Raw genomic sequence first — 288,358 nt, 5'->3', positions numbered from 1 at the left:
ACATTCTGATAGATTTTAAGGTGATTGATTCCTCTGAAGATACCAATGGCATATTTCAAAAAACTAGAATAAGTATTCTAAAAAAATATTACAGAACCACAAAAGACCCAGAATAGCCACAACAATCTGGAGAAAAACAGCAAAGTTGGAGGAATCACACTCCCTCTGCAAAGCCATAATAATCAAATCAGCATGGTGCAAGTATAAAAACACATTATAGGTCAATGGAACCAATAGAGAACTCATAAATGAACACACACCTTTATTGTCAATTAATATTCAACAATGGAGGCAAAAACATGCACTAGTAGGGTAAAAGATTTTGTATTCAATAAATGGTGTTGGAAAAATTGGACAGATATATGCATAAAAATTTAAAAAGGCCATCTTCTTATGTCGTATACAAAAATAAACTCCAAATGGATTAAAGACTCAAATGTTAGACTTGAAACCATAAAAATCCTAGGGGAAACACAGACAGTAAAATCTCAGGCAAGGGAAACAAAGAAAAAGTAAATAGATTGGAGTGCATCAAAGAAAACCATTAACATAATGAAAAGACATCCCGCTAAATGAAAGCACATTTTTTTTTTTGGCAATGATACATCTGATAAGAGTTAATCTCCAAAATTTATGAAGAACTTATAACACTCAACACCGAAAGTTCAATTAAAAAACAGGCAAAGGATTTGAATAGACACTTCTTCAAAGAGGACAATTGACATATGAGAAAATGTTCAAGGTCAGAATAATGAGAGAAATGCAAATTAAGCCCACAGTGAAATATCACTGATGTGATTTATTTTTAACTTCTTTAAGATTGTATCTGCATACTAGGATACAATTTGTTCTACCTTTGTCACTGGCAGACACAAAACTGATATAATCTCATGTGTGTATATTTTCTGTCACCTTGTATCATTAAAAACACATGCCAATGTCACATGTATTCTGGAACCAGCTTCTAGGTTGATTTCATCAATAAGGATTTTGCCTGTTGCGCACTTTCTGGTTTCTTATTACTTCTCTTGTGTGTGTACCCTTTCCTTTTTCCCCATTCCTCACTTTCTCCTTTCCCAGACCACACATAGCAGTATTTCAGTAGATGTGATTCTGTTTTGTGCCCAGAGATTATACTGCTAACTCAAATGCAAAAGAGAAATTTGAGCTGAATTATTTGTATTGTTTCTCTTCTAAAAATATAATTTACTCTTTCCCTAATGTGTGCAGGAAATTTATGGCTTTATTTATATATACCAATGCAAAAGGAACTCAGGTAAGACAGTAAGCCCCAGGGGTGAAAGCATTTTGATGTACTTAGAATTGCCACAATTAGAATGATAAATGCTGATAGAAGACCCAAAGCTAAATATACCAGTAAGAGTTGAGAAATTGGTTTAAGAAAAAAATTGTGATATTATCCCTGTTGACAATTGATTTAGGGGATGTTCTTTTCTACAAATCATTAGCAAAAAATATCAAAGAAACCTGTTTGTTTTTTACTTTGAAAGAAAACCACAGATACATTAGGAGAGTGGTCCCCAAACTTTTTTGGGCCACGGACCAGTTTAATGTCAGAAAATATTTTCACAGACCAGTCTTTAGAGTGGGATGGATAAATGTATCACGTGACCAAGACAAGCCTCAAGAGTGATTCTTACATGGATGTAACAGAGGGAATCTGGTCATTTTTAAAAAATAAGACATCATTCAGACTTAAATATAAATAAAATGGAAATAATGTAAGTTATTTATTTTTTCTCTGCGGACTGGTACCAAATGGCCCACAGACCAATACCGGTCCATGGCCCGGGGGTTGAGGACTACTGAATTAGGAGATCTGAGTATAGCACAACAAAGCAAGCAAATGTATTTAGAAAGTTTCCTGGCAAAGAAGTTGCTTTTTTTAACCTGACCCATGAGATAGTATCGAACAGTAGCTGGATACGGCAGCTTGCATAATGATAAACTCTTTGGGATGCTTGAAAGAGAGAGAGTACATTTTCCTGAAAATGTCATTTACTTAAAAACCTTTCCATTTGAACCATATAAATGAATTCTTACAGTTTAATTCATGGTAGTATAAGTCTTTATGATGTATAGGTGCTCTTTAGGAGGAAAAAGACATTTGAGTTCTACTACCTGTCAAAGACAAAGTGTGTGTAGGAGGAGGAGAAAAGGAGGGAGTAAAGTGGGGGTTACTTAAACTGACATTTATTACTTTATTTAAAATTATACTGTCAGAGTGGACTAGACTTCAACTCTAGCCATGGCTTTGTTGCTGACAAGCTGTGTGACTTAAAGGCACTGAACTTTGTGAAGCACTGTTTCCTCAACCACAAAAAGGAAGGCTATTAGTTGGGTTTAATTCACTCAACAAATATGTATTGAATATTTGCTATGTATCAACTACTCTTGTAGGTGCTTGGGATAAGAAAAATCAGTAAAATTCTCTGTCCTCATGAAGTTATCATTCTAGTTGAAGGTGGGAAGGTAAAGGCAAACAATAAACATAATAAATGAGAATTTTATGTTATGTTAGACATACATACTATTGAAAGAAGAGTCAGGTGAAGGTCTTCTAGAGTGCTGGCAGAAATGGGGGTGGTGAGCATTAAATTTTTTTGTAATTTGTAAAATGCTTGTTAGTTCTTAAAATATGTGATTTTATGGTGTTTATTCATTTAATATTCATGATCACAGCAACTTTATATTAAAATATTTATCCATAAAGAGACTTTAAAATCCATCATTTCTATTAAGTTGTCTTTTGAGCATACAATTTCTTGGATTCCTTTTGCTCTGTCAAGGGGTCTATGGTCCTGTACAGTTTATTTTCTTTTTTCTCATTCAGGTTTCATGAAGATTTACCCATTTTCTCTTTTTATTGTTTCTCTAGTTCTCTGTTTCTTTCTTTTCTATGGTATTTCTCTCAGGATAGTTTCATATTCACTAGGTGTGGGCGAGGACAGAGGTCAGGCCAAAAACAGAGGTCATGTTGGGCACAGATTATTTGCTTTATTTATATTTATTAATTCCACAAATGGACTCTCCAAACCCTCATGCTTAATATTTTACAGCCCCATACTAGTTGGTTCTTGACTAGTGCTAACACCCAAAACCTACCAGTTAATATAATAAGCAGTAGTTAGGAAATACTCTCTACTCACTCATGCATCCATAAATCTTGTGCCTGGGAAGTGTGTGTGTGTGTGTGTGTGTGTGTGTTTGTGTGGGTGTGTTAAATATCATTTGAGGCTAGTAAATACAAACACATTGCAATCAATGATAGTGTTTCCTATTCCTTAGAGACCACTAAGAGGCCATAAAATTACTTTTGGGTGTCAAATGATTTAGTGGATCATTTGTCACATTTGCATTATTTATAATCTATAATCTTTAACACATAGCCTTCAATTTGTTGTGTTTTTTTTTGTATAAATCTAGCATAAGGGGAAAGAGCAAGAAAATGGCTTATGGGAAGATGCTGAGGGTCAGGCCTAGAAGTGACATACAGCATTTCTGCTCACATTCCACTGATTAGAATGTGGTCATAGACACACCTAAGTGCAAGGGAGGCTGGGAAATGTAGTCTGTGAGCTCAGGAGTAGAAGAAATTGGTTTACTGTACATCTAGCCAGTTTCTACTACTTTCTCATTTAGGGCCTAATACATAATAGACACTGAATACATGTTTTCTGAATGAATAAATGAATAGGTTTTTATTTTTCCCTGGAAATATAATGAAGTGGTACATTTTAATTGCAAAAGAAATCTATTCTTGTAAATATATGAATAAATAATTCAGAAATGTATTCAGAAATGTAAATCAATACTTTGTTAGGGTAACAGATGGATATGGAGCAGTCTGATAAGAATTAGAAGGGACAGGTGATGAGTAAGCAGTTAAGAGGCTTTTCCAATAGCCAAAGAGAAAGATTTTTAACCCAAGGCAGTAGAAATGGTTATAGGAAAGGATGAATGTGAGACCAGTTCCCCAGGGAGCATTAAAAAGTCTTGGTGACAAATTTATTGTGTGAAGCTGAGGGAGAAAGAGTAGTAGGAGGTGATATTCTACTAGAAGCTGTTGGACTCAGCAATGGAATGGAGAATGCATAATTTTCTATTATTGCCATAACAAATTTAGCAGCTTAAAACAATGTTTATTTATTATTATCAAAATTCTATAAGTGCAGAAGTCTAGGTAGTCTTTTTTGTGTGTGACAGACATAGAGAGAGACAAAGAGAGCGACAGATAGAGACATACAGACAGGAAGGGAGACAGATGAGAAGCATCAAGTCATTTTTGCAACACACTAGTTCATTGATAGCTTTCTCATATGTGCCTTGACTGGGAGGCTTCAGCAGACCGAGCAACCCCTTGCTCAAGCCAGCGACCTCAGGGTTTTGAACCTGGGTCCTCCACATCTGAGTTCAATGCTCTATCCACTGAACCACCGCCTGGTCAGGCAATCTAGGAAGTCTTAACTAGTCATTTTGTTCAGGGTATCACAAGGGCAGACCAAGATGGTGACTGGCCTGAACTCTTATCTTGAGGTTCTTGGGTATGAAGATTTAGCTTTGAAGCTTATTCAGGTTGTTGGTAAGTATTCAGTCCATTATAACTGTTTCCACATAGTCTCCTTATCTTCTAGTCTACAATGGCGGGTCAAGTTATTCTCAGGTTTTAAATCTCTAAATTCCTCTTCTGCAGTGTTTTTCTACTTCTTCTTCTGCTTTTATGGGCTCAAGTCATTACTTTGTGCACACTCAGGTTATCTTGGACAGTTTTCCTATCTTGAGGTCACCTTTTGCCTTATATATGTAATATAATATATCTACAGGCATTCCACCGGGGTGATTGATCATCAATAGGGCTAAAATTTGGCTTACACATAGAATGTGCATGAAACTGGGTTACCAGCCATTCTAGCCTCTGTGGAGTATGTTTGTCTGTACTGTAGAGGCTGGATTTTTCTCCTGTAAGTGAGGTTTTGGATGTGACTTAGGCTCTGTCAATCAGTTGTACTCACATGAGACTTGAACCTAAACTTTGGTAATGGAAAGAGAGAAATATGTTAGACATCTATTTTGGCTGGTGAGAATTAGAGCAGCACTGTCCTAGTTTTGGAACCAGCAGCTGTAGTAGTGATGTCTTGATTCAGCAGGCAGCTATAACATGAGCCAGCCACTACACCAGATTCTCCTTGATTGTTTTTCTGATACCACAAACATCTACTGAATGTCCTTATATGGCTCTTGCAATTTGCTAAGGTTATTGTATTTAGTGGAGGCACCTCTATCCCCATTTTGACAATTAGAGAAATGAGGAATCATATTTGTTAAAGGGATTTGCCCATGCTCGCATGCTGATTAGATCTGAGATGCAACTTCAGAGTTCTCACCATTGTGTGAAAGCAGCCTGCTCCTTTGTTGTTGTTGTAGATTAGAATAATTTTCCCTAAAATATGTAGTTTTTGCCATGTTCTGATTCTGACCTTGACCTTATGTGAAACTCAGCTGTTTTTAAAAGAGCTTTCACAACTACAGTTTCATTTGACATTAGGACACATAACTGGGAACTCAGGGATTATGGAAAATGGGGGGGGGAGTAAAGTGGTGATATTCCCACTAAAGTAGTCTCATAACCGGCATTGAAACTTCCAGTTTAAACTGATTCTGGAGAGAGCTCAACTTTCTACTCCATGCCAGCATGGCATGACTTCCCAGAGACCATGTTATTTCAGAAAGACTACTCCAGAAACACACAAAGAATATGGATTCCATAGACACAGCAGTATCCGCTACCATAGAAGATACATGGGGTACTCTGGCAGGATGGCCAGAGGAGACAGTGAGTAGGGATGTCACACTCATGCAGTGACAGATGCCTATACTCATGTAATGGGAGAGAGAATCTCTAGAGCTTAAAGAGGCAGAGAAATGCCACATTTTTGTAATTTCCTTAAAAATGCAAAGTAATTTGCAGACGTATCACATAAAATTTTCTGGGTTTTTAAAATAAATTTTATTAATTTTAATGGGGTGACATCAATAAATCAGGGTACATATGTTCAAAGAAAACATCTCCAGGTTATCTTGTCATTCAATTATGTTGCATACCCATCACCCAAAGTCAGATTGTCCTCTGTCACCTTCTATCTAGTTTTATTTGTGCCCCTCCCCTGCCCCCTTTCCCTCTCCTTCTCTCTCCTCCCCCCTCCATGGTAACCACCATACTCTTGTCCATGTCTCTTAGTCTCGTTTTTATGTCCCACCTATGTATGGAATCATGCAGTTCTTTTTTTTTCTGATTTACTTATTTCACTCCGTATAATGTTATCAAGATCCAACCATTTTGTTGTATATGATCTGATGTCATCATTTCTTATGGTTGAGTAGTATTCCATAGTGTATATGTGCCACATCTTCTTTATCCAGTCATCTATTGAAGGGCTTTTTGGTTGTTTCCGTGTTTTGGCCACTGTGAACAATGCTGCAATGAACATAGTGTACTGTTTGCTTTAAAACAGGAAAAATAAAGTGGGAAAAGAAGCTCTGAGTTTCATCTTGGTATAGATAAAATTATGAAGGGTTCACATCACTGAATTTGGATATGGCCTGGGCAGACGGCACTGAAGGAGTAAGAAGAAAGCTTATGAAGTGAGGTCTGGCACCTTGCCTTGGAGTCTTGTATCATGTGCCTAAACCTATGGTGGAAGCTCTTGGAAGAAGAACTTCTGTATTTCTCATTTACCTCTCCTCATACCAATTAGAAAAGTTCCTGCAATATTGTAGATTATTAATATGAATCTGCAGATTGACCATTGTAAATAAGTATTGGAGCTAGACTGCGTAAAGAGGGGATCAGCAAACTATAGCTTGTGGGACAAATCTAGCCTGCTGCTAGATTTTGCAAATAAAATTTTATTAGCATACAACCAGGCTCATACACTTATCTATTGTCCATACACTCCAATGGCAGAGCTGAGTATTGTCATGTGCTTCTTAATGACAGGGATAAGTTCATAGAAATGTGTCATTAGGCAATTTTGTTATTGTGAGAACATGAGTGCACTAATTCAAACCTAGATGGTATAGCCTATTGCATATCTAAACTATATAGTTTAGATACAAACCTGTATAACATGTTACTGTATTGAATACTGTTGGCAGTTGTAACAAAATAGTAAATATTTGTGTATATAAACATAGAAAAGGTACATTAAAAGTATACCATAAAAGATAAAAGATGGCAGTTGTAACAAAATAGTAAATATTTGTGTATCTAAACATAGACAAGGTACACTAAAAGTATACCATAAAAGATGAAAGATGGTACACTTATATAGGGAACTTACCATATATAGAGCTTGCAGAACTAAAGTTGCTCTGGGAGAGCCAGTAAGTGAGTGGTGACTGACTGTGAAGGACTAGGAAATTACTGTACAATGTTCTGCATTCTGTTAACATTGTATATTTAGGTACACTAAACTTACAAAATAACATGATATTAAAATCAAGTACACCCTGTTCAAATAGCTCAGTTGGTTAGAGCATCATACTGAAGCTCAGAGGTTGCCAGTGCAATCTCCGGTCAAGGCACATACAAGAACAGATTGATATTCCTATCTCTCTCTCTTCTTCTGTCTGAAATCAATACAAATAATTTTTTTAAAATTAAGTACAAGAGAAAATGGTACAATCAAGAAGTGAAGTAAATATGCTATACAAGGCTACTGCTGACATAATATGGCATGTTTTACAGTAAACATTTTTAATAAGTAGAAAGAGTACATTCTAAAAGTATGGTAAAAGTATAGTATAGTAAACACATAAAATTGTAACCATTGTTTATTATTAATATCAAGTACTTGTATGTGCTATACTTTTATATGACTGTCAGCACAGTAGGTTTGTCTATATCAGCATCCACAAACAAGAGAGTAATGTGTTTCACTATGATGTTACCATGCTTTTGATGTCACTGGGTGATAGGAATATTTCAGTTTTATTATAATCTTATGGGATTCACATCATATATGTGGTCTGTCATTAAAGAGAACATCATTATGCAGTGCATGACTATAGTTGTGACAGGCTATATAACTCACAAAGATAAAAAAAATATTTATTATCTGGCTTTTTACAAGAAGTTTTTTGAGCCCTGGTATAAAGCCTCATAGCATTTGGAAAGACACTTTTATTTATCTGCATCATCCTTCCAGCAATTTTATTTGCTACCATTTGAAGAAAAACTCCTCAAAACAGTTTTTTGCATTCTTTAATTCCTTTTCTCATATTAAAAAATCAATTTCACTCAAGCTTTTGCCTTTATTGAAATTTCTCTTGTCAAGGTCAGTCAACAGTGTTGTAAAATCCATGGTCAAATTGTCAGTTCTTATATTTGACTTGGCAGCAGTGTCTGATGCAGTTGGGTATAGTTGCCACATTTTCTTGTCTTGGCTTCTAGGTCACCACAGTTCTTCAAGCTTCACTGGTCACTCCTTCTTAGAACACTTTGCTTGTACCTCCTCATCTTATTGGCCTCTTAATGTTGAGTGCCCTAGGGTTCAGCTCTTGATTTTCATCTCTTGTCAATCTAAATTCCCTTGGTGATTCATTTTAGTTTATTAATATTAATTACCATCTATATAAGCATGACTTCCAAATTTCTATCTCCAACTAAGCTCTCTAACCTGACCCATACATCTAATTTGGAATTTCTACTTGGACATCTACAATTTAATCTGTCCAAACAGAAAACCTGATGATCTCTCTCAAACCTGCTCCTCCCCCAGTCTTGCCCATCTTTGCTGATGGAAACTTCATTTTTCCACTTGCTCAAGTAAAAATTTTTTTGGTTATCCTTGACTCCCTTTACTTATACTCCATGTTCAGTACATAAGCAAATTCTGTTGACTGTACCTTAAATTACATATATATTTCTTACCACCTCTTTTGCTAAAAGTCATAGTCTAAGTCACTGCTAACGTTCATCTGAAATAATAAAATAGGCTTTGACTCATCTCTACTTTTTTCCCTCTATTTCCTTTAACTATGCTCAATGTGACAGAATATTCTTGTTAATTTAAATCATATAACTCCAGTAAATTAAAGCAATTTCTGGTTAATTTAAACCACATAATTCTCCTGCTTAAAACTCACCAACAGTTCCAATTTAACAGAGTAAAATCCAAAGTCATTAGAATGGGCTACATGGGCCTATCTGATCTGATCCTCTTACTTCTCTGTCCTTACATGTCATGATTTTGACATTCATGACAATGTGCTTCTTAGATTTCTTGCTGTAGAAGAACTGACAGACAATTCCAGTTGCTGTACTCTGAAATCTATTGCTAAATTTATGCTAAGGCCATGCTTATCATGGTTGCTCTCAGCCAATGACTTAGCTGAGTTAGGGTAGTAAGGCAAGTTCATTCCTAGAAGATGCAGGATTCCTGTGATGGAGAGCTTTGGTTTGAGGACTCCTCATTGGCCTGGTCACAATTTTCCTAAATCTGTTCTGCCTTCTTCAACTCTTTCTACTTAATCTTCCTTCTATTTTTCTTCAGAAGGCTCAGAACTGCATCATGTTTGGAGGTTCTCCCTACCTTTTCCAGTTCCTTCTTTCTTTTTTCCTCACAACTGTTTTCCTTGTTTAATAAGTTGTGAGCACCTTTCAAAACTATATAAAGATATATGAATTGCTACCCTCTTCTCAGCAGTGATTCATGGCCTTAGATGTGTCTTTATTCTGTTTGCTAAAAGCACGTTATCTTTCAGCTCTCCGTGTTCTCACAAGTGACAGATACTTTGTCTACTTATTTCTTCAGTTCAAATATACCAAAGTGAAGTTGCAAAAAACACTAGAATTCCCTTACAGTTATTGGATTTTATGCTTTGAATTGGGAATGTAAGGAATATATTAAATAGAAAATTGAAAAATGCCTAGGTGGCATGAGGGACACCATCTGTTACATTATTTTTCTAACTAAAAAGATTAAAAATGTTTTCTTAACCCTTGAATCTTTGCAGAGCAAAGCTATTAAAGCAACAGCTGTAACTTTTGCCATTCTCTTACATGTTTCTCTAAGTTAACATTATTTCAATGAGGTTGTGCATTCCTAGGCAGTGAAAGTGGGTTTTAAGGAGGGAGGGTGTTGGAAAAGTGATGGAATTCTTTGCTGACTATTTTAGTTTCCTATTGCTGATGTAACAAATTACAACAAACTTAGTGCCTTAAACAGCACACATTTCTAGTATAGTTTTGTTGGTTAGAAATCTGAAATGGGTATGATTGAAATGGGCTAAATTTAAGGTGGACACAGTGCTGCATTCTTTTTAGATGGTCTAGGGAAGAATTTGTTCTCTTGCCTTTTCCAGCATCTTACATTCTTTAGTTCATAGCCCCTTTATCCATCTTCAAAACCCGCAACTTTGAATCTCTCTGAAAAAAAAAGCATTGTTTAAATACATAAAAGATGGCAAGCAGAGCTAGAATAGTGGTTGTTAGATGAAAATGAACTATAGGCCCTGGCCGGTTGGCTCAGTGGTAGATTGTCGGCCTGGCATGCGGGAGTCTCGGGTTCGATTCCTGGCCAGGGCACACAGGAGAAGTGCCCATCTGCTTCCTCTCTGTCTCTCTCTTTCCCTTCCGCAGCCACGGCTTCATTGGAACAAAGTTGGCCCAGGCACAACAGAGCAACGCCCCAGATGGGCAGAGCATCGCCCCCTGGTGGGCATGCTGGGTGGATCCCGGTCGGGCGCATGCGGGAGTCTGTCTGACTGCCTCCCCATTTCCAACTTCAGAAAAATAGGTATTTTTTTTTATTTCTCTGAAGCTGGAAACGGGGAGAGACAGTCAGACTCCCGCATGCACCCGACCAGGATCCACGTGGCACGCCCACCAGGGGGGGGGGGTGCTCTGCCCCTCCAGGGTGTCGCAACCAGAGCCACTCTAGCGCCTGGGGCAGAGGCCAAGGAGCCATCCCCAGTGCCTGGGCCATCTTTGCTCCAATGGAGCCTCGGCTGCGGGAGGGGAAGAGAGAGACAGAGAGGAAGGAGAGGGGGAGGGGTGGAGAAGCAGATGGGTGCTTCTCCTGTGTGCCCTGGCTGGGAATTGAACCCAGGACTTCTGCATGCCAGGCCGACACTCTACCACTGAGCCAACCGGCCAGGGCCAACTTCAGAAAAAAAAAGAAGTATAGTTGTAAGTCTTTATATTTATTAAGCTCAGTACAGCTTATATTTCACAAGCCCATTTCAAGAATGATGGGCAGTTTAGCATTCATTTTCATTATTGAGAAATAGATGGTATATAAAATGTGCAAGTTTAAGGTGTATAACATTTTAATTTGATACACATATATTGCAGTAAAATTACAACCTTAGTGATAGCCAATGCCTCCATCATGTCATACAATTTATATTTCATTTTTGTGATGATAACATTTAAGATTTACTCTAAGCAACTTTGAAATATACAATGCAGTATTGTTGAGTAGAGTTAAAAATATATAGTCATAAACATATTCTATTAATGTATGTACTTATAAAATGTGCACAGCAAAAGAAAAAGAAAAATCAGTCTCTGGCTGGTTAACTCAGTTGATTAAGAGTGTCATCCCAAAACAAAAAGGATGCTGGTATGATCCAGTTGGCACATACGGGAAGCAGCCACTGAGTGCACAATGACTAAGTGGAACAACAAATGCATGCTTCCCTTATCTCTCCCCGTCTCTCCCTTACTCTTTCTGTCTCTCAAAAGAAGAGAAAAGAAAGGTTAAAAAAAAGAGGAAAAAGAAGAGAAAAAGGAAATTAAGCCCTGGTGAGATAGCTCAGTTGGTTGGAGCATTGTACCGGAGCACAGAAGTTGCCAATTCAATTCCTTGCTCGGGGCACATACAAGAGCAGCTCCTTGTTCTTGAATCTCTCCCTGCATCTCTCTCTCTCAAAAAAAAGTAAAAAAGTAAAAAATATCATTTTTCATTCTACTACTTAGAGAGAATCACTAGTAACATTTTAGTGCTTATCTTATCATTTTTTTCTATACAAATACACAAAAAATAGAACCACAGATATTCTGCTCTAAAAACCTGTTTAATTTTCTTTGAACCTGTTTAAAACCTGAAGATTGTTTTATGTCATTATATTTTCTTCTGCATTATGTTAATGTCTGGATAGTATTACATTATTTGAATGTACCAAAATTTCTCTATTAAAAATAAACATTTTCAGTATAAGTATCTGAAAACTTTTAAAAGAGAAACTAAAAGGTGAAAATTATCTATATTTTTAAGACATTTTATAAATCTTACCAACCTATTGTGGTATAAGACCTAAAATTAAAGACCAATTTTATGTACCACCAGGACATCTGATAAAAATCAGAAGGGCTTTGAGTGGCCTAACTTAAGATCTTTTCCCCACTCTGTTCTTGTTAATAAGATCCGAAAAACCCTGTTTATCAAAGGGACAAAGCAAAGCTCTTGCTTACATCTAACTGTAAGGTATTTTTCCCCGCCGAGGAAGAAGGAAGATGCATAGCCACCAAGTGTGGAATAGTAAAGGCTTTATTTAGTACAGAGCATTTCTTGGATGAGATTCACTGGCCTGGAAGATGGAGGTCAGAAAAATCACGCATGGAGAAACCGTGTGGGCAGATTTAAAAGGGTCCTCTAGGAAAGTAGGGCTAATATGATGTAGCAAAATCTCACTGGGTGACAAACAGCTGTTTTTTATTTCCCAAGGACTCCTGGGAAGTTTCTTTTGGCATGCTTGGTTGTGGGCAGTCCTAGCCAAAGTTCCCGGGCCTGAGTTCTCCACATGACCTTTCCCCATTGCCCACCACCCTACATTCCGATCTTTTGTGTTAATTAGGGGCGCCGTTTATTCATCTGGCTACTTCCTGCTGATTAGAGGCATCGTGGGGAGGGGGTTAATGGAAGGTGGTGGCTTTGAGGGGAGTGAGGAGGAACATCTGTTTGGCCATGACTGGAGAAATTTCATGAATTTGGTCCTGTAAGGATTTAAAAAAAGAGGAGTAATAGGGGAATTTGCAGGGCCCAGGCTTTTGGTGAGCTGGAGATGGGTAGAGTCTAGTGGTTCTGACTGCCAGTGGTCCTGCATGGAGGCAAGCTTGAGGAAAAATGGTATGCCAGGAGTGGTGTACGAAGAGGGAAAAACTGCATGTCAGGAGTGGTGTGCAAAGAGGAAAAGAAGGGGGCTCCTATCCATTCCCATAACCGAGACCTCTGAGGGAATTAGACGTTCAAATGTGATGGCAAAACAGAGAAGGCAACTCCCGTGTCTACAAGAAATGAGATGGACTTACCCACTAGTAGTTGCAGCATACCCTGGGTTTTCCGAGTCTAGGCCATGTCAGTTGAGTGGTGAACCACCTGGCTGGATTGGCCTCCCATTCTGGCGGCTCGTTCTCCATGCAGAGGAGCTGAGGAAAAACCTGTTGCCCAAAGGGACAATAGCTCTGCCTGTGACTAGGCTGCTTGCAGTCAGGGCAGGGCTCAGTGTGAAGCTGTGGGTAGGGGCACTGTTGGGCACAGTGGTCCTGCTTGCCACACTTCAAGCAAGCTCCTGGTAGGGATTCCTCTTTGTGGTCCAGACTTGGGCTGATCACTTTCTGTACCTTGCCCCTGTTGCTCTGCCAGCCTCAGGGTTGCCACAAGAGTCTGGGTTTGGAGCATTACCTTCTGCTGCATGAGGGCCTGGCAAACAGCCTTGGCCTTTTTCTACTAGCCACAATTATTGAAAATTTCAAATGCCATGTTCACAGGTCCTGGATAGGGGTTTGAGGGTTGAGAATAAGAGTACGGGTGTTTGTGGGGAGCCTGGCACTTAGATCCTTCCAGAAACGCTGGAGCTAGAGTCAGGGCAGGGCCAGAACTTTCTGCAAGAAAACTGGGGTTGGGAGTGTCTCAGTGTGTAGGATAGGTCGTATTGCTGAAGAAATACTAGAATATGCGATCATATGCCATTTTTTCTTGCCAATGCCCTTTGTATGTATCAGACAGAAAAAGAAGTCACTGCTGTGGTCCTTAGGTTCATGCCAATCCATGGAAATACCAAAAGGCACTCCTTTACATTTTCTTTTTGTCCAGTCAGGAAGCATTTCCTCACAATTATGACACACAATATTAGGAGCCCAATTCTTGTCTTGATCGCCAAGGAGAACTTGAAAATAAGCAATATATGCATGTGTCACAAATGATTAAATATTGCACTTTTAACATTGAAGTGTGTAACAGCCACATATATAACAGAAGGTGTCAAGTCTATTTTTTCATTTATACCTACTTGAAGAAGCCATGATTCAATCTTAAAATAAGAGGTTTTTTTTTATCAGATAATATTTTTTTACATTTAAAAACAACTACAATTATGTAAAAGTGATGTTTGTAAAACGTTAATTACCTTGTGGTTATGTTCAATCCAAGAGTCGTTGCCTTTTAACTCCAATTTAAAAACCAATGCATAACATTAACTGTAACAAAAAGAAATTAAAATTGCATAAAAAATAGAGCATGCACCTAAAAATGGATTTCAGATTCGGAGTCAGCGATACAAAATTATATAGAAACAGTTCTAAAACCCCATGCAACAGAAAATGAAAAAAAAAAATTGTTCCCCAGTGCAATGATAGTTTTACTTCTTTTCTAACTTGAATGCCTTTTATTTCTTCTTGTCTGATTGCTGTGGTTGGACTTCCAGAACTATGTTGAATAAGTGTCATGAAAGAGGACAGCCCTGCCTTGATCCTGATCTTAAGGGGATTGATTTTAATTTTAGCCCATTGAGTAAGATGTTGGCTATGAGTTTGTCATAGATGGCCTTAATCATACTGAGGTATGTTACCTGTATTCCCACTTTGCTGAGAGTTTTGATCAAAAATGGGTTCTGGATTTTATCAAAATCTTTTTCTGCATCTATTGAAATTTTCATGTGGTTTTTCTACTTCCTTTTGTTTATGTGATGAATCACATTGATTGACTTGTAAATATTATACCAGGCTTGCCTCCCCAAAATAAATCCCACTTGATCATGGTGTATGATTTTTTTCATGTATTGCTAGATCCAGTTTGTTAATATTTTGTTGAGTTTTTTAGCATCTAAATTCATCAGAGATATTAACCTATATTTTTCTTTTTTTGTGTGTTGTCTTTCCCTGGTTTTGGAATCAGAATTATGCTCGCCTCATAAAAAGAGCTTGGAAGTCTTTCTTTCTTTCGAATTTTTTGAAATAGCTTGAGAAGGATAAGAGTTCTTTGAATATTTGGTAGAATTCACCTGTGAAGTCATCTGGCCCAGGGCTTTTTTTGGGGGGGAGTTTTTTGATAACTGTTTTGATCTCATTTGTTGTAATCGGTTTGTTTAGGTTTTCTGATTCTTCCAAATTGATTTTTGAAAGATTATATGTTTCAAGGAATTTGTCCATTTTACCTAGGCTGTCTAATTTTTTAGCATACAGTTCTTCGTAGTATTTTCTTACAATATTTTGTATTTCTGTTGTGTCAGTTGTTAGTTCTCCACTCTCATTTCTAATTTTATTTATTTGAGTCCTCTCTCTCTCTCTCTGTCTTTTTTTTTTGGTGAGTCTGCTTAAAGATTCATCATTTTTTTTAAATCTTTTCAAAGAACTAGCTCTTGGTTTCATTGATCCTCTGTATATTTTTTTATTCTCTATGTAATTTGTTTCTGCACTGATCTTTATTATTTCCTTCCTTCTACTACGTCTGGGATTTTTTTGCTGTCCCTTTTCTACTTACTGTAAATGCAGGGTTAAGTTGTATATTTGAGCCTTTTCTACTTTCTTAGTGTATGCCTGTAGTGCTATAAACTTCCCCCTCACTACTACTTTGCTGTGTCCCATAAATTTTAAGTTGTTGTATGCTCATTATTATTTGTTTCTAGGAATTTTTTATACCTTCTTTGATCTCATTGGTATCCCATATGTTATTTAATAACATGCTATTTAGTTTCCAAGTGTTTGAGTATTTTTCAGTTTTTCTGTTGTGGTTGATTTTTAGTTTCATGCCATTGTGATCCAAGAAGATAATGGATATGATTTCAATCTTCCTAAATTTGTTGAAACCCCATTTGTGCCCTAAAGTGTGGTCTATCAAAAGAATGTACCATGAGCACATGAAAAGAATGTATATTATGCTCCTTTAGGGTGAAAGTTTTGAAGATATCTATTAAATCGTGTTGATCTAGTGTGTCCGTTAAGTCTGTTTTTGTTTTTGTTGTTGTTGTTAATTTTCTTTCTTGAGGATTTATCTAGTGATGTTAGTGGAGTATTGAAATCCCCTACTGTTATAATATTGCTGTTGATCTCACCTTTTATATCCATCAAAGTCTGCTTCATATATTTAGGTACTCCTATATTAGGTGCATAAATATTTTTAATGATTATCACTTCCTGTTAGATTGCTCCCTTTATCATTATGTAGGGACTTTATCTCTTTTTATAGCCTTTGTTTTAATGTCTATTTTGTCAGATATAAGTATTGCTACCTGTGCCTTTGTTTTTCTTATCCTCTAACTTGCTGATTCAATCCTCAGCTTCATTCATTCTGATTTTAATTTCTTCCAGTGTGGTCTTCATTTCTAATCAGTCATATCTGACTGATTATTTTAATGTCCTTTTTTATACTTGCTATCTCTTTATTTTGTGCTCTTCATGTCCATCCATTGTTGCTCTAAGATCTTTGAGCATCTTAACAATCATTATTTTAAACTCTGCATCCAGTAATTTGATTATATTCAACTCATTCAAGTACTTTTTTTTTTTTTGTATTTTTCTGAAGCTGGAAACAGGGAGAGACAGTCAGACAGACTCCCGCATGCGCCCGACCGGGATCCACCCGGCACGCCCACCAAGGCCAACGCTCTGCCCACCAGGGGGTGATGCTCTACCCCTCCAGGGTGTCGCTCTGCTGTGACCAGAGCCACTCTAGCATCTGGGGCAGAGGCTAAGGAGCCATCCCCAGTGCCCGGGCCATCTTTGCTCCAATGGAGCCTTGGCTGCGGGAGGGGAAGAGAGAGACAGAGAGGAAGAAGTGGGGGTGGAGAAGCAAATGGGCACTTCTCCTATGTGCCCTGGCCAGGAATCGAACCCAGGTCCCCCGCATGCCAGGCCGACGCTCTACCACTGAGCAACCAGCCAGGGCTTCATTCAAGTACTTTTCTGGGTATTTCTTTTGATTCTTTAAGGTTGCATTTCTCTGTCTTCTATTTTGTCTGTGTATAAGAAGGATGTGGCCACAGGAGTCCAATGGGTATTTCATCTGTGTTCTCTACTTGTGGATTCTCTGCAGGCTTGACACCCCCTCTGCCACTGCCTCATGTGTTTGGGTAAGGGCATTGCCAGTGCTGGCCTGCTGTGGCAGTCGCTATGGTTTCTGCCTCTCCTCCACAGGTGGAACTGTGTTCCTGTGCCCAGGTTTTAAGCCTTGGCCAGCCTTGGCCTTTGTGTCATCCTCAGGTGTGTGACTGTGCTTCAACTTGGTGCTGGGGTAACAAGCCTTGGCTCTGTGTGTGGAGCTGCACACCTATGCTTATCCGCATGTCTCAGCCAGTTCCCCAGCTTTTACACCGCAACTTCACAGGTGAGGCTGTGCTTGTGCACTGGCGCTACAAGCCTTGGCCCACAGTTGGGGCTGCACACCTACACTCATGGTTCCCAGCTTTTACTTTGCCTCTGTGGGCAGGACTGTAGGCAGGACCACTCCTGCTCACCCAGCCTGCTGTTTGGACCACTTTCATGTGCCTCTTTTGCCAACACAACTGCCCTCAGCCTCCGCTTCCCCTGGGCAGAATTGAGCTCACACCTAACCCCAGTTACCCCCAGCCCAGCTTCTATCCCTGCCAATGGGACTATGCTTCCTCATCCTGCTGCTCTCTGTCCTCTGGTGAGCATTCATGAGTATGGTTTAGGGTGATGCAACTCAGACCTTAGCACTCAATACTGTATCCCTGATGGCTCCCTCCTTCTAAGTGACTCTAGTCCGACTGCATTAAGAGAGCTTCTGTTTGGCTGGTGACCTTCTTCCCTTTACTGATATTGCTGGTTCCAGGAGAAATATTCACTTTAGATTTGCAGAGTGTCTCAGCCCAGGGGTTAGGTTGGCTGTCCCTCCAAGTGTTTCTCCCTGCACCTCCTAGATTACACTCTCTTCCTGCTTCTCTGGTCCTCTTATCTCTCCACATCCCCTAGAGTCCCAGGTGTGTGGTTGTGAGAGAGGTTTCCTGTGTGGTCCCTTTAAGAAGAGTTTGGGTCTGATAAATCTGTCTCTTTCTTGCAAACAGTATCCTTGATTGTTTTGCAGCTAAATACTGTTCATATGCCTCTTTTAGGCTCTGGGGCTGCAATGTGGGGCTTTGTTTCTGGGGCCCAAGACCCACCCCTCTCCAAGAAACTTAAATCTCGGCATGCGAGTTCCTCAGGACTAGGATGATTATTTTTAAATTTAGTTATGACTCCAGTTTGATCCTGGTTGGAAGTGGTTGTAATAACCACCTGTACCATGTCCATCTTGGATCTCTACTCACTAGTTAATTTTTTTATGTGCCCTGACCAGAACTCAAACCTACAACTGTATTAGAATAATCCTCCAACCAACTGAGCTCCCCTGCTAGGGAAAATTTTCTCCTTTATAGTTATGAAAACTTCCACTTTATCTCTGGCAACGTTCTTTTTCATAGGTCTATTTTACTATTTTGTTTGATAATAATAGAGTCTCTATAGTCTAGATAACTTGTGATTTCTGTTTGTATGGCACATGTTTTTCTATAATATTTACTTCCAATTTATCTGTTTCTCTAAAATATGTCTCTTATATGCAGAATGTAGTTGTTTCATGCTTTTACATCAATCTGCCTTTTAATTGCTACATTTAAAAACTACCATTTAATTAATTATGTATTTGGATTTAAAATTCCCTTTTCAGCATTTCTTTTATGTTTGTAATCTCTTTTTCTCTTTCTATTCTTTCCTATTTAATTGTAGAAAATTTAAATAATTTAGCACAAAATTCTATTAATTTTATATATACATATGCACACACACATACACACACTCATATTTAACTGTTTATTCTAAGAATTGCCACATATACTCCTAAACTTTCACAGTTTATTAGAGTTTAATACACATAAAACAAAAAATTTCATATTATTTTTTTATAATTTGTAATAATTTTAATTTATTGTGTTTACATAGATTCAAGTACCCCACTGAATATTACTCCCTCACCCCTCACACCTGTGTCACTTTTTTTTTTGGTATTTTACTGAAGTGAGAAGCGGGGATGTAGAAAGACAGACTCCTGCATGCACCAGACTAAAATGCAACCTGTATACCCATCAGGGGGCGATGCTTTGCCCATCTGGGACATTGGTCTGCTGCAACTGGAGACATTCTAGCATGAGAGGTGGAGGCCATGGAGCCATAATCAGCACCGGGGCCAACTTTGCTACAGTGTAGCCTTGGCTGTGGGAGAGGAAGACAGAGACAGAGAGAAAGAATAGGCTAAAGAGTGCAGAAGCAAATGGGTGCTTCTTCTGTGTGCCCTGGTCGGGAATCAAATCCAGGATTTCCACATGCCGGATCAACACTCTACAGCTGAGCTAGCTGGCCAGGGACCTGTGTCCCTTTTTATAACCACTTTATTCCCTCCCCATAACTCACTCTACCATTCCCTCTAGGATTTGCTATCCTGTTATCTCTATCACTGTTTTATGTATATATAGTTTCACTAATCCTTTTACTTTCTCTGATCCCATCCTTTCATCCCTCTTTTCTCCAACTGCTGTCACTCTGGTTCCTGTGACCCTGCCTCTGACTCTATTCCATTCCTAAGTTGACTTTGTTCTTTAGATTCCCACATATATGTGAGATCATATCTGTTTCTTTTTCTGCTTGGCTTATTTCACTTAGCATAGTAACCCCCAGATCCATCCATGCTGTCAAAAAAGGTTAAATTTCTTTTCTTTTCAAGGTCGTGTAGTATTCCATTGTATATATGTACCATGGCTATTTAATCCACTCATTTATTGATGGACAATTGGGCTGTTTCCAGATCTTGGCTATTGTAAACAATGCTGCAATAACTATGGGGGTGCTTATCTTCTTTTGAATCAGTGATTTGGTATTCTTAGAGTATATTCCTAAAAGACAATTCCATTTTTAATTTTTTGAAGAAACCCCATACAGTTCTCTACAGTGGCTGCACAAGTCTTCATTCCCACCAGCAGTGCAGGAGGGTTCATTTTTCTGCACACTCTAGCCAGCACTTATTGTGCATTTATTGTTAATTAGAGCCATCTGACAGGTGTGAGGTGCTATCTCATTGTAGTTTTAATTTGCAGTTCTCTGATGATTAGTGACATTGAACATTTTTTTCATATGCCTTTTGGCCACCTGTATGTCCTCACTGGAGAAGTGTCTATTCAGTCCTTTTATGCATTACTTAATTGGACAGTTTACCTTCCTGGTGTTGAGTTTTAGAAGTTCTTTATAAATTTTAGATATTAACCTCTTTTTTTTAATATATTTTTTTAATTTTTATTTTATTTATTCATTTTAGAGAGGAGAGAGAGAGAGAGAGAGAGAGAGAGAGAGAGAGAAGAGGAGAGGAGAGAGAGACAGGGGGGAGGAGCTGGAAGCATCAACTCTCATATGTGCCCTGACCAGGCAAGCCCAGGGTTTCGAACCAGCGACCTCAGCATTTCCAGGTCGACGCTTTATCCACTGCGCCACCACAGGCCAGGCTAGATATTAACCTCTTATCAGATGTATTGACGAGTATGTTCTGCCATTGTGTGAGATGTCTTTTTATTTTGTTCATAATGTCTTTTTCTGTGCAAAAGATTTTTATTCTGATATAGTCTCATTTGTTCATTCTGTCCTTTATTTCACTTGCCCATGGAAATACATCAGCAAAAATATTGCTGTAAGAGATATAGAATTTACTGCCTATGTTTTCTTCCAAGATGTTTATGGCTTCACAACTTACATTTGAATCTTTTACCCATTTTGAGTTTATTTTTTTGAATGGTGTAAGTTGGTAGTCTATTTTTATTTTTTTGTATGTACCTGTCCAATTGTCCCAACACCATTTATTAAAGAGACTGTCTTTACTTCTTTGTATGCTTTTAGCTCCTTTGTCAAATATCAGTTGACCATAAAAGCATGGGTTCATTTCTTGGATCTTTGTTCTGTTCCATTCATCTGTATGGTTGCTCTTATGCCAGTACCAAGCTATTTTGAGTACAGTGGCCTTGTAGTATAACGTGATATCAGGAAATGTGATACCTCCCATTTTATTCTTCATTTTTAAGATTGCTGAGGCTATTCATGATCTTTTTTGGTTCCATATATATTTTTGGAATATTTGTTCTATACATTTAAGTATGCCATCAATATTTTAATAAGAATTTTATTAAATTTATAGATTACTTTGGGTAAAATAAACATTTTAATAATGTTTATTCTCTCTATACATGAAAACGGTATATGATTCCACTAGTTTGTATCTTTTTTGATTCCTTTTATCAAAGTTTATAATTTTCCGAGTATAAGTCCTTTACCTCCTTGGTTTTATTTACTCCTGGGTACTTTATTATTTTTATATCTTGCAATAATGAAGGGTATTGTTTCCTTAATTTCTCTCTCAGATAGTTTATTGTTGATGTATAAAAATGCCACTCATTCTGAATACTAATTTTATATCCTGCCACTGGGCTGAATTCATTTATTAGGTCTAGTAGTTTTTTGACTGAGACTTTAGTGTTTTTTATGTACAGTATCATGTCATCAGTAAATAATGATAGTTTTTCTTCTTTTCCAATTTGGATACCTTTTACTTCTTCTTCTTGTCTGATTGCTGTGCCAAGGATTTCCAGAAATATGTTGAATAAAAGTAGAGAAAGGGGTAACTCTGCCTTGTTCCTGATCTTAAGACAATTGCTTATAATTTTTGCCCATTGAGAATAATGTTAGTCGTGGGTTTGCCATAGATGGCCTTTATCATGTTGTGGTATGTTTCATGTATCCCCACTTTTCTGAGAATTTTGATCATAAATGGGTGCTGGATTTTATCAAATGCTTTTCCTGCATCTTTTGATATTATCATATTATTTTTACCCCTTCCTTTAGTTTATGTGAGGAATCACATTGATTGATTTGCAAATACTGTACCAGCTTTGTCTCCTCAGAATAAATCCCACTTAATCATGATGTATAATTCTTTTTATGTATTGCTAGATGTGGTTTGCTAGTATATTTTTGATAATTTTAGCATCTAAGTTTATCAGGGATATTGGCTTACAGTTTTTTTTTTCTTTGTAGTGTCTTTACCTGATTTTGGAATGAGCATTATGATTGCCTCTTAAGAGGGACTTAGAAGTCTTCCCTCCTCTTTAATTTTTTGAAATAGCTTGAGAAGGATAGGTGTTAGTTGTTCTTTGAATATTTGGTAAAATTTGCTTGTGAATCCATCTGGTGAAGGACTTTTGTTTGCTGGCAGTTAACAAAATGATAACTTTTTCAGTTTTATTTGCTGTAATCAGTCTGTTTAGGTTTTCTGATTCTTCCAGATTGAGTTTTGGAAGGTTATATGTTTCAAGGAATTTATTTGTTTCACCTAGGTTGTTCAATTTTTTAGCATACAGATCTTCACAGTATTTTCTTACAATCCTTTGTATTTCTTCAGTGTCAGTTGTTATTTTTCCACTTTCATTTCTAATTTTATTTGAGTCCTCTCTCTTTTTTTCTTAATGAATCTGGTTAAAAGTTCATCAATCTTGTTAACTTTTCAAAGAACCAGCTCTTGGTTTTATTGATCTTCTGTATTCCTGTTTTAGTCTCTATGTCATTTATTTCCACTCTGATCTTTATTATTTCCTTCCTTCTACTTCCTCTGGGCTTTGTTATTTTTGTAGTTCTTTTAGATGCACAGATAAGTTGTTTATTTGAGTTTTTTCTTGATTCTTAAGGTTTCTGTAATGTTTTGAACTTCCCTCTCAGGTTGATGTCTTATAAATTTTGAGTTGTTGTATGCTGATTTTCATTTGTTTCAAGCATAATTTTTTTATTTCTTCCCTGATCTCTTTGTTAACTCATTTGCTATTTAATATAAACATGTTGTTTAGTCTCCAAGTGTTTGAAAGTTTTTCAGTTTTTCTATTGAAGTTGATTTTGAGTTTCATGCCATTGTGAGTAGAGAATATGCTTAATAAGATTTTTAGATAGAACATGTACAGGTCCAGTTTTCTTATCAATGAAGCTACCCTTTTTCATTTCATTGGATTATTTGATCTTTTTACATTTAAGGTTATTATTGATATGTAATTGATTATTGCCATTTTCTTCATTAAACCTTTAATCCTTTTTTTGTTTTTTTTCTTTGCTATTTTTACAGTAGGCTTAACATTTCTTGCAGTAGTGGTTTTGTTATAATGAATTTCTTGAAGTTTGGGTTTTTTTTGGTGGGATTTTTTTTTTTTTTTTTTTGTCTAGAAAGCTTTTAATTACTCCCTTAATTTTTAATGATAGCTTGCTGGATACAGAAATCTTGGTTGTTGGTTCTTGCTTTGCATCTCTTTGAATATTTCTTGCCAATCCTTTCTGACCTCAAGTGTTTCTGTTGAGAAGTCAGATATCATCATTATGTTGGCCTTTCTGTAGGTAATTAACCGCTTTTCTCTTGCAGCTTTTAGTATTCTTTCTTTGTCTTTTAACTTTGGCACTTTAATTTTGATGTTTCATGGTGTAGGCCTCCTTGGGTTTCACTATAATCAAACTGTCTCTGCTTTTTGAATATGTGTGACTTCTTTTTTCATCAATTTAGGAAACTTTTCAACTTTGATTTCTTCAATAATGTTCTCTATACCTTGTTTATTCTCTTCTTCAAGAACCCCTATGATCTGAATGTTGTTTCTCTTCATGTTGATACAGTGCTCTCTTAGATGATCATTAGACTTTTTGAGCCTCTTTTCTTTTTGCTGCTCTGCTTCCATGCTTTCCTTTATCTTGTTCTTTAAACTGCTGGTTATATCCTCTGCTTCATCAAGACTGCTGTTAATTTCTTCTAGTGCAGTCTTCATTTCTCATATTGTATTTGTCATTTCTGACTTGTTCTTTTTTATAATTTCAATGTCTTTTTTAATGTTTTCTATCTCTTTATGTAGGTGTTCATTATGTCCACCCATCATTGCTCTAAGATCCTTAAGCATTCTAAAAATTCTTGTTTTAACCTCTGCATCTGGTATATTCGTTACTTCCGTCTCATTCAGTTTATTTTCTGGGGATGTCTCTTGTTGATTAATTGGGGTAGCATTTCTCTATCTTTCCATTTTTTTTCTGTGTATTAGGTAACACTATCTGACTTTGAAATTTTTGCTTGGTTTATGAAGAGGATGGATTTGGTGGTACTGTCCTCTAGGCCACTTGTTTTCCTTGTTCTAGAAATGCTTCTTGAAGGTACTATTTTTCCTCTTGTGGGATGCGAGTATTAGATGCAGTTGCTCTTTCTTGGGTATGGTTTTCACCTTGGGCTGGTTGGCTCTAAGTGTTACCCTTGATAATATGTATTACACGTTTTGCAATGCCAGTACTGTTTGGTGTATTTATTCTTCACAGTGCCCGGTGCCTGCTAGACTCCACCTTTGTATGTGCTGCTTCTGTAAGTAATAGAGTCTAAGTTTGGTGATGTCTGCCACCTACTACCAGTAGTGTTGGCTCTATTTTTTTTTTCAGTTTGAATCAGCTGTTGTTTGTTACCAATTGTGGGCTACCAGTCTGCTGCTATGGTACTTTTTACTGTTTATGTCTGCATTTTCTGTGTCTGAGTAGTGTGGGAAGGGCCAACCTTTATATAAGGTTCAGCTTCCTCCTGCTTAGAGATGACAACAGCTCCATAAAACCTCCAAGCTTTGTAATATTTGTCTCCACTTTTTAGCTGCTCCTCCTCCTATTGCAGCTGCCTGGTCTTCTAACAGAGTCATCTATAGTAAGACTGCAGTGTGGGCTCATATTGTCCTCACCCAAGCAACTTCTCTGAAATTTGCATGATTGGTGATTTGGGGCAGCTTAGATTGTGAATATAACGTTAGTGGGAATCCCTACTTCAGGTGTCTCTTGGTCAGGAGATCATTTCAAGGAATGTGGCCTCTACTCCAAAGCTTGATCCCCCATCCACTGCTGGATATCCAAATTTTATTTCTTCCCTACAAAGTGAGCAGAGGTTCAGACTGAGTGTCTCCAACAGTCCCTTCTGCAAAATTTATTTCAGCTATTGAGACCCTGGTCTCAGGGAGGAAGACTGAAAGAGTCCTCTACTGTGGCTGACTGTGCCCTTACTGAAGGTGGCTAAGCCCTTTGACCAGATCCAAAAATTAACTCACAGGGACCACAGTGTTTAAATGTTCATGCTTTAAACCTCTCTCCCTCCCTCCTGTGGAAACTAGTCTAGCAGGACATAATATTCTATGCCCAGGCTGGCTGACTATTAAGCTCCACCTTATCCAATGCACATGAGCTACTGTTCTAGTGCTGATCACAGAGAGTGAAACTCATTTTAACTTGGCTGGGTGTGAAGAGATTTTCTTTAAGATACCACTCTAGCAAGGGTAGTTAGTTCCTGAACTGATGCTTTCCACAGCTGGCCCCAGAATGAGCCAGCCCTGGGCCTCCCAAGCAGAAACCCAGTGAATACCAGTGAAAGTCACGATCTGTGACTGACCTTCAACAACGTTCTTGGAGCTACAAGCAATTTAGAGTTTGTGGTTGCCTCTGCTAAGCCTCGGTGTACAGTGTACATGGAAATATAGAGCTGCCTCTTAGGCTGTTGTGTTTTTTTTTTTTTTTTTTTACCAACTCTGGTCCTGGGGGAAAGCCTGTTCAAATAACCAAGTTTCCCTGAGTCTTGCCTCATGCAGCCTGTCTGCTGGTTACTAATTGGGCTCACCCTCTGAAAACACCACTGCTAGAGTCTAGAACCTGCAGTAATTCTGGGATTAGGAAGGGTGGTGGATGTGGCTCTGCCCCTTGGCCCAAGTGTCAGTCTGTTGTCCAGACTTTTTTCAGAGAACTCAGTAGGGTAAGGCTCCAGGGGTCTGGTGGATGTGGCCTCTGAGACCCAGAGGTGTGATCTACCCACCTAAAGTTTCAACTGTGTATCTTCTGAGGTAGAAGCATCAGTCATAGACTTTGAAGAGTGTGATGGGGATCTTCGGCCTCAACACTAGAAAACTGGGTCACTAACATGCCCCCAGTTTTCTGGCCTCTCAGAATGACCTATCACCTTGACTGGGGTATGAGATACTCCCAAGGGCAGAGCAGGTGTTTTTCCTAGGCTGATACCACTCAGAGATGCTGCGGACCAGTGCGGCTCCTAATAATGGTGCAGAATTAAGGAAACACACTTGTCAAAACAAAAATGATGGGACCGGGAGGACTCTTCAAAATGCCTGGCAGTATCTGAGTGCCCCATAGCCTCAGTTTGCTTTATTATATAGCCATATGCAAATCAAGGACCTTAATACAAAGTTGCACATCCAAGGCTAAGACAGGAACTCTCCCAAGGCAAAAACAGGATACATTAGTGAAATCTACCAACATCTGACAACAAACAGTCAGAGGAAGGGGATGTAAATTGCTTCCAGCAACCTAAGGAAGCAAGTGAAGTGGGTGCAAATACTCAGCATCATAGCCAAATATAGAGATGGAGGGGGGAGAACTTAGCCTTTTGCTAAGCCTCGAATCTACAATGGCTTTTTGCCATTTACTGTCCACAATACAGAGAGGATTGCTCCACCCAGAAAAAATGGTGGCTGCAGCAGTGGAGAATGATTCAGCACAGGGGCTCCGGTGGCCATTCCCCACAGTGTCTCTCTGTGGGCCTCCAACTTGACACTCTCATGCCGCAACTCCAGTCCTCTCAGCTCTCCCCTGCCAGAGCTCTGGGTAAATTGCTTTGAACAATTTTTGTTTTTATTTATTTATTTTTTTGCGTAGGCCCTTTAAAACAGAGTCTGCATATGAGAGTTCTTCTCTTTCTTGCACACAGAAATCTGGCTCTTTTCATGTCCAAATGCTGTCTGGGTGCCCCTTCTAGGCTCTGGGGCTCTAGGCTGGGACTCTGGGACTGGGGTTGAAGACTCATACCTCTCAGGACACCCGCCCCCCTTCACAATGCGAGTCCTTCTGTACCCTTAACCACCGCTTGCTCCTTGCAGTGCCCTTTCCACATCTCCGCCCTTTCTACCAGTCTCGGTGTGATTTCTTAGGTGATCCTTGGTTACAGACTCCTCTTAGTTTAATCCATAGTCAATTTTTCAAGGTGATTGTTCTTAAATTATATTGTAATTCAATATGGTCTTGGAAAGTGGCAATTGGAAATTCCACCTTCTCCGTCACCATCTTTCTTCTCCTTCCTAATATTATTCTTTATTTGTCTTTATTGTTGTCTTTTATTATAGCTATAACATATTTATGAAAACCTCCTGAGACAATGTTTTATTTTATTGTTAATGGAATTTTTTTGAAATAACATTGGTTAATAAAATTATATACTTTACAGTTATAGAGTTCTATAATATATATATTGAACTATATGTTTACCAACCAAAGTCCTTCACTATTTATTTACCGTTTACCCTCTTCACCTCCCCCATTCCATTTCCCTGCTTAACATCACTATACTGTTGTTGTCTGTGTCTGAGTTTTTCTTTGTGAATCCCTTCATTTTTTCATACAGCCTCCTGTGTCCTTCTTCTCTGACAGTTGTCAGTCTGTCCTCTATTTATGATTCTATTTCTATTTTGTTTGTTAGTTTATTTTGTTAAGTAAATTTCACATATAGGTGAAATTATATGGTACTTATCTTTCTCTTACTGGCTTATGTCACTTAGTATGATAATTTCCAGGTTGTAAAAAGTAGATTTTCTCTTTGTTCCAGTCAAGTAGTATTTCACATATAACACAACATTTTTATCTACTCATCTACTGATGAGCACTTTGACATCTTCCATATCTTGGCTATTGTAAGTAATGTTGCAATTAATGGAGTTTATGTAAATATACTTCATATATTTTGTATAAGTGTTTTGTGTTTCTTTAGATTTATTCCCAGAAGAATTGCTGGGTCATAAGGTAGTTCATTTTCAAGGTTTTTTTTTAATTTTACTTATTTATTTTTTGTTCTTTGTGACAGAGACAGAGAGAAGGACAGATAGGGACAGACAGACAGGAAGGGAGAGAGATGAGAAGCATCAATTCCCCATCTCAGTTCCCCATTGTTCACTGATTGCTCTCCCACATGTGCCTTGACCGATCAAAGGGGGGTCTACAGCAGACTGAGTGACCCTACTCCCAAGCCAGCAACCTTGGGCTCAAGTGAGCCTTGCTCAAAGTAGATGAGCCTGAGCTAAATCCGGCGACCTTGGGGTTTTGAACCTGGAATCTTCGCATTCCAGTCTGACACTCCATCCATTGTGCCACCACCCACTCAGGCCATTTCAAGTTTTTGAGGAAACTCCATACTGCTTTCCACATTGGCTGCTCTAATATCCATTTCAAACAACAGTGCATTGGCTTCCCCTTTCTCCACATGGCCACCAACACTTGTTTGTTGATTTACTTATGATAGTCATTCTGATAGTTATAAGGTGATATCTCATTATGGTTTTAATTTACATTTCTCTGATGATTAGTGACATTGAACACAATTTTGTATGACTATTAGCCATCCGTATGTCTTTTTTAGAGAGTGTCTATTCAGACTCTTGCCCAGTTTTTAATTTTATGTCTATTTTCTTGGTGTTGAGTTGTATGATTTATTTACAAATTAACCCTTTATTAGATTTACCATTGATGAATAATTTCTCCCATTCAGTGTGTTGTCTTTTTATTTTTATAATGGTTTCCTTCGTTCTGCCTACACTTTTTAGTTTGATGTAGCCCCTTTTGTTTATTGTTTCTTTTGTTTACCTTGCCTGAGGTGATGTATCAAAAATAAAATTTTGCTACTGAAAACATTTGTAATTTTATTGCATTTTTTCTTTTTTAGAATTTTTATGGTTTCAAGTGTAACATTTAAATCTCTAATCCATTTAAAGTCTATTCTTGTGTATGGTGAAAAGTGATAGCCTAGTTTTATTTTTTTCATGTATCTGTCTAATTTTCTCAGCATCATTTATTAAAGATAATGTCTTTACCCCATTGTATGTTCTTGCCTCTTTTGTCTTATATTAATTAACCATAAAGTTGTGGGTTTATTTCTTAGCTCTCTGTTTTGTTTTATTAAGCTATATGTCTGATTTTATGCCCATACCATGCTGTTTTGATTACTACAACCTTGTAGTATAGTTTGATATTAGGTGGTTGGATTGTTCTAACTTTGTTCTTCTCTCTCTAGTTTTTTGTGGTTATTTGGGGTCATTTGTGGTTCCATAAAGATTTTTGAAATATTTGTTTTAGTTCTCTAAAATGCACCATTGTTTTCTTGATAAGAATTCAATGCAATGTTATTATTTTTTAAAGAATTCTCATAAATTTAAGATAAAAAACTAATGTTTTACATGTTCACAGAGATTTACTATTCTCTATACTCTATGTTAAATCTTAAAATTCTATATTTTTCTTAGGTATCATTTTTCTTTAGCCCAAAGATTTTTTTTTAACATTTTACATAGTACAGGTATGCTGACAACATTTTGTTTTAGTTTTCTTCTATGATTTTTATGAATTTTTATTTTTGTAAAATATATTCTTTTTTCTGTTATTTTTTAAGTGGGGGGCAGGGAGGCAGAGAGACAAACTTCCTCATGTGTCCCAACTGGGATTCACCTGGAAAGCCTACTATAGGGCAATGCTCTGCTCATCTGGAGCATTGCTCTGTTGCTGGACAACCAAGCTATTTTAGCGTCTGAGGTGAGGCCATGGAGCTATTCTCTGTGCCACAGGGCCAACTTGCAGTAACCATTCTAGCAACCATTCAAGCTAAGTCTTTGGGAAAGGGAGAGAGAGAGAGAGAGAGAGAAAGAGAGAGAGAGAGAGAGAGAGAGAGAGAAGGGAAAGTGGTTGAGAAGCAGATGGTAGTGTTTCTTATGTGTCCTGACTGGAAATCAAATCCAGGACTTCCACATGCCAGGCTGAGGCTCTACTGCTAAGCCAGGGCCTGTAGAATATTTTTAATTGTTGATTTTAGTTAAACAGAACAGTCAGTCACATGTTTTCCTAGCAAAATAGGTTTACTCAAGAATAACAAAAAATTGCATCTGGAAACATTCAGCCATGCTGGGCCAAATGCAAGTGGGCTAAAACAGAGGAGAAGAATACATTTTATAGAGGGAAAAAAAAGTTGGTAAGGATTTATCCCTATTGTGCTGTTTGGTGTATAGCTTGACAGCTCCCCCTCCTAATCTCTCTACTTCATTTTAAAGAAATCTTTACAGACTGAATTTTTATTTTTTCTTTCAGCATATTAAATATATTGTACTCTCTGCTTGTCTTCTATTGATTCTAATGAGAAGTCTTCAGTGATTTGAATCATTGATTCCTGTCTGTATTGCTTTCTATACCTTTTTAAATTATGTAAATATACATACATATATATTAGTATTTCACTTATAATATGGTTTTTTTTATTTATTTTGTTTGAAGTTTGCTGATCATTATTTTCTAATTTGTTTTTCACTAAATTTAGAAAATATTCAGCCATTATTTTTACAAACATTTTTAATGCCACATTCTCTCTGAAAATACTACAATAGTATTCAGATTTGATATATGATGGTCATATTGTCCCATGCTATCTTCACAGATATCCCAGGAATTCTAAGGTCCCTGAGGCTCTCTTTTTAAAATAATATTAAATTAAATTTTATCTCTTTTTTTTTCTCTGTTCCTCAGATTAGTTAATTTTATTCATCTATCTCAGGCATGGCCAACATACAGCAGCAGGCTGGATCCAGCCTACATAATGAGTTTATGCAGCCCATGATTAATTTTTTTTTTGTATTTTTCTGAAGCTAGAAAAGGAGAGAGACAGTCAGACAGACTCCCGCATGCGCCCGACCAGGATCCACCCGGCATGCCCACCAGGGGCGACGCTCTGCCCACCAGGGGGCGATGCTCTGCCCCTCCGGGGCGTTGCTCTGTTGCGACCAGAGCCACTCTAGCACCTGGGGCAGAGGCCAAGGAGCCATCCCCAGCGCCCGGGCCATCTTTGCTCCAATGGAGCTTCGGCTGCGGGAGGGGAAGAGAGAGACAGAGAGGAAGGAGAGGGGGAGGGGTGGAGAAGCAGATGGGCGCCTCTCTTGTGTGCCCTGGCTGGGAATTGAACCCAGGACCTCTGCACACCAGGCCAACACTCTACCACTGAGCCAACCGGCCAGGGCCTAAATTTTTAATATTCTCTGCTAATTTAAAATCTCAGCTACTTAGAAGTGGAAGCATCTTTGATTATTGGAAATTGAGATATTTAAAAAGACAGTAATATGCAAAAAAAAATTCTGTGTGTGACTAATCTAGGGTTAACTTCCAATAATTGGTCAAGTGGATTTGCAATACTTCTTTATTTTTTAAAAAAAATTCATTATAAAGATTTACAACTTTTGTATTCATCTGTACTCGATATGAACTGTATGATGTTTAGCGGCGATGTGAAACCCACATTCTTTTAGGCAGAGTTTGCCAGTGCACACCCAAGGTCAAACAATGTGTTATTTTTGTGGTCAAGTGTGCTGAATCAAGTGGCATTGAAGCATAGACAGTAGCTCTAGTTGATAACTGAAAACATGTCCAGGCTGTTTGTAAAACAAAATAATTGTTTTATTTGTGATATAACCCCTTTAAGATTATTCTATTAATTAAATATTATTTCTATTGATTGCGACACAGTTTGGGTATTTATACATTATGTAATTATATTTTATTTAAATATTATTTTTATTAAAATAATATTGTATATTAAAATTTTTTTCACTCACTTACATTTATTTATAAACAAATTACATAATAAAATTTTGTTTACTTAAACAAATCATTTTTGTATTTAATATTTTTTATTCTTAATATTTCATCCGCCCTGGCCGGTTGGCTCAGCGGTAGAGCGTCGGCCTAGCGTGTGGAGGACCCGGGTTCGATTCCCGGCCAGGGCACACAGGAGAAGCGCCCATTTGCTTCTCCACCCCTCCGCCGCGCCTTCCTCTCTGTCTCTCTCTTCCCCTCCAGCAGCCAAGGCTCCATTGGAGCAAAGATGGCCCGGGTGCTGGGGATGGCTCTGTGGCCTCTGCCCCAGGCGCTAGAGTGGCTCTGGTCGCAACATGGCGACACCCAGGATGGGCAGAGCATCGCCCCCTGGTGGGCAGAGCGTCGCCCCCTGGTGGGCGTGCCAGGTGGATCCCGGTCAGGGGCATGCGGGAGTCTGTCTGACTGTCTCTCCCTGTTTCCAGCTTCAGAAATATGCAAAAAAAAAAAATTCATCCAGCCTGTGAAAAAAATTTTCTTTCTAATCTGGCCTAGGGGCAAAAACTGTTGGCCATGCCTGATTTATCTTCTTTAAGTGCTCTTTTTCCTTTGTTATTCTGTTATTAAACTCATCCAGTGAAATTTTTGTTTCAAATATTGAACATTACTATTCTAAAACTTTTTATTTATTTATTTATTTTTATTTTTAAATAATTTTATTTTTTTAATGGGGTGACATCAATAAATCAGGATACATATATTCAAAGATAACAAGTCCAGGGTATCTTGTCGTTCAATTATGATGCATACCCATCACCCAAAGTCAGATTGTCCTCTGTCACCTTCTATCTTGTTTTCTTTGTGCCCCTCCCCCTCCCCCTTTCCCTCTCCCATTCCCCCCTCCCCCCTGTAACCACCACACTCTTATCAATGTCTCTTAGTTTCACTTTTATGTCCCACCTACGTATGGAATAATGCAGTTCCTGGTTTTTTCTGATTTACTTATTTCGCTTCGTATAATGATATTAAGATCCCACCATTTTGCTGTAAATGTTCCGATGTCATCATTTCTTATGGCTGAGTAGTATTCCATAGTGTATATGTGCCACATCTTCTTTATCCAGTCATCTATTGACGGGCTTTTTGGTTGTTTCCATGTCCTGGCCACTGTGAACAATGCTGCAATAAACATGGGGCTGCATGTGTCTTTACGTATCAATGTTTCTGAGTTTTTGGGGTATATACCCAGTAGAGGGATTGCTGGGTCATAAGGTAGTTCTATTTTCAGTTTTTTGAGGAACCACCATACTTTCTTCCATAATGGTTGTACTACTTTACATTCCCACCAACAGTGTATGAGGGTTCCTTTTTCTCCACAGCCTCTCCAACATTTGCTATTACCTGTCTTGCTAATAATAGCTAATCGAACAGGTGTGAGGTGGTATCTCATTGCTGTTTTGATTTGCATTTCTCTAATAGCTAAAGAAGATGAGCATCTTTTCATATATCTGTTGGCCATTTGTATTTCTTCCTGGGAGAAGTGTCTGTTCATATCCTCTTCCCATTTTTTTATGGGATTGTTTGTTTGTTTGTTGTCTAAAACTTTTATTTGGCTTTTTTTATACTTTTTCTTTTATTATTTTTCTCTTTGTAATCATTTATAATATTCTTTCTTTCTTTTATTTAAAAGAGAGGGGAAGAGAGAGAAAGAAAAATAAAAACATCAATCCATTTTTGCATGTGCTCTGACTAAGGATCAAACATGCAACCTTTATGCATTGGGTCAGTGGTCTAACCAACCAAGCTATTCAGCCAGGGTAATGTTGAATATTCTTTACCACACTGAATATAGTGATAATAGCTACATTAATATCTGTTAATTCTATTATATTTGACATTTTCAGGTTTACCTTTGTCGCCTTTTTCCTTTGCAAAGCAATTGCATTTTCTTGGTTATTATTATAATGTGTATTTTGAGTTTTATCCTAGACAATGTAAATGTTATGCTGTATTGAATCTCTGAGACTGGTTGATATTATTAATTTTAGTGTCAGTTAATATGGTTAGATTCAAAGTTATCTCTGGCTCATTTCTTTGGGCTGTGGTTCAATGTCAGTTTGGTTCTTTAATCCTTCCTTGTGGTGATTTCAATCAGTCTTACACATGAGTAATTCATGAATTAGTTTGAAACATATACATGCTTATGCATAAAAGTAGAGTTTTCCCTCTCATTCTCCAGAATTTGGACATACCAATTTAAGAAATATTCAAACCTCTATGGAATTTTTATGAGTTTATTAGAGTTAAACTGACAAGAATTGCTGGGAAGCAAAATCTCAATGGACTGAGAAAATGTTCTGGAAAAATGACAACTGTACCATTTATTTTATATATCAGCATCAAAAGGGAAGAAATAAGGTCTTTACATGGAATTCATTGGTGATAAATTAGGGAGGTGAGAAAAAGCAAAGTGGGGAAATATCTAGTATTGGATAAAAGATAAAGGAAATAGACACATAATTCTTTTACATAGGTGGGTATAAGATAGGTAACAGTAAACAATTAATATGATAACAAAAATGTGGGGATTTGTGGATCTTGTTCTTGTGTGCTGGTTGTACTCTAAGGTATAAAGGAAACTAATCTGACATTCTAAAGTGTGTTATCATAGATAAGAAACAAACAAAAAAGAACAAAAAACAGTAGACTGGTTCAGTTAAAATAAAGATTGACCTTTGTCAAGAAAAATATGGGCCTAAGATGTGAACTGCTTTAATTGGATAAGTTTAATTTAAAACCATCCTCTGTGGTTATTTTTAATCTCTGAGTTTGTAATGCCAGCATACAGGGCTCCCCTAAGTTTATCAGGTTTAATATGTGCTCCCCCACTTTTTTTCATCCACAGGTACAATTACCCAGGCTTCTCATTTAAGTTCCTGCAGCTAGAAAAAAAATAATTTTTCTCTAGTTTTAATTGCTTGTGTTATGATATTCTGTCACTGTGGCCCATTCTTTGGGCAATAATAAAAAATAAATAAAAATAAAAACTCACAGTCTACTATTTCAAGTTTTGACTTGTCTTTATGATTAGCTTTTATCTCTTCATAGTACCCTGATATTATACATATATTATTTTTTTTATTCTTTGTAAAAATAAAAAAGATATATGTAGTTAACATTAGAAAAGTTAGTGTCTGGAAATATTAAATTTTAATGACAAAACTAGATTCTGTGTTTTAACAAGTTTTCCAATGGATCCATATATACATTAAAGTTTGAGACAAAATTTGGTTATATTAAGAATTCAGCCTGACCTGTGGTGGCGCAGTGGATAAAGCGTCGACCTGGAAATGCTGAGGTCGCCGGTTCAAAACCCTGGGCTTGCCTGGTCAAGGCACATATGGGAGTTGATGCCTCCAGCTCCTCCCCCCTTCTCTGTCTCTCCTCTCTCTCCCTCTCTGTCTCTCTCTCTCTCCTCTCTAAAAATGAATAAATAAAATAAAAATTAAAAAAAAAAAGAATTCATAATATTTGTTTCACATAAAAATTACATGAGGAAATTTTATAAAATTCTAATTCTCAGGACATATCTTATAACAAATCAAACTTGTGAGGGAAAGGGTTTACTTACTGTTATGTTTTAAATATCCCCATGTTATTCCAACATAGTTAAGTTTAAGAACCATTGCCTTATTGTATCTTTACATATCAGTTGTCTCAGGAGTTTTATGTAAGGGTAACATAATTTATCATGACCAAAAGCTCAGGAAGGATATGAGTCAGTTATAAAAAGTTAGTAAAATAAAAGCAATATAGTAAACAGGGGTAAATATGTTATATAGATTTAGCTCTTAGCTGTGTGTGTGTGTGTGTGTGTGTGTGTGTGTGTGTGTGGCAGAGATAGAGAGAGACAGAGAGAGGGACAAATAGGAACAAACAGAAAGGGAGAGAGAGAGATGAAAAACATCAATTCTTTGTTATGGCACCTTAGTTGTTCATCTATTGCTTTCTCTTATGTGTCTTGACCTGGAGACTACAGAAGACCTAGTGCCTCCTTGCTCAAACCAGTGATGTTGGGCTCAAACTGGTGAGCCTTGCTCAAACCAGGTGAGATGAGCCTGTGCTGAAGCCGGCGACCTCAGGATTTTGAACCTGAGTCCTCTGTATCCCAATTTAATGTTCTATCCACAGTGTGACTGCCTGGTCAGGTTAGCTCTTAGCTTTTTCTATAGATAAGAGTTTCTAGAGATTTAGAGTCATTCTCCTCTTCTTGGTATAGAGAGGGAGACATCCCTATAAGTGGAGGGTTCTTTTAGGTTTTCTTTATAAATGTAAATTTCCCTTTATAAAGGGTAACTTCTGTGAGTTTTTCAGTGTTTCCTTTGTCTGCTATTTCTTAAAAATAACCCAGTTCAAGATAATCCTTATGCCAAACCGGCATATTCTGGGGTGACATACTCTGCTTTTTTAAATAGTAAAATGATTATGGAGAGAAGAAATTGTGCCTTCTGTAGAAATAAGCTTATGATTTTCCAGTGCTGCCTAGGACTAGCTGGGGTAAGTGTGCTTAATTTGAGAGTACTAGGAAGCCCACAGTTGTCAAACATGGAAACCATATTCTTCAATATTAGTGTTAACAATAATAAGGGTTTTCTTGGCTGTTTTCAGTTACTGGTTCAGTCATTGCACATATAAAACAGGACTGCTATTCTCTAGTACCTTAAAAATTATTACTATTTATTATCTATTATATGCCAGATATTGTACTAAATGATTAATATATAATTTTGCTGTCTTCATAACAATTCTGTGAGGTGCTACCAACAATCACTTTCATTTTACATACAAAAAAATCAGTTTATAAGAGTTAGGCCACTTGTCCAAGGTTGCAGATTGTATAGCTAGTGGCCACCATTGTCCTGGCCATGCTGGTTCTCATTAAATATAGACAGATAGTAAAGAAATAGTGAAGCCAGAAAATGGTCGTTCATTCCTTTATTAAAGTCTCACATTGGCTGATGAGAAAATAGGCAAGAAAAACACTTCCCTTTTATTTAGGGCTCCCAAAGCCCTGACACATTCTCTGGTTCCACAACCAGGATAATCATTTCTGGCTCCTCCTAGAATCAAAGGCCCCACCAGTCTCAGTGGAGCTAGCAAAACCCCTCAGCTCTGGTTCCCCATCTGCACACCTTCTCTGCAAAATTTTCTTCTTCTTCAGCACTCTGCATTCTCTCAGTTCTCCCTGCAAAACTGCCTGGGCCCATAAAGACCCCTTCTCTAGCAAACATTAACAAAAAATGACCCCTCAAAAGCAGGAATGCAATCCACAGTTTGCAATCAACTTCCCTGCTCTGAGGGCAAGCACACATGTTGTTGCCCAGTGCCATTTTTTAACAATAAAAGTGAGCAAACTCAAAACATACAAATTTTACAAATTCGTTTGTCCAACACATATTAAATAAAGTTGTTGCCAGTGGGAACAGGGTTCTTTCATGGAGTAAAAAGAAAAGCATTTTGGGGACTTATGCATGGGAGAATGCAGTGTAGTGGCAAGATTTATTGAAGCTGGAGCAAACACAAAGGACAGTCCTCAGGCACTCAGTGTCTCATTGATGACCACATGGCTTAGCTGTGGAAAAAGTCCTGGGCCTGGTGAGCATAAGTGCCCAACAGGAGGGTCAGGATCCAAAACTGTAATGCTATCATCCTAGGGTCTAGTAATCCAATTTAATATCTGTTTTTATCCAGCTAGTTTAGTCTCTCTTCCTGGCTGATATCATGCTGGTGCTGCACTGCTGTGGCCAAACCCAGGCTTGAAGCCCACCCATTCTTGAGCATGTGCAGCTGCCATCCCTAATGGCTGCAAGGGGCCCACACTAGGAGCCTCTTGGTTCCACAGGACTGCTACAAGAGAGAACATGAGTGAGAAGGACATTGGATGGGAGAATGTGTGTTACCAAGAGAGGCCTTTGTTAAACTTTGATTATATGACCTCAGCCTTTCAAACCAATCAATCTCTTTCCTGGCTGTTTGCAGGCATGTGTTGGTTCCTATCCCTAACAAATTCAGTCTTTTTGCCAGCTTAGACACTTCTCCTTTATAGTCACTATCTTGGATCCTACTGCATATGCTTCAAAGTAAAAAGAACTACCTATCCTGTACAATCTTGGCTCTTTATGCTCGTTCCCTGCAGAGGAATTTCCCTTTTATTGTTTAACCTCTCCCTTGGTAATCCTAGATAGTGACTAGTTGTCCCTGGAGAGCCCTCTTTGAGGATTAAGTCACCTCCATGGTCATGCAGTGATCTCCTGTGGAGCTATAAATGTTATGACTTCCTAGTAAGTCAGGAGGCTTAATGTCCAAATTAGCTCTCCAGTTTATTAGACAATGTCTAGTTTCATTTACTCCCTTCCTTTAGTAATACTAACTAGCTACCTATGCTGAAAAAGTTATGGACCTGGGATTAAAACCTAAATTTCTCTGGCTTTCTTGTGTATGGCACAGTTTATCACAGGCAAAGATGCAAGAAAATGGGCATGGAATAGAATATACAATGTTAACTTAAAAATAAAAAGCCAAAGTGAGAGGGAACAGCATCTATTTTAGATAAAATTATTGCAATTCTGGGAAGCACTGACTCAGGCAGAAACCCAAATAGTAACCTGATTATAGGGAGAAGGCAAGAAATATTTTGAGAAAGAGAAGGGAAATAATTACATAAATAGAAATAAAATTCTATTGGTGTTAGCAATACTTTATACACGGCTGATTAGCAATTCTAAAAAATGTTCCTAGTCATCAGTGCTTGTGGTCAGAACTGTTTTCTTGCTAGCTTTACAAATGGTTTGAAGACAATTTTGGTATGGCCTAGTCCAAAGGTTATTTTGACCTCTTTACCATTCTCAAAGTTCAAAGAATAAGAGATGCAAGGCAATTCCTTTAGAATGGCTTCTTTAGCTCCATTTTGAGATAGTTTTAATTAATGTCAACTTTTCAATTTTGTTGGAGCACAGAATCTTAAAAGTTAAGCTATGTACACACGGTTGGGTTCTCATTGGAATGCACATATAGTTAACAAAAATTCTGAAGTAAAAAAAAACAAAAAAGAAGATTAGTATTGCAAACAGAGGGTTTTGAGTTAGAGGAACTGCTATTTGGTGGGAGACATGGAAGTGAATGGGTTACTGATATAGCACAAAGAGTAATCATAGGGTAATTATTTCAGACTAGTTGCTTACACTTCCATTTAACTTTCATATTGGAAGATATTATCTTCTTTGATAAAGGAAAAAAAGGTTTATGAAACTTCTCACACTGCATTAGTAGAAGATGCTTTATAGTAAGTCATATCTAGATAATTAGTGATAGCTTCATGAAATACTTTGCAGAATTAGAAGAAAATTTATTTGCACATTGGATGATAGTAAGGAATTCCTCAAAATTTTGAAATCAATTTTCCTCTGAGGTTTATACAAGGTAAGCTTCATGTGATATGAACATGAAAAATGACTTTCTAGATTAATCATTGACATATGAAAAATAATGGTGAAATATAATAAAATGGGTAAAAATAAAATCAGGACTAACATGGAAAATTTTTATAAACATTTTGACTAAGAATGTATCCCACACTTAAAGTAGAGAGTTTGGTGTTGAAGAGCAAAAGTCAAACCTTACCTTGATCCTGATCACTCTTATTCTTTTGATTAAGCTTGAATTTAGTTCTTTTCAGCTAATATTTATTATTGTCTTTATGATCTCCCAAAAAGAAACAGACAAACAACAGCAACAGTAAACTTCAAAAATATCTCCACCTGAACTGAGTGGTTATATTAAATAATTAGAAATACTAACTTGCTATCAAACACAGATAGACCAAATAAGTTGAACCACTCCAGACTCACAACATAATAGGATTTTCTCATGGCAATTTAGGGTAAAATGTTTTGTAAGGTGTAAGGCCAGTGGCCAGGGCCAGTTTCACAGCAGCCTGGCCCATGCATGTTCGCATTGGATTCAGACAGTCGGTAAAGAAACAACAAAGCCAAAAATTGGTGGGCCATTTTCTTTAATCCTAGCTTGCACCCGGCGGGCAAGTAAAAAACACACACTGGGCTCCAAAACCCACTCACATTCAGTGCTCACAAAGCTACTGACTTATCCGAGTTTCCTAGAATCAAATGTCTCTAGCTCACCAGACTTACTCACCTCTGTTCCCCATCTCCTTCCTTCTCCCTGCACAAACTCTGCACTAACTGGCCTCTCACTCAACACTCTGCCATCTTGGCTGCTTCTCCTGGCCTCCTCCACATGGCCTTTCTCTACTTTGTTCTCTAACACTAATCCCAGGAACCAAGAGAGCAAGCTCCTGTTCTGCTCCCATTTTATAGTGTTGAAATCAAAACCTTTCATCCAATATACAAAATAGGGAAGTTTCTAATACAAAGTCACTTATCTGGGGCATGATGGGATTGTACCACCCCACATCAAAACAGGTGGGAAAGGCTTAATCCTAAAACCAAGCCCCAGGCTACAAGGATCCTGCCTGCCCACAACCCACAGAGACACACATTAATATCACCTGGGCAACGGCCACCATGTGGGCAGCGTCATATTTAACAAAGTGAGCATAATATACTCTATCTGCCCAACAATCCACCCCTATGCTCACTTTACTACCCACAATCTATACCACTGGCATCCCTGTGCAAGGAAATTAGAACATTACACAAATTACAACAGCAAAAATCATACAGTTTCAACAATTACAAAGGTACATTTCACCAGTCTCTGAGCACTTAGCCCAAAGCGCAAAATGTCCTCAGCCTTCTTTCTAGCCATGGGAAAAGCTTCCTAGGGCAGGGGAGTGCTTCCAGCAAAGCCACCCCCCACCCCCATCAGGGTATTTCACATTGTCCAAAATCCGTAAGTCCATCCAACAAAGGAGCCAATGCCCACTCCGGTCATAGTCCAGGAAATCAGTCCATGCACATGAGACCTCAGCCACCCCCCTCATCCCTGCCATGTTGGCAGGTCTTACACTGTCCCAAAGAGGGGCATGTGGCAATGGTAGTCAGCATTTCCATCCCTGCTCCAGAAAGCATGACAGCGTTCAACCCTATGTCCCAAAATTGCAGTCCTACCAGGGCCGTAGTAGGTGCTCCTTCCAGCTGGGCTCTCATCTTATGGAGACTTCAGATTTCAACTCCAACTTGATTCTCCTCAACCTCCAAAGAAGAACTGGGAACATCAACTCATGCTGCCGCCGGGCTCGAGTCCTGGGCTGCTGCTGCCTTCTGCTTCACAGACCTTGCAGCTCCAGCTCCGGCCTCAGCCCGGGCGTCCTGCCGCTGTTGGCTCTCCACAACATCCAGGGCAATCTGCGACTCACAAACCTGTGATACCTTCTCCAGCAGCTGCTCCATTTCCAGGCGAATCTCACAAACCTGGTCAGCCTCCTCCTCCAGCACTTCCTTCAGCTCCAGGGTCTGCATCTCTTTCTCCCACGTTTGCTCCAGCTCCTTCCCTGTTCTGTTTGCAGGTCCTGGGCAGCCTCTTCCACAGAGCTCTCGGTTTCCTCACACATGGCTATAAAAGTCAGCCAGCCTACGGCCCCCACCCAAATAGACAGCCATGAGGAACCATAACAGCAGCCAGTCCTCTACTTCACCACTCAAAGGTGGCAGCTCCATACTGATCTCCGAATCCTGCCACAGACTATGCCAAATGTATGGCCAGTGGCCAGGGCTACTACTACTGCCACCTGGCCCATGCAGGTTCCCATTGAATTCGGACAGTCGGTAAAGAAACAACGAAGCAAAAAACTGGTGGGCCATTTTCTTTAATCCTAGCTTGCACCTGGTGGGCAAGTAAAAAACACACACTGGGCTCCAAAACCCACTCACATTCAGTGCTCACAAAGCTACTGACTTATCCGAGTTTCCTAGAATCAAATGTCTCTAGCTCACCAGACTTATTCACCTCTGTTCCCCATCTCCTTCCTTCTCCCTGCACAAACTCTGCACTAACTGGTCTCTCACTCAACACTCTGCCATCTTGGCTGCTTCTCCTAGCCTCCTCCATGTGGCCTTTCTCTGCTCGGCTCTCTAACGCTAATCCCAGGAACCAAGAGAGCAAGCTCCTGTTCTACTCCCATTTTATAGTGTTGAAATCAAAACCTTTCATCCAATATACAAAATAGGGAAGTTTCTAATACAAAGTCACTTATCTGGGGCATGATGGGATTGTACCACCCCACATCAAAACAGGTGGGAAAGGCTTAATCCTAAAACCAAGCCCCAGGCTACAAGGATCCTGCCTGCCCACAGAGACACACATTAATATCACCTGGGCAACAGCCTCCACGTGGGCAGTGTCATCTTTAACAAAGTGAGCATAATACATTTTGTCTGCCCAACATAAGGTCTTCAGCTTTACAAAATGTAATCATCATTCTAATTATAATTTATAAGATAAAAACTTAAGTATTGTTAATTTATCATCTCATTTTATAAAGAAAACAGTTCATTCTTAAATGTTTTAATTTGGTAAATATAAGAACAACAAAGCAATTTATACAGAACAATTTCAGTATGAAAATGACAATTTGTATTTTTCTTTAGACAATTAAATTTAACAGGGTAACATTGGTCAATCAGAGTACATAGATTTAGAGAAAACATCTCCACATCCTTTGGACAGTCGATTATGTTGTATACCTATTACCCAAAGTCAAATCATCTTTGTCACCCTATATTTTATTTCTTTTTAAGCCCCTCCCCTCCCCTCCATCCCTCCCTCCCCACCCTTCCCTTCCCCCTGGTAACCACTGCACCCCTGTCTATGTCCATAAGTCTCAATTTTGTGTAAAACATCTACATGGAATCATACAGTTCTTAGATTTATCTGATTTACTTATTTCACTCAGTATAATGTTATCAAGGTCCATCCATGTTGTCACAAATGATACTATGTCATTATTTCTTATAGCTGAGTAGTATTCCATTGTATATATGTACCATCTCTTCTTTATCCAGTCCTCTATTGAAGGGCATTTTGGCTGTTTCCATGTCTTGGGCACCGTGAACAATGCTGCAATGAACATAGAAGTGCATGTGTCTTTATGTACCCATGTTTTCAAGTTTTCTGGGTATATACCCAGTAGAGCGATTGCTAGGTCATGTGATAGTTCTCTTCTTAATTTTTTGAGGAACCACCATATTTTCTTTGATAATGGTTGCACTAATTTACATTCTCACGAACAGTGAATGAGGGTTTCTTTTTCTCCACAGCCTCTCCAGCACTTGTTATTACCTGTTTTATTGATAATAGCTAATCGAACAGGTGTGAGGTGGTATCTCATTGTAGTTTTGATTTGCATTTCTTGAATAGTTAGTGATGATCAACATTTTTTCATATATCTGTTGGCCATTTGTATTTCTTCTTGGGAGAAGTGTCTGTTTATGCCCTTTTCTCATTTTTTTAAATTAAATTGTTTGTTTCTTGCTGAGTTTTGAGATATTAGTCCCTTATCTGAGCTGTTTTTTGAAAATATTATCTCCCATTTAGTTGTTTGCCTATTTGTTTTGTTGACAGTTTTTTTTTTACTTGTGCAGAAGCTTTTTAGTCTGATTTAGTCTCATTCATTTATCTTTGCCTTTAATTCCCTTGCCTTTGGGGTCTAATTCATAAAATGTTTCTTATGGCCACATTCTATGAGTTTAGTACCTATTTTTTTTTCTATGTAATTTATTGTTTCAGATCTTATATTTAGTTCTTTGATCCATTTTGAATTAATTTGTGTGCAAGGAGATAAACTGTAGTCAAATTTTATTATTTTGCATGTGTCTTTTCAGTTTCAAAGCACTTTTTATTGACAAGGCTTTTTTTTCTCTATTGTGTGTTTTTGGCTTCTTTATCAAAGATGATTTTACCATATACATGTGATTTTATTTTGGGGCTCTCTATTCTGTTCCTTTGGTCTGCATGTCTATTTTTCTGCCAGTGCAATGTTTTTTTTTTTTTTTTTTTTTTTTTTTTTTTTTTTTTTTTTTTTTTTTTTTTTTTTTTTTTTTTTTTTATGGAGGCTCTGTAGTATAGTTTGAAGTCAGGTATTGTAATGCCTCCAGCTTCATTATTTTCCTTAGGATTACTTTGGTTATTCAAAGTGTTTTATGGTTCCATGTAAACCTGATAATTTTTTGTTCTGTTTTTTAAATAATTGACATTGGAATTTTGATAGGAATTTCATTAAATTTGTATATTGCTTTGAGTAGCATGGCCATTTTAACTGCATTTTTTTTCATATCTACGAACAAGGAAATTTTTACCATTTCATTGTGTCTTTTTCAATTTCCTTTAATAATGCTTTGTAGTTTTCAGTATATAGGTTATTTACATTCTTTGTTATGTTTATTCCTAGATATTTTATTTTTTTGTTGTTGCTACTGTAAAAGAGATTATTATTTTTTAGTTCTTTTTCTGAGGTTTCATTGCTGGCATATAAGAAAGTAATAGACTTATGTATATTAATTATGTATCCTGTGACCTTAACGTATTGGTTTATTGTTTCTAATAGCTTTTCTGTGGAGTCTTTGGGATTTTCTATATACAGGATTATGTCATCTGCAAAAAGTGAAACTTTAATTCTTCTTTCCCAATATGGATGCCTTTTATTTCTTTCTCATGTCTGATTGCTCTGGCTGGAACTATGTTGAATAGCAGTGGAGAGAGTGGACAGCCTTGTCTTGTTCCTGATTTTAGAAGAAAAGTTTTTAGTTTTTATGATTTAGTATGATTATATATTTTTCAGTTTTCACTTTTAGATCAGTTTGTAGATGTCTTATATATTTTTATGCTCCTTGGTTTTGTTCATATATATTAGGAGGTGTTATGTCTTCTTGAAACACTGTCCCCTTTATCATTATGAAATGTCCATCCTTGTCTCTGTACCTTTGCTTTCTTGTATTCAGCATTGTCAGATATGAGTATAGCTACTCCTGCTTTTCTTTGGGTATTATTTCCTTGGAAAATCATTTTCTAACCTTGCATTTTGAGTCTATTTTTATCCTTGTAGCTTAGATGTGTCTCTTGAAGGCAGCATACTGTTGGGTTTTGCTTCTTGATCCAATCTGCTACTCTGTGCATCTTTATTGGTGAGTTCAATCCATTTACATTTAGTGTAATAATTGACACTTGAGAATTTCACATTGCCATTTTATACACTGCTTTCTGATAGCTTTGTGTCTTGTTTGTTTTTTCTTTTATATTCTGTCATTTGTTTTTGTTTGGTGGTGTTCCATACATCTATCTCTTGTTTCTTTTGTTTTTTAAGCTATGTGTTTCAGTAGTGGTATTTTCAGTGGTGTTTACCATTAGGTTATTAGAAGAAAAGTTATCATATTTATTAGAGTCCATTATCTCATGAGTGCTTCTGCACTCTATTCTCCTATGTTACTGCTGATCTTTATCCTCTCCATTTTTATGTTATCATTGTCACACATTATCCTTGTTTTTATTGTAGTTTTGTTTAAAAAAATTACTTTTCATTTTGTCTTGTTTTGTTCTTTGTCTCTGGTTGGATAACCCCCTTTAGCATTTCTTGTAGAGGGGGTTTTCTGGTGATAAATTCCCTCAGCTTCTGTATGTCTGTAAATGTTTTCATTTCCCCTTTATATTTAAAGGATAGCTTTGATGAATATAGTATTCTTGGCTGGTAGTTTCTCTCTTTCAGTACTTTAAATGTTGGAGTCCATTTTCTTCTGGCTTCTAGAGTTTCTTCTGAAGAATATGATGATAGCTTAATGGACTTCCTTTTATATGTTATATCCTTTTTCTCCCTAGCTGCCTTTAGGATTCTTTCTTTGTCATTGATTTGTGATAATTTCATTATGATGTGCCTTGGAGTAGGTTTGTTTGGGTTGATGTAACTCAGCGTTCTGTTTGCTTCTTGGATTTGAGGCTCTAACTCTTTCCATGGGCTTGGGAAGTTCTCATTGATTATTTGTTTCATTATGTTCTCCAATCCTTTTACCCTCTCTTCCTCTTCTAATATACTCATTATTCTTATATTGCTCTTCCTAATGGAATCAGACAATTCTTGTCTGACAATTTCTGAGTCTCTCTCTTCTTCTCTCTGTAGTATCCCTAGTTGCCTGTCTTCAATGTCACTGATTCTCTCCTCTATCTGACTTGTTCTATTGGCTTAGCTTGTTATCTCATTTTTCAGTTTGCCTATTGAGTTTTTCATTTGTGTGTTTTTTATAGTTTCAATTTTTTTGGTGAAGTACATTTTTTTGTTCATTAAGTTGTTTTTTAGCTCACTAAATTGCCACTCATTGTTTTCTTGTATCTTATTGAGTATTCTTAGAGCTTCAATTTTGAATTCTCTGTCACTAAGTTCCAAGGTTTTCATGTAATTGAGATTTTTTCCTGGGGATTTTTCATCATCAGTCTGAGCTACGTCTCTGTCTTGTATATCCATATTTGATTTTTTTTACTTGATAGCATTTTTGGGTGATATTGTTAATAACCCCAAGAAGAGATAATTATTTCTTTTCCTGGCAGGGGATGCTGCACTACAAGATTTGCTTCTGTAAGATTCTTTGGGGATCTGTTAAGACTTAGCTGTCACCTTTGTAATGACTAAGGCAGAGTCGTCACATTAGTAGGAGGGGATTATTGCTAGGGCTTGGCAACTTTATGATAATGGTACTGCTGATCTAGAGTCCTCCAGGGCCCTCCACCATGTTCCTACAGAGCAGGGGATCTAGTTTCTGGGTGCTCCTGCCTCTCACAGTAGAGAGAAGCCTGGAGACCTAGTGTAGGGGGTTTTGCCTCCACTGCTGTTTTCTCAGCAAGAGGAGCAATGAGGAGCCTTAGAGGCTGGGGGTCCCAGAGTCCAGTCCCTTCTCCACTATCACTCTAAGCTCTCCAAGCACAGCCCTGGGCTGGACTAGGGGTGCCTGCCACAAGCTGGTGTCCCCAAGTTTCAGGAGCAGCTAAAACAAACATCACAAATCAGGGGCTTCCCGTCTACACAAGCTAAACTCCCTCTGGCAAGATGGTGTCTGAGCTTCAGAGCCAGTGTTGCGCATATCCCAGATCAAGCATGTCTGGTGCCAGGAGCTAAATTGTGTTGGTCATGTGGGCAGATAAAACATGCCCCAGTGTCCTCTGGGCAGGTCTCCACAAGCTATTTGCCTGCAGTTCTTGGAATCTTGCCATTGGCTTTGTGTGCATCCTGTTCTTGCAATAGCTCCTCCCTGCAATCACAGGTGCAGCAGACACCAGGAAGCAGCCCTGCTCTCTGTTCTTGGTTGTTGCCCCTTGTTCTGCTCCTTTCCCCCAGACTTTCCACCTAGCTCCTCTGGGTCTGAGAGAATGCCTGTGCAAACAGTGATTTCTTCCCTTGAGTCCATGAGGAAGGAGAAAGACTCAGTCCTTTGGTATTATTTTTTCTTCTGTTTTTTTGGTCCACCTTCTTGCATGATCATACCTTTGTTTATTCCATGCTTGTATATTTCAGGTTCATCTAGATGTTTTTTTGTGCATGTAGTTGTAGAATTTTTAAAAAATTTAAAGGGAGATATGAGGAGTATCTCTCACACCACCATTTCTCTGGTGTCACTCTGTAATTTTAATGAAGATTCAGGTTATATACATTCTAAATGTAGAAAAAAAGACATTTTACTTTTTTAGAACAATCTATACACATTTAATTCTTTTCTTCTATTCCCTCAGTCACTAAATATAATAAATGCAAAATACATCTAATTACAGCAGAACAGGACTAAATCTAGAAATTTGCTATTGTATCAGATTAAATGTTGCATGTGTCTTACCGGTAACTTTCAGTTTTCAAAACCATAATAAATATTACCTGAAAAAAATGTTAACAGTAGTACTTGGCAAAACATATCATAATAACATTTCATATTTATGAGTATATTATATTTATAAGATTTTATATTTTAAGTTTAATATTAAAAATACCCTAATAACTGAAAATATTTGCATTAGCATATGGGATGCTGCTGAAAGGTTGAGACCCACAACATCTCACAAATTTCTATTGGTTTAAGAACACAAAAGCCATCACTTACTTTAGCAAGAACCATTTCAATAGAGCTAATGGGCAGAATCCAGACTGAGTGAATTGATTGAGGAATGAATGAAAAAGAAGAAGAAAAGACAGCTATTGTAAACAGATCTTGAAATGTTGCCACTAAATGAGAAGTTAGATATAAGAGAAATTAAATCAATGAGGGAAGTTTTGCACTTTTTAAAAAAATTCTTTATTCTTAATACATTAGAGACTGGAATATGTTTTATTTTACATGAGAAAATAAAGTTCTATTATAGTGTATTTATTGATTAATAATTTGATAAACATTTGTTTTTTGGAGGGTTTTTTGGTGATTATTAATAACCTATATGTATATGACTTTGTATGAGAGTAGAGTATGCAAAAATGTCAAACCGATCAATAAGAGTACATAGATTTTAGATAAACATCTCTGTAACATCTGAATTTTGGCTATGTTGTATACCCATCAACCTAAGTAAACTATTTTCAATCACAGTATATCTCTCTCTTTATTCACTTTTTCCCACCCACTCCCACCCAAGCCTATTCCCTGGTAAACACTACAATTAATGTATGCCATAAGTCTCAGTTTTATATCTCATTTATATGTAAATTAATAAAGTTCTTAGTTTTTTTCAAATTTATTAAATTAATTTAGTATAATATTCTCAAGGTCCACCCAAGTTGCTACAAATGACAATATGTCATCATTTCTTATGGGTAAGTAGATATATATATATATATATATATATATATATATATATATATATATATACACACACACACACACACACACACACACACACACACACACCACATCTTCTTTTTTATCTAATCTTCTGTTGAACACTTGGGTTGTTTTCATGCCTTGGCCACTATGAATAATGCTGTGATAAATATGAAGGTGTATGTGTGTCTTTGGATACCAGTGTTTTCAGTTATTTTTGGTAGATACCCAGTAGAGGTATTGCTGGGTCACATGGTAGTTCTATTCTAAATTTTTTGAAAAATCATAATTTTTTCTTTGATATTCATTGTACTAATTTGTATTCCTACCAGCAGTGAATGAGGGTTACTTTTTCTCCACAGCTTCTACACTTGTTATTACCTCTCTTATTGATAATACAGGTTGGAGATGGTATCTTATTTTTTAAAGTATAGTTGACTTTATTTTATTTTATTTTTTGCAATACTTTTTTATTTTATTTAGAAAATTAAATTTAACATGATGACATTCATCAATGAGAGTATATATTTCTATTGCATTTGAACTATTGCTTGTGTTGTATACCTATCACCCAAAGTCAAATTATTTTCTGTCACCATATAAGTGTCCTTCTTTATACCTTTCCCCCTACCCTTCATTCCCCCTCCTGCATTTTCCCCTTGCCCTGGTAACCACTTCACTTTTATGTATGTCTAGGAGTCTCAGTTTTATATCCTATTTATGTGTGAAATCATACAGTTCTTTGCTTTTTCCGATTTACTTATTTCACTCAGTATAATGTTTGCAAGGTCCGTCCATGTTGTTTTAAAAAGCACTATGTCATTATTTCATGTGGCTGAGTAGTATTCCATTGTATATGTGTAACTCATCTTCTTTATTCAGTCCTATATCAAGGGACATTTTGGTTGTTTCCATGTCTTGGCCACTGTTAATAATGCTGTGATAATCATGGAGGTACATGTGCCTTTATATACCAATGTTTTCAAGTTTTGGGGTAGATACCTAGTAGAGGGATCACTGGGTTATATGCTAGTTCTATTAACTTTTTTGAAGTACCACCATACTTTCTTCCATTATGGCTATACCAGTTTACATTCACTTCAACAGTGTATGAGAGTTATTGTTCCTTGATAGCTTCTCCAACACTTGTTATTAATTGTCTTGTTGATAATAGCCAATCTAATAGATGTGAGGTGGTATCTCATTGAAATTTTGATTTGTATTTCTCGAATAGCTATTGAAGATGAGCATCTTTCCATATATCTGTTGGCTATTTGTATGTCTTCATGGGAGACGTGTCTGGTCAAGCCTTCTCCCCATTTTTAAATTGGGTTGCTTGCCTGTTTGTTGCTGAGCTTTGTAAGTTTTTTTTATATACTTTGGATATTAACCCTTTATTGGAGCTATAGTTTGCAAAATTGACTCCAGTTTAGTTGGTTACCTATTTGTTTTGTTGTCAGTTTCTTTTACTGTGTAGAAGCTTTTTAGTTTGATATAGTTCCATTCATCTATTTTTGCCTTTGGGGTCAAATTCATAAATTATTCTTTACAGCCAAGCTCATGAGCTTAGTACTTATGTTTTCTTCCATGTAATTTGTTTCCGATCTTATATTTAGGTCTTTGATACATTTGGTATTGATTTTGGTGCAGGGGAAAAAAAAGTGTAGTCAAGTTTTATTCTTTAGCATGTGGTTTTCAAATTTTCCCAGCGCCAGTTATTGAAGAGGCTTTCTATCCTTCACAGTGTGTTTTTGACTGCTTTGTCAAAGATGATTTGTCTATATATATATGTGGTTTTATTTCTGAACTCTCATTCTGTTCCATTGATCTTTGTCTGTTTTTCTGCCAATACCAGACTGTTCTGATTATTGTTACTCTATGATATAATTTAAAGTCAGGTAGTTTGATACCTCTAGATTAATTTTTTCCCCCTCAAGATTGCATTGGCTATTTGAGGTTTCTTATGGTTACATACAAACGTGGTCATTTTTTGTTCAATTTGTTTAAAAAATGACATTCTGACATTCTGGTTCTGATGGGTATTGCATTACACTTGTATATTACTTCAGGTAATATGGCCATTTTAACTATGTTGATACTTTCAACTCATAAACATAACTGTTTTTCCATTTCATTGTCTTGTTCAATTTTTTTCAAAAAATATTTGTGATTTTCAGTGTATTGGTTCTTCAAATCTTTTTCTAAGTTCATTCCTAAGTATTTTAATTTTGTTACAATTGTAAAAGAAGGGTTTTTTTTTAGTTCATTCTCAGAAGTTTCATAGTTGTCATATAAAAAGACAATACACTTTTGTATATTGATTTTGTATCCTGGAACTTTACTGAATTAGTTAATTGTTACTAAAAGAGTTTCAGTGGAGTTTTTGAGGTTTTTTATATACAGAATTGTGTCATCTGCAAGAAGTGATTTCTTGACTTTTCCTTTTCTAATATAAATGCCTTTAATTTCTCTTTCTTTCTTGATTGTTATTTCAAAACTTCCAAATCTATATTGAATAAAACTGGCGTGGGCAGCCTTGTTTTGTACCTGGTTTTAAAAGAAGAGCCTTCATTTTATCACCATTTATTATATTACCTGATGGTTTATAACATATGGCCTTTATTATGTTGAGGTATTCTCCTTTCGTTTCAATTTTGTTGAATGTTTTCAACATAAATAGATGTTTTATCTTATCAAATACCTTTTCTGTATCTACTGATAGGATCACATGGTTTTTGTTCTTTCTTTTGTTGATGTGGTGAATTACATTGATCAATTTACATATTTTGAACTATCCTTGTGCTCCTGGAATGAATACCACTTGATTGTGATGTACTATTTTTTGATGTGTTGTTGTATTATATTTGCAAATATTTTTAAATGATGTTTGCATTTATATTCACTAGAGATATTGGTCTGTAGTTTTTTCAGAGAGTTTATCCATTGAATTTTTTATTTTATTGATCTTTTCAAAGAACCAGCTCTTTGTTTTATTATTTTTTCTATAGTTTTTTGTTATCTTTTTTACTTAGTTCTGCTCTAATTTTTACTATTTCCTTTCTTTTGCTCACTTTGGTTTGTCTTTGTTCTTTTTCTGGTACCTTAAGAAGTGATGTTAGGCTATTTACTTGAAATCTCTCTTGTTTCTTAATATAAGCTTGTAATGATGTAAACTTTCCTCTTATTACCACTTCGCTGCATCTCAGAAATTCTAATATGTTGTTTTTACATTTTCATTTGTCTGTATATATCTTTTGATCTCTTTTTTTTTCTTCTTTGACCCAGTAATTTTTTAGAAGTATGTTGTTTAATTTTCATATTTTTCTGGTTCTCTTTACATTCTTTTTAAAATTGAATTTTAATTTCAAAACCTTATAGTCAGAAAATATTCTTGGTATGATTTCAATCTTTTTGAATTTGTTGATGTTACTTTTGTGGCCCAATATATGGTCTATCTTTAAGAATGTTCTATGCACACTTGCGAAGAATGTATAATCTGACTTTATCAGATGAAATGTCCTGTAAATATCTATCATGTCCATTTGCCAGCTTGTCATTTACAGTCAATATTTCTTTATTGATTTTCTGTTTGGATGATCTATCTAGAGCCATCAATGGTGTGTTGAAATCTCTAAGTGTGATTTTGTTTTTGTCTTCTATTTTTAGATCAGTTAATTGATGTCTTATATATTTTGGTGTTCCCTGAATAGGTGCATATATATTAGGAAGTTTTATGTCTTCTTGATACAAGGTTCCCTTTACCTTTATGGAATGTCTAGCTTTGTCTTGTTTTTTTTTTTCTGTGTGTGACAGAGACAGAGACATAGACAGAGAGAGGGAGAGATAAGGACAGACAAACATAAAGGAGAGAGATGAGAAGTATTGATTCTTTGTCGTGGCTCCATAGTTTCCTTTATTGTTAATTGACTGCTTTCTCATGTGTGTCTTGACCCAGGGGGCTGCAGCAGAGCAAGTGACCCCTTGCTCAAACTGGTGACCTTGGGCCTAAGCCAGCGACCTTGGGCTTCAAGTTAGCAAACTTTGGCCTCAAGCCAGTGACTGTTGGGTCATGTCTATGATCCCACATTCAAGCCAGCATCCCTGTGCTCATGCTGGTCAGCTCGTACTCAAGCTGGATGAGTCCGTGCTCAAGCCAGAAATCAAGGGGTTTCAAACCTGTGTCTTTTGCATCCCAGTCCAAAGCTCTATCCACTGTGCCACACCTTAGTCAGGCTCTGTTTTGTTTGTCTTGATTTCAGCATTGTCAGATATTAGTATTGCTCCCCCTGATTGGCTTTGTGTGTTATTTACTTAGAGAATTCATTTTGCAACTTTTCACTTTGATTCTATTTTGTCCTTGTAGCCTACATGAATATCTTGAAGGCAGCACATGGCAGATTTTGCTTTCTGATCCAATCTGCTACTCTGTGCCTCTTTATTGATGAGTTCACTTAATTTACATTTAGTGTAATTATTGATGCTTGAGGATTTCTTATAGCCATTTCATTTTTTTTTTTGTTTTCTTATAGCTCTGTGTCACCTTTCATTTTTATCTTTTGTGGTTTTTTTTCAATTGTTTTTGTTTGGCGGTATTTGTGACATCTTAGGACAAGCGGTGCAGGCCACCAGCCATGAAAACTGAGTACATCCAGTACATGGCTAGGAGGCAAAAGATAAACAACCGTTAGAAATGTAGCAATATTTTCCACTGGACTCTATGTACCCAGATCAAGGAAGCCCCTACCCTAGAGACTTAGTCAAGAATGAGGTCAGCTAACCACACCCCTCCCGCCCTTGTAAATGCTGCTTGCTTGCTCAGCCTAGATAGCCACCCTATAAAAAGGAGCCATTTTAGAAGCTTGGGGCTGCAGTGTTCCCTTGCGTGGGTTGCCTGCAGTCCCTGCGCAGGTTTGCAATAGAACTTATAAAATTCACTTTGGGTTTCCTGTGGTCTGTCTCCTGGGATCTAACACATGGAGGCCCCAGCGAGATAGGCAGTGTAAGACCCCTCCTCATGGAGTGGGCTGCAGCAGACGTCGGTAGCTGGCCAGCCTCCAGCAGTTGCCGTTTGAAAACTGAATTTGGCTGATTCGAAACATCTGGAGTCTCAAGACTGTTTGGTAAGGAAGCTTCTTCTTTGAATATTTGGAAACAGAGCTCTGGTTAGAAAAGGCTGTATAGTGGAGCAGGCAGGACGCCACCTGATTTCTCCCCACCTGGTCGATTGGGGAACGCAGGATGCTGCTTTCCCTTCTTTTGGTTTCAGTTTAGAAGTTTTGTTTGTTTCGTGTGCATACTTGGTTTGTTTGTCTGTTTTGCCCATTGCTTCCTCACAGGATTCCTTCAAGAGTCAAGGGCCAAGGGTCAGGAGCAATCTACTGCCCTAACGCCTCTTCAGTGCTTGCTTGATAACTTTTCTGATTTCTCTCGCAGGGTACAAGACTATGGGACTCCTGTTGATTCCGCCACATTGCGGACTCTTTGTGAACTACAATGGCCAACCTTTAGTGTAGGGTGGCCCTCGGAGGGCACTTTCAATTTACCCACATTCTTTGCTGTCAGGGCAAATGTCTATCAGGTCTCACACCCTGACCAGATGCCATATATAGATGTGTGGATTGACATAGCCACGGGAAGACCAGGTTATGTTAAGAAATTTTTTAAGAAGTATATTAAAGAAAATTCATAAACAAGTCCACAAATTATAGGAACTAACTAAAGATCTAAGAGAATGCTGGAGGAAGTATAGAGTAGAAACTAGTTTCAGATATTCAGTTATTCACCTACTAGCCCAAAGCAATTTTACCCATTTAGAAAATAAAGGGTAAGAATTAATATTAAGACGATACATTGAGAACTCTCTGTAAATTAAAATGGCCAACTTAAGAGAAGACTGGCCAAACCATAGACCCATAGAAAACATAGAGAGTCTAACATACTATCACCAGCACCCACACGCAGGCAGGTGGCACAGTCAGAATGCAGCCCAGTATGGCAGCAGAGGTAGAGAAAGAAAAGGCAGCCAGGCTGCAGCTGGCTACAGGAGAAGCGGCAGAGAAAAGGAAAAAAAAAAAGAAGCGGCAGGTTCCCCTCACAGTTTTGGGCACCTGCCCCTCCCCTTTGGGCACTGGGAATCCCAGACACCCTGACTAATTCCCTTATACTGTATATAACAGAGAAGCCTCTTTCTTAGCTCAGGGGCTGAGCCATTGCTTGGTCAAGCAAAAGATAACAGCGCAGTAAGCTAGAGGCTATTATCACCTTGCTACAGCCCCCTGCCCTCCTCTGCTGTGGCTCCGGGGAATCCCCACCTCCTACCTAGAGCCAGACCCAAGGAGAAGATTTAGGAAATACTGCCCCTTCTAAACCCACTACTTTAGCCATAATAGTCAAGAATTATAAGAAAAGGGTCCTCAGGGAATTATAGGGTTACTATGCCCCTGAGGAAATTGAGGACCTTAAATAAACTAGAATACCTCACTGTTAAGAAAATAAGTTTATAAAATTGTGGGGGTTTTTTAGTTTACTACCCCAACCCTTATAATGACTTAATGTTGTAAAGCTCTATAGGTCAAAAAGAGGGTTAGCATCTCTTTGTCAGCTGGGAAGCCACAAAATAGTAATTACATTTTGACCATTCCTTATTTTTCTCTTAAAATCAGTAGTTCATTAGGGATAGTAGTTTATAATGTCTTATTGTGAATTGTACTAAATTTGTATGAATAATAAGGCATATAGAATTGTATAGTCTGTCAACTACAAAGACTTTCTTTTTGTACCAAGGATCTGTTGTTGTAAAAAACAAACAAACATTTTCTATGTTAGGAATGTATATGTTATTTCAACAGTCTTTTGTTAATTCTCCTTTTCATTTGCTATTTCATAGCCTGTAATGTTAAAAATTTTAGTTTAAATATTAGGGGATATGTAATAATTCAGTAATTGTTAATTGTTCAATGTTAGGTCACAACACCCAGAGTGACAAATATTACTATTAATTAGCTTAATAGAAGAATTCTTAACATAATAGGTAGAAAAGAGAACTCTAGAGACATAATCCTGAACCTCCACCTGATTTACCACCCTATCAAACTGCAATTGTTAATCAGCTAAGTAAATAAGTACATTAGAAAAAGTGCAGAGGTGAAACTGCTCGGGTCTTACTTAATATTTCCTATGGAAATGTCATAGATTAGAGCCCTCATAGTTTCAACCGAGTTAAAGGGCAGGGTGCTGATTTAAGGTAGCATAAGAACAATAGTTCAATTACAGCTGATAGTCAAGGAAGGAGAAAATAAGAAATAGTTTAAATTCTTTTTTCCAAGTGGCCTACAGAATTAGAAAGCTCAGAACCCACTTTTCTCAGAGGAGCCTCAAGCCTGAACAGGACTGTTAGAAATCTGTACTGTACATAGGCTGCCCCACTTACAACAACTGAGACCACCTTGAAAAATGTTTCTAATTGCTTAGCCTAAGCGACACCCCACCACCTAAGTAAGTGAAGAATTTTTTAGACACTTTCCACCAGTTTCTGTTAGCCTGGATCAGAGAAGATACTCAGAAAAACAACCATAAGTTTATCTAAGGTGTCAGAAGTTATTCAGGATCCTCAGAAGACCCCCACAACTTTCTTTGACTATAGAAAGCTTACAGAGTCTATACACCCCTAGACTTAGAGGAGCCAGAAGATACTAAGGCAGTCAACCTAGCCTTTACATAGCATTCAGCTCTAGAAATTAGAAAAGAAATGTATTATAAGTTTTTCATTAGGTAGAAACATTGGCTGCTAAAACTAAGCATTTTGGAAGGGACGTTGCTCCTCCCTCACTCTCATGGCCATAAATAACTCTGGCCCCTAAGATGGCTGGTTAGCCAAATACAGGTAAGATTCCTAAAGGCAGGAACAATCTAAGACAGGCACAGTTGAAGAGGGGCCATCAGGAGAAGGCTTAAGAACCAGCAAAGGTGAGGCTCAAACCCTCACCCCGGAGAATGCAGGAGACTGCTCTCCTGAAGTAGTGGTCATCATCCACTGTCCAGGCCACCTAGAGAAAAGGACTCCATGGAAACTCTCAAGAAAAACCAAGCAAGCAGCTAATAATGCTACCAATAAGGTATCCCTAAAACCAGTGGGGTTTTAGGAAATTTTAGTAAGTTTTTAGAACCCAGATTGCCAAAAGGTTTTTTTTACAACCAATTAGAAAAGTCAGACTTAGAATCTAATAGAGAACACATAATTTCTAAGTGTTTAGTCTGTACTCAAATAAATATTAAGCAAAGTAAAGAAATTATAAAGAGAAACAGAGAGAGAACTTTCCCAGGTGAACATTTAAAAATAGATTTTACTAAAGTAATTGACAGGTAGAAAACATGAATCGGATCTTAAAGGAAGCTTTAAACTTGTTTTAAACCAGTAGAAAGTAGCCCACCTTACTCCCCTTAGCCCTCCTTAGGGTGAGGTACACCCCCTACAGGGAAGAATTCACTCCTTTTGAGATAATATTTAGGAGACTCCCTCCCTTCCTACTGAAACTCAGAGAGGAAATAAAACAACTAAATTAAATAACCACTCCTTTCTTAAGTACTTACAGCAGGTGTCCCCAAACTATGGCCCCCTGAGGCCATTTATCTGGCCCCTGCCACACTTCTTTCATTAGTAGTCAGTGTACTGCAGTACTGTATGTAGCGGCCCTCCAACGGTCTGAGGGACAGTGAACTGGCCCACTGTATAAAAAGTTTAAGGACCTCTGAGTCTTACAGGGTCTACAGATTACTCAGCAGGCTGTCCAAAAGACTGTCCAAGAGGTGATTCCAGCACTGCCAGAAGACCTAATATATCCCTTTCATCCTGCAGACTCAGTCTAGGTAAAGAAGTACACCACCCAAGGACTGACTCCCACGTAGATGGGTCCACACACCATGATCCTGACCACTCCCACTACTGCTAAGGTAGAAGGCATACCTGCCTGGGTCCACGGCAGCCAGCTGAAGCTTGCCGCCCCAGCAGAGATACCCTTGTAGACAATGGAGACTGACCACAGCAACCCTTATAAGCTGACCCTGAGAAGGACAGCATGCCCTGCTTCAGGCACAAACCAGAAGTTGACTGGTCCACGCATGGCTAATGCCTAGAGAAACTCACTAAGGACCTCCTTTTAATTAGACTTTGGGGAGGGAGGGGAACTAAGGTCAAAGGAAAGCCAGAACAAGTTGTCTTAAAAGTTAATGCATGTACCACTATAAGTCCCTTAGTTAGAAGGGAAGCTACAAGGTAATAAAAAATATATGTGTACTTACACTTAACCTATAAATACTAGCTAATTAGAGGGAGGACACCTCCAAGAAAAAGTATACTTTAAAGAAAATTACTTATTGCCAGCTTACTTGTCACTAAAGGTAAAGGTTAAGATTTTTAAAATTAAGAGTTCTGACTGAAAGAAAATTGTAGTTTCGGTAATAAAAGGTATAAGGTTTAGAAATACTTTAGAACGAAAAAGGGAGAAAGTAAGTTATTATACAGCCAGTTATTTCTGAATAGATAAGGAAGTTCATAAAAAGTAAAGGTTTATGTAAGTTGCAGAAGGTTTGTGCAAGTTGTAAGAAGTTAGTACAGAGAAGAAAAACTCAAGGCAGAAAGAAATTAGTATAAGAATTTATTCTCTTCATCCCCTTGGCTCACGACGTTACTTACTGCTGTTACCGGACCCCTCATTTTGCTTATAGTAGGGGGGGTCACCATTGGTTCATGTATTATCAACTGCCTCACACAGTATGTACAAAAGAGAATTCAAGCTGTAAAGCTTGTAGTACTAAGGACACACTATCAGCATGCCAGCACATACTAGGGAGGACCCCTGACCCAATTAGCTTATAGCTGAAGCTAAAATAGAAAATTTTCATGAACCTCAGCAAATCTAGTCTTGCTAGCAAAGGCAGGATACGTTCCTTGTGTATCAGCCCTGCAGATAATGCAGGAAGGTAGTTTATTATCTTAGAACAGTGTGTGTTTGTGTGCTTTTACAAAGATATTGTACAAACGTGCTGAAAACATTATAACCTTGTAGGTTTTGCCTATAAACACCCCTCTCCCCCTGAGCTCATCGCTGACCATTGTGAGAGGCATAGTAGGTTGATCACTGGCCAGTGTATAAAACCCAAATTAATTGCATCAGTTTAGGGTCCAGTTCCAGTTTGTTGCGGTTGCACCACAGCATTTGTTCGAGAAAGAATAGATACTGTAAGACTTATGGTCTTAGCTCAGCCCTACCAGATTATACCCAGTTCAGATGAGCAGTACCAAAGTTAAATGGTTTGAAATAGTAAGAAGAAAAGGGGGGAATGTGACATCTTAGGACAAGCGGTGCAGGCCATCAGCCATGAAAACTGAGTACATCCAGTACATGGCTAGGAGGCAAAAGATAAACAACCGTTAGAAATGTAGAAATATTTTCCACTGAACTCTATGTACCCAGATCAAGGAAGCCCCTACCCTAGAGACTTAGTCAAGAATGAGGTCAGCTCTCTGCAGCCCTCCCACCCTTGTAAACGCTGCTTGCTTGCTTGCTCAGCCTAGATAGCCACCCTATAAAAAGGAGCCATTTTAGAAGCTCGGGGCTGCAGTGTTCCCTTGCGTGGGTTGCCTGAAGTCCCTGTGCAGGTTTACAATAAAACTTATTTATTTATTTATTTTTTTGTATTTTTCTGAAGCTGGAAACAAGGAGAGACAGTCAGACAGACTCCCGCATGCGCCCGACCGGGATCCACAGGCAAGCCCACGAGGGGCGAAGCTCTGCCCACCAGGGGGCGATGCTCTGCCCGTCCAGGTCATCGCTCTGCCATGACCAGAGCCACTCTAGCATCTGGGGCAGAGGCCAAGGAGCCATCTCCAGCACCCGGGCCATCTTTGCTCCAATGGAGCCCTGGCTGCGGGAGGGGAAGAGAGAGACAGAGAAAAAGGATGGGGGGGGGTGGAGAAACAAATGGGCGCTTCTCCTATGTGCCCCAGCCGGGAATCGAACCCGGGTCCCCCGCACGCCAGGCCGACACTCTACCCCTGAGCCAAACCGGCCAGGGCATGCAAAAAAACTTATAAAATTCACTTTGAGTTTGCTGTGGTCTGTCTCCTGGAATGTAACGGTATTCCTACTTTTGTCTATTTCTCCTTTTTTTAAGTTATGTGTTTAAGTAGTGACTTTCTAGTGGATGGTTACCATTATTTTTTTAAAAAAATAATTTTATTTTTTTAAAAAAATAATTTTATTATTTAAAAAATAATTTTATTTTTTTAATGGGGCAACATCAATAAATCGGGATACATATATTCAAAGATAATAAGTCCAGGTTATCTTGTCGTTCAATTATGTTGCATACCCATCACCCAAAGTCAGATTGTCCTCTGTCATTTCCTATCTAGTTTTCTTTGTGCCCCTCCCCCTCCCCTTTCCCTCTCCCCCCATAACCACCACAGTCTTATCAATGTCTCTTAGTTTCACTTTTATGACCCACCTACGTATGGAATAATGCAGTTCCCAGTTTTTTCTGATTTACTTATTTCACTTCGTATAATGATATTAAGATCCCACCATTTTGCTGTAAATGATCCAATGTCATCATTTCTTATGGATGAGTAGTATTCCATAGTGTATATGTGCCACATCATCTTTATCCAGTCATCTATTGATGGGCTTTTTGGTTGTTTCCATGTCCTGGCCACTGTGAACAATGCTGCAATGAACATGGGGCTGCATGTGTCTTTACGTATCAATGTTTCTGAGTTTTGGGGGTATATACCCAGTAGAGGGATTGCTGGGTCATAAGGTAGTTCTATTTGCAGTCTTTTGAGGAACCACCATACTTTCTTCCATAATGGTTGTACTACGTTACTTTCCCACCAACACTGTATGAGGGTTCCTTTTTCTCCACAGCCTCTCCAACATTTGCTATTACCTGTCTTGTTAATAATAGTTAATCTAACAGGTGTGAGGTGGTATCTAATTGCAGTTCTGATTTGCACTTCTCTAATAACTAATGAATGTGAGCATCTTTTCATATATCTGTTGACCATTTGTATTTCTTCCTGGGAGAAGTGTCTGTTCATGTCCTCTTCCCATTTTTTTATTGGATTGTTTGTTTGTTTGTTGTTGAGTTTTATGAATTCTTTGTATATTTTGGATATTAGGCCCTTATCTGAGCTGTTGTTTGAAAATATCATTTCCCATTTAGTTGGCTTTCTGTTTATTTTGTTATCAGTTTCTCTTGCTGAGCAAAAACTTCTTAGTCTGATGTAGTCCCATTCATTAATTTTTGCCTTCACTTCTCTTGCCTGTGGAGTCAAATTCATAAAATGCTCTTTAAAACCCAGGTCCATGAGCTTAGTACCTATGTCTTCTTCTATGTACTTAATTGTTTCAGGTCTTATGTTTAGATCTTTGATCCATTTTGAGTTAATTTTAGTACAGGGGGACAAACTGTAGTCCAGTTTCATTCTTTTGCATGTGGCTTTCCAGTTTTCCCAGCACCATTTATTGAAGAGGCTTTCTTTTCTCCATTGTGTGTTGTTGGCCCCTTTATCAAAAATTATTTGACTATATATATGTGGTTTTATTTCTGAACTTTCTATTCTGTTCCATTGGTCTGAGTGTCTATTTTTTCTGCCAATACCATGCTGTTTTGATTGTCGTGGCCCTATAATATAGTTTGAAGTCAGGTATTGTAATGCTCTCAGCTTTATTCTTTTTCTTTTTTTTTTTTAATAAATTTTTATTAATGGTAATGGGATGACATTAATAAATCAGGGTACATATATTCAAAGAAAACATGTCTAGGTTATTTTGTCATCAAATTATGTTGCAAACCCCTCGCCCAAAGTCAGATTGTCCTCCGTCACCCTCTATCTAGTTCTCTGTGCCCCTCCCCCTCCCCCTAACTCTCTCCCTCCCTCCCTCCCATGTCCTCCCTCCCCCCCCACCCTTGGTAACCACCACACTCTTGTCCATGTCTCTTAGTCTCATTTTTATGTTCCACCAATGTATGGAATCATGTAGTTCTTGTTTTTTTCTGATTTACTTATTTCACTCCTTATAATGTTATCAAGATCCCACCATTTTGCTGTAAATGATCTGATGTCATCATTTCTTATGGCTGAGTAGTATTCCATAGTGTATATGTGCCACATCTTCTTTATCCAGTCTTCTATTGAAGGGCTTTTTGGTTGTTTCCATGTCTTGGCCACTGTGAACAGTGCTGCAATGAACATGGGGCTACATGTGTCTTCACGTATCAATGTTTCTGAGGTTTTGGGGTATATACCCAGTAGAGGGATTGCTGGGTCATAAGGTAGTTCTATTTGCAGTTTTTTGAGGAACCACCATACTTTCCTCCATAATGGTTGTACTACTTTACAGTCCCACCAACAGTGAATGAGGGTTCCTTTTTCTCCACAGCCTCTCCAACATTTGCTATTACCCGTCTTGTTGATAATAGCTAATCTAACAGGAGTGAGGTGGTATCTCATTGTAGTTTTGATTTGCATTTCTCTAATAACTAATGAAGCTGAGCATCTTTTCATATATCTGTTGGCCATTTGTATCTCTTCCTGGGAGAAGTGTCTGTTCATGTCCTCTTCCCATTTTTTTATTGGATTGTTTGTTTGTTTGTTGTTGAGTTTTATGAGTTCTTTGTAAATTTTGGATATTAGGCCCTTATCTGAGCTGTCGTTTGAAAATATCAGTTCCCATATAGTTGGCTGTCTGTTTACTTTGATATCAGTTTCTCTTGCTGAGCAAAAACTTTTAATTCTGATGTAGTCCCATTCATTTATCTTTGCCTTCACTTCTCTTGCCATTGGAGTCAAGTTCATAAAATGTTCTTTAAAACCCAGGTCCATGATTTTAGTACCTATGTCTTCTTCTATGTACTTTATTGTTTCAGGTCTTATATTTAGGTCTTTGATCCATTTTGAATTAATTTTAGTACACGGGGACAGGCTGTAGTCGAGTTTCATTCTTTTGCATGTGGCTTTCCAGTTTTCCCAACACCATTTGTTGAAGAGGCTTTCTTTTCTCCATTGTGTGTTGTTGGCCCCTTTATCAAAGATTATTTGACCATATATATGTGGTTTTATTTCTGGGCTTTCTATTCTGTTCCATTGGTCTGAGTGTCTATTTTTTTGCCAATACCATGCTGTTTTGATTATCGTGGCCCTATAATATAGTTTAAAGTCAGGTATTGTAATGCCCCCAGCTTCATTCTTTTTCCTTAGGATTGTTTTGGCTATTCGGGGTTTTTTATAGTTCCATATAAATCTGATGATTTTTTGTTCTATGTCTTTAAAAAATGTCATTGGAATTTTGATGGGAATTGCATTAAATTTGTATATTGCTTTGGGTAATATGGCCATCTTGATTATATTTATTCTTCCTATCCAAGAACAAGGTATATTCTTCCATCTCATTATATCTTTTTTGATTTCTCTTAACAATGGTTTATAGTTTTCATTATATAAGTCCTTTATATTCTTAGTTATGTTTATTCCTAAGTATTTTATTTTTTTGTTGCAATCGTGAAGGAGATTATTCTTTTGAGTTCGTTCTCAATTGTTTCATTGTTGGTGTATAGAAAGGCTATTGACTTCTATATGTTAATTTTGTAACCTGCGACCTTACTGTATTGGCTTATTGTTTCTAGTAGTCTTTGTGGATGCTTTGGGGTTTTCGAGGTATAGGATCATATCATCTGCAAAAAGTAATACCTTTACTTCTTCTTTTCCGATATGGATGCCTTTTATTTTTTTGTCTTGTCTGATTGCTCTGGCTAGAACCTCTAGTACCACATTAGATAAGAGTGGAGAGAGTGGACAACCCTTTCTTGTTCCTATTTTAAGGGGGAAAGCCTTCAGTTTTGTGCTATTTAATATGATGTTGACTGATGGTTTATCATATATGGCCTTTATCATGTTGAGATATTTTCCTTCTATACCCATTTTGTTGAGAGTCTTAAACATAAAATTATGTTGTATTTTATCGAAAGCCTTTTCTGCATCTATTGATAAGATCATGTGGTTTTTGTTCGTTGTTTTGTTGATATGGTGTATTACGTTAACCGTTTTCTGTATGTTGAACCATCCTAGAGATTCTGGGATGAATCCCACTTGATCATGATGTATTATTTTTTTATGTTGTTGTATTTGATTTGCTAGTATTTTGTTTAGTATTTTAGCATCTGTATTCATTAGAGATATTGGTCTGTAGTTTTCTTTTTTTGGGCCGTTCTTGCCAGGTTTTGGTATGAGGGTTATGTTGGCCTCATAAAATGTGTTTGGAAGTATTGCTTCTTCTTCAATTTTTTGGAAGACTTTCAGTAGAATCGGAATCAAGTCTTCTTTGAATGTTTGATAAAATTCGCTAGTATAGCCGTCTGGGCCTGGACTTTTACTTTTGGGGAGGTTTTAATGTTTTTTTCTATTTCTTTTCTATTAATAGGTCTGTTTAGGCTTTCTGCTTCTTCTTGACTCAGTCTAGGAAGGTTGTATTTTTCTAGGAATTTATCCATTTCTTCTAGGTTGTTGAATTTAGTGGCATAAAGTTTTTCATAGTATTCTACAATAATTCTTTGTATATCTACGGTGTCCGTGGTGATTTCTCCTCTTTCATTTTGGATTTTGTTTATATGAGTTCTTTCTCTTTTTTCCTTGGTAAATCTTGCCAAGGGTTTGTCAATTTTGTTATTCTTTTCAAAGAACCAGCTCCTTGTTCTATTAATTTTTTCTATAGTTTTTCTGTTCTCTATTTCATTTATTTCTGCTCTGATTTTTATTATCTCCTTTCTTTGGCTGGTTTTGGGTTGTCTTTGTTCTTCTTTTTCTTGTTCCTTAAGGTTTGAAGTTAAGTTTTTCATTTGGGCTCTCTCTTGTTTGTTCATATATGCCTGAAGTGATATGAACTTCCCTCTTATCACGGCTTTTGCTGCAACCCCTAGATTCTGATATGTCATATTGTCATTTTCATTTGTCTGTATATATCTTTTGATCTCTGCAAATATTTTATTCTTGACCCAAATTTTTTCCTTATTTGTTTTTTGTGGGTCCATACCCCCTCTTTTTTTGTTCTTTTTTTTGCCCCTTTATTACTTTTCCCCAATTCAGGCCCTCCATTATAGGCATTGATTTTTCTATGTTTGTTCTAAAAAAGAAAAATCTTTATTTCTTCTTTGACCCATTCATTTTTTAAAAGTATGTTGTTTAGTTTCCACATTTTTGTGGGATATTTTCCCACTTTTTTGCAGTTGATTTCTAGTTTCAAGGCTTTATGATCAGAAAATATGCTTGGTATAACTTTGATTTTTCTGAATTTGTTGATGTTGTTTTTGTGGCCCAACATATGGCCAGTTCTTGAGAATGATCCATGTACACTGGAGAAAAATGTATACTCAGTCACTTTGGGATGAAATGTCCTATAGATGTCTATCATATCCAGGTGCTCTAGTGTTTTGTTTAAGGCCACTATATCTTTGTTGATTCTCTGTTTGGATGACCGACCTAGAGCCGTCAGCGTTGTATTGAAGTCTCCAAGTATGATTGTATTTTTGTCAGTTTTTGTTTTAAGGTCAGTAAGTAGCTGTCTTATATATTTTGGTGCTCCTTGGTTTGGTGCATATATATTAAGAATTGTTATGTCTTCTTGATTCAGTGTCCCCTTAGCCATTATGAAATGGCCATTTTTGTCTCTGAGTACTTTTGCTGTCTTGTAGTCAGCATTATCAGATATGAGTATTGCTATGCCTGCTTTTTTTTGGATGTTATTTGCTTGGAGTATTGTTTTCAAGCCTTTCACTTTGAATTTGTTTTTATCCTTGTTACTTAGATGAGTTTCCTGTAGTTAGCATACAGTTCGATTTTCTTTTTTAATCCATTCTGCTACTCTGTGCCTTTTTATTGGTGAGTTTAATCCATTTACATTTATTGTAATTATTGACACTTGTGAGTTCCCTATTGCCATTTTATATATTGCTTTCTGTTTTGTGTCTTGTTTGATCCTTCTCTTTCATTTTTCTATCTTTTGTTTTTATTTGGTTGTATTCCATACATCTTTCCTCTGTTGCTATCTTTTTTATCTCATGTGCTTCTGTGGTGGTCTTTTCAATGGTGATTACCTTTAAGTAATAAAAGGGGTTCCTCCCCTGTTCATTGTAGCGCACTATTTTGTGAGTACTTTTGCACTCCATCGTCCTTTGCTACTGTTAATCTCCGTCCTCTACCCCCCCTTTTTTTGTTGTTGTCACAGTTTAAATTTGGTTTTATTGTGTTCTTCTTGGAGCCTTTACTTGTGGCTTTGTTTTTTTTTTTTGTTTTGTTTTTTGTATCTGATTGGAGAACCCCTTTTAGTAATTCCTGGAGTGGGGATTTTCTGATGATAAATTCCCTCATCTTTTCTGTATCTGTGAATGTTTTTATTTCTCCTTCATATTTGAAGGATAGCTTTGATGGGTATAGTACTTGTGGCTGAAAGTTCCTCTCTTTCAGGACTTTAAATATTGGAGTCCACTCTCTTCTAGCTTGTAGCATTTCTGCTGTAAAATCTGATGATAATCTAATGGGGCTTCCTTTATATGTTGTATTCTTCTTTTTTCTGGCTGCCTTGAGAATTTTTTCTTTGCCGTTGGTTTGTGCCAATTTCATTATGATGTGCCCTGGAGTAAGTTTGTTGCAGTTAAGAAAACTTGGAGTTCTGTTTGCTTTCTTGAATTTGAGGCTTTAGTTCTTTCCACAGGTTTGGGAAGTTCTCATCTATTATTTGTTTGAGTATGTTCTCCATTCTATTTTCTCTCTCTTCTCCCTCTGATATACCTATTATTTTTATGTTATTCTTTTTGATGGAGTCAGATAATTCCTGTAGGGCTATCTCATTTTTTTTTGAGTCTCTCTCTTCTTCTCTCTGTTGTGCCTCAAGTTGCTTGTCTTGTATTTCACTAATCCTCTCTTCTATCTGGCCTGTTCTATTAGCTAACTTTGTTACCTTGTTTTTCAGCTCGTGAATTGAGTTTTTCATTTCTATTTGATTTGTTTTTATAGTTTCAATTTCCTTGGAAATATATTCTTTGTTTTCATTGAGTTGTTTTCTGAGCTCCCTAAGTGGCCTTTCTGTGTTTTCTTGTATATCTCGGAGGATTTTTAGGATTTCTATCTTGAATTCTCTGTCATTTAGCTCCAAGGTTTCCAATATATAAAATTTTTTCTCCATAGATTTTTCCTCATCTAGCTGTGTTGCCTTTCTTTCTTTTATATCCATTATATTCGATTTTCTCTTCCTTAATGGCATCTGAGGGTGGTCTTGTTGATAGTATTAATGAGATTTAATAAAGAATAAAAAGGTAAAAAAATAAAAATCAAAAAAAGTTGTTTTTTTAAATTAATAATGAAATAAAGAAAGATAAAATAAAATTAAAATTAAAAAAAGGAAATTATTTCCTCCTTTTTTTTCTCTTCTCTCTTCTCCTTTCTTTCTTGAGAAAATCTTGTGGTGAACTGTGAATTATATTGTATTAAATAGAACAAACAATGCCTGTAATGGAGGGCCTGAATTGGGGAAAAGTAAAAAAGAGGCAAAAAAAAAAGAGAGGGTATGGACCCACAAAAAGCAAATAAGGAAAAAATTTGGGTCAAGAATAAAATGATTTGCTTTTATGTGTTGGTTAACTAAGAGTTATGATGAGAGGAATAAGAGGGAAACAGGAAAATGGGGGGACACATTAAAAAATTACTATTGTGTTTAGTGGAACAAGAACTAGATAAAATGGAGAGCCAGGGATGGGAGCACTGCTAGTGAGTTAAAAAGGTGAAGTAAACCCCCCCCCAAAATGCTACATACATAAGTTTGAGTCCCAGATAAGATAATTTGTTTGTTATTGAGGTTTGAATGAGAGGAGACGTAAAGGAGAAAGGAAGAAACTAATATAGAGGGAGAAAAGAAAGAGAGAGAGAGAGAGAAAAAAAGAGGGAACCACTATATGAAGAAAAAAGAAAACAGAGGAGAGAGAGAGAGTTAAGGGTTTTGGAGTGCAACCCTCATAGAGAGAAAGGAAGAGGAAAGAAAAGATAATGGGAGATGTAACACTTATGGGTAGTGTAGTTCAAGGAGAGGAGAGAGTAAGACTGTCAGAGTTAAACAACCAAATTGGAGGAGGAAAAAAAATATCAAGAATGAAGATAAGAGAAACAAATGAACAAATATAATAAAATGGGATAGGTTATAAAGTCTGCAGAATATTCTTGATTTTGAGAGATTATCTTCTTGCTTTTTCTTTTCTCTCCCTCTTTCTGGTCAGTGACTCTGTACCCCGGGTTCTGCTCTTTTGGCACGCTCAGGTAGAGGTTTGCAGTTGATAAGTCTCTATGGCGATGTCATGTATTGTGCTTTAGTCTCGTTGGCAGTCGAGGCTCATTAGCATTTACAGGCTCCGACAGTGAGAGAGTCCGTGTTCTCGGAGCCTTTCTCCTAGTCTTTCCTTCCTCAATTAGTAGCCTGATAATCCAGCTATGGGGTTGCTGCTGCCTCTGCCTGGATAGTAAGAGGCTCAGAGAGCTGGCAACTTCCCACTCTATTCCCACTCAACACAGGGCTCTGGGTAATTCTCAGTCAGTCAGAGCTGCTAGCATAATCAGGCAGGGCTTCCGCCCACTCAAAGACCTTTGCCTCTGCCACTCTGTCTGGTAACATGGGCAGGTGCCCACTCCCGGGTGCTTGAAGGAAACTCTTGCTCACTATCTGCGTGCACAGACCAGGATATCATGCTGGAAGTCTCACCCTCTGAGTGAAACCCCCACCCGCACGGAAAAGTTCCAGTGTTGGAATTGGCTCTCGCTCTGTCCCCGTGCATGGCTTTTTCAAGTTGCTGGCGCGGCCAGAGATTCCACTTTTGGCCCACACAAAGGCCCCTGGCTCTGCCCCTCTGTGGAATAACACGGGCAGTCACTGCCGAGGCACTCGGAGGAATGTCTCGCTCACTATCTGCGTGCGCAGACCAGGATATCAGGCCGGCCGCCTCACCCTCTGAGTGAAACCCCCACCCACACGGAAAAGTTCCAGCGTTGGAATTAGTTCTTGCTCCCTCCCCGTGAGTAGCTTTCCCAGGGTGCTTGGGCGGCCCGGGTATTCCACTTTTGGCCCACACAAAGGCCTCTGACTCTGCCTCTCTGTGGGATAACATGGGCGCCCACTCCCGGCGCTTTGGAAGGAATCTCTCACCCACTATCTGTGTGCGCCGACCTGGAGATCGGGGAAAATGGCTGCCCCACTTTTCTTTCTTTGTCTGGGTTTGGAGCGAATGTTAGCTTGTATTGCCCGGGTTGCCGCAGGAACAGTTTTTCCTTGGCTTGGATCTCCGTGCCACAGCCTGGTTCAGCCGTTTGTGCCACGGCCTGGATCTATTCACCCCCTTTGCCCACCTTAGTTTCTATATTCTCAGTTCCCAGTGAAAGCCGCCCTGTTTAGGTTAGTGAAGAAGGTGGAGCATTTCTTACTCCCTATTTCCTTTGGGGTTTGGTTATATATTTAGCCAATATTTTGCTCGACCATACCTTCGGGTGTATTTTGAAACATCTGGAGGCTCCAAGGATAGGTTTTTCTGTTTCTGGTTGAGGATCTTGTTGAGTTTTGGGGGAGATTTATCGGTATCGCTTCCTACCCTGCCATTACTCTGACATCATCTCTATTTTTTTAAATAAAAAAATTTTATGTGTATAAGATTACTTTGTTTTATAAGGGTTTCTGCCCACCATCCTCTTTTGCTACTATGTTGCTTCATTCTTTCCCCTTTTATGTTATTATTGTCACAGGTTATTCTTTTTTATTGTAGCTTTGTTGAAGCTTTTCTTTGTAGTTTTGTTTTGTTTCGTTTCTTGTATTTTATAGAATAACCCCCCTTGAGTATTTCCTGTAGTGGTGGTTTTCTATTGATACATTCCCTCAGCTTCGGCATGTCTGGAATAGTTTTTATTTCTTCTTTATGTTTGAAGGATAAATATGATGGATATAAAATATTCACTGGTCAATCCTCCTTCAGTACTTTGAATGTTTAGGTCCACTGTCTTATGGCTTGCAGAGTTTCTCATGAGAAGTTCAATGATAACCTAAGGGGCCTTCCTTTATATGTAATCTTCTTTTCCCTGGATACCTGGAGGATTATTTAATTTGTATTAATTTTTACAATTTTATTACAAAGTGCCTTGAACAAATTTGTTTGGGTTGTGGTATCATGGCCTTTTGATTCCTACTCAGAGTCAGGAATTTAACTCTTTACATACGCATTGTAAATTCTCATCAATTATTTGTTTAAATAGCCTCTCCATTCCCTGCTTCTCTTTATTTCTGATATACATATTATGCATATATTGCTCTTTCTGATAGAGTCAGATAATTCTTGTGAAACAATATATATGTATATATTTATTTATTTAGTTAGTTAGTTTTGTGAGTCTTTTTCTTCTTTCTATTTGTCTTTGATGCCACTGATTCTATCCTCTGTCTGGCCTGTTATATTAGCCAAACTTACTAGCTTTTTAAAAATTCATGTAATGAGTTCTTCATCTCTATTTGATTCATTTTTAAAATTTCAATATACTTGGCAAAGTATTCATTTGTTTATTAATTTTTTGAACTTATTAAATTGCCTATCAGTGTTTTCTCACATCTCATTGAGTATTTTTAGAACTTTAATTTGAGTTCTCTATTGTTCAACTCTAAGTTCTCATGTGATTAATATTGCTTTCTGGAGATCTGTCATTTTCTTTCTGAACTACTTCTCTGTCTTGTGTATTCATGGCACTGATTTCTTCTTTTTTATGGCATTTGAGAGTAGTATTGTTAATAAATCTAAGACAAAATCAATTAAAAATTAAAAAATAAAATAAAAATAAAAAGCTTAAAACAATTTATAAAAACTACCAAGCAAAACAAAAACAAAACCCACAAAAAATAAAAAAAATGAACAAACATCTACAAATTTTAAATAAAAATATAAGAATTAATAAAAATAAATTTCAAAAGAGAAAAAAGAAGAAATTTCAATTTTGAGATTTTTTTATCCAGTAGACACTGTATTACAATTTTTAGCTCTGTGAAATTCCTAAGCTGACCTCTTCTGAGATATTGTTTTCACAATGATAGAAATGTGGCTGCAATCACAATGATTGGGCATGTTGCAAAGCCTTTATGGCTTTAGCAATGGCAATCTTCGGCCTCTGGATGCTCCTACTCATGTCTCAACAGACCATCAGAGCAGACACAGAACACCTCTCTTCTTCAAAGGAGAGAATGGCCCTGAAGAACTAGATGTTGGGTATGTCTTTGTTTCTATCTGTACACAAGTTGAGGGAGGTGGGATCTGAGAGGCTGGGGCACCACAATTTGCCTTTCTCTGTCTCTGTGCCTACTGTGGGCTGCTAACAGTCCATGGGAACACTGACCATAATCCCTCATTCTCCCACCACTTTGGTTTAGTGTCTCCCCTTCAGTTCCTCAATCCCACTGCTCCTCCTGGAGAAACAGTAATTCACTCTGGGTTTCTCCTCTCTTTGGAGGCCTGGCAGACAAAAACGCAGACAGTCTGCCTTTCTTTCTATTCTGGATCTGATTGTAGTGTGTCTTGTCTTTTGTCTACTTCTCCACCCTTCTCACCTTTAGTCAATTCCATGCACAGATCTTTTCAGGCAAGCTTTGAATCATAGCTGAGATTCTTTTACTGTATTGTAGCTATTTAATTTCTTGAGATTTCAATGAGAGAGATCAAGGACATCTCTCACAACATCATTAAATTGATATTGTCCATATAAGTGTGTGTATTTCTAATGTTCAAGTTTTAGCCATTTTTATTGAATGACTGGTCTTTGAATTGCTATAATACTTTTATTAGTTTTCATTATTCTGAAATTGTTGATTTTAGCTTTTTTTTCACCAGTTCTCTCACTTATTTTCTGGAGGAGACAATTTTTGTAAGTTTTCATTCAAATTAGCCTTTACTTCTTTAAACATTTTTACTATGCCTGATCTTTCTCCATCTATAGACACACATATATTAGACTGTTACATATTTTCATATATGATACATCTCTGTGTTACTGTTCATATTTTTCCAGTGTTTTTTTTTCTGTATGATTTAGCTTCAATAGTTCCTGTTGTCATATCTTTATGTTTAGTTACTTTTTTAAAGCACTGTCTTATCGGTCATTAAGTCTGTAGACCTGGACCTAGCCCTGGCCATTTGGCTCAGTAGAGAGTGTTAGCCTGGTGTATGAACATTCTGGGTTTGATCCCCAGTCAAAGCACACATGAGAACCAACCATCTGCTTTTCTTTTCCCTGTCCCACCTTCTCTCTCTTTTCCCCATTCCACCTTCTCTCTCTTTTCCCCTCTACAGCTCAATTAGTTTGAGCATTAACCCAGGTGCTTAGGATAGCTTGGTTGGTCTGCACATTGATCTACGACACTGATGATAGCTCAGTTGATTGGAGCATTGGCCCCAGATGGGAGTTGTTGAGTCAATCCTGGTCTGGGCACATGAGAGAGTCTGTCTATCTCTCCTCCTTTCATTTAGAGAAAAATCAATAGATCAAATTAAATTTAGAGTGTAATAAAGAATAAAAAATATTTATTTGAGCAAAAGAAGCTGTAGCTCAGGAGAAAAAGAGTAAGGTATCAACCTAAATTGTCCTCCAAGGAAAACAAAGAAATGCTATGTTTATATAGGCAAAACCCACAAAATATAATTATTTCATGCAAATGAAGAATTGCTGGTTAGGTTATCAAGGCTTGTTTTATTCCAACATGCAAACAACGGAGGCAAACACTTCAATTAGAAGGTCAAGTTTATATGTGTCCATGTAGCATTTGTTCCAGCTCTTTCATTATGGCTCAGCCTTGACCTGAGTTTCACATTACAATTTAAAAGCAGCTCTGAGAACTGAAGGACAACATTTGCACTGGACTCACTTTCCTGATAGCTTTCTAACTCTAATTTAAGTGACTCTTAACAATGCTTATTCTATTTTAATTTTTCTCTTAACAGTTTCCTGAAATAAATTTTTGTTTAAATGTTACATTTGAAGGCTCTGGAAATTCAATTTCATTTTAGTATCTTTCATTTCTTATTATGTTTGCACCTTCCTTTAAGTACTTCTACATTGTTTTAATTGCTACTTTAATCCATTTTTGCTGCAGCTTTCATCATCTCTTTCATACCTGTTTCTGTTTCTATTGATTTATTTTCCTCCCAATCATAAGTATATGTTTTTTTCTTAGAAAGTCTAGGAACTTTTTTTATTGTATACTAGACATTGCAATATTACATTGTTGAGTTTTTGGATTTTAATGTCTTTCTAAAAAAGTGTTGATGTGTATTTGTATTTTGGCAGTTATCTGGGTTTTTTGTAGACCTTTTTGATTCTTCAGAGGCCGGTGTTTAGGATTTCTCCCATCATATTTATAATTAAACTTTACTCTAAGACTACTCTATGCCTACTCCTAAAGCACAACCTTTCTGGGGTCTTAACTTAATGCTCTGGATTTCAACATAGTCTCTCCATTCTGCCTGATTAGAATGCAGAAGTTTTCATGTCCTGTGTAAACTCTAGGATATTTCAAGCTTATCAGTCTCCAGGATATATTATTTGTCCTCTTTAACTTTTATGCTATACATGTATGGCTTAATATTCAACTGAAAATTCAAATAATCTCTATTGCAGAAAACTACAGTTTTTGTTCTGTGTTTCCCTTGCCTCTGTAGTTACCCTGTTTTTCTTTTTTCCTAGATATTTCATCATCCCCAAACTCTGATTATTACTTCCTTAAGCAAGAAAATTAAGACTACACTATTCTAACTTCATTTCTTCATCTCTGTTCTGTGGTCCAGACATTCTTCCAGGCCTATTGCTGTGGTGGTCTTAGTGTTCAGTTTATTCTCCTTACTTTGGGTATCACAGTCCTAAAATGATTGTTATGCACCATCTGGAAACAATTCTGTCATGAATTTTGTTCAGTTTTCTAGTTTCACACCAGTAGAAAAAGTTTAATTATCAGTTCATTTGTCACAGCAAGTAGAGAATAGAACCTTCTTTGTAAGTGACTTGTTATTTCCTCTTGAATGCACAAATGTATCTTTCTTTATACTTGGGATTTATTATCTTCTATTAGATGGGTTCTTGTGCTGAATGTTCTCTACCATTTTTTCCTGAGATACAATGTATCTTTTTCATCTGCATATTCAAGCCTTTCTTAGCCTTTTTGTGTTTTGTTTCATTTCTTAGGAACTCGAGCTCTGTGTGAGTTGGAAATCTTTGGTTCTCAGGTATTGTTTTCAGTATTTTAAAACCTTTTTTGCTGTTTGTTTTATTTAATGTAATTCATTCATTCATTTCCACTCTTCCCCTCTACATTTTCAATAGTTTATATTAATAATGCTGTTTCCAATATGATCTTTTATCTATACTCTTTAGATCTTCCTTTTTCCACTTGCTTTCTGGGCTCTACCAGCTTTTCATTTTCATCATGATGTTAAGTTTTGAACCTCTGTATTGGAGTTCTATTTTTGTTATATAGTTCATGCTATTTGTAATTTTTTGAGAATGCAAAAAAATAATTATCTAGTTTTTCTTCTCATTACTTGGATAATTTTTTCCTGTGATGTGTATTATTTTCTGGCCTTTTGTTTGTGTCTAATTCCTTTTTCAAGTAAAAATAATTGTTTTAACTTTTTAGATAATTTAATGTTTATTTCTTTGATATTATTACTTATCTTTTATTGAGGTCAGCAATATTTTGTGGGTAGGGACAGAGTTAAAAATGTGAGAATGCCAATATCTTTGGTGTATTTTCTAAGCTACCTTCCCACTACAAATATCTGTCCTTTTTCCCAAGCAGCATGTTTTCTTTAAGTTATTAGCATTTAAGTGATTGGTATTTCACTGCAAATCTCTTAAGCTGTGGGCTCTCTGGTTTGTGTTGTAGTAATTATTACTTCCTTTCTTTTATTTATTTCACTTTACCTCTGTTGTTCCAACTTGATATGAGGTTAGATTATAGAGAAACGTGTCTTATCATTATGGTTTCTTTAAGTCCATGTACCATTCAGTCACAATATGAGTTTCTGCAGAGGTATTCTCTGTTTCTTTAGTTGTCTGTTCACCCTTTTTAATATAATTACTCAAAAAGATTGTTACATTGAACTTTAAGAATACCAATATGCATATTTTTTGAGGAACTCTGAGTCTTTCTCCAGGTATAAAGAAGTATATTATATCTAAATTTTCTCCTTTGCTTTACTGTATATTTTATAATATTTTTTAAACATGCTTCAAAATTTTTGGATTGAGATTGTGGTTATTTCCTCATGACTTTGAGGATAGAAGCATGTCTCCTATTCCCATTCATTCTTTCTCTCTCTTTCTCTCTATCTCTCTTGCTCCTGCCTTCCATTATGTTGTTTCTAAGTACCAAAAGTGTCTCAAATCTTAGATATTTGTGCAAGACCTCAGGCCCAGTAGGGATCTGTAATTCTAGTCTCCAAATATTTCCTTTTTGCAGCCATAATATAAGTAACTGTGTCCAAGAACTTGTGATGGTGAATTTTTGGGGGGAAGAGGCAAGGGAAGGTTCTGATTCTTATTGTTTACTAATTTTCTTGGTGTAAATACTTCCATTGTGACTGATTTCAGTCTAACAACATGATGCCATTAAATGTAGAATTGGGAAGAGATGTAAAAATTGCATTCTTGCATGTCTGTGTAAACTGGCTCCAGCACGACACTTCTAAGAATTCTATGTATTGTTATTCCTATTGTATAAACACAAGTTTTCTTACCAACATCTATATTTAGGGGCTTTTTGGATGTGCTTTTTTGCTAATGAGTAGATTTATAAAATGAAATAATATTAACATAAAATTAAAACTTAAATTATTTTCTTTATCTTTCCTTATCCATTCAATATGCACCAGTTATAATATCTTAATTCTTTGTATTATAAACCAAGTTGTTGTATGTTTAAATTTTAGCATTAAGTACATAATATATAATATTTTTGTCTTCAAAATAAACAACTTTTTTTTTAAAATAAACAACTTTTTAAACAAGTTTTAGCATTTTATTACTTTATATAGTGATTGGAATATTCTGTGAGACTGTGGTCATTTTACAAAAAAAATGGCTTACTTAGACAAAGTCATAAAACAAACATAGAAACAATCAAATAAGAAATCGTAATTCAATTTTTATGCATCCTAACTTTAGTACTACTAGTTTGTATCAAAGATATTTTATTTAGAAAATGATAGAAAGTGTTTCTCAGGAAGTGTAGTTGACCCACCCAGTTACAGTTAAAATTCTTGATAATTTTGAGAGACATTAAATAGTAAATAACATTATATATTATTAAACTTTATTGAGAAAGATTTAGATGACCAAATTTATCACTAACTCCTCTGCCTTATTTTTAGCTTAAAATTAATCCATAAAGATCAATTTATTATTTTCTCCTTTCACAGTCATTAGCAACTTCATCCATTATGCATATGATAAAAGAAAATTCAGAGAAGTGAAATAATTTTCTTAAGTACATACAGGTATTTTGTAAATTGCAGAGCCAGATTAAATGTAGTTCAATCTAAATCTCAACTTTCCTTTCTGTTACTACATTACACATTGTATGTTTATTGTCTTTTGTTTCTTATATTGAGTATAAAATTTTTACTCTAAGTATTTGGAAGTATCACTATTAATACTTAGATTTGACAGTTGATCAAATAACTGTGTGTAATTAGTGTTCACAGATGTATCAATAAAACTGTTTTAATCTTTTTATTAGTGAAAGGTTTTTACCTTCCTATAATAGAAAAAACATTTTACATTGAGAATAGAAAAACTCATAGAAACATAAACAGATTATAAGTTATCAATAGTTGCGTGGAGTGATAAGTAGGGAGTGATTGCTTAATAATTATAGAGTTTCTTTTTGGGGTGATGTCAATATTTTAGAAATGAGTAGTGATACTTGTCTAACATGAATGTAATTAATGTCAATGAATTGTACACTTAAAATGGCTTAAATGGAAAACTTTATGTTATGTAAATTTTATGATAATTTAAAAAAGACTATTAAAGACAGACACAAAGCAAAAAATAATTTGTATGGTTATCATGGTGCCTGCATATGTAGAGTAATCTTCTTTGGAAATGCTCCAAATTACTTTTCATAGCCTAGAGAGTCTGACAAAAAATGTTTTAAAAATGTAGCTAATCCTGAAAAATATTTCTATATTTGAAAATTTTTTAAAATAATTAAAGATAAATTAATTATAACGAGAGTATTAACAATATAAGTAGTCTTTTGACTAATGTCAATCAATGAGTTTATTTTCTACCAAAGCAAAATTATTACCAGAATTTTGGTGTTAGTAAGATGATCATGAGCCATAGGTTTTACCTTGCAGTTACTTTGTAGTTCTTCCCTGAGATCTTATACTATGCTTGCATTGACATTTTTAAAATTCCCTATAGATGTGTCATCTTTTCTATTATGTATGAAATATATTAGTTTGACTCCTAATTCAGAGATTTAAACATTATTATCTCAAAGAAGACTTTCATGATTCCGACAAACTGGGTTTGGCACTCTATGCTGTTTTTTGTCTCCAAAGTTTCCTATAACTCTATTACAGTACCTGACCAACATATTCATCATTATTGGTAATTATCAGATAAGTGTCAGTACCCCTTGCAGGACAATGTGTTCAACAAAGATAAGGATGGAACTTTGTTTACTATTGTATTCCTTTAGTTTTCATTTTTACTGGTATTATTCTATTCACCCAAAAAGAAATCATGTTTTTTTCTCTTACAGTTGCTCCATATTGAACCTTGTTTTCACCTTGTCATTCATGTTCAGCTCCACAGTATCAATGGAGTTCTTTCTTAATCATTTAAATGTGATCTCCATCCATTTGTTACCCCTGCATACTCTATTTCCTTCAAGTAACTTATTGTTACTTTTATTTCTAGATTAATATACTTGTGGGGTTTTTTAATTATCTCTTTTTCTCTCAGGTTGTTGTAAGCTCAATAATAGGAGACACCATCTATGTTTTGTTAGCCATTGCATTTATAACACTTGTCCTAGAACTAAGCACATAGTTGACATTCAACAAACATTTGTTATCTGCCTATTTAGGATTCTTTTTTTTAACTTTTATTCATTTATTTTATTTCATTTTATTTATTCATTTTTAGAGAGGAGAGAGAGAGACAGAGAGGGATAGAGAGGAGAGAGATACAGAGAGAGATAAGGGGGAGGAGCTGGAAGCATTAACTCCCAAATGTGCCTTGACCAGGCAAGCCCAGAGTTTCAAACCGGTGACCTCAGCATTTCCAGGTTGACGCTTTATCCACTGCACCACCACAGGTCAGGCTAGGATTCTTTTTAGATAAGGTGGACATGAAAAATAAAATGAATAACATTATATAGAAAATCTATGTGGATAATGCTTATTTATTTTTTCTTTCTTTGACATGGCTTATTGTTGTTCTGCAGATGAGCTAATTATTGTTCATATTTTTGTTTAAAGTCAATTACAGTACATGGTCAAAAACTGTTCCTCTAATGAAAAATTTTGCTATGAATAGCTTCTTAAAATAATACTTTGAAAGGCTTGAAATACAAGGCTCAACATCCTTCTGAATTTTCTAAAGATTCAGAACTCCCTGTAGTTATTTGAGCAGTAAATGGATACTTCTCTACTAATCAACAAATATTCTGGAAAGATGACTAAACATTAATTAATGCTTTAAATTCTTGTTGCATTGCATGTTCAAGGTCAATGTTTCACTTGAAATAATGATTTTTTTTAAGTGAGAGGAGAGGAGACAGAGAAACTCCTACATGCACCCCAACTGGAATCCCCCACCTTTTGGGGCTGATGATCCAACCAATTGAGACACTTGCTGCAGAAGGGGAAGAGGGAGAGAAAACACAGAGGGCAGGGAAGAGAAACAGATGGTCACTTCTCTTGCATGCCCTGACCAGGGATCAAACCCGAAATGTCCACACACTGAACCAATACTCTATCCACTGAGCCAACTGGCCAGGGAAAATTATAATTTTTGATTATGTATTGTTTGCAAAAATTTTACCTCTAACCTTAAGGTTTTCTTGTTAAAGCAGTAATCCAACGCTTTAAAAACTAAAACATATTTTATTTACTTAAGGATTTAACTGAGTTGCAATGCAATCCATCCATTAAGTGGAATCTTCTGTCTCAATAGAGTAAAAATTAGGTTTTAAGAAACAGTGACACAGGTGCAGTGGAGTAAGCTCAGAGTTCATTTTTCTAAGTCTTTTCTTTATATAAATAAATTTTTATTAATGTTAATGGGGTGAAGCCAATAAATCAGGGTACATATATTCAAAAAAAAACATGTTCAGGTTATCTTGTCATTCAATTATGTTGCATACCCATCACCCAAAGTCAAATTGTCCTCTGTCATCCTCTATCTAGTTTTCTCTATGCCCCTCCTCCTCCCCCTTCTTCTCTCCCTCCTTCCGTCCCATGTCCCCCCTCCCCCCACCCCCGGTAACCACCACACTCTTGTCCATGTCTCTTAGTCTCATTTTTATGTCCTACCAATGTATGGAATCATGTAGTTCTTGTTTTTTTCTGATTTACTTATATCACTTCATATAATGTTATCAAGATCCCACCATTTTGTTGTAAATGATCCGATGTCATCATTTCTTATGGATGAGTAGTATTCCATAGTGTATATGTGCTACATCTTCTTTATCCAGTCTTCTATTGAAGGGCTTTTTGGTTATTTCCATGTCTTGGCCACTGTGAACAATACTGCAATGAACATGAGGCTACATGTGTCTTTACGTATCAATGTTTCTGAGTTTTTGGGGTATATACCCAGTAGAGGGATTGCTGGGTCATAAGGTAGTTCTATTTTCAGTTTTTTGAGGAACCACCATACTTTCTTCCATAATGGTTGTACTACTTTACATTCCCACCAACAGTGAATGAGGGTTCCTTTTTCTCCACAGCCTTTCCAACATTTGCTATTACCTGTCTTGTTAATAATAGCTAATCTAACAGGTGTGAGGTGATATCTCATTGTTGTTTTCATTTGCATTTCTCTAATAACTAATGAAGATGTGCATATTTTCATATATCTGTTGGCCATTTGTATTTCTTCCTGGGAGAAGTGTCTGTTTATGTCCTTTTCCCATTTTTTTATTGGATTGTTTGTTTGTTTGTTGTTGAGTTTTATGAGTTCTTTGTATATTTTGGATATTAGGCCCTTATCTCAGCTGTTCTTTGAAAATATTATTACCCATTTAGTTGGCTGTCTGATTATTTTGTTGTCAGTTTCTCTTGCTGAGCAAAAACATTTTAGTCTGATGTAGTCCCATTCATTTATCTTTGCGTTCACTTCTCTTGCCTTTGGAGTAAAATTCATAAAATGCTCTTTAAAACCCAGGTCCATGAGTTTAGTACCTATGTCTTCTATGTACTTTATTGTTTCAAGTCTTATATTTAGGTCTTTGTTCCATTTTTAATTGATTTTAGTACAAGGGGACAAGCTGTAGTTGAGTTTCATTCTTTCGCATGTGGCTTTCCAGTTTTCCCAGCACCATTTATTGAAGAGGCTTTCTTTTCTCCATTGTGTGTTGTTGACCCCTTTATCAAAAATTATTTGACCATATATATGTGGTTTTATTTCTGGGCTTTCTATTCTGTTCCATTGGTCTGAGTGTCTATTTTTCTGCCAATACCATGCTGTTTTGATTGTCATGGCCCTATAATATAGTTTGAAATTAGGTACTGTAATGCCCCCAGTTTCATTCTTTTTCCTTAGGATTGCTTTGGCTATTCGGGGTTTTTTATAGTTCCATATAAATCTGATGATTTTTTGTTCTATTTTTTAAAAAAATGTCATAGGAATTTTAATGGGAATTGCATTAAATTTGTATATTGCTTTGGGTAATATGGCCATTTTAATTATATTTATTCTTCCCATCCAAGAACAAGGAATATTTTTCCATCTCATTGTATCTTTTTTGATTTCCCTTAAAAATGCTTTGTAGTTTACTTTATATAGGTCTTTTACATTCTTTGTTATGTTTATTCCTATGTATTTTATTTATTTTTGTTGCAGTTGTAAAGGGGATTATTTTTTTGGGTTTGTTTTCTAATATTTCATTGTTGCCATATAGAAAGGCTATGGACTTTTGTATGTTAATTTTGTATACTGCGACCTTACTGTATTGGTTTACTGTTTCTAATAATTGTTTTGTGGAGTCTTTGGGGTTTTCGATATATAGGATCATATCATCTGCAAAAAGTGATACCTTTACTTTTTATTTTCCAATATGGATGCCTTTTATTTCTTTATCTTGTCTGATTGCTCTGACCATAACTTCTAGCACCACATTAAATAAGAGTGGAGAGAGTGGACAACCCTCTTTTGTTCCTGATTTAAGGTGGAAAGTCCTCAGTTTTATGCCATTTAATATGATGTTGACTGATGGTTTATCATATATGGCCTTTATCATGTTGAGATATTTTCCTTCTATACCCATTTGGTTGAGTGTCTTAAACATAAAGTTGTGTTGTATTTTATCAAATGCCTTTTCTGCATCTATTGATAAGATCATGTGGTTTTTGTTCTTTGTTTTGTTGATATGGTGTATTATGTTAACCGTTTTCCGAATGTTGAACCATCCTTGAGATTCTGGAATGAATCCCACTTGATCATGATGTATTATTTTTTTAATATGTTGTTGTATTTGATTTGCCAGTATTTTGTTTAGTATTTTAGCATCTGTATTCATTAGAGATATTGGTCTGTAGTTTTCTTTTTTTGTGCCGTTCTTGCCAGGTTTTGGTATGAGGGTTATGTTGGCCTCATAAAATGTGTTTGGAAGTATTGCTTCTTCTTCAATTTTTTGGAAAACTTTGAGTAGAATAGGAACCAAGTCTTCTTTGAATGTTTGATAGAATTCACTAGTATAACCGTCTGGGCCTGGACTTTTATTTTTGGGGAGGTTTTTAATAGTTTTTCTATTTTCTCCCTGCTAATTGGTCTGTTTAGGCTTTCTGCTTCTTCATGACTCAGTCTAAGAAGGTTGTATTGTTCTAGGAATTTATCCATTTCTTCTAGATTATTGAATTTGGTGATATATAGTTTTTCGTAGTATTTCACAATAATTCTTTGTATATCTATGATGTCTGTGGTGATTTCTCTTTTTTCATTTTGGATTTTGTTTATGTGAGTCCTTTCTCTTTTTTCCTTGGTGAGTCTTGCCAAGGGTTTGTCAATTTTATTGATCTTCTCAAAGAACCAGCTCCTTGTTTTATTAATTTTTTCTACAGTTTTCCTGTTCTATATTTCATTTTTTTCTGCTCTGATTTTTATTATTTCCTTTCTTCAGCTGGTTTTGGGTTGTCTTTGTTCTTCTTTTTCTAGTTCCTTAAGGTGTGAAGTTAAGTTGTTCACCTGGGCTCTCTCTTGTTTGTTCATATAGGCCTGAAGTGGTATAAACTTCCCTCTTATCACTGCTTTTGCTGCATCCCATAGATTCTGATATGTTGTATTGTCATTCTCATTTGTCTGTATTTTTCTTTAGATCTATGCACTTATTTCTTCTTTGACCCATTCATTTTTTAAAAGTATGTTGTTTAGTTTCCACATTTTTTGGTTTTTTTCCCTCTTTTTTGCTGTTGAATTCTAGTTTCAAGGCTTTATGATCAGAAAATATGCTTGGTACAATTTTGATTTTTCTGAATTTGCTGATGTTATTTTTCTGGCCCAACATATGGTCAATTCTTGAGAATGTTCCATGTACACTAGAGATAAATATATACTGTGTCGCTTTGGGATGAAGTGTCCTATAGATGTCTATCATATCCAAGTGCTCTAGTGTTTTGTTTAAGGCCAATATATCTTTATTGATTTTCTGTTTGGATGAATGATCTAGCACCATCAGTGGTGTATTGAGGTCTTCAAGTATGATTGTATTTTTGTTAGTTTTTGTTTTTAGGTCAATAAGTAGCTGTCATATATTTTGGTGCTCCTTGGTTTGCTGCGTATATATTAAGGATTGTTATGTCTTCTTGATTCAGTGTCCCCTTAATCATTATAAAATGACCATTTTTGTCTCTGAGTATTTTTTTCTGTCTTGTAGTCAGCATTATTAAATATGAGTTTTGCTACACCTGCTTTTTTTTTTTGGATGTTATTTGCTTGGAGTATTATTTTCCAGCCTTTCACTTTGAATTTATTTTTATCTTTGTTGCTTAGATGTGTTTCTTGTAGGCAGCATACAGTTGGATTTTCTTTTTCAATCCATTCTGCTACTCTGTGTCTTTTTATTGGTGAGTTTAATCCATTTACATTTAGTGTAATTATTGACATTTGTGGGTTCCCTATTGCCATTTTATAAATTGCTTTCTGTTAGTTTTGTATCTTGTTTGATTCTTCTCTTTTGTTTTTCTATCATTTGTTTTTGTTTGTATTTCATACTTCTTTCCTCTGTTGCTACCTTTTTAAGTCATGTGCTTCTGTGGTGGTTTTTTCAAGGGTGGTTACCATTAAGTAATGAAAAGGGTGCCTACCATATATATTATAGTACCCTACCTTATGAGTGTTTCTGCACTTCGTCATCCTTTGCTACAGTTAATCTCCATTCTCTTTTCTTTTTTTTTTAGCTTTTGTTATCATAGTTTAAATTTGGTTTTATTGTGTTCTTGGTGGAGCTTTAACTTGTGGTTTTGTTATTTTTTTTTTATGAATCTGTTTGGAAACTCACTCTGCTGCAGCCCCTTGGTCAAGGCACATATGAGAAAGCAATCAATGTACAACTAAGGAGCTTCAACAAAAAGCTACAACAAAGAATTGATGCTTCTCATATTCCTCCCTTCATATCTCTCTGTTTGTAGCCATCTTCTCTGACTCTTTCTTTGTCTCTGTCAAAAAAAAACCTACCATGAGGTATCACCTCACACCTGATAGATTGCTGTCAACAAAACAGTTAATAACAAGTGTTAGAGAGGCTGTGGAGAAAAGTATCCCTAATTCACTGCTGTTGGGAATATAAATTAGTACAACAGTTATGGAAAAAATATGGTGATTCCTCAAAAAGTTAAGAATAAAACTCCCCTATGACCTAACAACCCTCTACTGGGTATCTACCCTGAAAACTCAAAAACATTATTATGTAAAGAAACATGCACCCTCAAGTTCATTGCAACATTGTTGACAGTGGCCAAGCTATAGAAACAACCAATGTGTTCCTTGATAGAGGATTGGATAAAGAAGATGTGGTATATATATATTGTACAGTGAAATACTACTCAGCCATAAGAAATATTGGCCCAAAGCCTGTTGATTCTCCACTAAAAAAAGTAAAATTGGGATGGAAGTAGGCACTTATATAAGTGGGTTGAAAAGGAATCAAGGTAGCTAATGAATCAAGGTTATAATTTATGTTTACTCTATGTAGTTTAAATAAATTATGTTTTAATAACAAAAAAGAGAAATAATGACATAGTGTCATTTACAAAAGCATGGATAAGCCTTGAGAACATTATACTGCCAAATAAGTGAAATAAGTAAATCAGAAAAAGCTAAAAGCTTTAATTTCACAAATAAGTGGGATAGAAAACTGAGACTCATGGACATAGATGGGAGTGCAGTGATTATCAAGGGAAGGCAGATGTAAGGGTGGGGAAGCAAGGGTTTAGGGGATGGGTATAAATAGAGTTAAATATAAGGTGACAAAAACTACTAATTTGACTTTGGGTGATGGATATACAACATAATTGACTCTTTAATATCAGGGGTCGTCAAAATTTTTATAAAAATTGCCCACTTTTGCAGTGCTGGTCAACCTGGTCCCTACCGTGCAACCAAACAGCACTGTGATTGGCCCATAATGAAAGCTGGAACATCCACTAGTGGGCGGTAGGGATTTATGAACACTTGTTGATCAATGTCACTCTGTTAAATTTAATTTTCTAAATAAAAATAAAATTAAAATAGAAAAATGTTTTCATCTTTTGGCATTCTCATGTATAATTTGATGTTCTAGTCAAAACTTTTTGGCATTTTTGCTCATTTGTATTATTGTCCTCTTTTTTCCCCATTACATTTTTATATATTTTGAAGCCTTTTTAACATGTGGTTATACTGAATTCATCAATGATAAACAAATTATACAGTAGAGGAACAAACCTTATGGTTTTAACCTAATAGCTGAGCCCTTCATGTTCCCAGAGATCTAGCTGTGGAATTAAAAATATTGTATTGTAAGGTAATTCCATTCCTAAACCTTGGGGAATACTATTATACATTGATCACCTTGTTCAAACATTTGTGACATGACTCTTTAAATAAATAGTATGTTTTACAAAAAGCCTGACTATAAGAACATACATATTAGGAGGCAAACTGGAAAGCCGTTTCAGAAAATGGAGGCAACTCTTCAGAAAATCTTGGCCAACATTCTTTCTGCATCATCTTTCTCTATCACTTTTTTAGGAAATGATTTATTTTACATAATATATGTAGATTGGCTTTCTCCTTTGATCACAGTTATACAGCATCATATCTCATGTTGTCTTCCTTTGAATGAGAAGCCTTGTAAAGCATTGCCAAATTAAAAAAAGAGATAGATAGATAAATATATAGATGATGATAGATGATAGATAGATGATAGATAGATGATATATAGATAGATAAATAGATAATAGATGGATAGATAGATAGATAGATAGATAGATAGATAGATAGATAATGGATGATAGGTAGATAGATAGAGATAGATTAGATAGATAGATGATAGATAGATGATAGATAGATAGATAGATAGATAGATAGATAGATAGATAGATGATAGATGATAGATAGTTGATAGGGAACTATAATCTAGGATGCTTTAAAGTGTACTTGTACATTGAAATGTATTTATATATTATGAATAACTGTCAGTATTTGTAATTTGAATTGTCTTCTTTATTAATTTCTGATTTTGTTCATTTATCTTGAGCAGATACATAGTACTTGAATTGCTGGATCATACAGTAGGTGAATATTTAACACTATAAGAAACTGCCAAATAATATTCTAATATGGTTATACCACTTAAACTTCTACCAGCAATGCACAAGTGTTCCACTTGCCTCACATTTTTGCTGACACTTGCTCATTGTCAGTCTGTTTAACTTTAGGTAGTCTAATGCATGTGTATCTGATCATAGTTGTAATAGGCACTTCTGTGATGATTGATGGTTTTGAGCATATTTTCCTGTGATTATTGACAATATCTTTTTGTTTTTGAGGTAACAATACAAACATATTGCTATTTTTACTGAGGTGCTTATCTTTTTTTTTTTTGAGTTGTAAGAATGTTATATATATTCTGGATACAATAAAATATTTTATCCTACTCTTTGTTCTGAACATTTATCCTAATGATTTTGATTGAGCAGCATGGAATTTAATTGAATGAAAAAAATTTTACACAGAGTTTCTCAAACTTTGCTGTGCTCAAGAATTACCAGGAAATTCTGTCAAAATTCAGCAAGCCAAGAATGGGGCCTGAGAGCCTGCATTTCTAACAAGTTTTAAGTGATACTCACACTGCTGATTCACAGACCACACTCTGAACAGCACGATGTTGCAGCAGTCATTCGTAGAATTCTCTACAAGCATTAGGGAAGGTGATGAACATTTTTAAAAGTCAATATTTTATTTTAAATTTAGTTATGCTTCTATGTACGGTCTCAGAAACATTTGCCTACTCCAAGATCATAATGATGTTTACAATGTTTTCTTTTAGAAGCTTTATTGTTTTACTTTAATATTTAGGTGCATGATTAGTCTTGCAAGCCCACTGGGTTTATATAATACCTGAGGATCTCTAAATCTTACATTAACATTTATTAAAAAGACTTGCCCTTTACCATTGATTTTTCTTGCAACTTTTGTGAAAATAAGTTGGCTGTACAATTATGGGTTTTTTAACATTCTTTGCTGTTTTTTTGATGAATCTCTGTATTTTTCTTGAACACTTTAGCTTTATTGTAAATTTTAGCATGGAATAGTGTGCCATCTGCAGATGTGTTATATTTTTTCAAGATTATTTTGGTTATATTTTGTTTTCAATGAATTAGATCTATTTCCATAAAGATTTAAGAATCAGTTGGTAAATTCTTACCAAAAAACAGCAGGCAAATTTGACTCACATTTCTTTGAATCTATAGACAAAATTGGGAAAAACTGGTATCTAAACAGTATTGACTCTTCCAATCTTCTTTCAAAATATTTCACTTAATTAAAAAATAAACATTTAATTCATAATAATTTTAAATTTACAGAAAAGTTATAAAGGTAATAGAGAGGGTTCCTATATATCCCTCACTCAGTTTGTTCCTTTTTACTGTTAATAGTTCATTATTATTGTGATATGCTACTAAAAGCTAAGAAACCAATATTAGTACATTGCTATTAACTAAGCTCCAGACTTTATTCTGGTTTCACTAGTTTGTGCCATTAATGCCCCTTTTCTGTTCTGATTTAATCCAGCATATAACATTGTATTTAATTTTTCTATCTATCTTCTCCAATCAGTGACAATTTCCTAGTCTTTCCTTGTTTTCTATGACCTTCATAGTACTGAGGGCTACTAATAAGGTACCTTTCTATCTATGCTCAATTTGAATGAGTATGATTTTACCTCCTCAAGATTAGACTCAACATACTGAATTTAAGAGAAAAAAAATAATACAGAGAAGCAGTGACCTTTCATCAGGTGGTCCTTTACATATATATAACCTCATTGATGATGCCAGCCTTGATCATTTTGTTGTTAATGTTTGTCAGATATCTTCACTAAAATGTAAATATATCTTCCCTTTCCATACTTTATTACTTAAAAGTCTGGTGTAAAGGCCCTATTCAAAGATTGTGGGGGAAGGGATAAAAGGGGAATAAATGATACCGCTTGCAAAGGCACACATGTATTATTTGGAATAATTCTGTAAAGATCTGTATCTTCTCCCCAGTTTCTTTGTAGGATTATTAAATCACTTACTTGTATTAAGTACTTATTGTATTTCATATATACTCACTTTATACTTTGGGTTAAAATCAAATACTTAATCATTCATTCTTTTTTTTAATACAAATCACTTATTTGTATTAAGTACTTATTGTATTTCATATATACTCACTTTATACTTTGGGTTAAAATCAAATACTTCATCATTCATTCTCTCTTTTTTTTTTAGAGATAATAAAATTTTAATTTGCTCTTTTTTTTATAAATTTTTATTAATGTTAATGGGATGACATTAATAATTCAGGGTACATATATTCAAAGAAAACATGTCTAGGTTATCTTGTCATTAAATTATGTTGCATACCCCTCGCCCAGAGTCAGATTGTCCTCCGTCACCCTCTATCTAGTTTTCTCTGTGCCCCTCCCCCTCCCCCTAACTCTCTCCCTCCCTCCCTCCTGCGTCCTCCCTCCCCCCACCCCTGGTAACCACCACACTCTTGTCCATGTCTCTTAGTCTCGTTTTTATGTTCCACCAATGTATGGAATCATGTAGTTCTTGTTTTTTCTGATTTACTTATTTCACTCCGTATAATCATCATTCATTCTGTAGCTACTTTTGTTCCAGATTTGGTCATTGGGAGCTCTTTTAGGTTGGCTCCTGTCTCCCTTTGACAAGTTCTCATTTTTCTTGAACACTTTATAACTCTTCTGGTACTATAAGATACCCCAGGTTGGTCTTATAATTTGCCTTCCCCATCCCTAGACTTAGCCCTTTATGCAAGGAGCTCTAGTCCTTTTTATTGGAGAATATCAAGAGCCAAATAGAGAGTTCTGCCTCTACTTACTCCTGACATCAGAGAGATAGAATGATAGTGGAGGGAGGCAGGGCTAGTTGACACTCTGTTTTTCTTCCCTTTTTTTGGGTGATGGGGCCCAGTGGGGAGCTGAGCTTCCACCCTTACCAAACAACAGCTAAACATGATGTTTTTATTTCCACTTCTTTTCTCTGTAGAAAAAAATGGGGCTTGATGATGTCAGCCTCGATCATTTTGTTGTTAATGTTTGTCAGATTTTATATTCTTATATGGAGGTAATTAGGTCATGTGAGTTAGTGCTCTACTTTTTCTGAGATGATGTCAGTGGAACTGAGGTGAAGGAAACTCTACTTCAATCCCAGGTGTTTTCAAAAAGGTAGTGTGAGTCAGTGTTCCTTTATCTAGTGTGTGGTCAGCAGGTCCTAGTGGGAAGCTGAACATATATACTTATTAGGCCTTCAAAAGAGAGACTGCTTGCTTAAGAATAGTAACAAAAAGTAGTTAATATAATCAAACATCTCTTATATAATTAATATTTTGAATGTCTACTTTCTATTTAATAGAAAAACCACTTGTCCTACCAGGAGCCAGGAAAATAACATGAACAAGAAAAACAACAACAACAATCTGAGCAGACCACCAATATGGGTCAGATGCTGTCTAATGGTTAGTGGCTACTATATATTCTCTATAATGCTATATCAAGTATTACTATATTTAAATTTGTCTTTACTTTATACTAGCCAGTTCTCATTACTCAAATTTCCCTTCTAAGTCAATAACTTCTTATATTTTACATTTGTTGTTCAAATTATTGTGTTGTTTCTCTTCTCTAATTGGACCCTGAATATTAAGGAAGTGGGGAGTGGTTCTGTGTCTGTGTCTTCTCTGAGTTTTCAGGTTTAGCTACTTTTATATGTGCCACAGTGTGGTCATGACTTCTTTGAAGTTATGGTGAAAGAGGAGACAAAAGATGAAAAGAAGAAATGGTACTTGGCTTGATGGTAAGGTGTTTAATTTTTATTGTGGTGACTAAGTGGCAATTCAGAAGATAACTTTGGTGTGTAAGTGAAATATATAGAAAGGAAAGGTAGTATTTGTAAATGTTGCAGTGGAATATAACTAGCCCTTTTCATTGATTTCAATAAATTCAAGAGAAAGTTTTGAGGTATTTTGAATAATTTTATTGGGTAGACAATGATTCATTATTTGGTTCCAAGGTGAAATACTATGATGAAAATATCAAAGCATTCTGAGGCTGAGCACAGAAAAGACTAGAAAGGGGAAACTTCTTTGTTTTCCTAAATGAAGTACATAGCTGCTGCTGCTTCTGCTACAGTCCTCTGTCTTTGAGCAAAGGATGCCCAAGTCAGGCTCATGTGGTTATATAAAGAAGGTTCAAGTTAAGAAGAAAGAAGTTCTGTTCAGCTCTCTACCTAATAGTGCTTTACCTGGCCTGCAATATTTAGGTAAAATGGGTCAGTATAGTGGTCTTTTCTACTTAGAAACTGACTTTAGGGGAATGTAAATTAAATTTTTTTTGTGTGACAGAAACAGTGAGAGAGACAGAGAAAGGGACAAATAAGGACAGACAGGAAGCAAGGGAAGGAGATGAGAAGCACTAATTCTTTGCTGTGGCTCCTTGCTCTCCTTAGTTGTTCATTGATTGCTTTCTCAAATGTACCTTGACTGGGGGGCTACAGCAGAGTGAGTTACCCCTTACTTAAGCCAGCTATGTTGGGCTCAAGTAAGCGACCTTGGGCTTCAAACCAATGACCTTTGGTGTCAAACCAGTAACCATGGGGTCATGTGTATGATTCCATGCTCATGCCAACAATCTCGCACTCAAGTTGGTGAGCCAGCACTCAAGTCGGCAACCTAGGGCTTTCAAACCTGGATCCTCCCCATTGCAGTCCGATGCTCTATCCACTGCACCACCGCCTGGTCAGGCTTAACTTGCTTTTTATGTCTCAATTATATTGAGTTGAAATTCAGCAGAATAATGCTGGCAAATATTCTAAGTCCCAGAGGAAGAGAGAAAGGAAGAAAATCTTATTCTTTCTCAATCTTAAAGTTTGTCCCATTAAAAGCACAGTAGGCAAGGGGATATAATCTCAAAGAAGGATAAAACATAGAGATAGAGGAGAGTAGGGTGGTTGTCCATATTTCATAGTATATTCTTCTTATTCCTCATGGACTGAGGGTTTTGGGGTACTGATTGAAATTGCATGGTGAACAGTATTTGAGTATGGCTAGGAGCACCAATTTTAGCTATTCTATGTGTAGGACTCCATTCCAAGATGGGCCATCCATGTGGTTAAACTTATGCTTGGCAACTCTTGGAATGAAGTAATACACAACAGGTACAACACAGGTAGTGTTCATAGAAGAGAGGGTGTGACTACTGAGTTCTTCTTTGAGCCAAGACACCATCCTTTCAGTGGTGAGCCACATCAGGGGACCCTAGTACATGCCTTATAATGAGTAAGATATAAAGAATGAGAGCCCATGGAAAAATATTTGTATGTTTTTGTGGGATTTAGAAGTTTGTTAAAAAGGAAACTGTGCATATGAGACTACAACATGATATATAGTTATGATGTCCTTCTGTATTTTCACTGATTTTTTTTCTCTGTGAATCCAAATGTTTTCTTTTTTTTATTCACTTTTAATTGTATTTGAAGTCACCAAAGTATTGGGGCTTAAGCATGGTTAAGCTAAATGAAACTCTATTATATAGTTTTTAATTCTTTTTTAGTGATGTGTTAAATGTATGCTTCCTTGTTCACTTATTTTTTAGTTATTATGTAAAAGATGGGTGGTCAAGTAGAAATCACAGTTTAAAACTCTTGATGGTAATAAATATTGCCTTTTATCTTTTATTTACCTTTGGAATTATATTCATAACCTTGTGTACTGACAAAGAGAAAGAAGAAAGTCAGTACTTGGAGAACATCTGCACAACTGGAACAGTGCATTGGACTCGAGTTATAAATTTTACATTCTTGTCTAGGTATATAGACAGGATCTTGATGTTCATGAAAAGGTAAGCCTTCTTTAACCAAATAAATGGTTATAGAAAATGAGGGTTTTCAGTATTTCTACATCTTCAGTTGTCACATGTTTTATCCCCACTTTAATCCTTGGCATAAATTTTGATTGCAAACAAAAGAAATTAAAATTCTCTATTTTTATTTCCTAATATTATTACCTATGTACAACTTGTGCCTACTACTTATAGTATCTTCTCTCTTCTTTCACATGATCTAAGGGTTTCCCTCAACAAAATGTCTCACTTCTCCAAATATGTGCTGGCTGTGACCGTGATAACATTGAATATTTTTCTCAGGTTTAATTGTGTTTTTATTTTTGAGGATGTGTGATAATTTATGTGTGAATGTGTTTGTATATAAATGTTCTGGAATATGTAGGAATTCTTGTTTGACACTGGGATGGTCGTGGTGAGTTTATAAAAGGAAAGTGTGAAAAAAAGGAAGGTGTGTAGGGAAAGATGACACAAATAATAAACTTATTCCAAACATGGCTACAGTACAACTTCTAAACAGAAGTAATATTTCCATGAAATATAAACATATTACTGATGAACATTGGATTTTATTATTGATCATGGTGTCTTATATATGGTCTCAGTCTGATGGGAAGTTGGTGCTGAAGGAAATATGGTAACCTATTTCAAAAGACCTATTGAAAAAAGGAATACATTTAAAATATTCAAAGGAATATTTAGAGACTCAGGTCTCTAAATAATAAACTTGGTGATTCAACATTTGAATAACAAAAATTTTAAGGACAGCAGAGGGAATATTTGAGAGGAAATAATGAGTGAGCACAGAGGGAAAATGTAGGGAATAGACTTCTTTCTCATAAGTGAGAGAACAAATGAAAATATGTCATCAGGAGAATTATATCTCCTTACACATGGACAATGTCATAAAGGTATTAAATCACAAATGAGAAGTACAAAAGACATAGCTTGTTATTGTAGATACCATTTTAGAAATATCAGAGGTGAATATTAGGTTCGTCAGTGGGATTGGAGGTCAGAGTAAGTGTCTTTCAACTCACAAAGAGAAAGAAACTTGGAAAGCAAAGATTATTTTAATCTTTCTAGCTCTCTGGTAGAATAAAAACTCAAGTGTAATATAAGTGAAGATCAGTATTGAACTATCAACTTCAAAGAATTTTATGAATTTTTAGTCTGTCTAAAGACAAAGATGAAGAAATACATCTGTTTTTTCTTTGTTCCATAGGGGGGAGCATCTTGCTGTCCCATTACATTTGGATATGGTGATAATTGACTGTAGGACACAGCTGAGTTAAAAATAAGCAACAGTCAAAAAGACTGTCACAGCTGAAAGAGGCCATTGGAATTTTGTCCACAAGAAAATTCCTTTTTTTTAAGTTTTAAATTTTATTTAGAAAATTAACTTTAACAGGATGACATTGATTAATAAGAGTACATAGGTTTCAGGTATATATTTCAATACACTTGAACTGTTAATTATGTTGTATACCCATTACCCAAAGTCAAATCTTTTTCCATCACCTTATATTTATCCTTCTTTACACCCTTTCTTTCCATTCTTTTACCCCCTCCCTTGCACCTTCTTCCCTTTGGTAACCAGTTCATTTTTATCTATGTCCACGAGTCTCAGTTTTATATCCCACCTATGTGTGAAATCATACAGTTATTAACTTTTTCTGATTTACTTATTTCACTCAGTATAATGTTCTCAAGGTCCATCCATGTTGTCATAAATTGCACCATGTCATACTTTCTTATGTCTGAGTAGCATTCCAATGTGTATATGTGCCACATCTTTATCAAATCCTCTATTGAGGGACACATTGATTGTTTCTATGTCTTGGCTACTGTGAATAATGCTGTGATGAACCTCCATAGATCAAAAACACTAGTGCATTGGCCCTGGCTGGTTGGCTCAGTGGTAGAGTGTCAGCCTGGTGTGCAAGAGTCCTGGGTTTGATTCCTGGCCAGGGCACACAGGAGAAGCCCCCATCTGCTTCTCCACCCCTCCCTCTCTCCTTCCTCTCTGTCTCTCTCTTCTCCTCCCATAGCCAAGTCTCCATTGGAGCAAAGTTGGCCCGGGTGCTGAGGATGGCTCTATGGCCTCTGCTTCAGGTGCTAGAATGGTTCTGGTTGCAACAGAGCAACACCCCAGATGGGCAGAGCATTGCTCCCTGGTGGGCATGCTGGGTGGATCCCGGTCAGGCGCATGCAGGAGTCTGTCTGACTGTCTCCCGATTTCCAACTTCAGAAAAATACAGAAAACAAACAAACAACCCCCCCCCCAAAAAAACAACAAAAAAAACACTAGTACATAAAGACACAACACACTTCTTATCACAAAACAGATACCTGAGTCATACATGGCTCAGATATATTTTTCAGGACGTAAAAATTTTAAGTTTTATGAAATGTGTAGTTAACTTAATATTTAGTTCATCAAAAGAAAAGAGAATCAGGGAAAGTCTAGTTTAAATGTCCTTCCCCTGAGTCTTTTTTTAGTTCTCTTTTTATGGCAGTTAACTTAGCCAGAAGTGTTATTTCCAAATTCTCTTTCTTCTTCCTCTGTGGAATTTGCATAACTTGGCTCCTTTTCTATTAGACTATGATTTGTTCATGATCTCTTATTACCTTTACACATTCTTTATCATCTTCTATCAGATTTAGTTGGTCATTGGAAAATTAGAATACTAGGTACCTGTGTCACATAATTGAGAAGTGGGAAAATATACTGTTGGCAACCACAACACTGATTAGAAGCCAACACAAGCTAGAGCTGAGAGGAAGAAAAGAGTACATTTCTGGGATTTAAGCTCATATCTCTTTTGGAATTGAACGGTGTTAGTTTCCTTTAAAGAAATACAAAAAATGGGATTTCTTTCCTTTCAATGTTTCTACCCTTGACTGAGGTCTGCTTTACTTTGTAATGGTTTTAGTGTGTTTTCACTAAAGTTATATGGATTTGGGATGAAAGAACTTGAGGGTACCAAAGAGTGTGGGGTTGTTATATGCATTTTGTTTTGTTTGGGAGAATTGGATTGATTTATTTTGGGGGAGAAAGCAGGTATTTCTATTATGTAGTTCCTAAGAACTTGAGAAACAGTAGGTTATAGAGAATAAAGATTTTTTTTTAAATGAGAAAGAGAAACCAAGAAGAGGCTTATTCTCTCCTAGGTATGAAAACCATCCAAGGATACATAAAGCAAGAAGAAAGAAATGGAAGTTGAAGGGCAGTAAGTAGGAATGCCAAGTATTTATGTAATAATGATGAAGTTTATGTTATGGTTGGGGGGAATTGTACAGGTATGAGAAAGACTACATTGTTGTAGGGTGAATTGGGCAAAGGAGCCACCTGCAGCCTTGCTGTGTGCAATGCCCTATTTAGGATGATGCCATTCATATAGTACTATACTATGAAGTGCACCTTCCTGAATAGAGTAATGCCCAACAAGTTCAACTTTTGTGGTGAATGAAGTCCCTGAGAGTAACTTTTCTCCAAAGAAGTCTTTACATGTTCTGTAACACTTTAATATAAAGATATATACCCAATTAGAAGGGGACTTGCACTGGGGATATAGCCTTCATTAAATTCTTCTTAAATTTCCTAATTTAAACAATACCAAGACTCTCTTGACATTCTTCTCTCTACACTCAACAATATAATCCCACTGTGTTCATAAGAGCAACAGGTTCATCTGGTTCATGATTTATTGGAATTTCAACATGGTTTTACACAGGCCTCATATTTGTACAGGATATATAAAAACTTCGGATTGGACATAGACCTGGGTGCTGAGATTATATGAACTACACTGTCCAACTGAAAAACCACAAAGTATATACTGTATACCACTCAATCAGTGAGGTGTTGCCAATACAATAGCATAACAAGACAGACAAAACTTACTATATTTAAGAAGCTGATATATTGTCAGTACAAATGTACAATAGTAGCAAATGAGTTGAATGTGAACTATGGGAAATAGTCAAAAGTACTATGGAAAAATAATTAAGTATACTTAGGATTGTGCAGTGCTCCATATAGGAGGAGAGGTAGAGATTTCAAACAGAGTGATCAGAGCAAGCTTCTCAGAGAAGGCATTATTTGAGCAAATCCCTGTACGAGGTAAGAGATAGAATCAATCTCCATTCTCTCAGTACCGTTGTATTTTCTGTAAGTTATCAATTTTTAGTGTTTATATATAATACTCAGAAAAACTTTTCCTCATTGATATAATTTTATTTTGCTACTTTAAAAAAGTTATTTGTCTCTTGTTATTCTGTGGAGGAGGGGTTTAGATATGGTAAGGATCATATTCTTGGATGCTGTCATCTAAACTGGAGAGGAGTCTGTGAAGGAAGATACAGATTTTACATCTTGGTGTTAGACAAAGGAAGATAAGATGGTGCCTCTTTCCATTAATTCTGATCATGGTAGAAATGAGTTTTTGTGGTATTTTGTCTATATTAATAAGTTGTGTGGATCACAATACTTCATTTTTTAATTAAAAAATTAAATTTATCAGGATGACATTGATCAGTAAGAGTACATAGGTTTAGGTATACATTTCTATAATATTTGAACAGTTGATTATATTGTTATACCCATCACCCAAAGTCAAATCATTTTGCATCACATTCTTTCTCTGTCTTCACACTCTTTCCCCATCCTTCCTCATTCCCCATATACCCTCTCCCTGGTAATCACTGCACTTTTATCTATGCCCATGCATCTCGATTTTATATCCCACCTATGTGTGAAATCATACAGTTCTTAGTTTTTTTCTGACTTACCTATTTTAATTATTTAAAAGGATTAGTTACAAGAGGGGAGAAATGGTTCTACTGTCATGACCACTTTACCAAATGTCTAATGATTCTGATAACAGTATGATCGGATTGTGGTTTGATTTTATTTTTATTTTATGTTTCTTGTTTTATTTTTTGATATGTGTTTTGGAGACCGTTTTTTTTTTCTCGATATTATATGTAGTGATTTGGATTCACATTTCAAGAGTTTACTTGTTTTCCTTTTGAGTCATTGAATATTTGGTTGTTGTTTACTTGTCTAATCTGTGAAGAATTTGTCTACAAAACAGCCCCATACCCCAAGGCCCTTCTAAATTCTAGAGTGTCAGTGACAGGATTTTGTTCTTGTGATACTGATCCTAAGAAATAGGTATTTAAAGCCTGGCCAGGTGGTTGCACAATGGATAGAGCATTGGACTGGGATGCAGAGGAACCAGGTTCAAAACCCTGAGGTCACTGGCTTGAGTGTGGGCTCACCAGCTTCAGTGCGGGATAGCTGGCCTGAGCATGGAATCATAGACATGACCCTATGGTGTCTGGCTTGAGCCCAAAGGTAGCTGGCTTGAAGCCCACAGTCACTGGCTTGAACAAGGGATCACTCATTCTGCTGTAGCCCCCTAATCAAGGCACATATGAGAAAACAATGGACAATTAAGGTTCCAAAACAAAGACTTAATGCTTCTCATCTCTCTCTCTCTTCCTGTCTGTCTGTCCTTGTCTGTCCCTCTATCTGTCTTTCTGTCTCTGATGGAAAAAAATAAGCATTTATAATAAATTTAAATTAGACTCTTTTTTTATCGTGGGTGATTCCATGAGTTTTGATAAATGCATATAGTACTGTATCTACTACCATAGTCATGATAAAGAAGAGTCCTTTCACCCCACAAATTACCTCATACCACCCTTTTGTAATAAACCTACCTTAGCTTAACTGCTAGAAACCTCTTCTCTGTATTACTTTCTTAAAAATGTGTCTTTTACAACCTGCCTAGACAGTGGCACAGTAGATAGAGCATAAACCTGTGATGATGAGGACGCAGTTTTGATACCCTGAAGTTGCCTGCTTGAGCAAGGGGCCACTCACTGGCTCAGCTGGAACATAGCACACATGAGAAAGCAATCAATGCACAAGTAAAGTGCAGCAACAAAGAGTTGAAGCTACTCATCTCTCTCCCTTTCTTTCTTTCTGTCCTTGTCTGTCTCCCCACCCCCAGCTAAAAATAAAATATGTCTTCTCCAGAAGATTGTACAAATAAATTCACATAATATGTTTCTATTTGGTTTGATTCCATTCATTTAGCAAAATGCATTCAAAATAAATTCATGATTCTCCTAATTTTTATTACTAGGTAGTACTACAGTCAAATGTGAAAGAAATCCCAGTCATTTCCAGTTGTTGGTGATTATGAATAAAGCTGTGTAAACCCACTTTCCCTGTGTTAACCACTATACTGTTAGCCATGATTTTTAGTTTCTGTTTGTTTTCCTTGTATGTGAGGACAAGTTATATTTAAATATGAATAGTTTAATAACTAGAGTGAGATTGGTATATGTATACAAAGTTTATGTTTGGTAAGAAACTAAAAAAAAAAAAAAGACTATACTTTCAGGGATCATTTCTATAGTTTGTTACTAGAGAAGTTTCTCTGATCGTGTAGAGTACCCAAAACCACGAGGAGGAGTTGTAGTATTCTCTCCTGAGCGTGAAGCCGGCTCTTGGTGTTGCTTGTGCAACTGCCTTTTGCCATTGATGATCGTTCTTCTCTTCCTTAGGGAGAGTAAGAGGGAGAGGATGCAGTCTGAGTGGTAGAAAAAAAATAGGAAAAAAAAGTAACTAAAAAAAAATTCTGCTTTTCAGAATAAATGTCCAATTTTGTGTTTCCATGAAAGAAAAAGTTGCCCAAATTATCACTGACACATGGAAATAACATTTTTCACCCATTCTATAATTTTGTATATTTATTATATTTTGATTTAAAATTGAATTTATTTTCTAAGTACATCACCTTATGTACTTATTTTCCATCTACAATCTTCTATGTTGAAGTGTCTGTTAAAATTTCTCACATTTTATTGGTCTCTTGATTTCTTATTGTAGAATTTTCAGAATTTATTATATATTCTGATTACAATTCTTTTGACAGAAATGTGGTTTGCATATATTTTCCTCAAATGGTGGTTTATAAATTTAATTCTCTTAATCATAAATTTTAGGTTTGCTTTTTAAAAAAATTAAATTAAATATATTACAATGACATAGGTTAATTAGTTTATATACCTTTCAAGTGTAAATTTTTATGATACAAGATCTGCTTATTGTATTGTGTGACCATCACCCAAAGTCAAATTGTCTTCTGATTTTTGAACTCCTTAACTGTTTCTTATACTATCACTTGTCCTTTCATCTGGTAACCACCATAGTGTACTCTGTATCTATTTGATTTTGTTGGTTTTTCTTGTTTGTTCATTTATTTTTAGAAAATTAAATTTAATGCCGTTACAATGATCAATAAAAGTACATAGTCAGCAAACAAGTGGATTAAAAAAACTATTGTACATATACACCATGGAATACTATGCGGCCATGAAAAAGACAGAAATCTTACCTTTTGCAATGGCATGGATAGACCTGGAGATTATGAATTTTTTAATTCTTATTAATTTTAATTAATTGTTTTTATGTAGATTCAAGTGTCCACTGAATATAACTCCCTCACCCTCCACTCCTGTGTCCCTCTTTATATCCCCTTTGCCTCCCTCCCCTTCACTTCCTTCCCCTCTCCTCTAGGGTTTGCTGTCCTGTTATCTATATCTCTGTGTTATGTATATATAGTTTCACTAATCCCTTTACCTTCTCTGATCCCATCCTCTCATCCCCTTCCCTCTGATTGCTATCCCTCTGGTCCCTATGATCCTGCCTCTGCCTCTATTTTGTTCCTCAGTTCACTCTGTTCATTAGATTGGACCTGCCAATTATTATACTAAGTGAAATAAGCCAGGCTGAGAAAGCCATATAATATATGCTTTCACTCATATGTGGAATCTAATGAACAAAGCTAATGAACATAGCTCTTGCTATGATTTCCAGTACCATGTTTAATAGGAGTAAAGAGAGTGAACAGCTTTGTCTTTTTCCTGACCTTTGAAGAAAATCTTTCAGTTTTTCACCATGTAGTATTATACTGGTGGATGCTTTGTCATACATGGCTTCTATTATGTTGAGGTACTTTCCTTTACTACCTAGTTTATTGAGTGTTTTTAACATAAATGGATTTTGTATCTTATTGAATGCTTTTTCTGCATTTTTTGAGAAAATTATAATTTTTATTTTAGTTTTGTTGATGTGGTATATTATGTTGATTGATTTACATATGTGAACTGTCCTTGTGCTCTTGGAATAAATCCCAGTTGATCATAATGTACTTTTTAAAATGTATTGTTGTATTTAATTTACTAGTGTTGTGTTTAGAATTTTTGCATCTTTGTTCATCAGAAATATTGGCCTGTAGATTTATTTTTTTGTGTGTCCTTGCCAAGTTTTAGTATCAGGGTTACATTGGTCTCATAAAATGTGTTAAGGGGTATTGTTTGTTCTACTATTTTTGTGAGACTTTGAGAAGGATAGGTAGCAAGTCTTCTTTGAGTCTTTGGTAGAGTTTACTATTGTAGCCATCTGGTCCTGGACTTTTGTTTTTGGGGAGATTTTTGCTAGATGTTTTTATTCCATCCTTGCTTATGGATTTATTTAGGTTTTCCACTTTCTTATCACTCATTCCAGATAATGGTATAGTTCTAGGAACTAATCCATTTCTTCTACATTGTTAAATCTGGTAGCATATAATCTTTTATAGTATTCTAGTATGATCCTTTTTATATCTATAATGGCTGTGGTAATTTTTTCTCTTTCATTTCAGATTTTGTTTATATGAATCTTTTCTCTTTTTTCCTTAGTGAATATAGCCAAGAGTTTGTCAATTTTATTGATCTTTTCAAAGAACCAGGTGTTTGTTGTATTAATTTTTCAAAAGTTCTCTTTGTTTTGTAGTTCACTTAGTTCTGCTTTAATTTTTACTACTTTATTTTTTCTGCTGACATTGGATTGCCTTTGTTTTACTTCTTCTAGTTCTTTAAAATGTGATGTTAGGTTGTTTACTTGGGATATCCTATTTTTGTCAGTATAAGATTGAAAACATATAAACTTCCCTCTTTTTTCTGCTTTCACCACATCCTAGAAAATTTGATATGTCGTGTTGTCATTCTCGTTTTTCTTTATGTATCTATTGATCTCTGTTTTTATTTCTTCTTTGGCCTAGTCATTTTTTAGAAGTAGGATGTTTAAGTTCCACATTTTTTGCAGGTTTCTTTACTTCATTTTTACAGTTGAATTCTAATTTCAAAGCTTTATGATCAGAAAACATGCTTGGTGACTGACTAGGCAGTAGTGCATTGGATAGAGCATCGAACTGGAATGTGAAGGACTGAGGTTTGAAACCCCATGGTGCCAGCTTGAGTGCGGGCTCATCTGGTTTGATCAAGGCTCATGAGCCTCAGCCCAAGATTGCTGGCTTGAACAAAGGGTCACTCAGTCAGCTGTAGCCCCCCTTGTCAAGACACATATGAGAAAGCAACCAATGAACAACTAAGGTCCACAAAAAAGAATTGATGCATCTCATCTCTTTTCTTTCCTGTCTGGCCCTATCTGTCTGTCTTTCTCTGTCACAAAAAACAAAAACAACCAAACAATAAATGTTCTTGGTAAAATTTCAGTATTAATAAATATATTGATGTTATTTTTGTGGCCCAACGTATATTCTATTGTTCTAATTAATTAATTAATTTTATTTTTCCAAAGTGAGAAGCAGGGGGCGGCAGACAGACAGACTCCCACATGTGCTTGACCAAGATCCACCTGGAATGCCCACCAGGTTGGTGATGCTCTGCCCATCTGGGCTATTGCTCTTCTGCAATGGAGATCATGGAGCCATCTTCATAGCCCTGGCCAACTTTGCTTTAATGGAGACTTGGCTGTGGGAGAGGAAGAGAGACATAGAGAGAAAGAAGAGGGGGGAGGGTGGAGAAGCAGATGGGCGCTTCTCCTGTGTGCCCAGGTCAGGAATCAAACCCAGTACTTCCACATGCTGGTCCAATGGTCTACTGCTGAGCCAACCAGCCAGGGCCTATAATATATTCTATTCTTGAGAATGTTCCATGTACACTGGAGAAGAATGTATAATCTAAAGTTTTGGGATGAAATGTCCTATAAATATTTATTATGTCCATTTGGTCCAGAGTGTTGTTTAAGGCCTATATTTCATTATTGATTTTTGGTTTGGATGACATATCTAAATCTGCCAATGATGTGTGGAGGTATCCAAGTATAAATGTGTTTTTGTCTGTTTCTATATTTAGACCAGTTAGAAGATGTCTTATATATTTTGATGCTCTCTGGTTCCGTGTACAAATATTAAGGACTGTTAGGCCCTTTTGCTACAATGTCCCCTTTATCATTATAAAATGTCCATCTTTGTCTCTGGCTATCTTTGTTGTCTTGAACTCAGCATGGTCAGATATTAGGATGGCTACACTTGCTTTTCTTTAGGTATTATTTGCGTGAGAATCGTTTTCCAACCTTCCATTTTGAGTCTACTGTTTCCTTGTAGTTTAGCTGTTTCTCTTGAAAACAGCATACTTTTGGGTTTGCTTTCTAATCCAGTCTGCTACTCTGTGCCTCTTTATTCATAAGATATAGGCCACAATCCATGTACATTTAAAATAATTATTAATGCTTGAGGATTTTCTATAGTCATTTTATGTTTTATCTTCTGTTTTGTGCATCACTTGGTTTTTTTCTTTTGTGTTTCTGTCAGTTGTTTTTGTTGGTGGTATTCTGTACTTCTTTCCAGTTTCTTCTTTTTTTAAGCTCTGTATTTCAGTAGTGGCTTTTTCATGGGTGGTTGCCATTAGGATATTAAGAGAAAAAGTTTTGTATGTACAAGAGTTCTTTGTCTTCTGAGTGATTCTGCACTCAATCATCCTTTGTTACTACATATTTTTTATGTTCTCCCATTTTATATTTTTGTTTATACTTGTTTTTATAATAACCTTGTTAGAGCTTTTACTTGTAGTTTTGCATAGTTTATTCTTTGTATCTGATTGAAATTCACCATTGATTATTACTTCCAGTGGAAGTTTTCTGGTCATAATTTTCCTCAGCTTCTGTATGTGTGCAAATATTTTTATTTTTTATTCATATTTTAAGGATAACTTTGACAGATATAGTATTCTTGTCTAGTAATTCCTCTCTTTCTGTACTTTAAATGATTTTACCTATTCTCTTCTTGCTTGTAGAGTTTCTGCTGAGAAATATGATGATAACCTAGTTGGCTTTCCTCTATATGTTACATTCTTCTTTTCCATAACTGGCTTGCAGATTTTTTATTTAAGATTGATTTTATCAATTTTATTATGATGTGCCCTGGAATATGTCTGTTTGGGTTGAGGTAACTCAGTGTTCTGTTTGCTTCTTGGATTCAATGCCCTAACTGTTTACATAAGCTTTGGAAGTTCTCTTCAATTATTTGTTTGAATAGGTTTTTCCATTCCTTTCTCCCTCTCTTCATTTTCTGATATACCCATTATTCTTATACTGATCTTTCTGATGATTGAGACAATTATTGTGGAGCTCTATAATTTTTTTAAAATTTGTCACTGTCTCTTTTCTCTCTAAAGCATCTCTAGTTTCCTGTCTTTAATGTCATTTATTCTCTCCTTTATCTGGCTTGTTATATTAGCTAAATGTACTATGTCATTTTTTAATTTATGTGGTGAGTTCTTCATTTTTGTTTGGTTCTTTTTGAAAGTTTCAATATCCTTGGTGAAATACTCACTTTGTTCCATAATTTGGTTTTTGAGTTCATTATGTTGCCTATCAGTGTTTTCTCTTATCTTGAGAAATTTAATAATCTCTTAATTGAGTAATTTCAGAACGTCAAATATGAATTTTCTATTATTAAACTACATAGTTTTCTTGGGATTAGAAATTTTTTCTGTATATATTGCATTTTTTTTTCTGAATTTTGTCTGTCATGGGCAGCTATTGCATTTGATTTCTTCCTAGTCAATGGAATTTGAGAATGTTATTGTTAAAAATCTAACAAAATACAACTAAAATAATGAGAAGTAAAAATGCAAAAATAAAGTAAAAAATAGAAAAATTTAAAAAATAATGACAAATATAAAAGAAAGATCACAAAAAATAAAGAGCAAAACCAAAAAAAAACAAAACCAAAAAATAACACCCACAAAAATACAAATAAATATATAAAAATTAAAGAAAATAAAATTTTAAAGATTAAAAATGAAAAAAAATATTTTGATTTTCAGAAGTTGTTTTGTTTTTTTTCCATTAAATGTCTTTGTATTAAAAGTTTTAGCTCTGTGAATTTCCTGGTCTGATCTCTGCTGAAATGTTGCTGTCATAATGATGTAGGTGGGGCTGCAGTAGTGTTGGTGGGTGGGGCATGTTGTGAGGGTTTTTTTACGTTAGGGCTTTAGAAATGGCCATTTCAGGCCTCCAAGAGCCCCTCCCCACATCTCAATATACTAGGGGATCTGACACAGAGCACCTCAGGTGTTCAGGGGAGTGATTGGCTCTATAGAATTACAGAAGAGGTCTGTGTCTGCTACTCTGTGTACCCACAAGGTGAAGCAGGTAGAGTCTGTGAGGCTGGGGTGACACCTTTTGGTTTTCTCTGTCTCTCTGCCACTTGCAGGCTGCAGGAAGATTGTGGGAACACTGGCTGTAACCCCTCATTCTGCTCTGACTTTGATTTATTTTCTCACCCTCTGCCCCTCAGTCTCACCACTCCTCCTGACAGATGGAAACCAAGTCACTTCTGACTTTTTTCCTCCCCGTAACTACAACAGAGAAAATCCCAGCCAGTCTAGACTTCTCCCCTATCCAGAGCTCCTATAGACAGAAACCTAGATAGTCCAAGCTTCCTTCCTCTAGAGCTCTGGCAGAAAAACAAAGCAAAACCCAGTCATTCTGGGCTTCTTCCTTCTCTGGAGCCCTGAAGGTAAAAACCTGTACAGTCTGGGCATCTCCTCTCTTTGGAGATGACCACGAGGGTGTTTTATCTTAATGCCCTCTACTAAACCTTTTCACCTTTGGTATATTCAGAATGTAGCTCTTTCAGGCAAGTTGTTCCTTTTGTTTACATTTCAAGGGGAAAAATCAGGAATATCTCTCATACTGGCATTACTATGATGTTATTTGTCCTTATTGGTTTTTATTTTTAAGATACAAAGTATCCTTTGTATGCAATGAGTTGCTTTCCTTTGCTGCTTTCAACATTCTTTAAATTAAAATTTAAAAAAATTTCCCTTTCTTCCTTAGTGCCAAAAGATTAAACATACTTGTCTACCACTCTTATTTTTTGTTTTTATTCTAAATTGGCCTTGTCACATATTTTTAATATGTATAGATTAATATTTTTCATCTTATTTAGGAAGTTTCAGCCATATTGATTTGAATTTTTTTTCAGATGTATTCCTTGTATACTCTCCTGGTATTTCCATCATGCATATTTTGTTGTGGTTCTGATTTTCCATTTTTCTCTAAGGCTCTACTTCTTTTTCTGCCTTCATTTTACTCATTGTTCTTTGTAAAGTGCTATCATTACCAACCTGTTTTCAAATTACTAATTCTTTAAAAAAATGTCATTCCCTATATTTTTTCTGAGTAAATTATTTAAAAAATTTTTAAATTTATAGTGTTAGCATAAATTCAGGTGTCTCACTCAATATTTTGGTAATACCCTTACCCCATAAAACATGCTGGCATTATACCCCTTTGACCCTTTTCTCTGAAAACCTTTCCCCCTTCCCTCTGGGATTTGCTGTCCTTTTCTCTGTATCTATGTGTTATGTATTTATAATTTCTCTAATCCCTTCACTTTTTCTAATTCTGGCCCCTTTTCCTCCTTCCCTCTGGTTGCTGTCCCTCTGCTTCCCGTGACCCTGCCTCTGCCTCTATTTTGTTTCCCAGCTCACTGTGTTTACTGGAGTCCACATATCAGTGAGAACATATGATATTTGTCTTTCTCAGACTGGTTTATTTCACATAGCATATAATAATCTCCAGGTCCATAAATGCTATTGCAAAAGCTAAGATTTCTTTCTTTTTTATGGCAATGTAGTATTGCATTGTTTATATGTACCACATTTTTTTTATTCACTGGCCCACTGATGGCCATTTGGGCTATTTCTAGATTTTTAGCTATTGTAAACAATGCTGTAATAAACATGTGGGTGCAAATCTTCTTTTGAATCAGTGTTTTGGAATTCTTACAATATGTTCCTAAAAGTGGGATAGCTGAGTCAAAAGGCAGTTTGATTTTTGTTTTATTTTATTTATTTATTTTTGAACAAATGCCATACTGTTTTCCACAGTGTCTGCATAAGTTTGCCTTCTCACCAACAGTGCAGGAGGGTCCCCTTTTCTTCACATCCTTGCCAGCATTTGTGTGTTGATTTATTAATGAGCACCATTCTGACAGGTGTGAGGTGGTATCTCAGTGTTGTTTTAAGTTTCATTTTTCTGATGATTAGTGACTTTAAATATTTTTATATGCTTATTGGTCATTTGTATGTCCTCTTTTGAGATGTGTTTATTCAGTTTTTTAGCCTTTTTTTTTTTTTTACAGGGACAGAGAAAAAGTCAGAGAGAGAGATAGATAGGGACAAACAGACAGGAACAGAGAGAGATGAGAAGCATCAATTATCAGTTTTTTGTTGCAACACCTTAGTTGTTCATTGATTGCTTTCTCATATGTGCCTTAACCACGGGCCTTCAGCAGACCAAATAACCCCTTGCTTGAGCCAGTGACCTTGGGTCCAAACTGGTGAGCTTTTTGCTCAAGCCAGATGAGCCCACGCTCAAGCTGGTGACCTCGAGGTCTCAAACCTGGGTCCTTCCGCATCCCAGTCCGATGCTCTATCCACTGCACCACTGCCTGGTCAGACCCTTTAGCCATTTTTAATTAGATTATTTACCATCCTGGTGATGAGTTTTAGAAGTATTTTTTATACATTTTGGCTATTACAGTCATCTCTCACCATATCGTGGTTCACTTTTTTTGGTCTCACTGTATCACGGATTTTTAAATTGTATATATATAATATTGTCCTGTGGATTTTTTTCTATATTGCAGAATTTTGCGGTACAGTGGTCCTTCACCAATCGCAGGGGTTAGGTTCCAGAACGCTCCGTGATAGCCAAAAATCTATGAAGTAACTACCTTATATTTATTTTATTATTTATATATATTTTAAGGCTTTACATACTCTCCCCACACTCTTATAACCTTTCCCACACTGTTATTAACTATTCCCACACTCTTATAAACACTTTCTATGCTCTAAAACAGTTTCTAAATAATTAATATAATAAATATATAAAAATACCTATATATTGCAAAATCTTGTGATATAGCAAAAAATCCACAACAGGACATTAGGTCTATATAATTTAACAATTCAGGATACAGTGAGACTTCAAAAAGTGAACCATGATATGTTGAGATATGACTGTATATAGGTAATTTTATATATTTATTATTTTAATTATTTTTGCAGTAAAATAAGCATAGGAAGTGTTTATAAGAGTGTGGGTAAAGTTTATAAAAGTGTGGGGAGTATTTCTAAAGCCTTAAATATATATAAATAATTAAATAAATATAAGGTCTCTACTTTGCAGATTTTCACCTTTTGCAGGGGTTCTGAAACCTAACCCCCAGTGATAGACAAGGAACCACTGTAACCCCTTATCAGAGGTAGTAAAGTATGTGTTCTCCCATTCTGTATGTTGTCTGTTTATTTTGCTAATGGTGTCTTTTGCTATGCAAAAGCTTTAAATTTGATATAGTCTCATTTTTTAATTTTGTCCTTTATTTCACTTGTCCAGGGAGAGACATTGGCAAAAATATTAGTATGAGAGATATCAGACTTTACTGCCTATGTTTTCTTCGAAGATGCTTATGGTTTCATGATTTACATTTAAGTTTTTTATTCATTTTTAGTTTATTTTTGTGAATGGTGTAAGTTGGTGCCCTATTTTCATTTTTTTTTGCATGTACCTGTCCAATTTTCTGAACCCTATTTATTAAAGAAACTGTCTTTACTCCATTTTATACTCTTGCCTCCTTTGTCAAAGATCAATTGCCCATAAAGGCATGGGTTTATTTCTGGGTTCTCTGTTCTGTATGCCTGTTCTTATACCAATACCAAACTGTTTTGATTACAGTAGTCTTGTAGTATAACTTGATATCAGGAAGTGTGATACTTCCCATTTTGTTCTTCATTTTCAAGTTGCTGAGGCTCTTTGGCTGTTTTCTTGGCTTCCATATAAATTTCTGGAATATTTGTTCTATATTTTTGAAGTATGCCATTGGTATTTCAATAGGAATTACATTGAATTTATAGATTGCTTTGGGTAGTACAGGCATTTAAATAATGTTAATTCTTTCTTTCCATAAACATGGTATATGCTTTCACTCATTTGTATCTTCCTTGATTTCCCTTTTCAATGTCTTATAATTTTCTGAGGACAAGTCTTTTACCTCCTTGGTTAAATTTATTCCTAGGTACTTTATTTTTTGTTGTTGCAATATTGAAATAGAGTTTATCCTTAAATTCTATTTCTGACAATTTATTTTTGGTGGATAAAAATGCCACTGATTTCTGAATATGAATTTTATATCCTGCTTCCTTGACAAATTCATTTAACAGGTCTAGTAGTTTTTTCGCTGAGACTTAGGTCTTTCTGTGTATAGTATCATGTCATTAGCAAATAATGACAGTTTTGTTTCTTCTTTTCAGATTTAAATGCCTTTTATTTCTTTTTCTTATCTGATTGCTGTGTCTAGGACTTCCAGAACAATGTTGAATAAGAATGGTGAAAGGAGACACCCCAGTCTTGTTTCTATTTTAAGGGTATTGCTTTTAATTTTTGCCCATTGAGTGTGATGTTGGCTGTCAGTTTGTCATAAATGGCCTCTATTATTTTGAGGTATGTTTCCTGTATTTCCATTTTGCTCAGAGTTATGATCATAAATGGGTGCTATATTTTTTTAAATGCTTTTTCTGCATCTATTTATATAATCATGTGACTTTTGTCCTTTGTTTTGTTTGTGTGATGAATTACATTTATTGATTTACAAATATTGTATCAACCTTTCCTCTGCAGAATAAATACCAATTAATCATTATGTATGATCATTTTAATGTATTGCTGGATCCGGTTTACTAATACTTTGTTGAGAGTTTTAGCATCTATGTTTCTCAGGGATATTGGCCTATAGTTTTCATCTTTCTAGTGTCTTTAGCTCATTGTGGAAGGAGGATAATGGTTGCCTCATCAAATGAGCTTGAAAGGATTTAGTTCTCTTGAATTCAAGTTAACATGATACATTTCCTTTTACTTTGCATATCTCCTAATTTCAGTTGAAAACTAGACATTTTAGGTGATCTTTTACAGAAACTTTTTATTTCCCTTTCCCTGGGATTGTTTTGTTGTTTTATGCTTATTCATTTGTTTATTGGCTTAGCAGTACTACAAAGATGAGCAACAGTATTTTTATAGTTTTGGGTTTATTCTTAAATTACTATTAATTATTAATTAAAAATGCATCAATTATTATATTAATTCTATTATTTCTCTGTGGAGAATTATAAACCTACCTTTGCCCATACCTGTTTATTTTCTGCATTGTGCTTTTGTTTTTTATATTAGGACATAACATTCAGCATTTACAGAGTTATTCTGAGAATACAGTGGTTTTAGTGCAGTTTTCTTTAACTGTTTCTTTTTTTTTTTTTTTTGTATTTTTTTTTCTGAAGCTGGAAACAGGGAGAGACAGTCAGACAGACTCCCGCATGCGCCCGACCGGGCACGCCCACCAGGGGCGTCGCTCTGCCAGGACCAGAGCCACTCTAGCGCCTGGGGCAGAGGCCAAGGAACCATCCCCAGCACCTGGGCCATCTTTGCTCCAATGGAGCCTTGGCTGTGGGAGGGGAAGAGAGAGACAAAGAGGAAGGAGGGGGGTGGGGGTGGAGAAGCAAATGGGCGCTTCTCCTATGTGCCCTGGCCGGGAATCGAACCCGGGTCCCCCGCACGCCAGGCCAACACTCTACTGCTGAGCCAACCGGCCAGGGCAACTGTTTCTTTTCTTGATGTCTCTGTCAACTATCTGTCATTGTATGTATCACATCCAGCCCTTAGGCATCTTAACTGCTCTAGTTAACATATATCAGAATGTAAAAATGCAATATCCTGCTCTAAACTATCTTGTTCCAGGGAAAGGCCAAAAAATCAATGAATTGAATGAATGTATGGACATTTTTACATGTCAGGGTATATTTTACATCTTGTAAATTATCCCTATGAGTAAAATGGGCCTTTTCCACTTTGGAGACTGAACAAAAAAGAGATAATTTCTTTTCCATTTTTTTTTCTGAAGCGAGAAGCGGGGAGACAGAGAAACAGACTCCTGCATTTACCTGACCAGGATCCACCTAGCATGCCTACCAGGGGGCGATGCTCTGCCATCTGGGGTGTTGCTCCATTGCAACTGGAGCCATTCTAGTGCCTGAGGCAGAAGCCATAGAGCCATCCTCAGCAACTGGGTCAATTTTACTCCCATGGAGCCTTGGCTGTGGGAGGGGAAAAAAGAGACAGAGAGAAAGGAGAGGGAAAAGGGTGGAGAAGCAGTTTGGTGCTTCTCCTGTGTGCTCTGGCCAAAAATCAAACCCAGGACTTCCACACACCAGGCTGATGCTCTACTGTTGAGCTATCCGGCCATGGCCAGGGATTATTTCTTATTTCTTTACCCTACTACCACTTGCTGTTTATTTTTATGTTATTTACATCTAAGGTTGTGTGTATGTGTTACCTGTTTCTCAATAGTTGAGGTAGGTAATTCAGATAAGAAATTCATGCCAGCTGAGTCAAGCATGGTTGGTGACATAAAGTGTATTACTGCTAAATTAAAGAATCAGGAGAATAAAAACTGCTTTTTAAAAATTAAATTTAATAGGGTGACATTGGTTACTAGGATTACATAATTTTTAAGTCATTTTATCATACATAATCTGTATATTTTATTCAATGCTTATCATCCAAAATTAAACTCCCTTCTGTCACTGTATATTTTCCCCTTTCATTCATCTGGTAACCAACATACTATTATTGTCTATCTCTCAAAACATCAATTTTATATGCCAAATATTACTGAAATAAAAGTTCTTAGCTCTTTATGACTTTTTTCACTTAGCATAATACTCTCAAGGTCGATCCATAGTGTTGCATATGGCTATATTTCATCTTTCTTATGTCTAGGTAGTATTTCATTGTGTATATATACTACATGTTCTTTCTGCAGTCTTATATTGAAGACTCTTTAATTGCTTCTATATCTAGGTTATCATGAATAATGCTGTGATTAACATGGGAGTAAATATGCCTTTGCAAACAAATGTTTTCAACCTTTATAGGTGGAGACTGAGGAATTGTTGAGTCATCTGGCAATTCTATTCATAATTTTTTGAGAAACCACCATACTGTTCTTTATGGTGGCTATACCTGGTTTCATTCTCACCAGCATTGAAAAAGAGTTTCTTTTGCTCCACAAGCTCTCCAAAACTTTAATTACCTGTCTTGTTAATAATAGCAAATATGACAGATGTGAGGTGGTATCTCCCTCTACTTTTTTTTTTTTTTTTTTTTGGTATTTTTCTGAAGCTGGAAATGGGGAGAGACAGTCAGACAGACTCCCGCATGCGCCCGACTGGGATCCACCCGGCACGCCCACTAGGGGGCGACGCTCTGCCCACCAGGGGGCGATGCTCTGCCCCTCCAGGGCGTCGCTCTGTTGCGACCAGAGCCATTCCAGTGCCTGGGGCAGAGGCCAAGGAGCCATCCCCAGCGCCCGGGCCATCTTTGCTCCAATGGAGCCTCGGCAGCGGGAGGGGAAGAGAGAGACAGAGAGGAAGGAGAGGGGGAGGGGTGGAGAAGCAGATGGGTGCTTCTCCTGTGTGCCCTGGCCGGGAGTCAAACCCGGGACTTCTGCACGCCAGGCCGATGCTCTACCACTGAGCCAACCAGCCAGGGCCTCCCTCTACTTTTGATTTACATTTCTCTAATAGCTAGTGAAGTTGAGCTATTTGTATGTCTTCATAAACTAGGTGTCTGTTAGGTCCTCTGCCCATTTTTATTGGGATTGTTTATTTCTTTGGTATTGAGTTTTATGAATTTTATATATATTTTGGATATTAATACCTTGTCAGAGCTGTCTAAAAATATTATCTCTCATTTAGTTGGTTACCTTCTTGTTTAGTTATTGGTTTCTTTTGCTTTTTAGTTTGATATCATCTCAATTCATTTATTTTAGTCTTTATTTAATTTTCCTTTAGAGTCAAATTCATAAAATCCTCTCTGAAACCAAGGTTCATTGATTTAGTACTTATGTTTTCTTCTGTGTAAATTATTGTTTTAGGTTTTATATGTTGAAGTACTTTTTTTTCATTTTTTAAATTTAATTAATTGTGTTTACATAGATTCTATGTCACCCCGAATGCATCCTCCCTCCCCTCTATTCCCCTCAACATCTTCCTTGCCCCCCTTCTTATGGCGCCCTCCCCCTCCCTTCAGGATTATCCCATCCTATCATCCCCTTTTCCTTTGTCCTCTTTTCCTCTGGTCCCTTTGATCCCTCCTCTGTCTCAATTCCATTCCTCAGTTCCCATTATTCCTTAGATTCCTAAAATGAGTGAGGTCATATGATATTTATCTTTTTCTGCCTGGCTTATTTCACTCAACATAATAGTTTCCAGGTCCCTCCATATTGTTGCAAAAGGTAATATTTTCTTCTTTTTCAGAGCCCCATAATATTTTATTGTATATATGTACCACAGCTTTTTATTCCACTCACCCACTGAGGGATACTTAGGAAGAATAAACATAATTAAACTGTCTATATTACCCAAAGCAATTTATAAATTCAATAAAATACATAAGACATATTTCAAAGATATAGAACACATATTCCAAAAATTTATATGGAACCAAAAAAGAACACGAATAGCCTCAGCAATCTTGAAAAAGAAGAATAAAGTGGGAGGTATCACACTTCTTGATATCAAGTTATACTACAAGGCCATTGTACTCAAAACAGCTTGGTAGTGGCATAAGAACAGGCATATAGATCAATGGAACAGAACAGAGAACCCGGAAATAAACCCACATCTTCAATGACAATTGATATTTGACAAAGAAGGTAAGAGCTACCTGCAAAAAAATGAAACTAGACCACCAACTTACACCATGCACAAAAATAAACTCAAAATGGTTAAAGGACTTATATGTAAATTGTGAAACCATAAGTATCCTAGAAGAAAACTTAGGCAGTAAGTTCACCGACATCTATCGCAACAATATCTTTGCTGATTTATCTCCACAGGCAAATGAAATAAAAGACAGTACTTTCTTTTTATAACTATTTTATTGTATGTTTTAATCATTTGTGGATATTGAATGCTTATTCAGCATCTACTGATACAATTATATGATATGTCCTTTGTTTTGTTAATGTCAAATATTACATTGATTGATTTGTATATGTTGAACCATTTTTGTGCCTGTAAAATAAATCCCACTTGATTATGATGATTCTAATGTATTTTTGTATTAGATTTGCTAATGTATATTTTAGGATTTTTGCATCTGTATTCATCAGAAATATTGATCTGTAATTTTCTTTTTGTTGTCCTTGCCATTTTTGCTATAAGGGTTATATTAATCTCATAGAATGTGTTTAGGAGTATTGCTTCATCTTCAATTATTTTTGAAAGATTTTGCAAAGGACAGGTACCAAATCTTATTTGAATATTTGGTAGAATATACCAGGAGCCATCTGGTTCTGGACTTCTATGTTTGGGAAGGTTTTTAAGGTTGTTTCAACTTTCTCATTGTTTATCTATCTGGTTAAGTTTTCTAATCATCATGATCCAATCTAAGAAAATTATGTAGTTCTAGGAACTTATCTGTTCCTTCTAGGTTATTGGATTGATGACATATAGTATTTTTTTTTGTATTTTTCTGAAGCTGGAAATGGTGAGAGACAGTCAGACAGACTCCCACATGCGCCTGACCGGGATCCACCCGGCACGCCCACCAGGGGCGACGCTCTGCCCACTAGGGGGCGATGCTCTCTCCCTCCGGGGTGTTGCTCTGTCATGACTAGAGCCACTCTAGCACCTGGGGCAGAGGCCAAAGAGCCATCCTCAGCGCCTGGGCCATCTTTGCTCCAATGGAGCCTTGGCTGCAAGAGGGGAAGAGAGAGACAGAGAGGAAGGAGGGGGGTGGAGAAGCAAATGGGTGCTTCCCCTATGTGCCCTGGCCGGGAATCGAACCAGGGTCCCCCGCACGCCAGGCTGATGCTCTACTGCTGAGCCAACCAGCCAGGGCGACATATAGTATTTTATAGCACTCTAGTATGATCTTTTACATATCTGTGATGTCTGTGGTTATTTTTCCTTTTTCATCTGATTTTGTTCATAAAGCATTTCTCTTTTTTCCATAGTGAGTCTAGCCAGGAGTTTGCTGATGTATTAATTTTTTCAAAGAACCCGTTCATTGTTCTATTAATTTTTATAATTTATTTTCTTTATTTTATTCATTGATGCTCTAATTTTTATTAAGTTCTTTCACTTGCTGACTTTAGGTTACCTTTGTTTTTTTGTGTGTGTGTTTTTTCTTTTTACTTATGATGTAATAATATGTTGTTTACTTGGGATTTCTTTTTTTCTTGAGCTATATACCTGTAATAATATAAACTTCCCTCTTATGACCACTTTTGCTGCATCCCAGAAGTTTTGATATGTTGTAATGTCATTTTCATTTGTCTCTATATATCTTTTGATCTTTCCTTTTATTTCTATTTTGATTCAGTCATTTTTAATATGTTGTTTAATTTCCACATTTTTATGGTTTTTTATTTCTTTTTTGCATGCAGTTGATTTGTAATTTCAATGCATTATGATGAGAGAATATGCTTAGTATAACTGCAATCTTTTTTAATTAGTTGAGGCTAGTTTTGTTACCCAACATATGGTTTATCCTTGAAATATGTTCCATGTGCACTTGAGAAGAATATATAGTTTAGTATTCTGGAATGAAATGTCCTATAAATGTCATCTATGCCCATTGGGTCTAACATGTCATTTAAGGCCAATATTTCTATATTGATTTTCTGTTTTGATGATTTATCTAGGGTTGTCAATGAAGTATTAAGATCTCCAACTATGATTGTGTTTTTGTCTTTTTCTCTTTTTAGTTCTGTTAGTAGCTGCTTTATATATATTTGGTGGTCTCTGATTTGGTGCATATAAAGTGAGAAGTGTTATGTCTTCTTGATATAGTATCTCCTTCATCATTATAAAATGTCCTGGTTTGTATTTTTAATCCATTTTATTTAAAATCAGTTTTACTGGATATAAGTATGGATACACCTGCTTTTCAGTGGATGTTATTTACTTGGAAAATAATTTTGCACTCTTCCACTTTGGGTCTAACATTGTCTTGAATCTTAGATGTGTCTCTTACATGCAGCATATATTTGGGTTTGGTTTTTTGGTCCAGTCTGATACTCTGTGCCTCTTGATTGGTTTATTCATTCCATATTCATTCATGGTAATTATTGATATATAAGGATTTTCTTTAGTATTTTATTTTTTGTTTTCCAGTAATATGATGCCTGCATTTTTTTTTATAATTCTGTCATTTCTATTTGGTGGTATTCCATATATTTTTTTCTGTTTTCTTCTTTTTTAGTCGTATGCTCCAGTTTTCAGGGTTGTTTTGTTTGCTTACAATTAAGTTTATGAAAGAAAAAAATTTAAATATGAAGTTGTCTTTCTTTCTGTTTAAATGCATCTAATCTCTATCCTCTATAATCTCCATACAACATCAGGGTGGTTAACTTTTTCCTGGACCAGCATGAAATTTCTGGCAAGCTAGCAGAGGTCTGTGGACCAGCAGGTGAAAAAGACTGACCTAATGTGCTTTACTTTATATATATATTTAAATATATATATTAAATATATATTTTTTCTTTTCCCTGGCTACCTTGAAAAATTTTCCCTTGTCATTCATTTCCAAACATTTTAATAAAATGTACCTTGGAGAAGACCTCTTTGGATTAAGGTAACTCGGTGTTCTGTTTGCTTCTTGAATTTCAAGATCTAGCTCTTTCCATAGGTTTGGAAAGTTCTAATTAATTGTTGTTTGAATAGTCTCTCCATTCCCTCTCCTCTTCTTCTTCTGGTATGCTTATTATTCTTATATTGTTTTTTTCTGATGGAGTCAAATAGTTCTCGTAGAGCTCTATCATTTTTTTTTTATTCCTAGGTTTCTTTTCTTCGTTCTGCATCATTTCTAGGTTACTATATTTGATATCACTAATTATTTCCTTATCTCATTAGTTGTATTTCCTATGCTCACTTCTTTATTCTTAATCTTATTTATTTAATTCTTCATCTCCATCATTTGTTGTTTTATTAAATGTTAATCTCTTTCATAAGTATCATACTTGTTTTGTTCATTAATTTATTCTCTAAGTGCATTAAATTGCCTGTCTGTGTTTTCTCACTTCTTATTGAATATTTTCTGAACTTCAATCTTGAATGCTATCACTTATATCCCAGATTTCTATGTGTTTAAGTTTGCTTCCTGAATATTTTTTACTTTCTCTCTGAATTAAATCACTCCTTTCATTATTCATAGTAATTGGTGGACTCTTTCTCTGTCTAAACTTTTGTATGAGTGGCTCTTCTTTTTTTTTAGCAGATTACTTCCTAGAGGTATTTCTATTATTTTCCAGTAGGTGGTGCTGATTCAAAAGTTTTAGTTCCGTGAAATTCCTGTGCTGACCCTCACCATTGTGCTGACTGTCGTCAGTATATCTGCAATGCTGTGAGTAGGGCTGGTTGGAGAAACATGGCTGCCTTCTTTGTTTTTCCTCCAGATAATGGTGACCTTGGGCCCTGCATGGTCCTCCCTGTACCCTAACCTAAGGCCAGACACACAGTACATTCTCTAAGCAAGATAAACAGTGTTGTTTTAGTGACAGTTCTTGGATACACTGCTGATGTACTGTGCAGCCTCCAACATAAAGTGTGAATAGAAGCAATTTCTAGAAGACTAGGGGAACTGTGGGGCTTCATGTCTTTGTTTCTATGCCTGGAGTGCAGACCATGGTCTGATTTTCGGGTGAACTCTGGACAACTTGCAGTTTCCCGGAGCAGCATCCTTTGCTCAGGTCCCTGAACTCAGTCACTGCTTTAGGTGTTTATTCTTGTAGGAATATACACCAAAACTTTCTATTCCTTCTGGCAGAAGGAAACCTAGACACAACCAGGTTTCTCCCCTCTCTGGGCTCAGCTGTGCCACAACCCCTTATCCTCAGGGTTGTGTCCTTGCCTCCCTCATCATTTTCCCTCTCCCATCCACTCCTGCTTATTTATTTTTAGTTCCTTCAATGTGCAGATCTGTCAGGAGTGCCTATATACTGAGCAGGGGTCCCATTAATGAGTTATAGCTTTTCATATCATTAAAATTTCTAGGGGAAAAAAAAGAAATTTCTAGGGGAGTGACCAAGCAGATCCTTTATACTGTCATTCTTCTGACTTCACCCCAAAATCTCCCTTAATGTTTTATATGTAACAATAGAGAATGAAATTTGATAAAGCATTCAAGAATATTTCTTTCAAAAGCTACAGAACCTAATACTAAGAATTAACATTAATCATTTCTGGAAACTGCCATATAGAAGCTCAAATACATGAATGGATAGCACTGAGGTAGGAAGTATGAGGAAATTCAGTGAAGTGGAATCTATAGAGATTCAACTGGTTACTCACATTGTTTCAAAGGAGCACAAGTAGGTTTTTATGCAAGGTTGCCATTCTTAGGCATGCTGTGAGTGATTACCATTCTGCAGAACATGACAATCATGTATAATTAAAAATGATTGACACCTCTGTGTGTAGGCTTACACATGACATATGCAATATGCAGAATGACATTGTGGATGCACTGGGGGTGTTTAGTTACTTGCAGAAAAATGCTTTTTCTAGATTCGAAAGCATGCCATTCTTACATACACTCAATAACTATGCTGGACTAATACAAATAACTCTTTTAGTTGTCTTGTCAGTAGCAAGATGTAAGAACACAAGGTCACAAAAAAGTATCCCACTGAGTTTTTCTGTGACTTATCTATTTTTCTAAAGTTGCCTGATTGAAAGGGCAACAATCTTTCTGTGCTATTATGTTCTTCCATTCCTGTAAGAAGATTAAAAGTTGCCTCATATCCTTACAACAGTAAAAGTATGAACAGACAGAAAAATCAACAAATCTTGAATTAATAAAAGTGAGGAGGAAACAGAAAAAATGACTTCCCCCTCGATTGGAGAGGCAGATAAGCCAATACAGGGCATGTCAGACTACCAAACCAGCAACTCAGGCAGAAACCACTGTGAAAACAATTGCTAAGGAAGAAAAACCTGAATTGTAATTAACAAATTGTTGGAGGCTTAGTATGAACAACTGTGAGAGTTAAAAATTTCAGGGGGACCCAGAAATAGAGAGAACCTAAAGTTTTGTAAGATTTCCTCCAGGAAATTTATAATATTCCCATAATAAATTCCCTTGGCATTCTGCTAGAAAAGGAAACAAGGAATCATTTTGAAATAAGCCCAAGAATTCTAATCTTCTTTCATTTATTTACATTCATTTTTTAATTTATTGGACTGATATGGTTTGTCAAACTACATAGGTTTCAAATGTACAACTCAATATAACATCATCCACACACCACATTATGCCAAGCTCCCCAAGCAGTCTCCTTCTGTCCACATTCCTTTCCTGTGGCAGTCTGCCCCCTACCTCCATCTACTTTTCCTTTTTGTTATTGCCATCCTGTTGTCTGTATCTGTGTGTATGTGCGCATGCATGTGTGTTTTGGCTAGTCCCTTCAGTTTCTTTGATCCATTTAGCTTTTCCCCTTTCTCTCTGACAGCTATTTCTGATCCTTGTGTCCATGCCTCTATTTCTATTTTGTTTCTCAGTTTACTGTGTTCATTAGATTCCACATATAAGTGAGATCTTATGGTATTTGTTTTTCTCTGCCTAGCTTATTTCACTTAGCATAATAATATCCAGGTTATTTATGCTGTCACAAAATGTAAGATTTTCTTTTTTTTTTTTTCAGCCACATTGTATTCTATTGTGTAAATGTACCACATGATGTTTATCTACTCTTCCACTTATGGGCACTTAGGTTGTTTTCAGAGTTTGGCTGTTGTAAATAATGCTACAACAAATGTGAGGGTGCACATCTTCTTTTGAATTAGTGGTTTGAGGTTATTAGGATATATTCCTAGAAATGAAATAGCTGAGTCAAAAAGTACAATAGATCCACTTTTTTGTTGTTGGAACTCCACAGTGGCTGCACGAGTCTGCATTCCCACCTTTCTTTTTCTCTTTGCCAGCATGTGTTGATTTGTTGATGATAACCATTCACACGGTTGTGAAGTGATATCGCATTGTGATTTTAAATTGCATCTTTTTGATGATTAATGATGTTGAGCATTCTTTTCATATGCCTATTGGCCATCTGAATGTCCTCTTTGGAGAAGTATCTATTCAGGTTCTTTGTCCATATTTTAACTGGTTTGTTTGTTTTCCTGGTGTTTAGTTTTATAAGTTCTTTATCAATTTTGGTTACTAATACCTTATCAGATGTATCAGAAAACATGTTCTCCAATACAGTGGGTTGTCTTTTCACTATTTGGATTGTTTTATTTACTGTGCAAAGTTTTTTAGTGTGATGTAGTTTAATTTGTTTATTTTCCCCGTTTCACTTGCTTTAGGAGAGATATTGGCAAAAATATTACTTCAAATGATGTCTGAGATTCTATTGCCTATGTTTTTGTAATGCAGTAAGTCCAGACCTGGAAAATAGACCTGGTGTTCTTGTGGGATCCCAAAGAAACCAGAAGAAGGAACAGATAGAGCAGACATAGCTTTTATTACTTATGGAGCCAGTTTCATGCCCCACTGCTTGAGGGTGTGGTTTATATAGCTGAGCCCTGGGTGATACTCAAGTGAAATTAAGCAGGTAAGCAAAGGATAGGTGAAAGGTTATGTGCCTGTTCTGTACTGCCCTTCTTGATACTTGTCTAGTGACTCCATTCCATTCTTCTTAGTAAAACCTCAGTTTTAGTTGAATAATCTTTATTTCATGACCTGTGGTCAGGATCTATGACCGCAGTGCCATATGGCTAGGGAGGGGGAAAGGCCATGTATAATATTTACCAAACAGTATTCTGATAAGATTTTTATGGTTTTGTGACTTACATTTTTTTTATTTTTATCAATTTTGAGTTTATTCTTGTATATTGTATAAGACTGTTGTCTAATTTCATTTCCCACATATCCCTCTCAATTTTCCCAACATCATTTATTTTTTTTTTATTTTTCTGAAGTTGGAAACAGGAGAGACAGTCAGACAGACTCCCCATGCGCCCGACCGGGATCCACCTGGCACGCCCACCAGGGGCGATGCTCTGCCCACCAGGGGGTGATGCTCTGCCCCTCCGGGGCATCGCTCTGCAGCGACCAGAGCCACTCCAGCACCCGGGGCAGAGGCCAAGGAGCCATCCCCAGCACCCAGGCCATCCTTGCTCCAATGGAGCCTCGGCTGCGGGAGGGGAAGAGAGAGACAGAGAGGAAGGAGGGAGGGTGGAGAAGCAAATGGGCACTTCTCCTATGTGCCCTGGCCGGGAATCGAACCCGGGTCTCCTGCACACCAGACCGACGCTCCACCGCTGAGCCAACCGGCCAGGGCCCCAACATCATTTATTAAAGAGACTGCTTTTACTCCATTGTATGTATTTGCCTCCTTTGTCAACCATAAAGGTGAGAGTTTATCTCTGGGTTCTCTGTTCTGTTTCATTAATCTATATGCTTATTTTTATGCCAGTACCAGGTTGTTTTGCTTAAAATGACCTTGTAATGTAGCTTGATGTCAGGTATTGTTATAACTTCCACTTTGTTGTTCATTTTCAATATGGCTGAAGCTATTTGGGTTCTTTTTTATAAAATATTTATTCTAGATCTATGAAGTATGCCATTAGTATTTTAATGGGAATTGAATATATAGATTATTTTGGGAAGCATGAACATTTTAATGATGTTAATTTTTTCTACCCATGAACATCATATGTGCTTCCACTTGTTTGGACCTTCTTTAATTTCTTTTTTCAGTATCCTCTAAGTTTCCAAGTACAAGTCTTTTATGTCCATTATTAAATTTATTCCTAAGTATTTTATTTTTTTTCAATCATAAATGATGTTGTTACCTTAATTTTTCATTCTGATAGCTCATTATTGGAGTATAAAAATGACTGATTTCTGAATATAAATTTTGTATTCTGCTACTTTGCCAAATTCATTTATTAAGTGTAGTAGTTTTTTTGGTGCACTCTTTATGGTTTTCAATGTGAAGTATCATGTCATCAGCAAATAATGAGTTTTGCTTCTGCTTTTCCAATTTAGACACTTTCAATTTTTTGTGTGTCTGAAAGCTGAGGCTAGGACATTCAGTACTATGTTGGATATGAATAGTAAATGTGGACACCCCTGTATTGTTCCTGAGCTTGAGAGGTTGTTTTTATATTTTTTCCATTGAATATGATTTTGCATGTAGGTTTGTTATATATGGTCTTTATTATGTTAAGGTTTCTTCCCTTTATTCCTATTTTGCTGGGAGTTTTGAGGATCAGTGGGAGCTGGATTTTATTAAATGTTATTTCTGTATCTGCTGCATTTTGTTTACATGATGTCTCATGTTTACTGATTTGCAAATATTATGCCAGCCTTGCATTCCAAGAATAAATCCCTCTTGAGCATAATGTATGACCTATTTAGTGTATTACTGGATTCAGTTTGCTAATATTTTGTTAAGAATGTTAGCATCTATGTTCAGTAGAAATATTGGCCTATAGTTTCCTTCCTTTATAGTGTCTTTATCTGGTTTTGAAATTAGAATAATATTTACTAGTAAAATGAACTTGAAAGTCTCTCTTCTTAAATTTTTTGGAATAGCTTGAAAAGAATAGGTGTTAGTTCTTTCAATGTTTGGTAAAATTTGCCTGTGAAGCCATCTGATCTAAGACTTTTGTTTGCTAGGAGATTTTTGATAGCTGTTTAAATTTCATTTGTTGTAATTGGACTGCTTAGGTTTTTTTAATTTTTCCAGATTCAGTTTTGGAAGACTGTATGTTTTTTAAGAATTTATCCATTTCACTTAAGATGTCCACTTTTTTAGCATCCAAATCTTCATACATAGTATTTTCTTACAATCCTTTGTATTTCTGTGGTGTCAGTTTTTGTTTCTCCATTTTTATTTCCAATTTTATTTATTTGGGTACTCTTTTTTTTTATGTGTCTGGTTAAAGGTTCATCAATCTTGTTTACCTTTCAGAGAACCAGATCTTGGTTTCATTGACCTTTCATAAATATTTTTTAGTCTCTATGTCATTTATTTCTGCTCAGATCTTTATTATTTCCTTTTTTCTGTTTCCTCTGGGCATTACTTGTTGTTATTTTTCCAGTTTTTTAGGTGCATGGTTAAATGGTTTATTTGAGCTTTTTCTTGCTTCTTGAGTTATGCCTATAATGCTATGAACTTCCCTCTTAGGACTGCTTTCACTGTGTCCTAAATATTTGAGATTGTTGTACATTAATTTTTATTTGTTTCAAGGAATTTTTTATTTATTTCTTGATCTCATTGTTAAACAATTAATAATTTAATAACATGGCATTTAGCTTCCAAGTGTTTGGATGTTCTTTAGTTTTTCTGTTGTGGTTGATTTCTAGTTTCATGCCATTGTGATCAGAGAAGATGCTTGATATGATTTCAATCTTCTTAAATTTATTGAGACTGTTTTGTGTCCTAACATGTGGTCTATCCTAGAAAATGTACCATGGGCACTTCAGAAGAATGTATAATCTGCTGTTATGAAATGACATGTCCTGAAGATAAAAGTTAAATCTAATTGATCTAGTGTGTCATTTAAGGCTACTGTTTCTTTGTTAATTTTCTTTCTGGAGGATCTATCCATTGATGTTAGTGGAGTATTAAAATTTTCTACTACAGTATTGCTGTCAATCTCACCCTTTATGTTTATCAAACTCTGCTATATATATTACACACTCCTATATTGGTTGCATAAATATTTACAATGGTTATATCATCATGTGTGATTGTTCCTTTTATCATTATGTAATGACCTTCTTTGTCCCTTACTATAGCCTTGTTTTAAAGGATATTTTGTCAGATATAAGTATTGCCACCCCAGCTCTTATGTCTTTTTAATTTGCTTAAAACATTTTCTTCGTTCCCTTCACTTTCAGTCTATGTGTATCTTTTGTTCAGAGTTGGGTCTCTTGTGGGGGAAAATATATATATATATATATATATATATATATATATATATATATATATATATATATATATGTTTTCTTATTCATGCAACTACCCTTATGTCATTCAGTTGGAACATCTATTCCATTTACATTTAAGGTTATTATTGATATAAACTTATTTATTTCCATTTCAGTCTTTAAACATATAATCCTCTTTCTCTTGATTTATTTTTTTTTCCCCTCCATATTTTTCTTTTAGCAGGTCCTTTCACATTTCTAGCATTGGTTTGGTGGTAATTATAATGAATTCTTTGAGTTTTGTTTTGTTTCAATCTGGGAAACTTTTTATTTCTTCTTCAATTTTAAATGACAGGTTTGCTGTATAGAGTAGTCTTGGTTGTAAGTTCTAACTTTGCATCACTTCGAGTATTTTTTGCCAAGCCTTTCTGGCCTGAAGTGTTCCTGTTTAGAAGTCAGATTTCAGGCTTATGGGGGTTCCTTTGTAGGTAATTAATTGCTTTCCTCTTTCAGCTTTTAGTATTATTTCCTTGTCTTTTAACTTTGGCCTTTTTTTTTTTTGTATTTTTCTGAAGTTGGAAATGGGGAGGCAGTCAGACAGACTCCCGCATGCGCCCGACTGGGATCCACCCGGCATGCCCACCAGGGGGCGATGCTCTGCCCATCTGGGGCATTGCTCTGTTGCAACTAGAGCCATTCTAGTGCCTAAGGCAGAGGCCATTGATCCATCCCCAGTGCCTGGGCCAACTTTGCTCCAATGGAACCTTGGCTGCGGGAGAGAAAGAGAGAGACAGAGAGAAAGGAAAGGGGGAGGGGTAGAGAAGCAGATGGGCACTTCTCCTGTGTGCCCTGGGTGGGAATTGAACCCGGGACCACTGCACGCCAGGCCGACGCTCTACCACTGAGCCAACTGGCCAGGGCCTTCCTTTAACATTTCTTGCCATACTGTTTTCTTGGTAATGAATTCTTTTAGCCCTTTTTTTTTTTTTTTGGTCTGGGAAGCACTTCAATTCTAATTCAATTTAAATGATAGTGTCTGACCAGGCGGTGGTGCAGTGGATAAAGCATCGGACTGGGATGCGGAAGACCCAGGTTTGAGACACCGAGGTTGCCAGCTTGAGCGTGGGCTCATCTGGTTTGAGCAAAAGCTCACCAGCTTGGAACCAAGGTCGCTGGCTCAAGCAAGGGGTTACTCAGTCTTTTGAAGGCCTGCAGTCAAGGCACATATGAGAAAACAATTAATGAACAGCTAAGTTGTCACAAGGAAAAACTGATGATTGATGCTTCTCATGCCTCTCCGTTCCTGTCTGTCTGTCCCTATCTATCCCTCTTTCTGACTCAAAAAAAAAAAAGTATGCCTTTGTATTTCATCACTTTGAATATTTCTTTTCAATCCCTTCTGGCCTGAAATGTTTCTGTTTAACAATCAGATGAAAGCTTTATAAGGGCTCTTTTGTAGGTAATTATTTTTCTCTAGTAATCTTTAGCACCTTTTTTGTCTTTAATTTTTTGTATTTTAATTATGATATGACTTAGTTTGGCCCTTTAGGGTTCACTTTTTTGGACTCTCTGTTCTTCTTGAACTTGTGTGACTTTTTTTTCACCAGGTTAAGGAAGTTTTCAGCTATAATTTCTTCAAATATGTTGGTTATTCCTTGTTTGCTCTTTTCTCCTTCAAGTACCCCTATGATGCAGATGTTGTTTCATTTGATGTTGTCCCAGAGGTCTCTTAGACTTCCTTCAGCCTTCTTAATTATTTTTTGATTTTTCTGTTCTGCTTGTGTGCCTACTCTTCTCTTCTTCTTAAATTGCTGATTCAATCTTCTGTTTCCTCTAATCTGATATTGCTTCTTTCTAGTGCAGACTTTGTTTCAGATATTACATTTTTCATTTCTGACTGGTTCTTCATAGTGGTTTCTATTTCCCATTTTGTACTTACTATCTCTTTCTTTAAATTTTCACTAAAGTCATCCATTTTTACTATAATATCTTGAGCATCCTTATAACCATTGTTTTAAACTTTGTATCTGGTAGTTTGGTTGTTCCCATTTCATATACTTTTTTTTTTCTGGGGATTTCTCTTGTTTCATCTGGGGTACTTTTCTGTGTGTTAACATTAAATAGTACTGTTCTGACCCCTAAATTTGTTTTGATGTCTTATTGGGGAAGGTGTCTTATTGGACTTAGTACTATAAACCTCCAGGCCATCTGAACTTCTTTCTTTATAAATGTATATTGTGGGTTATATGCACCAGCCTATTGTATATATGTCTTTTGTGGGTGTAGTTAATTCTGCAGTCTGTCTGGCTCTAAGGAAAACTTTGATTACTTTTCATGAGATGTTGTACAGTGACTCTACACCAAGACAGATTTATTTCCTATGATGTCTGGTGACTGCTAGACTCCCCCTTTGGGTGTGCCACTTATTTAGCTAGTGGGGTAGCATTGGTGTGGTCTGAAACTTATTACTTGTTGTACTGGTTCCTCTTGGGTAAGATAAAGTTATGAGTCAATATCAGGTGTTGTTTGTAACAAGCTGTGGGTTTCCTGTCTAGGACTAGCAATCTGTTCAATGTTTGTGTCTTTGTTTCCTTTGTCTGAGTGTGTGTGGGAGTGGTGTATCTATGTATTGGGTCAACTTCTTCTCACGTACCACTGCAAGAAGCTCTGTAAAAGGGCCCAGACTTTAAAATTTGCCTCCACCTGTCAGATGCTACACCTCTCATTGTGGCTTCGGGTCTTCTTGCTAAGTCTTCTTTTGAAAGACTCTTGAGGGCACCCAGACTGACCTTGCTTCACAGACCATCCACCGGTAGCAAGCTTTGTAGGTCAGGGCTGCTAAGGTCAAGAGGACAACATTAGTGGGACACCATCTTGTGGGGTCTCTTGATCAGGCACTCGGTGTGTGGAAAATGGTCCCTATTCCAGAGCTTAATTCATCAACCACTGCTGGATACTCCATTTTGATTTTCCCCTAGAGGGGTAAGTGGTAGGTTTAGGCTGGGTGGAACTGGCAGTCCCCTTTCAGCTGAAGAACCACTGGTCTCAGAAGAATAACTGAGTATCTCACTAGGGCTATTTATGACCTATCCCACTGGAAGAAGTTAAGCTCTTGATCCTGTCCCCTACAATAAGCTCCAAAGAACTGACTTTTTGAATGTCTCTTGCTTTTCTCCCTGCTGAAGTGAAGTTAGGGTGCCAGGTATCTGGGATTTGGCTAGGCTAATCCAAACAACTTGTTTTGGGGGGAGATGCCTGCAGTTTTTTAGAAACAGGTGAGGCATATTTTTGCCTTCCTGGGATACCTTGGGCTGAGCTCTCAGAAGAGGCTATAGCTCCACCCCCACTGTGAACTTTCCACTCACTCCTGCACCTGCTTGTCTGGCTCCTAGACCAAAGCTTCTTTTAGGCAACAGGTTTGGAAAGTCCTGGTTCTCTGCGTTTCACTGTGATCTCTAGGCACTCTGTAAGCAAGGGTAGATACTGAAGAAGTCTCGGCTCTCTTTGTAGTTTTCTACTCTCTCAGTGATCTATGTGTTAACTGTGGGCTATGCCATGTCCTAAAGGCCCAATTTTATATGCGCTCTGCTTTCCCAGTGCACTGCACTCTCTTTCCAAGGACCCACCGACTTTATCCGTTTGGGGATGGTGCACATCAGCCTGTAGAAGAGGGACTGGGATTTATTCCCCTCTCCAGAAGTAGCCAGGGCTGTACTTACAGGAAGATAGGAATTGTGCTTCTGCAATGCCTCCACACTCCAAAGCTCCTGCCTATCTGACTCCCAGTTCAAAGCTTCCCTGGGATGACACATGGAACTTCTGGCATGACTCTGTTCTCTCAGCGCTTTGTGTGCTCACTGTGGGCAAGGCTGGGTCCTTAAAGTACTGACTATGCATGGCACACAGATCTCCCAGCTTACTGCGCTCTATTTGTAAAGCCCTGCCAACTTTTCCCCTTTAGGGATGGGGTACACCAGACTGTAGAAGGAGAGCTGGGACAAATTTCCTTCTTCAGGTGTAGCAGGGACTGTAGTATCCAGAAAGATAGGAGTTGCACCTCTCTTATGACTCCAAATACAGTTACTCCCACCTATCTGGTTCCTGGACAGAAGCTTCTCTGGAGACAGCTGTGTGCTGGGGATGGGGAAGGCTGATCCACTTTTAAAGGTTCCATGGTTTAGTCACCCTCTTTGTCTCCACCAAATGTTTCCACAGAAAAAGGGCACCACAAAAGACACTTTTAGGACTAAACATGGCAGACTGGCCCCACAAGCTGTCAGGATGGAATGTGCACTCCCCTTGTTGTGACAATAGAATTTCTGCCACTTGAGAATGTAGTGTCTGGGACTCTGATTTTTACCTTCAGATGCTATGCAAACTCCTCTTCCTGTTGTCCTGGGTTAGGTATCCTTACATGGGTTTGAGAACCCTACACTTCTTGGGAGAGGAAGCTCCCCAGACACGATAAACTTCTGGCTTTTCCACCACTGCACAAGGGTACAAGGATCAGCCTTTCCATATCTCTGCCATTCTTACTGGTCTCTATGTGGCTTGTTCTATAAATCCTTGGTTATTATTTTTCAGTTCAGCTATCCTTCAGTTAGTTATTTTTGTTGAATGCTTGATGTGTTAACTGTGAATCACGTTGGTGTGGGGAGCAGGTAAATAAAATTTTCATATCCTCTGCAACCATCTTGGAATCTGAGCATTCTGATCTTCTTAACAAGGCCTTTTCATAGGAGAAAACCAGAATCTGACCTGTTGGGATATTTTCAGAGCCTAACTAATATGGGGAAAGAAAACATCCAATTTCAGTTGACTCTAGACTTTTATGTGGAAGAAGAGAAATACTTAATCCAGCCCACTCTAACCATTTTGTCCTACCTAACAGTAGAGGAAAATACTTAGAAAACTTCACATTTCAAAGGTATAGACATATTAAAAACATGAGACCTAATTATAGGAGCATATAGCACTTCCCTTTGCCCTACAAATACTCCACCACATAACTGAAGGCTTATTTATAGCAGTTCTTTTAACTCAATCACACACCTTTGATTTTCTTGTGTAAATAGCTAGGCTCGACATTTGTGGAACTTATGGCAAGTGAAGTTTAAATTTGAAATAAATAGAAAAAATTTTTGTTAGAACTGATTCAAAATTTTGTGCTGCCATAAAAAAGGTGTATAAATATTTAGTTAAATATATCATTATAAGCACCTGGTATTGGCAGATTTAGTTTTCTATGTTTTGTTTTTTATTAACCATTTTAATATTGTGTTGACTTTGGTCATCTTTATATTGACTGACAATGTTGACCATCTCTTAATGTATTTATTTTACATTAGTATTCTAAATTTTATTACATTGTTTGATTTATAATTAATAACATTTATGAGTGTTTTATATATTCATAACACATTACCTTTGATAGAAATATTATTTTCATATAATTCAGTATGTTTTTGTTTTCATTCTCTTAACAGTGTATTATGTAAAGAAAATGATTTCAGTTTTGATAAAGTTCAATTTATCAATATTTTTTTAGTTTATAACTGCACTTTTAATGCCATATCTAAAAGGTTTTAGCCTTAGATATATGATTTTAGTGGCACTGTGTTTTTGTTTTGGCACTTTGGATATAATTTTCCACTATCTTCTGGTTGCCATGATTCATTTTATTTTATTCTCCTATTACAGTTTACATTCAATATTATTTTCTATTAGTTTCAGGTGTCTCCCATAATGGTTAGGAAATCATAATATACTTCATACAATGTTCCCTCAATATTTAAAGTACTCACCTAGCTCTACACTTGGTTATTATAATATTACTATCTGTACCCAGCCATGCATTACTGTTGCTCAGTCTGGTTAAATGGAAAAGAAAGAAAAGGTGTACATTTCTAATGTTTAATTTCACAATGCTTGTGGGTATAAAATATTTTTGTTGTTCCATTGTCTGTGCATATACAGAGATTGTCTGGTTTGCAGAGTCTATAACACGAAACATATAATTGTCCATGGAGAAGCAATCCGTGTGTAGATCTAAAGTGCACAATTCTAAAGATTGGCCCTGAGCTTTGTTGATGGTGATTGCAAAAGCCAATCAACTTGGGAATTGAAATTTCGTAAATTAAAATGGCATATCTGTTGGAATCATAGGAATGCAAGGAATGAGGACATCTTCACCTTTGAAAGATCCTGTCGAGATTGTTGCTTCTACGACATGGCTCATTAATTTTTTACAGTTCACAGACCCAAAACATTTCATGTTTTACCATGAAATTCATCAGCGATTTCAGCTTCTGTCTGAAAACACGTGCTGTGATGTCACACCTACCCATTGGTGATTGGCCAGGAAGTAAGAGCTGCTGTATATCATCCCAAACTGGATTGCATATGAATGTAGTGAATAGGTTTGGATGCCCGTAGTGATGAACATACGCAATTGCATCTTGAGCATACTCATGCATATCACATAGACTGCTTGTATAGGAGGATGGCAAAATCATTAGTCTTCCAATGTTAATTGTATTATCGTCATTTACAACTGCATCTCGCAAATGAATGTATTCTTCAGAGCGAAGCTTGGTCTGATTCAAAAGGATGAATACTAAACATTCTGTTTCGATTTTTGCATACATATCTACAATATATTGGTGAAACAATTGACAGCATTGCAAAATGTGAATGTCTTCATTCTCTCAAATCATTAATTGGTATGAATAATAGTTCATTGTGCTGCATTTCATATTTGTTTCTTCACCACTGACTGGATTTATCCTCTTAACATTGAAGTGATATCCATTGGAACCATCCCAAAAAATGATTGGATATTGCAGGGCAAAATAGCATTGATGAGTTTCTGCAAGTTTTGTCAATTGATTGTTTCTCTGTTGAAGAACAATATCTCTAGCTTGGAATTGATCTCTGACTATAACAATTGCCACTTCATCTATAGTTGGAGCATTGAATCTTCACACATGTTCTCCAGGAGCCGTTTTGTCAGCATGAATAACAATCTTGTGTATCAGATGGCATCATGTCAATTGCTATTTTTAACAAATGTACTAAATTGTTTTTGTTTTGTTTTGTTTTTGTTTTTGTTTTTTTTTAAGAAGCTCTTGCAGTTGGGAAATGATGGAACTTTTTATGCCGGTAAAAATTCCACAGTGTGCATTCAATTCATCATTGCCATCACCGATGAAATACATTTGTAGGAATTTATGTTGACCATCTGGGAGTGGGAGCAGGGAGCTGTCTTTATGATACATTTGTCCTTTCACTTTGAAAGTTGGCATGAATTGAGCTGTTACAATTTCTGTGCCGAATGACATCATTTGGAAACATGAGTTCTATTTCCTGATGTTAGAGAGGAAATGCTTTGATTTGGCAATATATCTGGCAAGCAAAGCTTTTAATGGTTCTGGCGGTTCTCCAAGTTAAGGCAGTTTAATTTTTCTGGCGGCACAACACATTACTTTTGTTTTTCCATTAAATTTCAGAGTCTTGCAATAAGGACACACTTCAGTCATAGTGCCAATGAGGATATGCCGGCTCAAACTATAATTATCAGCTGGGTTGTACCGGAATGCAAAGCGATTGTATTTGCGTGATTGCTGAGCATAGGATTGTGTTTGATGCTGATCTGCTATTTCTCATTGACGTTTTTCAGCCACTCTCAGCCTGTCGCATTCATTCTGTTGAGAACAAAGCAGATCTGAAGCTGCAGAACGTGATCACTGTGCTTGAAATCGTGCATCCTCAAGTTTGGCTGCACATAAATGGATAGTAAATCAGAAACATTGAAATGGAATTGTAAAATATTTAGTATAGCATGTGTTGCTTTTACATCCAACAGATGGCGCTGTTTTCCAAAAAAAGCATGTTTTTACTTGTCACAGATGTGACATCTATATATAACAGTAGGTATATAAAAAGAGTGCCTATTCGAATGCAACTTTGTGTCAAAATTTCAAAGCAATCGGTGAAGACTGTCAGAGATTTAAGATTTTTAACAAACAAATATTTACATTTTTATTTATATAGATTGTCTATATTTCTTATGCTATATTTTATATCCTAGTGACTATTTTGTAACTACCAAAATGTATTTTTTAATCCTTTTACCTTTTTCACCCTATTCACTGAAAACCATTAGTCACTCTGATCTATGATTTTGTTTCTATTTTGTTTATTTTGCTGTTTACATTCCACATATGGTTTTTGTGCTTTTCTGTCTAACTTAACTTAGTATAATGCCCTCTAGGTCCATCTATGCTATTTTAAATAGTTAGATTTCATTCTATTTATTAACCTTTATGATTTCTAAATACAAGTTAGTTGTTAATCTTATAAGGATCCCTTGTATGCAGTGTGTTGTTTTTCTCTTGCAGCTATCAAAATTATCTTATTTTTCTAAGGTATCAACAGTCTAAATATAATGTCTACTTCTCTGGATTTCCTTATGTTTATCTTTCTTAGATTGTTTTGATTTTATTGGATATTAAAGGTTTTTCATAAAACAAGAAATTTTTATTTCAAAAAATTATTGAATTAAAAAAATATCTTCTCACTCCTTTGCTGCTGGTAAGTTTGTAATGCATATTTTGCACACTTACTTTATGGTGTTTTATTTTTCTTGAGGCTGTGATAAATTTTACTCATTCATTTTAACCTCTTTTTCTTATATGCATTATCATTATCAATCTGTGTATAAGTACATGGATTCTTTTTTTCTGGTAGTCAAAATTGACTTTCGAGAACCTCTACTGAATATACTAATTTTCAGTTGTTATATTTCTAAACTTTCATATTTTTCTATTTTACTATTTCCTTTCTATTGCTGTACACTTTAGATTAGACATCAACATAACTTTCTTTACTTCTCAAACATGGCTTTAACATCTTTGAATAATATTATGCTTTAAAGTCTTCTTATGTTAGCACCTATTATTTCTGAGCAATCTCATGGGCAGTTTCTGTCATCTGTTTTCGTCTTGTGTAAGGGTACCATTATCTTGTCTTTGCACATCTCGTAATTTTCCATCAAACAATACATTCTGCACTCTGATATATTTTTTTATTATAGTCCATGTGTAACAATTTATTTTTATTTTTAAGTTTCTAAAATTAGGTGTAAAGGTTAACATTGATCAATAACAGTATATAGGCTTCAGGTAAACATCACTATTGTATTTGAACTATTGATTGCATTGTGAGCCCATCACCCAAAATCAAGTATTTTCCAGCATTGTATATCTGTCCTTCTTTACTCACACCCATATTCCCCCTCAATAACCCCCTCCCCTTAGTAACCACTTTGCTTTAAATTATGTCCATGAATTTAATATTCCTCCTATATGTGACATCATATGTTTTTTGGCTTTTTCTGATTTTCTTATTTTACTTAATATAATGTTCTCAAGGTTTATCCATATTGTTGTAAATGGCAATATACCATCATTTTTTATGGTTGTTTAGTATTCAGTTGTGTATATGTGTCATATATTCTTTATTAAATTCTCTATCAAAGGACATTTTGGTTTTATTGTATATCGTGGCCACTGTAAATAATGCTGTGATAAACATGGGGTTGCATGTGTCTTTTTTAAACAATTTTTTCAAGTTTTGGGGATAGGTACCTAGTAGAAGGATTGCTAGGTCATATGGCAGTTCTAGTCTTAATTTTTTGAGGAATCACCATACTGTCTTCCATAATACCTATACTAGTTTACATTCTTCCCAGCAGTAAATGATTTTTTCTTTTTCTGCAAGGCCTCTCCAACACTTATTATTACTTGTCTTGTTGATTACAGCCAACCTAACAAGTGTGAAGTAGTATCTCATTGTAGTTTTGATTTGCATTTCTCTCATAACTAGTGCAGATAAACATATTTTTATATATCTATTTGTTGTTGTATGTCCTCATGAGAGAAGTGTCTGTTCAGATCCTCTCCCATTTTTAAATTGCATTGCTTTCTTGTTTGTGAGCTTTTTGAGTTCTTTATATATTTTGGATATTAACAACTGTCAGAGATGCTGTTTTTGCATATCATCTCCCATTTTGTTGTCTACCTTTTTGTTTTGTAGTCATTTTCTTTTGCTGTGCCAAAACTTTTCAATTAAATATAATACGATTCCTTATTTTTGCACTTACTTTCCTTGCCTTTGGGGTCAAATTTATAAAATGTTTTCCACAACCAAGGTTCACAAGTTTAGTACCTATGTTTTCTTTTATGTAATTTATTGTTTCAGATATTATATTTTAGTCCTTGATACATTTTGGATTAATTTTTTGTGCAGGAGGACAAACTGTACTCATTTCATTCTTTTGCATGTACTTTTACAAATTTTTCTACGGCATTTACTGGAGAGGCTTTCTTTTCTCCATTGTTTGTTTTTGGCTTGTTTATCAAAGGTTATTTGTCTATAATATGTAATTTTAATTCTGGGCTCTCAATTCTCTTCCATTGATTTGTATGTTTGTTTCTCTGCCAATACCATGCTGTTTTGATTATTGTGACTCTGTAGTATAATTTGAAGTTAGATAGTATGATAACTCTGGCTTCATTTCTTCTCAGAATTGCTTTGGCTATTCAGGGTCTTTTATAGTTCCATACAAATCTTGTAACTGAGAATTTATTTTCTCCTCACAAGAATATATTGGTATTGTCTCCTTTATTATTATTTATTGATTGATTTGGTTGGAATATATTGACGAATTTTATTTTATTTTATCTGGTATGAGTTTTCTTATGTTGTTACTGAGAGGGTACAATCTTGGGAAGGCACACAATCACCCTGAGATAATAGTAGTTTTAAGTGTTCTCTTTGACTCTTTTTCTGATCTATCTGTCAAGTTGTTTTCTTTTGTGTGTATTATGTCCAGGTGTTAAGCTTCTGCAATAAAGGCTGCTTTTTCTATAGTTTTCAAAATTTTTTTAGAGAACAAAATCTCTTAAAGTTAAATTAAAAATAACTTGTTCTATTTTGAAAGTAATTTTATTTTAAATCATGTTAGATATATTCTGATATCAGGAGAAATCTTATTAGCTGTCTCTTTACCTGGTACTTTTTGGTAGAAAAGCTCACTTTATTTTTACATATTTTAAATTTTTCATTGAGTTTATTTGGATGATTAATAAAATTATATAAGAATAGTGATGGTGAAAGAGTTATCCCTGATCACTCGTCGTGAAATTACAACAAATTGGACAGCTATAATGCAGTGAAGCAACCCGAGCTGGGCTTGCAGGCATGTCTGAAAGGTCCATGGCACTGAATGGACTAAAGGCGAGAAGAGTTGAAAAGGGGATCATAAGGTAAGACACACTCATGGTCAGCTCTGTAGAAGAAATAGGCCAGGAATGTCTGGGATATTATTTGCTGGGGCTCCAGAGAGGAAAGAAGCCTGGAGTGACTGGATTTTTCACTGTTGGGACTACAGAGAGGAGGGAGGATTGAACTGTCTTGGTTTTGTCTGGAAGTCCTACAGAGAAGGGAGAACTGGAGTGACTGTTTTTATTTTATTTTATTTTTTTTGGATGGGCCTACAAGGAGGACAGCCTGGAGTGACTTGGTCTCCTTCTGCCAGGAGGAACAGGGAGATTGATAGGCAAAGAGGGAGATATTAAGCCAAAGAAACAGCAGAATGAGGGATAACCACCAGTGTTTCTTCAGTCTGCCCACAACCTGCACTCAGCACAGAGACAAAGAAAACCAAAGTGTGACCCCCTCAGCCTCCCAGATCCTGTCTCCCTCACCATACAAGACACAGAGAGTGGCAGTGACAGACCCCACAGCTAGTTCTCCAGAGACAGTTTCTTCCCTGAAGAGCAGAGGTGATCTGTGTCTGGTCCCCTGATCTTTTAAGACAGAAGGAGGGTCACCCAGATGCCTGAGATTGCCATTGCTTAACCTGTAAAGTCATAGGGCCTTAAAATCCAAAGTCCTCAAAACAAACCCCACCAGCCAACATGACTGAAGACCTGTCTATGTCATTGTGACAGTAGTATCTCAGTGGATATCAGCCCAGAAATTTCATGGCCAATATATGGTCTATCCTTTATCTGTTTCTCCCCACCCCTAAACCCCATCTGTTCTGACAGCCATCAGTCTGTTCTCTGTATCTATAAGTACTTTTCTATTCTTAGTTTATTTTGTTCATTAAGTTCCACATATAAATGAAATGATATGATACTTGTCTTTATACTCTCTAGGTCCATCCATGGTATTGGAAAAGGTAAGATTTCCTTCTTTTTATGGTTGGGGAGTATTCTATTGGGTCAATGCACCATGACTTTGTTTATCCATTCATTTGAAGATGGGAACTTGAGGTGTTTCTAACTTTTGGCACTTGTAAATAATGTTGCAATGGTTTTTATTTTATTTTTTTAAATTGTATTGATTTTATAGAGAGAAGAAGGGAGAGAGAGAGAGAGAGAGAGAGAGGGCACCAGAATGTATATCTGTTCCTGTATGTGCCCTGACTGGGGATCAAACCAGCAACTTCTGTGGTTTGGGAAGATGTTCTAACAAATTGAGTTACCTGGTTAGGGAGGCTGTGACTTTATTTTTAAAGAGAGCTTTAATGTCATTTGTTATTGAAACCAACATCTCATACTCGTCAAAACTTGATTAACTGCTCTGGAGATTTAAATAGAGGAAGTAGTGTCTTGTTTTTCTGACAATGATGCTCATGCCATATATGCAGCCTGCTGATCAGTGATGAAAGACTGTAGTTTGCTCAACCTGCCAGTCCTGGTATTAAAACATGTCTGAAAATCATTCCCCAGCAACAATTATCTGATATACAATATTCTTTGCTATAGTCACAGTAGTGTCTCTACCTTATGATTTTGTGCTTAGGGTAGAAACATGCTCTTGGCTTGATACCACATGCACATGTTATTTAATCTCAGCAATGCAAATTAGAACATGAGAAATACTGTTAAATTTTTCCTTTTATGTAGATGCCATGATCTTGACCAATAGCTCAAGTGAGGTAACCATGTATATATAATATACCACATTTATGTCATTCATTTGATACCTAGCCTCTGATATCCAGTTACCATATTTGTGTTCATAAATTTTGGTGTCTGGGACAAATGTGTCAAGGAAAATGAGGTGACTTATTTGCATGTCTCCAAAGAAAAAATGCAAAAGCGTAGTCTAAAATAACATGCTCAATGAAAACTCTCAGAAATCTCAAAAACAGAAAGCAATATAAAAACATTCATAGGTGCTTGAAACGTTTTCTTTTTTTTTCTGATCATATTGGGTAAGTAAAATTGGCTTTTTTAAAAACTCTTGGATCTGACAGAGGAATTTCTACTTTTTTAATCACACCAATCACTGATTATTTTCCAATTCTTTGTTTTTTGATCTTGTATACTTTCCCTGTTTATTCTGTAATTCAAGAGTTGAAACATGCCCTGGCCGGTTGGCTCAGCGGTAGAGCGTCGGCCTGGTGTGCAGGGGATCAGGGTTCGATTCCCGGCCAGGGCACATAGGAGAAGTGCCCATTTGCTTCTCCACCCCCCCTCCTTCCTCTCTGTCTCTTCTCTTCCCCTCCCGCAGCCAAGGCTCCATTGGAGCAAAGATGGCCCGGGCACTGGGGATGGCTCCTTGGCCTCTGCCCCAGGCACTAGAGTGGCTCCGGTCGTGGCAGAGCGACGCCCCAGAGGGGCAGAGCATCGCCCCCTGGTGGGCGTGCTGGGTGGATCCCGGTTGGGCGCATGTGGGAGTCTGTCTGACTGTCTCTCCCCGTTTCCAGCTTCAGAAAAATACAAAAAAAAAAAAAGAGTTGAAACATATAAATAGTTAGAAACATTCAAGTCTTTTGTGACAAGTATGGATTGGTGATATAGTATATTTTCTGTTTATCTGTTAAAACTTCTTTATATGTGTGTGTGTGTATATATATATATATATATATATATATATATATATATATATATACAGGGTGTGACTAAAAGAAGTTTCCAGTTTTTCCTGTGGAAATTAATACAAAAATTGATTAATAATACAAGAATAAACTTTGTGTTTTGCATACTCATAACTGTAAGCCTACTTTTGTCACACTCTGTGTGTATATATGTATATTTATAATACAGTAAAAAAAAGATAAGTCATGCAAAACATTTCTTCCAAAAGCAGGAGAACCTTAAGCAAGAAGGTTTAATCATTTTGAATTCTGATTACTGCCTTGAGAAAATTCCAAAATGTAAGAGGATAACAGTCAGGTAAGAATGAATATGGTGTGACAGTGGAGTGGGTGCTGAAGAGGTCTTTTGCCAGTGACCATTTACAGCCTGAATACATTGAGGTGATTTTGAAAGGAGCATAAATGAATGAGTATGCTGGTCTGACATCTTTGGACATTCTTTTTGTGGTACCCTATGGCAGAGAGTGTCAATCATGTGTAGTTACATAAGATAATCACCTCTGCCCATAGAGTAATGCATGGCATATTCAACATATGTAATGACATTGTGAGTACGTTAGGAATGTTTAGTTCCTTACAGAAGTATGCTTTCCCTACAGTGCAAACATTTCTCATGAGAGCTTCCCTTGCATGGCACTAGCTCAAAGAACTCTCTAGATAAATTCACAGAAAGATTATGCTTTAGCAGGATAAGTATATAAGAAGTAGGAGAGAATTAGCCAGAGCCTGAAAAAAATAAAACAAAAATAACCAAACCAACCAACCTAACAAACAGGCAAACAAAGAAGTTTAAAAGTGGGAAAGTGCACTAATAGGTTTTTTCACATTTGGAGGTTGAAGTAAGTTTTAGGTTGTAAAAAAATATATGTAGAAAGAAATGCCCTGAAAGCACTCATATAAGTCTTGTTCTCATTTTAGTCAATCAACTTTGGTAAAAGGGATATGAATCCTAGAGGAAATTTAGTTGAAGTGTGGAAAAGAAAGGCTCTTAACATGAATTATTTTTCACAAAACATACTTTCTCTAAAACAAAGAGACTTTTAGCAGAAATTACTTTTTCTGAAAGGACTCCCTATTCCTGGCCTTGAGGCTGGTTTCCCAGACTGTGTCCTTGTGTTAGCTTTGCAAAGTTGCAGGTATTCTCAGAATGTTTCTCCCTAAATTAACCCTATAGATAAACATTGAAAAAAAAGTTTGTTTCACTGCTTTGTTTTACTGCCATGCTTCCTCTCTTCCCTATTCCTCAGTCAGTATGGAATTTTCCCTTTAAAATCTATCCCCAAACAGTGTTTCTCACTGCATTGATTTGAACAATGTAGGTCAGCACAGCCAGTTAATTAATGACTCCTTAGTTTCTTAATCTGGGTAATTGATTGTGTGGCAAGAAGTTTATTTCTCATTGTTCTGATACAGTATATTAATGGAGGCCCCAGCAAGATAAGTTTTTTGGACTCATCTGTCATTTATCTTTGCAACACAAGTGGGGTGGCTGACATTCTCAGCCTGACTGCCGGGTTGCGGAAATCCAGCAGAGGAGGCACCACCTGAGATGTTCCAGGATACTGTTGGTCTTTTCTATCTGGCCAACAGCCGCAGACAATCAGCATACCCGTCCACCCATTTGGAGTTATCAAGAAAGCCTCCAGATATAAGTAGAGCAGATTTGCAATCTGCTCAATTAGTGATTTGTTTGTCGCTATCTGTCTGTACTATTGTGATTGAGGGTTGGATGCGATCAAACTCACACAATAAGCTCTCCAGTGCCAAGATGTTGGTGGAGAGTTATTTGAAAAAGGGATTTGTGTGCTCTTGAGAGGACACTTGATGGGACTGAGTCTCACCTCAAGCTTCCCAGGACACATTTCGATTTACTCTCATATGTTTGATTTCTGCTTGTTTTGCCACTTTTGTTTGTTTTTACAGGATATCCTAAAAGACATCTCTTGGTTTGGTCCCTCTTTGGGATCTCTTTTCTGCATTCTTCATTGGACAGAGGACCTTTATTTTCAAGGGTCCCTCTCTGGTTTCACTCTTGCTGAGATCTCATTCTTTACTTTTGTTTTGTTTTTCTGTCTGAAAACCCCTAAATGAATGTGTGAATAAAAAACTCAGGTACCTGAGACTGAGTTTCCAGTTTGTGGCTCTTCACCAGTACCCCCTTCCCTTTTGTCTGAAAGTTCTTTGTCCTTTGGTTCTCCAGCATATGATCCAATGGGGGACATTTTAGAAGACTGGCACAAACTTTGGTTCATGATCCCTTTTTTGATCTTGGGAAGATCATTTGTACTCATATTATTTGAGTGCAAATTATTCATAACAGTGGGGGAAGGGCAAAGTAAGAGTCAAACTCCTCTTGAGTGTATGCTTAAGAATTTCAAAATTGGATTTTCTGATGATTATGGTGTAAAACTAAGCAAGGGGAGACTTTGAACTCTTTTTGAATTATAATGGCTATCCTTTGGAGCAGAGGTTGGGAACCTATGGCTCACAAGCCAGATGTGGCTTTTTTGATGGCTGTATCTGGCTCGCAGACAAATATTTAATAACAAAACTAATAACGTTAAAAATATAAAACATTCTCATGTATTACAATCCATTCATTTCCTACCGCTCATGTTCATGGTTGTGGGTGGCTGTAGCCAATCACAGCTGTTCTCCGGGACAACACCAAATTTTTATTGGATAATGCGTAACATCATTAGATGGTTCTCATGGAATTACATTTTAAAATATGTGGCGTTCATGGCTCTCTCAGCCCAAAAGGTTCCCAACCCCTGCTTTGGGGTAAAGTGTCCAAATCAGGGCTCATTAGATCCTAGAGCTGTCAGAGCTGTATGGAATATAATAGGTACGCCACAATGCCACCAAGACCAGTCCCCATATATAAATCAGTAGAGGGCTCTAGTAGAGAATCCCCCTCTCTGGCTGAAAGGCTGCGCTATTGAAGATGGCCATCATGTTTTGTTAACAACAACCCGAAAATCAGACAAGAAGTTTCTGTTTTACAAGTTGTTCAGGAAGATCCAGGATTGCCCCCTTCATATCTTTCTTTCTTTTTTTTTTTTTTTTTTTGTATTTTTCTGAAGCTGGAAACGGGGAGAGACAGTCAGACAGACTCCTGCATGCGCCCGACCGGGATCCACCCGGCACGCTCACCAGGGGGCGATGCTCTGCCCCACCGGGGTGTCGCTCTGCCCCACCAGGGTGTCGCTCTGCCACAACCAGAGCCACTCTAGTGCCTGGGGCAGAGGCCAAGGAGCCATCCCCAGTGCCCGGGCCATCTTTGCTCCAATGGAGCCTTGGCTGCGGGAGGGGAAGAGAGAGACAGAGAGGAAGGAGGGGGGGGGTGGAGAAGCAAATGGGTGCTTCTCCTATGTGCCCTGGCCGGGAATCGAACCCGGGTCCCCCGCACGCCAGGCCGACGCTCTACCATTGAGCCAACCGGCCAGGGCCCCCCCTTCATATCTTTCTTCTCCATCAGATCCATCCACCTCGGAATAACCTCAGTCTCTAACAGGATTGTTGGAATCTGTGCTGTACACACATCACCCCACCTGGGATGATTGCCAGCAACTTTTAGTTACTTTGTTTACTACTAAAGATAGAGAGAGAATCAAATCAGAGGAAGGAAAAGCTGTCATGCTGGGGAGGAATGGCTATGAGGAGGACAATTGGGACTACCTTGAGAAGGTTGTTCCCCATTGTCTGGCCTAAATGGGAAACTAACACTACAATGGGATGGGAAGCTTTGAACACTTTTCACCAGTTTCTGTTAGCCGGGATTAGGGGAGCTGCTAAGAAACCCATGAATCTGTCTAAGGTGTTGGAGGTCATCCAGGGCCCCCAGGATACTCCCTCAGCTTTCTTAGAGAGACTGCAAGAAGCTTACAGGGTCTACACACCTCTAGACCCTGAAGCACCAGAGAATGCTAGGGCAGTTAACTTAGGTTTCATGTCACAGTCTGCTCCAGATACCAGAAGGAAGCTAGGAAAAAATAGAAGGCTTCTTGAGGATAGTAATTTCCCAATTGTTAGAAAGAGCTCAGAAAGTTTATAATAACAGAGACACCTTCAAGGAGAAACAGACCAAGAAAATTACAAAGGTAGTTGTAGCTGATTTAGAACACCAGAATTATAAGAAAGGGAAGCCTGAGTTAAGCAGAAATCAGTGCACTTATTGTAAAGAAGAAGGACATTGGAGGAAAGACTGTCCAAAGCTGAAAGGAAAGTCACAGCTGATCCCAAGAATCCTTACTGTAAAGGAGGACTGACAGGGCCAGGGCTCCATACCTGTTAGCCTTTACAAGTGGGAGGCTACCCGATAGAATTCCTCAGTAGCACTAGAGCTTCTCTGTCTGTTCTCACTGCCCTCTTCGGACTGCTCTCAGGGGAGCAAGTACTCATATTAAAAGATTGTTAGAGGCTGGTATTCTTGTTTCTTGCCAATACCAATGGAACACTCCTTTACTGTCTGTCCAGAAGCCAGGCACCAAAGACTACCATCCAGTCCAGGATTTATGGGAGGTAAATAAATGGGTTGAAACAATATACCCAACTGTGCCTAAACCCTACACACTTTTAAGCCTGTTGTCATCAGACTTTAAATTTTGCACAATCTTAGATTTGAAAGATGCTTTCTTCAGTATTCCCTTGGCCTCTATAAGTCAGCCCATCTTTGCCTTCGAGTAGAATAACCCAGAGGCAGGCATGTCAGGACAACTAAGCTAGATCAGATTGCCACAGGGTTTCAAGAATTCACCAACCCTCTTTGATGAGGCATTACATCAGGACCTTCTCACCTTCTGCTAGGACCATCCTGAGTGCACACTGCTACTACAGTATGTAGATAATTTGCCCCTAGCTGTGGAAATGGAGGTAAGCTGCTGCAGAGCCACTGAAGGACTTTTACAAAAACACTGCAGACTCTGTGGTACCGGGTGTCAGCTAAAAAGGCACAACTCTGCACCTCTAAGGTGACTTATCTAGGCTACCACATTGAGATGGGGAAGCATACTCTCTCTTCCAGTTGTATAGAGGCAATCCTTCAAATTCTAACCCCCACTAGCAAGAGACAAGTTTGATAATTTCTTGGGGCAGTTTGATATTGCAGGTTGTGGATTGCTAGGTTAGCAGAGATAACCAAGCTTTTATACCTCTGTACAGCAGAAACCCAAGAGTTAATTTGGAAAGATAAGGAACAAGAAGCTTGTGAAACCCTCAAGAAGGCCCCTGCCCTGGTTTTGTCAGCTATTACCAAGCCTTTCCAGCTCTTTGTTCATGAAAGCAAGGGAATAGCAAAAGGTGTTTTGATCCAAACTTTAGGACCATAGTGCCGGGCTTTTGCTTACCTCTCTAAGCAGCTGAACCCTGTTGCATCTATATGGCCAAACTGTTTCAGAGCCATAGCAGCCACTGCCATACTAGTGAAGGAGGCAGATAAGCTAACCTGGGGGCAAGAATTGTTCCTGACAGCCCCACATTCAATAGAGACTTTGCTTAGAGGAACTCCAGAAAGGTAGATATCTAATGCTAGGATCATGCAATATCAAGCTCTGCTCATAGATCAGCCTTGCATTAAGTTTATCCAGATGCAGGCTATCAACCCAGCAAGCCTGATGAAGAACAAAGCATCCCCTTGCATGACTGCTCTGAAGTGTTAGACTCTGTTCTAACTGCAAGACCAGACCGTACCTCTATTTAATGGAGAAGTACAGCTATTCACTGATGGCAGCAGTTTGTCTTAGATAGGGTTTGATATGCTGAAATGGCTATAGTAACTCCTGATAACATATAGGCCTAAGCCTTGCCCCATGGGACCTTGGCTCAGTGGGCAGAATTTATCGTTCTCACCCAGGTGTTGAGGTGGGCCAAAAGAAAGAAAGTCAAAATTTACACTGACAGTAGATATGCTTTTGCTATTGCCCATGTTCATGCAGCAATCTATAAGGAGAGAAGATTTCTGACATCTATATATCTACTAATAAGGACATTAAAAACAAAGAATAGATTTTAGCTTTACTAGAAGCCATTCAGTTGCCAGAAACAGTAGTCCTTATTCATTACCCAAGACACCAGAAAAGGGACTCAGTAGAGGCAAAAGGAAATTGAGCAGCTAATAAGACAGCCAAATAAGTCACTTTAAAACCAGTAGGGCCTCTAAAAATCTTAGTAACTTTATCAGAATGCTTGTTGTCAGAGACGCATTTTTATAATCAACTAGAGGAGTTTTCCCAGGTAAACATTAGGAGATAGGTTTTATTGAGATAAAGCCTCCAGCACAGGGATATAAGTATCGGTTTTTATTGACATCTTTTCAAGATAGGTAGAGGCTTTTCCTACTAGAAATGAGACCGTAATAACAGTTGTTAAGAAATTGCTATATAAAATTATTCCCAGATTTATCTTGCCCATTAATGTTAGATCAAATAATAGGCCTACATTTATATCTAAGGTCTCACATCTAGTAGGAAAGGCACTCAACATTAATTAGAAATTACATTTTGCCTACAGGCCTCAGTGCTTGGGAAAAGTTATAAGAATAAGCCAAACTCTGAAAGAAGTCATAACTAAATTCATTTTAGAAATTAGTGAAAACTAGACTGACTTACTCCGCCTAGTTTTGCTAGAAGATAAATACACCCCCTACTGAAAAATATTTACTTCACATAGAATTAATTGTACTAGGCAGGAGACACCTCTTCTCTCTAGGCTCCCTTGAAGACCCTATCAACTCCTGTAAATTGACCCTGAAGAGGACGACATGCCCTGCTCCAGCCACAAACCTGAAGCTGGCTTGTCTATGTACAGAAGAAGCTTGAGGAAACTTGCCATGGGACTCCTGTATAATTGAACTCTGGAAAGGGGTGGGGGCTTGGGTCTGGGGAAGGCCAGAGTCAGTCATCTTAAGATTTAATACATGTACTGCTATAAGTCATGCAGAATGGGAATAAAAGTCCCTTGGCTAAGAGAGAAGCCACAAGGTAAAAGAAAAATATATATGTACTCATAGCTACCCCTGTACAGTAACCTATAAATATTAATCATGTGTCTGACAAATTAATTATAGGTAGAACACCTCCAAAAAGGAGCATATTTTAAAAGAAAATTGCTTATTGCTAACTTAAGTTGTCACTAAAAGTTAAAATTTTTAAAATTAAGAGTTTTGATTAAAAGGGATTGTATAGTTTTAGTAATAGAAGGTATAAGGTATAAATGTACTTTTAAGAAAAGAGAAAAAGTAAGTTGTTATAGAAGCTAATTATTTCTGAATAGATAAGAAAGTTCATAAAAGCTAAGGGTTATATAAATTGCAGAAGGGTTAGTGCAGGTTGTAAGCGGGTTGTACAAAGGAAAAAAAAGATTTAGGGAACAGAATATGCCTCTATTATATATTCTATAGGTATAACATTATATTACACATATAATGTATATATGTATACATGTACATATATAATGTATATATAGCTATAACATTATATTACCTATAAATGTTATACCTCAAGTTTATCTGTATAAAGGAAATAGTTTTACAATATAGGCGAAGCTTAAGCTACTTTCTTCAAGAAAGTAGCTTATGTGCAGCATTAAGGGAAACTTGTTGTTCCTATGCTAATAATTCTAGTATGTTTAAAGAAAGCCTATTTTTAGTTAGGGCAAACATAGAAAAGAGAAGAAAAGAATGCCAAGAGTCAGAGAATTGATACCAAAGAATGTTTTATTAATCACCATGGCTCACTACCTTTTTGTCTGTACCAATTGGTCCTCTTATTTTGATTTAACGTCTCTGATACTAGGACCATATTTAATCAATTTTATAACAAGGTTTCTTTGAGAGGGGATAAACTCTATGAAATTTAATAGTAATCAGAAATCAATACACACCAATACAGGAAGATAACAACAAAAATTAAAAAATCAATAATTTGATTAAAATTTAATTAAAACTAGTAGGGAATGAAGTGTGGAAAAGAAAGGCTCTTAACATGACTACTTTTTCACAAAACTTACTTTCTCTAAAACAAAGAGATTATTAGCAGAGCTTACTTTTTCTCAAAAGACTTCCTATTCCTGACTTTGGGGCCGGTTTCCCGACTGTGGCCTTGGGCTACCTTTGCAAAATTGCAGGTGTTCTCAGAATATTTCTCCCTGAATTAACCCTATAGATAAACATTGTAAGAAGGCTTTGTTTTACAGTTATGCTTTCTCTCCTCCGCATTCCTCAGTCAGTATGTAATTTTCCTTTTAAAAGCCAGCCCCAAATTGTGTTTTCCACTGCACTGATTTGAACAACTTAGGTCTCCATGCTGTCTGTGCATCCGGTTAATTAAAGACTCCTTAATTTCTTAATTTGGCTAATTGATTGTGTGGCAAGGCATTTCTTTTTTGATGTCCTAATACAACACAGTGAGAAACATTTTTAGGATCTTCAAGGTATCTTATTTACCACCAGGGTCATGATACAGAAGAGTGTCATCACCACCCACCAAATCCCTCATTCCCCTGTAGCCAACCCCAAATCCCATTGTAACCCCTTCCAACAAGGTTTGTTTTTCTGTCTTTATATTTTGTTTTTTTGCAGAATGTCATATAAATACAATCATACAATATTTAGCTCTTGACTCTGGCTCTAGGAACTTAAAAATACCTTTTAGATACATCTATAATCTGTGTGAATTAATAATCTGCTTTCTTTTAAATTTCTGAGTAACTTTCCAGTCTTAGACATAGGAAATCTTTGTTGTTTTCAGGTGTTGACAATTATGAATATATCTGCTTTAAACCTTTGTATGTAGATGTATGTGTAAATATGTTCTCCTTCACTTATACAAAGTGATGAGTGGGATTGAATATTTATACAGACTATATATAATTAAATTTATGAGAAACTGAATTAGAGCTGTTTTTTGAGAATCACTTTACCAATTTTTGTTTCCATGAACAATGTATCAGTAAACAACTTTCCCAAATACAAGGTGTCCTTGGGTTACAACAGTCTTGACATATGATGTTTTGAGTTTACGACTCTTACTCCCATAAAAACTTTAAAAAATTGGTAAGTGGGTGTTTCAGCTTATGCCATTAGTGTCATACTTATGGACTATGTGGGCAAACTAGTTTTGTTGCGTGCAAGGGAAGAATATGTAGTAATGTGGCATATAAATGAGGGAGTTGGCGTTTTCCAGTACGCTTACCTATGCCATTTTGGACTGTTAAAAGTGCAAGTGTTCTGTTTGTGTTGCTTTTAATTTTTTTTTTTTTGGTATTTTTCTGAAGCTGGAAATGGGGAGAGACAGTCAGACAGACTCCCGCATGTGCCCGACCGGGATCCACCCGGCACGCCCACCAGGGGCAACGCTTTGCCCACCAAGGGGCAATGCTCTACCCCTCTGGGGCGTCGCTCTGCCGTCACCAGAGCCACTCTAGTGCCTGGGGCAGAGGCCAAGGAGCCATCCCCAGCGCCCGGGGCCATCCTTGCTCCAGTGGAGCCTTGGCTGCGGGAGGGGAAGAGAGAGACAGAGAGGAAGGAGGGGGGCGGGGGTGGAGAAGCAAATGGGCGCTTCTCCTATGTGCCCTGGCCGGGAATCGAACCCGGGTCCCCCGCACGCCAGGCCGATGCTCTACCGCTGAGCCAACTGGCCAGGGCCTTGTGTTGCTTTTATAAGCAACTTTTTGGCCCTTATTCTGACTTCTAAATAAAAGTCAGATTCTTCAGATGGTAGTGCCTTGAAGAAGAGAAAAATGATCATGATAAATGTCACAGAGTTACTGGCATCACATGGAGAGAAGCTGTCTGCTGTAGACCTCATTCAGCAGGGAAAGCAGCAGATTAAAGAGAAAAAGATAGAAACCCCAGAACCCAAGAGATTTACTGCCAAGGACTTGGAAGAAGTGTTTTTTTATGGTGGAGGATGGGTTGGTAAAATTTTAGGCTGAGGATCCCAGTGATGACAGATTCAGAAAGATCTACAGAGTTGTTATGGATGCCTTGCAATGCTATAGTCAGATTTTGGAAGAAATGAAGTCATCAACCTTTTAGACTAGCATGGAACAATTGTTTAAGAAGGTAAAAAGGCTAGCAATAGGTCTTGTATCCTCTACACCAGCTACTTCTCAAGATGAAACACCTGTAGTACAGGTAGAGTCACTGATTTACCTGACCTAGTATCTCCAGTACTTTCTGCAGGTTCTCCTGCTTCTCCAACTTCTTCTTTCGAGTAGGTCACTCTTCCACCTTGCAATGCCCTTTCCAGTGTCCAAGACAACTACAGGAATAATGGTAAAGAATTCTTTTACAATTATTTTTTGGTCATTTTTTTGTTACTACAGTAAAGTATACAATACAGTATGTTTATGTCTTTTTCCTTTTCCTATTGCTTAGTTGTGTTTTATGTTTTAGATTATGATTTTATAACTGTGTTAAGATAGGTAAGTGATTTAGACTAAGATGTGTTTCAACTTACACCAAAAATTTGGATTATGTTATTGTCATAGGAACAAAACTGTGTTGTAACCCCAGGACCCCCTGTACTCATAAGCTTTTAGTACTGATAGATGTGTATTTTTTATTTTATGATTATTTTTAAATCACTACTTTGAGGTTTTTTTGACATAAAAAATCTGTACATATTTAATATATAACAACTTGATGAGTTTGAAGATTAGTCATCATACTCAATGCCATAAACATGTCATTATTTTTATTTGGCCTGTTTATATAATTTTATCTCATTGTGGCTTTAAATTGCATTATCTTATTTACTGAAGATGCTGACTGTCTCTACACATACTTGTCATCAATATATCTATTTTGATGAGGTGTTTGTTAAGGTCTTTTTCTCATTTTAATTTAATTTTTTTTTCTTATTAATGATTTTTCAGAAGTTTTTATATATTCTGAGTACAAGTTTTTTGATGAAAAAATGATTTACCAATATTTTTTCTCAGTCTCAGTTCTGTTTAAATATCATTGTTTTAATATATTATTGTTTTAATGCAATTTTAATATCATTTTTAATACAATGTGTCCATAAAGTCATGGTGCACTTTTGACGGGTCACAGGAAAGCAACAAAAGATGATAGAAATGTAAAATCTGCACCAAATAAAAGGAAAACTCTCCCAGTTTTATACCTATTCAGTTCAGTTCAATGTGGGCTCACACACAGATTTTTTAGGGCTTCTTAGGTAGCTATCCTGTATAGCCTTTACAGACTCATCACTGACTGATGGCCTACCAGAACGGGGTTTCTCCAATAAACTGCCGATTTCCTTCAACTGCTTATCCACCGAGTAATGTTATTCCTATGTGGTGGTGCTTCGTTATAAATGCGCCAATATTCACATTGCACTTTGGTCATGGATTCAAATTTAGTGAGCCACAGAACACACTGAACTTTCCTCTGTACCGTCCACATCTCGACTGGCACGGCCTTGGGCTGCTCCTGTGTATACATGGTGTTACATCATCATCTGCACATGCGCACATGCTGCCACATCATCCTACAGAAACTGGGAGGGTTTTCCTTTTATTTGGTGCAGATTTCACATTTCTATTGTCTTTTGTTGCTTTCCTGTGACCGGTCAAAAGTGCACCATGAGTTTACAGACACACTGTAGTATCTTTTTCAGAGGGAAAGTGTTCTGATGTGATAAAGTATACTTCATCATTATTGAAAATGTGATGTATTGTGATTTTCATGCCCTACCTAAGAACATTTTGCCATTCCCAGTCACAAAGATTTTCTTTCCTGTTCTTCTTTAAATTTTACATTTTGCTTTTCACATGGAGGTCTTTGGTCCATTTTGATATTTTTCATGAAGTGTGAATAATTTGTCAAGATTAATTATTTTGCATATGACCATTCAATTCTTCCAGCACTTTGTTAAAAAACTAGTCTTTCTCCTTTGCATTGTTCTTCCATCTTTACTAAAAATCAGCTGACTATATTTCTGTCAGTTTATTTTGGAACTCTATTTTTTTCTATGGATCTATATATTCTTTTATCAATAAGAAATTATCTTGATTACTTTTATAAGTTTTGAAACTAAGGAAGTGTGAGTTTTTGAAATTTTTTTTCTGCTTTTCAAAATTGTTTTAGCCGTTGCATTTCTATTATGCCATCATGCAAATTTGAGAATTAGCATATTGATATATACATTTTAATCCTAATGACATTTTGAATAGAATGTGCTGAATTAGTTCAATTAGGAGAGAATTAACATCACATAGAACACCCAATACTTAGATGACAGCAAGGAATAGCCACTATAAAACTCTGTATCTGGTGATAATACACAATGGACAGAACAAGTTTTTTTTTCACACCACAGCATATAAATGAGCATCCCCATGGCTGTTTCATTTCCTCTTGGCTCCAAATATCATTAAGTGATAAATTATGCTGGGTAGAGTTTATATATCATGTGACTGTTGCTGAAGCTCTGGAACACACATAGAACAGCATATATTGTAGCAACATATATTGTAGCAATCAGCAAACAAATCAGTGCCCTCTTTCCAGGGGTGAGCAACTCTCTGCAAGCTAGTCATGTGGTAGTCACTTTGACCCACTTAGCTGCCTATGTGACCAAATGCTTAAGCTTCTCAGTTTCAGAACACAATAATTCTTGCATTCATCAAGGGCATGCAGAAACATTTAAAGTACATGGTAGACTATTGCTCTGAATATTACTTTCACAATATTTATTCTAATATATAAACATAGTATATCTCTCTATTTATTTATATGTTCTTCAATTTATTTTATCAGTTTTTTTTATTCTCTACATAAACATCCTGCGAACATTTTACTGTATTTATAACCCATGGGAAGTTTGTCCATAACAACCTTCATATCACATACCAGATAACTATGTCAAAGACAGGTGAAGGACATGCCCAAGGAAACAAATTGACCAGAAATAGAATAATAACAACAATAATAATAATGAAAACAGAAATTAAAAAAAAAATTATGTCCTTCATTTTATACTTATTATATGTCAGAAATATTTCTAAGCTCCTAACACACATGAATTCAGCTTATATTTACATGAACCTGATAAAGTAGAAGTTGATAAAATCAACCTTATTTTACTAATGAAAATAAGAGAAAAAATAATTTAATAACAATCTTAAGATCACTCAGCCAGTAAGAGATAAAGCTGTTATTTAAACCCAATTGCTTTGCAGTGTCCTGCTTTAAGTCATCACATCGCCCTACCTCAAGCTCTTTGATTCTCAATACAACACTAGAATGTGTTGAACATAAGAGTCAACTACAGCCTGAACCAAGTGGTGTTGCAGTGAATAGAACATTGGACTGGGATGCAGAGGACACAGGTTCTAGGTCCCCAGATCACCAACTTGAGCGCTGGATCATCTTGTTTAAGCAAGGCTCACTGGCTTGAGCTCAAGGTCGCTGGCTTAAGCAAGGGGTCACTCAGTATGCTTTAGCCCCCGTACACCGTCAAGGCACGTATGAAAAAGCAATCAATTAAAAACTCAGGTGCTGCAATGAAACATTGAGTCTTCTCATCTCTCTCCTTTCTTGTCTGTCACTATCTGTCCCTCTCTCTGTCTTTCTCTGTCTCTCTCTGTCTCTGTCACACACACAAAAAAAGAATCAACTACAGTCCATTATGTCGAATTTAAATAATGCCCTAACTTTCAAGGCAAAGAGGCTCTTAAAAAACTTACAAGTACTTACACTTGAAGTGTGTCAATGATATGTATTGAACGGGCTACAGTTGCACCCAGGACCATCAGCCTTTATTTGCAGACACCTGGATGTCTTATGCTTTGTCAACTATCTTCTCCTTGGAATTGACTCATTGATTATGATGGAATTAGGGAGAAAGTTGAACATTTTTAACCAACATGTAGAACATAAAGTCAACTCCTTTTCAGAATTTTAAATAAAATAACAAAAATGTTTTTGAGATACTTAATTTAATTTAGTTTGTTGGACATTATCTTTGACACATCCAGATTTAAAGCTAATGTATATTCCCATTTTTACTTAGTTACATTATTATTTGAGTTAAATCTAGAACAATCTTCTAATTGTTGGCTGATATTTAAGCAGTGGTAGTCTAGGTCTCAAGAAATACAAAACACTTACTTTTTCCTAGCTTTCTAGAAAGACAGGCCTACCTTCAACCCTGTCTTTTCCCTTTATAGGGGATAATGATAGCTATAAATTGGTATAAATTACAGAAACCACTGTCATCTCATTACTTATGTATATAATGTTGGATAAGGACATATCTGCAGCTTGTGTGTGAGTGTGTGTGTGTTTGTGTGAATTAGATGATCAAGCCAGGCCCATGTATGAATATAAAGAAGGGTTTAATGGGAAGAGGGGGAGAGAATGTTGTCAAAATATTTGCCTACCGGTTCTCTCAGACCTTTAGTGTCCATAGACTAGGTAAATGTCTTCTCTACTCTATTTCATCTGACAATATTTTTTACTGGGAATAAAGAAGAAGGGGCTATGACTACAAATAGAAATGACATGGGGGCCAAATATGATTGAGTGAATATAAATATTTTGAGCCTTTGATATTTATGGGTGATGTGGGATTTCTTTCAGATCTGTGAGCTGCATACTTGATTAAATTTTTAAGCCAGCAACTCAAGATAGGTCCCTGAATTCTGGAGGACTTGGAGAAATCAAGTTAAGTGTTCCTTATCTCTTAACTTACTTTCTTTCCTCATAACAATGAAGAGATAATGTGTTTTTTCAAATTTTCTCACTTGTTAGTCCATAAGCATTTTTGTAACCTGTGTTTCATGCTCTTAAACCAAGATGTGTTCAGTCTTGAAATTTATTAATCCATTTCCTTCCATGTAAACTTGGGGTTTTTGTTCAGGCCAAAGGAAATAAAAAGCCATACTCATGGAGGCCTGTGTGAGAATGCAAAGTTCAGGGTGGGAGGTGTGAAAGAGGGTGGAAGAAATAAACACAGAATTGGAAAAAAAGAGAGAGAAAAAAAAACTCATGGACACAGGCATCAATGTGATGATTCTCTACGGGAGTGGGATGAGGAGAGGTACAGGTTGATGTTGAACACAATAAAATGTAAAATTGTGCACTTGGAACCTATATAATTTTGTTGACTGTGGTCACCCAATAAATGTAATAAAAAGGGAAAAAAAGAGAAAATTTGAAAAATTTCTTTCTAACAGCAGACCTTCGATAAATGGCTGAGAATTTCAGGGATGAGAGAAGAAATGTTATTTGTAGGCTCTAAGCTAACTTTCCTTCATGGAAATCAATCCAGGTAATATTTTTTCTTATTAAATTTCTTGGAAGGGTCATCATATAATTAAATAATATAGGTTCTACGTATACAATACATCAGCTGTGTATTCCATTGTGTGTGCACCACCCAAAGTCAAGTGTGCTTCTGCCACCATATATTTAATTCCCTTTTCCCTTTACTACCTCTTCCCAGCCCCCTTTCCCTCTGGTAATCACCATATTATTTTCTGTGTCTGAGTTTTTGTTTTGTTTCCTTGTTTGCTCATTTGTTGGTTTCAGATTTATATTCCACATTTGAGTGAAATCATACAGTTCTTGACTTTTTCTTTCTGACTTATTTCACATATCCTGATATCAGCATGCATCCAGATAAATTTCATATTTTGTTTTTTTCTATAGGGAAGAAGGAGGAAAAGATATTTCTGTTCTCTACTTGTTGGAAAATACCAGTATTCTCTACTTGTCTTCCTTGAGGTTTGTGCATGTTTTTTCTGCTTCTTTTATGATATTGTCATTAAGGTTTAGAACTTCAAACAAAGGTGTATTAATTTTCAATTGCTTCATTACACATTACTCCAATATGAACAATTTAAAACAATATATTTATTGTTTTAGTTTCTTTGTGTCAGGAGTCTATACACAGCTTAACTGGGTGTTTGGCTTAAGTTCTTTTTTTTTTTTTTTTTACAGAGGCAGAGATAGACAGGGACAGAGAGACAGGAACGGAGAGAGATGAGAAGCATCAATCATCAGTTTCTCGTTGCGCGTTGCGACTTCTTAGTTGTTCATTGATTGCTTTCTCACATGTGCCTTGACCGTGGGCCTTCAGCAGACTGAGTAACCCCCTGCTGGAGCCAGCGACCTTGGGTCCAAGCTGGTGAGCTCTTTGCTCAAGCCAGATGAGCCCGCGCTCAAGCTGGCGACCTCGGGGTCTCGAACCTGGGTCCTTCCGCATCCCAGTCCGACACTCTATCCACTGCGCCACCACCTGGTCAGGCTGGCTTAAGTTCTTACAAGGCTGAACTCAGGGTCTTGACTGGAGTTGTGAGCTCATCTGAAACCCTGGATCCTATTCTAAAACTGAAAAAAAATCATTTTCTTTTAACTATAAAACCAAGGATTTTACTTCCTGGAGACCTCATGCTATTACTTGCCACGTGACTATCAGCCACATGGCAGTTTGCTGCCTTAAGACTGCTCTCTTGTCTCTGGCCTCTATATTTTCTTACTTATTAGGTCACTCCCACTCAGGATGATCTATATTTGATTAAGTTAAATTCAAACTGTTAGCAACCTTAATTTAATCTGTAACGTACCTTGGGCTATCAAACATAACGTAATCATGGGGATGATATACCATAAAATTCAAAAGTATTATTTTTAAAGGGGAAAGATTATACAAAGCATGTGCTTAGAGAGTCATCTTCAAGAGAATTGTAGAATTCTGCCTTTCACTAGGAACTTGGAAGTTTGAGACTGAAGTTTAGGATGAAGAAGGTTAAGGTAGATGTGTTGATGGTAACCTCAACTTGGGAAGAAAACAAATCAAATATAAAGAATCACTTCTAAAGTCTCAAACTTCAACAGAGTAGCACGGATGAAAGTATATTTTATCTGAGAAAATAAAGAAGAAACATCAATCCTTTCAACCTGAAGACCTAGAAGTCAAGCATACAGCAGGTGAACTTCTGCATGGAAATATGGAAGCAAGAGAGCATTCGGGTATGTTTTAATCGATTTTTTTCTGGGGGCCAAACATGGGCTGGAAGTATTGTGTGATTATGAAAGTAACAACTGAGAAGCTTTAGGCAGAGTCTTCACATTTAACCATGCTTTTTGTAGCGCCCCACTCCAAAGGTTGCCATTCATGTGCACTAATATATGATTGCCACTTTTTTGAATATTGTAATTCACAATATTTACAACCTTATGTGGTGGCTCTTGGGAGATGGTAATGTGGTTTTCTTGGCATAACTGCACTCAATTTGGGCAAATTACCATCTTCTCTGATGTCTCCTAATTGCCTTGTAGACCCTACCTAGGATCTGAGGGCTCTTGGAAAATCTTTCCATACAAATAATACAAGCATTTATATGTCTTTGTCCAAAAAGGGTTCAAGTGCCTTGCAGGGAGATTTAAGTTAGGTTCATCACTTTCCCTTTCTCTCATCATTTTTTTCTTCTTGTACATGAATGCTACTTCTCTGAGGAACCAAAAGCTCTTCCTTCTCTATTATCCTCTCTGATACCACTGTATCAGCAGCAGTTCAGGTGGTGACCAGGGATTTTCATTCAGTAAGTCTGTTTGCATACTTTATTTGAAATTTTTGTTAGTGTATGTTTTATGTAAAATATGAACATTTGTTTAAGTGTGAGATTTCAGTTCTCAAAGTTTTGAAACTATAGACATATTGCATAGAATAGCCTCTCTGTTCTTAAGGGTCCGTTATAAATCCAGCTCCTTCAAGGAGAGACTAGAAGAGAGAGACAAACAGAAAGATAAAGAAAAAAAAAACAGAAAAGAAAATAAAAGAGCATCATAATCCTGGAGACCATTTTAGAACTGCAGTAACTCATGGGATGCACTTTGTATAGTGTACATTCTTATGTTGAGAAATCAGTACTATATCTTTTTGTTGCCAGCTGTTGAATGTCTCAGGGATTATTGTCCTTTACTACCTGATTTCTGGTGTCTTATAAATAATTTTTCTCTATTTTGTCAGTTTTGTTTTTCTTTTTATGATTTTGGGCAATAAAATAAATTAATTCCCTGTAATGTCATCTGGGCTGGAAATGCACAACATACAAACATAGACCATGATCCTAAAATTGGAAGATCTGGCCCTGGCCAGTGGCACAGTGGACAGAGCATTGGTCTGACTTATGGATGCCCTGAGTTTTATTCATGAGCAGGGCACACAAAAGAAGCAACCATCTGCTTTTCTTTTCCTTCCATTCCCCCTTCTCTTCCTATTTCCTCCCTGCAGCCAGTGGCTAATAGGTTTGAACGTTGGCTGGGATGCCAAACATAGCTCGGTAGGAGTCTGTCAGCCTCAGGCACTAAAATAGGTTAGTACTTGAGCATTGGCCCCAGATGAGGTTACTGTATGTGTCTCAGTTAGGGTGCATGTGGGAGTCTGCCTCACTATCTCCACTCCTCTCACTTAGAAATAACATTATAAATTAAATTAAAATAAAATTGGCAAATGTTTGTTAGTATTTATTATAGATAGCTGTTGGCCTACCTTAGGGATCTTTCTTAAGTGCTTACTTTGGTGCAAAACCTAGGGGATAATATCAATGGGGAGCAGCTTCCCATATAGAATATTCATTGATTTAATTTCTTTTGTCAGAAAGTGGACTGACATAATGGAAATAAGACTTGCTAGAAAAGCACAGCTCTTCTCTCTATGTACTAGCATCCCTTTTCTGCTCTGTAGAACTCAGTTTTCTCACTTTCTCTTCAAACTCTTAACTTTTTTACTCCAATCAAGTCCCTTCACTGTTTTCAAAACTGTTGCCTTTTTTGCACCTCAAACTCTCTCCTGCTTTTCAGTTTTCCCTAGAGCTGAACTTTATTGAATCTCAAGCATTGAATCCACTTGTTTCTTTATGAACCTAAAACTTTTCTATTCTTGCCCTGGCTGGTTGGCCCATTGGTAGAGTGTCTGCCCGGTGTGTAGATGTCCCAGGTTTGATTCCCAGTCAGGGCACACAAGAGAAGTGCTTCTCCGCTTCTCCACACTTTCCCCTCTCTTTTTCATCTATCTCTTCCACTCCAACAGCCAAGGCTACATTGGAGAAATGTTGGCCCGGGTGCTGAGGATGGTCCAATGGCCTCTGCCTCAGGTAGTAGAATGGCTCTGGTTGGAACAGAATACTGCCCCAAATGTGAAGAGCATTGCCCCCTAGTAGGCCTACAGGGTGGATACCAGGTGGGCCCATGCTGGGGTCTGTCTCTCTGCCTCCCCACTTCTCACTTCAGAAAAATATTTTTATAAAAACCTTTCTATTCTTTTGGATATACTTTTGGATCTTATATGACTCAAAACTTTCCCAGGATTTACTCTTTTTAAATTCTTTGATTCTTGTCATTTTTTCCTCAAATTTATGTTAATGGAGGAAGAGAAAGGGGAAACCACTGCTTAGGTAGTCTTAAAATGATGAAAAGTTAATTGATTTTTATATCTCACTTTGGCAGTTCTTTCTAAACTTAGTGAAGGAGAGGGATAGGGACAGAAGGGAAGATAAAGAGAGGGAGGGAACTGTAAGCCCATAGGCCTCGGGATTGGAGCAGTGAATGGAAATCACCTCATGCATTTTACATTTGTTTGTAGGAAAATGAGAACTTCTTGGTGCTCCTTTCCTTTAATCCACAGTGGGGATTAAATTGAAGCCTTTTTAGAGAAATTTGCTGCCCACCTTAGGTGAATTTAGGTTCAGGAGGAAAGAGGAAGTAACATTCTCTATTTTCATTTACTAGCATTGCTAACACTGTACATCATGGGTATACTTACTATGGTTTTATTTTGTTTTGAGGTTGTGTGATTTTTTTCTTTCTTATTTTAGTTTTGATATGTGTTTTTTTGGCAAGGTGCTTACATTTTTGTGTGTGCTATATTTGGGACTTTTTGGAAGGGGATTTTAAAAAATTGTGCCTAAATATATATAACACATTGTAAAACACTTTTTAAGTATATGGTTATTGGCATTAAGTATATTTACACTGTTGTGCCACCATTACCACTATTTCCAGAACTTTTTACCCATCTCAAACTGAAACTCTATTTGCATTAACCACTAACTCTCCATTATTCCTTATTTCCAGGCTTTGGTAACTTCTAGTCTAGTTTCTGTCTCTATAAATTTTGTAATAATAGATACCAGATATAAGTGAAATCATAAAGTATTTCTTTTATTTTTGTTTAACTTAATTCACTAGCACAGTATCTTCAAGGCTCATCTCTATACTAGCATGATGTCAGAGTTTCCTTCCATTTTAAAATTTTTTATTAATTTTTTTATTGTGTTTACATGGATTCAAGTATCCCGCTCAATACAACACCTTCACCCCCGACTTTTGTGTCCCCCATTATACCCCTTTTGCCCCCTACCATTAATTCCCTCACCCTTTCTCCTGGGATTATCTCATTCCCTCATCCCCCTTCCCTCTGACAGTTGTCGTTCTGCTCCTTTTGACCCCACCTCTGCCTCTATTCTGTTCCTCAGTTCACTTTGTTCATTGTATTCCACAAATAAGTGAGATCATGTGATATTTGTCTTTCTCTGCTTGATGCGTTTTACATAGCATAATAATCTCTCCAAGTCCATCCATGCCATCACAAAAGGTAAGATTTCCTTCTTTTTCATATCCCCATGATATTCCACTGTGCATATGTACCACAGCTTTTTAATCCACTCATCCACTGATGAACAGTTGGGCTGTTTCCAGATCCTAACTATTGTATACAATGCAGCAATAAACATGGGAGTGCATATCTTCTTTTGAATCAGTGATTTGGTATCCTTTTTAAGGTGGAATACTATTCCACCATTGTGTGTATAGAACACATTATGTTTATGCTTTCATCAATTGCTGGACACTTGAGTAGTGTCCACCTTTTGATTATTAAAAATAATGCTGCTGTGAACTTGGGTGTAGAAAAATCTCTTTTAGTATCTGGTTTAAATTATTTGGGGTATACATCCAGAAGTGCAATTGCTGTAACAAAGGTTAGTTCTATTGATTGATTGAAAAACTGAATAAGAGTGGAGAGAGTGGACAACCCTGTCTTGTTCCTGATTTAAGGTAGAAAGTCCTCAGTTTTATGCTGTTTAATAGGATGTTGGCTGATGGTTTATCATATATGGCCTTTATCATGTTGAGATATTTTCCTTCTATACTCATTTTGTTGAGAGTCTTAAACATAAAATTGTGTTGTATTTTATCAAAAGCCTTTTCTGCATCTATTGATAAGATCATGTGGTTTTTGTTCTTTGTTTTGTTGATATGGTGTATTACGTTGACCGTTTTGCGTATGTTGAACCATCCTTCAGATTCTGGGATGAATCCCACTTGATCATGATGTATTATTTTTTTAATATGTTGTTGTATTCGGTTTGCCAGTATTTTGTTTAGTATTTTAGCATCTGTATTCATTAGAGATATTGGTCTGTAGTTTTCTTTCTTTGTGCCATCCTTGCCAGGTTTTGGTATGAGGGTTATGTTGGCCTCATAAAATGTGTTTGGAAGTATTGCTCCTTCTTCAATTTTTTGGAAGACTTTGAGTAGAATAGGAACCAAGTCTTCTTTGAATGTTTGATAGAATTCACTAGTATAACCGTCTGGGCCTGGACTGTTAGATTAGCTATTATCAACAAGATGGGTAATAGCAAATGTTGGAGAGGCTGTGGAGAAAAAGGAACCCTCATTCACTGTTGGTGGGACTGTAAAGTAGTACAACCATTATGGAGGAAAGTATGGTGGTTCCTCAAAAAACTGAAAATAGAACTACCTTATGACCCAGCAATCCCTCTACTGGGTATATACCCCAAAACCTCAGAAACATTGATACGTGAAGACACATGTAGCCCCATGTTCATTGCAGCACTGTTCACAGTGGCCAAGACATGGAAACAACCAAAAAGCCCTTCAATAGAAGACTGGATAAAGAAGATGTGGCACATATACACTATGGAATACTACTCCGCCATAAGAAATGATGACATCAGATCATTTACAGCAAAATGGTGGGATCTTGATAACATTATAAGGAGTGAAATAAGTAAATCAGAAAAAAACAAGAACTACATGATTCCATACATTGGTGGAACATAAAAATGAGACTAAGAGACATGGACAAGAGTGTGGTGGTTACCAAGGGTGGGGGGGAGGGAGGACATGGGAGGGAGGGAGGGAGAGAGTTAGGGGGAGGGGGAGGGGCACAGAGAACTAGATGGAGGTTGACGGAGGACAATCTGACTTTGGGCGAGGGGTTTGCAACATAATTTGATGACAAAATAACCTAGACATGTTTTCTTTGAATATATGTACCCTGATTTATTAATGTCATCCCATTACCATTAATAAAAATTTATTAAAAAAAAAAAGAAAAACTGGTATACTGTTTTCATTGCAGCTCTACTATTTTACCATCGCACCAGCAATGCACAATGATTCCAATTTATCCACATCTTCATCAACACTTGTTAGTTTTTGTGTGTTTGTTTAGTTAATAGCCATCCAAATGGGTAGTAAATGGTATCTCATTGTAGTTTTGATTTGATTAGTGATGTTGAGAATCTTTTTATGTATATTGTTTTGAAATTTTTGAAAAATTGTTTTGTTTGTTTAAATTTTAGTTATTGTACATGGATGTAAATTTGAGAATTTGAATTGAACCATTTAAGTCTACAGACAGCCATGGAGGTGCCTGAGTGCTGAGAAACTTGGGAACATTCAGATTAAATAACGCTCACCTCATTCTACTTTTCTCTATTTCCATGGCAATAATTTAGCTAATTGTGTATTTTACTAAATACACCTATCTCTACAGACTCTTATTTAACTGATTTCCCTAGCTCTTACAATAGAGCGGGTTTGGGGTGTGTGAATTTCTTTCACCTACTTGCTTCTACTACCTCTCAGCCTCAGTTTTTAAAGGGAAAAACAAACCCCTAAAGACCTGTGCCTTCAGTGAAAATATTTAAAAAGATCTCCTCAATAATTGGGACTCTAAGAAAAGTTGAGAAAATTCAAGGCCAGGAAGAAAAAATCATAATTCTCTCAAGCTCTAAACCTATCTTCTTTTTTGGCTCCATGCAAGGTAAATTATATATATTCTCTTCAGGAAAGCTGAAGAAAATGGCCTGTGCATTTGGTACCACCTAAACTCTATCCCATTTCTTTTATCCTGAATTTCTTTCATGATTATCTTGCTTAGTATGGATATTTTGAGTTAAGAACTCAGAACAATGGACTGTGAAGACTGTGTCACATAGTAGTGTGGTGGGTGTGTTGTAGGGAAAGTTGAGCTTTGGTGGAAAAGAAGGCATCAGCCCATTTTAATGTCATTCCTAACAACTAGAAAATCAAAAGAAAAATGCTGCTGAGACTATCTCTTTCGAGAGGAAGAGAGAAATGGAAAAACATTTGTTATCTCTAAGGCCTCAAAACCACAATATTAAATATGCAGTAAGTAAGGGGATACTCATTCAGGGAGAGTGAGATAAGGAGGGTGGGATGTACATTCACATGCTGGAAATTCTGCATTGAATGAAAACTGCATATGTGTGTTTGGGCACGGCCACCACCTTCAGCTGAGGGTAATGCTTGACTTCAGAGGGTGTCATTCACTTAACATAAAACATTATTGTCACTTTTTTGTTAGAGTAATGCATGTCTTATAAGTTATGTGTACTGGCTGTAGGGGTGAGTGTGTATCGTTCACTGAGATGCCCTCCCGTGAGTCCACACACTATCCTCCAACTACTGGGCTCCTTCAATTGATTCATAGGCAGGTTTTAAGGAGCAAGACCTAAAGAATGAGGCATTCTGTGAAAAGTCACCCAAGAGGTTTTCCAGGGATTTATATATTTTTGTGCAAAGGAGGTGTGCCCACAGAGATGTAAAATTTGTGGTGCAGATATAGCTCTCCCTCTTTGTGCATTTAGAGCTTCTGCAGTTGGTAGAACCCAAGTGTACCTTATGCTCCATTATTTTTTCCTAGCAAAATTCTTTATAGTTCCCAAGCTTTCCTCTTTTCCTTGGGTGTTTTTCATATTCCTTTTTGCCTCAGAAGCTTCTTTTGATACCCAAAAGCTGTCTCTCAGGATTGAGGACAAGTCTTCACGTCCTTCCTTGGAAAAAAACATATACATTTATTCTCAAAGTGTATGTATGTAAATACATGCATGTTTAAAATATTTTAAAAATATATTTATGTATATTTATATCAATTATTTTTAATTCACCATAACCATAGGGATTAAGAAGATGCCTAGAAAGTTCAATTTGGCTATTTCCTTTTACTTTATTAACATTTTATTTTTTAAATTCTGTTAAGAGGTGAAGGGAAGAGAAACTACTCATCTTAGACCTCTCAAGAATGATGATCCTACTTTGTCTTTTCCTTTTCACATTCCTTGAGTTGTTCTTTTTACCCAAGGTCTTCAAAAATAAATATAAAGGGTTAACAGAGAAAAATGCATGACAAGATAGATAACACCATTCCCCTTCATACCATCTGTAGGACTGTAACTGTAACTGGGAAGCAGACTGTATACACTACAACGCAGGGAAAGAGGGATGAAGAACTTTCATCTTAATGCCCCCTCCCAGCTGAATTCCCATAAATCATATCATATCAGTGCATTGAATGGGCAATTGGGAGTTTGTGGACTTTTGCCTTCATCTCACATCAGTTACACATCATACCCTCCTCCATATCTTTGGAAAAAAATTAGAATATGACCAAAGGAAAGATATTTCTCTAGTATTATCTCCTAGTATTACTACATCACCACCTATATACAGTAAGCAAATGTCTACAGCTCAAGAGGTTTACTACCATCTCATGAGCTCAATGGGTTTCCCTGGCTAGAATTTTTTACATCCTTAGATTTATGCAAGGAAGAGACAGTAATGCCATTGCAAATTGTTTTCAGATTTGATTGTGTGCTTATTTTTGAAAAAGTATGTATGAGAGTATATGTGTGTATGTGTTGGTGTTCATAATTTAGTTTCTTTGTTCACATACATACTGTATTACTTGAATTTATTTTGAGATTTCAGATTGGTTTGGTCAGAAACATTATTTATTTCAACTTTGATCCATTGATTTTATTATTTTTGTTTATTTCCTTTTTGTGATGATTTTGCTTATGATTGTGCTTTCATTTGCAGAGTCTGTGTGCATTTGTTTGTAAATTTTTGCCTTTACTTTATAAATAGTGTTGTTTTTTTTTAATGTGCATGGCATGTTTGCCTGTTATTATTTGCTTTTATGCTTAAGAGTTTTTGTTTTTGCTTTTATAGAATTTTGATTTTTTTAGTGTCTATCTTGTTTTTGGTTTGGGGGTATTATTTTGAATTATTTGTTTTTGGCTTAACCTGTTTATTTTATTATTTGCTTGTTTCCAATTTAGTTTTGGTTTTGATGTGTGTGTTTTGTTTGATTTGTTCTGAAAAGTATTTTGGTGTTTCAGTTGTTATTCAGTGTAGTTTAGTTTGGTGAGTTTTTTCTGTTTTTTCCCCCTTTAATATAGACGTGGGCCTTTTATACTTTTGTTTTGACATATTTCTGTGTGTTTATTGTATTCAGTTTTAAGTTTGTGCAAGCTGTGAGTTCATTTAGGTTTTGTATATTTAGCCTCAGTGTCTGTGTATGTTTGTGTAGTTTGGTATGTATAGTTATTTTATTCTTGATATATTCATGTATTATGTATTTTTTATTCCTGTTTTTTGAGCTTAGCTTATGTGGAGAATTATTAGTAACAATTTTTAAAGAAAAATATTATTGGCTTAGTTTTATTACTGATTTATTTGTGCCTTGATCTGATTGATAATTTTTATTGTTTAGAAAGGTTTTTGATACATTAGTGTATAAATTTTTATACATGGACTATTTGTGTCATTTGTTAATACTTTTTAACTTACAGGGCATTTGCTTTTCATTTCTGTGTGTGAGTGTGCACTTTTGGAGATTTTGGTATTAAAGATAACTTTATAGCAGGCAATGACATTATTTTATTTTTTGGCTATTCTATTTCATTCTATTTCCGTTTACAACATATAATTAGGTTATAATTTAAAACTTACAATTTGTTAATGAAAAGACAACCTACTGAATGGGATAAGAGGTTTATATCCAAAATTTATAAAGAACTCATATAACTCAATACAAAAATAATGAACAAACAATTGAAAAAACAAACAATTCAATAAAAAATGAGAAGAACCTGACCAGGTAATGGTACAGTGGATAGAGTGTCAGACTGGGTCGTGGAGGACCCAGGTTTGAAACTCCAAGGTTGCCATCTTCAGTGAAGGCTCACTTGGTTTGAGCTAGTCTCACCAGCTTAAGCCCAAGGTCACTGGCTTGAGCAAAGGGTTACTTGGTATGCTGTGGCCCGCCCGTGAAGACACATATGAGAAAGCAATCAGTGAGAAACTATGGTGCCAATATGAAGAATTGATGCTTCTCATCTCTCTTTTTTTTTGGTCTGCCTGTCCCTCTCTCTGTCTCTCTCTGTCTCACACAAAAAAATGAGAATACCTGAAGAGACACTTCTCAAAGAGGGCATACTGACAGCCAATAGATTCATGAAAAGATCCTCAGCACCACTGATCATCAGATAAATGCAAATTAAAGCCACAATGGTATATCACTTTACACCTTTCAAATAACAATTATCAGTAAATCAACAAATAAGTGTTAGTGAGGACGTGGAGAAAAGGGAACCTTCATGCACTGTTGGTGGGAATGCAGAATGGTGCAGCCACTATGGAAACAGCTTTGAATTTCCTCAAAAAAGTAAAAAATGGAACTTCCATTTGACCCACTGATCCCACTACTGGGAATATATACTAAAATCTTGAGTAGTACAAATGTTCATGTACATCCTCCTGCCTCCTGACCATGTAGAATAAGATCATACAAAAATTTTTATTTTAAAAATATGTAAGACAACATTTAAAAAGGCAAATGTATATTCTTTTTGTTTCCATACATTGGTTATCAAACAAACATGATTATAAGTTAATAAAACTATAACTGGAACTAATTTCTTTTTTTGAATAAAAACTCACTCTTAGATCAGCAAGCTTGAAAAAAACTCACTACTCAAAGGGTTAAGTGTCCTGAAACTCTAATTCAGAAGGATATATGCACCCTTATATTCATTGCAGCATTATTTACAATAGCCAATAACTGAAGACAGCCCAAGTGTCCATCAGTAGATGAGTGGATAAAGAAGAGGTGATATATATGTACAATGGAATATTATTCAGCCATAAAAAAGAATAGAATTTTACCATTTGTGACAACATGAATGGACCTAGAAGGTATTATGCTAAGTAAAAAGTTAATCATAAAAAAAACCAAATAACATAAGATTTCACCAATATGTGGAATCTAAAGAACAAAATAAATGCAAAAACTAAATAGGAACAAGATCATAAACATAGAGAACAGACTGATGGTTGACAGATGGGACTGGGGTTGAGGGATTGGGTGAAAAAGATGGAGAGGTTGAGAGGTACAAATTTGTAGTTATAAAATAGTCCTAGGAATAAAAGTGCAGCATAGGAAATACAGTCAATAACTATATATGGTGTCAGGCAGGTACTGAAGATATTGGGGTGAACATTTTTTAAAGTATATAATTTTCCAATCAGTATCCTTTACACTTGAAACTGAAATAAAATAAAATTGAATATAAAATGTAATTAAAAATAAATTATAGCCTGACCTGTGGTGGCGCAGTGGGATAAAGCGTCGACCTGGAACACTGAGGTCACCGGTTCGAAACCTTGGGCTTGCCTGGTCAAGGCACATATGGGAGTTGATGCTTCCTGCTCCTCCCCCTTCTCTCTCTCTCTCTGTCTCTCTCTCTCTCACTCTTCTCTCTCTAAAAAAATCAATAAATAAAATATTTAAAAAAAATAAATTTTAAATTAAATAAGTCAACAACTTAGTACGTTCTCTCTTATTTATACACCTATGAAATCATTACTACAACCAAAATAGGTAATATTCATTGTTTCCAAAGGATTTCTCCTTGCTCTTTATGATCCCTCATTCTTTCTCTCCCCTTACCATTGCATGTCCAGGCAATACTGATTTGCTTTGAGGCACTAGAAATTAGATTTTATTTTCCAGACTTATAACAAAATGAAATCACAATGTGTATTCTTTTATTTGTCTAGTTTATTTTATTCAGCATAATTATTTTGAAATTTATCCATATTCTTATCTGAATCAATAGTTCATTTATTTTTATATCTGAATTGTTTTCTAATGTGTGGATATCCTATTGAGTTTTTTGTTGTTGTTGTTAATGAATTCACTTGCAAATGGACATTTGTATCTATTTTGGACTGATTTTGCATTTGACTATTAAAAATAAAATAGTTTCCTGACCTGTGGTGGTGCAGTGGATAAGGCATCAACCTAGAAATGCTGAGGTCGCCGGTTCGAAACCCTGGGCTTGCTTGGTCAAGGCACATATGGGAATTGATGCTTCCAGCTCCTCCCCACCTTCTCTCTCTGTCTATCTCTCCTCTCTGTCTCCCTCTCTGTCTCTCTCTCTCTCTCCCTTTCTCTTTCCTCTCTAAAATGAATAAATAAATAAATTTAAAAAAATTAAAAAAAAGAAATAAAATAGTTATGAGACATGGTATAAAAATATAAAATATCTTTATGAAAAATACTTTAATGTTTTTGGAAGGCTGGGTCATATAAAATATGCATATGGCTACCTTTAAGTAAAAAAGACTAACAAGCTGCTTTACAAGTGGTTGATTGTACTATTTTAAATTTCACCTAACAGTTTATAAGAATTCCAGTTGCTCTGCATCATTTTTCATAATTTTTAATACACACAAACACACATATACACTATATATTAGTGAGAGAGAGACAGACAGATAGGGAAAGATAGACAGGAAGGGAGATAGATGAGAATAATCAGTTCTTTGTTGAAGCACCTTAGTTGTTCATTGATTGCTTTCTCTATATATTTTTAATTTTAACCATTCATAGAGTCGTGTCCTGGTGTTTTATTGTTTTAATTTGTACTCTCCTACTTACTAATGATGTAGAGCATCTTTTCATGCAATGAATCTCCATCCCTATATCATTTTGATAAATGTCTATTTTAATTTTTTTGATATCTCAATGAGTGTAGAGATTTTTTAATATAAATTCTGAATTTAATTATTTATGAGACATGTGATTTACAGATATTTTGTGACATTCTCTACCACGTGACATTTCTTTTCATTCTCTTAAACAGTATCTTTCAAAGAGCAAAATAACTTTATTTTAATGAGGCTCAATTTTTCAGCTTATTTTTTTATGAATAAGATACGATATCGCAACTAAAAAATATTTACCTAACCAAACTGACAAAACTGGAAAGGATCTGCCTGATGTAATTAATTTAGCATCATGCCCTCAAGGTCCATACATGCTGTCAAAAAAGGCAAGATTTCTTTCTTTTTACAGCTAATGTTCTATTGTATTATATACCACATTTTTTATATCAATTTATCCATTTATGAACTCTTAGGTGGTTTCTATATCTTAGCTATTATAAATAATGCTGTAATGAATGTGGAGTTGCTGATATCTTTTTGAGTTAGTGTTTTTGTCTCCTGTGAATAAAAACTCAGATTGATGGATCATCTGATAGTTCTATTTTTAATTTTTGAGAAAAAATTCATACTGTTTTTTACAGTGGCTTCACCAGTTTACATTCCACCCTCAGTGCACAAGAGTTTCCTTTTCTTCATATCCTGGACACACTTATGTAATGTCTTTCTTTTTCCTTTTGCAAGAGAGACAGAGAGAGGGACAAATAGGGAGAGACAGGGAGGGAGATAGATGAGAAGCAACAATTCCTTGTTGCTGCACCTTAGTTGTTCATTGACTACTTTCTAATACGTGCCTTGACTGGTTGGCTGCAGCAGAGTGAGTGACCCCTTACTCAAGCTAGCGACCTTGGGCTCAAACCAGAGACCTTGAGCTTCAAGCTAAGGAATTTTGAGCTCAAGCCAGTGACAATGGGATCATCTCTATGATCCCACACTCAAACCAGTGACCCAGTGCTCAAGCCAGAGACCCCATGCTCAATCTGGTGAGTCTGTGCTCATGCCAGATGAGCCCATGCTCAAGCCGGTGACATCAGGGTTTTGAAACTGGGTCCTCTGTATTCCATGCTGACACTCTACCCACTGCACCAGTATCTATTCAAGTTAATATCTTTTTAAATTTAATTTACTGGGTGACATAATGGATTTTTGATAATAACCATTCTGAAAGGTGTGAAGTAATAGCTCATTGTTATTATAATTTGCTTTTCCCTGATGATGTACTTATTGGCCATTAGTATGGCTTTTTTGGAAATATGTGTATTCAGATTTTTTGTCTCCCACCACCATCACCCTTTTTCTTTTCTTTATTTTTTTTCTGCTTTGAATTCCTTATATGTTTGCAATATTAATGGCTTATCAAATGTGTGGTTGCAAGTTTTTTTCTTTAATAATGTAGGTTGCATTTTCAATTAATTTTTCTATGCTGTGTAGAAGCTTTTTAGTTTGATATATACTCACTTGTTTATTTTAATTTTTGTTGTCTGTGCTCTTGGTACCTTACCCAACAATATTATTGCCAGAACCAATGTCAAGAAGTTTTTTTAATGTTTTTTTTCTGAGAGATTTATGGTTTCATGTTTTACATTTAACATTTTCTTCATCTTAATTTTTTAAATTATTATTATTATTATTATTATTATTGAGACAGAGAGAGAGAGTCAAAGAGAGGGATAAATAGAGACAGACAGGAATAGAGAGAGAGATGAGAGGCATCAATCATCAGTTTTTCATTGCAACACCTTAGTTATTCATTGATTGCTTTCTCATATGTGCCTTGACCATGGGCCTTCAGCAGACCGAGTAACCCCTTGCTCAAGCCAGAGACCTTGGGTCCAAACTGGTGAGCTTTGCTTAAACCAGATGAGCCCATGCTCAAGCTGACAACATCGAGGTCTCGAATCTGGATCCTCCACATCCCAGTCTGCTGCTCTATCCACTGTGCCACCGCCTGGTCATGCTCTTCATCTTAATTTTTGAGAGTAGTATAAGGTGTGGGTTTAATTTCATTCTTTTGCATATGAATATTTAGTTTTTCCAACACCATACATTGAAGAAACTATCCTTTCCCCATTTGTTCTTCACACACTTGTCAAAGATTATTTAACTGTGCATATGACTTTATTTCTGAGCTTTCTGTTTTGTTATTTTGATATATGTTCTTGTTTTTATGCCAGTTCTCTTGCTCAATTTTGAGGTTTCACTTTTAACCCAGAGCTCCCACAGTAGAGTAAGTATGCATCAATCCCTGGACTTCAGCACAAGCAGTGAGGTTTCTATGTGGCTTTTATCCCTAATATAGGCTTAGTTGTGACAGGGACACCTTTGAAGTTTCTTCTCAGGTTTTGCTTATGTTTCTTGAGGAGATAAGTCATTTTCAGTTTATATGATTAGGGAATTCTCTATTTTTTTGTGTGAGGGTATACTTTATGGCTTTTTTATATTTCCTTCTAGTTTTTCTTCCTCCCTCCCTCCCTCCCTCCCTCCCTCCCTCCCTCCCTCCCTCCCTCCCTCCCTCCCTCCCTCCTTCCTTCCTTCCTTCCTTCCTTCTTTCCTTCCTTCCTTTCTTTTTTATTCAGTGAAAGAAGGGGAGGCAGAGACAGGCTTTCACATGTGACAATACTGGGATCCACCCGGCAAACTCACTAAGGGGCAATGCTCTGCCCATCTGGGGCATTGCTCTGTTGCTCGGCAACTGAACTCTTCTTCATGCCTGAGGCAGAGACCATGGAGACATTCTCAGCTTCCAGAGCCAACTCTGTTCAATTGAGCCATGGCTGCAAGAGAAGACAGGGAAAGAAAAAGAGAAAAGCAAGAAGGGGAAAGGTGGAGAAGCAGATGGGCACTTCTCCTGTGTGTCCTGCCTGGGAATTGTACCCCTGAAATCCATACACCAAGCTGAAACCCTACCACTGAGCCAGCCAGCTAGGGGATGTTTCTTTTTAATTTTTTATTTATATACTTATTTCTTGTTTTGTTTTTGTTTATTATTATTTCATTGGAATTTGGTTTCTGCATTATTCCATTTACTGTTTGCTTGTTTTCTTTTTCTGGTTTGTTTTCTATATGGTTTCATGTTTTGAATTTGTTGTATTTTGTGCATCTTTTTACTGCCCTATTGACTGTTGTTTTCTTACTATGTGTTATTTAATTTTTTCAGTAGTATTTTTAATTTTGTATTTTTTATGCTCTAATGTTTTGTGTGGATTATCTTTTCAATTATTTCATTTTCTGCATTTTTTGTTTGTGTTACATGTGTTGCTTTGTCTAAACGTGAATGTTGACTTCCAAATATGTAATGTTGCTGCTTTTTCTCTTGCTAAAGACCTCTGTCTTTTACCAGAGTATGCCAAGCTGAAGCCCACATAGTGGTATAAGGAAAAGTTAAAGTTCGAAAGGAAAAGGAGAAAAAAATGAAGGAAGGCTTATTTTATCTCACTCTTCTGATCTATCCCATTAAATGTATATCAGTTGAGGGGTAGGCACTCAGGGAAAGGAAAAAGAAAAAAGGCCACACAGTGATTGTTTTCCAGTATACTCTGCTGATCCCTTATTGAATGAGAATGTTGAGTTATTGTTGAACTGGCAAAGTGAGGGGTTGTTGAATGTTGGACAAGATCATTGTTTTCAGCTTTGCAGTGTGCAGTGCTGCACTCCAGGATGTGCCATTCATGTGGCTAACATTATGATTGGCACCTCTTAGAGTGAAGTAATACACAACATGAACAACATTGGTTCTGGCCCTGGGATAGGATATGTTGGTTATCTGTACACAGGTGTCATTTATTGAAACCACCCACTAAATGCTGGTTCAAGTCATTGGACATTCAAAGAGCCTTCTAAGCCTAGTGAAGAGTTGTTTCAGGAAAATATTCATCTGTAAGTTCTTGAGTGCTTTATATCACTTTGTTTTAAAGGTCGGGATTGCCACATTCAGCTCTAAAGTTTTCAGTGCCCTGCTCAGGAAGGGATCATTCACATAGATTAATATATGAATGGCATCTTTCTGAGCTGTGTAATGTACAATGTGGACAACATTTGTGGTGGCATTGCTAATGGTGGATGGAGCTTTAGTCACAGATGCACTCCCTTGAGCACTGATATTCACTTTTTATTGATGGGCTACTTCTCAATATTCTTTGAAGCATGTCTTAAGAGACCAGATTCAGAATCTGAAGACCTCTGGGAAAAGCCTCCCATATAGGTTACTTGAGTATTTATAGTTTTTTTGTGCATAAAAGTTTTTACTACACATGGAACAATATTTTGGGTAAGAAAAGAAATCTTGTTTCCTTGTCCTTCTTAGTTTTTTCATTATGTACAATATAAATCCACTTCTTGCCTTTGAATCTCCTGCAAAATTTACATCTGTTAGTTTACCTTATAGCATTGAAGACTTGGGCCTCAGCAAATCCATTTTTTTTTTACAGAGACAGAGAGTCAGAGAGAAGGATAGACAGGGACAGATAGACAGGAATGGAGAGATGAGAAGCATCAATCATTCGTTTTTCGTTGCGCATCGTGACACCTTAGTTGTTCATTGATTGCTTTCTCATATGTGTCTTGACCGTGGCCTTCAGTAGACTGAGTAACCCCTGGCTTGAGCCAGCGACCTTGGGTTCAAGCTGGTGAGCTTTTTGCTCAAACCAGAAGAGCCCGCGCTCAAGCTGGCGACCTCGGGGTCTCGAACCTAGGTCCTCTGCATCAAGTCTGATGCTCTATCCACTGCGCCACTGCCTGGTCAGGCTAATCGATTTTGAAATTGATAGCTCAAACACTCTCTTGCCCTACCCTGCTGATCCTCAAACTCTTTTATGAAATAATGTTTCCCTCTTCAAGTTTTAAATGCATTATAATTTTTCTGAATATTCTTTCTATCTTTGATGATGTCATTTTTTCATCTGTAAGTTCTTGAGTGCTTTATATCACTTTGTTTTAAAGGTGTGTAAAAGTATATACACACACATATATATATACTCACACTGCTATGTACAACCTATCTATTATCTATATTTAATCTATCTATCTATCTATCTAATCTATCAAGATGGGCATTGATTTATTGTAACAAATTGACTCACATTATTAAAGAGACTGTTAAATCACAAGGTGGTAAGTCTCAAGACCTACAAGGTGAGTCAATAAGCTGGAGACCTAAAAGAACCAATGGTATGGTTCCAGTCTGAAAGCTGGCAGGCTTGAGACTCAATGTTTTAGTTCAACTCTAAAGGTTTTAAAAAAATGATGTCTTGGCCCTGGCCGGTTGGCTCAGCGGTAGAGCGTCGGCCTAGCGTGCGGAGGACCCGGGTTCGATTCCCGGCCAGGGCACACAGGAGAAGCGCCCATTTGCTTCTCCACCCCTCCGCCGCGCTTTCCTCTCTGTCTCTCTCTTCCCCTCCCGCAGCCAAGGCTCCATTGGAGCAAAGATGGCCCGGGCGCTGGGGATGGCTCTGTGGCCTCTGCCTCAGGCGCTAGAGTGGCTCTGGTCGCAACATGGCGACGCCCAGGATGGGCAGAGCATCGCCCCCTGGTGGGCAGAGCATCACCCCTGGTGGGCGTGCCGGGTGGATCCCGGTCGGGCGCATGCGGGAGTCTGTCTGACTGTCTCTCCCTGTTTCCAGCTTCAGAAAAATGAAAAAAAAAATGATGTCTTAGTTTGAACACAGTCAGAAGGAATTCTTTTGTACTCAGTGACCCTATTTAGTCTAGTCAGGCCTTCAACTGATTTGCTGAGACCCAGCAACATTAAGGAGGACAATATGCTTTATCCAGTCTACCAATATTAAGTGATAGTTTTATTAAAAAACAGTTTTACAGAAACACCCAGAATATGTTTGTCCAAAATCTGAACACAGTGTAGCCCAGTCAAGGTGACATGTAAAAATAGCAGTCACAAGTCCACTCCTTGTTAACTTGAAATCCATATGCACTTCTGTAAAGTACACTTAGTCTTCAAATAAAAAAATAACAAAGTCCTAATTCTGCCTAACATGCTACATTTATGTTTCCATACAACTGAATATGTACTACTCCCCTTTCTCAGAAGAGAAGGTGAAGTTCTTGATGTTCACTCCTCTCTTTGATATCCTGTAACTGAAACACTATGATTTAAAGTTTAAAAGATTTAATTACTCCATTCAGTACATCTTACTTTACATGATCAAGGGATAAGAAATGGGATAAAACAAACATATTTTCTATATTATATACACTAATATGTTCATAACAATGTAAGGAAGAAATATCACAATTGCACTTTTTTTGTAACTGGTTACATGGTTGCAGCTGTTATTTATAACTACATTCTTCCATTACCCATTCTGTAATCCTTTTGCCTTCAGCAAGCACCTCAGATGGTCAGAGCATTTTACATTGTAGATTGTCCCAAACTTTTTGCCTGAAGAATTTGTACTATTAATAGTCTTCTGTGACCTGACCTGTGGTGGTGCAGTGGATAAAGCATTAACCTGGAATGCTGAGGCCGCCAGTTCAAAACCCTGGGATTGCCCGGTCAAGGCACATATAGGAGTTGAAGCTTCCTGCTCCTCCCCCATTCTCTCTCTCTCTCTCTCTCTCTCTCTCTCTCTCTCTCTCTCCCTCTCTCTCTCTCTCCTCTAAAATAAATAAAAAAATAAAAAAAATAATTAAAAAAATAGTCTTTTCTACATTGCATTGTTGTAGTTTTCCATTCACCTTACTCGCAGGGTATGGAAACCCTAAGAGATATTGTAAGGGATTTCATGTGCTCCAGACATACTCTTCCTTACCTCTATTGTTGGGCAGTAGTCCAATTTCCTTTTGGTAGTAAGGATCAGTCATCCTAGCAAGCACAGTAACTCCCCTCTCAGACCTTCTGATAATTAGGAAATACTGTGTTAACTTTTCTTTTTTGTGTATTTTGTGTTATCTCTTTGTGGCATTTAGTCAGGGGCTGCTTTCCTCATTTACCTCAGATGCGAAGTTCGATCTCAGAAGGTAGACAGGCTTCCCACCCTTTAAAACCAGCTCTGGCCTGTCCAGTGGTAGCACAGTGGATAAAGTGTCAACTTGGAATGCTAAGGTCGCTTGCTCATAACTCTGGGCTTACCTGGTCAAGGCATATATGGGAGTTGATGCTTTCTGCTCCTCCCCGCTTCTCTCTCTCTCTCTCTCTCTCTCTCTCTATCTCTCTCAAATGAATTAATAAAATATAAAGAAAATATTTCAATTCAGCTCTGTGGCACAGAAATTCTCCCAAAAGGTAAATAGGACAGTGAGATTGTCATCTTTGAAATTCTGCCTGAATCAGCTGACTTTATTTGGAGCAGATCATGAAAAAATCCATTCTTAGAGCCATTGTCTGAAACAACAGAGATATCATTGCTGAACAGTCAGTGAAACCTAGTATTCTGGAGATACTCGATGGGACAGGCGTAAAAATAAAAGAACAGTCAGTAATTTCATAGAAAAATCTTGTAAAACAAACAGCCTAACAGTGTTGGTCTGTGCTTAGACACTACATGCATGGACAGAAATGAAAAGATGGAAAAACAGCCAAGTAGCTATACTAATAGGAGATAAAATAGAGGTTGAAAGAAAAAGTATTTCTAAAGAAAATAAACAACATTTTATTATGGTAAATGGCCAATTAATGAGTAATAAAGAACCTTTATAAACATATAATCATCTAACAACAAATAAAATTCTTATGAAATTTGTAACAAAACAGTGAAACTTTTGTGCACTGAAAACTGTAGAAAATTGTTGAAATAATATAGAAAACTTAAATAAATTTAAATTTATTTATTTAACACATTTTCTGAGAAAGACAGAGAAACAAAGACAGAGACAGGAAGGGAGGAAAATAAGAAGCATCAACTAGTGATTGTGTCACTTTAGTTGTTTCATTGATTGCTTCTTATATGTGTCTTGATGTGATTACTCAAGCTGAGACAGAGACCTTGTGTTTCAAGTTAGTGAACATGTGATCATTTTTATGATCCCACAGTCAAGCTGGTGAACCTGTGCTCAAGCCAACGATCTCAGGGTTTTGAACATGTTACCTCAGCATCTCAGGTTGATGGTCTACCCACTGTTCCACCAATGGTCAGGCTAAAAACTGTTTAACATACTAAATTTTAAGACAGACTGTGCTCTTGGATTGGAAGACACAATATTGCTAAAATGAAAATTTACCAGATTGATATTGATATAACAATTATAAATATATAGGTAATCAACATCAAAGTACTAAATATATAAGCTAAATATTAAGAGAACTGAAGGAAGAAATAGACAATGCAATAATAATGGGAGACGTTACTATCCTCCTTTCAAGAGTGGATAAGATATCCAGACAAAAAAATAAAAAAGGAACAGTGGACTTGTCACAGTATAATCAACTAAAATTAACAAACATATACAGAACATTTCACCCAACAGTAGCAGAGTACACATTCTTCTAAAGTGCACATGGAATATTCTCCAGGTTGGTCACATTTTAGGTTACAAAACATAACAAATTTAAGATAATTAAAATAATATTGATGGCAGTGATGGCCTAGGATCTGTAAGAAACACGGGGCTAACAGAGCAATTATTTTGTGTCACTTATTTTGCGTAGGCATGAAACCCCTTGTTGGAGCCTGCAGGCACCTGTGGCTGGTAACATCTCAAGTGGCTCTAAGCATCATGCCCTGCCTCTCCCCCATTACCTCCCCTTGCCCTTGGACCATTATACATACCACACAATCTTCTCAAAGCTTTCTGCCCCCATTGGCCTTGGGAGTAGCATAATCTCTGGTTAGTTTAACGCTGCTTATTAGCCATTAACTAGATTCAGGAGCAATAATGTTCAAGTTACACTGCTTGGTCAAAAGTTTGAACTTCATGTTTCCTGATGCCCAAGAAAATTGGTAATTATCAGGCTACTTAAAATGGGCTTTTGCCTTTTTGGAATTTCCATTCATTCCATCCTTCTTGCCTCCACAGCCCTCTAGTGAATTTAATTTGTAAATAATATTCTATCTAGTTGTTTGAATGAAAGAGTTAAATTGGTACAAATATACCCATCCCAAAAGCTGAAGTGTACTTGTTTGCATTTTGATTTTAAGACTTGTTGGTATTTTAATTTTTGATGAAAGCAACAGAGTTGACTTATTCATATATACATATAGACTCTAAATATTTTATTATTTAATTATAATATATCTATCAAGATTTTCCTTGAGTTACTCTAAACCAAATCTCAAATTGCTGTCAAAATGTTTATCTTCAAGTCAAAAATAATCCCTAGGTTAATTACTTCAAATTATAGAAATAGTTTATCTTGAAAAAGAAATTACTATAAAGTATCCTATTTTTTAGTAAAGGACTTTATGTGGTGTGGTTATAGGAAGTAATGACATAAAAAGTGAATCATTAGAGATTCCTGGTGAGTTGAAAATAATAACACAGATGTTATTCATACCAATGAGGTGAATCTTAGTTTTAAAATCATACAATTTTTTAAATTTTTTGTAAACATTATTTTTAAATATTCCATTTTTATTCTTTGTAGACATTGTAAGACAAGCATAGGTTTGCAGTTGTTTATATGGAAAATAATGCAATAAGTATTAAATAAGTCTATAGAAATAAACTCTGTTTTTTACCTAATTACAACTGTAAACTTATTTTTGCTGCACTTTGTATTATGGAAAGATTTTTTTCTTGAAAATGGGTTGGGGATTGAAATTGAGGAAAACGTTGAAACATAAGAAAAGTCAGTATATTTATGTTCTTTATTTTTAATTATATATTCAAGGAAATTTAGCCTAGATGATTATAATATAAATAACTAAAATATATTTATTGATTATTGTCATATATCCAATTTTCCCTTCACTGTATCAACTCATTTGATTTTTTTCAACAACTAATGTTAACCGTGTCATAGATGAAGAAACGGGGGTACAGAGGAGTTATATTGTTTGCCCAAGGACATATACTTGATAAATGATAGTGCTATTTTTCTGCATAAGCCAAGGGAATAGAGATTCTGTCAGCTAAACCACGAGATAATTCTGAGGGACTCTAAATGTGTTATTATTTAATGATACTTTGAAAATATTTGTTGGTCAGCCAAAAATGTTGTGAAGAATTAATTTGATTATTAGTTACCTGCCCATGGTCATGTATATTGCAATGTGTAAAATCTCTCGTTTCTGGCTCTGTGTTTAGAATGATATATTACATGATCTCCAGGAGTCCCCAAACTAGGGCCTGCAGGCCACATGCGGCCCCCTGAGGCCATTTATCCAGCCCCACCGCACTTCCGGAAGAAGCACCTCTTTCATTGGTGGTCAGTGAGAGGAGCACTATATGTGGAAGCCCTCCAACAGTCTGAGGGTCAGTGAACTGGCCCCATGTGTAAAAAGTTTGGGGACCCCTGATCGGAGTTTAAATGTTAAAGACTATCTGAAAAAAATCTGTAAGAAAATTAATCACAATAATGACTCTAAAAGCAGGTAGTTGGTTCATTAGAAAGGGAGAGAGAGGGTGGGGCAGATTAAGAGCCATAATGTGGTGACCATGTCACATTTTCATTACTTACTCTTCTTTTCTATGTCCACATATTTCATTAATTTTAATATGTAATTTGAATAATTATCTCTAATCAAAATTTATTTATTTTTGAGGAGTCTTTTTCTTGTTTTTAACTTATATACAATCACTTGATTTCTCTATCAAATTTTTACTTTTCAATATTTAATATTTAGGAGAATATCTTTCAGTAATTCTAATACTCTTTGCATGAAGCACTAAATAAAATCCCAACATTTTTGTTTATATGTATCGTAATACACTTTTATGGTAGGGGCATAATATAATTTATGAGGAGATGTAGATCAGATGCTAGTCTTTTCTTTTAAGTATCCAAAACAAGTATTTTTTTTTATCAGTATAAGTTTGGATCCTAGGTAATTGTACAGCTGTTATTTGGAGAGAGGAAAAAAAAGGCCATAACTGTGCCAAATTTGTCCCTTTGTAAATTGAAGAGCATTTGCAAAATATCTCTAATGTGCAGATTTTTGGTATGGGGAGATGCATTGTGGAATAGAGCTGGACCTGCCTTTAAGAACCATGTGGCCATGTCAGAGAAAAAGAGTCATGCAATTTAAAAAATATAATAGAGGCCAAATGCCTCTCCCTTGCTAGAGACAGAGATAAGTACTCCAGAAATGTTAATGACGGCCAGATGTCAGGACTTGAGTTCCTTGAGCTCATCATCTCTTGGAAAGCTTACCACTTTATTAGAATTCAGCTACTTAAATATTCCAAAATTAGGTTATCTGTCGTAGGATTTGGGGAGATCCTTTTTTGCTGATGTATCTGAGTGAAATGACTTGTGCTCAGCTTTGCGAAGCTACAGTAAATTCTATGTTGAGGACTTCATTCTTGTAACTTAGGTTTTTACTCTGCACAGTCTTTAGGGTAGTTCTTTACTGAAGAAAGCAGGTTAGTCATAGTTGGGCAGTGAAAACAAAGAAATGGTAAATGCTTTCCTAAAACTCACTTTGATACTTGTTTCTATTTCCTCTATGATTATCAGTCTATTTAGGCTATCTACTTCTTCATGATTCAGTCTAGGAAGATTGCATTGTTCTAGGAATTTATCCTTGTCTTCTAGATTGTTAAATTTGATGGCATATAGTTTTCAATAGTATTCTGCAATGATCCTTTTTATATCTGTGGTATCTGTAGTAATTTCTTTTCTTTTATGTCATATTTTCTTTATATAAATCCTTTCTCTTTTTTTCTTTGTGAGTCTTGCCAGGGGGGTGTTGATTTTATTGATTTTTTCAAAGAACCAGCTCTTTGCTGTATTAATTTTTTTCTATATTTTTACTGTTCTCTATTTTATTTATTTCTGCTCTAGTTTTTATTATTTTCCTAATTCTTTTGCTTTTGGGTTGCCTTTGTTCTTTGTCTAGTTCCTTAAGATGTGATGTTGAGTTTCTAACTGAGGTTCTCTCTTGTTTTCTGAAAGAAACCTGTAATGACGTGGACTTTCCTCTTATTATTTCTTTTGCTGCTGACATATCCTGTTGTCATTTTTGTCTATATTTATCTTTTGATCTATGCTTTTATTTCTTCTTTGATCCAGTCATTTTAAAAAGTATGTTGTATAATTTCCAGATTTTTGTGAGTTTCTGTACTTGTGTTTTGCAGTTGAATTCTCATTTTAAAGCCTTATGGTCAGAGAATATGCTTGGTATAATTTTAATCTTTCTGAATCTGTTGGTTTTAGTTTTGTGGTGCAACATATGGCCTATTGTAGAGAATATTCTGTGTACACTGAAAACGAACGTATACTCTGACATTCTGGAATGAAATGTTTTGACACTGGGATAGGGTTCCAACTATCTTCTTCATGGTTGAAGTGAGTGTTGAGTCTTGAACCATGGTCCTGTAAGGTTTCTCATACAGATAAGAGGCAGAATTGTATGCTAACAGTTTAGTTTATGTCAGCTTGCCATAAGCCAAAAAAGTCCACTATCTCTGCAAGGGGAATGGCCAATGAAAGATGAAGTGAGTGGCCTCCCCTCCAGGTTTCCCTTACCTTACCCCAAATCCCTTCTTGTGGCATGACTGGTGTTTGTCTGGGAGTCATGGAAGTTCACAGGGAAAATCTACTGCTCGGCCACAAATAACAAGAACTTTAAGAAAGGGTTCTCAGGAGATTATGGAGTTACTATGTCCCCAGGGAAATTGAGGACCTTGTATGAACTAGAATGGCTCACTTTTGGAGTGGTTAGCTAGCAAAAGTGAGCTTGGATAGGTTCCTTGTGCAGAAAAGTGTGGCAGTTAGTTAATAGAGACCCAAGTAATACTGACCAGTTTCCTTACATAGACACCTGGCTCATACTGGTATTGCACCCTCCTCCTTGGCTTAGAGGTCAGGCTCCCACTTTGATGGTAACAAAGGCAAGGAAATATTCCACTAAACCTGGAGAGCTGCTGCCACCACAAGTGCCAGAAATTTTAACCCCTAATGAACCAGAAGAAACAAAAACTTGGGCTGTCTCACTTTATGTACCAGCATAAAATTGAATGATTTACCCTTCAATTCCTGGCTCCCTGTCTACCCCAGGGACCGCTACTGACTCAAGCCTATTGTGACTGGATCTACTAAGTTACAGCATAAGCTCATCTGAACCAGAAGTGCTTCCCACTGCCCTGCCAGAACCAAGTCAAGAGTCCTCTTCATTACCTGGGAGTTTCTGCTCAAAAACTGCCTGCAGTACAGATGCTTTTGACAGAAATAAGGAACACAGTGCTTAATGAACAGGGGTGCATGGTAGAATGGCAGGTACTAGTGTACCAACATTTTAATGCCAACAACCACCTCAATTGGAAGCACCACACTCCCTTTTATACAGAAATGACTCAGACCTTAATATATCTCATACAATCCATATTCCAGACCCAAAATCTCTTGTGGGAAGATTTCCATTAATTGTTCCTCTCTTTGTTTGACATGAAGGAAATACTTCAAATAATAGAGGCAGTGACTAAATGGCTAGAGAAGAATACCGCTGAGTAATACCAGAATCCCCAGCAATATGTGAAGGTCCAGAAGCCGGAAGAGGATCCTAAGTGGGACGCAAATGCAGAGGAAGACCTGAGATGACTCAGGAAGTACAGAGAGGCTCTCTCTCCTCCAAAGCCTCTGGAAGGGAAGCCAGAAGGCCAATAATATCAACAAAGTGAGAGAAATTTTGCAAAAGGACAAAAGTCTAGGTGACTTTTATGAGAGGTTATGGGATGCCTACAGTATCTATACTCCTTTATTTCCAGAAAGTCCAGATCACCAGAGAATGGTAATTATGGCCTTTGTCAGCCAGAGTGCAAGAGATATAAAAAGGAAGCTCCAGAAATTGGAAGACTCTGCTAGGATGAAGATTTCCTAACTCTTAGAAGTAGCCAATAAAGTCTGTGTCAACAAAGAGATTGCAGCAGGCCGGGGGATGAGCGCTGAATGAAGAAGAAAGCTGAGTTTGTAGCTGCTGCTTTCCAACATAAGGGCAAAGGAAAGGCTCTCCCATTTAAAAATGAAAAATAGACAGGTACAGGAAAGAAAGGACAGTCAGGCAGAACCCCCTTTTGGTGTGGTCACTGTGCCATCTGCACGGAAACTGGTCATTGGAAAAATAAATGTTCCAGCCAGATCAAGGGGGTGGCGTGCTTATCAGCTGCTTCTAAATGAGCAGGCACACTGCTCAACATAGCTGGGTAATCCCTCTAGGACTAAGGGTGATAGAACTCCGGGGCTCCCAATGAGTCCATAGCATGAATTATGGTAGGAGGCCAACAGATTGATTTCCTGATTGATACAGGGCCAAACACTAGGTGGTGACCCAGCCCATAGTGCTGCTCTCCATCTGTAGGGTAGATATTATAGCAACCACAGAAAAACAGGCATTCTACCTGCCCCGTAGATGTACTATAAGAGGTCATAAGGTTATGCACCAGTTTTTGAACATGTCTGACTGTCCAGTGCCTTTGTTGGGATGTAATATGCTAAGTAAACTAAGGGCTATTATATCTTTTGCTGGCAATGGCCAGATTCACTTGCAGGTGCCTAAGCCAAGGATTGTTCTAATTCTAATCTCCAGAGAGGTGGAGTGGAGAATTTTTGCTACTGAGTCTGGAAATCCACCCAGGCAGAGACTGACTCATAAATGGCCTGGAGTATGGGCTGAGGACAATGCTCCTTGGGTGGCCATAAACCAAGTGCCAGTGTAGATAGAGCTAAAGTTTCTGGCACTACCTGTCATCCAGAAATCATACCCAATTTTCAGAGAAGCTTGGAAGAAATCCAGGTGCATTTACAGAGGCTCAAGAAGCTTGGCATTATTATCTCGTGCCAGTCACCCTGGAATACTCCTTAGCTCCCTGTCAGAAAATCGGGAACCAATGATTATTGGTGAGTACAGGACTTAAGAGTCATTAATGAGACAGCAGTGATTTTGGAGACAACAGTACGAAACCCCTACACTCTCCTAAGCTTCCTCCCTGCCCGAGTCTCCTGGTTCACTTTCTTGGACTTGAAAGATGCCTTCTTTAGTATCAGACTAGTTTCTAAGAGTCAGGAGCTATTTACCTTTAATGGCAGGACCGAGCTACAGGAGCAAAGGTGCAGTGCACCTGGACTAAGCTCCCACAAGGGTTCAAGAACTCTCCTATCATCTTTGCAGAAGCCCTCACTTGGAACCTTCAGTGGTTTCCTGCACAAGACATTGATTATGTTCTCCTTCTGTACATGGATGATCTGTTGCTGGGTCATAAAACTCTCCAAGGATGTGCTCGAGGAATGGATGAGCTTCTATACCATAAAGAGAAGAATGGATACAATGTCTTAAAGAAAAATGCCCAGATATGTTAAAGAGACCAGATGCGTGTTAAAGATTGGAATCCATCTCCCCTCAGTTCTAGGTAGAAAGGACCCTACACCATGATTCTGATCACTCTGACTGCTGCCAAGATAGAAGGAATACCTGCTTTGATTTACCACAGCTGGCTGAAGCCTGTGGCCCCTGCAGAGATGCCGTTGAAAACAGCTGAGATAGACCATACCAACCCCTGTAAATTGACCTAGAGAAAGAAAATTAGAAGCAGCTGGTACACCAATAACCAAAGCCTGAGAAACCTCACCATAGGGCTCTTTATAATTGGGCTCTGGGGATGGAGTGGAATTAGGGCAGAACACTGTGAACTATGTATCCATATCACCAATGGCGTTCAAAAGGTCTCCAATACCTTGTTTTTCTATACCTTTTATGAATGTAAGGGAACTCAGAAATGGACCTGTACCTAAAATCAGACTCAATATTCAGTGTTTGACCCAGGGAATAACCAGTCCTGTGTCTATTATGATCCTACAGATCTTCCTAACACAATAGTATTTAAAATAAAAATAGTGGTAGGAAGATGCAAAAAATGAATAGCCCAGAACTAAGTTAAAGGAAACCCTAGTCAAGTTACAATGATGTTTGATGCATATGCAGCCATAAGCCAGGCGCCATGGGCAGAGGGAAGGACCTGTGAGCCTCTCAGCTGAGAGAGAAGCTACAGGGTAGAAGAAAAGTACATATGCTCACCAAATTTCACCTGTGAAACCAGCTGTGCACAATAGTCATGTTTCTTATGGGCAACCTGGAAAAGATAGCTCCAAGAAAAAGGAAGTATACATAAGAAAAGTAATAGCCTTGTCAAATTGCATTACCTGTGGGTGAAATCACTTACACCTAGTTATAACCAATCCTCTGGACACCCACTGTAAGAATGATAAGACATTAAGCCTAGGCAGTACTGGAACTGGCCTAGACTGCTATGCTCAGCTCATCATCCAAAGCCAGGTGCAGAACCACACAGCTGGAGCCTTCTAAGTATATGTCTTTTATGAAAAAGCAACTAAGTGTTGGCCTCCACTATCCCAATCTACTGAAATCTTATTCTTCAGGCTCGCAGAAGGGATAGTTCATATCCTAAATATCACCTTCTGCTCTGTGTGTGGAGGTACCTAGTAGGGAATCACTGGCCATGAGAAGCCAAGGAACTGGTTCCCACCAAGGTTTTACCTAGTACTAAAGCCCCCCAGATCTCTGATGACAGTAAGGGGATTTTGAATCACACTCTCATAGGGCAGTACTGCTTAGTCAGAGTAGGAGAAGTCTGACTAGATCAGTTTGAAAACTGACTTTTATCAGGCAATGGTATTATAATGCCACCTCAAAGCAAAGTGTGTGGTGGGGAAACCAGACAGAAATAAATTTGATGGCCAGAATCCCAGAGCTAACTGGAGCCTGGCAGGACCCAGGCAGGGCCGAAAACTGTATATCACCATGTGGACCTTACTGGATCTGTGGAAACAGGGCCTATACCCGATTCCCCAAGAATTCAAAAGGGAGCTATATAATTTGTATGATAAAGCCATCTTTCTTCCTCTTGCCTCTGGCAAAAACAGAACTGCTTGGCTACCCAGCCCCACAGCCCTTAGAACAGGTAAAGATAAAACTCCAGATAGGAGACTGGAAAGATGAGTGGACCCCAGAGTGGATATTCTAATACATGTGCACAAGATGGATCTTGGGGATACTATACCCTCATTTACATGCTAAACCATATTATCTGACTGCAGCCAGTTCTAGAAATTATTACCATTGACATTGGCAGAGCCTTAACCATTCTTGCACATCAACAAACTCAGCTGAGAAATACCATCTCCCAAAACAGGTTGGCATTAGACTATCTTTTGGCAGCAGAAGGAGTGTGTGGGAAATGTAATCTCACTATTTTCTTTCTACAGATAGATGACCAGGGCCAAAGAGTTGAGGACCTTGTCAAAAAGATGACAAATCTGGCACACATGTCCATGCAAGTCTGGCACAATGAAAATGTTGTAAGTTTTTTGGGGAATCGTTTTCAGTCATTGCTGGATTTAAAACTGTAATAGGAGCAGTTTTACTACTCCTAGGAATCTGCCAGAAAGGTCTGAGTTTGTTGCCATTGTTTATGAACAGCATAAAGAAGATGATAGAGGCCACAGTACAGCAAGAAACTATGGCCCATTTATACTTTACCCACCACTATCAGGAATACCTCCAGGGTTTAGATGAAGAATGTGAGACTCTAGCATAAAAGGGATTTCTAGAGTCTGAAAGGGAGGAATGAGAATATGCAAGCCTCCTTTCTGCTTTCAGAGGGAAGAAACCAGAAGAATACATGGGAAAAGAGCCAGAAGATATAACTGAGTCATCTAGTGTGTAAATTTACCACAATCTATAGTTCTCAAAATCGTTTCTTAAAGTCACTTGCAACAGAAAACAAACAAACAAAAAAGAAGGATTTTTATGTAGCTGTTACCAGTGATCTGGAAACCTCTTCCTCCTTGCCAATCCCACTGAAACTCCCCCACCCCTCTCCGTAAGTCCTGAGAAACCTTATCCACAGGAATTACAGGTACATTGCTAAGATGCTGTAAAGGTATATAACCTGTAAGAAAATCTATTTTGGGGAGCTTGTGCTTTGGTGTTACTATTCTCATATGCTCTGCCAGCTACTAATAAATTCTCCTTCCTCTATTAATTAAGTTGTCTGAGTGTCTCTGCCATTGGTGTCATTTTTCCTGCAACAGTGCATGTGTCTTTATGTACTGCTGTTTTTGAGTTTTGGAGGTCTATACTCAATAGAGGGATTACTGGGTTATCATATGGTAGTTCTATTCTTAGTTTTCTGAGGAACTTCCGTACTTTTTTTTATAATGGGTGCACTAGTTTACATTTCCACCAGTGGTAAATGTGTGTTGTTGTTTTGTTTTGTTTTTATTCTCCACAGCCTTCCCAACACTTGTTATTACATATCCAATGCTATCTTGCCTCTGAAGAATTTATATCCATATATGCTAAGTGAATATAGTGGTGAGTATAAAAATAGATGTAGGTACAATTAAAACTAGATGGTAAATTATACTGCATCTTTTAAAAGAAATGCAGATTCCAGTAGAACTATTGTTAGGTGATATGATATTGGCAGTATCATCCATAACAGAAAATGTTGATCAAAATTCACCTTAGTTTTTTAAAGTTCTGTGAAATGCACCATAAGCCATAGTAATTTAATTGCTTTCCCATTTATGAAGCAGACTATAGTGATTTTATCTCTATTTCATGTCCTTAAGAAACACTTGAAGAGTTTGATAAAAATGCAGATTCCATGGCCTTCCAAATTTCAATAAAGCTTTTATTTTTAACAAGTTTCCTGGGTATCCACATGTAAGAGTTACTAGAACATATTTGGACAAAAATTATGACTCTCCAAGATGTCAGTCAAATGAAAATCACAGCTGATCCTAACGTATACTCAAAATCTGGCAGCTATTTGAATTTCTTACTTCCATATACATAAGAGTTTACCTTATAATTAGCTATGAAAGAGGCACACAGAGGGCTCATTGAGAAAGCTAATGGAATAATAATTTAGATTCTGGCAGAGATTCATCATTTTCAGAATAAGCAAAACAGTTATAAAATGTATTTCATAGTCTACGGGAAAGGGTCCAATTCCAAATATTTTTCAGAAGTACACCCAAATGCATTTTTGTCACCACAAAGGGAAATCAATTGTTTTCCACTGGAAAGAACTTATTTGTACGCCTATACACAAGAGTATGGTTATTATTTGTGTACAAAATACTGCCCGTTCTTTTTGCTCTGGTGAGTTTCTAGATACAACAAAGTCTATAAAAATTATTCAATAAAGAGAACAAGTTTTTTTTCACGCCACAGCAAATAAATGAGCATCCTCATGGCTGTTTCATTTCCTCTTGGCTCCAAATATCATTTTGTGATAAATTATGCCAGGTAGAGTTTATATATCATGTGACTGTTGCTGAAGCTCTGGAACACACAGAACAGCATATATTGTAGCAACATATATTGTAGCAATCAGCAAACAAGTCAGTGCCCTCTTTCCAGGGGTGAGCAACTCTCTGCAAGCTAGTCATGTGGTAGTCACTTTGACCCATTTAGTTGCCTATGGGACCAAATGCTTAAGCTACTCAGTTTCAGAACACAATAATTCTTGCATTCATCAAGGGCATACAGGAACATTTAAAGCATATGGTAGACTATTGCTCTGAATACTACTTTCACAATATTTATTCTAATATATAAACATTGTATATCTCTATTTATATGTTCTTCAATTTATTTTATCAGGGTTTTTTTTGTTCTCAACATAAACATCCTGCAAACATTTTATAATATTTATACCCCATGGGAAATTTGTCCATAACAACCTTCATATCATCTATCAGATAACTATGTCAAAGACAGGTGAAGGACATGCCCAAGGAAACAAATTGACCAGAAATAGAATAATAACAAGAATAATAATGATGAAAACAGAAATTTAAAAAAATTTTAAGTCCCTCACTTTATACCTATTATATGTCAGAAATATTTCTAAGAACCTAACACACATGAATTCAGCTTATATTTACATGAACTTGATAAAGTAGAAGTTGATAAAATCAACCTTATTTTACTAATGAAAATAAGAGAAAAAATAATTTAAAAACAATCTTAAGATCACTCAGCCAGTAAGAGATAAAGCTGTTCTTTGAACCCAATTGCTCTGCAGTGTCCTGCTTTAAGTCATCACATCGCCCTACCTCAAGCTCTTTGATTCTCAATAGAGCACTAAAATATGTTGAACATAAGAGTCAACTACAGCCTAATCAAGTGGTGTTGCAGTGGATAGAACATTGGACTGGGATGCAGAGGACCTAGGTTCGAGGTCCCCAGGTCGCCAGCTTGAGCGCTGGATCATCTGGTTTGAGCAAGGCTCACTGGCTTGAGTTCAAGGTCTCTGGCTTGAGCAAGGGGTCACTCAGTATGCTTTAGCCCCCATACCCCGTCAAGTCACATATGAAAAAGCAATAAATTAATAACTAAGGTGCTGCAATGAAACATTGAGGCTTCTCATCTCTCTCCTTTCTTGTCTGTCACTATCTGTCCCTCTCTCTGTCTTTCTCTGTCTCTCTCTGTCTCTGTCACACACACACACACACAAAAAAAGAGTCAACTACAGTCCCTTATGTGGAATTTAAATTATGCCCTTACTTTCAAGGCAAAGAGGCTCTTAAAAAACTTACAAGTACTTACACTTGAAGTGTGGCAATGATATGTGTTGAACTGGCTACAGCTGCACCCAGGACCATCAGCCTTTATTTGCAGACACCTGGATGTCTTATGTCAACTATCTTCTGGTGACCAGGGATTTTCATTCAGTAAGTCTGTTTGCATACTTTATTTGAAATATTTGTTAGTGTATGTTTTATGTAAAATATAAACATTTGTTTAAGTGTGAGATTTCAGTTTTCAATCCTTTGAAACTATAGACATATTGCATAGAATTGCCTCTATTTCTTAAGGGTCCTTTATAAATCCAGCTCCTTCAAGGAGAGACTAGAAGAGAGAGACAAACAGAAAGATAAAGAAAAAAAAACAAAAAAGAAAATAAAAGAGCATCATAATCCTGGAGACCATTTTAGAACTGCAGTGACTCATGGGATGCACTTTGTATAGTGTTTATTTTTATGTTGAGAAATCAGTACTATATCTTTTTGTTGCCAGCTGTTGAATGTCTCAGGGATCATTGTCCTTTACTACCTGATTTATGGTGTCTTATAAATAATTTTTCTGTATTTTGTCAGTTTTGTTTTTCTTTTTATGGTTTTGGGCAATAGGATAAATAAATTCCCTGTAATGTCATCTGGGCTGGAAATGCACAACATACAAACATAGACCATGATCCTAAAATTGGAAGATCTGGCCCTGGCCAGTGGCACAGTGGACAGAGCATTGGTCTGACTTATGGATGCCCTGAGTTTTATTCCTGAGCAGGGCACACAGAAGAAGCAACCATCTGCTTTTCTTTTCTTCCTTTCCCCCTTCTCTTCCTATTTCCTTCCTGCAGCCAGTAGCTAATAGGTTTGAACATTGGCTGGGATGCCAAACATAGCTCGGTAGGAGTGTGTCAGCCTCAGGCACTAAAATAACTTAGTACTTGAGCATTGGCCCCAGATGAGGTTACTGTGTGGGTCTCAGTTAGGGTACATGTGGGAGTCTGCCTCACTATATCAACTCCTCTCACTTAGAAATAACATTAAAAATTAAAATAAAATAAAATTGGCAAATGTTTGTTAGTATTTAGATAGCTGCTGGCCTAATTTAGGGATCTTTCTTAAGTGCTTACTTTGGTGCAAAACCTAGGGGATAATATCAATGGGGAGCAGCTTCCCATATAGAATATTCATTGATTTAATTTCTTTTGTCAGAAAGTGGACTGACATAATGGAAATAAGACTTGCTAAAAAAGCACAGCTCTTCTCTCTATGTACTAGCAACCCTTTTCTGCTTTGTAGAACTCAGTTTTCTCACTTTCTCTTCAAACTCTTAACTTTTTTACTCCAATCAAGTCCCTTCACTGTTTTCAAAACTTTTGCCTTTTTTGCACCTCAAACTCTCTCCTGCTTTTCAGTTTTCCCTAGAGCTGAACTTTATTGAATCTCAAGCATTGAATCCACTTGTTTCTTTATGAACCTAAAACTTTTCTATTCTTGCCCTGGCTGGTTGGCCCATTGGTAGAGTGTCTGCCCGGTGTGTAGATGTCCCAGGTTTGATTCCCAGTCAGGGCACACAAAAGAAGTGCTTCTCCGCTTCTCCACACTTTCCCCTCTCTTTTTCATCTATCTCTTCCACTCCAACAGCCAAGGCTACATTGGAGAAATGTTGGCCCGGGTGCTGAGGATGGCCCAATGGCCTCTGCCTCAGGTAGTAGAATGGCTCTGGTTGGAACAGAGCAATGCCCTAGATGTGAAGAGCATTGCCCCCTAGTAGGCCTACAGGGTGGATACCAGGTGGGCCCATGCTGGGGTCTGTCTCTCTGCCTCCCCACTTCTCACTTCAGAAAAATATTTTTATAAAAACCTTTCTATTCTTTTGGATATACTTTTGGATCTTATATGACTCAAAACTTTCCCAGGATTTACTCTTTTTAAATTCTTTGATTCTTGTCATTTTTTCCTCAAATTTATGTTAATGGAGGAAGAGAAAGGGGAAACCACTGCTTAGGTAGTCTTAAAATGATGAAAAGTTAATTGATTTTTATATCTCACTTTGGCAGTTCTTTCTAAACTTAGTGAAGGAGAGGGATAGGGACAGAGGGGAAGATAAAGAGAGGGAGGGAACTGTAAGCCCATAGGCCTCGGGATTGCAGCAGTGAATGGAAATCACCTCATGCATTTTACATTTGTTTGTAGGAAAATGAGAACTTCTTGGTGCTCCTTTCCTTTAATCCACAGTGGGGATTAAATTGAAGCCTTTTTAGACAAATTTGCTACCCACCTTAGGTGAATTTAGGTTCAGGAGGAAAGAGGAAGTAACATTCTCTATTTTCATTTACTAGCATTGCTAACACTGTACATCATGGGTATACTTACTATGGTTTTATTTTGTTTTGAGGTTGTGTGATTTTTTTCTTTCTTATTTTAGTTTTGATATGTGTTTTTTTGGCAAGGTGCTTACATTTTTGTGTGTGCTATATTTGGGATTTTTTGGAAGGGGATTTTAAAAAATTGTGCCTAAATATATATAACACATTGTAAAACACTTTTTAAGTATATGGTTATTGGCATTAAGTATATTTACACTGTTGTGCCACCATTACCACTATCTCCAGAACTTTTTAACCATCCCAAATTGAAACTCTATTTGCATTAACCACTAACTCTCCATTATTCCTTATTTCCAGGCTTTGGTAACTTCTAGTCTAGTTTCTGTCTCTATAAATTTTGTAATAATAGATACCATATTTAAGTGAAATCATACAGTATTTCTCTTATTTTTGTTTAACTTAATTCACTTAGCATAGTATCTTCAAGGCTCATCTCTATACTAGCATAACGTCAGAGTTTCCTTCCATTTTTAAAATTTTTATTAATTTTTTATTGTGTTTACATGGATTCAAGTATCCCGCTCAATACAACACCTTCACCCCGATTCTTGTGTCCCCCATTATACTCCCTTTTCCCCCGACCATTAATTCCATCACCCCTTCCCTCTGGGATTATCTCCTTCCCTCATCCCCCATCCCTCTGACAGTTGTCCCTCTGCTCCCTGTGACCCCGCCTCTGCGTCTATTCTGTTCCTCAGTTCACTTTGTTCATTTGATTCCACATATAAGTGAGATCATGTGATATTTGTCTTTCTCTGCCTGGTGCGTTTCACTTAGCATAATAATCTCTCCAAGTCCATCCATGCCATCACAAAAGGTAAGATTTCCTTCTTTTTCATGTCCACATAATATTCCATTGTGCATATGTACCACAGCTTTTTAATCCACTCATCCACTGATGAACAGTTGGGCTGTTTCCAGATCCTAACTATTGTATACAATGCTGCAATAAACATGGGAGTGCATATCTTCTTTTGAATCAGTGATTTGGTATCCTTTTTAAGGTGGAATACTATTCCACCATTGTGTGTATAGAACACATTATGTTTATGCTTTCATCAATTGCTGGACACTTGAGTAGTGTCCACCTTTTGATTATTAAAAATAATGCTGCTGTGAACTTGGGTGTAGAAAAATCTCTTTTACTATCTGGTTTAAATTATTTGGGGTATACATCCAGAAGTGCAATTGCTGTAACAAAAGTTAGTTCTATTGATTGATTGAAGAACCGGTATACTGTTTTCATTGCAGCTCTACTATTTTACCATCGCACCAGCAATGCACAATGATTCCAATTTATCCGCATCTTCATCAACACTTGTTATTTTTTGTTTGTTTGTTTGGTTAATAGCCATCCAAATGGGCAGTAAATGGTATCTCATTGTGGTTTTGATTAGTGATGTTGAGAATCTTTTTATGTATATTGTTTTGAAATTTTTAAAAAATAGTTTTGTTTGTTTAAATTTTAGTTATTGTACATGGATGTAAATTTGAGAATTTGAATTGAATCATTTAAGTCTGCAGACAGCCATGGAGGTGCCTGAGTGCTGGGAAACTTGGGAACATTCAGATTAAATAACTCTCAACTCATTCTACTTCTCTCTATTTCCATGGCAATAATTTAGCTAATTGTGTATTTTACTAAATACACCTATCTCTACAGACTCTTATTTAACTGATTTCCCTAGCTCTTACAATAGAGTGGGTTTGGGGTATGTGAATTTCTTTCACCTACTTGTTTGTACTATCTCTCAGCCTCAGTATTTAAAGGGAAAAACAAACCCCTAAAGACCTGTGCCTTCAGTGAAAATATTTAAAAGTATCTCCTCAATAATTGGGATTCTAAGAAAAGTTGAAAAATTCAAGGCCAGGAAGAAAAAATCATATACTCTCAAGCTCTAAACCTATCTTCTTTTTTGGCTCCATGCAAGGTAAATTATATATATTCTCTTCAGGAAAGGTGAAGAAAATGGCCTGTGCATTTGGTACCACCTAAACTGTATCCCATTCCTTTTATCCTGAATTTCTTTCATGATTATCTTGCTTAGTATGGAGATTTTGAGTTAGGAACTCAGAACAATGGACTGTGAAGACTGTGTCACATAGTAGCTTGGTGGGTGTGTTGGGGGGAAATTTGAGCTTTGGTGGAAATTTTTATTAAAATAAAAATTTTAATGTCATTCCTAACTAGAAAATCAAAAGAAAAATGCTGCTGAGACTATCTCTTTCGAGAGGAAGAGAAAAATGGAAAAACCTTTGCTATCTCTAAGGCCTCAAAACCACAACATTAAATATGCAGTAAGTAAGGGGATACTCATTCAGGGAGAGTGAGAGAAGGAGGGTGGGATGTTCATTCACATGCTAGAAATTCTGCATTGAATGAAATCTGCATATGTGTGTTTGGGCAAGGCCACCACCTTCAGCTGAGGGTAATACTTGACTTCAGAGGGTGTCATTCATTTAACATAAAACATTATTGTCACTTTTTTGTTAGAGTAATGCATGTCATATAAGTTATGTGTAGTGGCAGTAGGGGTGAGTGTGTATCGCTCACTGAGATGCCGTCCTGTGAGTTCACACACTATCCTACAACTACTGGGCTCCTTCAATTGATTCATAGGCAGGTTTTAAGGAGCAAGACCTAAAGAATGAGTCATTCTGTGAAAAGTCACCCAAGAGGTTTTCCAGGGATTTATATATTTTTGTGCAAAGGAGGTGTGCCCACAGAGATGTAAAATTTGTGGTGCAGATATAGCTCTCCCTCTTTGTGCATTTAGAGCTTCTGCATTCGGTAGAACCCAATTGTTCCTTATGCTCCATTTTTTTTCCTAGCAACATTCTTTATAGTTCCCAAGCTTTCCTCTTTTCCTTGGGTGTTTTTCATATTCCTTTTTGCCTCAGAAGCTTCTTTTGATACCCAAAAGCTGTCTCTCAGGATTGTGGACAAGTCTTCACGTCCTTCCTTGGAAAAAACATATACATTTATTCTCAAAGTGTATGTATGTAAATACATGCATGTTTAAAATATTTTAAAAATATATCTATGTATATTTAATCAATTATTTTTAATTCACCATAACCATAGGGATTAAGAAGATGCCTAGAAAATTCAATTTGGTTATTTCTTTTTACTTTATTAACATTTTATTTTTTAAATGCTGTTAAGAGGTGAAGGGAAGAGAAAGTACTCATCTTAGACCTCTCAAGAATGATCCTACTTTGTCTTTTCCTTTCCACATTCCTTGAGTTGTTCTTTTTACCCAAGGTCTTCAAAAATAAATATAAAGGGGTAACAGAGAAAAATGCACGACAAGATGGATAACACCATTCCCCTTCATACCATCTATAGGACTGTAACTGTAACTGGGAAGCAGACTGTATACACTACAACGCTGGGAAATAGGGATGAAGAACTTTCATCTTAATGCCCCCTCCCAGATGAATTCCCATAAATCATATCATATAAGTGCATTGAATGGGCAATTGGGAGTTTGTGGAATTTTGCCTTCATCTCACATCAGTTACACATCATACCCTCCTCCATATCTTTGGAAAAAAATTAGAATATGACCAAAAGAAAGATATTTCTCTATTGTATCTCCCAGTATTACTACATCACCACCTATATACAGTAAGCAAATGTCTACAGCTCAAGAGGTTTACTCCCCTCTTATGAGCTCGATGGGTTTCCCTGGATAGAATTTTTCACATCCTTAGATTTATGCAAGGAAAAGACAGTAATGCCATTGCAAATTGTTTTCAGATTTGATTGTGTGCTTATTTTTGAAAAAGTATGTATGAGAGTATATGTGTGTATGTGTGTATGTGTTGGTGTTCATAATTTAGTTTCTTTGTTCACATACGTACTGTATTACTTGAATTTATTTTGAGATTTCAGATTGGTTTGGTCAGAAACATTATTTATTTCAACTTTGATCCATTGATTTTATTATTTTTGTTTATTTCCTTTTTGTGATTATTTTGCTTATGATTGTGCTTTCATTTGCAGAGTCTGTGTGCATTTGTTTGTAAATTTTGGCCTTTGCTTTTTAAATAGTGTTTTCTTTTCTGATGTGCATGGCATATTTGCCTGTTATTGTTTGCTTTTATGCTTAAGAGTTGTTTGTGTTTTTTTGCTTTTATAGAATTTTGATTTTTTTAGTGTCTATCTTGTTTTTGGTTTGGGGGTGTTATTTTGAATTATTTGTTTTTGGCTTAACCTGTTTATTTTATTCTTTGCTTGTTTCCAATTTAGTTTTGGTTTTGATGTGTGTTTTGTTTGATTTGTTCTGAAAGGTATTTTGGTGTTTCAGTTGTTATTCAGTGTAGTTTAGTTTGGTGAGTTTTTTCTGTTTTTTTCCCCCTTTAATATAGACGTGGGCCTTTTATACTTTTGTTTTGACATATTTATGTGTTTTTATTGTATTAAGTTTTAAGTTGTTGAAGCTGTGAGTTCATTTAGGTTTTGTATATTTAGCCTCAGTGTCTGTGTATGTTTGTGTAGTTTGGTATGTATAGTTATTTTATTCTTGATATATTCATGTATTATGTATTTTTTTTCTGTTTATTGAGCTTAGCTTATGTGGAGAATTATTAGTAACAATTTTTAAGGAAAATATTATTGGCTTAGTTTTATTACTGATTTATTTGTGCCTTGATCTGATTGATATTTTTTATTGTTTAGAAAGGTTTTTGGTACATTAGTGTATAAATTTTTATACATGGACTATTTGTGTCATTTGTTAATACTTTTTAACTTACTGGGCATTTGCTTTTCATTTCTGTGTGTGAGTGTGCACTTTTGGAGATTTTGGTATTAAAGATAACTTTATAGCAGGCAATGACATTATTTTTTGGCTATTCTATTTAATTCTATTTTCGTTTACAACATATAATTAGGTTATAATTTAAAACTTACAATTTGTTAATGAAAAGACAACCTACTGAATGGGATAAGAGGTTAATATCCAAAATTTATAAAGAACTCATATAACTCAATACAAAAATAATGAACAAACAATTGAACAAACAAACAATTCAATAAAAAATGAGAAGAACCTGACCAGGTAATGGTACAGTGGATAGAGCGTCAGACTGGGTTGTGGAGGACCCAGGTTCGAAACTCCAAGGTTGCCATCTTCAGTGAAGGCTCACTTGGTTTGAGCTAGTCTCACCAGCTTAAGCCCAAGGTCACTGGCTTGAGCAAAGGGTTACTTAGTCTGCTGTGGCCCGCCCGTGAAGACACATATGAGAAAGCAATCAGTGAGAAATTATGGTGCCAATATGAAGATTTGATGCTTCTCATCTCTCTTCTTTTTGGTTTGCCTGTCCCTCTCTGTCTCTCTCTGTTTCACACACAAAAAATGAGAATACCTGAAGAGACACTTCTCAAAGAGGGCATACTGACAGCCAATAGATTCATGAAAAGATCCTCAGCACCACTGATCATCAGAGAAATGCAAATTAAAGCCACAATAGTATATCACTTTACACTTTTCAAATAACAATTATCAGTAAATCAACAAATAAGTGTTAGTGAGGACGTGGAGAAAAGGGAACCTTCATGCACTGTTGGTGGGAATGCAGAATGGTGCAGCCACTATGGAAACAGCTTTGAATTTCCTCAAAAAAGTAAAAAATGGAACTTCCATTTGACTCACTGATCCCACTACTGGGAATATATACTAAAATCTTGAGTAGTACAAATGTTCATGTACATCCTCATGCCTCCTGACCATCTAGAATAGAATCGTACAAAAATTTTTATTTTAAAAATGTGTAAAACAACTTTAAAAAAAAGCAAATGTATATTCTTTTTGTTTCCATACATTGGTTATCAAACAAACATGATTATAAGTTAATAAAACTATAACTGGAACTAATTTCTTTTTTTGAATAAAAACTCACTCTTAGGTCAGCAAGCTTGAAAAAAATGTCACTACTCAAAGGGTTAAGTATTCTGAAACTCAAATTCAAAATAATATATACACCCTTATATTCATTGCAGCATTATTTACAATATCCAATAACTGAAGACAATTCAAGTGTCCATCAGTAGATGAGTGGATAAAGAAGAGGTGATACATATGTACAATGGAATATTATTCAGCCATAAAAAGAATAGAATTTTACCATTTGTGACAGCATGAATGGACCTAGAAGGTATTATGCTAAGTAAAATAAGTAAATCATAAAAAAAAACAAATAACATAAGATTTCACCAATATGTGGAATCTAAAGAACAAAATAAATGCAAAAACTAAATAGGAACAAGATCATAAACACAGAGAACAGACTGATGGTTGACAGATGGGACTGAGGTTGAGGGATTGGGTGAAAAAGATGAAGAGGTTGAGAGGTACAAATTTGTAGTTATAAAATAGTCCTGGGGATAAAAGTGCAGCATAGGAAATACAGTCAATAACTATATATGGTGTCAGGCAGGTACTGAAGATATTGGGGTGAACATTTTTTAAAGTATATAATTTTCCAATCAGTATCCTTTACACTTGAAACTGAAATAAAATAAAATTGAATATAAAATGTAATTAAAAATAAATTTTAAATTAAATAAGTCAACAACTTAGTACATTCTTATTTATACACCTATGAAATCATTACTACAACCAAAATAGGTAATATTCATTGTTTCCAAAAGATTTCTCCTTGCTCTTTATGATCCCTCATTCTTTCTCTCCCCTTACCATTACATGTCCAGGCAATACTGATTTGCTTTGAGTCACTAGAAATTAGATTTTATTTTCCAGACTTATATCAAAATGAAATCACAATGTGTATTCTTTTATTTGTCTAGTTTATTTTATTCAGCATAATTATTTTGAAATTTATCCATATTCTTATCTAAATCAATAGTTCATTTATTTTTATATCTGTATTGTTTTCTAATGTGTGGATATCATATTGAGTTTTTGTTGTTGTTGTTGTTGTTAATGAATTCACTTGCAAATGGACATTTGTTTCTAGTTGGGAGTGATTTTGCATTTGACTATTAGAAATAAAAGTTATGAGACATGGTATAAAAATGTAAAATATCTTTATGAAAAAAATACTTTAATTGTTTTTGGAAGGCTGGGTATATAAAATAAGCATATGGCTACCTTTAAGTAAAAAAGATTAACAAGCTGCTTTACAAGTGGTTGATTGTACTATTTTAAATTTCACCTAACAGTTTATGAGAATTCCAGTTGCTCTGCATCATTTTTCATAATTTTTAATACACACAAACACACATATACACTATATATTAGTGAGAGAGAGAGACAGACAGATAGAGAAAGATAGACAGGAAGGGAGATAGAAGAGAATAATCAGTTCTTTGTTGAAGCACCTTAGTAATTCATTGATTGCTTTCTCTATATATTTTTAATTTTAGCCATTTATATAGTTGTGTCCTGGTGTTTTATTGTGGTTTTAATTTGTACTCTCCTACTTACTAATGATGTACAGCATCTTTTCATGCAATGAATCTCCATCCCTATATCATTTTGATAAATGTCTATTTTAATTTTTTTGATATCTCAATGAGTGTAGAGATTTTTTAATATAAATTCTGGATATAAATTCTTTATGAGACATGTGATTTACAGATATTTTGTGACATTCTCTACCACATGAGATTTCTTTTCATTCTCTTAAACAGTATCTTTCAAAGAGAAAATAACTTTATTTGGATGAGGCTCAATTTTTCAGCTTATTTTTTTATGAATAAAATACAATATCGCAACTAAAAAATCTTTACCTAACCAAACTGACAAAATTGGAAAGGATCTGCCTGATGTAATTAATTTAGCATCATGCCCTCAAGGTCCACACATGCTGTCAAAAAAGGCAAGATTTCTTTCTTTTTACGGCTAGTGTTCTATTGTATTATATACCACATTTTTTATATCAATATATCCATTAATGAACTCTTAGGTGGTTTCTATATCTTAGCTATTATAAATAATGCTGCAATGAATGTGGAGTTGCTGATATCTTTTTGAGTTAGTGTTTTTGTCTCCTGTGAATAAAAATCAGATTGATGGATCATCTGATAGTTCTATTTTTAATTTTTGAGAAAAAATTCATACTGTTTTTCACAGTGGCTTCACCAGGTTACATTCCACCCTCAGTGCACAAGAGTTTCCTTTCCTTCATATCCTGGAAACACTTATGTAATGTCTTTCTTTTTCCTTTTGCAAGAGAGACAGAGAGACAAATAGGGAGAGACAGGGAGTGAAAGAGATGAGAAGCATCATTTCCTTGTTGCTGCACCTTAGTTGTTCATTGACTACTTTCTAATACGTGCCTTGACTGGTTGGCTGCAGCAGAGTGAGTGACCCCTTACTCAAGCTAGCGACCTTGGGCTCAAACAAGAGACCTTGGGCTTAAAGCTAAGGACTTTTGGGCTCAAGTCAGTGACAATGGGATCATCTCTATGATCCCACACTCAAGCCAGTGATCCAGTGCTCAAGCCAGAGACCCCATGCTCAATCTGGTGAGTCTGTGCTCATGCCAGATGAGCCCATGCTCAAGCCGGTGACCTCAGGGTTTTGAAACTGGGTCCTCTGTATTCTATGCTGACACTCTACCCACTGCACCAGTGTCTGTTCAAGTTAATATTTTTTTAAATTTAATTTACTGGGTGACATAATGTATTTTTGATAATAACCATTCTGAAAGGTGTGAGGTAATAGCTCATTGTTATTATAATTTGCTTTTGCCTGATGATGTGCTTATTGGCCATTAGTATGTCTTCTTTGGAAATATGTGTATTCAGATTCTTTGTCTCCCATCACCATCACCCTTTTTCTTTTCTTTATTTTCTTTCTACTGCTTTGAATTCCTTATATGTTTGCAATATTAATGGCTTATCAAATATTTGGTTTGCAAGTTTTTTTCTTTAATAATGTAGGTTGCATTTTCAATTAATTTTTCTATGCTGTGTAGAAGCTTTTTAGTTTGATATATTATTTTAATTTTTATTTTAATTTTTGTTGTCTGTGCTTTTGGTACCTTCCCCAAAAATATTATTGCCAGGACCAATGTCAAGAAGTTTTTTTAATGTTTTTTCTGAGAGATTTATGGTTTCATGTTTTACATTTAATATTTTCTTCATCTTAATTTTTTAAATTATTATTATTATTATTTTTATGGAGACAGAGAGAGTCAAAGGGAGAGATAGATAGAGACAGACAGACAGGAATGGAGAGAGATGAGGAGCATCAATCATCAGTTTTTCGTTGCAACACCTTAGTTGTTCATTGATTGCTTTGTCATATGTGCCTTGACTGTGGGCCTTAAGAAGACCGAGTAACCCCTTGCTCAAGCCAGAGACCTTGGGTCCAAACTGGTGAGCTTTGCTTAAACCAGATGAGCCCATGCTCAAGCTGACAACCTCGGGGTCTTGAATCTGGATCCTCCACATCCCAGTCTGCTGCTCTATCCACTGTGCCACCGCCTGGTCAGGCTCTTCATCTTAATTTTTGAGAGTAGTATAAGGTGTGGGTTTAATTTCATTCTTTTGCATATGAATATCCAGTTTTTCCAACACCATACATTGAAGAAACTATCCTTTCCCCATTTGTTCTTCACACACTTGTCAAAGATTATTTAACTGTGCATATGACTTTATTTCTGAGCTTTCTGTTCTGTTATTTTGATATATGTTCTTGTTTTTATGCCAGTTCTCTTGATTAATTTTGAGGTTTCACATTTAACCAGAGCTCCCACAGTAGAGTAAGTATGCATCAATCCCTGGACTTCAGCACAAGCAGTGAGGTTTCTATGTGGCTTTTATCCCTAATATGGAATTAGTTGTGACAGGGACACCTCAGAGGTTTCTTCTCAGGTTTTGCTTATGTTTATTGAGGAGATAAGTCATTTTCAGTTTATATGATTTGGGACTTCCCTATTTTTGTGTGTGAGGATATACTTTATGGTTTTTTTTATATTTCCTTCTTTTTTTTCTTCCTCCCTCCTTCCCTCCCTCCTTCCTTCCTTCCTTCCTTCCTTCCTTCCTTCCTTCCTTCCTTCCTTCCTTCCTTCCTTCCTTCCTTCCTTCCTTCCTTCCCTCCTTCCTTCCCTCCTTCCTTCCTTCCTTCCTTCCTTCCTTCCTTTTTTATTCAGTGAAAGAAGGGGAGGCAGAGACAGGCTTTCACATGTGACAATACTGGGATCCACCCGGCAAACTCACTAAGGGGCAATGCTCTGCCCATCTGGGGCATTGCTCTGTTGCACAGCAACTGAACTCTTCATGTTTGAGGCAGAGATCATGGAGACATTCTCAGCTTCCAGAGCCAACTCTGTTCAATTGAGCCATGGCTGCAAGAGAAGACAGGGAAAGAAAAAGAGAAAAGCAAGAAGGGGAAGGGTGAAGAAGCAGATGGGCACTTCTCCTGTGTGTCCTGCCTGGGAATTGTACCCCTGAAATCCATACACAAAGCTGAAACTCCACCTCTGAGCCAGACAGCCAGGGAATGTTTCTTTTTAATTTTTTATTTATATACTTATTTCTTGTTTCGTTTTTGTTTATTGTCATTTAATTGAAATTTGGTTTCTGCATTATTTCATTTATTGTTTTCTTTGCTTGTTTTCTTTTTCTGGTTTGTTTTCTATATGGTTTCATGTTTTGAATTTGTTGTATTTTGTGCATTTTTTACTGCCCTATTGACTGTTGTTTTCTTACTATGTGTTATTTAAATTTTTCAGTAGTATTTTTAATTTTGTATTTTTTTATGCTGCAATGTTTTGTGTGGACTATCTTTTCAATTGTTTCATTTTCTGCATTTTTTGTGTTACATGTGTTGCTTTGTCTAAACGTGAATGTTGACTTCCAAATACGTAATGTTGTTGCTTTTTCTCTTGCTAAAGACCTCTGTCTTTTACCAGAGTATTCCAAGCTGAAGCCCACATAGTGGTATAAGGAAAAGTTAAGGTGTGAAGAAAAATATAATTCTGTCCTGCATTATTCCAAACGAGCCCTATCAAAACTGCAATATCTAGTCATGTTAGAGTTGTGTAGTCTTTCTACTTAAAAATCAATTTTTGAGGAATACAAAAATACATTTAATCTGCCAACTACATTACATTGGAAACAAGCAGAATAATTTAGGTAAGTATTCTAAGTTCGAAAGGAAAAGGAGAAAAAAATGAAGGAAAGCTTATTTTATCTCACTCTTCTGATCTGTCCTATTAAATGTATATCAGTTGAGGGGTAGGCACTCAGGGAAAGGAAAAAGAAAAAAAGCCGCACAGTGATTGTTTTCCAGTATACTCTGCTGATCCCTTATTGAATGAGAATGTTGAGTTATTGTTGAACTGGCAAAGTGAGGGGTTGTTGAATGTTGGACAAGATCATTGTTTTCAGCTTTGCGGTGTGCAGTGCTGCACTCCAGGATGCGCCATTCATGTGGCTAACATTATGATTGGCACCTCTTAGAGTGAAGTAATACACAACATGAACAACATTGGTTCTGGCCCTGGGTTAGGATATGTTGGTTACCTGTACATAGGTGTCATTTATTGAAACCACCCACTAAATTCTGGTTCAAGTTATTGGACAATCAGAGAGCCTTCTAAGCCTAGTGAAGAGTTGTTTCAGGAAAATATTCATCTGTAAGTTCTTGAGTGCTTTATATCACTTTGTTTTAAAGGTCAGGATTGCCACATTCAGCTCTAAAGTTTTCAGTGCCCTGCTCAGGAAGGGATCATTCACATAGATTAATATATGAATGGCATCTTTCTGAGCTGTGTAATGTACAATGTGGACAACATTTGTGGTGGCATTGCTAATGGTGGATGGAGCTTTAGTCACAGATGCACTCCCTTGAGCACTGATATTCACTTTTTATTGATGGGCCACTTCTCAATATTCTTTGAAGCATCTCTTAAGAGACCGGATTCAGAATCTGAGGACCTCTGGGAAAAGCCTCCCATTTAGGTTACTTGAGTATTTATAGTTTTTTTGTGCATAAAATTTTTACTACACATGGAACAATATTTTGTGTAGAAAAGAAATCTTGTTTCCTTGTCCTTCTTAGTCTTTTCATTATGTACAATATAGATCCACTTCTTGCCTTTGAATCTCCTGCAAAATTTACATCTGTTAGTTTACTTTAAGACTTGGGCCTCAGCAAATCCTTTCCTTTTTTTTTTTTTTTTTTTACAGAGACAGAGTCAGAGAGAGGGATAGACAGGGACAGACAAACAGGAATGGAGAGATGAGAAGCATCAATCATTAGTTTTTCGTTGTGCATTGCTACACGAAATTTGTTGAAATAATATAGAAAACTTAAATAAATTTAAATTTATTTATTTAACACATTTTCTGAGAAAGACAGAGAAACAAAGACAGAGACAGGAAGGGAGGAAAATAAGAAGCATCAACTAGTGATTGTGTCACTTTAGTTGTTTCATTGATTGCTTCTTATATGTGTCTTGATGTGATTACTCAAGCTGAGACAGAGACCTTGTGTTTCAAGTTAGTGAACATGTGATCATTTTTATGATCCCACAGTCAAGCTGGTGAACCTGTGCTCAAGCCAACGATCTCAGGGTTTTGAACATGTTACCTCAGCATCTCAGGTTGATGGTCTATCCACTGTTCCACCAATGGTCAGGCTAAAAACTGTTTAACATACTAAATTTTAAGACAGACTGTGCTCATGAATTGGAAGACTCAATATTGCTAAAATGAAAATTTACCAGATTGATATTGATATAACAATTATAAATATATAGGTAATCAACATCAAAGTACTAAATATATAAGCTAAATATTAAGAGAACTGAAGGAAGAAATAGACAATGCAATAATAATGGGAGACTTTACTATCCTCTTTTCAAGAGTGGATAAGATATCCAGACAAAAAAATAAAAAAGGAACAGTGGACTTGTCACAGTATAATCAACTAAAATTAACAAACATATACGGAACATTTCACCCAACAGTAGCAGAGTACACATTCTTCTAAAGTGCACATGGAATATTCTCCAGGTTGGTCACATTTTAGGTTACAAAACATAACAAATTTAAGATAATTAAAATCATATTGATGGCAGTGATGGCCTAGGATCTGTAAGAAACACTGGGCCAACAGAGCAATTATTTTGTGTCATTTATTTTGCGTAGGCATGAAACCCCTTGTTGGAGCCTGCAGGCACCTGTGGCTGGTAACATCTCAAGTGGCTCTAAGCATCATGCCCTGCCTCTCCCCCATTACTTCCTCTTGCCCTTGGACCATTGTACATACCACACAATCTTCTCAAACTTTCTGCCCCCATTGGCCTTGGGAGTAGCATAATCTCTGGTGAGTCTGACGCTGCTTATTTGCCATTAACTAGATTCAGGTGCAGTAATGTTCAAGTTATACTGTTGGTCAAAAGTATGAACCTCATGTTTCCTGATGCCCAAGAAAATTGGTAATTATCAGGCTACTTAAAACGGGCTTTTGCCTTTTTGGAATTTCCATTCATTTTATCTTTCTTGCCTCCACAGCCCTCTAGTGACTTTAATTTGTAAATAATATTTTATCTAGCTATTTAAATGAAAGAGTTGAATTGGTACAAATATACTCATCCCAAAAGCTGAAGTGCACTTGTTTGCATTTTGATTTGAAGATTTGTTTGTATTTTAATTTTTGATGAAAGCAACAGAGTTGACTTATTCATATATACATATAGACTCTAAATATTTTATTATTTAATTATAATATATATACCAAGTTTTTCCTTGAGTTACTCTAAACCAAATCTCAAATTGCTGTCAAAATGTTTATCTTCAAGTCAAAAATAATCCCTAGGTTAATTACTTCAAATTATAGAAATGGTTTATCTTGAAAAAGGAATTACTATAAAGTATCCTATTTTTTAGTAAAGGACTTTATGTGGTGAGGTTATAGGAAGTAATGACATAAAAAGTGAATCATTAGGGATTTTTGGTGAGTTGAAAATAATAACAAAGATGTTATTCATACCAATGTGGTGAATCTTAGTTTTAAAATTATACAATTTTTTAAATTTTTTATAAACATTATTTTTTAAAAATTCCTTTTGTATTCTTTGTAGATATAGTAAGACAAGCGTAGGTTTGCAGTTGTGTGTATGGAAAATAATGCAATAATTAATAAATAATTCTATAGAAATAAACTCTGGCCTGACCTGTGGTGGCACAGTGGATAAAGCGTCAACCTGGAAACGCTGAGGTTGCCGGTTCAAAACCCTGGGCTTGCCTGGTCAAGGCACATATGGGAGTTGATGCTTCTTGCTCTTCCCCCTTCTCTCTCTCTCTCCCCTCTCTATAATGAATAAATAAAATCTTAAAAAAATAAAAAAATAAAATAAAAAAAAGAAATAAACTCTGTTCTTTACCTACTTACAACTGTAAACTTATTTTTGCCGCACTTTGTATTATGGAAAGATTTTTTTCTTGAAAATGGGTTGGGCATTGAAATTGAGGAAAATGTTGAAACAGAAAAAAAGTCAGTATATTTATGTTCTTTATTTTCAATTATATATTCAAGGAAATTTAGCCTAGATGATTATAATATAAATAACTTAAATATATTTCTTGATTATTGTCATATATCCAATTTTCCCTTCACTGTATCAACTCATTTGATTTTTTTCAACAACTAATGTTAACTGTGTCATAGATGAAGAATCGGGTTACAGAGGAGTTATATTGTTTGCCCAAGGACATATACTTGATAAATGATAGTGCTATTTTTCTGAATAAGCCAAAGGAATAGAGATTCTGTGAGCTAAACCACGAGATAATTCTGAGGGACTCTAAATGTGTTATTATTTAATGATACTTTGAAAATATTTGTTGGTCAGCCAAAAATGTTGTGAAGAATTAATTTGATTATTAGTTACCTGCCCATGGTCATGTATATTGCAATGTGTAAAATCTCTCTTTTCTGGCTCTGTATTTAGAATGATATATTACATGATCTCCAGGAGTCCCCAAACCAGGGCCTGCAGGCCACATGCGGCCCCCTGAGGCCATTTATCCAGCCCCACCGCACTTCCGGAAGAGGCACCTCTTTCATTGGTGGTCAGTGAGAGGAGCACTATATGTGGAAGCCCTCCAACAGTCTGAGGGACAGTGAACTAGCCCCCTGTGTAAAAAGTTTGGGGACCCCTGATCGGAGTTTAAATGTTAAAGACTATCTGAAAAAAATCTGTAAGAAAATTAATCACAATAATGACTCTAAAAGCAGGTAGTTGGTTCATTAGAAAGGGAGAGAGAGGGTGGGGCAGATTAAGAGCCATAATGTGGTGACCATGTAACATTTTCATTACTTACTCTTCTTTTCTATGTCCACATATTTCATTAATTTTAATATGTAATTTGAATAATTATCTCTAATCAAAATTTATTTATGTATTTTTTTTTCATTTTTTTTTTTCATTTTTCTGAAGCTGGAAACAGGGAGAGACAGTCAGACAGACTCCCGCATGCGCCCGACTGGGATCCACCCAGCACGCCCACCAGGGGCGGTGCTCTGCCCCCCAGGGGGCGATGCTCTGCCCATCCTGGGCGTCCCCATATTGCAACCAGAGCCACTCCAGCGCCTGAGGCAGAGGCCACAGAGCCATGCCCAGCGCCCGGGCCATCTCTGCTCCAATGGAGCCTTGGCTGCGGGAGGGGAAGAGAGAGACAGAGAGGAAAGCGTGGCGGAGGGGTGTAGAAGCAAATGGGCGCTTCTCCTGTGTGCCCTGGCCGGGAATCGAACCCGGGTCCTCCGCACGCTAGGCCGACGCTCTACCGCTGAGCCAACCGGCCAGGGCAATTTATTTATTTTTGAGGAGTCTTTTCTTGTTTTTAACTTATATACAATCACTTGATTTCTCTATCAAATTTTTACTTTTCAATATTTAATATTTAGGAGAATATCTTTCAGGAATTCTAATACTTTTTGCATGAAGCACTAAATAAAATCCCAACATTTTTGTTTATATGTATCGTAATACACTTTTATGGTAGAGGCATAATATAATTTATAAGGAGATGTAGATCAGATGCTAGTCTTTTCTTTTACGTATCCAAAACAAGTATTTTTTTTATCAGTATAAGTTTGGATCCTAGGTAATTGTACAGCTGTTATTTGGAGAGAGGAAAAAAAAGGCCATAACTGTGCCAAATTTGTCCCTTTGTAAATTGAAGAGCATTTGCAAAATATCTCTAATGTCCAGATTTTTGGTATGGGGCGATGCATTGTGGAATAGAGCTGGACCTGCCTTTAAGAACCATGTGGCCATGTCAGAGAAAAAGAGTCATGTAATTAAAAAAATATAATAGAGGCCAAATGCCTCTCCCTTGCTAGAGACAGAGATAAGTACTCCAGAAATGTTAATGACGGCCAGATGTCAGGACTTGAGTTCCTTGAGCTCATCATCTCTTGGAAAGCTTACCACTTTATTAGAATTCAGCTACTTAAATATTCCAAAATTAGGTTATCTGTCGTAGGATTTGGGGAGATCCTTTTTTGCTGATGTATCTGAGTGAAATGACTTGTGCTCAGCTTTGCGAAGCTACAGTAAATTCTATGTTGAGGACTTCATTCTTGTAACTTAGGTTTTTACTCTGCACAGTCTTTAGGGTAGTTCTTTACTGAAGAAAGCAGGTTAGTCATAGTTGGGCAGTGAAAACAAAGAAATGGTAAATGCTTTCCTAAAACTCACTTTGATACTTGTTTCTATTTCCTCTATGATTATCAGTCTATTTAGGCTATCCACTTCTTCATGATTCAGTCTAGGAAGATTGCATTGTTCTAGGAATTTATCCTTGTCTTCTAGATTGTTAAATTTGATGGCATATAGTTTTCAATAGTATTCTGCAATGATCCTTTTTATATCTGTGGTATCTGTAGTAATTTCTTTTCTTTTATGTCATATTTTCTTTATATAAATCCTTTCTCTTTTTTTCTTTGTGAGTCTTGCCAGGGGGGTGTTGATTTTATTGATTTTTTCAAAGAACCAGCTCTTTGCTGTATTAATTTTTTTCTATATTTTTACTGTTCTCTATTTTATTTATTTCTGCTCTAGTTTTTATTATTTTCCTAATTCTTTTGCTTTTGGGTTGCCTTTGTTCTTTGTCTAGTTCCTTAAGATGTGATGTTGAGTTTCTAACTGAGGTTCTCTCTTGTTTTCTGAAAGAAACCTGTAATGACGTGGACTTTCCTCTTATTATTTCTTTTGCTGCTGACATATCCTGTTGTCATTTTTGTCTATATTTATCTTTTGATCTATGCTTTTATTTCTTCTTTGATCCAGTCATTTTAAAAAGTATGTTGTATAATTTCCAGATTTTTGTGAGTTTCTGTACTTGTGTTTTGCAGTTGAATTCTAATTTTAAAGCCTTATGGTCAGAGAATATGCTTGGTATAATTTTAATCTTTCTGAATCTGTTGGTTTTAGTTTTGTGGCCCAACATATGGCCTATTGTAGAGAATATTCTGTGTACACTGAAAATGAACGTATACTCTGACATTCTGGAATGAAATGTTTTGACACTGGGAGAGGGTTCCAACTATCTTCCTTATGGCTGAAGCAAGTGTTGAGTCTTGAACCATGGTCCTGTAGAGTTTCTCTCACAGATAAGTGGCAGAATTGCATGCTAACAGTTTAGTTTATGTCAGCTTGCCATAAGCCAAAAAAGGTCCACTATCTCTGCAAGGGGAATGGCCAATGAAAGATGAAGTGAGTGGCCTCCCCTCCAGGTTTCCCTTACCTTACCCAAAATCCCTTCTTGTGGCATGACTGGTGTTTGTCTGGGAGTCATGGAAGTTCACAGGGAAAATTTACTGCTCGGCCACAAATAACAAGAACTTTAAGAAAGGGTTCTCAGGAGATTATGGAGTTACTATGTCCCCAGGGAAATTGAGGACCTTGTATGAACTAGAATGGCTCACTTTTGGAGTGGTTAGCTAGCAAAAGTGAGCTTGGATAGGTCCCTTGTGCAGAAAGTGTGGCAGTTAGTTAATAGAGATCCAAGTAATACTGACCAGTTTCCTTACATAGACACCTGGCTCATACTGGTATTGCACCCTCCTTCTTGGCTTAGAGGTCAGACTCCCACTTTGATGGTAACAAAGGCAAGGAAATATTCCACTAAACCTGGAGAGCTGCTGCCACCACAAGTGCCAGAAATTTTAACCCCTAATGAACCAGAAGAAACAAAAACTTGGGCTGTCTCACTTTATGTACCAGCATAAAATTGAATGATTTACCCTTCAATTCCTGGCTCCCTGTCTACCCCAGGGACCGCTACTGACTCAAGCCTGTTGTGACTGGATCTACCAAGTTACAGCATAAGCTCATCTGAACCAGAAGTGCTTCCCACTGCCCTGCCAGAACCAAGTCAAGAGTCCTCTTCATTACCTGGGAGTTTCTGCTCAAAAACTGCCTGCAGTACAGATGCTTTTGACAGAAATAAGGAACACAGTGCTTAATGAACAGGGGTGCATGGTAGAATGGCAGGTACTAGTGTACCAACATTTTAATGCCAACAACCACCTCAATTGGAAGCACCACACTCCCTTTTATACAGAAATAACTCAGACCTTAATATATCTCATACAATCCATATTCTAGACCCAAAATCTCTTGTGGGAAGATTTCCATTAATTGTTCCTCTCTTTGTTTGACATGAAGGAAATACTTCAAATAATAGAGGCAGTGACTAAATGGCTAGAGAAGAATACCGCTGAGTAATACCAGAATCCCCAGCAATATGTGAAGGTCCAGAAGCCGGAAGAGGATCCTAAGTGGGACGCGAATGCAGAGGAAGACCTGAGATGGCTCAGGAAGTACAGAGAGGCTCTCCTCCAAAGCCTCTGGAAGGGAAGCCAGAAGGCCAATAATATCAATAAAGTGAGAGAGACTTTGCAAAAGAAGTACAAAAGTCTAGGTGACTTTTACGAGAGGTTATGTGATGCCTACAGTATTTATACACCTTTATTTCCAGAAAGTCCAGATCACCAGAGAATGGTTAATATGGCCTTTGTCAGCCAGAGTGCAAGAGATATAAAAAGGAAGCTCCAGAAATTAGAAGACTCTGCTAGGATGAACATTTCCTAATTCCTAGAAGTAGCCAATAAAGTCTGTGTCAACAGAGACGTTGCAGCAGGCAGGGGGATGAGCACTGAATGAAGAAGAAAGCTGAACTTATAGCTGCTGCCCTCAAACATAAGGGCGAAAGAAAGATCTCCCATTTATATATAAAAAAAAAAGACAGGTATGGGAAAGAAAAGACAGTCAGGCAGGACCCCCTTGCGGCGTGGTCACTGTGCCATCTGCAGGGAAACCGGTCATTGGAAAAATAAACGTTCCACCAGATCAAGGGGGCGGCGTGCTTCTCAGCTGCTTCTAAATGAGCAGGCACACTGCTCAACATAGCTGGGTAATCCCTCTAGGACTAAGGGTGATAGAACTCCGAGGCCCCCAATGAGTCCATGGCCTGCATTATGGTAAGGGTCTAACAGATTGACTTCCTGATTGATACAGAGCCAAACACTAGATGGTGACCTAGCCCATAGTGCTGCTCTCCACCTGTAGGGTAGATATTATAGTAGCCACAGAGAAGCAGGCATTGTACCTGCCTCGTAGATGTACTATAAGAGGTCATGAGGTTATGCACCAGTTTTTGTACATGCCAGACTGTCCAGTGCCTTTGTTGGGATGTAATCTGCTAAGTAAAGTAAGGACTACTATATCTTTGGCTAGAAATGGTCGGCCTTACTTGCAGGTGCCTAAGCAAAGGATTGTTCTAATTCTAATCATCTCCAGAGAAATGGAGTGGAGAATTTTTGCTACTGAGTCTGGAAATCCACCCAGGCAGAGACTGACTCATAAATGGCCTAGAGTATGGGCTGAGAACAATGCTCCCTGGGTGGCCATAAACCAAGTGCCAGTGTAGATAGAGCTAAAGTTTCTGGCACTACCTGTCATCCAGAAATCATACCCAATTTCTAGAGAAGCTTGGAAGAAATCCAGGTGCATTTACAGAGGCTCAAGAAGCTTGGCATTATTATCTCGTGCCAGTCACCCTGGAATACTACTTAGCTCCCTGTCAGAAAACTGGGAACCAATGATTATCAGTGAGTAGAGGACTTAAGAGTCATTAATGAGGCAGCAGTGATTTTGCACACAACAGTACCAAACCCCTACACTCTCCTAAGCCTCCTCCCTGACCAAGTCTCCTGGTTCACTTTCTTGGACTTGAAAGATGCCTTCTTTAGTATCAGACTGGTTTTTAGAGTCAGGAGCTATTTACCTTTAAATGGGAGGACCGAGCTACAGGAGCAAAGGTGCAGTGCACCTGGACTAAGCTCCCACAAGGGTTCAAGAACTCTCCCATCATCTTTGCAGAAGCCCTCACTTGGAACCTTCAGTGGTTTCCTGCACAGGACATTGATTATGTCCTCCTTCTGTACATGGATGATCTGTTGCTGGGTCATAAAACTCTCCAAGGATGTGCTCGAGGAATGGATGAGCTTCTATACCATAAAGAGAAGAATGGATACAATGTCTTAAAGAAAAATGCCCAGATATGCTAAAAGAGACCAGATGTGTGTTAAGGATTGGTATCCATCTCCCCTCAGTTCTAGGTAGAAAGGACCCTACACCATGATTCTGATCACTCGACTGCTGCCAAGATAGAAGGCATACCTGCTTTGATTTACCACAGCTGGCTGAAGCCTGTGGCCCCTGCAGAGATGCCCTTGAAAACAGTTGAGAAAGACCACACCAACCCCTGTAAATTGACCCTGAGAAAGAAAAATTAGAAGCAGCAGGTACACTCATAACCAAAGCCTGAGAAACCTCACCATGGGGCTCTTTATAATTGGGCTCTGGGGAGGGAGTGGAATTAGGGCAGAACACTGTGAACTATGTATCCATATCACCATGGGAGGTCAAAAGATCTCTAACACCTTGTTTTTCTATAGCTTTTATGAATGTAAGGGAACTCAGAAATGGACCTGTACCTAAAATCAGACTCAATATTCAGTGTTTGACCCAGGGAATAACCAGCCCTATGTCTATTATAATCCTACAGATCTTCCTAACACAATAGTATTTAAAATAAAAATAGTGGTAGGAAGATGTAAAAAATGAATAGCCCAGAACTAAGTTAAAGGAAACCCTAGTCAAGTCACACTGAGGTTTGATGCTTATGCAGCCATAAGCCAGGCTCCATGGGCAGAGGAAAGTACCTGTGGGCCTCTCAGCTGAGAGAGAAGCTACAGGGTGGAAGAAAAGTACATATGCTCACCAAATTTCACCTGTGAAACCAGCTGTGCACAATAGTCATGTTTCTTATGGGCAACCTGGAAAAGATAGCTCCAAGAAAAAGGAAGTATACCTGAGAAAAGTAATAGCCTTGTCAAATTGCATTACCTGTGGGTGAAATCACTTACACCTAGTTATAACCAATCCTCTGGACACCCACTGTAAGAATGGTAAGATATTAAGCCTAGGCAGTACTGGAACTGGCCTAGACTGCTATGCTCAGCTCATCATCCAAAGCCAGGTGCAGAACCACACAGCTGGAGCCTTCTAAGTATGTCTTTTATGAAAAAGCAACTAAGTGTTGGCCTCCATTATCCCAATCTACTGAAATCTTATTCTTCAGGCTCACAGAAGGGATAGTTCATTTCCTAAATATCACCTTCTGCTCTGTGTGTGGAGGTACCTAGTAGGGAATCACTGGCCATGAGAAGCCAAGGAACTGGTTCCCACCAAGGTTTTACCTAGTACCAAAGCCCCCCAGATCTCTGATGACAGTAAGGGGATTTTGAATCACACTCTCATAGGGCAGTACTGCTTAGTCACAGTAGGAGAAGTCTGACTAGATCAGTTTGGAAACTGACTTTTATCAGGCAACGGTATTATAATGCCACCTCAAAACAAAGTGTGTGGTGGGGAAACCAGACAGAAATAAATTTGATGGCCAGAATCCCAGAGCTAACTGGAGCCTGGCAGGACCCAGGCAGGGCCGAAAACTGTATAACACCATGTGGACTTTACTGGATCTGTGGAAACAGGGCCTATACCCGATTCCCCAAGAATTCAAAAGGGAGCTATATAATTGGTATGATAAAGCCATCTTTCTTCCTCTTGCCTCTGGCAAAAACAGAACTGCTTGGCTACCCAGCCCCTCAGCCCTTAGAACAGGTAAAGATAAAACTCCAGATAGGAGACTGGAAAGATGAGTGGACCCCGGAGTGGATATTCTAATACTATGGGCCTGCCACCTGTGCACAAGATGGACTTTGGGATACTGTACCCTCATTTACATGCTACATCATATTATCTGACTGCAGCCAGTTCTAGAAATCATTACCATTGACATTGGCAGAGCCTTAACCTTTCTTGCACATCAACAAACTCAGCTGAGAAACACCATCTACCAAAACAGGTTGGCATTAGACTATCTTTTGGAAGCAGAAGGAGTGTTGGGAAATGTAATCTCACTATTTGCTTCCTACAGATAGATGACCAGGGCCAGAGAGTTGATGACCTTGTAAAAAAGATGACAAAACTGGCACACATGCCCATGCAAGTCTGGCACAATTAAAACGTTGTAAGCTTTTTTGGGAATGGTTTTCAGTCATTGATGAATTTAAAACTGTAATAGGAGCAGTTTTACTACTCCTAGGAATCTGCCAGAAAGGTCTGAGTTTGTTGCCATTGTTTATGAACAGCATAAAGAAGATGATAGAAGCCCCAGTACAGCAACAAACTACGGCCCATTTATACTTTACCCACCACTATCAGGAATACCCCCAGGATTTATATGAAGAATGTGAGACTCTAGCATAAAAGGGATTTTAGAGTCTCAAAGGGAGAAATGAGAAGATGCAAGCCTCCTTTCTGCTTTGAGAGGGAAGAAACCAGAAGAATACAAGTGAAAAGAGCCAGAAGATATAACTGAGTCATCTAGTTGTAAATTTACCACAACCTATAGTTCTCTAAATCGTTTCTTAAAGTCACTTGCAACAGAAAACAAACAAACAAAAAAGCAGGATCTTTATGTAGTTGTTACCAGTGATCTGGAAACCTCTTCCTCCTTGCCAATCCCACTGAAACTGCCCCACCCACTCCTCGATTCCTGAGAAACCTTAACCAAAGGAATTACAGGTACATTGCTAAGATGCTGTAAAGTTATATAACCTGTAAGAAAATCTATTTTGGGGAGCTTGTGCTTTGGTGTTACTATTCTCATATGCTCTGCCAGCTACTAACAAATTCTTCTTCCTCTATTAATTAAGTTGTCTGAGTGTCTCTGCCATTGGTGTCGTTTTTCCTACAACAGTGCATGTGTCTTTACGTACCGATGTTTTTGAGTTTTGGAGGTCTATACTCAATAGAGAGATTGCTGGGTTGTCATATGGTAGTTCTATTATTAGTTTTTTGAGGAACCACTATACTATCTTTTATAATGGTTGCACTAGTTTACATTTCCACCAGTGGTAAATGTGTGTTGTTGTTTTGTTTTGGTTTTATTGTCCACAGCCTTCCCAACACTTGTTATTATATATCCAATGCTATCTTGCCTCTGAAGAATTTATATCCATATATGCTAAGTGAATATAGTGGTGAGTATAAAAATAGATGTAGGTACAATTAAAACTAGATGGTAAATTATACTGCATCTTTTAAAAGAAATGCAGCTTCCAGTAGAACTATTGTTAGGTGATATGATATTGGCAGTATCATCCATAACAGAAAATGTTGATCAAAATTCACCTTAGTTTTCTAAAGTTCCGTGAAGTGCACCATAAGCCATAGTAGTTTAATTGTTTTCCCATTTATTAAGCAGATTATAGTGCTTTTATCTCTATTTCATGTCCTTAAGAAACACTTGAAGAGTTTGATAAAATGCAGATTCCATGGCCTTCCAAATTTCAATAAAGCTTTTATTTTTAACATGTTTCCTGGGTATCCACATGTAAGAGTTACTAGAACATATTTGGACAAAAATTATGACTCTCCAAGAGATCAGTCAAATGAAAATCACAGCTGATCCTAATGTATATTCAAAATCTGGCAGCTATTTGAATTCCTTACTTCCATATACATAAGAGTTTACCTTATAATTAGCTATGAAAGAGGCACACAGAGGGCTCATTGAGAAAGCTAATGGAATAATAATTTAGATTCTGGCAGAGATTCATCATTTTCAGAATAAGCAAAACAGTTATAAAATGTATTTCATAGTCTACGGGAAAGGGTCCAATTCCAAATATTTTTCAGAAGTACACCCAAATGCATTTTTGTCACCACAAAGGGAAATCAATTGTTTTCCACTGGAAAGAACTTATTTGTACGCCTATAGACAAGAGCATGGTTATTATTTGTGTACAAAATACTGCCCGTTCTTTTTGCTCTGGTGAGTTTCTAGATACAACAAAGTCTATAAAAATTATTCAATAAAGAGAACAAGTTTTTTTTCACACCACAGCAAATAAATGAGCATCCTCATGGCTGTTTCATTTCCTCTTGGCTCCAAATATCATTAAGTGATAAATTATGCCGGGTAGAATTTATATATCATGTGACTGTTGCTGAAGCTCTGGAACACACATAGAACAGCATATATTGTAGCAACATATATTGTAGCAATCAGCAAACAAGTCAGTGCCCTCTTTCCAGGGGTGAGCAACTCTCTGCAAGCTAGTCATGTGGTAGTCACTTTGACCCACTTAGCTGCCTATGTGACCAAATGCTTAGGCTTCTCAGTTTCAGAACACAATAATTCTTGCATTCATCAAGGGCATACAGGAACATTTAAAGCACATGGTAGACTATTGCTCTGAATATTACTTTCACAATATTTATTCTAATATATAAACATAGTATATCTCTCTATTTATTTATACGTTCTTCAATTTATTTCATCAGTTTTTTTTTTGTTCTCAACATAAACATCCTGCAAACATTTTACTGTATTTATACCCCATGGGAAGTTTGTCTATAACAACCTTCATATCATCTATCAGATAACTATGTCAAAGACAGGTGAAGGACATGCCCAAGGAAACAAATTGACCAGAAATAGAATAATAACAAGTATAATAATGATGAAAAGAGAAAATTAAAAAAAAATTAAGTCCCTCACTTTATACTTATTATATGTCAGAAATATTTCTAAGCTCCTAACACACATGAATTCAGCTTATATTTACATGAATCTGATAAAGTAGAAGTTGATATAATCAACCTTATTTTACTAATGAAAATAAGAGAAAAGATAATTTAATAAAAATCTTAAGATCACTCAGCCAGTAAGAGATAAAGCTGTTATTTGAACCCAATTGCTCTGCAGTGTCCTGCTTTAAGTCATCACATCGCCCTACCTCAAGTTCTTTGATTCTCAATACAACACTAGAATGTGTTGAACATAAGAGTCAACTACAGCCTAATCAAGTGGTGTTGCAGTGGATAGAACATTGGACTGGGAAGCAGAGGACCTAGGTTTGAGTTCCCCAGGTCGCCAGCTTGAGCGCTGGATCATCTGGTTTGAGCAAGGCTCACTGGCTTGAGCTCAAGGTTGCTGGCTTGAGCAAGGGGTCACTCAGTATGCTTTAGCCCCCATACCCCATCAAGGCACATATGAAAAAGCAATCAATTAACAACTAAGGTGCTGCAATGAAACATTGAGGCTTCTCATCTTTCTCCTTTCTTGTCTGTCACCATGTATCCCTCTCTCTGTCTTTCTCTGTCTCTCTCTGTCTCTGTCACACACACACACACAAAAAAAAGAGTCAACTACAGTCCCTTATGTGGAATTTAAATTATGCCCTTACTTTCAAGGCAAAGAGGCTCTTAAAAAACTTACAAGTACTTACACTTGAAGTGTGGCAATGATATGTGTTGAACTGGCTACAGCTGCACCCAGGACCATCAGCCTTTATTTGCAGACACCTGGATGTCTTATGCTTTGTCAACTATCTTCTCCTTGGAATTGACTCATTGATTATGATGGACTTAGGGAGAAAGTTGAAAATTTTTAACAAAAATGTAGAACTTAAAGTCAACTTCTTTTCAGAATTTTAAATAAAATAACAAAAATGTTGTTGAGATACTTAATATAATTTAGTTTGTTGGACATTATCTTTGATACATTCAGATTTAAAGCTAATGTATATTCCCATTTTTACTTAGTTACATTATTATTTGAGTTAAATTTAGAACAATATTCTAATTGTTGGCTGATATTTAAGCAGTGGTAGTCCAGGTCTCAAGAAGTATAAAACACTTACTTTTTCCTAGCTTTCTAGAAAGACAGGCCTACCTTCAACCCTGATTTTTCCCTTTACAGGGGATAATGATAGCTATAAATTGGTATAAATTACAGAAACCACTGTCATCTCATTACTTATGTATATAATGTTGGATAAGGACATATCTACAGCTTGTGTGTGAGTGTGTGTGTGTGTGTTTGTGTGAATTAGGTGATCAAGCCATACCCATGTATGAATATAAAGAAGGGTTTAATGGGAGGAGGGGAGAGAATGTTGTCAAAATATTTGCCTACTGGTTCTCTCAGACCTTTAGTGTCCATAGAATAGGTATATGTCTTCTCTACTCTATTTCATCTGACTATATTTTTTTACTGGGAATAAAGAAGAAGGGGATATGACTACAAATAGAAATGACATGGGGGCCAAATATGATTGGGTGAATATGAATATTTTGAGCCTTCGATATTTATGGGTGCTGTGGGATTTCTTCTCGATCTGTGAGCTGCATACTTGATTAAATTTTTAAGCTATCAACTCAAGATAGGTCCCTGAATTCTGGAGGACTTGGAGAAATCAAGAGTTCCTTACCTCTTAACTTACTTTCTTTCCTCATAACAATGAACAGATATGTGTTTTTCCAAATTTTCTCACTTGTTAGTCCATAAGCATTTTTGTAACCTGTGTTTCATGCTCTGAAACCAAGATGTGTTTCGTATAGAAATTTATTTACCCATTTCCTTCCATGTAAACTTGGGGTTTTTGTTCAGGCCAAAGGAAATAAAAAGCCATACTCATGGAGGCCTGGGTGAGAATGCAAAGTTCAGGGTAAGAGGTGCTAAAGACAGTGGAAGGAATAAACACAGAATTGGAAAAAAGAAAGAAAGAAAAAACTCATGGACACAGGCAACAATGTGATGATTCTCTAGGGGAGTGGGGTGAGGGGAGGTGCAGGTTGGTGTTGAACACAATAAAATGTAAAGATAACATGTAAAATTGTGCACTTGAAACCTATATAATTTTGTTGACCGTGATCACCCAATAAATGTAATAAAAAGAGGAAAAAAAGAGAGTTTTGAAAAATTTCTTTCTAACAGCAGACCTTCGATAAATGGCTAAGAATTTCAGGGATGAGAGAAGAAATGTTATTTCTAGGCTCTAAGCTAACTTTCCTTCATGGAAATCAATCCAGGTAATATTTTTTCTTATTAAATTTCTTGGAAGGGTCATAATTAAATAAAATAGGTTCTACGTATATAATACATAAGCTTTATATTCCATTGTGTGTGCACCACCCTAAGTCAAGTGTGCTTCTGCCACCATATATTTAATTCCTTTTACCCTTTACTACCTCTTCCCAGCCCCCTTTCCCTCTGGTAATCACCATACTATTTTCTGTGTCTGAGTTTTTGTTTTGTTTCCTTGTTTGCTCATTTGTTGGTTTCAGATTTATATTCCACATTTGAGTGAAATCATATAGTTCTTGACTTTTTCTGTCTGACTTATTTCACTTATCCTGATATTATCAGCATGCATCCAGATAAATTTTTTATTTTGTTATTTTTCTATAGGGAAGAAGGAGGAAAAGATGTTTCTGTTCTCTACTTGTTGGCAAATAACAGTATTCTCTACATATATTCCTTGAGGTGTGTGCATGTTTTTTCTGCTTCTTTTGTGATATTGTCATTAAGGTTTAGAACTTCAAACAAAGGTGTATTAATTTTCAATTGCTTCATAACACATTGCTCTAATATGAACAATTTAAAACAATATATTTATTGTTTTAGTTTCTTTGTGTCAGGAGTCTATACACAGCTTAACTGGGTGTTTGGCTTAAGTTCTTACGAGGCTGAACTCAGGGTCTTGACTGGAGTTGTGAGCTCATCTAAAGCCCTGGATCCTATTCTAAAACTGAAAAAAATTCATTTTCTTTTAACTATAAAACCAAGGATTTTACTTCCTGGAGACCTCCTGCTATTCCTTGCCACGTGACTATCAGCCACATGGCAGTTTGATGCCTTAAGACTGCTCTCTTTTCTCTGGCCTCTATATTTTCTAACTTATAAGGTCACTCCCACTCAGGATGATCTGTATTTGATTAAATTAAATTGAAAATGTTAGTAACATTAATTAAATCTATAACATACCTTGGGCTATCAAACATAACATAATCATGGGGATGATATATCATAAAATTAAAAAGTATTATTTTTAAAGGGGAAAGATTATACAAAGCATGTTCTTGGAGAGTCATCTTCAAGGGAATCCTAGAATTCTGCCTTTCACTAGGAACTTGGAAGTTTGAGACTGAAGTTTAGGATGAAGAAGGTTAGGGTAGATGTGTTGATGGTAACGTCAACTTGGGAGGAAAACAAATCAAATATAAAGAATCACTTCTAAAGTCTCAAACTTCAACAGAGTAGCACGAATGAAAGTATATTTTATCTGAGAAAATAAAGAAGAAAGCATCAGTCCTTTCAACCTGAAGACCTAGAAGTCAAGCATACAGCAGGTGAACTACTGCATGGAAATATCGAAGCAGGAGAGCATTTGGGTATGTTTTAATCGATTTTTTTCTGGAGGCCAAACATGGGCTGGAAGTATTGTGTGATTATGAAAGTAACAACTGAGAAGCCTTTAGGCAGAGCCGTCACATTTAACCATGCTTTTTGTAGTGCCCCACTCCAAAGGTTGCCATTCATGTGCACTAATATATGATTGCCACTTTTTTGAATATTGTAATTCACAATATTTACAACCTTATGTGGTGGCTCTTGGGAGACGGTAATGTGGGTTTCTTGGCACAACTGCACTCAATTTGGGCAAATTACCATCCTCTCTGATGTCTCCTAATTGCCTTGTAGACCTTACCTAGGATCTGAGGGCTCTTGGAAAATCTTTCCATACAAATAATTCAAGCATTTATGTCTTTGTCCAAAAAGGGTTCAAGTACCTTGCAACAAGATGTAAGTTAGGTTCATCACTTTCCCTTTCTCTCACCATTTTTTTCCTCTTGTACTTGAATGCTACTTCTCTGAGGAACCAAAAGCTCTTCCTTCTCTATTATCCTCTCTGATACCACTGTATCAGCAGCAGTTCAGGTGGTGACCAGGGATTTTCATTAAGTAAGTCTGTTTGCACATTTTATTTTAAATGTTTATGAGTGTATACAAAGCATGTTTTATGTAAAATATAAACATTTGTTTAAGTGTGAGATTTCAGTTCTCAAAGTTTTGAAACTATAGACATATTGCATAGAATTGCCTCTCTGTTCTTAAGGGTCCTTTATAAATCCAGCTCCTTCAAGGAGAGACTAGAAGAGAGAGACAAACAGAAAGATAAAGAAAAAAAAAGAAAATAAAGAAGGATCATAATCCTGGAAACCATTTTAGAACTGCAGTAATTCATGGGATGCACTTTGTATAGTGTTTATTCTTATGTTGAGAAATCAGTACTATATCTTTTTGTTGCCAGCTGTTGATTTTCTCAGGGATCGTTGTCCTTTACTACCTGATTTCTGGTGTCTTATAAATTATTTTTCTCTATTTTGTCAGTTTTGTTTTTCTTTTTATGATTTTGGGCAATAGGATAAATTAATGCTCTGTAATGTCATCTTGGCAGGAAGTGCACAACATACAAACATAGAACAAACAAACATCTTCTAAAATTGGAAGTTCTGGCCCTGGCCAGTGGCACAGTGGACAGAGCATTGATCTGACTTATGGATGCCCTAAGTTTTATACCTGAGCAGGGCACACAGAAGAAGCAACCATCTGCTTTTCTTTTCCTTCCTTTCCTTCCTCTCTTCCTGTATCCTTCCTGCAGCCAGTGGCTTGATAGGTTTGAACGTTGGCTGGGGTGCTAAAGATAGCTCAGTAGGAGTGTGACAGCCTCAGGCACAAAACATGGCTTAGTATTTGAGCATTGGCCCCAGATGAGGTTACTGTGTGGGTCCCAGTTAGGGTTTATGTGGGAGTCTGCCTCACTATCTCCACTCCTCTCACTTAAAATAACATTATAAATTAAAATAAAATAAAGTTGGCAAATGTTTGTTAGCATTTAGATAGCTGCTGGCCTAACTTAGGGTTCTTTCTTAAGTGCTTACTTTGGTGCAAAACCTAGGGGATAATATCAATGGGGAGCAGCTTCCCATATAGAATATTCATTGATTTAATTTCATTTGTCAGAAAGTGGACTGACATAATGGAAATAAGATTTGCTAGTAAAGCACAGCTCTTCTATGTATTAACATCCTTTTTCTGCTCTGTAGAACTCAATTTTCTCACTTTCTCTTCAAACTCTTAAGTTTTTTACTCCAATCAATTCCCTTCACTGTTTTCAAAACTTTTGCCTTTTTTGCATCTCAAACTCTCTCCTACTTTTCAGTTTTCCCTAGAGCTGAACTTTATTGAATCTCAAGCATTGAATCCACTTGTTTCTTTATGAACCTAAAACTTTTCTATTCTTGCCCTGGCTGGTTGGCTCAGTGGTAGAGTGTCAGCCCGGTTTGTGGATGTCCTGTGTTTGATTCCCAGTCAGGGCACACTGGAGAAGTGCTTGTTTGCTTCACCATATTTTCCCCTCTCCTTTTCCTCTATCTCTTCCATTCCAACAGCCAAGGCTATATTGGAGAAATGTTGGCCCAGGTGCTGAGGATGGCCCAATGTCCTCTGCCTCAGGTACTAGAATGGCTCTGGTTGGAACAGAATAGTGCCCCAGATGTGAAGAGCCTTTGCACCCTAGTAGGCCTACTGGGTGGATATCAGGTGGGCCCATGCCGGGGTCTGTCTCTCTGCCTCCCCACTTCTCACTTCAGAAAAATATTTTTTAAAAAACCTTTCTATTCTTTTGGATATACTTTTGGATCTTATATGACTCAAAACTTTCCCAAGCTTTTTCTCTTTTTAAATTCTTTGATTCTTGTCATTTTTTCCTCAAATTTATGTTAATGGAGAAAGAGAAAGGGGAAACCACTGCTTAGGTAGTCTTAAAATGATGAAAAGTTAATTGATTTTTATATCTCACTTTGGCTGTTCCTTCTAAACTTAGTGAGGGAGAGGGATGGGGACAGAGGGGAAGATAAAGAGAGGGAAAGAACTGTAAGCCCATAGGCCTCGGGATTGGAGCAGTGAATGGAAATCACCTCATGCATTTTACATTTGTTTGTAGGAAAATGAGAACTTCTTGGTGCTCCTTTCCTTTAATCCACAGTGGGGATTAAATTGAAGCCTTTTTAGAGAAATTTGCTACCCACCTTAGTTGAATTTAGGTTAAGGAGGAAAGAGGAAGTAATATTCTCTATTTTCATTTGCTAGCATTGCTAACACTGTACATCATGGGTATACTTACTGTGGTTTTATTTTGCTTTGAGGTTGTGTGATTTTTTTCTTTCTTATTTTAGTTTTGATATATGTTTTTTTGGCAAGGTGCTTACATTTTTGTGTGTGCTATATTTGGGATTTTTTGGAAGGGGATTTTTAAAAAATTGTGGCTAAATATATATAACACATTGTAAAACACTTTTTAAGTATATGGTTATTGGCATTAAGTATATTTACACTGTTGTGCCACCATTACCACTATCTCCAGAACTTTTTACCCATCCCAAATTGAAACTCTATTTGCATTAACCACTAACTCTCCATTATTCCTTATTTCCAGGTTTTGGTAACTTCTAGTCTAGTTTCTGTCTCTATAAATTTTGTAATAATAGATACCATATTTAAGTGAAATCATACAGTATTTCTCTTATTTTTGTTTAACTTAATTCACTAGCATAGTATCTTCAAGGCTCATCTCTATACTAGCATGATGTCAGAGTTTCCTTTTTTAAAATTTTTATTATTTTTTTATTGTGTTAACATGGATTCAAGTATCCCGCTCAATACAACACCTTCACCCCCACGCTTATGTCCCCCATTATACCTCTTTTGCCCTCTACCATTAATTCCCTCACCCCTTTCCTTTGGGATTATCTTATTCCCTCATCCCCCTTCCCTATGACAGCTGTCCCTCTGCTCCTTGTGACCCGCCTCTGCCTCTATTCTGTTCCTCCGTTCACTTTGTTCGTTGGATTCCACATATAAGTGAGATCATGTAATATTTGTCTTTCTCTGCCTGGTGCATTTCGCTTAGCATAATAATCTCTCCAAGTCCATCCATGCCATCACAAAAGGTAAGATTTCCTTCTTTTTCATGTCCCCATGATATTCCATTGTGCATATGTACCACAGCTTTTTAATCCACTCATCCACTGATGAACAGTTGGGCTGTTTCCAGATCCTAACTATTGTATACAATGCTGCAATAAACATGGGAGTGCATATCTTCTTTTGAATCAGTGATTTGGTATCCTTTTTAAGGTGGAATACTATTCCACCATTGTGTGTATAGAACACATTATGTTTATGCTTTCATCTCTTGCTGGACACTTGAGTAGTGTCCACCTTTTGATTATTAAAAATAATGCTGCTATGAACTTGGGTGTAGAAAAATCTCTTTTAGTATCTGGTTTAAATTATTTGGGGTATACATCCAGAAGTGCAATTGCTGTAACAAAGGTTAGTTTATTGATTGATTGAAAAACTGGTATACTGTTTTCATTGCAGCTCTACTATTTTACCATCGCACCAGCAATGCACAATGATTCCAATTTATCCACATCTTCATCAACACTTGTTATTTTTTGTTTGTTTGTTTGGTTAATAGCCATCCAAATGGGTAGTAAATGGTATCTCATTGTAGTTTTGATTTGATTAGTGATGTTGAGAATCTTTTTATGTATATTGTTTTAAAATTTTTAAAAAATAGTTTTGTTTGTTTAAATTTTAGTTATTGTACATGGATGTAAATTTGAGAATTTGAATTGAATCATTTAAGTCTGCAGACAGCCATGGAGGTGCCTGAGTGCTGAGAAACTTGGGAACATTCAGATTAAATAACTCTCAACTCATTCTACTTCTCTCTATTTCCATGGCAATAATTTAGCTAATTGTGTATTTTACTAAATACACCTATCTCTACAGACTCTTATTTAACTGATTTCCCTAGCTCTTACATTAGAGCTGGTTTGGGGTGTGTGAATTTCTTTCACCTACTTGCTTCTACTATCTCTCAGCCTCTGTTTTTAAAAGGAAAAACAAACCCCTAAAGACCTGTGCCTTCAGTGAAAATATTTAAAGAGATCTCCTCAATACTTGGGACTCTAAGAAAAGTTGAGAAAATCAAGGCCAGGAAGAAAAAATCATATACTCTCAAGCTCTAAACCTATCTTCTTTTTTGGCTCCATGGAAGGTAAATTATATATATTCTCTTCAGGAAAGCTGAAGAAAATGGCCTGTGCATTTGGTACCACCTAAACTGTATCCCATTATTTTTATCTTGAATTTCTTTCATGATTATCTTGCTTAGTATGGAGATTTTGAGTTAGGAACTCAGAACAATGGACTGTGAAGACTGTGTCACATAATAGTGTGGTGGGTGTGTTGTGGGGAAAGTTGAGCTTTGGTGGAAAAGAAGGCATCAGACTATTTTAATATCATTCCTAAGAACTAGAAAATCAAAAGAAAAATGCTGCTGAGACTATCTCTTACGAGAGTAAGAGAGAAATGGAAAAACGTTTGTTATCTCTAAGGCCTCAAAACCACAATATTAAATATGCAGTAAGTTAGAGGATACTCATTCAGGGAGAGTGAGAGAAGGAGGGTGGGATGTACATTCACATGGTGGAAATTCTGCATTGAATGAAATCTGCATATGTGTGTTTGGGCACGGCCACCACCTTCAGCTGAGGGTAATGCTTGACTTCAGAAGGTGTCATTCATTTAACATAAAACATTATTGTCACTTTTTTGTTAGAGTAATGTATGTCTTATAAGTTATGTGTACTGGTGAGTGTGTATCGCTCACTGAGATGCCCTCCTGTGAGTCCACACACTATCCTCCAACTACTGGGCTCCTTCAATTAACTCATAGGCAGGTTTTAAAGAGCAAGACCTAAGGAATGAGGCACCCTGTGAAAAGTCACCCAAGAGGTTTTCCAGGGATTTATATATTTTTGTGCAAAGGAGGTGTGCCCACAGAGATGTAAAATTTGTGGTGCAGATATAGCTCTCCCTCTTTGTGCATTTAGAGCTTCTGCAGTTGGTAGAACCCAAGTGTACCTTATGCTCCATTATTCTTTCCTAGCAACATTCTTTATAGTTCCCAAGCTTTCCTCTTTTCCTTGGGTGTTTTTCATATTCCTTTTTGCCTCAGAAGCTTCTTTTGATACCCAAAAGCTGTCTCTCAGGATTGAGGACAAGTCTTCACATCCTTACTTGGAAAAAACATATACATTTATTCTCAAAGTGTATGTATGTAAATACATGCATGTTTAAAATATTTTAAAAATATATTTATGTATATTTATATCAATTATTTTTAATTCACCATAACCATAGGGATTAAGAAGATGCCTAGAAAATTCAGTTTGGCTATTTCCTTTTACTTTATTAACATTTTATTTTTTAAATTCTGTTAAGAGGTGAAGGGAAGAGAAACTACTCATCTTAGACCTCTCCAGAATAATGATCCTACTTTGTCTTTTCCTTTCCACATTCCTTGAGTTGTTCTTTTTACCCAAGGTCTTCAAAAAAATATAAAGGGGTAACAGAGAAAAATGCATGACAAGATGGATAACACCATTCCCCTTCATACCATCTGTAGGACTGGAACTGTAACTTGGAAGCAGACTGTATATACTACAATGCTGGGAAATAGGGATGAAGAACTTTCATCTTAATGTCCCCTCCCAGATGAATTCCCATAAATCATATCATATGAGTGTATTGAATGGGCAATTGGGAGTTTGTGGAATTTTGCCTTCATCTCATATCAGTTACACATCATACCCTCCTTTATATCTTTGGAAAAAATTAGAATATGACCAAAATAAAGATATTTCTCTATTGTATCTCCCAGTATTACTACATCACCACCTATATACAGTAAGCAAATGTCTACAGCTCAAGAGGTTTATTCCCCTCTCATGAGCTCGATGGGTTTCCCTGGATAGAATTTTTCACATTCTTAGATTTATGCAAGGAAGAGACAGTAATGCCATTGCAAATTGTTTTCAGATTTGATTGTGTGCTTATTTTTGAAAAAGTATGTATGAGAGTATATGTGTGTATGTGTGTATGTGTTGGTGTTCATAATTTAGTTTCTTTGTTCACATACGTACTGTATTACTTGAATTTATTTTGAGATTTCAGATTGGTTTGGTCAGAAACATTATTTATTTCAACTTTGATCCATTGATTTTATTATTTTTGTTTATTTCCTTTTTGTGATTATTTTGCTTATGACTGTGCATTCATTTGCAGAGTCTGTGTGCATTTGTTTGTAAATTTTGACCTTTGCTTTTTAAATAGTGTTTTCTTTTCTGATGTGCATGGCATATTTGCCTGTTATTGTTTGCTTTTATGCTTAAGAGTTGTTTGTTTTTTTTTGCTTTTATAGAATTTTGATTTTTTTAGTGTCTATCTTGTTTTTGGTTTGGGGGTGTTATTTTGAATTATTTGTTTTTGACTTAACCTGTTTATTTTATTCTTTGCTTGTTTCTAATTTAGTTTTGGTTTTGATGTGTGTGTTTTGTTTGATTTGTTCTGAAAGGTATTTTGGTGTTTCAGTTATTATTCAGTGTAGTTTGGTGAGTTTTTTCTGTTTTTTTCCCCCTTTAATATAGACGTGGGCCTTTTATACTTTTGTTTTGACATATTTATGTGTGTTTATTGTATTCAGTTTTTAGTTTGTGCAAGCTGTCAGTTCATTTAGGTTTTGTATATTTAGCCTCAGTGTCTGTATATGTTTGTGTAGTTTGGTATGTATAGTTATTTTATTCTTGATATATTCATGTATTATATATTTTTTATTCCTGTTTATTGAGCTTAGCTTCTGCAGAGAATTATTAGTAAATATTTTTAAAGAAAAATATTATTGGCTTAGTTTTATTACTGATTTATTTGTGCCTTGATCTGATTGATGATTTTATTGTTTAGAAAGATTTTTGGTACATTAGTGTATAAATTTTTATACATGGACTATTTTTGTCATTTGTTAATACTTTTTAACTTACAGGGCATTTGCTTTTCATTTCTGTGTGTGAGTGTGCATTTCTGGAGATTTTTGTATTAAAGATGACTTTATTGCAGGCAATGTCATTATTTTATTTTTTGGCTATTCTAGTTCTTTCTATTTCTGTTTACAACATATAATTAAGGTATAATTTAAAATTTACAATTTGTTAATGAAAAGACAACCTACTGAATGGGATAAGAGGTTAATATCCAAAATTTATAAGGAACTCATATATCGATAACTCAATACAAAAATAATGAACAAACAATTGAACAAACAAACAATTCAATAAAAAAATGAGAAGAACCTGACCAGGTAGTTGCACAGTGGATAGAGCATCAGACTGGGTCATGGAAGACACAGGTTTGAAACTCCAAGGTTGCCAGCTTGAGCGCAGGCTCACTTGGTTTGAGCTAGTCTCACTAGCTTAAGCCCAAGGTCACTGGTTTGAACAAAGGGTTACTTGGTCTGCTGTGGCCCACCCATCAAGACACATATGAGAAAGCAATCAATGAGAAACTAGGGTGCCAATATGAAGAATTGATGCTTCTTATCTCTCTTCTTTTTGGTCTGTCTGTCCCTCTCTCTCTGTCTCACACAAAAAATGAGAATATCTGAAGAGACATTTCTCCAAAGAGGGCATACTGACAGCCAATAGATTCATGAAAGGATCCTCAGCACCACTGATCATCAGAGAAATGCAAATTAAAGCCACAATGGTATATCACTTCACACCTTTCAGAATAACAATTGTCAGTAAATCAACAAATAAGTGTTAGTGAGGATGTGGAGAACAGGGAACCTTCTTGCACTGTTGGTGGGAATGCAGTATGGTGCACCATTATGGAAACAGCTTTGAATTCCCTCAACAAAGTAAAAATGAAACTTCCATTTGACCCACTGATCCCACTACTGGGTATATATACTAAAACTTTGAGTAGTACAAATGTTCATATACATCCTACTGCCTCCTGACCATCTAGAATAGGATTATACAAAAATTTTTATTTTAAAAATGTGTAAGACAACATTAAAGAAAGGCAAATGTATATTCTTCTTGTTTCCATAAATTGGTTATCAAACAAACATGATTTTAAGTTAATAAAACTATAACTGGAACTAATTTCATTTTTTGAAGAAAACTCACTCTTAGGTCAGCAAGCTTGCAAAAAACTCACTATGCAAAGGGTTAAGTATCCAGATACTCTAATTCAAAAGAACATATGCACCCTTATATTCATTGCAGCATTATTTACAATAGCTAATATCTGAAGACAATTCAAGTGTCCATCAGTAGATGAGTGGATAAAGAAGAGGTGATACATATGTACAATGGAATATTATTCAGCCATAAAAAGAATCAAATTTTACCATTTTTGACAACATGAATGGACCTAGAAGGTATTATGCTAAGTAAAATAAGTGAATCAGAAAAAAACAAATACCATAAGATTTCATCAATATGTGAAATCTAAAGAACAAAATAAATGCAAAAACTAAATAGGAACAAGATCATAGATACAGAGAACAGACTGATGGTTGACAGATGGGACTGAGGTTGAGGTATTAGGTGAAAAAGGTGGAGAGGTTGAGAAGTACAAATTTCTAGTTATAAAATAGTCTGGGGATAAAAGTGCAGCATAGGAAATAGAGTCAATAACTATATATGGTGTCAGGAAGGTACTGAAAATATTGGGGTGAACACTTTGTAAAGTATATAATTTTCCAATCAGTATCCTTTACACTTGAAACTGAAATAAAATAAAATTGAATATAAAATGTAATTAAAAATAAATTTTAAATTAAATAAGTCAACAACTTAGTACATTCTTATTTATACACCTATGAAATCATTACTACAACCAAAATAGGTAATATTCATTATTTCCAAAGGATTTCTCCTTGCTCTTTATGATCCCTTATTCTTTCTCTCCCCTTACCATTGCATGTCCAGGCAATATTGATTTGTTTTGTGTCACCAGAAATTAGATTATATTTTCCAGACTTATATCAAAATTAAATCACAATATGTATACTTTTATTTGTCTAGTTTATTTTATTCAGCATAATTATTTTGAAATTTATCCATATTCTTATCTGAATCAATAGTTCATTTATTTTTATATCTGAATTGTTTTCTAAAGTGTGGATATCCTATTGAGTTTTTTGTTTTTGTTGTTAATGAATTCACTTGCAAATAAACATTTGTATCTAGTTTGGAGTGATTTTGCATTTGACTATTAGAAATAAAATAGTTATGAGACATGTTATAAAAATGTAAAATCTTTATGAAAAATGCTTTGTTTTTGGAAGGCTGATTCATATAATATAAGCATATGGCTACCTTTAAGTAAAAAAGACTAACACACTGCTTTACAAGTGGTTGATTTTACCATTTTAAATTTCACCTATCAGTTTATGAGAATTCCAGTTGCTCTGCATCATTTTTCATAATTTTTAATACACACAAACACACATATACACTATATATTAGTGAGAGAGAGACAGACAGTTAGGGACAGACAGATAGGAAGGGAGATAGATGAGAATAATCAGTTCTTTGTTGAAGCACCTTAGTTGTTCATTGATTGCTTTCTCTCTCTCTCTCTATATATATATATATATATATTTATTTTTTTAAAATTTATTTTTATTTTATTTATTCATTTTAGAAAGGAGAGAGAGAGAGAGAGAGAAAGAGAGAGAGAGAGAGATGGGGGGAGGAGCAGGAAGCATCAACTCCCATATGTGCCTTGACCAGGCAAGCCCAGGGTTTCGAACCGGCGACCTCAGCATTTCCAGGTCGACGCTTTATCCACTGCGCCACCACAGGTCCGGCTCTCTCTATATTTTTAATTTTAGCCATTCATATAGTTGTATCCTGGTGTTTTATTGTGGTTTTAATATGTACTCTCCTACTTACTAATGATGTAGAGCATCTTGTTATGCAATGAATCTCCAATCCTACATCATTTTTGAAAATGTCTATTTTACTTTTTTTTATATCTCAATGACTATAGAGATTTTTTAATATAAATTCTGAATATAAATTCTTTATGGGACATGTGATTTGCAGATATTTTGTGACATTCTCTACCACGTGAGATTTCTTTTCATTCTCTTAAACAGTATCTTTCAAAGAGCAAAATAACATTATTTGGATGAGGCTCAATTTTTCAGCTTATTTTTTTATGAATAAGATATGATATCACATCTAAAAAACTCTTTACCTAACCAAACTGACAAAATTGGAAAGGATCTGCCTGATGTAATTAATTTAGCATCATGCCCTCAAGGTCCATACATGCTGTCAAAAAAGGCAAGATTTCTTTCTTTTTATGGCTAATGTTCTATTGTATTATATACCACATTTTTATATCAATTTATCCATTAATGAACTCTTAGGTGGTTTCTATATCTTAGCTATTATAAATAATGCTGCAATGAATGTGGAGTTGCTGATATCTTTTTGAGTTAGTGTTTTTGTTTCCTGTGAATAAAAACCCAGATTGATGGATCATATGATAGTTCTATTTTTAATTTTTGAGAAAAATTCATACTGTTTTTCACTGTGGCTTCACCAATGGAGATTCATTGCATAAAAAGTTGCTCTACATCATTAGTAAGTAGGCGAGTACAAATTAAAACCACAATAAAACACCAGGACACAACTATATGAATGGATAAAATTAAAAATATAGAGAGAAAGCAATCAATGAAAAACTAAGGTGCTTCAACAAAGAACTGATCATTCTCATCTATCTCCCTTCCTATCTGTCTGTCCCTATCTGTCTGTGTCTCTCTCACTAATTTACATTCCACCCTCAGTGCACAAGAGTTTCCTTTCCTTCGTATCCTGGACACACTTATGTAATGTCTTTCTTTTTCCTTTTGCAAGAGAGACAGAGAGAGGGACAAGTAAGGAGAGACAGGGAGGGAGAGAGATGAGAAGCATCAATTCCTTGTTGCTGCACCTTAGTTGCTCATTGACTACTTTCTAATATGTGCCTTGACTGGTTGGCTACAGCAGAGTGAGTGACCCCTTACTCAAGCTAGTGACCTTGGGCTCAAGCCAGAGACCTTGGGTTTCAAGCTAAGGACATTTGGTCTCAAGACAGTGACCATGGGATCATCTCTGTGATCCCACACTCAAGCCAGTGACCTAGTGCTCAAGCCACAGACCCCATGCTCAATCTGGTGAGTCTGTGCTTATGCCAGATGAACCCATGCTCAAGCTGGTGACCTCAGGGTTTTGAACCTGGGTCCTCTGTATTCCATGCTGACACTCTATCCACTGCACCAGTATCTGTTCATGTTAATGTCTTTTTAAATTTAATTTACTGGGTGACATAATGTATTTTTGATAATAGCCATTCTGAAAGGTGTGAGGTAATAGCTCATTGTTATTATAATTTGCTTTTGCCTGATGATGTACTTATTGGCCATTAGTATGTCTTTTTTGGAAATATGTGTATTCAGATTCTTTGTCTCCCACCACCATCACCCTTTTTCTTTTTTTTCTTTTTTTTCTACTGGTTTGAGTTCCTTATATGTTTGAAATATTAATGGCTTATCAAATATGTGGTTTGCAAGTTTTTTTCTTTAATAATGTGGGTTGCGTTTTCAATTTAATTTTTCTATGCTGTGTAGAAGCTTTTTAGTTTGATATATACTCACTTGTTTATTTTAATTTTTGTTGTCTGTGCTCTTGGTACCTTACCCAAAAATATTATTGCCAGGACCAATGTCAAGAAGTTTTTTTAATGTTTTTTTCTGAGAGATTTATGGTTTCATGTTTTACATTTAACATTTTCTTCATCTTAATTTTTAAAATTATTATTATTATTATTTTTTTATGGAGACAGAGAGAGAGTCAAAGAGAGGGATAGAGACAGACAGACAGACAGGAATGGAGAGAGATGAGAAGCATCAATCATCAGTTTTTCGTTGCAACACCTTAGTTGTTCATTGATTGCTCTCTCATATGTGCCTTGACTGTGGGCTTTCAGCAGACCAAGTAACCCCTTGCTCAAGCCAGAGACCTTGGGTCCAAACTGGTGAGTTTTACTTAAACCAGATGAGCTCGTGCTCAAGCTGACAACCTTGGGGTCTTGAACCTGGATCCTCAACATCCCAGTCTGCTGCTCTATCCACTGTAGCACCGCCTGGTCAGGCTCTTCATCTTAATTTTTGAGAGTAGTATAAGGTGTGGGTTTAATTTCATTCTTTTGCATATGAATATCCAGTTTTTCCAACACCATACATTGAAGAAACTATCCTTTCCCCATTTGATCTTCACACACTGTCAAAGATTATTTAACTGTGCATATGACTTTATTTCTGAGCTTTCTGTTTTGTTATTTTGATATATGTTCTTGTTTTTATGCCATTTCTCTTGATTAATTTTGAGGTTTCACTTTTAACCCAGAGCTCCCACAGTAGAGTAAGTATGCATCAATCTCTGGACTTCAGCACAAGCAGTGAGGTTTCTATATGGCTTTTATCCCTAACACGGGCTTAGTTGGGACAGGGACACCTTTGAAGTTTCTTCTCAGGTTTTGTTTATGTTTATCTAAGAGATAAGTTATTTTTAGTGTATATGATTTGAGACTTCCCTATTTTTGTGTGTGAGGGTATACTTTATGGTTTTTTTTTAGACTTCCTTCTTTTTTTCCTTCCTTCCTCCCTCACTCCCTCTCTCCCTCCCCCCTCCCTCCCTCCTTCCCTCCCTCCCTCCCTCCTTCCTTCCTCCCTCCCTCCCTCCCTCCCTCCCTCCCTCCCTCCCTCCTTCCTTCCTTCCTTCCTTCCTTCCTTCCTTCCTTCCTTCCTTCCTTCTTCCCTTTCTTCCTTCCTTTCTTTTTTATTCAGTGAAAGAAGGGAGGCAGAGACAGGCTTTTACATGTGACAATACTGGGATCCACCCGGCAAACTCACTAAGGGGCAATGATCTGCCCATCTGGGGCATTGCTCTGTTGCTCAGCAACTGAACTCTTCTTCAAGACTGAGGCAGAGACCATGGAGACATTCTCAGCTCCCAGAGCCAACTCCATTCAATTGAACCATAGCTGCAAGAGAAGACAGGAAAAGAAAAAGAGAAAAACAAGAAGAGGAAAGGTGGAGAAGCAGATGGGCACTTCTCCTGTATATCCTTCCTGGGAATTGTACCCCTGAAATCCATACACCAAGCTGAAACTCTACGTCTGAGCCAGACAACCAGGGAATGTTTCTTTTTAATTTTTTTATTTATATACTTATTTCTTGTTTCATTTTTATTTATTATCATTTAATTGAAATTTGGTTTCTGCATTATTTCATTTATTGTTTTCTTTGCTTGTTTTCTTTTTCTGGTTTGTTTTCTATATGGTTTGGTGTTTTGAATTTGTTGTATTTTGTGCATCTTTTTACTGCCCTATTGACTGTTGTTTTCTTACTATGTGTTATTTAAATTATTCAGTAGTATTTTTAATTTGGTATTTTTTTATGCTGTAATGTTTTGTGTGGATTATCTTTTCAATTGTTTCATTTTCTGCATTTTTTGTTTGTGTTACATGTGTTGCTTTGTCTGAATGTGAATGTTGACTTCCAAATACGTAATGTTGCTGCTTTTTCTCTTGGTAGAGACATCTGTCTTTTACCAGAGTATTCCAAGCTGAAGCCCACATGGTGGTATAAAAGTTAAGGTGTGAAGAAAAATATAATTCTGTCTTGCATTATTCCAAAAAAGCCCTTTTAGGACTGCAATAACTAAACGTGATAGAGTTGTGTGTAGTCTTTCTACTTAAAAATCAATTTTTGAGGAATACAAAAATATATGTAATCTGCCAACTACATTATATTGGAAACAAGCAGAATAATGTAGGTAAGTATTCTAAGTTCGAAAGGAAAAGGAGAAAAAAATGAAGGAAGGCTTATTTTATCTCACTCTTCTGATCTGTCCCATTAAATGTACATCAGTTGAGGGGTAGGCACTCAGGGAAAAGAAAAAAAAAGGGAGCACAGCGATTGTTTTCCAGTATACTCTGCTGATCCCTTATTGAACAAGAATGTTGAGTTATTGTTGAACTGGCAAAGTGATTGTTGTTGAATGTTGGACAAGATCATTTTTTCAGCTTTGCGGTGTGCAGTGCTGCACTCCAGGATGTGCCATTCATGTGGCTAATATTATGATTGGTACCTCTTGGAGTGAAGTAATACACAACATGAACAACATTGGTTCTGGCCCTGGGATAGGATATGTTGGTTACCTGTACACAGGTGTCATTTATTGAAACCACCCACTAAATGCTGGTTCAAGTCATTGGACATTCAAAGAGCCTTCTAAGCCTAGTGAAGAGTTGTTTCAGGAAAATATTCATCTGTAAGTTCTTGAGTGCTTTATATCATTTTGTTTTAAAGGTCAGGATTGCCACATCAGCTCTAAAGTTTTCAGTGCCCTGCCCAGGAAGGGATCATTCACATAGATTAATATATGAATGGCACCTTTCTGAGTTGTGTATTGTACAATGTGGACAACATTTGTGGTGGCATTGCTAATGGTGGATGGAGCTTTAGTCACGGATGCACTCCCTTGAGCACTGATATTCACCTTTTATTGATGGACCACTTCTCAATATTCTTTGAAGCATCTCTCAAGAGACCTGATTCAGAATCTGAAGACCTCTGGGAAAAGTCTCCCATGTAGGTTACTTGAGTATTTATAGTTTTTTTGTGCATAAAAGTTTTTACTACACATGGAACAATATTTTGGGTAGAAAAGAAATCTTGTTTCCTTGTCCTTCTTAGTCTTTTCATTATGTACAATATAAATCCACTTCTTGCCTTTGAATCTCCTGCAAAATTTACATCTATTAGTTTACCTTATAGCATTGAAGACTTTGGCCTCAGCAAATTGATTTTGAGATTGATAGCTCAAACACTCTCCTTTCCTACTCTCCTGATCCTCAAACTCTTTTATAAAATAATGTTTCCCTCTTCAAGGTTTAAATGCTTTAAAATTTTTCTGAATATTCTTTCTATCTTTGATTATTTCATTTTATCACACACACATATATATACTCACACTGCTATCTATCACCTATCTATTATCTGTATTTAATCTATCTATCTATCTATCTAATCTATCAAGATGGGCATTGATTTATTGTAACAAATTTGCTCACATTATTAAAGAGACTGTTAAATCACAAGGTGGTAAGTCTCAAGACTTACAGAGTGAGTCAATAAGCTGGAGAGATCTTGAGAAGATGGCAGCAGAGTAGGTGGATGCACAGACGCCCAGCTCTCACCACCAAGTCAAGTTAGGAAAAATCAGCATGAAAAACCAACTCTGGACTATAAGAACAGCTCTCAAAAATGAAGGAACAAAGATGAAGCCACAACAAACCTGGTAGGGAGTGCCTAAATCTCCTCTGCTTATAGAAACGGAGGGTTGGGGGAGGCTCAAAGCCCAGAGGGGATCTCACCCAAGGGAAAAGAGCAGAAAATACTGCTTACAGCCACTTGCCTGGAGACCAGGGAGCGAGGTGCACTGAAAAGACAAGTTTCTCACCCACTTGGAAAGGACAGGGAGACGGACAGGATGTGAGGGGCTAAGGATTGCAGAAAACAAACTAAAAAAGCTGACTCATCTGTGCTGGAGGCGGCTATAGCTGGGGGAGGGACTGAACCTTCCAAAAAACAGTACTGAATTGCTTCCGGATCAGAGATCTCCGGACATCTCTCCGCTCCAATCAGCACAACAAGACACAGCTGAAAAGAAGTGGGGAGGAGGGCAGGAACTCAGGTCTCCATGGAGATCTGAGATACACCTCCCCTTACTGAAGCTGAGAAAACACCCAGCCCCAAGAGAGATTAGTTGGCTGAAGAGGCCTTCAGAGTCTCAGGTTACACCCATCACATTCCTGGATACACTTTCAAAGAAGCCCCCTGCTGAGATCAATAAACAAGACTATCACCTGTTAAGAAAACAAACAAATCAAGACTTCAAAGCTTCCCAAATCCGAAAGTGGATTACAAATAATAGCTGATTACAACCCAAGAAGACCTAGAAATAACACAACTGAAAACTGAAGGCAGACAACACCAAGCCTAGACTCAACCAACTCTACAAATAAAACACCCCAAACACAATAGAAGACAAAAAAGTGAAATCCAAATGAAACCACAAGAAATACCTTCAGGAGATGAACTGAGTGATATGGAAATAATCAAACTTCCAGATGCGGAATTCAAAGTAATGATTGTTGTAGATGACGTCAGAGTAACGGCAGGGTAGGAAGCGATACCGATAAATCTCCCCCAAAACTTAACAAGATCTTCAACCAGAAACAGAAAAACCTATACTTGGAGCCTCCAGATGCTTTGCAATACTCCCAAAGGTATGGTTGAGTGAAAAATTGGCTAAATATATAACCAAACCCCGAAGGAAATAGGGAGTAAGAAATGCTCTGCCTTCCTCACTAACCTAAACAGGGCGGCTTTCTCTGGTAACTGTGAATATAGAAACTGAGGCAGGCAAAGAGGGTGAATAGATCCAGGCCGTGGCACAAATGGCTGAACCAGGCTGTGGCATGGAGAACCAAGCCTAGGAAAATCTGATCATGTGGCAACCCAGGCAATACAAGCTAACACTCGCACCAAACACAAACAAAGAAAGACAAGCGGAGCGGCCATTTTACCCGGTCTCCTGGTCAGCGTGTGCGCAGTTAGTGGGCGAGAGATTTCTTCCTAAGCCCCAGGAGTGGGTACCCGTGTTGCCCCACGGAGAGGCAGGGTCAGAGGCCTTTCTGTGGGCCGAGGGCAGAGTCTCTGGGCAGCCCCAGCGCCCTGGGAAAACCACGCACAGGAGGGAGTGAGAACTAATTCCAACGGTGGAGATTTTCCTTGCGGGTGGGGGTTTCACTCATAGGGAAACGCGGCCGGCCTCATATCCTGGTTAGCACGCGCAGATAGTGAATGAGAGATTCCTCCGAGTGCCTCGGCAGTGCACGCCCGTGTTATTGCACAGAGGGGCAGAGACAGGGGCCTTTGTGTGGGCCAAAGCGGAACCTCGGGCCACCCCAGCGCCTTGCAAAAGCCGTGCACGTGGACGGAGCGAGACTCAATTCGAACGCTGCAAATTTTCCCTGTGGTTGGGGGGTTTCACTCAGAGCATGAGACTGCTGGCCAGATATCCTGGTCACAGACAGTGAGTGAGAGTTTCCTCCAAGCGCCCCGGCAGTGGGCGCCCGCCTGTGTTACCGGACAGAGTGGCAGAGCCAGAGGTCTTTGAGTGGGCGGAAAGCCCGCCTGATTATGCTAGCAGCTCTGACTGACTGAGCCTTACCCAGAGCCCTGTGCTGAGTGGAAATAAAGTGGGGAGTTGCCAGCTCTTTGAGCCTCTTACTATCCAGGCAGAGGCAGCAGCAACCCCATAGTTGGATTATCAGGCTACTAATTGAGGAAGGAAAGACTAGGAGAAAGGCTCCAGCAACACGGACTCTCTCACTGTCGGAGCCTATACATGCTAATGAGCCTCGACTGCCAACGAGACTAAAGCACAATACATGACATTGCCATAGAGAGTTATCACCTGCAAACCTCTACCTGAGTGTGCCAAAGGGGCAGAACCCGGGGTACAGAGTCACCAACCAGGAAGAGGGAGAGAAAAGAAAAAGCAAGAAGATAACCTCTCAAAATCAAGAATAATCTGCAGACATTATAAACTATCCCATTTTATTATATTTGTTCTTTGTTTCTCTTATCTTCATTCTTGATACTTTTCTTCCTCCTCCAATTTGGCCAATTAACTCTCTGCTGGTCTTACTCTCTCCTCTCCTTGAACTACACTACCTATAAGTGTTACATCTCCCATTATCTTTTCTCTTCTCTTCCTTTCTCTCTATGAGGGTTGCACTCCAAAAGCCTTAACTCTCTCTCTCTCTCCTTTCTTTTCTCTTCTTTTAGTGGTTCCCTCTTTTTTTCTCTCTCTCTCTCTTTCTTTTCTCCCTCTATATTAGTTTCTTCCTTTCTCCTTTACATCTCCTCTCATTCAAACCTCAATAACAAACAAATTATCTTATCTGGGACTCAAACCTATGTTTGTGGCATTTTGGGGGGTTTTTACTTCACCTTTTTAACTCACTAGCAGTGCTCCCATCCCTGGCTCTCCATATTATCTAGTTCTTGTTCGACTAAATACAATAGTAATTTTTTAATTTGTCCCCCCATTTTTCCGTTTTCCTCTTATTCCTCTCATCATAACTCTTAGACAACCAACACCTAAAAGCAAATCATTTTATTCTTGACCCAAATTTTTTCCTTATTTGCTTTTTGTGGGTCCATACGCTCTTTTTTTTTTCTTTCTTTTTCCTTTTTTTTTTTTTTTTTTGCACCTTTATTACGTTTCCCCAATTCAGGCCGTCCATCACAGGCATTGTTTGTTATAATTCACAGTTCACCACAAGATTTTCTCAAGAAAGAGGGGAGAGGAGAGGAGAGGAAAAAAGGAGAAAAGGAATAATTTCCTTTTTTTAAAATTTTTATTTTATTTTATTTTTCTTTATTTCATTATTATTTTTTTTAAAAAAACAACTCTTTGATTTTTTATTTTTTTATTATTATTTTTTAACTTTTTATTCTTTATTAAATCTCATTAATACTATCAACAAAACCACCCTCAGATGCCATTAAGGAAGAGAAAATCGAATATCATGGATACAAAAGAAAGAGAGGTAACACAGCTAGATGAGGAAAAATAAGTGCAGAAAAAATTTAATATATTGGAAACCTTGGAGCTAAATGACAGAGAATTCAAGACAGAAATCCTAAAAATCTTTCGAGATATACAAGAAAACACAGAAAGGCAATTTAGGGAGCTCAGAAAACAACTCAATGAACACAAAGAATATATGTCCAAGGCAATTGAAACTATAAAAACAAATCAAACAAAGATGAAAAACTCAATCCACAAGCTGAAAAATGAAGTAACAAGCTTAGCTAATAGAACAGGTCAGATAGAAGAGAGGATTAGTGAAATACAAGACAAGCAACTTGAGGCACAACAGAGAGAAGAAGAAAGAGACTCAAAAATTAAAAAAAAAAGACATAGCCCTACAAGAATTATCTGGCTCCATCAAAAAGAATAACATAAGAATAATAGGTATATCAGAGGGAGTAGAGAGAGAAAATGGAATGGAGAACATACTCAAACAAATAATAGATGAGAACTTCCCAAGCCTGTGGAAAGAACTAAAGCCTCAAGTTCAAGAAGCAAAGAGAACTCCAAGTTTTCTTAACCCCAACAAACCTACTCCAAGGCATATCATAATGAAATTGACACAAACCAACAGCAATTAAAAAATTCTCAAGGCAGCCAGGGAAAAGAAGAATACAACATATAAAGGAAGGCCCATTAGATTATCATCAGATTTCTCAGCAGAAACTCTACAAGCTAGTAGAGAGTGGACCCCAATATTTAAAGTCCTGAAAGAGAGGAACTTTCAGCCACGAATACTATACCCATCAAAGCTATCCTTCAAATATGAAGGAGAAATAAAAACATTCACAGATACAGAAAAGATGAGGGAATTTATCATCAGAAAACTCCCACTCCAGGAATTACTAAAGGGGGTTCTCCAATCAGATACAAAGAAGAAAAAAAAACAGAGCCACAAGTAAAAGCTCCAAGAAGAAGACAATAAAACCAAATTTGAACTGTGACAACAACAAAAAGAAAGAGGGAGAGAAGATGGAGATTAACAGTAGCAAAGGACGATGGAGTGCAAAAGTACTCACAAAAGTTTGCTACAATGAACAGGGTAGGGACCCTTTTCATTACTCAAAGGCAACCACCATTGAAAAAACCACCACAGAAGCACATGAGATAAAAAAGATAGCAACAGAGGAAAGATGTATGGAATACAACCAAATAAAAACAAAAGATAGAAAAATGAAAGAGAAGGATCAAACAAGACACAAAACTAACAGAAAACAAGATATAAAATGGCAATAGGGAACTCACAAGTATCAATAATTACACTAAATGTAAACGGATTAAACTCACCAATAAAAAGGCACAGAGTAGCAGAATGGATTAAAAAAGAAAATCCAACTGTATGCTGCCTACAGGAAACTCATCTAAGTAACAAGGATAAAAACAAATTCAAAGTGAAAGGCTGGAAAACAATACTCCAAGCAAATAACATCCAAAAAAAAAAAGCAGGTGTAGCAATACTCATATCGGATAATGCTGACTACAAGACAGCAAAAGTACTCAGAGACAAAAATGGCCATTTCATAATGGCTAAGGGGACACTGAATCAAGAAGACATAACAATTCTTAATATATATGCACCAAACCAAGGAGCACCAAAATATATAAGACAGCTACTTATTGATCTTAAAACAAAAACTGACAAAAACACAATCATACTTGGAGACCTCAATACACCGCTGACGGCTCTAGATCGGTCATCCAAACAGAGAATCAATAAAGATATAGTGGCCTTAAACAAAACACTAGAGCACCTGGATATAATAAACATCTACAGGACATTTCATCCCTAAGTGACTGAGTATACATTTTTCTCCAGTGTACATGGATCATTCTCAAGAATTGACCATATGTTGGGCCACAAAAACAACATCAGCAAATTCAGAAAAATCCAAGTTGTACCAAGCATATTTTCTGATCATAAAGCCTTGAAACTAGAATTCAACTGCAAAAAAGAGAAAAAAAATCCCACAAAAATGTGGAAACTAAACAACATACTTTTAAAAAATGAATGGGTCAAAGAAGAAATAAGTGCAGAGATCAAAAGATATATACAGACTAATGAAAATGACAATACGACATATCAGAATCTGTGGGATGCAGCAAAAGCAGTGATAAGAGGGAAGTTCATATCACTTCAGGCATATATGAACAAATAAGAGAGAGCCCAAGTGAACCACTTAACTTCCCACCTTAAGGAACTAGAAAAAGAAGAACAAAGACAACCCAAACCAGCTGAAGAAAGGAGATAATAAAAATCAGAGCAGAAATAAATGAATTAGAGATCAGAAAAACTATAGAAAAAATTAAATAGAACAAGGAGCTGGTTCTTTGAAAAGATCAACAAAATTGACAAACCCTTGGCAAGACTTACCAAGGAAAAAAGAGAAAGAACTCATATAAACAAAATCCAATATGAAAGAGGAGAAATCACCACGGACACCGTAGATATACAAAGAATTATTGTAGAATACTATGAAAAACTTTATGCCACTAAATTCAACAACCTAGAAGAAATGGATAAATTCCTAGAAAAATACAACCTTCCTAGACTGAGTCAAGAAGAAGAAGAAAGCCTAAACAGACCTATCAGTAGAGAAGAAATAGAAAAAACCATTAAAAACCTCCCCAAAAATAAAAGTCCAGGCCCTGATGTCTATACCAGCGAATTTTATCAAATATTCAAAGAAGACTTGGTTCCTATTCTACTCAAAGTCTTCCAAAAAATTGAAGAAGAAGCAATACTTCCAAACACATTTTATGAGGCCAACATAACCCTCATCCCAAAACCAGGCAAGGATGGCACAAAAAAAGAAAACTACAGACCAATATCTCTAATGAATACAGATGCTAAAATACTAAACAAAATACTAGCAAATCGAATACAACAACATATTAAAAAAATAATACATCATGATCAAGTGGGATTCATCCCAGAATCTCAAGGATGGTTCAACATACGTAAAACGGTTAACGTAATACACCATATCAACAAAACAAAGAACAAAAACCACATGATCTTATCAATAGACGCAGAAAAGCCTTTCGATAAAATACAACACAATTTTATGTTTAAGACTCTCAACAAAATGGGTATAGAAGGAAAATATCTCAACATGATAAAGGCCATATATGATAAACCATCAGCTAACATCATATTAAATGGCACTAAACTGAAGGCTTTCCCCCTTAAATCAGGAACAAGACAGGGTTGTCCACTCTCTCCACTCTTATTTAATGTGGTACTAGAGGTTCTAGCCATAGCAATCAGACAAGACAAAAAAATAAAAGGCATCCATATCGGAAAAGAAGAAGTAAAGGTATCACTTTTTGCAGATGATATGATCCTATACATCGAAAACCCCAAAGAATCCACAAAAAGACTACTAGAAACAATAAGCCAATACAGTAAGGTCGCAGGATACAAAATTAACATACAGAAGTCAATAGCCTTTCTATATGCCAACAATGAAACAACTGAGAACGAACTAAAAAGAATAATCCCCTTCACGATTGCAGCAAATAAAATAAAATACTTAGGAATAAACATAATAAAGAATGTAAAGGACTTATATAATGAAAAATATAAACCATTGTTAAGGGAAATTGAAAAAGATATAATGAGATGGAAGAATATACCTTGTTCTTGGCTAGGAAGAATAAATTTAATCAAGATGGCTATATTACCCAAAGCAATATACAAATTTAATGCAATTCCCATCAAACTTCCAATGACATTTTTTAAAGAAATAGAGCAAAAAATCATCAGATTTATATGGAACTATAAAAAACCCCAAATAGCCAAAGCAATCCTAAAGAAAAAGAATGAAGCTGGCGGCATTACAATACCTGACTTCAAACCCTATTATAGGGCAACGACAATCAAAACAGCATGGTATTGGCAGAAAAATAGACACTCAGACCAATGGAACAGAATAGAAAGTCCAGAAATAAAACCACATATATATAGTCAAATAATTTTTGATAAAGGGGCCAACAACACACAATGGAGAAAAGAAAGCCTCTTCAACAAATGGTGCTGGGAAAACTGGAAAGCCACATGCAAAATAATGAAACTGGACTACTGTCTCTCCCCCTGTACAAAAATTAACTCAAAATGGATCAAAGATCTAAACATAAGACCTGAAACAATTAAGTACATAGAAGAAGACATAGGTACTCAACTCATGGACCTGGGTTTTAAAGAGCATTTTATGAATTTGACTCCAAAGGCAAGAGAAGTGAAGGCAAAAATTAATGAATGGGACTACATCAGACTAAGAAGTTTTTGTTCAGCAAGAGAAACTGATAACAAAATAAACAGAAAGCCAACTAAATGGGAAATGATATTTTCAAACAACAGCTCAGATAAGGGCCTACTATCCAAAATATACAAAGAACTCATAAAACTCAACAAGAAACAAACAAACAATCCCATAAAAAAATGGGAAGAGGATATGAATAGACACTTCTCCCAGGAAGAAATACAAATGGCCAACAGATATATGAAAAGATGCTCATCTTCTTTAGTTATTATAGAAATGCAAATCAAAACTGCAATGAGATACCACCTCACACCTGTTCGATTAGCTGTTATTAGCAAGACAGGTAATAGCAAATGTTGAAGAGGCTGTGGAGAAAAAGGAACCCTCATCCACTGTTGGTGGGAATGTAAAGTAGTACAACCATTATGGAAGAAAGTATGGTGGTTCCTCAAAAAACTGAAAATAGAACTACCTTATGACCCAGCAATCCCTCTACTGGGTATATATCCCAAAAACTCAGAAACATTGATACGTAAAGAGACATGAAACCCCATGTTCATTGCAGCATTGTTCACAGTGGCCAGGACATGGAAACAACCAAAAAGCCCATCAATAGATGACTGGATAAAGAAGATGTGGCACATATACACTATGGAATACTACTCAGCCATAAGAAATGATGACATTGGAACATTTACAGCAAAATGCTGGGATCTTGATAACATGATACGAAGCGAAATAAGTAAATCAGAAAAAACCAGGAAGTGTATTATTTCATATGTAGGTGGGACATAATAGTGAAACTAAGAGACATTGATAAGAGTGTGGTGGTTACGGAGGGGAGGGGGGAATGGGAAAAGGAAAGGGGGTGGGGAGGGGCACAAAGAAAACAAGGTAGAAGTTGACAGAGGACAATCTGACTTTGGGTGGTGGGTATGCAACACAATTGAACGACAAGATAACCTGGACTTGTTATCTTTGAATATATGTATCCTGATTTATTGATGTCACCCCATTAAAAAAATAAAATTATATAAAAAAATAATGATTGTAAGGATGCTTAGGGATCTTAGAACAACATTGGACAGTCATTATGAACACCTAAATAAAGAAATAGAAAGTATAAAAAAGAATCAGAAGAAGATGACAAATTCAATATCAGAAATAAAGACCACAATAGAAGGAATTAAAAACAGGATACATAGAGCTGAGGGTAGAATCAGTGAGTTGGAGGCCAACTGGAAAGAAGGCATGAAAGCAGAGAAAAAAAAAGAAAAGGTACTCAAAAAGTCTGAGGAAACTCATAGAGAGCTCTGTGACAACATGAAGAGATATAACATCCACATCATAGGGGTTCCTGAAGAAGAAGAAAAAGAACAAGGGATAGAGACTTTGTTCAATCATATCATATCTGAAAACTTCCCTAAATTAATGCAGGAGAAATTCTCACAAGTTTAAGAAGCACAGAGGACTCCATTAAAGAGAAACCCAAAGAAACCTACACCAAGACACATCATAATTAAAATACCAAAGCTAAGCGATAAAGAGAAAATATTAAAAGGTGCAAGAGAAAAAAAGCTATCACCTACAAAGGCGCCCCCATAAGGATGACATCTGACTTCTCCACAAAAACACTTGAGGCCAAAATGGAATGGCAAGAAATATTCAAAGTAATGCAGAACAAGAACCTACAACCAAGACTACTTTATCCAGCAAGGCTATCGTTTAAAATCGAAGGAGAAATATAAAAAGCTTCCCAGACAAAAAACAACTCAAGGAATTCATTACTACCAAACCAATGCTGCAGGAAATGTTAAGGGGCCTGTTGTGAACAGATCAAAGTGGGAAAAGAATATAGCAAAAGAGGAATACAGCTTTAAAGAACAAAATTGCAATAAACAACTACATATCAATAATAACCATAAATGTAAATGGATTAAATGATCCAATCAAAAGACATAGGGTAGCTGTATGGATAACAAAACAGGACCCATACATATGCTGTCTACAAGAGACACACCTTAAAACAAAAGATGCACATAGATTGAAGGTAAAAGGATGGAAAAAAAACATTTCATGCAAATGGAAATGAAAAAAAGGCTGGGGTAGCAATACTTATATTAGACAAGTTGGACTTTAAAACAAAGGATATAGTAAGAGATAAAGAAGGCCACTACATAATGATAAAGGGAGCAATCCAACAGGAAGATATAACTATTATAATTACCTACACACCTAATATAGGAGCACCTAAATATATAAAGCACACTTTGATGTATATCAACAGCAATACTATAATAGTAGGGGATTTCAATACTCCACTAACATCACTAGATAGATCCTCAAGAAAGAAAATTAACAAAGAAACAGCAGACTTATTGGACACACTAGATCAACTCAATTTAATAGATATCTCCAGAACCTTTTACCCTAAAGCAGCAGAATATACATTCTTTCCAAGTGCTCATGGTACATTCTCTAGGATAGACCACATGTTAGGGCACAAAAGTGCTCTCAACAAATTTAAAAAGATTGAAATCATATCAAGCACTTTCTCTGATCACAACGGCATGAAACTAGAAATGAACCACAACAGAAAAGCTCAAAAATTCTCAAACACATGGAAACTAAATAGCAGATTGTTAAATAATGAATGGATTAAAAATGAGATCAAAGAAGAAATTTAAAAATTCCTAGAAACAAATGACAATGAGCATACAACAACTCAAAATTTATGGGAAACAGCAAAAGCAGTACTGAGAGGGAAGTTCATAGCACTATAGGCACACTTTAAGAAGCTAGAAAAAGCTCAAATAAACAACTTAACCCTGCATCTAAAAGAACTAGAAAAAAAACAGCAAGTAAAGCCCAAATGTAGTAGAAGGAAGGAAATAATAAAGATCAGAGCAGAAATAAATGACATAGAGGCTAATGAAACAATACAGAGGATCAATGAAACTAGGAGCTGGTTCTTTGAAAAGATAAACAAGATTGATGAACCTTTAACTAGACTTACCAAGAAAAAGAGAGAGAGGACTCAAATAAACTTAGAAATGAGAGTGGAGAAATAAAAACTGACACAACAGAAATACAAAATATTGTAAGAAAATACTATGAAGAACTGTATGCCAAAAAACTAGACAACCTAGATGAAATGGATAAATTCCTTGAAACATACAATCTTCCAAAAATCAATCTGGAAGAATCAGAAAACCTAAACAAACCGATTACACCAAATGAGATTGAAACAATTATCAAAAAACTCCCAACAAAGAAAAGTCTGATCCTGATTGCTTCACAACTGTATTCTACCAAATATTCAAAGAAGAACTAACTCCTATCCTTCTCAAACTATTCCAAAAAATTCAAGAGGAAGGAAGACTTCCAAGCTCCTTTTTTGAGGTGAGCATTAATCCGATTCCAAAACCAGGCAAAGACAACACAATGAAAGAAAATTATAGGCCAATATCTCTGATGAATAGATGGTAAAATCCTCAACAAAATATTAGCAAACCAGATCCAACAATATATGGACAAAATCATACATCATGATCAAGTTGGATTTATTCTGGGGAGGCAAGGCTGGTACAATATTTGTAAATCAATCAATGTGATTCATCACATAAACAAAAAGAAGGAGAAAAACCATGTGATAATTTCAATAGATGCAGAAAAAGCATTTGATAAAATCCAACACCCTTTCATGATTAAAACTCTCAGCAAATTGGGAATATAGGGAACATAACTCAACATGATAAAAGCCATCTATGAGAAACCCACAGCCAACATCATACTCAATGGGCAAAAATTAAAAGCAATACCCTTAAGATCAGGAACAAGGCAGGGGTGCCCCCTTTCACTATTCTTATTTAACATAGTCCTGGAAGTCCTAGCTATAGCAATCAGACAAGAAGAAGAAATAAAAGACATTCAAGTTGGAAAAGAAGAAGTAAATCTATCATTATTTGCAGATGATATGATATTGTATATAGAGAACCCTAAAGCAGGGGTCCCCAAACTACGGCCTGCAGGCCACCTGTGGCCCCCTGAGGCCATTTATCCAGCCCCCGCTGCACTTCCGGAAGGGGCACCTCTTTCATTGGTGGTCAATGAAAAAAGCACATTGACCATCTCATTAGCCAAAAGCAGGCCCATAGTTCCCATTGAAATACTGGTCAGTTTCTTGATTTAAATTTACTTGTTTTTTATTTTAAATATTGTATTTGTTCCCATTTTGTTTTTTTACTTTAAAATAAGATTTGTGCAGTGTGCATAGGGATTTGTTTATAGTTTTTTTTTATAGTCCGGCCCTCCAACGGTCTGAGGAGCAGTGAACTGGCCCCCTGTGTAAAAAGTTTGGGGACCCCTGCCCTAAAGTCTCAGTCAAAAAACTACTGGACCTGATAAATAAATTCAGCAAAGTGGCAGAATATAAAATCAATACTCAGAAATCAGAGGCATTTTTTTATGCCAACAATGAACAGTCAGAAATAGAAATTAAGGAAACAATCTCTTTCACAGTTACAACCAAAAAAATAAAGTACCTAGGAGTAAACTTAACCAAGGAGACTAAAGACTTGTACTCAGAAATTTACAAAGCATTGATAAAAGAAACCAAGGAAGATACAAACAGGTTGAAGCATATACCGTGTTCATAGTTAGGAAGAATAAACATCATTAAAATGTCTATATTACCCAAAGCAATTTATAAATTCAATGCAATACCAACTAAAATACCAATGACATACTTCAAAGATATAGATCACATATTCCAAATATTTATATGGAACCAAAAAAGAACACAAATAGCCTCAGAAATCTTAAAAAAGAAGAATAAAGTGGAAGGTATCACACTTCCTGATATCAAGTTATACTACAAGGCCATTGTACTCAAAACAGCCTGGTACTGGCATAAGAACAGGCATATAGATCAATGGAACAGAACAGAGAACCCAGAAATAAACCCACATTTCTATGGACAACTGATATTTGACAAAGGAGGTAAGGAAATACAATGGAGTAAAGACAGCCTCTTTAACAAATGGTGTTGGGAAAATTGGACAGCTACCTGCAAAAAAATGAAACTAGATCACCAGCTTACACCACTCACAAAAATAAACTCACAATGGATAAAAGATTTAAATGTAAGCCTTAAAACTATAGGCATATTAGAAGAAAACATAGGCAGTAAACTCTCTGACATCTCTCGGAGCAATATATTTGCTGATTTATCTCCACGGGGAAGTGAAATAAAAGACAGGATAAACAAATGGGACTATATCAAACTAAAAAGCTTTTGCACAGCTAAAGACAACAGGAACAGAATAAAAAGAAAAACTACACAATGGGAGAACATATTTGACAATACGTCGGATAAGGGGTTAATAACCAAAATTTATAAAGAACTTGTAAAACTTAATACCAGGAAGACAAACAATCCAATCAAAAAATGGGCAAAAGAAATGAATAGACACTTCTCCAAAGAGGACATACAGATGGCCAATAGGCATATGAAAAAATGCTCAACATCACTAATCATGAGAGAAATGCAAATTAAAACCACAATGAGGTATCACCTCACACCAGACAGAATGGCGCTCATCAACAAAACAACACAGAATAAGTGCTGGTGAGGATGTAGAGAAAAGGGAACCCTCCTGCACTGCTGGTGGGAATGAAGACTGGTGCAGCCACTGTGGAAAACAGTATGGAGATTCCTCAAAAAATTAAAAATCGAACTACCTTTTGACCCAGCTATCCCACTGTTAGGAATATACCCCAAGAACGCCATAACACTGTATGGAAAGAAGAAATGCACCCCCATGTTTATGGCACCATTATTCACAATAGCGAAGATCTGGAAACAGCCCAAGTGTTCGTCAGAGGATGAGTGGATTAAAAAGCTTTGGTACATATATACTATGGAATACTACTCAGCCATAAGAAATGATGACATCGGATCATTTACAATAACATGGATGGGCCTTGATAAAATTATATGTTGTGAAATAAGTAAATCAAAAAAAACACTAAGAACTATATGAATCCATACATAGATGGAACATAAAAATGAGACTCAGAGACATGAACAAGAATGTGATGGCAACAGGGGTGGGGTGGTGGGTAGAGGGGGGATGGGGCGTGGAAGGAGAGAGTGGTTGGGGGAGGGGAGGGGCACAAACAAAACCAGATAGAAGGTGACAGAAGACAATTTGACTTTGGTGGAGGGTTATACAGCACAATCAAATGTCAAAATAATCTGGAGATGTTTTCTCTCAACATATGTACCCTGATTTATCAATGTCACTGCATTAAATTTAATAAATAAATTAAAAAAAATAAGCTGGAGACCCAAAAGAACTAATGGTGTCAGTCCAGTCTGAAAGCTGGCAGGTTTGAGATTCAAAGTTTTAGTTCAACTCTAAAGGTTTTAAAAAAATGATGTCTTAGCCCTGGCTGGTTGGCTCAGTGGTAGAGCGTCGGCCTGGCGTGCAGAAGTCCCGGGTTCGATTCCTGGCCAGGGCACATAGGAGAAGTGCCCATGTGCTTCTCAACCCCTCCCCCTCTCCTTCCTCTCTGTCTCTCTCTTCCCGGGCGCTGGGGATGGCTCCTTGGCCTCTGCCCCAGGCACTAGAGTGGCTCTGGTCACAACAGAGCAATGCCCTGGAGGGGCAGAGCATCGCCTCCTGGTAGGCAGAGCGTTGCCTCTGGTGGGCGTGCCGGGTGGATCCCGGTCGGGCGCATGCGGGAGTCTGTCTGACTGTCTCTCCCCGTTTCCAGCTTTGGAAAAATACAAAAAAAAAAATGATGTCTTAGTTTGAACGCAGTCAGATAGAAGGAATTCTTTTGTACTCAGTGATCAGTGACCCTATTTAATCTAGGCAGGCCTTCAACTGATTTGCTGAGACCCAGCAACATTAAGGAGGACAATATGCTTTATCCAGTCTACCAATATTAAATGATAGTTTTATTAAAAAAACCGTTTTACAGAAACACCCAGAATATGTTTGTCTAAAATCTGAACACAATGTAGCCCAGTCAAGTTGACATATAAAATTAGCAATCACAAGTCCACTCCTTATTAACTTGAAATCCATATGCACTTCTGTAAAGTACACTTTGTCTTCAAATAAAAAAAAATAACAAAGTCCTAATTCTGCCTAACATGCTACATTTATGTTTCCATACAACTGATTATGTACTACTCCCCTTTCTCAGAAGAGAAGGTGAAGTTCTTGATGTTTACTCCTCTCTTTGATATCCTGTAACTGAAACACTATGATTTAAAGTTTAAAAGATTTAATTACTCCATTCAGTACATCTTACTTTACATGATCAAGGATAAGAAATGGGATAAAACAAACATATTTTCTATATTATATACACAAATATGTTCATAACAATGTAAGGAAGAAATATCACAGTTGCACTTTTTTTGTAACTGGTTATATGGTTGCAGCTGTTATTTATAACTACATTCTTCCATTACCCATTCTGTAATCCTTTTGTCTTCAGCAAGCACCTCAGATGGTCAGAGCATTTTACATTGTAGATTGTCCCAAACTTTTTGCCTGAAGAATTTGTACCATTAATAGTCTTCTGTGACCTGACCTGTGGTGGTGCAGTGGATAAAGCATTAACCTGGAATGCTGAGGTCGCCAGTTCAAAACCCTGGGATTGCCCGGTCAAGGCACATATGGGAGTTGAAGCTTCCTGCTCCTCCCCCCATTCTCATTCTCTCTCTCTCTCTCTCTCTCTCTCTCTCTATCTATCTATCTCTATCTCTATCTCTATCTCTCTCCTCTAAAATAAATAAAAAAATAAATAAAATAATTTTAAAAAATAGTCTTCTCTGCATTGCATTGTTGTAGTTTTCCATTCACCTTACTCGCAGGGTATGGAAACCCTAAGAAATATTGTAAGGGATTTCATGTGCTCCAGACATACTCTTCCTTACCTCTATTGTTGGGCAGTAGTCCAATTTCCTTTTGGTAGTAAGGATCAGTCATCCTAGCAAGCACAGTAACTCCCCTCTCAGACCTTCTGATAATTAGGAAATACTGTGTTAACTTTTCTTTTTTGTGTATTTTGTGTTATCTCTTTGTGGCATTTAGTCAGGGCTGTTTTCCTCATTTACCTCAGAAGCAAAGTTCTATCTCAGATGGTAAGACAGGCTTCCCACCCTTTAAAACCAGCTCTGGCCTGTCCAGTGGTAGCACAGTGGATAAAGTGTCGACCTGGAATGCTATGGTCGCTTGTTCAAAACTCTGGGCTTACCTGGTCAAGGCACATATGGGAGTTGATGCTTTCTGCTCCTCCCCGCTTCTCTCTCTCTCTCTCTCTTTCTCTCTCTCTCAAATGAATAAATAAAATATAAAGAAAAAATTTTAATCCAGCTCTGTGGCACAAAGAAATTCTCCCCAAAGGTAAATAAGACAGTGAGACTGTCAGCTTTGAAATTCTGTCTGGATCAGCTGACTTTATTTGGAGCAGATCATGAAAAAAATCCATTACTAGAGCCATTGTCTGAAACAAGAGATATCATTGCTGAACAATCAGGGAAAGCTAGTATTCTGGAGATACTCGATGGGACAGGCTTAAAAATAACAGAAGTCAGTAATTTCACAGGAAAATCCTGTAAAAGAAACAGCCAAACAGCAGTGGTCTGTGCTTAGACTCTACATGCATGGATAAAAATAAAAAGATGGAAAAACAGCCAAGTAGCTATACTAATAGAAGATAAAATAGAGGTTGAAAGAAAAAGTATTTCTAGAGAAAATGAACAACATTTTATTATGGTAAATGGCCAATTAATGAGAAATAAAGAACCTTTATAAACATATAACCGTCTAACAACAAATAAAATTCTTATGAAATATGTAACAAAACAGTGAAACTTTTGTACATTGAAAACTGTAGAAAATTGTTGAAATAATATAGAAAACCTAAATAAACTTAAATTTATTTATTTAACATATTTTCTGAGAAAGACAGAGAAACAAAGACAGAGACAGGAAGGGAGGAAAATAAGAAGCATTAACTAGTGATTGTGTCACTTTAGTTGTTTCATTGATTGCTTCTTATATTTGCCTTGATGTTATTACTCAAGCTGAGACAGAGACCTTGTGTTTCAAGTTAGTGAACATGTGATCATTTTTATGATCCCACAGTCAAGCTGGTGAACCTGTGCTCAAGCCAACGATCTCAGGGTTTTGAACATGTTACCTCAGCATCTCAGGTTGATGGTCTACCCACTGTTCCACCAATGCTCAGGCTAAAAACTGTTTAACTTATTAAATTTTAAGACAGACTGTGTTCATGGATTGGAAGACACAATATTGCTAAAATGAAAATTTACCAGATTGATATTGATATAACAATTATAAATATGTAGGTAATCAACATCAAAGTATCTAAATATATAAGGTAAATATTAAGAGAACTGAAGGAAGAAATAGACAATGCAATAATAATTGGAGACTTTAGTATCATCCTTTCAAGAGTGGATAAGATATCCAGACAAAAAATCAATAAGGAACAGTGGACTTGTCACAGTATAATCAACTAAAATTAACAAACAGATACAGAACATTTTACCCAACAGCAGCAGAGTACACATTCTTCTAAAGTGCACATGGAATATTCTCCAGGTTGGTCACATTTTAGGTTACAAAACATAACAAATTTAAGATAATTAAAATCATATTGATGGCAGTGATGGCCTAGGATCTGTAGGGAACACTGGGCCAACAGAGCAATTATTTTGTGTCACTTATTTTGCGTAGGCATGAAACCTCTTGTTGGAGCCTGCAGGCACCTGTGGCTGGTAACATCTCAAGTGGCTCTAAGCATCATGCCCTGCCTCTCCCCCATTACCTCCCCTTGCCCTTGGACCATTATACATACCACACAATCTTCTCAAAGCTTTCTGCCCCCATTGGCCTTGGGAGTAGCATAATCTCTGATGAGTCTGACACTGCTTATTTGCCATTAACTAGATTCAGGAGCAATAAACGTTCAAGTTACACTGTTGGTTAAAAGTTTGAACCACATGTTTCCTGATGCCCAAGAAAATTGGTAATTATCAGGCTACTTAAAACGGGCTTTTGCCTTTTTGGAATTTCCATTCATTTCATCCTTCTTGCCTCCACAGCCCTCCAGTGACTTTAATTTGTAAATAATATTTTATCTAGTTGTTTGAATGAAAGAGTTAAATTGGTACAAATATACCCATCCCAAAAGCTGAAGTGTATTTGTTTGCATTTTGATTTGAAGATTTGTTGGTATTTTAATTTTTGATGAAAGCAACAGAGTTGACTTATTCATATATGCATATAGACACTAAATGTTTTATTTTTAATAATACTATATATATTAAGTTTTTCCTTGAATTACTCTAAACCAAATCTCAAATTGCTGTCAAAATGTTTATCTACTAGTCAAAAATAATCCCTAGATTAATTACTGCAAATTATAGAAATGGTTTATCTTGAAAAAGAAATTAGTATAAAGCATTCTATTTTTTAGTAAAAGACTTTATGTGGTGAGGTTATAGGAAGTAATGACATAAAAAGTGAAACATTAGGGATTCTTGGTGAGTTGAAGATAATAACACAGATAATGTTATTCATACCAATGAGGTGAATCTTAGTTTTAAAATCATACAATTTTTAAAATTTTTTTTGTAAACGTTATTTTTTTTAATTCCATTTTAATTATTTGTAGACATGGTAAGACAAGCGTACGTTTGCGGTTGTTTGTATGGAAATTAATGCAATAATTAATAAATAATTCTATAGAAATAAACTCTGTTTTTTACCTACTTACAACTGTAAACTTATTTTTGCCCCACTTTGTATTATAGAAAGATTTTTTTCTTGAAAATGGGTTGGGAGAGCCCTGGCCGGTTGGCTCAGCGGTAGAGTGTCGGCCTAGCGTGTGGAGGACCCAGGTTCGATGCCCGGCCAGGGCACACAGGAGAAGCGCCCATTTGCTCCTCCACCCCTCTGCCACGCTTTCCTCTCTGTCTCTCTCTTCCCCTCCCGCAGCCAAGGCTCCATTGGAGCAAAGATGGCCCGGGCGCTGGGGATGGCTCTGTGGCCTCTGCCTCAGGCGCTAGAGTGGCTCTAGTCGCAACATGGCGACGCCCAGGATGGGCAGAGCATCGCCCCCTGGTGGGCAGAGCGTCGACCCATGGTGGGCGTGCCGGGTGGATCCCGGTCGGGAGCATGCGGGAGTCTGTCTGACTGTCTATCCCTGTTTCCAGCTTCAGAAAAATGAAAAAAAAAAAAAAGAAAGAAAATGGGTTGGGAATTGAAATTGAGGAAAATGTTGAAACAGAAGAAAAGTCAGTATATTTATGTTCCTTATTTTCAATTATATATTCAAGGAAATTTAGCCTAGATGATTATAATATAAATAACTAAAATATATTTATTGATTATTGTCATATATCCAATTTTCCCTTTGGTGTATCAAGTCATTTGATTTTTTTTCAACAACTAATGTTAACTGTGTCATAGATGAGGAAACTGGGGTATAGAGGAATTATATTGTTTGCCCAAGGTCATATACTTGATAAATGATAGTGCTATTTTTCTGAATAAGCAAAAAGGATAGAGATTCTGTGAGCTAAACCATGAGATAATTCTGAGGGACTCTAAATGTGTTATTATTTAATGATACTTTGAAAATATCTGTTGGTCAGTCAAAAATGTTGTGAAGAATTAATTTGATTATTAGTTACCTGCCCTTTTTCGTGTATATTGCAATGTGTAAAATCTCTCTTTTCTGGCTCTGTGTTTAGAATGATATATTACATGATCTCCAGGAGTCCCCAAACTAGGGCCTGCAGGCCACATGCAGCCCCCTGAGGCCATTTATCCAGCCCAGCCGCACTTCCTGAAGAGGCTCCTCTTTCTTTTTTTTTTTCTTTTTGTTTTCTTTTTTTCTTTTTTTATTTCTTCATTGTAGAGAGGAGAGAGAGAGAGGGAGAGAGAGAGAGAGGAGAGAGAGAGAGACAGGGGGGAGGAGCTGGAAGCATCAACTCCCAAGAGGCTCCTCTTTCATTGGTGGTCAGTGAGAGGAGCACTGTATGTGGCAGCCCTCCAACGGTCTGAGGGACAGTGAACTGGCCCCCTGTGTAAAAAGTTTGGGGACCCCTGTTCGGAGTTTAAATGTTAAAAACTACCTGAAAAAAATCTGTAAGAAAATTAACAATAATGACTTTAAAAGCAAGTAGTTGGTTCATTTGAAAGGGAGAGAGAGGGTGGGGCAGATTAAGAGCCATAATGTGGTGACCTTGTTACATTTTCATTACTTACTCTTCCTTTCTATGTCCACAAATTTCATTAATTTGAATATGTAATTGGAATAATTATCACTAATCAAAAGTCATTTATTTAGAGGAGTCTCTTTCTTGTTTTTAACCTATGTACAATCACTTGATTTCTCCATCAAAATTTTACTTTTCAATATTTAATATTTAGGAGAATATCTTTCAGGAATTCTAATACTCTTTGCATGAAGCACTAAATAAAATTTCAACATTTTTGTTTATATGTATGGTAATACACTTTTATGGCAGGGGCATAATATAATTTATAAGGAGATGTAGATCAGATGCTAGTCTTTTCTTTTAAGTATCCAAAACAAGTATTTTTTTTTTATTATTATAAGTTTGGATCCTAGGTAATTGTACAGCTGTTATTTGAAAAAAAAAAAAAAAGGGGGCCATAATTGTGCCAGATTTGTCCCTTTGGATATTGAAAAGCATTTGCGAAATATCTCTAATGTGCAGATTTTTGGTATGGGGCGATGCATCGTGGAGTAAGAGCTGGACCTGCCTTCAAGAACCATGCGGCCATGTCAGAGGGAAAGAGTCATGCAATTTAAAAAATGTAAAATAGAGGCCAAATGCCTCTCCCTTGGTAGAGACAGAGATAAGTACTCCAGAAATGTTAATGATGTCCAGATGTCAGGACTTGAGTTCCTTGAGTTCATCATCTCTTGGAAAGCTTACCACTTTATTAGCATTCAGCTTCTTGAATATTCCAAAATTAGGTTATCTGTCGTAGGATTTGGGGAAATCCTTTTTCGCTGATGTATCTGAGTGAAATGACTTGTGCTCAGTTTTGCGAAGCTACAGTAAATTCTATGTTGAGGACTTCATTCTTGTAACTTAGGTTTTTACTCTGCACAGTCTTTAGAGTAATTCTTTACTGAAGAAAACAGGTTTGTCATAGTTGGGCAGTGAACACAAAAAAATAGTAAATGCTTTCCTAAAACTCACTTTGATAGTTGTTTCTATTTCCTCCATGATTTTCAGTCTATTTAGGCTATCTACTTCTTCATGATTCAGTCTAGGAAGATTGCATTGTTCTAGGAATTTATCCATGTCTTCTAGATTGTTAAATTTGATGGCATATAGTTTTTCATAGTATTCTACAATGATCCTTTGTATATCTGTGATATCTGTAGTAATTTCTCCTCTTTTATGTCAGATTTTGTTTATATGAATCCTTTCTCTTTTTTTCTTTGTGAGTCTTGTCAGGGGGTTGTTGATTTTATTGATTTTTTCAAAGAACCAGCTCTTTGCTGTATTAATTTTTTTCTATAGTTTTACTGTTCTCTATTTTATTTATTTCTGCTCTAGTTTTTATTATTTTCCTAATTCTTTTGCTTTTTGGTTTCCTTTGTTCTTTGTCTAGTTCCTTAAGATGTGATGTTGAGTTGCTAACTGGGGTTCTCTCTTGTTTTCTGAAAGAAACCTGTAATGACGTGAACTTTCCTCTTATTATTTCTTTTCCTGCTAAAATATCCTGTTGTTATTTTTGTCCATATTTATCTTTTGATCTATGCTTTTATTTCTTCTTTGACCCAGAGATTTTTTAAAGTATGTTGTATAATTTCCAGATTTTTGTGAGTTTCTGTACTTGTTTTTTGCAGTTGAATTCTAATTTTAAAGCCTTATGGTCAGAGAATATGCTTGGTATAATTTTAATCTTTCTGAATCTGTTGATTTTAGTTTTGTGGCCCAACATATGGCCTATTCTTGAGAATATTCTGTGTAAACTGAAGAAAAATGTATACTCTGACATTCTGGGGTGAAATATTTTGAATATGTGCATTATGTTTATTTTTATAGTGCCTCACTTATGGCTGATATTTACTTTTTTTTTTGGATGAACAATTCAGAACTATCTATGGTGTATTGAGATCTCCAAGTATAATTGTGTTTTCTACTGTTTGTAATTTTAGATTCATTAGTAGATGTTGTAAATGTTTTGGTGCTCCCTGGTTTGGTGAATATATATTAATAAGTGTTATGTCTTCTTGATACAATGTCCTATTATCATTATAAAATGACCATCTATCTTTATCTCTGGTTACTTTTGTTGTCTCTAATCAGCATTGTCAGATATAAGTATGGCAACACTTGCTTTTCTTTGAATAGTATTTGCTTAGAGAATCATTTTCCAACCATTCACTCTGAGTCTATTTTTGCCCTTATAGCTTATATGTGTCTCTTGAGGGCAGCATACAGTTGAATTTTACTTTTTTATCCAACATGTTACTCTGTACCTATTTATCAGTGAGTGCAATCTATTTATATTTAATGTAATTATTGACATTTGAAGATTTCTTATAGGCATTTTATACATTTCTTTCTGATAGCTCTATGTCTTGTTTGGTTCTTTTCTTTGTTTTTCTGTCACTTGCTTTAGTTTGGTGGTATTCCATACTTATTCCTCTGTTTCTTTTTTCTTTAAGCTATTTGTGTTAGTAGTGGCATTTTGAGGGTTGTTGCTGTTAAGCAATTAAAAATTATCATAATTACAAGAGTCTATAATCTCATGAGTGCTTCTGCACTCCATCTTCCTTTGCTACTGCTGATCTTTGTCCTCTCCCTTTTTATGTTATTGTTATCACAGATTATCCTTGTTTTTACTGTGATCTTGATCAATGTTTTCCCTGTAGTTTTGTTTTGTTTTGTTCTTTGTATCTGATCAGATAATACCCTTGAATATAAACTGCAGTGAGTGTTTTCTTGTGATATATTTCTTGAGCTTCTCTATGTCTGTAATTTTTTTTTAATTCGCCTTCATATTAGAAGGATAACTTTGATGGACATAGTGTTCTTGGTTGATAGCTCCTTTCTTTAAGTACTTTAAATATTGGGTTCCAGTCTCTTATGGCTTGTAGAGTTTTGGCTGAGAAATCTGATGATAACCTAATGTGCCATATATATATATTCTTTAGCTGCCTTAAGGATTCTTTCTTTGTCATTGATTTATAACAATTTCATTATGATGTGCCTTGTAGTAGGTCTGTTTGAGTTGAGGTAACTTGGTGTTCTGTTTGCTTCTTGATATTGAGTTAGAAAAGAGTTAGAAAACTCTTTCCATAGGCTTCGGAAGTTCTCTGATTATTTGTTTAAATATGTCTTCTAGTCCATTTTTCCTCTCTTTCTCTTCTGATATACTCATTATTCTTTTTTTGGGGGGGGCAGAAACAGAGAGAGAGAAAAAATAAATACAGACAGACATACAGAAAGAGAGAGAGATGAGAAGCATTAATTATTTGTTGTGGCACTTTCGTTCATTGATTTCTTTATTATATGTGCATTGACCATGGGGCTACAGCAAACCAAGTAACCTTTTGCTCAAGCCAGCAACCTTAGGCTCATGCTGGTGAGCTTTGCTCAAGCCAGGTGAACCCACACTCATGCTCGCAGCCTTGGGATTTCAAACCTGGGTCTTCTGCATCCCAGTCCAACATTCTATTCTCTGTGCCTCTGCCTGGTCATGCAGATATACCCATTATTCTTATATTGCTCTTTATGATGGAGTCAGACAATTCTTTTTTTGTTTGTTTGTTTTTGTTTTTGTTTTTGTATTTTTCTGAAGCTGGAAACGGGGAGAGACAGTCAGACAGACTCCCACATGCGCCCGACCAGGATCCACCCAGCACGCCCACCAGGGGCAATGCTCTGCCCACCAGGGGGTGGTGCTCTGCCCCTCTGGGGCATCGCTCTGCTGCGACCAGAGCCACTCTAGTGCCTGGGGCAGCAGCCAAGGAGCCATCCCCAGTGCCTGGGCCATCTTTGCTCCAATGGAGCCTTGGCTGCGGGAGGGAAAGAGAGAGACAGATAGGAAAGAGGGGGGGGGGGTGGAGAAGCAAATGGGCGCTTCTCCTATGTGCCCTGGCCGGAAATCAAACCCGGGTCCCCCGCACGCCAGGCCGATGCTCTACCGTTGAGCCAACCAGCCAGGGCAAAGTCAGACAATTCTTGTAAGGCTTTCTCATTTTTTTAAATTTATGAGTTGCTCTCTTCTTCTCTCTGTAGTATCTCTAGTTACCTGTTTTCAATATCACTGATTCTCTACACTAATTGACCTGTTATTTTAGCTAAGCTTGCTTCCTCACATTTCAGCTCATGTATTGAGCTTTTCATCTATGTTTTATTCTTTTTTATAATTTCAATTTTTTTAGTGAAGTATTTTCTTTCTTTATTATTTTGTTTCTTTAGCTCACTATATTGCTTTTCATTGTTTTCTGGTATCCACTGAGTATTTTCAGAACTTCAATTTTGAATTATCTGTGATTCAGCTCCAAGGTTTCCATATAATTGAGATTTTTTTCTGGAGATTTTTGTCACTTATCTGAGCTACATCTTTGTCTTGTATATCCATGATATTTGATTTCTTTTTCCTTGATGGAATTTGAGAGTGGTATTTTTAATAACACTAAGAGATAACTTTTAAAATTAAAAATATTATGAATATAGTGAAAATATAAAAAATATGTAAATAATGATAAGTAGAAGAAAAACTACTGAGGACAAGGAGCAGAAACTGAGAAAAAAATTAAAAAGAGAGAAAAAATAAAATAAAAATAATCAAAATGTCACAAAAAAGTATGAATAAAAATATAATAATTTGAAGAAAATTGAAGTTGATATGAGAGGGGGGAAAAGGAACTAGAATAAAAAAGAAGAGCAAAAAAAAAAGAAGTAAAAAGGAAAGTATCAGATATGAAACCTTCACAAAAAATAAGAATAAAAATTATAACAACTAAGTATAATAAAGTTTAAATGGGACAAAGAGAATAAAAGAGCAAAGAAGGCCCTGGCCGGTTGGCTCAGCAGTAGAGCGTCGGCCTGGCATGCAGGAGTCCCGGGTTCGATTCCCCGCCAGGGCACACAGGAGAAGCGCCCATCTGCTTCTCCACCCCTCCCCCTCTCCTTCTTCTCTGTCTCTCTCTTCCCCTCCCACAGCCGAGGCTCCATTGGAGCAAAGATGGCCCGGGCGCTGGGGATGACTCTGTGGCCTCTGCCTCAGGTGCTAGAATGGCTCTGGATGCCACAGAGCGACACCCCATAGGGGCAGAACATCGCCCCCTCGTGGGCATGCTGGGTGGATCCCAGTCGGGCGCATGCGGGAGTCTGTCTGACTGCCTCTCGATTTCCAGCTTCGGAAAAATGAAAAAAAATGAAAAAAAAAAGAGCAAAGAAGAAAAAATGAGAAAAAGCAAAAAAAAATTTTTTTTCAGTTTTGATAAGATTTTTTTTCTTTTCCAGCACATGACAATGTACTACAAATTTTGCCTCTGTGAAGTTCTTGGGCAGAGTTCCACTGATATGTTGCTGTCATAATAATGTAGGCAGGGCCACAGTCATATTGGTGGATGGGGATTGTTGTTAGAGCTTTGCAATTTTATGCCTCTAGCAATGGTGGTCTCAGGTCTCTGAGTGCCTCTCTATATGTCTCAACAGAGCTGGTTATTGAACAATGGGAAATTCTACCTCTGTCAGGAGAGAGACGCCCCAGAAAGTCAGCTATAGGAGATCTGCCACTGCCACTCTTCACACAGCAAGAGGAGCAATGCAGAACTTAGGAGCTGGGGACCTGCAGCTTGGTCCTCCCTCTGATACCACTCAAAGTGTGGCCCATAAGCAGGCCAGGGGCTGAAGACCACAAGGCAAAGATATCTAAGCGCCCTGGTGCTATGAGCTTTGGGAAGGCAGCAGGCATGGGTGTAGATTGTAGATCACACATGCCTCAGGACTACACAAGCCAAACTCCGTGGACTGAGGTATGCTTATGTAGCAACCATAAGCACCCTGAGAGCCAATTTCTACAAGCTACATGTGCCAATCCAGGGGGCACTGCAGGCTGTGTGTGTCAAACACTGACGATTGCAAGTGGAGCCCAGTGATGTTGGTTGCACGCCCACCTTAATTTCACTCTTTCACCTTTGCCCCTCAGTCTTTCCACTTCTACCAACTCTGAAACAAAAACCACACTAAAAGTGCCTTCATCCCTCAGTTCAGTGAGGAAAGAGAGAACCTCAGTCCTCTGGGGTTGTTTTTTTCTCTTTTAGTGAATCTTATCTTCTGCCACCCTTTCACCCAGTCAAACCTTTTGTTCATTTGGTGTTTGGATATTTCAGGTGCACTTGCTAGCCCACCTAGTGCTCCTTCTCTGCATTATAGTCATTCAATTTGTTGAAATTTCAAAGGGAGAGATCAGGATTATTTCTCTTGCCACCATTTCTCTGATATCACTCCAGTACTGGAAATTTTAACCAGAGGTATCAGACAAGAGATAGAAATAAATGGCATCTATATTGACAAATAGGAAGAAAAGGTATCACTTTTTGCAAATGACATGATCTTGTATGTAGAAAATCACAAAGACTCCATCTGGTTTTCTTTGGAGATGGCAGTGATGGTAATTATGGCTCAGAGGGGATTTGGGCAGGTAGTTATTGAGGTTGGGGCTCATTGAGAAGGAAGATCTGGTGATTTATGCCTTGAATCAAGTTTAGTGCCAATTGATATGATTCCATGTTATTAGATGTTATACAGTTACCAACCTTAGTGAGTTTTAGACCCATTGCCCCACTTTCTCCCAGTTATTTATGTCTAGGCTCCCTTCTTTTGGATACTAAGGACACTGTTGACACACTACAATAAGCAGCCCTGTGAGTTGCTTATTGGTGAACTTACTAATCACACTGTGGAGAAGGCTTTGAAGATGGAGCTACAGTTGAGCTATTCCAGGGTTAGTTATGGAATTCTACATACTAGAAGATAAATGAAGGGAGGAAAAAAAGGTGCATCCCCTGGTCTGAAACCTATTTGACCTCCCTGAAGATGTTTGCAGTCTATTCTTTCATCATCTCTGTCCCAGTTATGGGAATGTGTTAGATGTCATTTTTTTTTGCCAGGCTTTGGGAGGTCATTTCACCATGTGATTCTCATTCCTCACATGGGGCACCACTTGTTACAGAGACAATAACCATGTGGAGGCAACATGTCATTATCAAGGGACCTAGAGGAGACCACCTCACACACTCCTATACAGGTTTCATGAAATATCCCTGACTTGCAGTTCATATGGGTATATATTGAGATACACAAAATAGAATTGGTGACAAGAATTAGGAAGTCAGGAAGGGGAAATTCTTTGGAGAAGATTATAGGTCAAATGAGGTAACTCATGTGTCCTCACCTATTGATTAATCAGAATTCCTAATTATGCTGCATTCAACACAGTACTGTGTTCAGTACTTTTGTCAGTAAAGCCACTGTGGCCTTTTCCTCAGGGCACTAAAATCTGTCTCTTTTTTATGTTTCTATTTAAGGCATCTACAAATGTAGTTCATATATACAATGTAATACTACTCAGCTATAAGAAATGATAACATATTGCCATTTATGACAACATGAATGGACCTTGAAAACATTATACTAAGTAAAATAAGTAGATTCAAAAAAGGTAAGAATAATATGACTTCACACAAAAGTGGGATATTAAATTGAGACTCATGGACATAGATAAAAGTGAAGTGGTTTCCAAGGGTGGCCTGGGAATAAAGGAATAAAGAGGGACAAATATTGAATATATATATCCCACATAAGTGGGATATAAAACTTATACTCATGGACATAAATAACAGTGAAATGCTTAGCTGGGGAAGGAAGTGAGGGGAGGAAAAAATGTTACAAATATATCGTGATGAAAAAGAATTTGACTTTGGGTGGTGGGCATACATCACAATCAACAACTTAAAGGCTATACCCTATGTACACTTGTTGATCAATGTTATCCTATTAAATTTAATTTCAAAATAAATTTAAAAAATTTTTCTTGAGATGAGAATGAGGTATACAGGACAATGAATGTCAAGTTTCACAGAGACAACATGTGGACTTTATCACTCACAACTGTGAGTGTTCTACACAACAGCTGTTTACTGAGGACAGCTGACAAATCTCTGCAGTAGAAAACCATTGCAATTTTCCTGTCTTGGAATCTAATCTTAACAATATTATTGGTAGTAAATTTGGAAGATGTGAGGGAGGCAAATACAAGTGGCCTTGTTTAAGTAGTTTCTATAAAAATAATGAGTAATGTGAGAGGGAACAGAAAATTTTAGTTTATGGAGATAACATTTTCTCAGAAAATATCTTTCTGGTAAAATAATTTGTGAAAGTTTTGAAGTCTATTCTTCTTAGAGATTGTTAATATACATTAACATTTGCATGGAAGCTCTCCTCTAAAACAGCATACTTATGGCCTGACCTGTGGTGGTGCAGTGGATAAAGCGTCGACCTGGAATGCTGAGGTTGCTGGTTCAAAAACCTGGCCTTGCCTGGTCAAGGCACATATGGGAGTTGAAGCTTCCTGCTCCTCCCCCCTTTTCTCTCTCTCTCTCTCTCTCTCTCTCTCTCTCTCTCCCCTCTAAAATGAATAAATAAATAAAAATAATTTAAAACAGCATACTTATATTTATTTAAAATTTTCCCTAAATATATGCATCCACATAACCCTTTCTACTATTTCAGTAAACACAAGTGAATGAGGAATAATTCCTATGTGATTTTGTTCAAATAGCCTAGTATTATAACAACTTAGAACTAGAAAAGACATAATTATCACCAAGGAAGTGATATCTCATGACCTCCAGACAGCATTTTTTAAATCAACATAGCATTTATTTTCTGCCATAAAGATATGATTTGGTGAAATTACCCAAATATACTTATTCTATGATGAAATGAGTAAAATAGAAAGTGAAAAAGCATTAGTTTGATGCAAGAATGTATTCTTAATTTAATGTCACATGTAGTGTATCTCACACAATGGTAAAAGGTTTTGAGATTAAATTCTCATCAAGCGTGTTTTGCAGCACATTTTAATGGGCAAAAGAAAAGAGAAATTAAAATGCAGATCATAAGTAATCAACAGAACTACCAAATACATTGATCTGTTATTTTCTAAATAATAGCAGCATTGCAGCTTTCTGCATAGCAATCTTTTTTCTATTATTTTATTTCATGTCTGTATAAACTTTAAATATGCTTAACTATGCATCAACACTAAATTGAAAAGTGAAAAAATGAATCAGTTACATACATATATATATATAGCTAATTCACAACTTGCATGATATTTCTGAATAGAATGGATGATATAATAAATATTGAGCAGATCTATAACTTAGAAAAATTATTTTTTTAAGGTGAGTGATAGATCTGATATAAAATTTCCAACAAGTTATACCACTTATAGTTAGAAGTGATGGCTTAAAGTTTACATACTATGATAAACACCATCCTATGGAATAAATATAGTAGAACTTTATCTAATTTATGTATGTATTACAGCTGTCTCAAAAACATTTTTGTGTGGCCCTACCAATAAACACTTCTTCAGCTAATTCTATACAAAAGTAACATCAATTAGGTACTTTAAAACTCATTTTGAGATAATGTAGAGACTAGCTAACTCCTAGTTATTTTCTTTTTTATATATCAACTTTTTTCTTTATTTTTCTTTTTTTAAGGAGGGCTACTAGACAAATTAAAAAATAACAACTGTAAGTACTACTATCCTATTATTGAAGAGCTTTTACAAATGTGTATTTTGAGGAAATATTTTATATTCATATTGGGTATACAGATAGGAATAGGATTCAAGGTCAAGAGGTGTGCATACATTGAATTTCCCTCATTGCAACTCTGTTACCTTATATACATTTTCAAATTTTTATTTAGATTATCTCACCATTTTATGCACATAGATACAAAAATCTTCAAAAAATATTACTAAATCTAATGAAACAATGTATAAAAGAAATTATACCCTAATAACAAGTGGTATTTATTTTAGGTATGCAAGGCTATTTCAATACTAGTATACCAAAAAAGGTCACCAACCACATGAACAGATTAAATTACAAACATTTTAATATGATGTGTATGCATATGTGTTTTTCTAGATATTCTCTTCAACTTGGTGTTTTTCAAAGTCAGTATTTACCTAAGTAACTCTCTTAGCTTTTCATTCTAGGCTTTTAACGTGTCTGTGGTTTGTCCCAATTGTAATGTTTGTTCTGGGGAAAGACCGGTGTCTGAAGTCAAGTGTTAGCAGGATTGTTTTCTTCTGAGGACTTCAGAGACAAATAGTCTTGAAATAAAAGAAGCAAATTCAGAAACCTTATATATCCCAATTTTAAGACCTTTACAAATCTCCAATAATCAAAACAATGTATTAATGACATAAAAAGAGACATAGAAATGAATTTTAGAAATAATCCCATTTATAAGTAATCAAATGTTTTGTGTTTGTGTGTATGTGTGTGTGAGAGAAAGAGATTGAGAGACAGATAAGGACAGGAAGATAAGAAAAGAAATATAAGAAGCATCAACTTATACTTGTGATACCGTAAGTTGTTCGATTGCTTTATCATATGTGCCTTGACAAAGGAGTGGGGTTCAGCCGAACTAGTGACCTTTGAGCAAGCTAACTACATTGGGTTTAAGCCAGTGACCTTGGGCCTCAAGCAAGTGACCTTTGGGCTCAAGCCAGCAACCATGGGGTTATGTCTATGATCCTGCACCAATGAGCATGTGGCTCAAGCTAGATAAGCCCAAACTCAAATCTGCAACATCAGGGTTTTAATCCTGGGTCCTCAGTGTCTCAAGCTAACACTCTATCCATGTACCACTGCCTATTCAAGCTCAAATGATTTCTGAGAAGGCTGTAAAGATCATTCAATGGCAAAAAATAGTATTTTAATATGTGAAAAGAAGATAACCACATTCAAAAGTATGAAACTAAATTTATTTCACACTATCTACAAAATTATCAGAAAATAAATGGAAGATATAGATATAAGAACTGATGTTATAACAAGAAATGAGCAATCAATGTAATAAAAAATATTGAAATTTATTGAATTGAAAATTATGCAGCAATGACACTAGCTAAAGAATGAAAGACAGCACAGATATCTAGTAAGGGTTCAGAATCCAGGATATAGAAAAATCTCTAACAATACAAGAAAACAACCCCTCAAAAATTAAGCAAAAAGGTTGAAAAAATATTTATCCAAGGAAAATATAGAAATGATCAACAAGCACATGAAAATATGATGAACATCATTAATTAGTACAGAAATGTAAATCAAAACCATACTGAAATACCATTGCATACACAATAAGAGGGTTTGTTGGGCAGATAAAATGTATTATGCTCACTTTGTTAAAGATGGCGTTACCCAGGTGATATTAATGTGTGTTGGGGGCAGGCAGGATCATTGTAGCCTGGGGCTTGGTTTGGGGATTAAGTCTTTCCCACCCTTTTTTGATGTGGGGTGGTACAATCCCATCATGCCTCAGAGAAGTGACTTTGTATTAGAGACTTCCCTATTTTGTATATTGGATTAAGGGTTTGAATCTACACTATAAAATGGAGACGCAGCGGGAGCTTGCGCTCTTGGTTCCTGAGGTTAGCATGAGAGAGAGAGAGTAGAGCCAGCAGCGGGAGGAGGCCACGTGGAGGAGGCCAGGAAAAGCAGCCACGATGGCAGAGTGCTGAGTGAGATGCCAGTTTGTACAGAGTTTGTATCTGGGATAAGGAAGGAGATGGGGAACTGAGGAGAATAAGGCTGGTGAGCTAGAAACCTTTGATTCTAGGAAACTCGGATAAGTCAGTGGCTTTGTGAGCACTGAATGCGATTGGGTTTTGGAGCCCAGTGTGTGTTTTTACTTGCCCTCCGGGTGCAAGCTAGGATTAAAGACTATGGCCCACCAGTTTGTGGCTCTGTTGTTTCTTTACTGACTGTCCGAATCCAATGCGAACCTGCATGGGCCGCCGGGCTGCTGTGATGGTGGCCCTGGCCTTGGCTTCTGGCTTTACAGGGTTATAATTTAAAAATCAAAAATATCAAATCATAGACAGGATGTGAAAAAAATTGGAAACTTCATATATTGCTGGAAGGAATATAAATAGTGTAGCTGCTGTGGGACAGAGTTTGGTGGTTCCTTAAAAGTTAGGTAGAACATAACGCACCAATTCCATTCCTAGGTGTATATCCCAAAGAATTGTTAACAATTTTTATATATGTATTGACCATCTGTTTGTCTTTTTGAAGTAGTGACTATTAAGAAATTTTACCCATTTCATTATTGGATTTTTTTTTATATTTAGTCATATGAGTTCTTTATAAATTTTGCATATTAAACCTTTATCAGATGTACTTTTGCTGAATATGATGCTCAATTTAGTGAGTTGTCTTTTAATCTGATGATGATTTCATTTGTTGTGCAAAAGGTTTTTAGTTTGATACAGTCTTATTTATTTATTTTTCCTTTGTTGCCCTTATCTGAAGAGACTGGTGCAAAAAGAAAATATTTCTAAAATTGAAGACAGAGAGCTTATTCTCTATGCTTTCTTTTAGGAATTTATGGATTCAAGTTTTACATTTTAAGTTTTTGCTGTATTTTGAGTGTATTCTTGTATATGATGATCTAGTTTTATTTTTCATTTTTTCATGTATCTGTCCCAACACAATTTGTTGAATACACTGTATTTATCTCATTGTATGTTCTTGCCTCCTTTGTCAAATATTGACCTTAAACTTGTGGGTTTCTTTCTGGGCTTTCTATTCTGGCTCATTGATCTACATGGCTGTTTTCATTACAGTATTATACTGTTTTATTAGTATAACCTTGTATAGCTTGATATCAGGTACCATGATTCTTCTAACTTTATTTTTCTTTATCAAATATGCTGTGGTTATTTGGACTCTTTGGTAGTACCCTATTAATTTTTGGATTATTTATTCTAGTTTTTAAAAATATATCATTGCTACTTTGATAAAAATTAAAATAAATGTACAGACTGCTTTATGTAGTATGGATATTATAAAAATGTTAATTTTTCTTATCTATGAGCAGAATAAATGCTTCTATTTATTTGTATCTTGTTCCATTTCCTTCATCTGTGTCTCATAAGAAAAGATGTTCCATGTCACTTATCATCAAAGAAGTGCAATTTATTTTTTATTTTTTTATTTTTATTTATTTATTTTTTTAATAATTTTATTTTTTAATGGGGCGACATCAATAAATCAGGATACATATATTCAAAGATAACAACTCCAGGTTATCTTGTCGTTCACTTATGTTGCATACCCATCACCCAAAGTCAGATTGTCCTCTGTCACCTTCTATCTAGTTTTCTTTGTGCCCCTCCCCCTCCCCCTTTTCGTCTCCCTCTCCCCCCTCCCCGCCATAACCACCACACTCTTATCAATGTCTCTTAGTTTCACTTTTATGTCCCACCTACGTATGGAATAATGCAGTTCTTGGTTTTTTCTGATTTACTTATTTCACTTCGTATAATGTTATCAAGATCCCACCATTTTGCTGTAAATGATCCGATGTCATCATTTCTTATGGCTGAGTAGTATTCCATAGTGTATGTGTGCCACATCTTCTTTATCCAGTCATCTATTGATGGGCTTTTTGGTTGTTTCCATGTCCTGGCCACTGTGAACAATGCTGCAATGAACATGGGGCTGCATGTGTCTTTACCAATCAATGTTTCTGAGTTGTTTATTTTTTTTCTTTTTTCATTTTTCTGAAGCTGGAAACAGGGAGAAACAGTCAGACAGACTCCCGCATGTGCCCGACCGGGAACCACCCGGCACGCCCACCATGGGGTGATGCTCTGCCCATCCTGGGCGTCACCATGTTGCGACCAGAGCCACTCTAACGCCTGAGGCAGAGGCCACAGAGTCATCCCCATCACCCGTGCCATCTTTGCTCCAATGGAGCCTTGGCTCTGGGAGGGGAAAAGAAAGACAGAGAGGAAAGTGCGGCGGAAGGGTGGAGAAGCAATTGGGCGCTTCTCCTGTGTGCCCTGGCCGGGTGTTTCTGAGTTTTGGGGGTATATACCCAGTAGAGGGATTGCTAGGTCATAAAGTAATTCTATTTTCAGTTTTTTGAGGAACCAGCATACCTTCTTCCATAATGGTTGTACTACTTTACATTCCCACCAACAGTGGATGAGGGTTCCTTTTTCTCCACAGCCTCTCCAGCATTTGCTATTACCTGTCTTGTTAATAATAGCTAATCTAACAGGTGTGAGTTGCAGTTTTGATTTGCATTTCTCTAATAACTAATGAAGATGAGCATCTTTTCAAATATCTGTTGGCCATTTATATTTCTTCCTGGGAGAAGTGTCTGTTCATGTCCTCTTCCCATTTTTTTTTATTGGATTGTTTGTTTGTTGTTGAGTTTTATGAGTTCTTTGTATATTTTGGATATTAGGCCCTTATCTGAGCTGTTGCTTGAAAATATCATTTCCCATTTAGCTGGCTGTCTGTTTATTTTGTTATCAGTTTCTCTTGCTGAGCAAGAACTTCTTAGTCTGATGTAGTCCCATTCATTAATTTTTGCCTTCGCTTCTCTTGCCATTGGAGTCAAATTCATAAAATGCTCTTTAAAACCCAGGTCCATGAGTTTAGTACCTATGTCTTCTTCTATGCACTTAATTGTTTCAGGTCTTATATTTAGATCTTTGATCCATTTTGAGTTAACTTTAGTACAGGGGGACAGACTGTAGTCGATTTTCATTCTTTTGCATATGCCTTTCCAGTTTTCCCAGCACCATTTATTGAAGAGGCTTTCTTTTCTCCATTGTGCGTTCTTGGCCCCTTTATCAAAAATTATTTGACTATATATGTATGGTTTTATTTCTGGGTTTTCTATTCTGTTCCATTGGTCTGAGTGTCTATTTTTCTGCCAATACCATGCTGTTTTGATTGTCGTGGCCCTATAATAGAGTTTGAAATCAGGTATTGTAATGCCCCAAGCTTCATTCTTTTTCTTTAGGATTGCTTTGGCTATTCGGGATTTTTTTATAGTTCCATATAAATCTGATGATTTTTTACTCCATTTCTTTAAAAAATGTCATTGGAATTTTGATGGGAATTGCATTAAATTTGTATATTGCTTTGGATAATATGGACATCTTGATTAAATTTATTCTTCCTTGCCAAGAACAAGGTATATTCTTCCATCTCATTATATCTTTTTCAATTTCCCTTAACAATGGTTTATAGTTTTCATTATATAAGTCCTTTACATTCTTTGTTATGTTTATTCCTAAGTATTTTATTTTTTTTGTTGCAATCGTGAAGGGAATTGTTCTTTTGAGTTCGTTCTCAAATTTTTCATTGTTGGCATATAGAAAGGCTATTGACTTCTGTATGTTAATTTTGTATCCTGCGACCTTACTGTATTGGCTTATTGTTTCTAGTAGTCTTTTTGTGGATTCTTTGGGATTTTCGATGTAAAGGATCATATCATCTGCGAAAAGTGATACCTTTACTTTTTCTTTTCCGATATGGATGCCTTTTATTTTTTTGTCTTGTCTGATTGCTATGGCTAGAACCTCTAGTACCACATTAAATAAGAGTAGAGAGAAGGGAGAACCCTGTCTTGTTCCTGATTTAAGGGGGAAAGCCTTCAGTTTAGTGCCATTTATATGATGTTAGCTGATGGTTTATCATATATGGCCTTTATTATGTTGAGATATTTTCCTTCTATACCCATTTTGTTGAGAGTCTTAAACATAAAATTGTGTTGTATTTTATCGAAAGCCTTTGCTGCGTCTATTGATAAGATCATGTGGTTTTTGTTCTTTGTTTTGTTGATATGGTGTATTACGTTAACCGTTTTACGTATGTTGAACCATCCTTGAGATTCTGGGATGAATCCCACTTGATCATGATGTATTATCTTTTTAATATGTTGTTGTATTCGATTTGCTAGTATTTTGTTTAGTATTTTAGCATCTGTATTCATTAGAGATATTGGTCTGTAGTTTTCTTTTTCTGTGCAGTCCTTGCCTGGTTTTGGTATGAGGGTTATGTTGGCTTTATAAAATGTGTTTGGAAGTATTGCTTCTTCAATTTTTTGGAAGACTTTGAGTAGAATAGGAACCAAGTCTTCTTTGAATGTTTGATAAAATTCGCTGGTATAGCCATCAGGGCCTGGACTTTTATTTTTGGGGAGGTTTTTAATGGTTTTTTCTATTTCTTCTCTACTAATAGGCCTGTTTAGGCTTTCTGCTTCTTCTTGACTCAGTCTAGGAAGGTTGTATTGTTCTAGGAATTCATTCATATCTTCTAGGTTGTTGATTTTAGTGGCATAAAGTTTTTCATAGTATTCTACAATAATTCTTTGTATATCTACAGTGTCTGTGGTGATTTCTCCTCTTTCAGTTTGGATTTTGTTTATATGAGTTCTTTCTCTTTTTTCCTTGGTAAGTCTTGCCAAGGGTTTGTCAATTTTGTTGATCTTTTCAAAGAACCAGCTCCTTGTTTTATTAATTTTTTCTGTAGTTTTTCTGTTTTCTATTTCATTTATTTCTGCTGATTTTTATTATCTCCTTTTTTCGGCTGGTTTTGGGTTGCCTTCTTCTTTTTCTAGTTCCTTAAGGTGTGAAGTTAAGTGGTTCACTTGGGCTCTCTCTTGTTTGTTCATATATGCCTGAAGTGATTTGAACTTCCCTCTTATCACTGCTTTTGCTGCATCCCATAGATTCTGATATGTCGTATTGTCATTTTCATTAGTCTGTATATATCTTTTGATCTCTGCACTTATTTCTTCTTTGACCCATTCATTTTGTAAAAGTATGTTGTTGCCTGACCTGTGCTGGCGCAGTGGATAAAGCGTCGACCTGGAAATGCTGAGGTCTCCGGTTCGAAACCCTGGGCTTGCCTGGTCAATGCACATATGGGAGTTGATGCTTCCAACTCCTCTCCCTGTCTCTCTCTCCTCTCCGTCTCTCTCTCCTTCCTCTCTAAAATGAATAAATAAAAAAAATTCAAAGTATGTTGTTTAGTTTCCACATTTTTGTGGGATTTTTTTCCTCTTTTTTGCAGTTGAATTCTAGTTTTAAGGCTTTATGATCAGAAAATATGCTTGGTACAACTTCGATTTTTCTGAATTTGCTGATGTTGTTTTTGTGGCCAAACATATGGTCAATTCTTGAGAATGATCCATGTACACTGGAGAAAAATGTATACTCAGTCACTTTGGGATGAAATGTCCTGTAGATGTCTATCATATCCAGGTGCTCTAGTGTTTTGTTTAAGGCCACTATATCTTTGTTGATTCTCTGTTTGGATGACCGATCTAGAGCCGTCAGCAGTGTATTGAGGTCTCCAAGTATGATTGTATTTTTGTCAGTTTTTGTTTTAAGGTCAATAAGTAGCTGTCTTATATATTTTGGTGCTCCTTGGTTTGGTGCATATATATTAAGAATTGTTATGTCTTCTTGATTCAGTGTCCCTTTAGCCATTATGAAATGGCCATTTTTGTCTCTGAGTACTTTTGCTGTCTTGTAGTCAGCATTATCAGATATGAGTATTGCTATGCCTGCTTTTTTTTGGATGTTATTTGCTTGGAGTATTGTTTTCCAGCCTTTCACTTTGAATTTGTTTTTATCCTTGTTACTTAGATGAGTTTCCTGTAGGCAGCATACAGTTGGATTTTCTTTTTTAATCCATTCTGCTACTCTGTGCCTTTTTATTGGTGAGTTTAATCCGTTTACATTTAGTGTAATTATTGACACTTGTGAGTTCCCTATTGACATTTATATATTGCTTTTTGTTAGTTTTGTGTCTTGTTTGATCCTTCTCTTTCGTTTTTCTATCTTTTGTTTTTATTTGGTTATATTCCATACATCTTTCCTCTGTTGCTATCTTTTTTATCTCATGTGCTTCTGTTGTGGTTTTTTTTTTAATGGTGGTTACCTTTAAATAATGAAAAGGGTTCCTACCCTGTTCATTGTAGTGCACTATTTTGTGAGTACTTTTGCACTCCATCATCCTTTGCTACTGTTAATCTCCATCCTCTCCCCCCCCTTTCTTTTTGTTGTTGTCACTGTTTAAATTTGATTTTATTGTGTTCTTCTCGGAGCTTTTACTTGTGGCTTTGTTTTTTGTTTTTTTTTTTTTTTGTTCTTTGTATCTGATTGGAGAACCCCCTTTAGTAATTCCTGGAGTGGGGGTTCTTTGATGATAAATTCCCTCAGCTTTTCTGTATCTGTGAATGTTTTTATTTCTCCTTCATATTTAAAGGATAGCTTTGATGGGTATAGTATACGTGGCTGGAAGTTCCTCTCTTTCAGGACTTTAAATATTGGGGTCCACTCTCTTCTAGCTTGTAGCATAAAGAAGTGCAATTTAAAACCACAGTGAGATATAGCCTCACACCTGCTAGTGTGATTCTTATCAGTAAATTCACAAAATGAAATATTGGCAAGGGTCATGAAAAAGAAACCTTTATGCAATGCTGATGGGAATGCAGACTGGTGCAGCCACAATAGAAAACAGTATAAAGTTTCCTCAAAATTTAAAAAGTGCCTTATGACCCAGTTATTCCACAGCTTGGAATATATCTGGAAAAAAAAACACCCAAAAAACTAAAAACACTAATTTGAAAAACTATATACGTCTTTGTTTATTGCAGCATTATTTAAGGTAGCCAAGATTCTTAGTGGCCCTAGTGGCCATTTGTAGATGAGTGGTTTTATAAAAAGGTGTGGGCCTGACCTGTGGTGGTGCAGTGGATAAAGCATCGACCTGGAAATGCTGAAGTCACCAGTTCGAAACCCTGGGCTTGCCTGGTCAAGGCACATATGGGAGTTGATGCTTCCAGCTCCTCCCTCCCTTCTCTCTCTCTGTCTCTCCTCTCTCTCTCTCTTTCTCTCTCTCTCTCTCTGTCTCTCCCTCTTCTCTCTAAAAAATGAGTAAATAAATAAAAAATAAAAAATAAAAAAAAGGTGTGGTACTTTTACACAATGGAAAACTACTCAATCATAAAAAAATAAATTTAACCTTTGTCGACACCACAGAGGGACTTATAGATTATTTATTTATTTATTTGTGTTTATATAGATTCTAGGGTTTCCCCAAATGCATTCCCAATTCCCCCTATTCCCCTCAACATCTCCCTTGCTCCCCTCCCTACAGAACCCTCCCCCCTTTCCTTCAGGTTTATCCCATTCTATTATCTCCTTTTCCTCTGTCCTCTTTTCCTCTGTTCCTTTGATTCCTCCTCTGTCTCAATTCTGTTCCTCAATTTTCATTGTTCCTTGGGTTCCTCAAATGAATGAGGTCATATGATATTTTTCTCTCTCTGCCTGGTTTATTTTACTTAACATAGTAGTTTCCAGGCCCATCCATGTTGTTGCAGAAGGTAATATTTTCTTCTTTTTCATGACCCCATAGTATTCCATTGTATATATGTACCACAGTTTTTTAATCCACTCATCCACTGATGGACACTTGGGTTGTTTCCAGACCTTTGCTATTGTGAACAATGCTGCCATAAACATGAGGGGGGTGCATTTCTTCTTTTCAGTCAGTAATATGATAGCATAGATGGACTTATAGATTATTATGTTAAGTAAAATAAGTCATAGTGTAGATGACATCAGAATAATGGCAGTGTGAGAGATTCTCTTAATCTCTCCATTTGAAACTTGAAAAATTTGAATACATATAATACAGTGAAGGAATACCAGATAAGCTCACAGGAGTGCCTAAAAGATTCAGTCACTGAATGCACTAAAGTTGTTTTTTTGTTAGGATTATTAACAATACCACCCACAAAAGCCAACAAGGAAGAAGGAATCAAATACCATTGCTACACAAAGAGAGACATCATTCTGAAAGAAAATAAAAATCTTCAGAGAAATACCTCAATCACATGGTTACCTTGGAGTTAAATAATACAGAATTAAAAACTGAAGTTTATAATATACTCAACACGATGTGAGATGACACCAATAGGCAAATGAATGAGCTCAGAAAACAGAGTAAAGTTCAAAAAAAAATCTCACCAAAAAAATTGCAACTCTAAGAACAGAGATGAAAATCTCAATACATGAACTGAAGACTGATATGGAAAGTTTAGCTAATAGAAAAAGTCAGATAGAGGAATCAGTGACATTGAAGACAGGCAACTAGAGATGCTACAGAAAGAAGAGTAAAGAAACTTATGAACTAAAAAACCCCTGAGAACTCTACAAGAATTGTCTAACTCCATCAGAAAGAGAAATTTAAGAATAATGGGCATATCATAAGTGGAAAAGGAGAAAGATATGGAGAGCTTATTCAAACAAAAAATTGATGAAAATTCCCAAAGCCTATGGAAAAAGCTACGAGTCCCAGCAAGGATCAGACAATAGAGGAATAATAAAACAGGGGTACATCAGAGCCATAGTAAGGCATACCAGTTACAGAATAAGTAGCTGAGATCCTCCCAGATTGGGCAGAAGGGAGGCCTTATCACCTTCCAGAGTAATGACTGATCATCTTCTACAGGTTTGGAGTAGTGATTGATAACTCTCCCCAGGACATGTTGGGAGTGGTGACTTGTCACCATTCACAGGTTGTGGAAAGTTGTATGAAAGAGAGTGTGGAGTGAGTAAGACAGACACCAGGAGAGCATTCCAACTATCTTCCTCATGGCTGAAGTGATTGTTGAGTCTTGAACCATGGTCCTGTAGGTTTTCCCACACAGATAAGAAGCAGAATTGCATGCTAACAGTTTAATTTATATCAGCTTGCCATAAGCCAAAAAGGTCCACTATCTCTGCAAGGGGAATGGCCAATGAAAGACGAAGTGAGTGGCCTCCCCTCCAAGTTTCCTTACCTTACACCAAATCCCTTCTTGTGGCATGACTGGTGTTTGTCTGGGAGTCATGGGAGGTTCACAGGGAAAATCTACTCCCCTGGCCACAAATAACAAGTACTTTAAGAAAGGGTTCTCAGGAGATTATGGAGTTACTGTGTCCCCAGGGAAATTGAGGACCTTGTATGAACTAGAATGGCTCACTTTTGGAGTGGCTAGCCAGCAAAAGTGAGCTTGGATAGGTCCCTTGTGCAGGAAGTGTGGCAGTTAGTTAATAGAAATCCAAGTAATACTGACCAGTTTCCTTACATAGACACCTGGCTCATAATGGTATTGCACCCTCCTCCTTGGCTTAGAGGTCAGGCTCCCACTTTGATGGTAACAAAGGCAAGGAAATATTCCACTAAACCTGGAGAGCTGCTGCCACCACAAGTGCCAGAAATTTTAACTCCTAATGAACCAGAAGAAGCAAAAACTTGGGCTGTCTCACTTTATGTACAAGAATAAATGGAAGAAATTACCCTTCTATTCCTGGCTCCCTGTCTACCCTAGGGACCGCTACTGACTCAAGCCTGTTGTGACTGGATCTACCAAGTTACAGCATAAGCTCACCAGAACCAGAGGTGCTTCCCAATGCCCCGCCAGGACCAAGTCCAGACTCCCCTTCATTACCTGGGAATTTGTGCTCAAAAACTGCCTGCAGTGCAGATGCTTTTGAGAGAAATAAAGAACACAGTGCTTAATGAACAGGGGTGCATGGTAGAATGGCAGGTAATAGTGTACCAACATTTTAATGCCAACAACCTCCTCAATTGGAAGCACCACACTCCCTTTTATACAGAAATGACACAGACCTTAATATATCTCATACAATCCATATTCCAGACCCAAAATCTCTTGTGGGAAGATTTCCATTAATTGCTCCTCTCTTTGTCCGACATGAAGGAAATCCTTCAAATAATAGAGGCAGTGACTAAATGGCTAGAGAAGAATACCGCTGAGTAATACCAGAATCCCCAGCAATATGTGACGGTCCAGATGCCAGGAGAAGATCCTAAGTGAGACCCGAATGCAGAGGAAGACCTTAGATGGCTCAGGAAGTACAGAGAGCTCTCCTCCAAAGCCTCTGGAAAGGAAACCAGAAGGCCAATAATATAAACAAAGTGAGAGAAACTTTGCAAAAGAAGGACAAAAGTCTAGGTGACTTTTAAGAGAGGTTACGTGAGGCCTACAGTATCTATACTCCTTTATTTCCAGAAAGTCCAGATCACTAGAGAATGCTTAATATGGCCTTTGTCAGCCAGAGTGAAAGAGATATAAAAAGGTAGCTCCAGAAATTGGAAGACTTTGCTAGGATGAAGATTTCCTAACTCCTAGAAGTAGCCAATAATGTCTGTGTCAACAGAGAGGTTGCAGCAGGCAGGGGGATGAGCACTGAATGAAGAAGAAAGCTGAGCTTGTAGCTGCTACCCTCCGACATAAGGGCAAAGGAAAGCCTCTCCCATTTAAAAAATAAAAAAGACAGGTACAGGAAAGATAGGACAGTCAGGCAGGACGCTTTTGCGGTGTGGTCACTGTGCCATCTGCTGGGAAACTGGTCATTGGAAAAATAAATGTTCCAGCCAGATCAAGGGGGCGGCGTGCTTCTCAGCTGCTTCTAAATGAGCAGGCACACTGCTCAACATAGCTGGGTAATCCCTCTAGAACTAAGGACAATAGAACTCCGGGGGCCCCCAATGAGTCTATGGCCTGCATGATGGTAGGGGGCCAACAGATTGATTTCCTGATTGATACAGGGCCAAACACTAGGTGGTGACCCAGCCCATAGTGCTGCTCTCCACCTGTAGTGTAGATATTATAGCAGCCACAGAAAAACAGGCATTCTACCTGCCCCGTAGATGTATTATAAGAGGTCATGAGGTTATGCACCAGTTTTTCTACATGCCTGACTGTCCAGTGCTTTGTTGGGATGTAATCTGCTAAGTAAACTAAGGGCTACTATATCTTTTGCTGGCAATGGCCGGCTTCAATTGCAGGTGCCTAAGCCTAGGCTTGTTCTAATTCTAATCATCTCCAGAGAGGAAAAGTGGAGAACTTTTGCTACTGAGTCTGTAAAAGCCTGTAAAAAGTCTGTAAAAGCAAAAAAAGCCACCCACCCAGAGACTGACTCATAAATGGCCTGGAGTATGGGCTGAGGACAATGCTCCCTGGGTGGCCATAAACCAAGTGCCAGGGTAGATAGAGCTAAAGTTTCTGGTACTGCCTGTCAGAAATTGGGTATGTTTTCTGTCAGCCAGAAAACATACCCAATTACTAGAGAAGATTGGAAGGAATCCAGGTACATTTACAGAGGCTCAAGGAGCTTGGCATTATTATCTCATGCCAGTCACCCTGGAATACTCCTTAGCTCTGTCAGAAAACTGGGAACCAATGATTATCGGTGAGTACAGGACTTAAGAGTCATTAAAGAGGCAGCAGTGACTTTGCAACCAACAGTATCAAACCCCTACACTCTCCTAAGCCTCTTCCCTGCCCAAGTCTTCTGGTTCACTTGCTTGAACTTGAAAGATGCCTTCTTTAGTATCAGACTGGTTTCTAAGAGTCAGGAGCTATTTTCCTTTAAATGGGAGGATCCAGCTACAGGAGCAAAGGTGCAGTGCACCTGGACTAAGCTCCCACAAGGGTTCAAGAACTCTCCCACCATCTTTGCAGATGCCCTCACTTGGAACCTTCAGTGGTTTCCTGCACAGGACATTGATTATGTCCTCCTTCTGTACATGGATGATCTGTTGCTGGGTCATAAAACTCTCCAAGGTTGTGCTCAAGGAATGGATGAGCTTCTATAGCATAAGAGAAGAATGGATACAATGTCTCAAAGAAAAATGCCCAGATATGCTAAAAGAGACCAGATGTGTGTTAAGGATTGGAATCCATCTCCCCTATGTTCCAGGTAGAAAGGAACCTACACCATGATTCTGATCACTCTGACTGCTGCCAAGATAGAAGGCATACCTGTTTTGATTTACCACAGCTGGCTAAAGCCTGTGGCCCCTGCAGAGATGCCCTTGAAAACAGCTGAGAAAGACCACACCAACCCCTGTAAATTGACCCTGAGAAAGACAAATTGGAAGCAGCTGGTACACTCATAACCAAAGCCTGAGAAACCTCACCATGGGGCTCTTTATAATTGGGCTCTGGGGAGGGAGTGGAATTAGGGCATAACACTGTGAACTATGTATCCATATCACCAAGGGAGGTCAAGAGGTCTCTAACACCTTGTTTTTATATAGCTTTTATGAATGTAAGGGAACTCAGAAAGGGATCTGTACCTAAAATCAGACTCAATATTCAGTGTTTGACCCAGGGAATAACCAGCCCTAAGTCTATTATAATCCTACAGATCTTCCTAACACAATAGTATTTAAAATAAAAATAGTGGTAGGAAGATGTGAAAAATGAATAGCCCAGAACTAAGTTAAAGGAAACCCTAGTCAAGCTACACTGAGGTTTGATGCATATGCAGCCATAAGCCAGGCACCATGGGCAGAGGGAAGGATCTGTGGGCCTCTCAGCTGAGAGAGAAGCTACAGGGTAGAAGAAAAGTACATATGCTCACCAAATTTCACCTGTGAAACCAGCTGTGCACAATAGTCATGTTTCTTATGGGCAACCTGGAAAAGATAGCACCAAGAAAAAGGAAGTATACCTGAGAAAAGTAATAGCCTTGTCAAATTGCATTACCTGTGGGTGCAATCCCTTAGAGCTAGTTATAACCAATCCTCTGGACACCCAATGTAAGAATGATAAGATATTAAGCCTAGGCATTACTGGAGCTGGCCTAGACTGCTATGCTCAGCTCATCATCCAAAGCCAGGTGCAGAACCACACAGCCAGAGTCTTCTAAGTATATGTCTTTTATGAAAAAGCAACTAAGTGTTGGCCTCCACTATCCCAATCTACTAAAATATTATTCTATAGGCTAGCAGAAGGGATAGCTCATTTCCTAAATATCACCTTCTGCTCTGTGTGTGGAGGTGCCTAGTAGGGAATCAGTGGCCATGAGAAGCCAAGGAATTGGTTCCCACCAAGGTTTTACCCAGTACCAAAGCCCCCCAGATCACTGATGACAGTAAGGGGATTTTGAATCACACTCTCATAGGGCAGTACTGTTAGCCAGGGGAGGAGAAATCCAACTAGATCAGTTTGGAAACTGACTTGCATCAGACAAGAGTATTATAATGCCACCTCAAAGCAAAGTGTGCGGTGGGGAAACCAGACAGAAATAAATTTGATGGCCAGAATCCCAGAGCTAACTGGAGCCTGACAGGACCCAGGCAGGGCCGAAAACTGTATAACACCATGTGGACTTTACTGGATCTGTGGAAACAGGGCCTATACCCGATTTCCCAAGAATTCAAAAGGGAGCTATATATTTGGTATGATAAAGCCATCTTTCTTCCTCTTGCCTCTGGCAAAAACAGAACTGCTTGGCTACCCAGCTCCACAGCCCTTAGAACAGGTAAAGATAAAACTCCAGATAGGAAACTGGAAAGACGAGTGGACCCCAGAGTGGATATTCTAATACTATGGGCCTGCCACCTGTGTACAAGATGGATCTTGGAGATACTGTACCCTCATTTACATGCTAAACCATATTATCTGACTGCAGGCAGTTCTAGAAATCATTACTTTTGACATTGGCAGAGCCTTAACCTTTCTTGCACATCAACAAACTCAGTTGAGAAACACCATCTACCAAAACAGGTTGGCATTAGACTATCTATTGACAGCAGAAGGACTGTGTGGGAAATGTAATCTTACTATTTGCTTCCTACAGATAGATGACCAGGGCCAGAGAGTTGAAGACCTTGTCAAAAAGAAGACAAAACTGGCACACATGCGCATGCAAGTCTGGCACGATGAAAATGTTGTAAGCTTTTTGGGAGATGGTTTTCGGTCATTGGTGGATTTAAAACTGTAATAGGAGCAGTTTTACTACTCCTAGGAATCTGCCAGAAAGGTCCAAGTTTGTTGCCATTGTTTATGAACAGCATAAAGAAGATGATAGAGGCCCCAGTACAGCAACAAACTACGGCCCATTTATACTTTTCCCACCACTATCAGGAATACCTCCAGGGTTTAGATGAAGAATGTGAGACTCTAGCATAAAAGGGATTTCTAGAGTCAGAAAGGGAGGAATGAGAAGGTGCAAGCCTTCTTTCTGCTTTGAGAGGGAAGAAACCAGAAGAATACAAGGGAAAAGAGCTGGAAGATATAACTGAGTCATCTAGTTGTAAATTTACCACAACCTATAGTTCTCTAAATCGTTTCTTAAAGTCACTTGCAACAGAAGATAAATAAACAAACAAAAAAAAGCAGGATCTTTATGTAGCTGTTACCAGTGATCTGGAAACCTCTTCCTCCTTGCCGATCCTACTGAAACTCCCCCACCCCTTTCCTTGTGTCCTGAGAAACCTTAACCAAAGGAATTACAGGTACATTGCTAAGATGCTGTAAAGGTATATAACCTGTAAGAAAATCTATTTTGGGGAGCTTGTGCTTTGGTGTTACTATTCTCATATGCTCCGCCAGCTACTAACAAATTCTTCTTCCTCTATTAAGTTGTCTGAGTGTCTCTGCCATCGGTGTCATTTTTCCTGCAACAGTGCATGTGTCTTTATGTACCGATGCTTTGAGTTTTGGAGGTCTGTACTCAATAGAGGGATTGCTGGGTTGTCATATGGTAGTTCTATTCTTAGTTCTGAGGAACTACCATACTTTCTTTTATAATGGTTGCACTAGTTTACATTTCCACCAGTGGTAAATGTGTGTTGTTGTTTTGTTTTGTTTTTTTTTCTCCACAGCCTTTCCAACACTTGTTATTACATATCCAATGCTATCTTGCCTCTGAAGAATTTATATCCATATATGCTAAGTGAATATAGTGGTGAGTATAAAAATAGATGTAGGTACAATTAAAACTAGATGGTAAATTATACTGCATCTTTTAAAAGAAATGCAGCTTCCAGTAGAACTATTGTTAGGTGATATGATATTGGCAGTATCATCCATAACAGAAAATGTTGATCAAAATTCACCTTAGTTTTTTAAAGCTCTGTGAAATGCACCATAAGCCATAGTAATTTAATTGTTTTCCCATTTATGAAGCAGACTATAGTGATTTTATCTCTATTTCATGTCCTTAAGAAACACTTGAAGAGTTTGATAAAATGCAGATTCCATGGCCTTCCAAGTTTCAATAAAGCTTTTATTTTTAACAAGTTTCCTGGGTATCCACGTGTAAGAGTTACTAGAACATATTTGGACAAAACTATGACTCTCCAAGAGATCAGTCAAATGAAAATCACAGCTGATCCTAACGTATACTCAAAATCTGGCAGCTATTTGAATTCCTTACTTCCATATACATAAGAGTTTACCTTATAATTAGCTATGAAAGAGGCACACAGAGGGCTCATTGAGAAAGCTAATGGAATAATAATTTAGATTCTGGCACAGACTCATCATTTTCAGAATAAGCAAAACAGTTATAAAATGTATTTCATAGTCCACGGGAAAGGGTCCAATTCCAAATATATTTCAGAAATAGACCCAAATGCATTTTTGTCACCACGAAGGGAAATTAATTGTTTTCCACTAGAAAGAACTTATTTGTACGCCTATAGACAAGAGCATGGTTATTATTTGTGTACAAAATATTGCCCGTTCTTTTTGCTCTGGTGAGTTTTTAGATACAATAAAGTCTATAAAAATTATTCAATAAAGAGACCTGCTTAGCTGTAACCCAAAATTCTCCATACTTATTTGATCTCAGAACCCTTTTTTTCCACAAAAATATACTACACTCCAATTGAACTAGTGTTTTTTTGTATAATATATAGGGCTAAATCATTCATTATTCTTTATATAGAGTCACATAATCAAAAATTTGAAAAGGATTTGAAAGATTCTTAAAGTTTATCTAATCTGAACACATCATGTTCACTTTCAAGTTACTTTTACATTCATCATATATTTAAATCTTCTCAATAACCAATGGAAAGGCTTGAATTATTTTTTTAGGAGAGTCTTAACAGAATCATCTGTTGGAAGGTGGGAGGCAATAAATAATAGATTTGACTAAAATGACATTTGTAACAAAGACATTGTTTTCACATTAGCCAAACTACCCCAGTCTTCATCATCACTCCTAGGCACTTGCAAGTAAGCATACAATGTAAATAAAACCAGTTTTCTATAAGGCTCTCTTTCTTAATCTTAAGTCACTCGTCAATGTTGCCATAGAGAGCAACGTTATGACTTGTGTATAGGCTTAATATGATTTCAAATCTACTTGTTTATGACTTAAACGAAGTTGTATTAATCCATTTTTTATAATAAAAGCCACAAAAATAAAAAAGTTGCATTGATACAAATATGAAGTAAATTATGTCAGGATGCCATCTTTCCATTTCTGTATTCCTTGATGAACACTTCAACAATCCAGCTGCTGAGTGGCCCTTAGGGAACATATCAGTAAGAGCATGTAAAAAAGCAACTATGGCAAAGGGACATTTTGACAATTAACCATAGATATTATGGGGGTTATTTCAGAGTTTTGGATTGTGCAAGGAAAACCTAAATACTCTTAAAGATCTTTGGGGCATAGGCTCCTGCCATGCTAGGGGCTCCTGTCTTTTTATTTTAATTAATTAATTTTTTTTTTACTTTATTTTATTTTATTTTTGTATTTTTCTGAAGTTAGAAGTGGGGAGGCAGTCAGATAGACTTGCATGTGCCTGACCGGGATCCACCTGGTATGCCCACTAGGGGGTGATGCTCTGCCCATCCAGGGCATTGCTCTGTTGTAGTCGGAGGTATTCTAGTGCCTGAGGCGGAGGTCATGGAGCCATCCTCAAAGCTCTGGCCTACTTTAATCCAATGAAGCTGTGGCTGTGGGAGGGGTAGAGAGAAATAGAGAGGAAGGAAAGAGAGAAGGATGGAGAAGGAGATGGGTGCTTCTCCTGTTTGTCCTGATTGGGAATTGAACCTGGGACCACCACATGCTGGGCCTATGCTTTACTGCTGAGCCAACCAGCCAGGGTCTTTTTTATCTTTTATTATTTTCTATTACAATGTACATTCAATAGTATTTTAAGTTAGTTTCAGGTGTGCAGCATTGTGGTTAGACAATCATTTACCCTACAAAGTGTCCCCCTGATATTTCCAATACCCACCTGGTGCCATACATAGTTATTACAATATTATTGAATATGCTTTATTTTATATTCTTGGGATTATTTTATAACTATCAATTCATACTTATCAATCCCTTCATCTTTTTTGCCTAGCTCATCAACTGACCCCCTATCAGCTATCACTCTGTTTCCAGTATCTATGAGTCTGTTTTTGTTTTGCTTGTTTGTTTATATTGCTCTTTAGATTCTAATTATAAGGGAAATCATATGGCATTTGTGTTTCTCTGTCTGATTAATTTTACATAGAACAATATCCTGTAATTTTATTCATGTTGTCACAAGTTGCAAGATCACATTCTTTTTTATTGCTAATATTTCATTATGTACATGTACCACAGCTTTTTATTCACTTGCCTATTGATGGGCACCTGGGTTATTCCATAGTAATGTTATTTTAAATAAACATAGGAGGGCACATATATTTTGAATAAGTGTTTTGAGTTTCTTTGGATATATACCCAGAAGTAGAATTGCTGGATCAAAAGGCATTTTTATTTTAAAAATTTTCAGTAACCTCTATATTATTTTTCACAGTGGCTATACTAATCTGCATTCTCACCAAAATTGCACAAGAATTCCCTTTACCCTACATCATTTTTTTTTATAATAGCCATAATGACCACTGTGAGGTGATACTATAATATGGTTTAATTTACATTTGTCTGATGATTCATGATGTTGAATATCTTTTCATATGTCTATTGACCATATGTATGTCTTCTTTGAAAAAATCTCTTTTTAGGTCCTTTGTCCATTTTTAAATTATATTGTTTGTAAATTTTGGTTTTCAATTGTATGAAATCTTTATAAATTTTGAGCATTAACCTCTTATTAGATATATGGCAAACATCTTTTTGGAAAATATATTTTTTAAAGATCACACTTTTATCAGCTTCAGCAGAAAGCCTTGCACCAAGCCCTAAGATGGAAGTCACCCTACCTGTAAACACCACTATCTTTGTTAACTAGCAATGTGCTCTAGCAACATGGGACTTTTACTTTGCACTGGCAGGTGGAAATCAGCTTTGCTTGGTTGAGCTTTCTTCTGAATGACTTCTCATATAAAGAGGTAAATACACTTCATGTTAAATTTGGACTTTATTCCTTTATAACTCCTTGCCTGGATCACTAGGGTGATTAATTTGTCATTAGTTTGGAGTATATTATTTATTTATTTGGCTTATGAAGAAATATTATCTTGTTTGCAATTGGCTTGTGAAAGTATTATATTTCCTACAGTTATCCCAAGCCAAACAAATTGCTGACAAAAACAGAATTAGTCTCTGAACATAACTTTTGCTGCTTCCTCAAAACATGACTCAGTAGCAAAATACCTTCCAAATTTCTGAAACTTTCTTAAATTATTTGATTCAAATTTCCTAAATAAGACACTGAAAAGTAAGTTCATAAGACAAGTTAGTACCACCAAGTATTTCTTTTAGTCTATTCTTTATTTTGATCTAAAGATACAAATGTAAGTCCTACCTATATCTTCAGCAAAGTTGTTACATGACCATTCCAAAGACTATGTAGCTTATTGAAATACTGTTAAACTAAAAATAAATATCCAAACTGAGAAGCAACAAGCATTTATTTGAGATCCAAAAGAATAACTATTTGGGAAGCACTGATTCAGGCAGAAACTCAAATTGTGTTACTCTTATGAACTGAAGACAAGAGGTATTTATGAGAAAGGGAAGAGAAATAGTGGCATGAATAGAATGAAGGAAATTCTATGGTTGTTAAGAACCTAAGAAGAAATTTGTAACATAGTAATGATAAATTAGCATAGTAGTGCTAATTAAAAAATATTTAATTTGCTGTCTCATAGTCTTAATTTTTGCTTCCCTGTTAGCTTTGCAAACACTTGTTTGTAATACAATGCTGCTTTAGGCCCAGTCCAAAAGTTACTTTTCCCATTTTAATAATATTGTGGTAGGCAGTTAGACATGAGCAGAGCAAGGGCGATGGGCCACATACAAAAAATCACCAGAGGAAAGGCCAGGTCTCAGTTGTGTTTCAGTTCCAGGCCAGAAAAGCAGCAAAACCAGACAAGCTGACCTCTGTGGCCAACCTCATGACCAGCTGCATTGATTAAGCACTTTCATCCCTGGCACCCAACCTGTCAGTGGAGACCATGACTCTGAAAATGCACACCTGGAAAGCTGATGAATATTTTATTAAAATCCTCCCCTGGGACCTCCCTAAAATCTTTACCTTTCAAAGCTCTTAGGACAGCAGACTTAGCATTCTCTCTTTCCCCATACCCTCAGGCAGGTTACTCTTTATCTCCTAAGATCCCCTGGTTTTGCCTCTGTAACATGTTTCCTAGAGCCCATTCCTCTTACTTCTGTGACTATCTAATTAAACTTTCTCTTATATTTTGAGCTTTGACTCTGAATTCTTTTCTAGCCAGGACTCAAGTACAAAGGTTGCTAAACCAAGGTCCAACCTGACCTCGCTGGTCTAACACCTGGTGCCATTTTCATTCTCACTGCTGCCAAGAGTTTGAAGAATGAGAGAAACAAGGCAATCAGTTCCTTTGGGATGGAAGCTTGTTGAGCAAACAAGTTTGTAAAGTATGTTTAAGTTTGCTTGCTTGTATTTTGCACTGGTGCAAGGCAGCACCATGTGTGTATACTCCATGGAAAGCTACAGGTGTTTGCCCTCAGGGCAGCAGATTGCAAATTGTGAACTGCCTGCTGCCATGGCGGGGTGGGGGTGTGATTTTTTGCTGGAGAGGGGATATTTTTACCTGGCCTATTTTGCTGGAGAGGGCTGAGGTTGGTGGGGACCTGTGAGTCTGGAGGGAGAGTCATGAAACAGAGTTCCAGTTGTGGAACCGGACACCGAGTTGAGGCTTGGGAGCCCTGAGGAAAGGGAAGCAGTTTTTCCTGCCTGTTTGCTCCTCCACCATTATGAGACTTTAATAAATGAAATAGCCCACCATTTTCCAGCTCCACAGTTTATTTTCTGTCTGCGTGAATCCAATGAGAACCTTCATTCTGCATGGCCATGACAGTGGCAGCCACTGGCCTTACATCCGGTGCAGCTGGCAGGATTGGGATCACGTTGGTATTGAGCCACAGAAACCCTTGAAGGGTGGAGTAGAAGACTGGTCGTTGCTCCCCAGTGCATGGTTCCCCATGGTTGTCTTTCAGGATATTGTGGGCTGGCTGTTTTTTACAACCCTGTGAGAGGCTACCTGAGGTTAAGAGCTCCAGAATGATCTGTAAACCAAGGGGCAGCAATGGCATGAACTGGAACCTTCACTGAAGAAAGAGCTGCAAATCTGAAAACTGCAGTTCAGGCTAAAGGCTGAGAACCAGCAATAGCTTGAACTGAAGTGACTACTGGAAAAGGAGGGCAACTGGGTTCAAGAGCTGCTGAGCACCAATGTTGCCTGGAACTGGAGTGATCTATAGGTTCATGAGTTGCACTTTGCCCTGAGAGTTGAACATTGGCAGCAGCAGTTGTTGGAGAAACAACTACAGGTTCAGCTTCAGAGCTAGAGCTGGCAGCAACAAGAGCCAAAGATGAAGCTATGCCTGCGGAGTGGCTTGGAGTCAGTGGGAGAATTTCCAGCTCCTCTTCTAAGGATGAGGGGGCTCAGGCTGAAGCTGCCATCCACACACTCAGAGCTTGGCCAGAGGTCATCCAGAAGGTACAAACCTAGCAGCAAAGGGTACCTATTAATCCCATGGTAAGGTTGCTGCAATTGTGGGACATAAGGATTGATGGCATCATGCTCTCTGGAGCAGAGGTGGAGAGGTTGGCCACTGTTGCCATGCATTCTTCCTTGGGGCAGTGTCTTCAGAGATGCTATGGTGGCAGAAATGAGGGGAAGGACCTGAGACCCTATTTGAACCTATTTGCCTGTAATGGACGTTTACCTTGGTGATTTGCACAGAAAGTTGGCCTGTCTATCATGGACTGATCATTCAATGGTGTGGTAGACTCTTGGACTGCAATCAGAGGGAAGCATGGGCTCCCTTGTTGGATGGACAGGATGCACCAAGAACACATTTAGGTTTCCATGGACACATCCCTGAGGCCCTCCCTAACAAACAAAATAGCCCACCATTTTTTGGCTCCACAGTTCCTTTATCATCTGCCCAAATCCAATGAGAACCTGCATCTGCATGGCCATGAGGGCAGCGGCCAATGGACCTACGAAGCTCCAAATGCATTTTGAATTGGCTTTATTTATATTACACATACATTAGTGATTTTGTTCACCTATTTGTTTCAGTTACTAAAATTATTGGCAAGTTACCAGTTAGTGTTGTAATTATGCTTATTTTTGAAGGTACAGAAATTGCTTGCTGACAGATAATTCTAGGTCTTAATGGCCTAAGGCAAATTATCCACTTATGGGATTATTGTAAATTATCAGATTTAAAGCATTTTTCCAAAATATCTATTTAACTGTCTACTTAAATTGAAATAAACAAGAATTAGTTGGTTCTAAGCTAGAAGTAGAACTTCCCTCTTCCAGGGGCATTTGGAAATGTGTGCAGGTTATTTTGACTTTCAAATGAGTGTGGATTTCAATTAGCACTTAGCACTGGGGTCAGAGGAGCTAAAAACCACAAATATGTAAGGCAATAAGGCACACCAAAGGCTTGCCCCTTCCAAAATGCAAACAGTGATTCATTTGAGAAACAGTAGACCACAAGATATATACAGATCTTTTAAATATGTAATCTTAATGACATCTTTGTGAGATTTTGTGGTAGACAGATAAACAGATATGAGCAGATCAAGGACAATGGCCAGATATTGAAGGTCACCAAAGTGGACAGATCCCAGTACCTAGCTACAGGCAAAACTGGGCTGTGACCTCATCCCCCAGGATGACTTTTCTTCCACTCTGATGTCACTGGTCACATGATAGACCTCTTGAAGGAGGATCAACGGGCAGAAGAATGGTCTCATGTAGCTCCCAATGTGGGAACTTACACAACCACTTCCTTAAGAATTAACCCCTAAGGATAACATCTAGGCCTCAGTAGTTTTTCATCTTTAGGCCCATAAATGCAGGAAAACCATATAACAAATATCATTATTTGAAATAAGGACCAGCTTCATTGACTACTGATCCCTAAAAGGACACAACTGAAAAGCTTATAAATATTTTTTAAATTAATTTATTTTTATTTTTTTATTTCTCTTAAATGAGAAGCAGAGAGACAGAGAAACAGATTCTGCATGTGCCCTGATTGGGATCCACCTGACAAGTCCTGTATAGGGCAATACTCTGCCCATCTGGGGCCATTGCTCCATTGCTCAGCAACAAAGATATTTTAGGACCTGAGGTACAGGCCATAGAGCCATCCTCAGTGCCGAGGGCCAACTTCTTCAACTGAGCCATGGCTTCAGGAGAGGGAGAAAAAAGGGGAGTGGAAAAGCTGATGGTTACTT

The 288,358-nt window shown here is 36.8% G+C and overlaps 1 non-coding gene across 1 annotated transcript; it reads left to right on the top strand.

Moving 5' to 3' along the window:
- Positions 1–98,172: 98,172 nt before the first annotated feature.
- LOC136317915 (small nucleolar RNA U3) lies at positions 98,173–98,386 on the top strand. Its single transcript, XR_010727916.1, has one exon. It is a non-coding gene; the product is annotated as a small nucleolar RNA U3 (small nucleolar RNA).
- The last annotated feature ends 189,972 nt before the right edge of the window (positions 98,387–288,358 follow it).

The sequence above is a fragment of the Saccopteryx bilineata genome, chromosome X, assembly GCF_036850765.1.
Source record: "Saccopteryx bilineata isolate mSacBil1 chromosome X, mSacBil1_pri_phased_curated, whole genome shotgun sequence".
In the NCBI taxonomy this organism is placed as follows: Eukaryota; Metazoa; Chordata; class Mammalia; order Chiroptera; family Emballonuridae; genus Saccopteryx; species Saccopteryx bilineata.
Note: the sequence above shows the minus strand (reverse complement) of the source record. Positions and strands in the feature narration are given on the sequence as shown.